The sequence below is a fragment of the Centrocercus urophasianus genome, unplaced genomic scaffold (genome assembly GCF_019232065.1).
Source record: "Centrocercus urophasianus isolate 14NV4802_14NV808 unplaced genomic scaffold, USGS_Curo_1.0 seq_10, whole genome shotgun sequence".
In the NCBI taxonomy this organism is placed as follows: Eukaryota; Metazoa; Chordata; class Aves; order Galliformes; family Phasianidae; genus Centrocercus; species Centrocercus urophasianus.
Window position 1 is genome coordinate 36,342,554 of NW_024884142.1, and position 288,358 is coordinate 36,630,911.

Sequence of the window (288,358 nt, forward strand, 5' to 3'; positions counted from 1 at the left end):
ATTCTCTCTTTCTTCAGCAAACATTCAAAGACCAAGGTAGGCATTGCCAAACGTGAAATACAGTGAACAACAAGCCCTGTGTCTCACTCTTTTCTAAACAGTTCTTTAACTTTTGCACTGGTTGCACTTGAATACTAAATGTAAAGAAATATGTTTGTGTACCTTTCGCTTTTCATTGGCGCTGAAGTAAGTTTAGGGAGCACTATTTTAAACTCTGACCAATTTAGGCTGACTCTTTCTTTTGTTTTGAAGTTTTGCAGCATTTCAAAGCGAAGAAAAGTAATTAAGCCACAGCACTCATCCTGTTCCTATTGTTACTCACCGGCTAAGCAGTATGAACTACAAAAATGTGATTAGAATCAGGGAAAGCAAAGACTCCATTTTTGTGATGCAGCCCTCTTGCTTAGGTGTGTCGCCTGACCAGTTCTTTAAGCAGCTGCTGCTTCTCAAACATTGATACACCTTTTTTGTCATCCCATGATAAAAATCCTTATTTAGCTGGAAATGAAGACAGACCCAAGCTTTTTTTTATTATTATTTTTTAATGAAATTTAAATAGTTTAATAGGAAAGAGTATGTTTTAAAGCCAAGCTATTTGTTTCATGCTAGGCCTTAAAAATTGGATTTACTAGCAAATAATGGAAATAACCTGTATAGGTTGTTTTAATGTACGGCCTTTTATAACACTATCCTGACTAATGGAAAAATTATCCCTACAAAATACTTTTTTAAATATGAAAACTACAAAATATTTGCTTTATCCACTGGCAGGACTTTGAAATTCTCCAGAATATTTAAATTTAAATGTGTCCGCCTAAGAAAGTTTACAAATGCCAATCCAACTCTGCAACAAAAATTCCAAACAGAACTGGAAATTAGAACAACTCAACCAGATCATCCCACTGTAAGAATATTATATTTCAGTTCTGCATAAACACAGACCCGCGTGTTTTGTCGTCTTTTAGAGGTTTGTCACGTCCCACAGAATACAGCGTATGTTTATTTCCCCATTACTTTTTTCCTTCCATTTCCTTAATACCATTTCCTTATTTACATTTAAAGCACTATCTAATCTGTTCCGTTGACATTTTTCTGCCCTTTGGGCTTTTCTAGTCTCAATTCTATCCTCATCCCAGGAGATCCCTCCCCCCTTCTTCTAAAAGAGTTTTTCGTTTGTTTGATTGATTTCCATTTTGTTCTTTCCCACCTACAGGTAAATATTCTACCAAAAAGAACAGAAACAAGCAGAATGGCAACAGCAGTGGGAGTTATCAGGACATTTGCAAGTCATAACTGAGCAGTAACTTCAACAGCTACACTCTTTTTGATAGAAAAATGTCATGCTTTTTTTTTTAATATATATTTGATGGTATTTGACATACTTGCTAATATGTCTACTATAAACACAGCGTTGTGCCACACACAACCAGACTGCAGACAAAGCAATATGGCAAACACTTTGACGAATTCAACCTAACACAAAAAGTGTCCAGATCCTAGCAGCAGCTGTAATGGTAAGAACATTCAGAAACAAAGCACCCCGATAGCCTAAGAACAGTTTTGCCAAAATAAGGAAAGTTCTGTGCAGTGAGATTATAATCTTTCAAATTTCAGACTGATTGCCCAAGGATCGCAGTAAAAAACTAAACTCAGAAGCAAGGAAGTATTAGGTTGGAAACACCCCAGCTTCCTAAAAATTAAAAATTATTAAAAAGCAATAAATCTGCTGATCATCCTACAATTTAACTGTTTTCTTGTCCAAGGGAATAAACAGCAGGATACAAGTTTGCAACATTTGTTTACTTTTTTGTTTTTCCTCCAAACTTTTTGGACTAATTAAAGAAAATATCCTCAGAGAAAAGAAAAATTAAACGAACACAAAGAAACGTCATGACAAATCCTGAGACAAATTATCCTACAACACTGCTTGTCTACGAAAACTGGTTGGAATAATACACATACCGGAGTACTCAGTGACAGCATACAAATCAAAAGTATTTGGAAATTATTGAGTTGTGCATGTTTTTAAACGACAAAACATGCTGACGGGTTTGCTTTTAAAATCTCTGGCTGTTTGTTATCAAAGTTAGAAGATCATTTGCATACCAATACACATACTGTAAACATGACATTCTCATTAAGGAAAGATGGGTTTACAGTAATTCGATCTTTTACAAAAAAGCTCTTGGTGCCTAACTCTTCTAGAAAACTAAACCAATGTTTCCACTCTCAAAGTTGAAACGTTACCGCGTTAGGAAATAGCTCTGCCTATTTGGTAATCAGAAATATAATCGAGCGGCACATTTCCATTTGCTCTTCAGCTGACAGTTTCAGCTTCATTACATTTTACAAGAAAACAGCAGACTTGCAGAGGTCCTGTAAATTCTTTCATAACGCAACTGAAGTTTAATTACAGCGGTGAAGAAAAGCAGCAGTGATGCAAAATAAGATCAGCCCAATTGCCCTTATCTGATGATAGGATCTCTCTTCCTGTTTGGCTTGCAGCAGTGAGGACTTCTTGTTTTGTTTCATTTTTTGTTTTTTTTTTTCTGGTCAGGCTGCCTGTCTCAAGACTGATACAAGCAAGTAGTTAACATGCCCCTAGAATTCCACCTTGAGAATGATCCTCATACCAATATAGCCAAGTTTCAATCAGTAGGTCGGGGAATGATACTAATGTGAAGAAAATTATCTGGATAGCTCATATGTTCGCTTAGCCACTGTAGTGGTGTTTCCAGCATTGGCTCAATTCCATGAATCATCACTTGAGTCGTCTTCTCTCCATCTAATTCAAAGAAAAAGAGAAACCACTAAGTACATCATTCAAAGTTCACAGAAAGATTAAACATTTACTTATGCTTAATTTACAGTAGATTTAATTGGTGTTACAGAGTTCAGCCTTTAACAGAATGAAAAGCAGGAAGTACCGGCATGGAGAAAGCTGAGACTGGTATCATCTAAGAAAGAAACTAAGGTAAAATAATTCCAATTAAAAATTGGTTTAAAATGAAACTTAATCCAAGCACCATTCTTCTCCATTAGTTTCAAGTTTTATTTTTCTTACTCTTTCCCTACAGAAATCACACCTTGGTGTCAATACGTTTAAGGTATATCTATCCCTCCCAGACATAAGCCACATGAATATTTTTTGTGAGTATGCTTAAGATTAGGCTTCCTAAAAATTACTAATGACATGTTTTTAATGCTTAATATGCTTTCTGCTGAAAAAGAGTGTATGCAAAAAAAAAACAACAAACCAAACAACCAAACAACTCATAACATATGTAATGTTCCTGCAGTAATTTTGGTTTGCTAAGAATAATTTACTTGAGAATCTAGCAATGTTACTGAAAGTTACTCAGAAGACTGAGTTGGCACCAGCTTTTTCTCACTTAGTTTCGTCTCTTGGAAAAGCTATGTTTGTAAATGATTCCCAGTACGACAAGGATATATTCTAAGAATATTTCAATTCTTTTTATTTATACTTGTCCCGGAGGATGCAAGTACTTTGATCCTTTGATTCAAATGATGGGAACCAGCTAAAGCAACTGACATAACTGCCACAAAATGAACTAAAAAAAACCTGAAAATGAAAATTTATTTCAGAGTCATGATATGAGAAGTGCATTTAAAATATGCTCCAAATAATGGTTAGGGGAAAAAAAAAAAGTAAGTGGTGACCTTCTGCTGTTTTTATACTATACTCTGGCTTTCTCACATGGACCTACCACAGTGAAATCCAAATTCAGCGTGCAGAAATACCACTGCCTTTTCTAACTGGCATTTTATCCCCCTACCATCTACAGAACAGACCAAACCAAACCAGTGTGTTGCCCATGAGAGAAAGTAGAATATAGGATGCCAGAAGTACCATTATTGGCTCTTTTATTCAGCTCCCCCAGTTACAGCATAACTCCTACTTTATAAGACAGATAAAATCTTATTTGTGTTCAGTAGCCTCAATGCTTTGAAAAATGCCTGAAAAAGGCAACATTATTTTAGGAACAATCACTCTTGAATACACTGTTAACTTTATACTACAAACAATTCCTACTGCAGAAGCTGACAATTACGTTTGTCTAAAATAAAGCATCATATATTAGTTACATTAACTACGTATGGTATTCTGTTCTGTAAAGATTGTTGATGAAAAATAGAAAGCTTGATTCCATGGATGGCATAGTATACATGTTCTCATACTTGATTAAGTATGAACAATTGCTGGTTTCTGGTTTCACTGCAGACAGGTCAGAAAACAGCAGATCATGTAAAATAAATGTCTGGTATTTCCAACCAAAATAGATATTTACAGGGTTGAAACACTACTCATCAAGTACTACTCCTAAAGAAAAAAATTCCCAGTAAGTTTTCATGCTGAGAAGCTGAGAATATCCCACATTTTCAAAATCAAGTAAAATATATGTTCAAAACTTTCAAACTAAAGTCAACCTATGGTATTCCATAAATTGGCTGTAACATTGATGACAGATGTCTGTGTTTCATAATATCAGTTAACTGTCAGAGAGATCTCATTTGCATGCAGAGATGGCAGAAAATACAGTATTAGTTTGCAGACCTATTTTACAGCAATTTTGTCACTGCATACAGGGGAAAAACCCTTCAAAGCTCAGGAAAAAAAATTCAACAAGAGTTAAACTGTGAACACAGATCACAGAAGAATTTCTTGTTATGTGATAATATGAGATGTGTTACTGCAAAGTTTGATCACATCATACTATAAAACTCACACAATAATTCAAATGTATTATCATGCATATTCTTTCCTTAAAAAAACCCTATATTTTCCACTTCTTCCCAATTCTAACCTTGTCCTTAAAAGTTGTAGTGAATCGTACATCTCTTTCATCTGTAAATTTAGCAAGAATGCTCTTATTAATGGGCTGAGTGATAGAAACATTAAGAGTCCGGTCAGGACTTCTTCAATTCTTGTCAGGACAGTCTTCAATTCTTTCTTCCTTTTTCATCAGTGAATCATTCACAATCACTCTCCACCTGGACATTATCTGGTCAATGTAGTACCTCTAAAGTTTCACCAAAAAAGCCATTGGCTTCCTTACAGCTTTCAAGAATGCACTGTAATCTAATGCCAGAAATTTTACATATTAAAGAAAAGAGAAAACAAAAGATTAACCTGAAACCACTCTGCTCGTGGCAAACACACATTGGCTATTACACACGTCAGTGTTCACAGACAGTTCAGCCTAGGTCCAGATTGTGCTAGCTCCCTATGCACAGCTGTTTTTAGCAAAATCCTGCACTAAGATGGATCAGAAATTGCAGAATTTGAGCATCACCTTCTAATGATTGTAGGAAAAGCTTATAAACACTTTCCTTGACTTCTTTTTTAAATAACAATATTTTTGGATGTGTGCGTGTGTGTACTAACTTGATGCCTTTTGCTTAAAAATGAAATGCAATTTATCTGCATGTCCCCATTTCCTCTTCCCTACCCAAGATATACAAGATTTGTATGAGTTCCTTTCTCATACAAATCTTTTATTCTGTTCCTCAGCAAATTGAGAAAGTCCCAGGGGTCAATGAAGAATTTATGCTGTAATTAGAGTCTACATTTCTGCACTAGTGCTGTTTGTGCCTTAGTATTATCTCTGACAAAACATCACTTCTCCTTGCTCCCCCAGAGGCTTGACTAAAGAGATCTTATCTACTAAATCCGTAATTACTGTAGCCTTCTTCCACAAAATCCTTTGTTTCTACTTCAGCATTTTCCCTTCCTTTCATTACTATAGAACATAAACTCTCACTTAAGTTGCATTTACCCAAACTTTCTCAACTTTCACATTTTGAGTAACTTCCCCATTTTGATCACATACAGAGTCTCTCTCATACATAGCTACTCTATTTAACAAAAGCTGAAAACAGGAGATACGTTAAAAACTTTGCTGAAAAACACTCATTTTCTCAAGAGCTGCCTGTCTAATTAGCAGCCACATTACCACTCTGATCTGGGTTCTTGAAGATTTGCTAGCTTCTTCTGAAAGCTTCATCTACCTGGTTTATATCTGTAACAGGTTTGCGTAATGCTTTTCTTTCCATTACTGTTTGTAAACTTTTAGGAACTGTAGATCTGACACACCAAGCATTGTTCTCTGCTGCCCCACTCCATATTCTGTTGCACAAAGCATAAAGAGACTATTGGAATGCCTCTGTAAAAGAGTACAAGTTGCTAAATGCAACATATTTTAAATGAGTGACATAAGATTTAAACTGCTTAATTAAGTAGAAGATTAATGCCATATCATTGGACTATGTCTATAAAAATTAGAGCTAATAACTTCGCTCATCTGTGTTGCATGAGGTCCAGACATGGAAAGATCAAACTGTCAGCACCCATTTTACAATGCAGAACGTAATGTAGCAAAAACCCCAGAATTTTCTCAAAAGCAATGTTAAAATTTTCTTGTCACCCCGCTGACTTCTCCTTTTAAGTCAAGAAAAAGTTGGGTTACATGCTAGGTATCATATGACATACAGATGGTTTCTTTTACTTTGTTGCAAATTAAGGAAGAAGAAGAAGTGAAAATATCAGAAAAATGAAAGCAAGGCAATAAACATTTCATAGAAAATTTTACAATGTGTGTACACAGTAACTATTTCCATCAGAGCATTTACAGTATTACTGAATTGATGTACAAGTGATAAATACTATTTCAGCATTTACAAAAAAGCCCAAGACAAAATAATTAAGCCACCTGCTACCAGAATGGCTATTGAAGAGTCAAGTGATTTTTCCTTTGGTTTCCCTGTGAAAATTCCTGAATTCAAAAACCAGTATAAGACCCTGAAAGTTGGCAAATAAACAGAGATTATAAAGTTTTACCAACAAACTTCACAAAGTTCCATCTGTAGAAGGCACACAACTAAGACTACCTGTTGCACACCAACACATTCTGGGGATATTTCAGATTTCCTAACTTAGACACTCTAACTCAAAGGCTGCAACGTAGAGTACGCACCTGAAGGCATACCATGTCTAGTCAGAAGTTTTCCAACACCATACGAAAAGTACAGAGAGAAATGGTCAGCTCAGATTGAAAGGAAAGAAACAGATTTCTATCTCAGTGCTCCCAGTCAGGAACCCACCTTGATCCAGCCAAACAAAGCACTGGTATAGGACTCTCTTGGAGTTAGGCATCTGACGGAAGGAAATGAGATGGTGGTGGTTGCTGCATCTCAAAAGAGGCCATGTGAGACTGCCTCAAAGCTCTCCTCATCCTCAGGCAGCTCCAGTCCACTTCACTATCCCCCTCTGGGGAGAATGCCCAACTACACTGTTTGCTCTTGCTAAGCTTCCTCTAAAACCCTCAATATTAAATAATTTATGAGAGGGAAAGAGAGAGAACAAAGAAAAGACAATACATAATCTTCAGGGAAGTTAGGAAGATGTGCAATGTCATGGTAACTCACGATTAGTTCTTCTATTTCATTTAGCCATATAACTGCTTGCTAACTTAAACACTCAAAATCAGAACAAGAGAATTAGCTTATTCAGCATCAATTCAGACAGTTATACATTCTCCTGATGTAACCTAAATACTACCGGATGATCTCTATTTAGAGAAGAATTGAAGCAGGTGAAGAAAGCCTTTCAAATGGATTCAAGTGTCTACAAGCAGAATAGTGATGATGAACTATTCCTGGCAAAGCAGCATATTTCAGCCACTTTTCACCCATATTAGCACCACAATGCTCAGAAATGCTACAGCTAGAAACTCCCTTTCACCTACCCAAGACCACTGTCTCTAGCCAACCTACATCACTGTGATGCATCACTTAAAACCTCATGGCTTGAAATGCCTCCATTCAGACTTGTTGCCTCTTACCACTCACAGATCAGGGCAACTTAGCTAGCTTAAATGCTTTCACTGTCAGATATTGCAAGACATGTGGGATTTAGCAAGAATTTCCCTAGCGTACTTAGAAATGTATGCAAGTCCTCTGCATATTAAGTCCCAGAACTGAGAGCAGCCATTAAAATGGACAATTTAGAACCCTTTCTTATTCAGAGACTCACTACTTACTAAACTGCCTTTAAAACCCCCAAAAGGGAAAACAGTACCTTGTGTTCCAAACTAGGAAATCAAATAATGTGCTTCCAGCATGATAAATGGCCACAGGAATATATTAGACAGTGATACTAAAAATTGTAGGGACTAAGAATAAACAAGGAAAATGTCATGCGCTATCAACCTTATGAACAACGTAACAGAAGAGGTTCCCAGCATTTTCAGATGTGAAATGGGCCATAAAAACTTGCTTGCTTGTCTTCAAAACACATCACAGGTTCTGGATTAGATATCACTAATGGTACTCCTGACAACAGGTTATACCACACAGTATAACAGGGAGCAAAGATTTCCCTCTTTTGTGACTCTTCTGTAGCTGCTTTCCTTTCCATCCCTCCTGAACTTTGCATCACCAGGCAGCAGAACAGCTCTTTAAGCGCAGGTACCTCAAAGCAGCCAAAACACTCCTCAACCATGTGTGTTCACAGATGGTGCTTTGGACATCTCAGAATCTGAAAAGACACCCTGACATCTTTATGGGGCAGACTTTAATCTGCCTCCCTAGGATCCCTTAGGAAATTATTTACAGATAGGTAACCTTCAGTACTGTGCTTCACATGTAGCTGCAACTACCAAATCTATCACTGACAAATATTGTTGACAGCTTTTAAAACAAGTCTCTAGCAAGCAAAAGTTAAAATTTCCCTGAAAACTAATGTTTTTGTTTGTTTGCTTGTTTGTTTATGATTAAGAGCAATGAATTGCATGCAAGTCTTTCACAGAAGACTACACTGAATAGCAAGCAAAAAAATTCAAAGCTTTTACGTTCTAACCTGTAACCACAAGCAGTAAGAAAAACTGGATAGTGGTTGGAGTTACCCTCCCATTTGCAGGCAGGCCAGGCCGGTTACTTAGCAATATGCAGAGAAAAGACAGCCTCAGACAAGTCTTGTGGTCCAATGACTTGTGCACCAGTTGCAGGCTATAAACAAACACAACCACTCAATGAATGTAACTTTGTGCACTTATAAGTAGGTCTGTACTTGTAAGTCTTTAAAAAAACAAGAACAAAACCCCAAAACTGCAACATTGTCAGTAATAGTTCAATTTGGTACAGTAGTCTTTCAACTGCTGGAACTGAAACTGACAAACAGCATTTAGCTCTCCAAGAAAAACCTGTTCAAACAGAAAATAATCCCAATGTCTACAGCTTAAACTGATAATGAATAGATACTATTTACAGCAAAGCAATTACTTTTATTGCATGTGCCACAAAGTTGCACCTGCTTATAGAATACTTGTAAACTTCAAAATAAATAAATACATAAATAAATAAACATCTAAGGGATATTTATTAAAATTTTAACACTACTTTTGTAATATTTAGTTTAGTCAGACACCACGTCTTTTTTCATCTACGGCAAAATATTTCTTTGCTTTGTCAGCAAACTAAGCTATGGAATGAAATCAACCTATATAAATCAAATATTTATGCTTTTCATTTTTTAAAGTATTTTTTAAAAAGATTTCTGACAGGTGCATGTGCAACAGAAATGAAGTACAGAAATGCTGTGAGAAATCCAGATTTCACTGCAGCAGTGACCTCAATATAAAGGTCTCAAATACTAAAACATTTTTAACAAATCTTACCTACCCACCAGTTGAGTACAACCAGGTACTCAATACCTGCACAGTTTTACGATAAGTGAACACAAAAAAATGTTGAGCTTGGTCTCATCTCAAGACCAACTGATCACATGCTCCTCCTAATGAGTTCAGCACATGTACTTGGAAGAGTGGATATTAAAAGTCTCTTTACTAACACAAAGTTTTTAAGCAACTACTACTTCGAAGTCTAAAAGAATTACACATCCTATATCAAGTTGGATTTTTTTACTTTAAAAACTGTTTAATTAGGAATGAAATCTTAGTACAAGCTTTCAGAAGTTTCACAATAGTCTACTTCAATCAAGAGTCAAAGGCTTTCCTTACTTCTCTGAAGCACATCCCTGCTTACTTCTCTGTGAATTCAACTTCATTGCTACTCACAGAAGTTTCATCATTGCCAGAATCACTCATTCCCTCAGCAATCTTAACATATTTTCCACCTTCCTTTAATCACACATAAGCTAACAGAATTCCCTTCCATTCCCCTATTTTGGAGTAATTAGCAGTTTAAAGAGAAACACAAATGATGATATATTGGATCGCAACTGGCAAGATATGCTGTTCACTATGCTCTGAGCAAGAATGAGAAAATAAAAAATCCGAGAAGCTGACTCTAAAATAGCCTAGCCACAACAAAAGGTTCTGTCTGACCTCAAAGCTTTAGAGGCTGATGTGTGACACGATGGCACAGCAATGACTTGTCATTCCTTCCTGCAAATCCTGCCAGCACTGGGGAAAGCCACCGATGCTGATTCAGGTGAAGAATTCATATACGGAAATATATGTTGAATACAGTAGTCAGAACCAGGTTTTTTTCCCCTCAAAATTACTCTGCATTTGGAACAAACATTGTTCCAAATAAAAGAGCAATTTGGGGAAGAATTTCTGTTCAGATTTAATTTTTCAACATGAGTCTAACTTAACCATCAGGTAGAAATTTTTAACAGGCAGCAACACATCTCTCATTTTAATCACTGAAGTACCATAAATTCAATTGCTCAAATTGAAGGTCATAGCTTTCCAAAATATGTCCAAGGCTCTGGATATTTTTGATATCTGCTTAAATACCACACACTACTTTTAACCACGGCACACTCCTTGCCCAAACACAACCAAAGCTAAGTTAAATCCAACACTTTATAAATATACAAATACTTAAATTTTTTTTTAAAGGAATGTTAAATTTTATTCCATTTGTCAAACAACCCCATAATCTCTCTCTCTCTCTTTTTTTTTTTTTTTTTAAGAAAAAATATTATTATCCTCCAAAATGATCAGTTCAAAATATCAATCTCTCTTCACCCTGGTTTATATTTGTTATTCACATCACCAGCTCAATTTCACTCTTAATCCCTTGATGTCATTCTACCAGAACCCCTCCTGAGAACTGCTGCTTCTTAGTCCAAAAGGCTATGGTAGAACTGGACCTGTGTCAATCTTAGTGAATTCTGTTCTTGCAAAGTACCTGACTATAAAAGCAAAACTGCAAAAAACATCTAGATTATTCCTCCATTATGATACTGCTGTGAAATTCACATTCACTGTTTCGGAGCCATGCTTGAATTAGTGCTGTATTTCTCTATTTCTCTATGCACTTTTGATCCAGGCCACTTGGTTTATCTCCTCAGGATCTTCTTGTGGCAGATGGCTGAGATATTTATTATGTTAAAGGAGAGGAAACTTATCTTGCCACCATTCTCAGTATGATTAGGTTCTCTGGATGATATTCCAGTAGTCCTAGACTTCTCCATCTACAAAATGAAAGTAGGTGAATATACAACATCATCTTTATTAAGCATAATTAAACTCCGTGGGAAAAAATAAAGAATTTGGCATTATTCTTATTCATTATTTTCTTCAAGCAATTTTTCCTCTCAATTTCCTGACATCCTCTACCACAAGTCAATCTTCACATTAGATTGCTGCATTTCTGAAAAACAATTTGGCCAACCACCTCTTACAGAAGTTTAATTAGCTTCAGAACAGCTTGTGAGAATTAGGGATGTGCTTCAAATCACACAACAGCTAGGCAGTAGGTACAAACAAACTAGAAACCATTTTTCTATCTCACTGAAAAAGTTCTTAGCATTTAGTTTCAAACACCAGTAAATGCAGGTTGCATGAAAAGTCTTTTTTTATATATATATTTTTTAATTATTCTTGTGTATTTCATAGAAGCTCTTAATAAAGTTGTTGTAGGTAATCCCAAGATAATTTATGACAAACCAAAAGTGCTCTTCTTCAACCATGAAAATTTTTGTATTTAAAAAGTTTTAGAATACTGAGTCTAAGATACTTCTCAAACATCCAAGCCCTAGGAAAAAAGTTATAAACAACCTAGCAGCAAATATTCTGATATTCCTTCTTCCTTGCTAGTATCCATGCCTTAGCTTAAGCCTTGAACTGGTAATGAATCTGTGTCACTTTATATTGTACTCAAATTCACAATTAAAACTTTTTTTTTTTTTTTTTGTAAAGCACTTAAATTTGGCTATGCATATGTGAACAAAAAGGGAAATTCTATGCATATTGAGCTACCATCCACATAACAAGCAAGCACACAAGATTTGTATACGGACGAGGAATAGGAAAGGTTGTGTTAGGAGTTGTGTAACTTTCCAAATAGCAGAACATTGACTTATGAGTTAACCCTTACACGTACCATGCATTTAATCAAGTTTGAGGTTTTCCCTCTCTAAACTTCCTACAGGTGACCTTCAGAAATTAAGGCTTAGTTGTGTACAGACAGGAAGCTAAATGTCACCAAGATGGTTCTTGAAAAGTTGAAGCATTTGATAAAGATTAGTATAAACCCAGTTCATTTGCTGTAAGAATTCGTGTTGCTAACTGTTCATAAAGACTTTTAAAACATCATTGTTTTCAGCAGTGTGGTTCTTCCAAACATCTAGCAAATTCTTACAAAATACAATCTTATATTTCATATGCATATGCACATATATGCACTTTTAAAGGTTTTTAATGGCATTCTTGAACTTTCAACCTCTATTTTACTTCATTTTCAAGTTAGTATAATTCACATAATGCCTGCAAATATTATTAGATTGTAGCCAAATCACCCACTTATTATAATTAACTTTTCGGCTACTCAAATGATGAACTACTCCTAGCAAGACAAAGCAAAGGACTGCTGTTGCTGCAACATTCAATTGCGAAAGCATCAGCAACTTTACTTGTTTTCATAAAGTCATGACAATATTTTTTAGTTTATCTGCTCAGTTAAATAAATCAAACTCACATGTGGACTTTCTGACATAATTATAATTTAAAAACATTTGCCTGAAAAGTGATAGGAGATATACACAGATCAAAGATCTAATGGTTGCTATTTTATGTTTTGCACCTTCCTCCATTTAATGGGAGGAAGATAAACAAGTTTTGCCTTTTTTAAATGCTACTTGCAACAGTATTATTATGAAAGTTAACCAAAGTAAACTTCACAAGCAACATAAACATGAAAAGGTGGATGAGCTCAATTAACCTGTAAGAACAGACAATTTTGTTCCATGTCTGACAAATTCTCCAACTTCTGCTAAGCTGATTAGTAAAAACCCAGCTAATTGAATCCATTGATGTGAAAAACCACAGGCTCAAATCTGTACTGCATACATCAAGCTGAAGTATTTCTCCTTCAGCCATGGCGCTAATAGTCAGTGGGGTCAGGTCAAAGAGGGTTAAAGTGAGTCAGGATATAGCCAAAGGAATACATCAAACACTGATTTTAAAAGGGCAATTAATCTTAGACAGAAATGCTTCCTGGGGAATGAGATCTCAATCTTAAGAGCACACTACATGATGTAGCAGTAAAAATGTACATATACAAGCTTAGAGAGCTTTCATCCTGTGATCACAAACAGAAGGGGAGTGCTGTTTGTCAGAGAAATACAAACTTTCTAAAATACTTACATTACCTTCTTCCAGACCCTTACTCATTGAAAAATAAGTTCTTTAATGAGTAGGCAATATAGTTTGCACACATAACATTTCTTTTTCTGTACACATACCGTAAGTTCTTTTAAGCAGCTAGTAGATTAAAGCATTTAGTGATCTCTACCACAACACAATTATTTACTCTTGAAAAAAATAGGAAAGAGTAGATAAAGAAGCAATGGAATACCTGACGGGCTATTTAAACAGAACAGTAACTTTTTTAATAAAGTCACAAGATAGCTATTTGTTCAAAGGTAAGATTACATATTAATTTTCCTCAGAAGGTTCATTTTAATTTTTCCCTATCAACATACCTGAAGAATTTGCTTCAACAACTCATACATTATCACATATCTTTTTAGACAAATGTTGACTTCTTTAGAGTCCAGGAAGTATTTTTTCACTTAAAGCAGAACTGAAGATCCATGACATTTTTATTCACGCATGCAGTACTTGTAAACAGGAATTTGCTAAATTAATGTCATTAAGACATGTGGATAAAGCAATGTAGGAACACGGTTCAGAAATGAGTTACAGCTTATTTTGTTGTACTAGTATGTGCATGTAAAGAGCTGGCTCTGCAACCAACCTTCCGTTGGAGGGTACTGACTCCTAATAGCAGGAGTAGATTTGTTTGTGTATCTGGTACACACGTGGTTTCTTTGCTTTAATTCACAGAATAACAGAATGGCATGGATGATCTTTAAGGTACCTTCCAATCTCCCTGCCACAGAGAGGGTTGCCAATCACTACATCTGGCTGCCCCAGGGTCCCATTCAACCTGGCCTTGAACCCCAGGGATGCCCCAGGGATGAGGCATCAACAGCTTCTCTGGGCAACCTGTGCCAGTACCTCATCTCCCTCTGAGTAAAAAATTTCCAACTAACATCTCTGCTCTTTTAGTTTAAAGCTATTCTTCCTTGTCCTATGACTATCAGAACACATAAAAACTGGACTTCCCTCCTGTTTACAAGCTCTACTCAAATACCAGAAGTTCACAGTAACATCTCCTTGGAACTTTCTCTTCTCCAAGCTAAACAAGCCCAACTCCTTCAACCTCTCTTCATAAGAGAGGTGTTTCAGCCCTGTTTGTGGTCCTCCCCTACACACACTCCAAAAGCTCCACATCTTTTTTGTGCTGGGTACTCCAAGCCTGGACAGAGTACTTCAGATGAGGCAGAGTACAGCGGGGACCATTACCTCCCTTGCCCTGCTGGCCACCCCTCTTCTGATGCAGCCTGCAATACGGTTGACCTTCTGGGCTACAAGTGCACACTGCTAGTTTACGTCCAGGCTTTGTCCACTTGGACCCCCAAGTCTTTCTCCATAGGGCTGCTCTCAATGAGTTCTTCTCCCAGTAAGTATTCTTATCTGGAATTACCCTAATCCAAGTGCAATACCTCATGCTCTGCCTTGTTGAACCTCATTGGTTCATGTGGTGGGTTTAAAGCCTGTCCGGGTCCATCCAAATAGCATTTCTTCCTTCTATTGTATCAACTACATCACTCAGCTTGGTATCATCAGAAAACCTGTTGAGGGTGCACTCGATCTAGGTTGTTGATAAAGATGTTGAAGAGCACCTCTCCCAAGACAGACCCCTGGGGGAAACCACTCATCACCAGCCTCCTCCTAGACACAGAGCCATTAATCACAACCCTCTGACTGCAACCATCCGATCAACTATTTATCCACCAAATAGTCCAGCCTTTAGCTCCACCTCTCTTCAATTTAGAGACAAGGATGTGGTGTGGGATCATACCAAAGGCTTTGCACAAGTCCAAACAGGCAACATAAACTGTCCTTTCTTTGTCCACCAACGCCTCAATCATAGAAGGCCACCAGATTGGTTACGCATGATCTGCCCTTGACGAAGCCCTGACAGCCCTTGACACTGGCTGTCTTGGATCACCTCCTCGACTCATGTGTGCCTTAACATAGCTTCTAAGAGAATCTTCTCCATGATCTTCCCAGGCCTAAACAAGAGGCTCACCTGTGTACAGTTCCCTGGGTCTTCCTTTCTCAAAAATGGGAATGATGTTTCCCTTTTTCCAGTCACTGGGGACTTCACCTGACAGTAAATTTCAAATACGATGGAGAGTGGCTTAGCAATCACATCAGCCAATTCCTTCAGGACCCTGGGATGCATGTCGTCTGGCCCTGTATACATGAACACATTCAGTCTCGTGAGGTGATGTCTAACTTGCTCTGCTCTTTCAGTGGGAGCAATTTCGATCCCCTGACCAATACTTAGAGGTTCAGGGACACGAGAGGAGTGGGAAGCCTGACAGCCAGTGAAGACCAAGGCAAAGTACTTGCTGAATACCTCAGCCTTTTCCATGTATGTATGGAAGCAAGTTATCCCTTCTCATTTATCAGAAGGGGTACACCCTATTTTTCGCATCTCTCACCAAGATCAGTGTCATTTGCATTTCAGCTTTCCTGATCCCATCTCTTCACGTCTGGACAGCATCCCTGCATTCTTCCCAGGACACGTGTCCCTGCTTCCAATCTCTATGCATTTCCTTGCTTTCCCTTTGTTTGACCAGCAGGTCAGTCATGTCAGCTTCCTGCCTTCTCGGTTTGATTTCTTGTGCTGAGGCAATGGAGAATTCTTGTGCTCTAATTCCTTAACCAGATGGAAGTTTGCTCACTTGAAATTCAGGGCTCTGATTCTGCTCTATGCCAGAACCATATTCCTATAGACTGTGAATTCAACCAGGGCACGATCACTACAGCCCAGACTGCCTCCAATCTTAACCTCTTCAATGATCTCCTCAGTATTAGTAAGCAGCAGGTCCAGCAAAACTTCACCTCTGTTTGGTCTGTCCAACACCTGGTCTAGGAGTTTCTTTAATTGTGTTGCTTTCCCAGCAGACATCTGTGTGATAGAAATCCCACACCAGCATGAGAGCCGGCAAGTGCAACGCCTCCTGTAGCTGAAGCAAAAAGGCCTCATCAGCAGGCTGCTCTCAAACAGGCAGCCTGTAGCAGACCTCAACTACCAGAAGTCCTTTATTGGTCTGGTCCTTAATTTTAACCCACAAGCCCTCAATCTGATCATGAGTATTTCTCAGAGGCAGCCCTTTGCAGTCTATTCACCTCTTCCCAAAGAGAGCAAACTTCCAGTGAATAACTGTTTGCATTAAGATATGGGACTTAGCGAAGCTTCTTATCATATTTTGCCATGGTAAGTGTGCTGACAATACCCAACAAGGAAAAAGAGCAAGGGGTGCAAGAGACATTCAGATCTTCAATGACTACAGCATCTCTGTAGTGCCAAGCCACTATATAAGACTTCAGCTCTGATATGAAAACAAATTTCACCTTTCTTGCAAATATTCTGCCAAACAAAAATATGAATTACCCACGAAATGTGAAGATACCAACATCTTTGACTAAGATGAGCCATTCAAGAAGGGAGTACCTACAATTAACAAGCACTGCTGAATCCTTATAGAATGCAGTAAATACAATACAGTGTTTATTAGTGGTGTATTTCATCTTACGTTGTTGTAAGGCTAATACTTTTTCACATCCAGCCTGGTCTTGAACGCCTCAAGGGATGGGGCATCCAAGCCTCTTTGGATCACCACCCTCTGTGTGAAAAACTTCCTTCTAATATCTAACCTAAACTTCCCTTTTTTTAAAATCTTTCCCCCATTTAGCAGCTTCTCTTCTTTCTAGCCCTGTAAGATGTTTATCTCCTGTGAAAATCAGGTTACACATATATGCAAAAAGGCAGAAAGAAAAAGACTGCAAAGGAGAATCAAGGAAAACAGGAATGATTTTACTTAGCCCCCAGTAAGGCTACAGCACATGAAGCTAGTTTAAAGATACAGGAGTAGTTCATCCAATGGACCAGGACACATTCTCTTTACCTCGAGGCAATTGCCAACTTGAGCCTGATCAGCCAAAATTATCTCCCTAGCCACAACAGAGATTCAGGGTATATAATGGTAGGACTAGGCTTTTAAAGTAAAAGAAGGTAGATTTAGGTTAGATAAAGAAATGCATCACTATGAAGGTTGTGAGATACTACAACAGACTGCCCACCCGAGAAGTTGTGGATGCCCCATCCCTGGAGGCATTTAGGATCAAGTTGTATGGGGCCGTAGGCAGCCTGATCTGGCAGGAAGCAACTCTACTCAGAGCAGGGTGCTTGGACTGGATAGTCTTTGAGAGGCCTTCCAAACCAAACTATTCTGAAATTCCACTATCTACATTGCTCACTGAGAACATGCCCTCTGCTGTCAACACACGAACACTAAAGTTTTCTGGTAGAGCATTACTTGGCCTAAAGCACAGTCATATCAGAGAACTGCTTAATAGTCATACTGTGAAAACATCAGGTGTTCTAGTCTTCTTTTGTATATTAGTATAACTAAAAGCATGGACAAAATTCTGTTGTTTGTACCGTAGTTCCTGATTGAGAATTTTACATTGGTAAACCTCCACAAAAGCTTACTACTGTCTCCTGAAATCTCTGGGAAACCTGCTAAAGTCTCCAGTTACATCTTCACCAGTTACAGTATTAAAGGCAGCACAGATTACACAGCAAATGAACCTATGATTCTATGATACGATTATCAGGATGATTTCCATACTGCAAAAAAAAAAAAAAAAAAGTATTTTGGAACATTGTTACATCTTCTATTAAACTAACTAACAACAACAAACATGTTAGTCTACATGCCTTGTATACTACAGCTGTTGCAGTCAGGCTTCCAAGAGCAAAAATAGGAGAAGCTACAAGAAAAGTGCTTTTATTTCCTGTGAAATTTTTGATGCCTCAGTCTCTCATACTGAGTGAACTGTTCTTGAGATGTGAGAGACTGATTTTGATCAGAATTCAAAGAAAGCCCAGTTCTTAACTCTGCTACTGACCTCAGTGTGACCAGGTGCAAGCCACATCACCTCTCTGCGCCTCTAATTCCTCCTTCCTTTTTGACTCTTCACTCATCTTTTGTCTAAGTGATAAATTCAGTGGGAACACACTGAAATATCCATACAGTGCATAAAGAACCTGAGGTCTCCTCCTAAAACACAAAAAATATTCCTTTTAAAACTAGAAATTCACCACAACCAAAACATTTTGTCAAGACGCTTTTGATTCCAACAGATCTCCTACTAAAACACATATCCAAACCATATTATTGACATAGCTTGTCCTGTTTCTAGTAGGTTTGCCAATCTTTTCTTGACTGCCTAGATTTTCAGATCCACAGCATTCAATCAGGAACTTGGGGACGGCACCTCAGATCTTCCAAGAAACATAGCTCTAGTACAGCCCACAAAGTATGCAGCACTGGGATGGTAATAACAACACTCATCTGCAGAGAATTCTAGAATTGCTGCCTTATAGTTTCCAAACGGAATAAAGTCAATTTTGAAAAAAGTTATTCTGTTCTGTGAAGAATTTTACTTTCTCCATTTTGTACTACTACTGTTAATAACAGACATATAAAAACTATTCAGGCACACTTTGTTGTGCCTGAATAAAGGCACTGGCTTTCTGACAAATTTAAAGAGAATGGTCTGGAGTCTGATACTAATAAAACTTATTGGGTGGCCGACAGAACAATTTTAGCTGAAGCTTAACAAATTTCCAGAGGTTTGTCCGAGAAAAAGAATTATTTCTTTATTTACTGCACTTCTTTCTGCATTCAGCTCTTTTGAATGTGTGTGCAAGTGCATGCTCAGAAACCACTTTGAAGTCACAAAAAAAAACCCCACTATTCTTGTGATATTAGAAAAGTTGCTGAACGGAAAAGACTGGAAAGGGGAAGAGGGCTCACAAGAAGATAATCCTCATATGGTTGACTGAGGTGAAATTGGAGCAAGCTTTAAAACAGCCTCTGCTGCTTCCCGAGAACTTCCATGCAGAAAAACCACAACCAGCTTGAGATCTCCACTTTTTTGAGGGCAAGATTTTTTTAGACAGAGAAGTCCTCTGCAAACAATGAACTTGTTTAGAAATGAAGATGGTTAACAAAAAGGCACAAACATTCTAACAATCAGAATATTTGTACCTTTGTACATGGTCATGACTACTAGCTATTAGTTCAGTAATCTCAAGCCATCCTCTGGACTTACATTCCTTTTGATCAAAAAGTTCTACTGAATCAAAAAGCATGCAATTTTAATACAGAAAAATAAAAAATAGTTCCACTTCAACTTAAAATAAGGAACTGGGTCAAATAGGTATGAGAAATTTTGGGGGGAAGAAGGAAATCAGCTACAGAAGGATAATCTAAGCAGATGGCCTGGCGGACAAATGATGACTCCAGTCAAATAGGAGACAGTGTTTGTGATTACGTCCTCTAACACTGAGAGCACCATTGAGTCAAAGACACAAAGAAGGCAGAATGGGTTAAGTAGTAGCCTAAATTTTAGTTCTGACTTAACAAAATGAGTCTTGCAGTAGAAAAGGCAGTGAACTGGAATTTGTACTAGAAGTGAGGAGAAAATGAATTAACAGTAATCAAATTCTGAGCTTTTAAACATCTTTTTGCGTGTTTGCCCACTACAAGGCCTGTAGCCCTTTACAATATTATCATATCCATATGGGGAAAAAGTGCAGCCATTAAACTGCCTAAGACTGTGAGTTACGCTTCTGTATTTAGGTGGCCTGGAAAAGTATTTCAACAACAACACCTCAAAAGAACTGAAAAGCGAAGGCCAGCCCTGCAAAAGGCACAATCAGACTTACTAGCTAAAGACATGGAGTAAAAACTTCCCAAGTCAGTTCACAAGAAGCAGTGAGTAGTTGGACACTACTGAGCTGCTCCTCTCCTTGCTTTGTATCTCCCACAGGAAACCCATGGTCCAGCTAGTTCTGAGCTCTGACAGTTTATTTCACTTCAACCAAAGGGCACTCATACTGTATATACTTAACTCTTCTATTACATTGTCACTTGCATAAAAATTAAGAACCCACACGTCAAATCTAATCGAAATTGTATTTTCAGTTTGCCTAATTTCCTGGAAGTCAATGCTTAGAAAACTGAGGGAGAGCAAAAACAATTAATGTGTAGCCTCTCATACAAAATACATTTTAAAAAGCTGAGAGTTAATTGAAAGCAGTTGATCACTAATTTTTACAATATCATTCAGTGAAGCAAGCCTTAAGAAAAAAATTCTGGAAGTCTTTTTGATCCTCATTTTATTTCTGAAAGAACTAATGACACTGCTGTAGAAAGAGGTCAGTTCACACAGCTTTTCTGAATGAACAACAATGCTGTGAAAACTGGGATTGATTGATAGCCTACTGTTTGCGTCATTATGTCCAAATGTTTACCATTTGGGGCTTCAAGGAAGCATGAGACAAAAATCAAAACAACTTTTACAAGGACTTCAACAACACTGGCAAATTAAAATTGCATCCAGAATTGTTTAGACATGATAGCAATGGAAGAAAGCAGTCTCCTTCTGCATTATATAAGTTTTTATCTTAACATTATGCACAACGTCTAAACTTTTCGGTGTGGAAGAGGAAAGAAGCCTTTCCCTCCCCCAAATTAATCCTGCTTTCTACCATTTTAACCCTTTGCATTTTCAAGGCATTCTACTGAACACAGCATCATACTGTGTACATTCTCTTCTATTAGGATGAGTCACCATTCCTAACTGAATCCTTGGGAATAATTCTAGGGGAAACCTTGTAAACATGAGCTGAACTTTTTCTGATTGCTGGGAATTACTGACTTTTTTCCCTGTTGATACTTCTGAAAGCAAAGGTCCCTTAATTGGCAGCAGGAATCCCTATCATAAGGTACATAAAATCAGTTGCAACAGACAGATAACACTCAATTTTATTTATCCATTAAAAATGACATTCACACTGTAAACAACATAGCTTAATCTAACTAACTGCAGTAAGACAATGGTAAAGTGATAAAGTAAGATGGTAGGGAAAAATAGCCATCATTTTATCTCCCTTCAGACACAGACAATTAATTCTGGCAGTTGGCAATTTTAGAATATGTAACATGTTCTGCCACATCATCCATATGATCTTGTGCCCTATTTATAAGCCATGTGGTCTTCAACATCTTCTCCACCTTAGGTGCACACACACTGTAACAAACTAGTCCAAGAGACCATAAGCAGTACCAAGTTTCATCTCAGCCTGCAGAGCTCCATAATTCACTGAATCATGTTTGCAACAACAGTAACTCAAGGTGGTTTTGTTTGTTTGTTTTTAAAGAAGACTGATTTTTTAGAACCAGAACTGCTGCCATTGCAAGTGGAAGTAGAAGAGACATCTGTTAGGAGCTTAGATTTAAGATGACATAGTACACAGTCTACAAGAAGTAAAAGTTGAATGTTTTGACTGGTGGCTGGATCTTCATAGAATTTCTGGAATATAAAATAGTGAAATAAAAGGGGGATATTGAGTATATTACTCTGGACTACCCTAAGTAACAAAAACTTTTAACTTAAATTGACAAACGAAAACAAGAGAGAGATGACCCCTAGTTGAGACAGTTCCTAGATAGATCTTTTGTTTTAATATACAGCAGCACAAAAAACTTTGGGGGGAGACTCAAGGAAACCAAAGTAGGAATATATGTATCAAATACCAGAAGAAAAAAAGGATGGAAAGCAAGAAGGAATTAAAGCAGAAATGACAGTGAGATAGTACTTCACTGAAATATCTACTAGGAAATTAGCTGAAGTTTGAAAAACTACAAAAAATAGTTATATGAATCTTACAATCATACAGAATGTCTTAGTTTGGAAAGGACCTTGAAGATCATTGAGGTCCAACCTTGGGGAATTTTAAAGAATGCACTAGATTATTAAAAGAACAACAAATAAAAGTGAAGTATGTCTATAACAAAAGTTTTGAAGAAACGTGATGCAAAAGAAAGGAAACAGCTGTAGAACTATCAATACAAAAATAAAATGAGTCAATACCTGTTGGTAAGGAGATTTGAAGTAGCATTACCCTTCCATGATGGAATCAAGATCAGAAACAGTTAAACACTGCCCAAAACTAAAACAACTAACTTGCCTTCATTTTATGTATGAATAAGTAGGTAGAAACAAATGCAAAACAAAAAAACTCCAGACTCTAAAGATCACTGCAACTGAAAAATAAACACAAGTAGCTCAACGTGCTAGTAAATCTCAAAGATTCACCTCCAAAGATTTAATGAAGTTAAAACGTTCACCATCCAGTAAGGATAGCTAATAATTCCAGGAAGTCAGAAATAGTAGTGCATGAATAGCAAGTACCTTTATATATTACCTAGAGAAGCACAGACTTTCCAAGTCTGATCTGCAGGTAAACATGACCAATATGATTAATGTTAATACCAAAAGTTTGAGAAATTCAATGGCTTTTTGGTGCTTATTCTATTTCAAACTACTGCTTTTCTTCCCACTTTCTCATCATTATTAGTAAGGTAGTAGTTGCTTGACAGTGTTTTGACAAATGGGTTATAAACTGCTATGCTATGACAGAGATAAAACTATTCAGCAACCCAGAGAGCTGTGTACTGTACAGCATTCATTGAGAGGGATAACAAACATGTAACTGAATAAAGGACCAGCTTGAGGAGAAGCAGACAAGTATATGCTGCGGCTAATAATTCCTCAGGTTTTTAGACTATACACAATCTCAACATATGATAAATGCCTTGAATAAACAGCTTCTTAATTTAAATAAAGCACACTACTAAAACAATTATGCACAGTAATATCGATTCGGTACTTCACAAGAACATTTGAATTACATGTGTTTTAATGTCACCATGTAATGTTTTCTGCTCCTAACAGCATTCTTAGCGTTGTTTTTTTCAACAGTTGATAATCAGTGTATGTATTAAATCCATGCATATAAAAATTATTTTCATTGAAATATTTTCTCAGCGCAGTTAAAAGAGAGTCTTAATTACATCCATATTTCCTAAAGAAAAGGCATATAGACACCGTGGGTGGTTCTTGAAACAGTTCCCTCCCTCTTCTTGTGGTGGTCATTAAGTGTCTGACAGGAGGAACAGCTCAGATATAGAACTACAAATGCTGTGTCTGAAAGTCTTATATCTTCCGTGTTCCCACGGCGTGAAGCTCTGTTATGGGTGTCACCATAGACAGAAATTACCATGAAGCTTCCAGTTGAAAAGTCATTAAAAAAGACAAGGCCATACAGGAAAAAGAAAAGAATAAAGTATAACAGATGGAAGAAAACAGAAAGAAATATAAGCTCATACTGACCGTACTGCATTAACAAAAAGATGTAGCAAAAGTCACCAACACATCAACTCACCAAAAAGGAGGGTTAAAAAACAGCCTTAAAAAATTACCCAAATTATTTTCTGGAAATAAGAGAAAGACTGAAAAAACTGCTTCACCAATATCTAGTGTGTCTTCAAGCACGCCTTTGATTAGCTACTAGTGTATTTTCTTTGCTCACAAAACAAGTGAATTCTGAAGTTTGATAATAAAAAGATTCAAGATCTTCCTGTGGAAAGAGACGTACTGAAATAAAAAAATAAATTTTGGCCATAAATATCCATCTTTTGGTGGGTGAAAGAGAAGAACAGTAATGTGAGGCCTAAATCTTTACTACAGAGTTCCTAGCATTTGTGCATTCAAAGCCTAAGAGCCCTCACTGATTCTAAGTACAAATAATCAAGCTTTTCAGCAGAACATAATTTCACCAGAATTCTCTGGTGCTCCCATCTTTAGAATCACTTGTTTCATACTATTCATCCTGCCTAGTGTCCCGTGATAATGAATTTGTTAGTGGAGAAAGAAATTAATACCATTCCAAAGAGCAATAATCAGCTGCCTTAATCATAACGCTCCCCGAAGTACATTCATTTGCTATCTTTCATTTCAACAATCCAGAAAATGATCTTTCACCACACAGACAATAAGATGTACCTTGCCTATCCAGGAAGACACAAATCTCAGAGAATAAAAGGAGGGAGAGGTGGTGGAGACCAACTATAAGCAGTAAAATTATCAGTGTGCATGTGTGCAGAAACCAAGACTGCATAGGCAATCTACATTTCTGGCACCTTCTAAATTTCAACTATTCAACCACAAATGAATATAACTACATTTGAAGGAAAACATTTGTACATTGCATCCCAGATTTCCAAAAATGTTTGCAAATTCTCATTTACCAGCAAAGTGGTCAGAAACTACTCAGTTCCACAATTTTCTCTGCATTTTGAGTTGATGGGCATCTACTGACAGAGGTAGCTCGTTAATTTCTCAGTGTATCAACAAGAGAGGAACTGAGTTGACTGAGTTGGTTTAATAGAGATTACAGCAGCACAGTTGTGCTGAGATTCAGCAGTAGCAGGATAACTTTCTGCTACCTAATAGATGAGGAGAATGGTCAGAGCATAAGAGGAACAATCAAGTAAAAAGAAACTGCAGTGCAGGAAAAGAATCCCTGATAGCTCATATCTACATGAAGAATCAAGTTAGCAAACGCTTCAGTTTGCAGGTTTCTCAGTAGAATCTTAAGGATCAAAGTTAGGCCAAATCTCAACAGATTTACACAAAAAAAGGTAGGCATACTCCAATAAAAAGAAATCTTTCTGCCAAATTTCAACCTTCTTAAGTGCAAAAACAGTAACTCTCTTAGTTTCTTTTCTATCAAGTAATTACCATTTTCTGAGTAAACAGCACAGTTTTTTATTTTAGCCTGTAAACAAAAAAGAAACAAGCAACTGCTATAGCAAATTTCTATCCTGCTATTAAAGGCTGGTGCATTTGTCAACTTCTGGAAAAAAAAAAAATAATGGGAAGTGTCAAGTAACTGGTACTCTCAAAATTAAATTACATTAAGCATCCCTTATATCCTGAAATAACTTCTGTATAAATGCTTTTGAGGTTTTTTTTTTCCATTTGATTTACGCTCCTGTCTTCAAAATTAAAATACATTTTTCTTATCTATATTTTTAAATTCCCTTTGTTTGTTTGTTTTCACTACTGTTTCTAGGATCCTGAAACTCAAGTACTTACAGATGGCTAAAGTTGCTTGTGCCCACATTCAAGCATCCATTTGCATACTGTTTATACCTTTTGGACAGTTAGATAACATCATTCCCTAAAATCATGCTCTGAAATTTAGAACTGCTTTAACAGAAAGTGGCACGAGGCTAGCAATATGCCACATTTTTCTTATCTTTTGCTCTTTTCGGAAATGATTGCTCACATGTGTTAACAAGTGTGAAAAAGGAATTAAAAATAGTTTGATGTCAGACAATTTCTAAGGTCAACGTATTTCTTCATCAAATCTATGAGATTTCATAAATTTTTACACTGATTTCAAGTTTATTGTTCTACTGTAAAAAGATGCTAATACTGCACCAGTAAACTGTGTCACAATCTTTTCTAAACTATCATGAATTTGTCAAAATTGATTGTGATTTATTGACTAAAAAAAACCCAAACAACAATCATCTCCTTTACATGGACTGATAAGAGACAACAGTAAGAACAAGATGGAAAACATTTCACGTTAGACAATTTTGATGTCACTTTGCAGAGTACATAACTTCCACATTTACCCCATCTAAAAGTAAATCAGAGTTCCAACAGTTGTAATCTCTGGGCTAATACAGAATCCAAAAATGTTTATAAGTGCTAATTAACAAATGCTATTGCATGAAATTATATGATGCCACACAATATAACTGCTATCCAGTCACACAAGAATTGTTAATAACCATCCATAAATCTCTTATTCTCTGGTGTGCTTTTAAAGGTCAGATTTCAACAGGAAAAAAGCCTTAAATGATAATCCATTTTGGAGTTTGATGTATGAAAATGTAATACAAAATTAAACAAACTTAAAACTTCTGTTGATTTTACTTTAAGAATATTTCTTAAAATTGCAGAAGATAAAATATGAATGCTTTTATTAAGAGCAGCATGATGGCAAAGGCATAGGTGAGATTTAAATTAAAATTTCCTGGGACAAATTTTTCAGGAGTGCCAAAGGACGCACTTTTATCCTCTCCAAACACTGCAGGTGATGTATGGTGGGCACTGTAATTGGCCAAGGAAGAGTGAAATCTTCCACTCTGATACTGAAACAGAATTCTGCCTCCAAAGAAATCCCCATTAAAATAATTTATTTTGTATTTTGCTTATTATTTTCATATAGTACATAAATACATAATGATATATAATTTTATGAGATAAAAGTTATTTTTACAGTACCTTCAGGGGTGATAGCACTAGGACACACATCTTTTAGAAGATCTCCCAGAGTGTGCAATTGTCCTCCAGAAGCAATTGGTCGAAACAGCTTTTGTATAAAAGGTCTCTCTGTTGTTGCCTGTTTTAATAACAAAATTAGGAAAAACAACAATTTAAAGACCATGAAAATACATGGTGACACTATCTAAGACAGGGATAAGACAGAATTGAATAGAGGCTGCAGAAGACGCAATGCCTGACTTTTTTCTTCTTATATTTCATTTGTGATAAAGTGCAGGGGAATTGGTTTGTTAACAATTGTAACTACATTAACACTCAAAACTGCGAAAATCATTTATACACAGTATCATGGAAATGTAAAAGTGTTAATTTTTTTTTTAAATTCATCATTTCTGTTTTGGGAGTAGAATCTGCTTGAGCACAGAAGTAATCTTCATTTAAGTAAATAAGCAGTGAGCACAAACTTACAGAGATCAGCATATTTGCCAAGTCAAATCCATACTGCAATATATATCCAGTAGCTTCCTGCAATTTCCTTTTAGAAATACATTAAGAACTTTGAATAGCAAACAAGTACCTTTACAGCTCAAGATAAGTGATTTCTTTATACTGCATTTGTTCAAAAATTCTAGCTGTTTCAGCCCCAAGAAACAGAACAGATGTAGCCGGCGTCCCAGGTGACTGGGCTCCAGTAAGCTGTACTTCCATCACATACCATCAGGAAGGGAAAGAACAATGCCAACCAGCGTCTCCTTCCAAATTTAGTTTCCTATCAATCAAAAAAGTTGTTCCTGTCCAAAAATGATTACTTATATATAAACAAATCACAAACTCAACATAAAAGAATACTTTTTTAAAAAAATACCATGAGATAAAAGATACCAAATGAGACCAAAGATACTTCTTGCTAATAATCTCCATAAATGAAGAAATGCTTTTTTCCCAGTTTTCCTTATCAACACTGATCAGATGCAGAGTCAATTCTCTGTTCTCCAGGTAGCAAAGTGCGGATATAAACAGCACTAATGAAATGTTGGAACATTTGAAAAATGATGGCAGGCACACAGCCAACAGGATTCACCTCAGACAGATACATACTCAAGAAATGAACTCTCACACACCGTATTCACAGCATCACAGAATGCCTGAGACTGGTGGGACATCTGGGTCCCAAAGCTCCTGCACAGACACTCAGTGCAGGGTGCCTGGGCCCACATCCAGAAACACTGAAGTGTACCTCCAAAAAATTTAAAACAACAACAACAACAAAACACTAAGACATTATTGTCAAAACTATTTTCTATCATTTTCAATTAAAAAAAAATATTTACAGAAGTCTAATCACAACTCCCAAGTGCTTACCATCCGAAGTAACAGACGTGGAAATAAGTACAAGAAGGCGGCACCAAGTGAAGCAGTTACAATCTGTAGACTTTTGAGCTAAGAGTTTTCCAGGTGCTTATTCCTTTTTCGTATTCTTTAACATCTTTTTGTTAATAGTTATAATAATCTAATGCTGTATTACAACATGAGGGGAAAGTCCAAAAGGTACTTTCCAACAGTTTCTCGCACATAGTTGCTGACTGCTGCAAAGCAATGCCCACAGCAGTTATCACAAAACATTACAGAAAATGAATTCAGTTTCATTTTAAGCACTGACCAATACAGATGCGGTAATGTAAATAAAAACCACTGGTTTTCATCAATATGATAGAAGTAACAGCATGTTAATTGTTTAAACAAAGACTACAGCTCACACATAATTCTACAGGAAGAATATTTCCCTATCATGTTTATACTTCTTCCCCGCAACGCAGCAGATGCTTTGTGTGTTCAAAGAGTCAAAAGAAAAGTCCCTCCTACAATCTAAAGTGTTTATAGGATAAATTTTCAAAGTACCATAGTCATATAACAGCATAAAGACATCTTAGAAATAAAAATCTGTCACCTCCTTTGAAGTGTAGTAGCTAGTAATACAAACTTCCTACAGCTTTCTACTACTCATTTACTGCAACAACATATGAAAAAAACAGTCAACATGAGCAAGTTCTTACATAAGGTAACGTTTTGTCCAATGTCTGTTTAATCCATCATGCAAAACAGTGCTATCTGTGATCTAACCCACAGACATCACTGCATAACTGTCAACAATTTGAACTTATTTACATCAGGTGTAAAGCATGTATTTGTACACTACTCATTGTTTCTTTTCCTACTATCACTTTCATAACTTCAACAGAATACAGCACTTACTGTATTTCACAGCATAGCACCAATATATCAGTGAGCTTTTCAAAAGATGCTGGATGCATTTGCAGGTTACTACAGTTGAGCAGATCAGTAAGTGCTAATGATCTAGAAGGGAAATGCCCTCAAGTATATTAAGATAAATTACCTGCTCCAAAATTTAGGGTGTATTTTACACTGATCATGTCCATAATTCAGTAACTTTTTTTTGTTGTTGTTTTTTGCTTGTTTTATTAAAGCAAATATTCAATTTTGATAGCCTTCTAGGAAACTGGAATTACTGCAACTGAAAATCTTCTACACTGCCTTTGCAGCACCACATACCTTGTGCTTTACACACAGAACAGTGTTCTTTGTTGTTGTTCTAAGGAAAGTGACAGAGAAAAGAAATGACTCTACATTGAGAAATTACTTGTTTGGGTACACTGGCATTGAGAAGAGTTATTGGAGAGGTAAAGTCTTAAGACGACCTTTAAGGCAGCTTAAAGCATCAGAAGATCAGAGGCAAGCTATATAGTTACATACTGTGTTAGCAATTACAACTTTCTTCATCATCTTCCTGCCAAAAAGAGTATTCAGCGTGCCTGGTCCCTTTCAGAACTGACAGAACATCAAACACTGCATGAAATCCACAATTTAATTAGACATTTTATGCAGGATGCATCTTACAATGAAAAACTTAACTCATGAACTGCTGGATTCTAATCCTGGAAAAATCACTGTTACCATTATTTCCAATCAAAGGAAGGGATTTTGACTTTCTGAGTGAACATTCTGATGCTACTCTAACTGTATTCAAACAAATAAAAGCTGCCACACTTGTCGAATGCACTCAATGAAAGATTTCCTCTTAATTCCCATATGTGCATAAACTGACAGCCTAAAATCATAAGCTTTGACATTCCTACATGCTCTGTAGTTTCAGAAAGTTGCCAAGTTCATAGTCTACATTGCTTTGTAATGAACCACTTTCCACTAAAAAAAAAAAACCAACCAAGATTACAAAAATCACAGAATCACAGAATGGCCAAGGTTGGAAGGGACCTCAAGGATCATGAATCTCCAACCCCCCTAGATTAGATAGCTTACCACTTTGTTTAAGCCAGTTTAAACTCAACCAAGAAGGCTTAAAAGTATTAGTAAGAATTTGTACAGTGATTCAAGTTACTTAATGCATATGGAAAATACAGGAACATTTACTACTCCCCGAAAATAAAACAGTGTTATATATTTTATATTTAAATTGATTTTTGACTGAAAAGTATGTTCTAAGATGTCTTCTGCTTTGCATAAATGTTTCCAATTACAAATCTTAGTAGTGAATAAGTGACTAATTGAAAAAATGGTAAATTATTGCAGTCACAGAGCTGTGCCTGTCTAGAAGCACAATACTGCCAAGCCATAATATCACAAAAACTATTCTTTCACTGCTGTTGACACTGTTTTTCTGCAATATTTTTGGCATCTTAACTTCTTTTTGCCTCACATTAGACTAGAATGACTGATTCCGTCACTGTGGAAAAGGCACAAGGCATTTTTATTTATTTAAAATAAGTAAACAATAACTCCACTCTCTAGACACGCATAATATCAGACTGAAAGAGTAAACGGAAATGACAGCTAGGATAACAAATCACCAATAACTTCAGGTAAGAACTTGTGTCAGAAATAAATATTTGCATGTGTAAAGAAGCAAGTTCTGAATTTTAATAATGTTATCTGTAGTTGCTTCAACAGCTGTGCATTTTTTATTCTTATTCAGAAACAAGTTACATATTAAGAGAGATTACCTAACTCTTAAGTTCATTTCATATATCCTGTTACCTGCAGAATGTGGCCAATAAAAACAGACTGGCTCTTGGAAATAAGCAATAAAATAAGTACTAAAAGTACTATAATGGAGCACTTTTTATGCATGTAAACATTTAATATTCCATAGCCAGAACAAGCCAGTAAGTCAGTCTGTGCAACAAACAGCATCTCAGGTAGGAAGGAGTACATGTGAACTGCAGGGTAAACATTGTCTACCATCCACAAAATGCAAACAGGTGAGTACACAGAAAACAAGTCTCAGAGCAGATTTAGTCCAACTCGTGATTATTATTCTGCATTACTGGGATGCCTACAGGCCACAAAAGCTAGTGATTACAGCAGAAAACAACATCGCGTTATAAACAAAATTGCTTGTGCACCTAGGCCTCTAATTCTTAACCCCACTATTCAGTGTTACTATTCTATTTTCAAACTCCAGTTATGTTTCTTCCTAATAAATAAAAGGAAATCCAAAAAACAACCATTTGGTTTTGCAATAACCAGTGCAACTCAAATAAATTTTATCATAATTTAAATGCTGCTAAATATTTCTGCAGAACTTGTCAATAGCTAGAGCAGTCTCTTTTTGTACTTTCCTACATACTTCTTGTTGACACATTTTAACATTTTGAACCATTAATTTATACTCCATCTATCATTAAAGACAATTAGTGTGATACTCATTCGGATTTCCATAAATACCTCTGTTATTTAAATATCTCAAAGCAATTTATCAGCTACAAGCAGAATACAAGATTGTTTAAATGAAAACTGATACAAATTGATCTCTGAAACAGTGAGAGAGACTTTCCATTGAATTAAAGTGTTATCACAAAGATCTCCAAAGGAGGAAATTTTAGATACTATAAATGCAATCCTCTGTTACAAACCAGTTCAACTGACTTCTCTCTGTTCCTTCCTGATTCTGTGTGAGTTCCTAATCTGCCCACACACAAATTGTCCCAAGCAAAGCTGTTCTATCACATTCGTCCAGAGCTTTATGATGAAACAATACTAGTGTGAAAAACAACAGACTTCCAGATGAACATAGGCTTAAGTTTGTAGCTTTCTTTTCAGCTTAGACTGTGAGAAGGCCCCAAGGTAACTATTTTGCACTTGTTTATGACATTCAAGATTATGCAACACTCCATATGAACACCTAAAGGGTACATTTGCAAATTGCTACTCTGATGGCAGACACAAAAAGGAGGAAACTTAAATGCTGATAAAATTTATTCTACAACAGGGCTGAAACAAGACATTTCTACAAGCCTGTTCCACTTGCAAAATAATGGGAAAACAACTTCTAATTTACATCTGTAGCTGAGGCTGTCCCTGCCATTGAAGGGCACAGAATTTCACGCTATGAGGCATTTTCTGGAAACAAAGTGGGCACTTTCAAGAAACCCTATGCTCAACCAGGATTGAATCAAAATTTATTAGACTTACCTCTTGTATTTATTTAAAATAGCTTTAATCATTTATAATAATTTCCCTAAAAGCAATTGTTACATTGTTGCTAGCACATATAATTCATCCTTGCCAATTTCTTTGATAGAATGGATATATCATTCTCTTAGAAACCATACTAGAGCAGTTCTCTCAGTTAATACACAAAATGATTATGCAGACATAATCTTCCTTTTCTCGACCAGCTGAGTAGTTTACACAGACTTGGTTGAAAACTGTAACTTCTCCCCTCCGTTTGCTTCAGCTAGCCTTCATTCTCAGCATTTCAACAGTAGGTTGTAAAAGACATCCACAGATTCCTAAAAAACTAAATGGAAGTTCAAACTCTATTCATCTGAAATGAAAGTAAAATGAATAAATAAAAATGAAGACCTACCGCAAGCAGTCAATGACGATATGGAAGATAACTGGTGAAAGTTATACTCAAAAAGAATAATACACTCAGTAAGTACAGAGCTGCATCAGGCGAGGGTCAGGTTGGGTGTTAGGAAAAGGTTCTTCACCAGAAGGTGGATGGGCACTAGCACAGAATCCCCAGGGCAGTGGCTGTATTCCAAAGCTGCCAAAGCTCAAGAAATGTTTGGACAATGCTCTCGAACATATAGTTTGATTTTTGGGTTGTCTTTTATGGAGCCAGGAGTTGGACTTGATGCTTCTTAGTGCCTTTCAAGTCAGGAGATGATTCTCTGTGTGTATATACACACACACACACACATGCATGCTTACATATATATAATATATGTGTGTGTGTGTGTGTACACAGCAAGTTGCCCCTTGATTTTTAGCTCAACAATCTAAAGTACCCACAGTGGGGAGGGAAGGAAATGAACTATGAAGATCTACTGTTTTATCTGCTTGAAGTTCATTTCATCTTTCATTTGAACTTGTATTATGTAAGGCTGTAAATACAGCAATGTGATTTATTTTTCTACTGTAATAATTCTTTCCAACCTCTCTTCAACATTCCAAGCTATGCAGGACTTCTCCTGTTTTGCTGTACACCTTCGACAACTTTTCTATTTCACTCTAAGTTATTAGGACATGAACAACATTCCAAAAAAAAATCTCTCTCAAGCATTTCTTTAAGCAGTCTGAGGAAAAAGTGAACTACAACTAGTAGTTCTCTTTACTAATCTCTTCATTACGGTGATAATATTTTTTTCCTTTGAGTCTGTCTCATACTGCTTCAAAATATTGCACTGCTGACCTGCAAAGTCACATCACAGTTCCAAGTGCAACACATACCACATTACAAATAGAGCTAATTGGTGATCTCTGAATGGAAGAGCTAAGTAATTTGTTTTTACGTCTAATATTCAACAACAACAACAAAAGGTAAAATGAAAAGAAGGAGCGTGAGCATGCTCAGTGTGCACCTATCTAGAATTACCAGAAATACTGATTGACATGAAGCAATGGCAGTAGCAGGACTAGCTCTGACGTCAATACATAGAATAAATCAAATGATCTGTCTTCCCCAATACCCTATTAAAAATTATATATTTTCAGTAGCTGCAGAAACTACAGTATATACCTGAGCATGGCCCCAAGATTTCATGTGAAACTATGAAAATAACTTAGTTTATAAAAAGAATATTGAATAGCATGTAAGATATACAAACTTGCTCTGTGAGTCAATGTTTTCACTTACAGACGTGTGTACCCATACTAACCCAAACTGATTTTCTTACCTTTCCATAATTTAAATGATCAAGAAAATATAAACAGGAATTGTCATAATTAATACTTACATCAAAATTAATTAGTATCTTAGCTGAGGCTATAGTTAAAATGAAGCCACAACTAGAAGCATAAACACATCTGGAATGAAGTTAAAATTTTACGTAGTTGGGCTTATTGCAGTTATTTCTAGAAAACAATATTGAACAATTCTAGGTAACAAATAGTTAAAGACTATTCCCCAAATAACATATGGGCAACCACTCATACCTTCCTTGAAGTCTTTCATTGAACAGAGCACACTCTATGAAGCAACTGCAGTTCTAGCCTAACTTCCTACATAATTAAGAATAATTTACCTTTATTACAAACCTACAGAGAAATATGGCAACTATTTAGGTTAGTTTCCCCACGCACACTTTTTGAGGTTCTTTACTTGCTCATCTTCTCAAGAGATGAAAGAATCATTTAAAATGCCTCCCTTTATCATATTATTTAAATTGGCAATGTGCTTCCTTACAATCTTTTAGGAAAAAAAAATTGTGTAGTAGCAACAAAACCAGTTATTACAATCATAAAAACCATGTGAAAGCTAAACTTATTTTAAATGTTTGACAAATCTGAAAAATATACATCGAGTTAGAAAATATCTTTTACCAAAGCCAAGTGATTCAAAATGTAATAAATTTGCTTAATTCTAACACTTCAGGATATAAAACATTGTTTCTACTTCTACAATGCCTTCTAAAAATGTATCATCCAGTTCATGTTGATTTTATGTCCATTTCAAATATGTTCCTATCTCACTGTACAAGTAGACGCACAATTTGCTCAGCCACCATCATGGCCTTTGTCTGGACTCCTTCCAAAAGTTCTGCATCTTTTTCACACAGGGGACTCCAGTACTTAACAAGTGGCTTCACCACAGCAGAAGTGAGCACTCTTCCTAATTCAGCCAAGAACACCCACCAGCATTCCTTGCTACAAGGGCCCATGGCTGAATTCCCTGCATTTTCTGAACTTACAAGTTACCTAGAGGCAACTTTAATCACTGTGTGGAGAAACTGAGAATCTTGTGAGATATTCTTTTCCCTCTGCTTTGTAAGTTCTCATTGTAGATACACTCAAATCCACTTGCAGGGTGGCTGCAAACTGGGTAAATTAAGAAAGGCCACAACAGAACTACGTTTTAAAACTTTCTGAGCAAGTCTGCAGATAGATGATGAATTCCAGTGCTGATGAAAAATATGGATTACTTTACAGTAGTTCTTCTGTGAAATTATTCCATGTCCACAGAAAATCTTCCTTCTGCAAATTGCCAAATTATCTACTGAAGAATGTAATTTACTCTTTCTTCTGCTCTCAATGAAAAACTTCATATTTTAAGGTTTCTTTGGGAAAGTCTGAACTCTTTGATGGTGGGCTGAAGATATATACCTGTTGTTTAAGGTGTGTTAAAGAACACCATTCAAGTGCTCTTTTATATTGTTAGTGGCTTGAAGGAGCACAGGCAGGATCATTTGGAAAATGGTCCCAAAGCCTGTTGTTCAATGAAGGCTTAAACACCAAAGCCATGTTATTATGGTTTCCATAACATGGAATTAACATAATAATTAACAAGTGTGAAATAGTTCCTGTAAGTCTGCAAGATGCCTCCTAACACTGCAGAGGCTAAAGACGACTCCCTAATCAATTCTTGCTTGTATACTGAGGCAAGATTCATAACAGTATCATTAAAAACACTATGTTGAAGTGGCCAACCCTCTTGGTTTTTCCTGAACAAATGATGAACTCTCCTTAAGGACTCTTCCTAATTAAGCATGAAAATACATAGCCCACAATACACCAAAATATGCAGCAGAGCTTCAGTCAGAGATGAATGCAGTTATGGGCCAGACTGGGACAACACAGCACGTTGAATATTGACCTGAGAAAACCCTGAGCATTCAGGACTGTTCAAAGGATTGTCCTACTCTTACAAGCAGCAACATAAAAAGAACCAGCTGTAAGAGCTGTGCAGTCTAGCCTCTGGTTTAAAAGCATCACTTGTAGATTCAATAAAACATAATAACAACTTAAGTTCTCATGAAAACACTGAGAACATATTCACTCACTCTACAGATTTCCACAGAAAAACCATTTCTCAAAGGGTGAAAGACAGAGATCAAGATCACTAAGCCACCTATCACTAGCAGAGTAGATGAAAAACCTTGAAAAACTCATCTAAAGACTAATAGTAAATATATTCAACTAACTGAACCTTACCAGAAAGGACTAAAAACTTCTAGAACTAAAACAAAACATGCTGTAAACAAAAAACTTTTACCTATAGACAACAGCTTTGCATCACAATGATAAAAAATAAAAAATAATAATAAAAAAATCGAACTGCTTTGTTTTATAGGTGTTTTATTAGATACCATCTGTGCTATAGCATTTCTGACAGAGAAAGAATACATCTGTCATACTGAAAACTATGCAGAATGTGTTGTAAGAAAAAAGGAACAAAGGTTTGAAAAATTATGTTCATCCAGCTGCTTAACAAAAATGGTCTGAGGAAAGAAGATATAGTTTGGGGCACTGAAATCAAGAGACAGAATATCCTAAATATCTTTGTTTTTCTTTCTTTTTTAAGACAAATTGGAACAAACAACATCCAAAGCAAATGTGCTGTTACACTCTATGGGTCATTTTTAGCAAGAGTGTGTATATATACAATCAGAAGTTCCAATACCAGTTCCATGCAAAATGTTACAAGATGCATAACAAACACAGTTGAACTCCATCCTGGCTGTAGCTTTCTCCCTCAAATGATCTATAAAATTTGTTTGTCGAGATCTACATTCTCTAAACAACTGAATTAGCAGTATTTAACCTTAAATAAATTGCACAGCTCCTAGAAGAAGAAAAAAGTCAACATTCAAGAGTGATTTCATACATAAAAGCCAAGGAGGCAGCAGTCAGTAAGGTCAAATAGTAACAAAACACAAACAGTACATGCAGTTCCAAGAGATGGTTTTGTTGAGTGTTGGCAAGACAGACGCCTACAACATAAGCATATCCTCAAAGTACTAAATTTCCTGTCCAGAAGAGAATTCATATTTGCAATTAATAAGGTATCTGATTCATCAGTAACAAAAAATTAATAGCGCTTTTCACACTTGCAGTACTGTGGTTTGCATACACAGAACTAAGCCTTAATAAAAGTAAGCAACTGAGTATTGACTAGCTATGAAGAAAACAACTTTAGATATGGATTTACATCCAAAAAAGTAAATGTCATGTCATTTGCTTTGAAGTGCTGAATTTTACAGTAACTTATATGATACTATTATTCTATTTACATATTAAAACCAGTAATTCTTCTGAATTTTCCGCAATTAGGATCAGCTAGAAGAAACTTATGATTATGGGTAGCAAAACCACAAACATTTATGCTTGTTAATTCATAATGTATTCATACGGAATGGTGCCACACCCTAGTTCCTCATAGACTTATTTCATTCCACACTTACCTGTGTACAACTTACTTTCAGAGTTCAGGAAAGTGCAAACAAATATGGGCACTCTCTAAACAAGTGAACACTTTCTGTATTCACTGATCCTCAGCTTTGTGCAGAAGTTAACCCATTTTGTTTATATTTTTCTTTTTCCCCTGGCTATTCCTTGGCAGCACGAGAGAAAAATCAAAAGAATAAGGCTACAGACTGCAAGATTCAGGGAGCTGATTATTCAAGTGCGTAAAGCGGCAAATAACTTTGCATTGACAGAAGCGAGTGAAACAGAAGATGAACAGATTTAATTATCAGAAAAAACACAGTAATATAATAAAAACAATTGCATTTAAATGGTAGAATCCAACAGTAAATCTAAACACACCTAATTCAATTGAATTATGGCTTCATTTAATGCCATCATTGCAACCTCTCAACACATTCACCTTTAAGAGCTAACATTCAAAGTTAAGGTGAACAATGCAACTTTTCTTTTTTTAATTGCATACATCACTACAAGTTCAGGATGATACATAAATATACAAGCAACTCTTTTACTAAAACAATTTAGGGAAATAGAGCCACAGCAATTCAAATCTCTTTGAATTTGAATCTGTAACACGATCATTTACATTTAACTTCTTTATATACAAATTCATTATCATAAGTCTACTTGGAGAAAACATGACAAATTAAGTATTCTGCAAAAACAGCTTACAAAGTAACCTATCAATTTGTGATTAAGGAGCACATAAGATATTTGGAAAGATGATCACATTTTCAAATCAGGAATAGGCAATCTTTTTCCCTATCAAAAATGCTAATTATTTCATCACTACTTAAAATGTGATTTACATTCTGCTAACAGAAAATAAGTTGATATAATTATTTAAAAGTGAACTTATTAACTGCTGGCAGGCTGCTGATTTTCAACACACTCAGACTATTCCAGGACCTAAGAGTATCTGATAAAGGACTTAGAATTAAATATTGTCCAATTTTCCCCAACAGACAGAATACAGCAAATCCCTAAATAGCCTTGAACCAGTTATACACTTCAGAAACAGAAGAAGCTATTTTTCATACAAGCCAATACTATATTATTTTTATGCAAAGTATGTCTACATTCAACTCAGAAGTAATATTATAGCTCCTACTGACAAACCCAAGGTAATTTAAAACTATCTAGCATGGTAACAATTCAACCATGGCTCAGAGAAAATACCCAAATGGAGGTTTTATAGCCTCCTCTCTTCTGCATTTCCCTCCTACATCTTATGCAACTTCTACAACAGCTTTGAACTAGTTAGACTGACAGCTTTACAGACAGCTCAGGCATATTTACATAAACTTTAGTTACCATCTGACAGCAAATATAATCTCAGAATTTCTCTTCTACTCTGAATACAGCCCTCATTGCTGCATAGATTCTTAAAGACACAAGGCTGACCTTGCACATAGGTTCCATAAAGTCTCTTCACAGTAAACAAATTTGCATAGTAGGTTATGAATCTTCCTGCTCATGCAGAATTTTCCACAGAACTTTCCTTTCCTGAGGCCCTATGAAGCATATTTGCCCAAATCTTAAAAACTTTCTCATTCACAGAGCTTTCATTTTTGAAGTAATTTAAAACTGGTGAAAATATGCTACTCTTTCTTTGATGTTGAACTACCAGCTATTAGTATAGCCATTCTGTGTACTCAATTGCTGATTAACCACCAATGTTTTCTCCTTTCCAGCACAGAAATTCAGTCAAATCAATGACCATTTCACATTATTTTGTTATCTACACAATCTCTGCAAAAGAAAAATTTTGAAGAAATAAATCAGCCTATTACCAGTGAGTTGTTTACAAAAAGACTACTTATGCATTAAAAGATATAAAGGTAGATATGGTATTACATAGAAACATATTCAAGAGCTTTTTGCATAAGTCAACAAAACCGGCTATGTTGTGTTGCCCTCTTCAGGTCAGTAGCAGTCATGGTTTTAGTCCTGCTTGACTAGATACTGAACAATCTTACGACAAAAGGTAAAACTGCCAATCTGTAGTTTCAAGTAGCAGTTAAGTCTATTCTACCTAAACTTGAAGTATTATTTCTACAGGGTTTTCAATCAAAACACTTCACAGATTGTCTCTACTTTGCCTGACCTTCAATACCAATCTTGAAGATTTTCAAAGTATCAGCTGGTGTTTAAAAAGACTACAAAACAAATTCAGCACTGGTAAGCAAGTTTAAAGAGCTCCACTGGTGCGCTTCACGAAATAAAATGAAGCTACGCAACTCACTGTTAATGAACACATAGGTCAGAAAGTCAGAAAGCTTTACAGAGGTGGAAGGCAATGTAAAACTTAGAAACTGGACAATCTATTACCTAAATATTAATTAAATCTAAAATGTATTTAGACATCTCAAAGCCACACCTTTGACGAAGAGCAAAGCGCTCAATTAAACCTGTATTTTACAAAGTATGGTGAATTTCAAGCACATTACTAAAGCGAATACACACTGTAACAATTTGTAACTGGGAAGTCTAATCATGACATCAAGATTCTTAGGACAGACTACAGAGGGAAGGAGGGCGAGAGATGGGCAGGAAGCAACATGCAGAGCAACCAAAAACAAGTAGGTGAGAATGACCTGGTGAGAGTGCGGGCAAGTTGGCGTGACTCTGATATCAAAACTCCAGGATGAGTACAGACTAGGTGCACAACAACAACAACAACGAGACAGTGTTCCCATCTGCAGCACAAGACAGCATGCAGTGGTTTACCAGGGCAGCCTATCAGCACCTGACTAAAAGGCACCACTCCAGTGCTGGAGCCAGAGGTCCTATTGCAGATCGAAGGAAACTTCTTGTCAATTATCAGTCTCACAACTGTCCAATTGTAAAATGCAAAACCCACTAATCTTAAACGTGGGGACTATGACCTCAAGACAAACTAGCTATAGTACCATACCAGAAAAGCAGCACTCTTGATGCATGATATGCTCACAGCACTGTGATTATTTTCTCTCTTCAAATGAAAAAGGCATTCTATTCCAAAGTATTATCAGAGAAAAAGTTTTATGCAATTGACATGTGAAGGCAGTAGCTTATATCTCTGAAGAAATGATGTGGGGCATATTTATTTTTGAAACATCTAAGTAAAAGTGACACCAAACAATAGTCACTGCTTTTAAACTAACTCTGCTAGAAAAAGTTTCCACGTATGTGAAAGCTGCAACTGTACAAGTTCCTCAAGACACTTTAGACTATGACAGTTGCAATAAAAATTGCCAAATCTCTTAGCTAACTTAAAATTGCATTAGTGACATGTAATCTTATTCTTCATCTTCTGTGGTAGATGCTAGGATTCCAGTCCAATCTTAGCTGCTGCTCTTAAAAGAATTAGTGCTGGACAAAGGCTTAAAATTATCTGTGGTTAGTTTAGTTCTGACTTACTCAAGTACTATGTTTGTATTTTTGCCATCTTTCTCCCCTACACACCATCATATTTGGATACCACAAGAGGTATGATTCATATTATTCTTTAGAAATGCTTCTTAATAGATAAGCTTTACAAATGAGACAGCATTTGAGTTTTGAAGATATACTTTCCAATGAAGTTCTCATATCAGATCTTTATTGCATTTCTTTGTCTGCATTTTTAGGAGTCATAAAGACTGTTTTTTCTTAGCTACCATCAACTAAGCACTTCTCTGAAGGAAAACAAACTCATATATAGCCAAAAAGAACTCATCAATCACCACTCCCTACACAGTTCCCTTCATAGAATTTTCCTCTATTTTGGGGGGGGATAATGGAAGGTAGGGAGAGTAAGAGGAGGAATTCTTCCTATTGAAGGCAATGTCTAGTAAATTCCTGTAATCCAACTGCACAGGTTTATTTAATCAACAGAACTGTTGTATAAGAATACGCAAGGGATGAATGACTTTAATACAAATTTAATACAAACCCAGACTAACTGTCAGACATTTATGTAGGAATATGAAAATTACCAACTAGAATGCAAAGCTGACTTTTCCTAATAAGAGAATGTGAATGCTGTTGGGATTGAGGTTAAATAGATTTCAAAAATACCTCTGATTAATTTATTTCAGTATATGCAAATCTGTCACTGAGTATAACAAATTTATGATGAAATTACAGAAATTAACTTCCTGTTTGGAATCAAATTATCATCTCATCTTTCATGCTTTCTGAAAATTCCTCTAAATACCACCTTTATGATGAGCAGTTGTCAGTGCACAAAGCAACAAGACAAAAAAAGCAAGGAACACCTGCAGCCACCTTTTAAGAAAGAGGAACATTACTGAAAATACTTAGAAATGTTAAGAACATCAGCACTGAAAATAATATACAGCAACTTTCTCAAAAGCTGTCTCAGCATCATCTTTATTTATGTTTGGTCTTCTACTCTTAATCAGATATTTGGGGTTTAAACTATTATCAAGTACACATTTCCAACTGAAAAAGCTAACATGAAGATAAGCACTACTGAGTAAAAGTATAAAAACAGAAAGCAATTTTTTTTTTTTTTAAGAAAACTTTACTAGCGCAAAATATCACAGGATATCAAAATTTCACTCAAGTTTTAAGTCCTCTATCTTATTCAAAAAACAAAATTTTCACTTGATGTATCCATGCATGTGCTGTGTTTTTGTTTCTCTATGAGAGAACAACAATTCAGTTGTCAAACAGAAATGCTGAGCAAAGTGCTTTTCCCGAGGCATACTTTTTGATACCTAGACTAACCTTGTCATCTGCCATGATATCTGACCAAAATAACTGATTTCCGTTCTCAACCTAAGGTTTCACTATGACAGTGTCTTGTATCTAACATTAAAAAATATTTCAGTCTCATAGCAACATTGATAGTCTTTTACAGATTTTAATTTACCATTTACCATACAAAGCAGTAATAGATAATTCACGAGATTTTTTTTTAATGTGCCAGGTGTAAAACAAATGTAAACAGCTGAAGATGCATCAAAGCCAGATCAGAGAAGAATTCTAATTGATAGGAGACTACATAGCTTTTAACCATGCTTAGTTCTGAAGTTTATCACGACCATAATGCTATGAAAACAAAGGGGACATAAAAAACTGAGATGTATTCCTTGGAATCCTTATAAACAAAGTGCTGAGAGTCTATGATTCTATGAAAAACAGCACTGGAGTGTTAGAGATCAGAGAAAAAAAATAATCAAAGATCGTTCGGTATTATAAAGTATATAATAAAAGAAAAAAGGTGAGAATTGGACACAAGATCTATGCCTCTAAATTTCTCTTTCTAACACCAGCAAGAAAAGAAGCCTACACAGTAGTTAAAGGAAAAAGTGTTGATTCTCAAGTGTTTCATTCAGCCATTTCAAAGTAGTTGCATCCAAAGTAGTCCCCATGTTTAGTTTTTACACATCAAACTACCATCTATACTAGCTTTAGCACATTCTCAAGTATTACTCACGACACAGTGAATGGCAATTATCTATTAGAATAAACACAATCCAGCTTGTCTTTACTAATTCATACAAACTTTCACCTTAATGTTAGAAAAGGGAAAGTATAATTATGAAAAGCCAAGATAATGACATAGGATGCCTTAGGTGAAGAGCTTGATAAAATTGGTTTTATTTTGTTATCTCCTACCTGATAAATTCTAAAAGGGATGTACCGAAATCCACTATCTTCTGGAGGATACTCCATGAGTTTTCGGTTTATAGCCCAAAATTGCTCAAATTTATCTGTGAAGGTAAAAGCAGATTTTGTTAATACTAGTAACATGCCTAATTCTTCAGCTACAAGAGATAAATAAGGCATGACTGGAACAGCATGCAAATGCAAACTTTTCTTACAGGAATTCAGTCTGTACAAATTTATTTTCCCCATATTTCTCTTCCCTATTTAGTCTCAAGCCAGAGAAAAGCCATCTGCATTTTCCTATGAAAATGGTGACATGATGACTTCTAGTAGGTCTCTCTTTAAGTCACATCACATCTCCCAGTGCTAGAGAAATAATGAGCCACTACCTCAATTAATAGTGTCTGCATCTACACTCTTGGCTAGTACTGGTCCACACTGCCTCCCAGTTTGCTAAAAATATCCACTTGTTCCTAACTATATGTGAGCTATAGGTGCAAAGCATGGACTAACTAAAAAGCAGGCAAAAAATTCTCAGAGGGTTTACATTTGGATATGTAAGTATTAAAATAATCCCCAGTGATGCATGATCTAATCAGAAAGTATACCATCAGTTTCACAAGGCAGCTTGGAAATAAAATTTTGTTTGAAAAACATTTTTTTTTGTTAACATTATCCATATAACTAGGTTTAGCAAAACAGTGATAGGCAGCACACCATTTTCATCCTGTTCAGACAATACAAGAACTGAATAGTATACTGTGCTCACAGTTTGTTAAGGTCAACACAGGTCTAAAGTAATAAGTTTTCTTTTATTTATTTATTTTTAACAGGTTTAAATCAATTATTCAATTCAAGAAAACCAATAGAAAAATTAACAGAAAGGAATACGAAGGGCTAGGATGAATAAAGCTGCCACTAACCTCATGGAGAAGCAGCTTTAAAAAGAGAAGAGCAAGAGATAAGTTTCCTTATAGGCCCAAACATTTAAGGCACAAAACACAGTGGCTGGGTCTGCAGCAGGAAAGTGGTATCACATTCTTTCCTCAGAGCAATGCTGAGTCTCAGAACGATGACAAAGAGAATACTGTTAGAGAATTCAACCACTGTGAGTCAAGGTCAAATTGAGAAATCTGCTCACTGATAAAAGCTTCCAGCTTCCAAAATTGTTGCATCTACAGAAAACTAAAATAATCTGCGATTTGCTTCTCCTGAGCATACAGTACCAGACTTCTGTCAGTGCGCTGAAGGATGCAGAGAATACACAGAGCAGAGCTCCTAAGTTGCTGCTTTTCGTGACTGAAGATGGCAAAGTTTCACAGAAACAGTAAAACTTCTGCCAGGTATTCCGTAGCAGCATTTCCTGATACTTATCTCAGAAAGAAATTCCACACCCTTCTTTCCTGATTAGCAGCAAGCACCTCTGGGCAAGTACTTGCCTGAGTTGCAAAGTGCCCAACAGCAAACCCGCTGGAGACTTCAGCTGTGACAACAATGACCCAGGAGCTGTCTGTGCCCAAGCAAATCTACAATTGGGAACCCCAGCCTACAGAGTCAGACATCTACTCATACAATGAGCAAAGAATAATAGCAGCCTTCTCATGAGCTCTGCTAGCAAGAAGGTACGTAGCTCGCTTCAAAAGTGATGCCAGTAGAGCATCACCCTCTCCTGTCCTACCATCAACACTTGCATCTGATGTCGTGGGCCAATATAATAAAACAGGAGGCATTACTTTCGGAGTAGCCCTCATACAAACGAGTCAGAGGTCTTAAGACACATATGCAGTGTAGGTAGAGCATTATCTAAAGACGTCCCAGATAAGGAATCTTCAACATTCTACTGCTGTCCTTCAAACAACCTTATATGGATACTAGATACTCTTTTTTTTTTTTTTTTTTTAATTAAAGGAAGCTGATTTGGGTGTAAGAAAACTATCCCAAAATTTTAAAGAATGCAGGAAAAAGGTTATCCAGTCTGCATGTACACTAATACATACAACCTAGCAAGAGCTTTTATTAGCATCATGCACATTGGCTTAATGGCAGAATTCCAATTTATTTTAAAATAAGTGCAGTAGGAGAAAACTTCAAATTTAAAGTTAAAAAAAAAAAAAAAAAAAAAAAAGAAGGCACCCAATCCTCCCCAAATTCTTCTGAAAATATGAGGAAAATATTTTATATTCATAATTCTCCCATTTTTGTGTCAGTGCCTCCCATTTATATGAAACAGACATAAGGAAGCTATTAACAATACTACAAGAAATAACAACTTTTTAGAGCATTGACTAGATAGGACTTAAAGGCACAAAGCTACTGGGCAGAAGTTTAACAATCAAAACTGAATTTTTCTCAAGCCAGTAATCAAGGAAGAGTTCTGCACCAACCAGCGGAAGCACTTCACATGCACATCTCCCTCCCTCTAGAGATTGTTATGCAGGCTATGTAACATCTATGTTCCCAGGCAGTCAAAAACAATCACTTTTGTTTTCTGTATCTGTTTTAAAGGAAGTGCTTGACCAATATGTTAAAGTTTCTGTATTAGCAAAATCAGTACTTGCGAAAGATGAGACCTTCGTATCTGAAAAAGAGCATTCCAATTAACGGTAATAAAATTCAAACAGAAATATTAGATCAGTGATAGCAGGAAAGTTTCAAATGACTACTAATCACATTACTTAAACAAGAGCTTTATATACGTTTGCCACAAGCAATAAACAAAACCCCTTTTTCTCTGGATTTTATGTCAATAATCAGAAAGTTAATAAGCAAACAATGGAAGAGAGATCCAGTTGAAAGAAACATATCAGTTATCATTTATATTTATGAATACAGAAATTAGAAATGCAGCCAGTGCACATCTATATATGTCTATATATGTAGAAATAGCAAGAGGTAACAAATCCACAAGAACAATGTCGTCCATAGTCTCAGTACACAAAATTACTAACCAGCAAACTAATTAGTCAAGCAAGACACATGATGCATTTGGTGTTCAAATATCTCATTGAAAATGCTAATGCTTTCAAAACTCCCTTTAAGATTGTTTAAGACAGGTACAAAAAAAAAAAAAAAAAAAAAAACAACCAAAAAACAACAACAAACCACACTGAGAATTATGGCTTCTTCCATAAGTAGGACTGGAAATCATTTAAGTCATTGAAATTAATCCAAATATATAATGGTTACATTAGAAAGCTGTTAATATCTCCAGTCATTGCTTAGAAAACCAAACCTTTGTTGTTGTTAACAGGCAGTCATGTTTGATTTTTTAATATTAAGCAGCTTTAATTAAGGATTAGTCCAGACTGAAATTTCCAAGGATAGACTTCTTTCTCAGGCTGAGACATATTCTCCAGACAACCAGAAAAATCAGTATTAATTCACATTAGTGTGTTACAGTCATTCCCTGAAACTCAAGGGTTGTCACACTTCACATGAACAACTTGAATATGGGTAATTATCACAGAATGATAAATTATATCCAATAAAACAGTAATCATTGCATATGGTCAAAATGAAGTTCTTCATGTAGAAGGATGATTAAAAAGAACCAAAAATCATTTTAAACTTATCAGCAGACAAATTACTATACTTAGGAATTACTTAGTCTCTCTATGTGACACTTATGCAATTATTTATTAACAGAATACTGATTCCAGACCTTAATATTTTTCAAGAAGGCTGCAGAGAAAGTTTAAATAACAAAAAGAATTAAATGCAGAAATGTGGAAAAGATTACTGCTTAAATTCAGAAAGGAAATGGTAATTCTGGGCACTTATCTCCCTATACATGTTTAAAGAGTCAAAAAAGAAACAACTGTAGCACCCAGTTTATCATTTATGCCTGATTTTTTCCTGTATGATTCCTTGCTTCTTCTTCAAGTCATCTAGTCGGCTTGGTTATTTTTTTTTAAGCTGCTTGGGATTGAATTGTAGCTCTAACTGTATGCAAACAATTGCAATTTGCAGCCAGCATAAAAGTGTATCCAACTCTGGAGTCAAAAAACCCAAATTTTTTTCTTCTATTCTCAGTGGTTCACCACTGTCCAATAACCATACAAACCACAGAAATGATGTACAGCTTGGGCAGAATCAACCATAACATTAACAACTGACATAACAGAATTGTGGCAAAAATTAGATTTGAAGTGCCTTTGGAGGAAGGTTTTGGAATATGAGCTCCAGTCCAAAACAGAGCTGCCTACATAAAGTTAAATGTGCTTGCTCAAGGCCTTATACAGGCAAGTTCTGACAGTCTCCAGGGTTAGAGAGCTCTCTGGGCAATGAGTTCACGTTTTACCACTCTCAAACACCTTGCCCTTATCCCAACAGAATCCCTCCAAGTGTAACCATCTTTTGTACTTGTCAAACTCTATCATCAATGCAGGCACATCCAAGAGGAGTCAGAACTCTATTCTTCTTTACAATTTCTCCCTTCAGGTAGTGAAAAGCTGATGCTTAATCCATCTTCAGCCTTCTCCAGGCTAAACTATACAGTCTCTTCTATTGCAGCATATACTGCAGACCCCTAATTGTCCTAACAGCATTCTTTGGATTTTCTGCTGTTTGCCAGCATTTCTATCATTCTGGAGATCCAAGGTGGACACAGTATTCCCAGTTCATCTTCACTAGTACTGAGTTGATGGGAATAACTGCTATAATAACTATTACATCAGGGAACAATGTTCATTTGTCTTTTCAGAATGTCATCAGATGAGAGTAACTATCACATGCATAGATAGATGCATAGATAGATACATAAATAGATAGATGCATATATATATAGGGAGTTAGTAACTGTTTACTTAATGTGACAGAAGCTAGCAACAGAACTGTGGAAATATTTTTCATATCATAAAGTACAACACTGAACATTAATGCATCTGAAGTTGTCGTGATTTTACTTTATAATTCAAGAACAGTCATTACTCATAAAAGTATCTCACTAGGATGATTTCCCCAGAAGTTCTGGGCATCCTCCAAGTTCTCACTGAGTTGGTGTGTTATTACATAATACCATGGAAAGGCAGTAAAGACTGTAAAATTTGGAAGTCAAGAGCAAATGAATTGGTCTGCCCATTCTAGATGAATAAGCCATGAAATCAGCACTAGTATGCTAATTAGCTCAAGTACTAGCAGTAATAAAGTACAGTGGAGATGGGATTCAAGGTTGGCTACTGGCATCTGTAAAACCTTTTAGTACTAGTATCATCTAAATTAAATTAATTCAGCTCATCTTGCCTGCATGCAACTACGCCACCAGTGTCAGAAGAATTAGGAGAAACTGCACGTACTGTTAGCTGTAAATTCAGTAAAAATAATAATTGATAAGCCACAGCGTAAAATGAACTATGGATTAAACTCAAGGAAAAAAAGGGAGGGGAGCTCTCCCCCAGTATTATACAGTTGGGTTTGAGACAAGCATGCTTCATGTGCATATTCTTATTATTATTATTCTTATTATTCATATGCTATATTTTTTCCATTAGTTCTCAAATAAAAGTAGCATTCTAAAGACAACTGAAGATTCAAAGCAGTGCTTAATCTTCGCAGGTTAGCAGGACATTTTGAAAGCTGTATGACAAAGCAGCATTTGGGGTCTGACAGATAATGAGGTATGTGAAAAGGGCTGCCTTCCCCTTTCTCACAAAGGAGCCACACCTTACCAACACTCTTTTCACTTATTAAACATCCTCCCTACACAGAAGTTCCACTAACTATGCTGTTTCCTCAATACTATCTCCCTTCTTTTCCAGGTCATCAACTTATCTGGCAGAAAGTAGTCCCTTCTGTTCCTAACTTCTTTCTATTATCTGTATGTAGAAACACATACTTCCTACTTAAATTAAGCTTTCTTTGCAGCCTAAAAGCCAGAGATCTGAGCACATACTGTGACTTAAACTGAAAAGAAAGTACTGCTGACTATTAAACAAAGAAACAATCATCTTTGGAACACAACTCGCAGGCTAGATAAAAACAGAACAGCAGGGCTTGTCATAGACTTCCCTGGATGAGTCAAAGTTTAAATGACTCCTGACAATTTTACTCATCTCCAGTCTTCTGGACCAAATCCAGACAGCCTGCATACTTCAAACAAAATGAAGTCTGCTCTTTAGAGATGGTCTACTCAGACATTTGGTTAGACTTGTGCCTCCATCTGCATACTTCAGGAAATGAAATTCTTTTCAGGGAGAAGGTGCAATGAAGAAAACAGAAGGCAGTTCAAAAGAAATAAAAAAAAGAGGTTCTGTATCACTTTTATCTAATTAAAATAGCACTGGGGGGGAGGGGGCTGACTGTTTAGAACCACAATACTGCACTTTTGTGGGTGCATCACTAGGTTACTCGTTTATGTATACAGAGTAACAAGCCAGTAAACATTACAGAACTAATGCTGAAGTCAGTAACAATCCATTATCACGAATAGCAAAACACATCACCTTCCCAGATCATCTGAAGGAAGGCCTGCTCAGATACATCTGATTCATTCTGCTAGTCTATCCTGACTGAATCTAGCCAGGTTTATTGGCCCCAGCTCAACACCAATACAGTTCTGGGCAGAGCTCTTCAAATCCTGCTTTCACCAGGCTGTTCCAGCACCAGCAGTCTCACTGTTCAGTGCATGTTATGCCCTCTTAACTCCAAAATATGCAGTTTGTGACAATTACTATAAGAAAAAATAGGCACTTCAAGAGAATTTTAATGACCAGCCCAGAAAGGTAATGATCTGCTTTTATTTTAATCCTCTTAAACGATACACACGTTTTCAAAGAACAACAGTTGTTCTGTCTTTCTGAAGTTAAACAGATATCTGCAAACAGAACATTACTATTTTGGTAGAGATAAAGGGAAGAAAAAAAACGATGTCTTTGTGATGTGAAAACTGAGGGCTTGGCTTGTTCATTTGTTCTTTTGCTAATTTTCTGAAGGTTTTCTAAGTACATATTGCCTAATTTAGGTTTCAGATGGTAAGTTGTGACGACATTTCTTCAGTTACCTACACACGCTTATCATCTTAGTCTGAAGTAAAGAACAGCATCAACTTCCATTGGTTCCTCACAAGAGAAAACACATACACATCACACCTGTGAGCCATGCAGCACAAAAGATATCGATAAGGTATGACAGTTTCATTCTCTGGGAGCTCCTGTTTCGAACTTTGAACATGATAACCCAGTAATACATGACTTACAGTCCACAAATGAGAAAAAAAACAACACAGGACTGCTTTAAATATGAAACTGAGAAATAAAGAAAATATAGGTCCCATTCTGTCTGTAACGTGAGAAAAAGATCACACGAATTTAAAAACTAAATACTGCATATTTTGAATGTTTATAGAACTTCTTTAATAAGAACAATTCAACATCGCCATACATTCATATCGTAGGTAAACCCTACAGTATGAATAAGCATTACACTTTTTTTCCACAATATTTTCAGTAAAATGACTTCATTATATTTTATAAAATATAAAGAAGTCTTAAAAGTGGTCATGAGGTTTTACTGTTCATTTTGCCCACTCATGCATCTGAAACACCAAGTCCGGCTTTTACCAGCTATAAAGGATGCCTGTGAAAATTTCAGGGTATGGCTGCTTCTCTATCCACATCTGATGAAAAGCAGCTGTGCTGACTCTAAAAACCTTCTTTTATCAGAACTATTATATACCGAAAGTTATAGACGGTAATTCTTTGAACCATGCAAGAAATACAGCTCTCACACTAAAAAGAGTTGAAATCTCATTTGTTTGATCCTAAGTCATCATTAGGCCCACAGTCTGAATATTTCAAAGCAGAGTGCCTTTATTTTTCTACCACAAAAGGCCAGAAGAAACAGCCACCCACTTGAAAATCCCCTTTACCCATGATAAAAAGAGCCATAACATTATTATAGCAAGAACAGTAGTAACATTTTCCATCATTTCTGACCAAAGAATTTCAGCAATTCTTACAAAGGAGCAGAGGTCAATGTAGCTACATACCCTCCCTGCCTTTATTGCTTCCCCACTACATTCAGGCATCCATGATATTAGTCAAAATTAAGATGCACCCATTCCAAAGAAGTGCTCTAGCTAAGGAAATATCTATTTTAAGGACAAAAAAAAATCAACTCACTGAAGTCTGAGGAACAAGCAAAAGCACAGCTCAACCAGTAGACAGAAAATTACCTACTTAATTTAGTCGCAGACTGATACAAAACCAGAAATAGTGGAAGGGGGGAAATAAAAGGTGTTAGGAATACCTATGACTTGTTACCAGCTACAAATTCACTATCACAGCTCTGTAGATGCCCCCTTTAGGGAGCCTACAGACACTGGAGAAGTTTATCATGCTAGTTTATCATACTCCTCTAGTACTTTCTTCTCAGCAGAAACATTTATATGGAATTATATTTGGTCATTACCCTTCCTCAAAAAAGCAAAAAAGGATTCTTTTTCCAAAACCAAGTTTAATACTGAAGAACATATCCTGTAAGCACTGCAGTCAATCACTAAATAGAATAACACTTCCTATATTTAAGCAAAGAAGGAAATTATTTGAAGTTTCACAGAAACAAACCCTGTAGATGTATCATAATTTACAAGGCAGTATTCGCAAATGCTACTTTCTTCTCTTTTTTGTGGTGATTCTTTCTTGTTTCACAGAGGTTTAAAATTATTACATCTCAAACGAAAGCCTATAAAAACATTCTGAAAAATATAACGTGCTTAAAAAGAGTTTTCTTGGTTTCACTAGCTTTTCTTGTTTCTTTTTTATGAAGATCTGAGAAATTAAAATTAGCATTTGAAAGTATTCAAGACTGTTTAAACTTCACATTTAGGTGCCAGATTCCACAGGTGCAATTTCTCACTAAATACAGTGAAACCTTCTTAAATACAGTTCAGCCTTGCTAAGCAACCTCTGTTCTTAAGCAACAGTAATATCCAGTTTGCCTACAACTAAAGATAGACAAATAATCAACTAAAAGTGTCTGAGACGAGTACAGAAAGAAAATCCTGCTTACTTGTTCTCCTACCTTGCAATATTGAAGGTATCCATTAGAGGTTCTATAATTTCTGCTTCAATAAAGAGTCTTAACTCATACTATTTCTTTGTGCACTTATCTGTTCTGCCATTAACACAGTTCACTCACATCAGAGATCTTGTGGCTTCAACTGTAACAAGCGTTAATATAAAGAGCACAAAGTGTGCTTCTGCAAACACACCAGCAACAGGAATAAGGGACAGGATTTTATTTTCAGTAAAGCTAGTAGTTCTCAATATAGAAAGGAGAAGTATGCTGGCACAGCATTTTGCTTCTCTTGAACTGAACTGCTTGCAAGACAAATGCTACTACATCAGAATACAGTTTTCTTACAGAATTATTAAAAAAAAAATGCAGTTTTGATTGATTTGTGACAATACAGGCTTTAGGGAAATATATTTTCTTATGGATTCTTACTCCATAAGAAACACTTCATTTACTCACATACTCATCGTTGTAAATTGACATCAGTCAGTTTGCTGTCGATATCTACACAAAGCAATCTCTCAAGAAGTTAAAGTATTTTGAATTGAACCAGATTAAATACATTTTTACCAAAGACGTTTTACACGCATGTAATGCATCTCTCAAGATCTTATTAGGCAAAATGTCAAGTTAAGACAACCCTTCAATTTCTAACTGCTTCAATTAAATCACTATCAGAAACCAGAGTTTCCAAGTAAGCGCTTAGACTTCAAAATTATTAAAGAAGAAAAAAAAAATTGAAAACCCACACATTCATCAAATAAACATACCAAATCCAAAATAATTTGACACCTTGCTGTCTAAAGCAAACACATGCCTCAAAACTTCTTGCATTCAGAGGTTTTCCTGTTCTGTTTAATTTTAACACACAGAATCACAGAACCATAGAGGCTGGAAGGAACCTCTAGAGATCATTTAGTCCAACCCCCCTGCCAAAGCAGGCTCCCTAGAGAAGGTTGCACAGAGGAAGAAGTTAATTCTGTTTAGTATCTCAACATAGTTAAATGTGTCAACCCTTAAATCTTTCAGAAATCTACCAGTAATTATCTAACAATGACTTCAGAGATCAGGAAAACATACTGAAAATTATTTCACCAGCCAGTAGCTTCTGAAACCTATACACAACTTTCCAACCTACAGGTCTCTGAGAACCATGATAAGTAGGAAGAGATGCTGAAATGATGCTATGTTTCACACTGCAATAAAAATTCACACCCTCTGTTTAAAGAAAGAGCATTAATTTTATAATGTTCTGTTCTGCATTATTTTGCTGATTTTTTTCCAAGTCAATGCTCACCAATGAAAGACCTTTGTGAAAGCCAGTAAAATGAGGAATAAAAGTTAAAAGGGTGGAGGGAGTAAAATTATTAATTTTATTAATAATTTGTTTATCAGAGTCCACATCTACTGTCTATCAGTGGCAATCTGTAAGCATAAATGAGAGGAGAGCTATTTCGCTTTTACAATCTAAGATAGTTCCAGGTGAACAGCATTTATACCCCAGGTGTGACCATCGGTTACACAAAACTACACTAAGTATTTTGCTGCTGGTTTTGTTTTGTTTAAACAGTTGTAACTCAATTCAATTTATGACTCAATTCAAGTTCCTTGAATATCCCAAGCTAACTTTTGGGCTATCACATACTCACTGCTCTTTTTTAGTCAAATAGATCTTTTCCAGGACATTACTTAAACATATTTATTAGCATGGTAGTACTAAACATAATTAATATTTGATGCAGTGTATTACCATTCTGCAACCCCATCCACAGTTGTTTATGATCCTTCTTTTGCATCTCATTGATGATTTGACTTTTGTGCTTTAAAGCATCTGCTTCTTTTATGCAAGCCATAAAATGAGCTTCAATCACATCCTTAGAATGGCAGTGCAGAAGATCCTTTTCCGGAAAATTCTATAAAGAGAAAGACAGATCAAGAGAAATAAATGTATCACAGACCTCAGAAGTTGAAGAATAAAAGATTATTTTAATCTGCTTTATATTTATACAACAGAAACAGACGGCAACTTTCTACTTAGCAAAGATAACATCTATTTTCTTACTGATGAAAGAAAGGTTTAGCAGTGAAAAACGTACAAAAAAAAAATTAAAGTTGAACAATTTTCTGTAAAACTAGAAATTACTTTAAACTACTCAACCTCAACTTGAACATTTAAATACATAGGTGGATATATTTAGTCCCTTACCTACCTTCCAAATTCAGGGAAGTGTTTTAATATGCTTTCAAGCATATGTTTAATTCTCTAGCAGTTCCTACCACTTCTCAATGAAGTTTATGTAGAAAAGTTTCCTCCAGTTATCATCATCCACATGTATGAATTACAGCATACAGGTCATCAGCAAACATTTATTCTCAAAGATGTTGGAAAGCTTTCTCCAATTTTACTTACTAGATGTGTTTATTGTTAGACTGTGTAACATGATTTCATGATTCCTTTTAATTTCATTAGCATTGCTGAGAGCATTCAACATTGCAGATGTGCAATTATTACTTAGTAAGTGATAACTACCTTTCTAATTCATTTACTAAGAAAGTATAGCATTAATCTTGTTCAGGTACAAATCAGACACCTTTGGATATTAACTATTCAGAAGTGTAGGTATAGGTGTAGTTTTTCTTCTATAGACAGCATCATTTGCAATCTTAAAATACAAGCACATGGTATCACAAATCCATTATTTGTATTTGTTAAGTTTAAAAACCCTGCATGTTTCATCCCCTCCGTATCCACTCCCTTTTCACAGTTGCTTATTGACTACACTGAACAGCACAACCCCTGGAATCAAACCAAAGTAGCATCATTAGTACTCCCCTTTATAACATGGGCTTGCCACATATTTTTATTTCTCACCTCTTCCTCTACAACATTCTCTCTCCTCTTAACCCATTAGAAATAAGCTTTTAAAAAAAAGTTTTTGTAAGGACTGTCAAAACCATTTTGGAAATGCATGTAATAGGGAGATATTTCAAAGGGTTTTTTTTACAACAGAGTTAACAAGTCACAGTAGGAACAATATTCTACTGGAGAAACCCATACCTTTCCTCCTCTTGTAATAGCTAGCAATACGAAAAAGAGTTGGGGATAGCCTTACCTAGAAAGATAAGAACAATAATATCCCCTTCATTAGATGAAGATGAAGAGAGGTTAGAGAGTTTCTGAATTACAGACTGGTAGGGTTGGCAAGGATCTCTGAGTCCGTCTAACGCAACCCCTGTTTGATCAGGGACACCCAGAGCAGGGTGCCCAGGCCCATGTCCAGGTGATTTTGAATATCTCCAAGGAGGAGACCACATAACCTCCCTGAGAAACCTGTGTCAGTGTTCTGTCACCTGCACAGCACAATATATATCCTGGCGTTCCAGTCTGTGCCCACCGGGCACCACTGAAAAAAGACTGGCTCCATCCTCACTCCATCCTCCCTTCAGGTATTAACAAATATTGGAAAGATCCTTCCCCCAAATTCTTCCCTTCTCTATGCTTGGTATTTCACACAGTGTTTTCTCTGTGACATTAAACCCTGACTCTGGGATCTGTGCATCAAGAAGATTATCTTCCAAAACCACAAGTGAAATAGGAAGAGAAGACTGCCAATTTCTTTCCCCTAAAGTACAAACAGTTTGGCATCTAACTTGACAAAGAAGTACTACTGTTAATTCAGACCAATGGTCACAGAGCTGACTAGAAAACAAGACATAGATAAAGCTTGTTTCTCATATAGGTATGGCCAAGTACAAAGACTTTAGAGGAGATGAGCAAGAAATGAAAGCTCTTTCCAGAGCAAAGCTCACTCTCTCCTTCAATGCTGAGCATCTAAGCTTACCAGGTTCCAAGATTAATGGAACACATTACTGGGATTGTTATTTGCCTGCTGACATCTGCAAGAGCCTGTAAAATACTTTTAGAAGTTTAACTAACTTGTTCAAATGAAGTGTACTCTGGTAACCAATCCAAAAGAAAAGAACGATCAGAAATATTACATTTCAAGATCAAAAAGTTCTTCACATGCAAGAATTCAAAGCAAGACACCAGCATCCCTCAAAAAAGATGAAAGAACAAACGTACCTAAGCCAAGTAACATGGGAAACCTACAAACTGAGTTCCACAGTTTAAAGTTTAAGGTTTAGCAAGCTTTGAGAAAACAACAAATTCAAGAACTATGTTGTTACATGTGTCTAAGTATTGAACTGCCAGGTCTGATATTCAAGTTTTCCTACAAAGATCTCCACGCTGATTTTTCTTCAATGAATTTCAAATGACAGCAAATGTCACTCCTTGGGAATGTGTTTTAAGACATAGCGTGGTCTACAGAATAGCAAGGAGATATTTAAAACTGATCAAAGCAAGCTGAACTGGTAGAAAGTACAAAGATGTAAGAATTCACTTTCCCAGCTTCTAAGTGGTAACACTGGAAGACATTCCCATGATCTGGGTGCTGTCTCTTTTCCTCTAGATGAAAAACACTGGCACATTTCTATTCAGTACTGTGAGTAGAAACTGAAGAACTTGAGCACAGAACAGGTAACATAACAACACTGCTACACCTACTAGAGACATACTAAATTTTACTTACATGAGGCTGCCAACATAAAATATGGTATCCTCACTTATATAAAATAGGGGACAGAAGAAGAAAGTTTTGCAGTTAAATACGTAACACATTCCTGTTTGTTTTTAAGTTCTACTTGCCTATACAGGAAATAGTGAAATGTAAATAACTTGACTCAGTTCCCCGAAGAAACAGACAATCATAAACAAGCTGGTAGTCACCTGTGGTTACGCAACTATGAGATTTGCAAAAAGTTTTAAGAGATCTCACTGGCAGCTTTAATTCAAATACTCCTATTACTGATGTCCTATTCCCTCTATGTCCTACGTCTGTAAAAGACAGGCTATTAAGAGTTGACCAGGATTGTCTTAGAAAGCTAAAGTACTGCAGGTTTTGCTTCACTTATCAGTAGACATTTACAGTGTAATTTTAGTCATAAAGAGGAAAGTATCATCTGTACAGACAGAAGCACTAAGAAACTTCTTACATAAAACTGTTCCAAAACCATAGCAGGCAATTTCATCAGTCTGGTTTCGTAACCCCATTCCACCCAGACTTATGTATCAGTTCCAGTCCACAAAACACCTGTTTATACAGTGACAGTCAGTATTAGGGTAATTTTTTTTTTAAATTACACCAATAATACAGCATTAAAGGTCATAAAGATCATATCCAGTGGCAGTGGAATGGTCCATGTGTTTGTGTTTAGTTACCATCGACAGTCCTTTCTTCGAGAATTTTTTTTTTTTTTTTTAAAAAAGAAACCTACACCTCATTTATACTACTGGTTTTTACAATGTCTCTTAACAGTTCTATAATTCATGTACTAAGTGGCAAAGCACTTCTTTTTCAGTCCACCAGACCCCATTTTGAACTAAGAAAACCAAGAATGGAAGACAGCTGATGCCATACAAAAGCAGATGGAGCTTCTCACTACAGGAATGACATTGAGGTCCTGGAGCATGTCCAGAGAAGGGCAACGAAACTGGTGAGGGGTCTGGAGCACAAACCTTATGAGGAGCCGCTGAGGAAGCTGGGATTGTTCAGTCTGGAGAAGAGGAGGCTCAGGGGAGACCTCATTGCACTGTACAGCTTCCTGAAGGGAGGATGTGGTGAAGAGGGGTTTGGCCTCTTCTCCCAGGCAACAAACAGGACACGGGGAAATGGCCGCAAGTTGTATCAGAGGAGGTTTAGATTAGACATAAGGAAGAACTTTTTGTCTCAGAGAGTGGTCAGGCACTGGAATGGCTGCCCAGGGAGGTGGTGGAGTCGCCGTCCCTGGCAGTGTTCAAGAGGCGTCTGGATGAGGAGCTGTGTGATATGGTTTAGTGCTTGTGGTGGCAATGGTGAGGAGGAGATGGTTGGACTAGATGATCTTATAGGTCGTTTCCAACCTTGTGATTTTATGATTCTATGATTCACTACAATTGGTCGTCTGTAGAAAAGCAAGGGCCAGCAGGTAAGGGCTTCAGCAGAAGAAAGTTGTTTGCCTTTCACCTGGCATATCTGATTTACCTTCCTCTTCTAAGGACAGCATTTCCAGAGCAGTTCACCACCTCCTGCCAACTACTCAAAATCCAGAGAGCTGGTTACCATGCTGAGAACATAAATAATGCTAGGCATGCTGAACTTAATGGAAAAGAATAAAAGTTTCCCTCTTCTCTATAAAGCCACAACTTGGTAACAGAAGCAAGTAACATAGACTACAATACCACAGGATTCTCAGACGTTAGTACTCTGTTCAGGTACATCAACTATGACTAAGGCAACTACAGTTCAGTTTTAGTAAAGATATAAATCAATGATGTCTCGTTGAATACCAGTAGCAGATGCAAATAAATTGTTTCTTCAACAAGGAATATTTTTGTTCTTTATTTGACTGCATACTTTTGTAAAAGAAATGAAAAGCCATGACAGCAAAAATTAAAGCGTGGAAAAATCTAACAGTAGCTAAAATAAATAAAATATATGGTTCTTTGAAGAGTAACTACACACAAATGAAAAGAATAATTCAGGCAGCAATCCACCCAGACTCTTTAAACTGTAAAGAATTAAAACACATGAAAATGTCATCAACATTTTGACATACTTTGATACATTGTGGTTATGTTTTACGTTAAGCATTAAGGTGGGCTAATTTAAACAAGCTTTCAAGTTACGTCAAAAACAAGAAAAGAGATTAAGCAGGTGCTTAATCCAAGGTGTTATGTTTTTAAAAACTAAGTTAGAAAAACTTCTAAAATAACACTTCTTTAGCAGTAAATTATTTCCACTGATCTTTCATGCATCCCCTTGAGAAAAACTTATTAGCTTGAGAAAATCCCCTTGAGAAAAACAAATTAGCTGATCTCTGGGCCAGCAGCAATACAAGGACAGTTGAAATCAGCTTTCATTACTACATGAAACTGAAATTCATTGCGGTGCTGCAATTCATTTCTCAGGGCAGCTCTACTTTGGGATGGCAACATCCTCTCCTTGCTACTGTTAGTCTTCCAGAGCTCTCAGGATGTGCAACAATTAAATCACAATCTATGAAACTAGACACCCTACAGTTTCTTCAAAACAGCTTGGAAGTTTCTTTACCCCACCCCTCTTTGACATATATCAGAAGTGTAGCAATTATAATCGTTTCAAAAACATCCCTGTCTTTACATTCACTTTTACTGTTTCAACATGCAAAATTATATATCCTAAGAACAATTATACATCATAAGAAAACACAATTACAGTCCATGCTTCAAAAATAAATCACATTACTGCTACTAGAAAGATCATTTATAAAACAGAGGAATATTTTGAATGAAAACATTCAATGACACTGCTTCCCAGAATGCCTTCCAGTATGCTCAAATCTCACGCTGAAGTCAAGCTTATTAATTTAGTGCTTTCTTCTGTACATTTTCCTATTTTATTGTTTCTTTTATATCTCTATAGTAATAAACCAACTAATTTCATAGTTAAACATAATGATTTTTGGTTCTCACTTCAAAACATACCTGGCACCACCTTCTCAATGCATTTCAGAGCATGAAAGAATCTGGCACAAGTACTTTTCTGAGCAAAGATCAGTAGTCCATGAAGTCATACCTAATGGTTTTACAATGCGTAATCAAGGTAACGTCTCTCCTGTGACTAAACTGCCACAAGACCAAACCCATTTCACTCAGTTCTCTAAGGGGGACCCACATGAAGTACAACTTCAAAGAATGATAGCAACTCCCTGACTTCAAGGATTTCCGCACTATCTCCTATCTATGTTAATGTGCCCAAAGGGATGAGCACTTCTCAATCTTCCAAGTCTTCAGTCAACTTGAATTGACTGTTACGGAAAGTTCTTCCTTTTTATCCACTCAACTGCACTGATGCAATCTCGTAACTTCACTTGAAAAACAATTTTGGATTTTCAGATTACAACAGAATCATTTTTAAAAGATCATTTTGAAAGCACACACAAGCTCATGGAAAAAAAAAACTGTAGATTTTAGATTAGATAGGAAATTTTAGCTATTTCTTGAGGAACAAACATCCTCATCAGAAAGTCCTACCATTTACCTGTTTGTAAAATAAGAACAATTATGAAAATTTTTCATAACTTCTGAATTTCATGTAATCCTGTGCTCAGTTGTTCTTAATCTAAGGTGTATTTCAATTTTACCTTGAAATGCACTGTGATGCTCCAAGGAAGGGCTGTATTTGATGCATGCAAATCAAACAGCAAACCAATTGGGTAATGCCTAGAAAATTAAAAGATTAAATGAACATAGAAACTGTGCATTTAATTCTACATACAACAGTTAGAATATTTACATAAATAAATCAGCTCCTCTCTTTCCGCAGTTCATGTTCATTTTTGTTTATTCAGAAAAAAAGTTTACAAGTTTACACAGACAGGTATAATTGACTTACAGTTCACAGTAAAAATCAGGCCTGGAATTCACATATTCAAAACCAGTGGTCTTAATGCTATGCCCATAGAACTCTTAGAATTTGCCCATAGAACTCATAGAATTTCTAGCACTGCAACTGCATAAGCAGCCTACAGCTGCCCTGTGAAACCCTTCCAAGCAGTATTTTAAGTTAAGAAGTTCAACATTAACACGAGTCGTTCTGACAGTAGCTGTTCAGACATTTGAAAAGCTAAATGATTTATCTGTAGAAAAGATGAAAAGGAAAAAAAAAAAATGGTGATCCCTTCATCTTTACTATCAAATCAAGGGGAGGAAAACTAGATCAGAGTTTTGAATTTCAATGGTATTCTCAACTGGAGAACACATACAAATCTGCTCTCTCCAAATATTCACTTTTGTCCTGTAACTTCATCCCTTTTAAATTCTTTAGAAGATGCAGTCTCCAGCAATGCAAATTACATATATCATGTACATAAAACTTCCGGGTATTTTGAAAAGCTCTGTGCTCTTTCCCTTCAAAGAAAAAAAAAATCAACCAACTGAAAAGGCCTCATTAGTTTCCTGATCTTACAAAGATAAACACACTTAGTAGTAAACTCAGCAGCTCCAATAAATTAAATAGGATTGAACAGAGGATGCAGAGTCAACCAAGAACGAGTTTCAAAAGTTCAAAAAGCAGTAAGAGAGTATTACCCTAAAAGCACCTGTGAGAAGCCAATTCACTCACTTCTAAGCTGTCATAAACAGGGCTCTGGCACCCTCTACTGGTAAACCCATGTAAAACTATGCCAGAAACACAACAGCAAAACTTTAAAAAGGGCACAATTCTTGAATTTATCTATTGCATTTGGGACTTCTTAAGAAAATAGGGGAAATATACCAAGATCTAGAACTGTTCTCTCCTTTCAGGGGGTATTTGGGGGGAACAAAGCATACAGATAACATATATATTCAGATTCATCCAGATTCAGTGGTAAAAACTTGAGCTTTATCACTAAGACATTTTATTAACTGCCAATCATGTATTGAGTTCTTCAGCAAGGTTTCAGCAAAAGTGCTTTTCCAGATGCATTAGGCAACAAAAATCAGATTTCCTTTGATAATTATATGAACATTAAAAAAAACCTTCCCATTTATATATTATATATATATGTATGTACGTATTTATAGATGTGGAGCTACAAAAGACACCAAACCATCACTGGCCTACATCTATTTTCTATCAAGCACAGATAACAAAATAAACATAATCAAGTTTAAGTGAAATCCTTGTGCTCTGTATAGATTATATTAGAATCACAGAATCATTGAGGTTGGAAAAGACTTTAAAAATCATCAAGTCCAACCACAACCCAACCATACTACCCTAACTTTAACAACCCTCTGCTGAATCGTGTCCCTGAGCACCACATCCAAATGGTTTTTAAACACGTCTGGGGATGGTGACTCAACCACCTCCCTGGGGAGCCTATTCCAGCTTAAATACATAAGTATATGCTTCTCATTCTGAAGAGATCAGCCCTGAAATCATTTTGTTCATAGCTGAACACCTGAGACTGGAGATGACAGCAGACTGCAAGAAAAATCATTTTCTGCTCTGAAACGAAGTCTTACATTATGAGTAAGGTTTGCAACAGAAGTAATTCAGTAATGACAGGTAAGATTCTTCCTGCCTCGAATTCCAGCTCGCATACTGGCATTTAATCCGAAGCCCAGAAGCCATAAGCAATGCCTGTACATAATGCTGTATTTCATTTATTTTTGAGATGCAGTTAGAAGCATATTTTTTAAAAGTCTGTAATCAATACCATGCTACATAAGACCAAAACTATTCTTTGTATTTCATAATAATGCTGTATTTCTTAATCAAGACAGGATTAAGAGAGGCATTAAGAAGGTAATGGGGAATAAAAGAAGACTTGTCAATTTGTAAATGGGATGAAAAGGAGCAATGTTCCTTCAAACTCCGTTCTTAAGAGTGCATGTGCCTTGTGTTAAGGATCAGTATTCCCTCATTAAAGATGTTGCATCCAGCAGTACTACTGTGATGCTGTTTCTGAACCTTTATTTGAAAAATGTTCATTGCAACTAAACAAATATGCAGATGCTCTCAGGAACCAACAGTAACAGTAACTAAAATATAATAATTCAAAAACCCAAGCATGACTTTAAAGATTTGCTACCACTAAAGAATAGAAAAAAACAGAACAGCAGCTAAGGGAACCCACAGAAATATTATTTAACACCCCCCATCCCCACCTACACACACACACACACACACACACACACACACAAAGAAATCCCAAAAATAAAAATCAAAAATAGAACCTGTTTCCCCTCAACCCCAACACATGGGATTGGGGAAAATCAAACTGGTCTTAACTGAAGACTATATTTTCTCAAAGGAAAAGGAAAAAAAAAAAGGGGGTGGGGGGAGAAAAAAAAAAAAATTGTCTTAGAGACCAAAAGTCTCATTAAAAAAACACATAGCTAGAATAACGATTGGTTTGCGAAAGCCTTCAGTCTATAGAAGCATAACAGCACTGACTTCTAGCCATTCTCTATTTAATACTGCTTTTGTTATTACACAGAAGGTGGTTTCAAGGTGTGGGAGATGCCCTTGAAAACATAATTTTAAGAACTTTAAGTCCTTTTGAAAGTGACAGATGGGTACTGATCAAATGGCACTCCGGCCCTCTGTCTTTAGCCAGTTCCTAACTGGGCAGGGTAAAGCATCCATTCCACTGGTACCACAGACCTCCCACACAACTGCCAGGCCTTGAGCATAATTCACAGAATGGGGACAATGTCCACTGAAGTTGAGCAATTGCACACAAGAATGGTCACAACCCACACGATGCCCTCCCCCAGAATTCACCGAAGAAAGTTCCCCTGGTATATCAGATGCTTCCACTCAGCTTGGGCAGCTGAGAGGCCTCAAGCTGCCAAGAGCGCTTGCAATCTCTCCTGAGGGCTAGCGGAAGCAGAGGTGGTGGCACTGCTTGCAGAAGGGATGTGTTGATGGAGAAAGTGCTGTCAATAAGCTGAGCTATGGGAGGCCAGCACACCACTCAGTGTCAGGGAAGATAGGCATCTCCACCAGGACTTTGCAGAGGTGAGACCCTGAACGCTCAGCTGCACAGAAGGTGGGTCTGCAGCCACTGGAGCACCAAATAGCGACTCACAACATGAGGAAGACAAGGGGTTATGAGCTTTGATAACAAAAACCAGGCTCTGCCTCTACTTGCAGTTAGTGCTCCAGTGGCAGAAGGATGAAAATTCCAAGGAAACTGCAGAGCAGCCTGAACAGCACAACCACCAAATAGAAAGCAGTAATAGTGGTAGATTACTCCTACTCCCAGTCCTAGATGGGACTCACTCTCCACCTGCCCACTTCACTTGCTATAGAAAGGTTTATCTGCAACTTCTTGGCAAGCAGAAGACTAGCAGGTTTCATCCTGGACAACTAGTCCCTGCTATTCATCCACATGGGTGCAAATAGTAATTGCTGAAGAGGGGAATCTTGAATGTATTAAAAGCGAAACACAGCTTCAGAGGCTAGGTGGCATGCCCACAGGTTCATGAAAGATAAATGCTCAAGGGTGACATAAATGTATGTCAGTAACCGGTTGTGGAGCTCATGTGGCAAGAGGATCTTAGTTTTTACAATCACAAGACACTCCTTTAGGACAAAGGTCTGCAAGGGAGAGATGGAAATGCCTAAGTGGGGTAAAAGCATCTTTGCCTTCAGGTTGGCTGGTCTGGTGGCTATCAACTATGAGCATAAGGGCTGTGAATAAAAACCCACACTCAAATGAGAAATTAGTGGACATGGATAGAAAGCAGGTGGCAAAGTGTGACAGCTACAAGAGAGATCTTAAAATGAGAAATGAATTACAGAAATGCAGGTGGAGAAGGAGCTTTCCTCCCACCAACGGAAGTTAAACTTTTCTAGCCCTTTCCCATCTTGGGAAATTACTTTCCAAATCCCGTAAGCAGATTCTGCCTGCATTTCCTTCAATGCAGTTACAAGTTTAAGCTCCCCTAACTGCACAGCGTCTGAGAGTATTTGATACGCTGCATTTTCATCTGCACTGCTATGGAGTCTGCTGACCTCTTCTGGCAACTCCTTACACACAGACCTTCCCCTAACACACACCTGCAGGGAAGGAACTCATCTTCCTGTGCCCCAACAGTCTGGTAGGATGCCTCAGGCTCCACCTGGAATTCCAAACAGGAAGAGTTGCACCCTCTTCCAAGATCTTGGTTTGAGTACAGCAGAGCATGAATTTGAAACTGTTTGAAATTTCTTCAGTACTCACTGCAAAACTGAAGAGCTGCAGCTGAAAGGACATACACTGTATCCCAGCCAAGTATTACACAAAGCAGATTGCAAGAAAAATGACACAGTGTAGACTAAGTAATTAGAAATATTACAATCAATCACAGAATCAAATATTTGAGTGAGACTAGATAACATTTAAAGGTCCCTTCCAACTCCTCCTGCAATGAGGAGGGACGCCTGCAGCTAGATCAGGTTGCTCAAGAGCCCTTTCCAGCTTGCCTTTGGATGCACCACTCATGGAGACATTCACCACCCCTCTGGGCAACCCGTTCCACTGTTTTACTGCTGATGTAATGTTTGCTAATCACAAGACTTTCCATGCTACATTCATAGTAATAAAATATTCAGTTTCACTTTTGACAGCCAATTAAAAAAAGCTACAACAGTCACTGTTTTTTTTGTGTGTTTTTTTTTTTTTTCTTCTTCCCTATTATGATACAAGAAATAGAAGAGATTCAAAATACTAAGTCCTTGCCACAGGTAGGACCAGTGCTATCTAAACAGAGCCTAGAAAACACTGCAGCTCTCAGTGTTTTTTCAAAGTCAAGCAGAAAAAGAAAAATGAAAAAAAAAAAACCAAAACACTTGCATAAAGTACTCAAAAACTAATCAAATAAGACTGTATCAGCGTGATTCTCCAAACCCTTAGGAAAAAAGATGTATTTTTCACAGACCACATAACAACAATAACAGAATCGCAAGTAATTATTTCAATTAAGTTGAACACAATTCAGCAAAGGTCTACACATAAATATTATTTTATCAGTTTTTAAGCACAAAGGCATATCACACAAATGGAAAGTAAATGTTATGCACATCTTATTGCCTGCAAGCAGAACATCTAATTCACATTAACACAGAAAAAAAAAGTATTATTTCCAGAGATTTCAGGTGTCTTCAAAATGCAGAATAAACTCAACAAATTTCTTTGGTAATCCTACAGCAAGAGACAATAAGGCCAAAAATACAGGCATTTCATATTACAAGGACAAGAACAAAACCAACAGGTGCAGCACAGCCTCTCTTTTATACATAAAGTACAAGCAGAATCATCAGTATTATGCTCAACATTTAAACCTTCTTCAGATTTTCCTCCAATCAACATCTTCCCAATCTTCCTCCTCTTTTGCCTTCTCTGAAACCCAATGAAGTGGTTAAGTTAGGAGAAGTATTGACACTGTGCTAAACTCATCAAGTCTCCACACAATGAACTGAGAAAAGGCACAAACTTAAACTCACCATTTCAGTGGCGTACCTTCATATTCAAACCATATCTCATTAACTTCCTCTTGTCTCATAACTTTCTGGAAGTGTTTCTTCACTTTGTCTGTTACCAGCGTCAAGTAGCTTATTCTTGGCAAAAGCAGCTGAAAGGAAAAAAAACAAACACATCCTTTAAGTACACATAAAAATTACTAAATAAATAAAATGCTTTAAGTTACGGGTTTCCATAACTAAATTTCAGCATTCTATTTTTTCCCCTTAGAAGTAAGATTTCTTTTTGGACAGCTTTCTTATTAATGGTTAATGAAAAGCTACAAAAGTATGCACTTAAAAGTTACATAATAGCAGTACCCAGTAGTCTAACAAAAAAAAAAAAAAAAAAAAAAAAGTCAAAACAAGTGCTTAATTCTTTTCATGTAGTGGGAGGCAGAGGACTAGAAACTAATTTCTGCTCTTCCCTATTCCAGCAGGTCAAAGAACAAAGGTAACATTTTCATATGAATAGATAAAAATACATGTTCAAACTTCATACTGAATGTAACAAGTGAGGGTGTATCAGCTAACATCCCCAAATCAAAATTACTACAAAATAAATTAAGAACAAAACAAAAACATAACTGAAACCAGTTGCTTAGGAGTTTGGTTTGCAAGCGTGTTTTGTATTTCCAATAGGTGGCAATTTCATTTTCTTAGCCTTAGCTAAGATGTTGAATGGCAAATCAAGAGCAATTTATAATTCTTCTAGTACTTAGCTTGACCAGCTACTAAAACCGTAGAACTATTTGTGGTAGAAGGGACCTTAAAGTCCATGCAATTCCAACCCTGTGCCAGGGGCAGGGCTGCCACCCCTCAGCTCAGCTGCTCAGGGCCCCATCCTTGAGCCCCTCCAGGGTTGGGGCACCGCAGCTTCTCTGGGCAGCTGTGCCAGCACCTCACTGCTCTTGGAGTAGATGATTTCTTTCTTGCATCTAATCTAAATCTACTCTGGTCTAGTATTAAATGGGGAGGTTGGTGGCCCTGCATGTGGCAGGGGGGTTGGAGATTCACGATCCTTGAGGTCCCTTCCAACCCTGGCCATTCTGTGATTCTGTGATACTCTCTCTTAGTACAAACGGCAATGGTTTCAAACTACCAAGAAAAGTGTCAGTACTTTTTCATTTGTAGTAAGACATCATCTTACAGCTTTCCGGTGTATTACTTTTTTCCTCTCCATTGTAAAGTTATGCACTACCCAAAATGGAACATTGAGTTCAGTTTTGTTTGTGGGGGTTTTTTTTGTTTGTTTGTTTTGTTTTGTTTTCTGCACCCCCAATCGCATTCCCCTTAAAAATACAGTGCTGTGCTCAACAACGAAGATCAAACAGTTTACTGATCAGTCAGTAAACTGACAGTTGCACTGGACATCTACAGTCTGTAAGCATTTCAGTATTCAATGAGAAAAGATTAACCTCCTTGCAAAAGAAGATTTAGCTTTGCTTCAGATATTTTAAGTGAGTTATATACACCCTATATAGTTAATCTTATTTCCCAATTAATAATAAAACAGGACTAAGGAATAAAAAAAAAAAGATTCTGTTTTACATACTTATGGAAAAACAAACATTTGGTTTGCCACTGTTATTCATCACTACTGATGCTTCTTGAAATATTTTCACAGCCAGGCTGGATGTAGCTCTGAGTAGCCTGGTCTGGTGGTTGGCAACCCTGCACATAGCAGGGTGGCTGAAACTAGATGATCATTGTGGTCCCTTTCAACCCAGGCCATTCTATGATTATTCTATGATATACTCTCAGCTTAAATGAAAATAACAACAAAAACTATTGAGGGAAAAAAAGAAAACTGAAATAAGATTAGGAGTTCTCATTAAATTAAGAAAAAACAGAACTTCAAAACCTCTACAAGGTAAAATGAATCCTCATAGTTTAGTACATGCCATTTACCAAATTACACAAACTGTAATGCCTTCCTTTTGCAGATCATGTACTGCTACAGAGTTTAATAGCAGCAACCTCTACAGAAGGCATTCCTGGTTAAATAAAATGAAACAATTCCTAATGCTTAAGTAAATGCTTGCAATATATTCCTCACATAGAAAGAACACCTGGGTTTTGCCGCATTAAAAACAACAACAACAAAAAAAAAACAACAAAAAAACCAAAGCACAACAACACCACACCATTTTGCAGCATGCAAAATATTGTAAAATGCAAAAATTCCAGATTTAACAGAAAGCAGACTGGTTTGATCACCAATGCATTCAGGATAAAGAAATACAGCCTAACCCAGAGTGGCTTTACATCGCTCGCTGTTACAGACATTTTAATAGAACAACCCTTCTCACACTTGCTAAGCATAAAGAAGATCCAGCAAAAGTTAGTCCCTTGTGCCAAGTACCATGCTATGACTGCCTTACTTATTTCATTCTTCACACCTAATGAATCTCTGCCAATGAGTGCTCTGCTTCCAGCACGTGCTGCTTCTGACTCTTCTTTGCACCAAGACAAACCGTAAACTACTTCAAAATCAATACTGTAGACATTTTGAGGACTGAGGAAAAAAGCAGATCATTCAGCCATAAAGGCAGTTCAACCTAGGTGTTCTTAACTACACTTCCACTCCAAATTGTAAGCACCCATTTTAAAGAAACATACCTACTGATATATCTAATTGCAGTGCAACACCGCAGAGACATACCTGGTGGAAATAATACAGTGCCTTACTTGAGCAGCTGAGTCTTGACGTCACTGCTTTCCAAAATGATGGACAAAATAGTTTAAAATTAACTCTGCTATTCCTATACACTGCCACGTTGTGTTACATGCATATATCACCCCTGTGCTGTGCTAATGCATCTAGCAGACGTGGCTGAATAGGGTATCCAACTACATCACTCAAACTGAAATGAACTGCAGAGATTCTGGGTTATTTTTCTAACCCCTCAACTCTTCAGATCTATGTCTTCCCATCTTCATAAAGCAAGTCCATCAGAGCAGAAGCTGTTTTCCTCTTAACACAGTGACACCAGTATTTCCTTCCCATTTACAGAAAACAGACTGGAACACAGAGGCTGTATCTACTTTAACAAGTACTGAGGTGTGATAACAGGAGATGTGAAAAGCAGAAAAACTGGTGTCAAGTGCTGGGAATGTTTGCTAAATATGCTTGGAGAGGGTTGTTTCAATTCAGCCTCATTTTTATTCCAAAAATTGAATACTGATTAGCAGCTAATGCAGACTGATCTCAGGCCTAAAGTACATCTTCAGCTTTGTGTGAAAAAGGCTCAGCCTGGGGGCTCTGAAACTGTTCTGTGCTAGAAAGCTGAGCATTGTAAGCAGGGGAAAAAAAAAAAAAAAAGATCTTCTTCAGAAACATACTCCAGATTGGAACCAACATATTAATGCACAAGCACATTGAAACCACGAGAACTCAACCATGATGTAAAATCTTAAAATGGATCCTTGGTTCCTTCAAGAAGTAAAGCTATGTTATCAGCTCCAACACAATCTGCAAAAGGGAGAACCTAAAATTTGAGAATTATGATCTGTTAGTAACTACATTTTGCAGAACATTAAGCCTTGAAATTTTCTGCACATGCTTGAAGTATAGTAAGACACTGCCATCTCTTAGGGTTAGGAAGTTAACCACACAGAAGTTAACATGGCTTTAGGGTTTTCACACTGATGTTAAACTGATTAAGACTGCATGTCTCAATACTAAAACTTGTGCATACTGTATGAGAGTTACATTAGAAGTACATGTATATTTTAAAGAGTTTTAAGTCAGACTGCTAAATAGTTCAGAAGCATTTGGCAAACAGTTGAGAGGTAAAAAAGTACTTCTTTTTCACCAGTGGTGAAACTAAGGCATAGAGAGCTAAGCACTATCATTCCTGAATGAAAAGCATTAATGTTTTATTAGATTTCAAAAAACACATTAAGCACACAAGTATATCAGTAACTGACTAAAAAGAAATGCTATAAATTAAATACTGTTTTATCCACTAGTATCTTCTACAAAGCATGGAATGAAATATGACAAGATAAAAGGATTTTCGAATCACAAACTCAGTACAAGATTTTTTCCTCCCACATACAGTTCCACTGAACCAGCCAACTTCCCCTATCAATCAAATGCCTATAAGGTACAGCAAGGATGAATACTGCAGGGCACTCCATAAACTAACAGCCACGAGATTACAGAAGGCATTTCAGCTTGCAACTCAAACACATCCACCACCCTTATCTGTATCATCAGCTATCAGTCCAGTCCGATAAGACATCACAGGTCCTTTTCCTACTAGATCTCTCAAACCTACTAGCATTTAAAGAAAACACACTGAAGTTATCCATGAAAGAAAAACTGCAGTCAGTGTTTATGAATTGATATTATGTGACTAATTTTTGTGTTCAAGATGGCACAAAGCTCTAGCTGAAATTATTTGTGCAGTAAGCAACATACAAGTTCTCTCTTCTGAAGAATCTTCAAGAACATACACTCATGGTGAGTTTGTACGTACAGCCTCCACCTTCCATTTAATTATTCGCTGAACTTTCTCATAAGTTTTTCCAAGATCTTAATTACCCATTGTAACTCAATCTCAGTGGTAAAACAAATCTAAGTTTTTTAACTTACTGAGAAGAAAGATGATTTGCACAGCACATTCTTAAGGTAGTCCCAGAATTTTCTGGGAATACGAAGAAAAAAGCCTTTTCTACACCTCTACAGTGTGTATAATGAACCTAAATGAAGGAAACAGAACCATGGGATCAGATTGTTCATGACCACCTTGGTTATACTCACATAATAAGGCTCAGCTTCCCTCTCAGTTATCTCATCCTGATACAGAGTGAAGCAGGTCGGTATGCGCCCAAACCACACATCTCGAAGCACATCTTTGTCATCTGTCATTCTTCCAATGGATGGTGAAGCACATGTAGATCAGTTTGTTTCTTCAGCTGGAACTGAAACCCCACTCCCCCAAAAGAAACAAGTCACCACTGCTGCTGAACAAGGTTTTTCCACAACCACACATCCCCAGGCATGGTCAACAATAACTGCATCACACTGAATGCACGTTCACACAAACAATATCCCAAGCTGAAAGGAACCCAGAAGGATCGCTGATTTCAGCTCCTGGCTCCACACAGCACCACCCAAAATCCAAACCCTAACCCTGGCAGCACCCACTCCATGTTTCTGGAATTCCAGCAGCTTGGTGCCGCAACCACTACCCCGAGGAGCCGAGGTGGGTTAAGCCAGAGAGGCCTTCAGCTGTACAGTTCCCCAACTAGAGAGCGTGCAAGGAGCAGACACGCCGCTTCCCGACCCGCAGCGTGCCCTAGCGCAGGCCCGAGGCCCAATCCCCGCAGCGCCCGCCGGGCCGCCTGCAGCTCCCCACGGGGGCGAGCGGCGCGGCGGGGTCTCGTAGCGGACAGCCGGGTGAATCAGCAACGCCGGGGCGCACACAGCAGCACAAGGAGGAACACCACAGAGGCGGCCCCCGCGCGCTCTCCTCTAGCAACAGCGCGACCGGGCAGCGGCAGCCCCAGAAAGGAACAGGCAGCACCCCGCAGACTGTAGAGCCAGGCGTGTAGGTACGAACGAGCACAACCGTTACCTGAATGCACCCCTCGCCACCGCTTCGCGCTGCGGGTGCGGCGACAGACAGGAATTGAGCGCGGCCCCGCCCCCACCTTCCCGCGCATGCGCCGCCCCCCGCGCGGCTTCAGCCCGGGAAACGCTTCCGCCCGACTCTGGGCGGAACCTCGGGGGTGGTGCCGGAGGCGGTCTGCGGAAATGGCGTCGAGAGGCGCGCGGGGAGTTCGAGGCGCGCGGGCGGGAAGGAAGGCGCGGGAGTCGGCAGTCCTTGTAGTGCGGGGCTGCGGCCACCTGATGGCGCTGTCGGAAATGGCCTGAGAGACGAAGCGCCGCAGCCGCTGCCGCCTTTCTGTGGGTTTTAGCCAAGGGCTGACATGAGTCCTGCTAAATAACCCGTTTTGTCTGAACGTCTCGTCCGTTAAAAAGCGCCACTGAGGTATGGTTTTTATTTTTACTTCGGCTCAGGCCCAGTTTCATATCCTTATGGATGATCTGGGTGAGGGCGTTGAGTGCACCCTCAGTAAGTTTGCAGAGGACGCTGAGACAGAAAGAAGCGTCCACCTGCCTGAGGGCAGGAAGGCCCTGCAGAGGGATCTGGACAGGCTGGGTCGCTGGGCTGAGGCCAGTTCTGTGAGTTTCAACAAGACCAAGTGCCGGGTCCTGCACTTTGGTCGCAACAACTTTGCACAATGCTACTGCCTTGGGGCAGAGTGGCTGGAAAGTTGCAGAGAGCAAAAGAATCTCAGGATGTGAGGTAACAGCTGGCTGAGCGTGAGCCAGCAGCGTGCCCAGGTGGGGCCGATGGCATCCTGCCTTGTATCAGAAAGAGTGGGTCAGCAGGGGAGGGAGCTTCTGTACTCAGCACTAGTGGGCTGCACCTCGACAACTGTGTTCAGTTTTGGGGCCCTCACTACAAGAAAGACGTCGTGGCCCTGAAACATTGTCCAGAGAAGAGCAGTGAAGTTGTGAAGGGTCTGCAGCACAAGTCTTACGGGGAACAGCTGAGGGAGCTGGGATTTTTCAGTCTGGAGATGAGGAGGCTCAGGGGAGACCTCATTGCTCTCTAAAACTCCGTGAAAGAAGGTTGGGACGAGGTGGGTGTTGGCCTCTTCTCCTGCAAAGTTAGTGACAAGACAAGAGGGAATGGACTTAAGTTGCATCAGGGAAGGTTCGGAGATTTGGAAGAATTTCTTCTCCAGATCATGGTGAGGTATCAACACAGGCTGTCCAGGGAGCTGGTGGAACCATCATCCCCAGAGGTATTTGAGAAATGAATGGATGTGGCACTGAGGGACATGATTAGTGGGCATGGTGGGGATGGGCTGACAGTTGGATTAGATGTTCTAAGTGGTCTTTTCCAAAAATAATAATTCTATGATTTTTATGGATGTATATTTACTGATTCACATGATTTGGGGACTTTTAATACCTTTTCCAGTAAACTGAAAGATTAGAGAAACCCAAAGATAGGGTTTCATTTGTACCAGTTTAAAAGAGCTCATCGTGATAATCTGTTTTTGATTAAACAAAAATATTCTGAGCATGAGCCCAGTTATGAATTATCAGAGGGAAAAAAAAAAAAAAAAAAAAAAAAAAAAAAAAAAACCAATGTTGTTTTTGTCAACACCCTCTAAGCAAAAAGTTTAGCCGTGGTACTTCTGCAATTTGAGATGTACCCGGTGAAAATTTCCCAACCTGTTTTCCAAGGGTTCTTGCGAGTCCCAAGTCCACGACATATTGATTCAAAATCAAGTAAACTCAAGGTTTAGCTGAAATAAATGAAGTTACCTGAAAACTGAAGTAATTTTGCATTCGGCATGGTCCACCTCAAAGTATAGAGAAGGATGGCACACAGTATGTGCCATGTTGCAAGGGCTTTACGCTCCCAAGTAGCATGGCAGAGCTGCCTGGCAGCAGGAGCAAGGGACATTCCCTTATGCTCCTAAATACAGGCAAATTACACATGCCATGGGCAAGGCCTTTGGGCAGCACCTCTGAAAGACACGCTGGCACCAAGCAGACGAAAGGGCAGGAGATCCTCTGGAAGCATTATCCATACACTCTGAACAGCATAACCAACATGGATGGTGTGGAAACCACTGTCTGGTGGACCTGCAGGAACTTCTGGATGAGGAAGGCCACTTCTATGGAGATCTCCATTTGGATCTCAAAATAATAACAATAATAATAATAATAATAATAATAATAATAATAATAATAATAACAATTTGTCCTGGTTATAAGATTAGTGAGAAATCATTGCACATGTGAGTTTCCCTACAAGAAATCAAGGAGAACTACATGTTTTTTCTTTGTCTTTTGCTTTTGTGTATCTTCAGAGTTCTTCTACAGAAGAGGATTGTTTTAGTTGTGTTTAAGATTTTGCCTGATCACTGCAACTAATGCCAGCTGATACTGAAAAGAAAATGTCCCAAAAGCATCCACTGGCCCAGCTGCTCCCGCTCTTTTTTTTCACAGGCAGGAAGCCTGCCAGCACTGTTATTAGCAGTAGAACCAGCAGTATGCACATACTGAGCTTGTGGCCTGTACTCCCTGCATTTATATCCTGAGACCATACTTAACATCCACTGCATCAGCTCTTGAATCATACCATTGGCTGTCTGTGCTGTGTAATCAGCATTCTGTTGATTATTTATGGCACTTTCCAAACAAATTAAACGTTTACTTTTGCATTATATCCTCATGTTGATTATGAGGAGCATAGGCATGTGACTCTACTTCATAGGTTGAACACTGAACACCATCAGAGTGCCTGAGTCTTTTTCATAATTTACATACAAGATAGTAAGTAGAGAATAAAACACAGTAAATTCTAAAGTGTGACAAGATGCTGCTTAGAGAATCTTACTTTTTTGTAAACTTCCTAGCAAGCTGCTCATGTAGTTACTAGACACAGATGCAGCAGGATACATTGTATGATCTGTATGAGATTATAAAGACATTAGTTCCATACACAAATGCAGCTCCACTGCTGGGGAAATGAACATGGTTGTAGACAAATGCATGAAATGTAGTGTTGATACTGAATGAATAAAGTAAACCTGAAGTGAATGCCAAATTTGATATATTAATATGACTGTAAATAATTCATATTAAAGGTAATTGCTGAGATGGAATGTCAAAACAAATACAATAAAAAAGGCATCACCTCATTTGTTGTACTATTTTTCAGATTGTCCAATGCTTCACGTTGCATCATGACTCAGCAGAAGGAACCAGTCTGAATTGGAAAGGGAGAGGTTTCCAGAGCTCAACAAACATATTTTCAATTCCAGAGATCCTCAACCAGTGTTCCCCCATTTTAAACTTCATAATCAGACAACACACAGTGAGTCATTGCCTAATGGCAGCTGAACCAAAACACCTGTTAGTGAATACGTATGGAATGTGAAGATGATCGTAAAGAACAAGATTGTAATTAAAGATGCATTAATTCTAACAGAAACAAGAGAAATGGAGCAGATGCTATACATTTTTGTGGGTAGTTATGTTTTTGTGTAATGATAGTGGAGATAAATATCTGTAAACAGAATTACTATGTAATTTATGTTGGACAGGACTTTTAAAGTCCTCTCCTGACCTCCAGACCAACACCCTTTCTCAAAGCAGGGCTAGCTAGCCACAAAGGTAGATGGTACTGGTGAAGATAACAACAGCGTTTGGCTACTGAAAAATTACTTGAGCAAAAGATGAAAAAATATTCCCATGCACGTTTTGCTATAGCTAGAATAACTGTGTTCTTTACTTTGATCACATGGAATAAATTTAATGCGGCTTTTATAGAACTCCAGCAGGTTGACTAAAATTTCCTTTTATTCTGGCCTGTGTCATCTTTGTATAAAATCACGACTCCATTAAATCAACAGAAAAACTCCCAAAGATAGGTGAATTTTTGCTTATTCCAGTGATGCTTTTTTAGGAACTGGTCAGCAATCACTATTATTTTTTTCCCTTCATTTCTCTAACAGCTTTCACAGCAAACAAAAAACATTTTGTTTTCATCTCCTAGCTATTGTCTTCTGAGTATGCAAATGCAAACAGATTGTGAGGATAATTAATATACAGTTTTTAACATGCAACAGTGAGTAAGTCAAACAAAACTCATAATGCTGCTACTTATATATGACTAAACATCTCACTGTTGCCTAGTCACAGTGAAGAATTAATTTGATTATTTATAGAAGTTGATTCACTCATCCAAGACCTTTCTGGAAATATTATAATGTTATAAAGCAGAAGTACCATGTCTGCTGGCACGTAATGTTTTTCAGATACAATTTGAATTGATATGTTTGTGGAAGAAGAAAGTCACTCTTGTATGTATTTCTTCTTTCATGCTCTCTTCACATACTAATATTTTCCTTCTGTAACAGGTGCAGGTATTCTAGGTGTTTTTAAATAATTGAACTGTGCAGACAACTGTCCTAGTTTTACTTCACACTAGTTGTTTTAGTTCATCAAATTCCCATTTTAATTCTAATTAAAATCCATAAATCATATCTCACACTATGAAGTAATCTTTTATTGCTAAAATAAGTGACTGGACAGTAGAAACTTTTAGGTCTGCTGCTTATTGTTAATCTTGAACGACATTTCTTCTTGTCACTACTTCATAGTAGCCCCACTAAGGCATCTTGGTTTAGTAAGGAGTGGGGAAATAAAATTTTCAGTGTTTGTACAATTTGTATGGATGGGTATTCCTTATTAGCATAGAGCAGATATGAATAGTGCCAAAGCCATTTGCTTACTTAGCTATTGTTTTACCCTAAGTAGTACCTATTCTGTCACCTATGTCACTTATCAGGAGAAATTCCTTGTACTCAAAAGGCACCAGAATGATGATTGCTGATGATTTTCATTTTTTCTGTTAGGAGAACTGAAACAAAGAAAGGCGTGCTGCTTGGTCAGTACTACCTCAGTGTGTAACAGGATGGGATCCATCAAGGTTTGACACGTAAATACAGCCTTTCATGAATCAGGTTCACCACTATCTTAGTGCTGAATCATGGCATGTTTAGGAAGTAAAACAAAAATATAAGGAGGATAATATAATAATCCTGTGTTGCCGGGCTATTTGAACAGTCTTCACATTGCTTCTTTGGGCAGGAAGATGTTTCATCCTTAGTCTGAACAGAAACCTCCTATTAATATCGTTACAATGTCATCTTCTGAGACGAAGGCAACCTGGTCATAAGTGCAATAAAGACACTACGCACCCCTGTGTCATTTAGTACTCAAGAATACACAGAACTGAAGCTAACAATAACTGCTGTTCATCAACAAGTAATCTTTTATAGCTTTGTAAGATTGGTATAGCTAGTTTATAGTCCTTCCAGAAAGAATTTCATTCCTTTTCTTTGTTACATTGCACAAATTCCAGCATCTGATGATACTGTCAGTCAGATATTCACTGTAATCTAGTCTACTTGCTAATTTCTGAAATGACATACTATTGCAATAAAGTGTCCAGTACCATATGAGTTCATTAATAGCACAGTGTGGCATAGGTAGAGTAGGCCAGATGTCATGCTGACATAAGTCACCGTGGCTTCAGAAAAGTGATTTTCTATTTTCAGTGGATCTAATGACGTGTGCCTATTATATCTGATCGTAAAAGCCTTGAATGCTGTTCCTTTCTTAGCTTTCCAAAAATACTGAACTTTCAAAGTGAAATATAGGATGTGGCTCTGGGCAGCCTGATCTAGTGGTTGGTGACCCTGCCTGTGACAGGGGGGTTGAATCTAGATCTTTGAGGTCTTTTTCAACCCAGGCCATTCTATGATTCTGTGATTTCTCCATCCAGACAAAATTGCTTTTACGGTGTGTCCTTTGGTGGTTTTACCCAGGGAAATAATTTTTCTCAGTGTTTTTGTTTACTTTCCACTGTGTGTGCGGATTTAAAACCAATATTGGATGCGAGTTCTTTCTCTTTGTTGCATTGGCACAACATTTTTTTAATGAGCTAGTTGTTAATTCACTCAGATTTTTCAGGGAGAAAAAAAAAAAAGTAAGCATACAGTACATATAAAAAAGGAGGATGGGTATTACTCTTTTCTGGGGAAAAAATTAAAATCCTGTCTGTCAGATTCCATAGCAGGTGTAATTACCAGTGGCCTCTTCGGTATTGACTGAAAGGAAATAATCACTGCCCCTGACTTACTGGCTGCACCGAAACTTGTTTGGCCTTCACTGCTGCCGGAGTGCATTTGTGATCCGTATTCAGCATCTCAGGACCAAGAACCCTGCAGCCAGTCAGTCTCCAGCCAGCCTGTATGGTTGTGTGGGGTTACTCTGACTCAGGTGAAGGAGTTTGCATGTGCCTCTGTTCAGCTCCATGGATTTTCTGCTGGCTCATTCCTTTCATTTGCTGGGATTTTGAACAGCTTCCAATCCCCCCTTCATATCAGCACCCTCTAGCTCACTATCACATCAGTTCATATCATCCAAAAACACAGCAGCTGTGCATTCCATCCACTGCTGAGTCAGTGATAAAAATATTAAATGATCTTAGTAGTGGCACTGGAGAAATATCACTGGTAACAAGATTCCAGTTAAAATTTGAGCCATTCGAGGCTACTCTCTGAGCTCAGCAGTCCAGCAAGCTTTTCAGCCATGCAACACTCTACCCATGCAGTTCACATCTCCTCAGTTTGACTCTCATTACACTATGAAAGGCTATGTTGAAAATCTTGCTTCAGATAAACTGTACCTGTAATTCTTTCATCCACAGAGACAGCCATTTCATCATAGAAGGCAATCAGGTTGGTCAAGGATGATTTGACCTTCATGAATTATTTGTTGGCTGATTCCAGTCATCCTTTCATGTCTTTCATGTGCCCGAAATAGGGAGTATTTGTTCCAGAACTGATCAGGTTTTAGTACTCCAGGTTTTCCCTGTCAGCTTTTTAAACTAAGATTCAACATTTGCCTTTTACAGGTCACTTCCTCCAGTAGCTACAGTGTTTCAAAGATGATAAAGAAGAGCCCCAAAAAGACCTTTGCTTTCTCAGTTTCAGTGGAAGTATCTAATCTTCTCACCTGTCTGAAATTACATAAATTCTCCCCAACTTAATCCAGAAGCATTGGGTTGCAGCTCATTCCTCTGTTTGCTACTAGGCACAGACGCCTGGCCTTGCCAGTTAGATGGAAGGCAAAGGAGGCATTAAGTAGTTCAGTTATTTTTTTTCCAAAGTTTGTCTTTAGATCCTCTCTCACTAGCTTGCCTGCACTATTTAGTAGTGAACTTACATTTTCTTTCATCCTGTGAATGTGCTTACTTGTAGAAGCCCTTCTGGTTGACCTTCAGTTTTCTTGGTGGTTTTAACCCCAGCTTTACGTGACTTTCCTATTTGACTCCTGCATACCTAGGTGATGCTGCTGGATTTCTGGGTACCCTGTCCCTGCTTGTACTTTCTTTATACTTTCTTTCTGTGTCTGAGATCAGCTGGAAGTTCCCTCTTCATCCAACTTGTCTTCCTGCTGTATCTTTCCATCTTATTTGGCTCATACTTCACTGAGGTTTTAGTTGCAGCTCAGCTCTTGTGGGCTGATGTCCATTTTCCTGAAGTTCAGGTCTTTAACCTGCTATATGCCTTCCTCACTCAGCATCTTAAACTCATCCTGTTTCTCCACTTCTTTTTGGGCTTTGATCTCAAAACCACAATGAACTTGCTAAAAAGCCTTTTTCAGTAGCAAGACTTTGAGGAAAGATGCTGTTGCCTCTCTTTCTCACATAGATATCATCACTCCCTAGTGGTTCTCATTCTCAGAAGATAGTCCATGGTCAAAGAAGTCAAAGATCCTGTAGTGACATCAGCCATACACCTAGATTTTGATCTGCAGGATTCATCCTCCTCTGCTGCTGAAGCCATCTCCTTAAGTGGTAAGATCAAAAAGACCATCACAGTGGCCCCTTTACCACTGCTCCTAGAGCACAGCAGTCAACTGTAATCTCCTCAAGGTCTCTTTTGGTGGCAGTGTTTGTGCTCAGATGGGTGAACAACAGTAGATATTAATCCAAAGATTATATCCAAATATATTGATCCAAAGATCTCGTCAGTCTTTCTCTAGTGTCCCATATCTGAGCCCAAGCAAGCAGTCAGCCTCCTGAAACAGTGGGTGTGATCTGCAAGGGGATGCTAAGGCCCCTAAAGAATTTTGGCCACTGTTACCCATCACTTCACCCTTATGGTGCTGTTTCAGACGGGGGCTTTTGTTGGATCCCACTGGCATTTCCCATGAACTTCTTTAATTTTAGCTATCCCTCATAACTTTCTGTCCCACATAAATGTTACCACGTTTTTATGTATAATATATAATCAGTAAGTGTTTCAGATAAGAACAGTATTATTAGAGGTTTTGGGGGAATCTCACTTTTTGATTTCTTGTTGATTACTGAGTGATTGTTATTACTTTCTGTTGGTCTATAACAGTTCTTTGTTGTTCCAAACTGTAACTATATAGTTATCCTTGATAACCTACTGGGAAGGGCATGGTTATAAATTCTGAATAAATTTCAGCTTACTCATTCTCCTTTGTCTACTTTTTTTGTAAACTAGCTAGTAGATAACTCCCTAATTACTGTTTATTGACAGCAGAACTTCCCTGACTTGCATTCTCACCATCACTCTCTGCATTTGTTTTAAATATTACGTCCTTATTCTCAGGGATCACAACTGATTATCATGGGAAAAGCACATGCTGATGAGCAGCTCTGCCATTGCATCCTTTTGTTCCCCGTGACTCTCTGTAACTGATTTATTTTATCAGACTATTTCAACACATCTTTTTTGTAACTTTTAATGGTTTTGACAACTTTGAATGGGACGGTGCAAGGTTTAGATTGGCCTCAGAAGGGTACAGGGCTGATGACTGATTCATTTCACACAGTCTCCATACAAATGAATGAGCTTCTAACATACAGGGAACAGGAGGAAGTGACTGATGAATGTAACTATGAAGAGAGAGTTTCAATTTCCGAGTCATTCTCCTCTATTATCTGTGGACATATTGGAACAGTTATGCTTTTAATTACAACTGGTTAGTTTAATATTTAATTGAAGATTCTTTAGCCCCTAATTAGGTTACAGAAGACTAGATAGCTCTTAAATTTCTCACAGAACACTCATATCCCATAACAATTTAATCAGCTATGCTTACTCTTGTCTTTAGAATTTTGGTTTTAGACTGTAAATTACTGAAGAGAGACCTACCTTCCTGCATGCTTGTACATTTCCCAGCTCATCTGTTAGATACCATAAATAATAATAAATGATTGCTAACTATTTAATGTTACTGCTAAGCAGTAAATTAGCAGCTTGCTGGCATTATATTCCCAATGCCTCATTCTTATGTTAATTTTGGTATTTTTTAACTGAATTCATTTACGGTGTTGGTATTATACTTTTAAATTACATGACTACAGGAAAATAGAGTGCTTCTATTTATTTATTTATTTTTCATCATGCTCCAGAGGAGCCCAGAGGCCCTGATTCACTGAGTGGCACATCACTGCCAGCCAGACTGTGCTATCCTGCCTTCTTGCGAAGTAGCATCTCCCATCTCCCATTCAGTTTCTAAGACAAAGAAAAATGTAATTTAACGTAACATAGAATGTTCTTTCCTCTGAATAACATTCACAGCATTTGCTTCAGTCAAGTTAGTGTTTGTTTTCTCATAGCTGTTTTATCTTTCCTTGTTATAGCTTCAGGAAGGAATGACTGTTTATTGAAAAACCTCAGATATTAAACAAATGTCAGAGTGAATCAATGTTGACATTAAAGGGGCTGATATGAAAAACACAGCGTACACACAATGTTTTACATATTTTAGTGTTCAGCCTGAGAGCAGGCATGGGTCCATCTCTATGTAAATTCTTTATGCAAACTGACAAGACCAGGGGTCAAAATTTTCGAGTACAGTGTGAGCTGAAAAATGAAAAGAGAAAAAATAAGTCTCTTAAAGGGGAGAAAAAGAACTTGGATACTCAGAGAAAGACTTAGGTGAGATACATGTGTTGTCTTGGCCTTATGCTTAACACCACACTTCAATGAAATGTAATTATGTTAACAGAAAATTGCACTGGATTGTCATTAACAAAATGAATGAAGGGCTTAAAAAGGAACAGAAGAATAGCACTGAAAGAAATCCTTCCTGGGATTTTTTTCCTGTGGGATTTTTTTCCTGTGAACTAAGTGGGGAAGGAATGAGAACTACTCTGCCACATTTGTATTATCAAGAATTAATGTCCTACGCTGGGAATTCCTGAGTATTTCATCACTGAAATCAATTTGACTATCTGCTTGGCTGCACCTAGTTGGCATTAAAAATCAAGCAGAGTAATCACTGTTAGTATCACGATGGGGTTATTATGTGGAGGTAGTGACTAACTCATAAATAGTGGACTTCTGCATTAAAAAAACCAGCCGCACAGCAAAATACACACACACAAAAATGACAAAAAAAACATGGGGATTGAATAATTGAATACTGATTAGGCTGATTTCTCTTCACAAATTTGACATGCTTTTATCTGTTGCGAACTGCACCATTTAAGGAATAAAACTCTTCTTTAGAATGTCAGTGAGTTTGGCAGAACTGTCCTTGAACACCTGAACTACAGATAATGTCCAAGCTTTGAGAAGAATGAATAACATGGGTGAAATCTTGAACCTGTCTAAGGCTCACAAGAGTTTTGGGCTTGATCTGATTAATAACTAACACCTAAGAGATGAGCACTGCACTCTTTCAACAGAGACAGCAGCTCAAGGAGTTGAATGCTAAAGACACCTTGAAAGGAGACTGAAACCGACCAACACACAAACCTAAAAGACTACCTATAGTCAGTGAAAGTGCACAAGTAAAAAGAAATTCAGAGCATGAGGTTGTGTAAATTCATCCCGCTCCAAAACTTCTCTCAGATCCCGAGGTGTTTCTATCTGCTACAGCTCCAGCACATGTGTGCTCCCCTGTGTGCCCCCAAGGCGAGGGCCAACAGACAGACCATGGTAAATCATGGAAGCTGGAACAGCAAAAACATCGACCTGAATATTCTACCTTTCAGCTTGACAAATGTTTTGCCCCACCTACCAGGCACGTAAGGCAATTCCAGAAACACTTCTTAGCTCTCTAACTTATTTCTTGGTTTAATCTAAAGGGGCTGGATGTTCCTTCCAGGTTGCCTAGTTCTAGTCACATTTGATTTCTGCTTACTCTTTTTCCAGAGCCCTTTCCTGTAACATAGACTTGCTAACCTTCATGGATTTTGTCCTGCTGATTGTTTTATGAGTCTCTTGGCTCCTCTAACTTCCTGCCTACTCCTGTGGCTGTAGTTCTGGCTGGGATGTCCCTGAGCTAATTTGGTTAGCCTAGCCTAGCCTTGGCTTCCCCTGGTCATAACATTTAGTTGCGTTTTCCAGCTTTGGTTCCAGGCAGTCTTTGAACAACAGGAATGATCACTCACATCTCATCTACCATGTCTTATAATTTACTAAGATTACGTGACCATGCCTTTTCTTTCAAGTTATGGAGTGGGACTCACTCTTTCTCTTTTCAAATGTAGCCAGGGAACCTGTAGTCATGCCGAGCCGGAAAGAAGACATGAGTGCTAATATGACTGTGAGGAAGAACTGTGGCATGAATGTGAGAAATCCTACCTTGTAGGTAGGATATTCCTGAATTAAGACCACTATTTCTGCCTCTATTTCTGCCACTATTTCTCTATTGTACCTCGAAAAGCTACTGAACTCTTGGGGAAAAAAAAAAAAAGGAAGCTGACATGACATTTTTAGAGAGCCTGGTATTGCTGTGTGTGCTAAATATATCAACCACAGGGAGTCCCTGTGGAGATTTAGTCCGAGTAAACCTAATTCTTAGCTCTTTGTCTAACTTAGGCAAGAAGTTGCCACTAAACTCAGTCTTGTCAAGACTGAGGCAGTTCTGGGCATAGGAAGAGGTGAGTCCCTAAGCACCTGCAGCACTTTCAAGGCAAACAGGGAGGCACTTTTGGAATTTAGGTGCCCTTAGGGCTAGGTGTTAAATGAATGTGGGATTCCAGGACCATAGTTTGGATCTTGCAAATTTTATGTGGGACACTCAGGATTCTGGCCTCTGTGTGCTTTATTGCTCTTCTATCTGTATCTCCTAAGTATGGGAATTCAAACACAGTCTTTGTATATTCTGACAGAGGGTCACTTGAACCTCAAATGTTAGCTTTTGGGTACTGTTTCTGGAGGAATTTTCAAACTTCTGTTTTATGGAAGGTAAGTTAACTTCTGACAAAGTTGATCAAAACTGATCATGCATTCCTGTTAGTATCAACATATACAGTATGATAAATATATGCTTTCAAAAAAGAAATTATGTTCCTATAATTTGATTGTGAGATTAGGATTTTTTTTTAGCACATATTGTATCGTATATTGGAACAGTTCTATATTAGAACAATGTTTCTGCTTCGAAATAATCAAAAGGGAGAAATAATGACTTGAGTAAATAATGCTATACTAACTTGTGTTTCATTTTGATTCTGTAACAGCTTTGCAGATTTTGAGTCTTTGAGTCAATCAGTATTGGCCTGATTGATGTTCCAAAATTATCATCCTCTTGTTTGTTTTTCGTATGTCTTACATACAGCATGCTGCCAAGCTAGGTGGATATTGAATATGATGAAGTCTAATCCAGATATCCAATCATCTTCTTTTTCACCATGCTGGAATGAAACCAAACAGGAGAAGGCTTTGTTGCATAATATCTTTCTATGATAGGAATTACTACGAACTGTTGCAAAACTGAGTTGCTTCAGATAAAAGCTAGATGGACTTGTTCTGTCACATATGTCAGGACTGCTGACATAAACATGACCATCATTTGAAGTTTCCTAAATGACTGCCTAATTCTAATGAATTTCTGTCTTGACTAATGGTCTTTAGACTGCCTTTCCTAAAAAACAAAAAGGTCCAAAACTTTTAAATGAGCTTAGAAACAAGGACTAGAAGTACTACCCTTCCATAAATCTGGTAGGACTGATTTCACATGTTGTTCTGATAATGTCACATCTAACACTCAGATGTAATTTTGGCCAAACTCTGAACAAGTATATACAAAATATCCTTCATGACTAGTACTTTTGTGTACTAGTATATTATAGCTCATGTTAGCACTGAAGCATAAATACTGGATACTTTAAGATTGATGTTGTATTTGTGCTTCCAGAGAGATGGCTAACCCTGCACATTTTTTAGCATGTGAACAACATATTTTGTGATGCTAATGTTGATTCTAAACCTGCTGAGACACTCTGAAATTATTTTATGAGATAAAATATACTCTATAATATACTCCTATACTCCTCTTTTTCTCTGCTCTGTGATTTGACCTGTATGTTCTAAGCCCATACACATCGTTTCGTTGTGGTATGAAGAAGCACGAGTCTCCTCAACCATCTGGTGTGCTGAAAACCGAGGGTCAACAATTGCTGACCATCATCATAAGGTGGACAATGCCAAGTCTGCAGGTGAGCGTAGGGCCACTGGAGGATGGCTGGTTCATCGCAACATACCCACCTGCAGGCTGGTGGCCTTAGTGTGTAGTGGATGAGTGGAGAAACTGGGGCTGCACGTGGTCCAGACTTCTATCTCCCTATTGCTGCTGCTGAAATGGCCCACCAACACCAGTGTGTTTGCCTTCACTCAGGAAGAAGAGCTTCTGTTTTGTTCCTAGGTTTCCACCAAGGACAGTACATTACTTAACATCAGGTCTCCCTCCTTGGAGATACTTAATGCCCAGCTGGACATGGTCCTGAACAACCTACTCCAGCTGACCCTGCTTGAGTGGGGGGCTGGATGAGATAGCATCCAGAGATCCCTTCCCACCTCAACCATTCCGTGATTCTACTTACAGAAATTGCTTCACTAAAACTGACAGTTTTTCTTGATGTGTTTCCTGAGGGCACAACCGCCACCTTTCTGGTTCTGCCCAGTTTTGTCATGACACATTACATAGAACTCAACAACTATTTTAAGTTGGGGAAAAAATCACTTTCTTCATAGATTAGTCCATTTAGTTAACTAGAATCCAAGAAAATTATACACAACTCAGAGGAATAACTGAATTTATCCCCAGAACAAATGTATATATTGCTTTGGATGAAACAGTGGTGTAAGAAGGGCTGAGCTGCTCATTTAAACTCTTTCTGTATTTTGTCTTCCTCTGCCTTGTCTTCCCACTGGGAAAAAAAAAAAAAAAAATCAGCATTAAGTTATGTTCATCTTGATGGATGTAATGTGTTTGTCATTTATCAGCCAATTATGGCCATCTCTTACAAGTATATAAAGTTTTTCCAGCACACAAACTTTTAGCATTTTCATTAGCTCCTGTTAACACTTTTGACAGACTCTAATCTCAATGTTGCAGTAGCAGCAAGCAAACAAGATACTGCAAAAATATTAGTGCTCTTCCGTGTTGTGCACAAATATGTGCTGGTCTGTTAGAATTTAGGACAGACGGTATCCTCCAGTGTGAAACAGCGACTATTAGAGAGCGTGCAAAGGAGAGTTATGAAGACATACCGGGAGCGGTTGAGGTCCCTTGGTGTGCTCAGCCCAGAGCAGAGGAGCTGAGGGGAGCCCTTATGGTGGCTGCATCTCCTCACAGGGAACGGAGGGGCAGCGCTGAGCTCTGCTCTGTGTGACAGAGCCCGAGGGAATGGCATGGAGCTGCACCAGGGGAGGGGCAGTGGGGTTAGGGACAGGGTCTGCAGCACAGGGCGGTGGGCATGGAACGGGATGCACGGGGCAGTGGACCCGGCCCTGAGTGCCAGAGTTCAAGGAGCGCTGGACCAGCACTCACAGACACGGGGTTTGATTTTGGTTGGTGCTCCGTGGAGCCAGGGTTTGGACTCGCTGATCCTTGTGGATCCTTCCAATTTGGGATTTCTGTGATGCTGTGAAAATCACCTACCCTCCTCCTCCTTCTCCCGCCCCCACCAAAGGGCTCGATTTTTACTTCTCGGCATAACGAAGAGCCGGCAGGATGGCAGAAGCCAAGTTCTCCCCAGGGAGATGGATAAGCAGCTCAGTAATTAACGCGGCGGGCACTGGTGCACAAAGCAGCGCTGCAGGGTCAGGAGAGCCCCGGGTCCCGCGGAGCCCCCTCGGCGAGGTCCGGTGGCGGTGGGTCCGGGCCCCGCTGCGGCTCCGCGGGCGGCGTGCCCCCACGGCGCTGCCTTTTCCCGCCAGTGGCGCAAGAGCCCGGCTCGGCCCTGAGGGCCGTCGGAGCGCAACAACAAGATAATGGCCCCTAATGCGCACCCTGGGCACGGATCGCACGCCGGCCGCTCCCTTCCTGTGCCACCGGCGGAGAACCTGCCGCAGCGCGGCTCCCTCGGCGGGGAGGGACCGGGGCGGCCGGCGGTGGGCAGGGACGGCGGGAGGCGATCGCCTTAATAACGCATACACCGCGGCGGGCGGCAACCACCGGCGCACCCCGTCCATGCCCGCGGAGAGACCGCCACCCGCGCAGCGCTGCCCTCGGTGCCGCCCCGGCTCCGGCCGCCGGCGGGCGGGCACCCTCGCGCACCCCCTCTCTTCCCGCCGCCGCGGCGCGGAGCTCGGCATGGCGCGGCGCGGACGCTTCCAGCGCCTCTTCGGCCGCAGCGAGTCTGAGGACTCGGAGCCCGAAGGGGCGGCCGCCTGCCCCCGCCGCCGGCCCACCGCCGCCGCACCCAAGCGGCGCTCCGCGTTCCCACAGTGGCGCCCGAAGAGGAAGGAGCCTCAGCCGCCCGCCCGCGGCGCGCCGCCCGCCTCCCCCCTCGGCCTCCAGGAGCCTCCGCCGTTGAGGTAAGCGCGGACGGGAGGGCACGGCCGGCTGTAGGCAGCCGCTGGCGAGCGGCTGAGCTGAGCCCCCCGACGGGAAGGTGAGTCCCGGCGGGGCACGGTGAGCTCACGGCACGGAGTTCGTGCTGCTCCGAGCTGGGCAACGCGGTGTGCGTTAAACGGCCGCGTTGTTGGGTGACTGAGCTTTAGAGTGTTTGGTTCGGGCTGAGAAAACTGAGCTCTGTGGGTGGCTCTGTGTGGTTTTTTTAAATATGCGTGCAGTAGTTCCACTAGTAAGCACCAGTGTTTGCCTAAAAGTGGACATCGCGCGTGTGGGCACACTTGACTGAAGTGTGGTCTAAAGATGCGTGTGTTTGGTACTGAAATGAAGTGCTGAAAACTTCAGGTACCGAAGTATTTCATGGTAGAAAAAAGAAGCAGTTTGTGTTCACATTTGTATGGGAAAAGTACTGTGAAGTCTGATTTACAGAGCTACTAATCCAGGAAATCTGGGTCTGACCATGCCCCTGGGTAGCCAAGTGCAGGGCACTGCTGCAGGTGACCTCAACCAGGAACAGGTTCCTCTTCCACCTCCCCTGATAAAGTGAATCCCAGGGCTTTGTCACCAGCAGAAGATCACAGCTCAGCCGGAGGGGAAGCCAGGCGGGCTCTGTGCTCAGACCCAGACTGCACAGGACCGTGCCCAGCTGGGCTTTGAAACCTTCCAAGAGCGGAGAGCAGCCTCTCTAGGCAAGCTGCATTGCTGCTTTCATAAGGGGAAGTTTCTCCTGCTACGGGCCTGGAACATTGCTTCTCTCCCTTTTTGGCCTCTCCTCTGGTTGTGCCCCACTGAGGAACCTCCCAGCCCTTCTTGGAGACCCTCGCCTGGGTGTCAGCAGGTGCTGCTTGACTGAGGTTGCCTCTTCCCGAGCTGCAGCAGTCCCACTTCACAGCCTCTCCTCCCAGGGTAAGTGCTCCAAGCCCCCAGCACCTTGAGGCCTTGAATGCACTCCAGTTTGTCTGCTTCTACTTCGTGTTGAGGGGGCTTGGAACTGGTGTTGAGATGGGATCAGGTGAATGATGAGGAAAAGGGAAGAGGTCTTTCATCAAGGTGCCAGTTCCTCAGGCTCCCAGACAGCTTGCTAGCTCTGCAGTGCCAAACCAGAGCAGCAGTGCTTTATAGGAGTTCAGATTCAGTTGCTACACCTGAAAAAATGGGAAGATGTTTTTGCTGTGTAATGTTGTTATCAAGTTCTGTGCTTAAAATGTGAGCGGAATCTCCTAACTGGAAGGCTTCTGAAATAATAGGTTTGTAACTCTCATTATGAAATACTGTTTTTTGCTTTCTGATCAGGGAACCAGTCCTACTATTGACAACAGGTTGGGCTTGTGCTTGAGCACATGGACGTACATGTGTATGTTAATATTGTTAACTGCACTTGGTCATCTTCAGAGAGTACAGGTTGCTTTGTTTGTGTGGCTTTCTGCCATCCTCATTTCTTTTTAAAAACGGAAGGAGCAAAGCCTTTAATGCACAGCCCAGAATACTCAATGCATTATTTTTTTTTGTATTGAAGATTACAGGTAGCGTTTCTGAACTGAGACACTGTTTGAAGTATTTTGTTTTTATTACATGAATGGTAGATTGTAACTTACGATCGGAAAAATACTATGTGGACCAAATAGAAGATTTCCAATAGTGATGATCTTGAAAAACTCAGGTGCTTAGTAGATATGAGGGAGATACAGTCTGGCACATAACTGGCATAAAAGCTGCCTGTTTGAAGACACTTATTTAAATGATGCTTCAACTTAATATCTGATGAGCTTACAATTCTTATGTTATTTTTTTTAGGTAGCCAATACTTATTTTTGCTGTTAGGTTACTTATCTTGAGGGGCAGTAGCCAACATGTTATAGAATGCCTTAACATTAATAAGAAAGCAAGCAAGCAGCTCAGCTTCTTTGAACTTGAGGCCACAAGAGGGAATTCTCATGCCATGATACAGTTTGTGTTACACTACTTATGTTCTTGAGTGTCTCCAGATGAACTCCCCTGGTCTCTTTTTCCAGCAAAAACTCCTGGAGTCTCTTTGCCAGAGGCAATACTTACAAACTAGAGCCCCTAAACAGCAGAAGAACATGCTGGAAGAGAAGAATGGGAAAGAATGACAGTTGCCACCATACCTTAGAAAACAGCACCATTTAAATAAATCAAATTTTAGTCTGTCCCTTGAAAGTCATGAAGCTTGTGACTTCCAAACATTGGACAGACCACAGAGCTGACAAGTTTTGGATGTAGAATGATCTCCACCCAAGGGCAGCTTTAAAAATGAGGGCAATGACTTTGGTTTGAACTTCGAAGGAGGAAGCTGAGTGCCAGAGGATAAAGAAGATTGTCTGTCTTTGGGGTGTGATTGTTTAGTGTGGTGCTACACTGTGATTCTGGAGCCTTTGGTATTTGTTGGTCAAGACCAGACTTGTTATTTCAGTCCAGCTATAAACTGGCTAATGCATCAATCACAGTAGTTAGGTTCTTGCCCAAAACATGTCAGTATCAAAACATTTTTTCAGCTTATTACTTTCTAAGTTTCAAGAAGCACAGGTAATTCTCAGCATTGATATTGAGACTGCTTGGACTGCTACCATTAGCAATAGCTCATCTTACTTTTACTGTGTTCCTCTCTCCTAATTAAATTCAACTCAGCTCATCTTCATCAACATGCTAAATATGAAGGTAAAGAAAACTGTGACTGTTATTCTACAATGATTTGGCAGGGATGCAAACATGAATTAGGATCAGTAAGAAGCAAAAAACAAAAACAAAAAACAAAGAGAAACTTAGTATTAGACTACATACAAGGTTAGTCAGACTGCAGAATAATTAGATGTTATCTCAGAAAGGAACACACACATTCAGGAGATGGGTGAGGAGATGTGTTGCAAGTGGAGAAAGTGGTACTGGGACCGTTTCCTTCCAGCTGCTCTTCTTTGATTTCTGTGTTACAAGAACTGAGGTAATAATGCTTTGCAACCCGTGTGCAACTTTGTTTTGTGGAAATATTAAGAATAAATGTTTCATCCTATTAAAAACAGAGCTCGTGGTACTGCAGAATATTAGTAGCTTGACTGATTGACAAGAACAAAATGCCAGAAACTGTCATGCAGTAAGCTGCATCGAATAGTAAAATAGGAACTGTTTTCGGTGTACTTTGGGTATGTGTGTAACTTTATACTTGTATAGTTGAAAGAAAGATTGAATTGTTCACCTGTGCTTTTTGCAGGATTGCATGTGGATGTCTAGAAGGGTTGTTGGTTGCATTTAATTTGTGGAAGATGGAAATGAGAAAGGGTAATTAGTTTTGCAGTATAATTCTTGGTAGCCTATAATGCAAGTATAATGCCTTAGGAATACAGATTTATTAGTTTTGATTTATACAGGAAAGAAGTTCTGTTAAACTATTAAACTATCAAGATAAAAAAAAAAAGCAAAAAATTTTTGCTCAAAATTTTATCTACGGTGTGACCTGATGAAGATATCATTCTTTATTAAACATAGCAGGGGGGTTGAAACTAGATGATCATTGTGGTCCTTTTCAACCCAGGCCTTTCTGTGACTCTGGGATTCTATGAAATATGCATCTAGGCAGGTACTAAGACAAGAGGCGTGTCATGCTGAAACATTCACTTATTTTGTTGGCATTCATAAGAAAAGAAAAATACTGTCCTGTTCTCATAATAGAAATCTAATGACAGTCTGAAAAATCAGTAGCAGTAAGGCTGCACTCCTGGGCAGTGAGCTTAGATGGCAGTGAAAGCTTATCTGGCAGAGAATGGGATCTCAGTGCCGACCTCTGCTTCGGTAGAGTCATTCACTTTCTTTTTTTCATTTTTCATTTGTTCTCCCTTAAATATAGAAAAACTGATCTTAAAAAATGAAATGCATCCATGCCATTCACAAATCAAAGAATTTTCCTTAGTTTGTGAGTGCTTCTATGCTTGCTGCATATTTATTTTGTAGGGATGATGTACCCCACTATATTCAGATGAACCTGACCCACAGCAGTGCTGAGTACCACCGATGCAATATAAGCTCTGTCCCAAAGAGTTAAATATCTACTAAAATGAGGACTGCTCTGAAAAAACAGATTCTAGTCTTTTCAAATCAGGTGCCAGACATGTCACTGTTGGTTTTAGTGTGTCAGATCCACACTCTGTAGTGGTGTTTTTCTCAAAGGTGCTTTGAGAAACTGTTGAGAGATAAAACACCATTTTGAAAAACACCTAGGTTAAATAATAATAATAATAATCAGATAATCGGATGCAGATGCATCCAGTTGGCATTTAATAATGCATGGAGTGCTAAAACCATTATTAAATATTGAATGAACACCTATTCAGTGAACATCATTTGTCTAAATGTGGAAAAACATTTTTCACGCTCTGCTGTCAATGTTGCAGTATCATTTTCTCCCTTCCTCCTTGCCATGTTCGTGCAACTATCTGTCCCATCTCTCCCTTCCTCTTGGGATTTGTACCTAGCTAGTCAGCCTTCTTTCTCTAGTGGCTTCCTGCCTGCATCCAGCATGCAGAAGAATTCTTTATTGCGCCTGAAATGGCCTCAGGACATCGTCAGGACAACATCCGGAGATAGAAGCAGTATCTGTAGATAAACTGCTATAATCAGAAAAATTAGATAAGCTTATTTTGGCACAGAGGACTTGAAGAAAGTGATTGTTTTGTTCCCTTAACATCCTTTCTTTGCTGAAGTTATGGAAATGACATATTACACAAACCAGTGAGATGCTCTAAGTCTTTTCACGTGCTGGTAAACAGTGCCTTTGGATCACTTTATTTACAATGAGAGAAAACCTGTTTGAAAGGCCTGTAATTGTCTTAAGATGACATTTTGCATCATTTTTGGTAATACTAAATACCATAGGAGAGCAAAACTATTATGTTATTGAAACGGTGAATATAATTAGTTTGAGTTACTTCATGTACAAATACAAGATGGCATCCTTATCCTCTAATTTCAGCTATCTAAATCTGAACTAGTTGTTCTCTTTATAATCAAGGAGGACAAATAGGCACGTCTGGTGTGCAATTCATCTTACCCTAGGGCAAGCGTCTAAAGCAGGCTAACTGAATTGCAACTTAGAAGGGCCAGTTTTAACTCATTGACTTTAAAATGCACCTGAAGGTCATCTGAAGCTTCAGCCTCTGAAATTGGACAGTAGAGTGCACTCTGTGTTACCTGGTAAGGTGGAGTCCACAAACTGATACCTTCATGCAGGATGTTATAGCTCAAAGTCCCGAACTTCAAAATCTATATCCTCATCTTTTGCATGCAACTTCAAGGCACCTGCTTTGCTTGTAAGCAATCTCCTGCTGAAGATGCTTTTTTTCCACAGAATTTCTGTATTTTCAGTTGATTGTAGTTAAAAGTTTTCAAGTTTCTTTAAGGAACTCTGGTTGATCCCTGCTTGCACTGTATTTCCTAGACAAAGCCTGGCAAGTTGTGGGATAGTCGTGAGAACAAACTTTTCACAGATGGCCATGGAGAGAGAACAGGGGGAGCAGGAGAGAGGGGAGAGGAAACTCCTTGGCCTAGGATCTGTTTTACAGAATTATAGCCAAAATGGCAATGTTTAGGAACAGTTGTGTCTTCCCTAGTGGGAAGGATGGGAAACTATTAAGAGTAGGCAGCTCTTCCTTTAGCAGCTTGAATTTTAAAGTAAAAACTTGAGGAGCTGTTCTATGCTCAGATCTTCCCATGCAAGGGAAAATCCCTTCTCTTTAGCTTTCAAAACAAACATTAAAAAAATTAATGGCTTGCCTACATATTATGTTATCAGATAACAGTGTATCTTTGTACATGCTATTCCTATATTAGTCACTTCTTACACCTTGCAGACTTTCTGTTGTACAGTTTTCCTTCTCACGCCTGTTTGTTCATGCAGACACGTACTGTGAGCTAACTCAGTCTGCTATCAAATATTTCATCACTCAGTGCTCCTCAAAACAAGAGGAAAAGGCAGGCAAAGACTGATCAATATAAGAGATTATTCTTTTCCTATGGTGTCTTCTGGAAAAAAAAAAAATAAAAAAAAATCATTGCATTTAATTTAAAGAACTGATCTAAAGAAAATCAGTTATCATCTCGCCCAAATCCTTCATTCGCAAGTCTGCAGAATTTCTGTCACTTTTCATTAGCCTGACTTTGGAACTGTTCTTGGAAATTCTGAAATGAAAATGAAATATATTAGTTTGATAAAAGAGAACCTTTCGATAAGTGAATCCTTTGGTCATCTAGGACATCTGTTTCAAGGAGTGTCTGAATTGTCAACGTTTGCAAAACAGATGTGCATGATGAATTTCCCAATCCCATGTTTCCAGTAGACCCTGACACCAGAAGAACAACTGGTATTTTAATAAAATACTCTGTTTTTCCTTGATAGCTATTCCTTACATTAATTACAGTGCTCCTTCTACTGTCAGAGAAACTCCATAAGTACCTTGAAGAACTGGCGGCAGACTGAGGGGCCATAATGCATCCTAGAACTGACTTCTTATAGTTGCTGTCTCATTGTGGTAAGCCACTGTTAGATTGTCTGGTGCTGCTGTTGAGAGAAGGCTGTGCATGAGGAATGCAGTGTCCACAAGGATCTGTGTCCCAGCTCACAGATCAGTATCAGGCTGTAATTAGCCAAGCAGAAGAAGTTTAAGCTGCATGGCCTGGTGGAAACCATCATTCTCCTTTTGTCTTTTGTGCTGTGGCCAGGAGCATGTGCCACAACACAGGCGCTCATGCCCATGCAAAGTCTCAGATGACTTCTAATTAACACTGTGAGGTAGAGAGAACCTCTAGCGGAAGCATTTGTGTTACTTGTAAGAGGTGCTGCTTTTTAGGAAGTGAGGGGTTGCATGTTTTCTCCTGGCAGGAAACTAGCAGAATGCTCTCCTCATTTTATGATAAATACAAAAAAGATTGATTTAAGTTCAAAGAAACCTCTGTAGCTCATCTTGCCCAGCTCTTACAAGAGCAGAGTCAACTTAGAAGTTAGCTTGTGCTCTGAAGTTGAATGGGATTGCTCAGGGTTTAATCAGGGTATTGTTTAACCAGGGTCTGATATCTGCAGGGACTGAAACCCTACAGCTTACTCATGAAGGCTGTGAAATTTTTTCCTGAATTCTAATCGAAAGTTCTGTTCCTCGTGTCCATCTCCTCTTTGTCTGTCCCTGTCCACCTCCCAGGTGAGGTTGGCTCCCATTTGGTTGCCAGTCTCTGCTCTTCCACTTGCTCCTTGAGCCGCATGCCACAGTACCTGAACATCTTCCTGATCCTATACTCGCTGCATTTTGTCAACACTTTTCTAGTACTGCAGATATGTAGGTAGCCTGCACTGTCACAGAGCATGTTGCTGCTGATGTCTGATGGCAGAGTGATGTGTAAACAATGGGCTTGCAAATACTGGCCACTGACAAGTGCAAGAGAATGCTGAGTCACTGTAAAACTGTGGGTTTTGTGGGGAGTGTGTCTAGTTCTTGGTCTTTGACTCCCAGAAGAGCTTGCTGATCTGCTTGTTTGTCCATTTTGGTTTCTGTCATTTCAATTCCTTGAAACTGTCAGCTGGGATTCCGTAGTGGATGTTCCACCGAGTCAAGGGAGCACTCTGTGATGAGTAATGCTGACATTTTTCCTACCATTAGCTGAGCACCTTGTGCTGTTCACAAATCATTTACATAGTAACCTGTAATTCTTCTGACAGTACATAGAATTTTGGAACAGTATAAGCATATTTGGCATAAACTGAAAGTATATGATTACTAACAGAGAAGAATCCTTACCAACGTGGTGCAGTCTTTTTCTCTAAGGAGTGCGTTTTAATGATTCATTCATTATTATTGATTGCAGATAAAGTACAAATAATTCATACTGCACAGCGTAGGGGGACACCTACAGATACCTGCTGAAACACCTGTTGTCCTCTGCTGAACATCCTTTGGCTTCCTCTAGTTATCTGCAAAAGCTGAAGCAAACGGGAGAGAAAATAGAAATGGAAATGAAACCTATCCCCCAATGCTGCACTTCTTTTTGTTTGAAGAATATTCCTGTGCTTGATGAAGAGAATTTGTTGTTTGTTTGTTTTTTTCTAAATATGTTTGACAGTAGCAGTGTAGGTCCTTCAATGGAACTGCTGAAAAAAACTTCCCTTCTGCTACGTTCAGTGTGAGATGCTATTCTTACCTATACCTTGTAGATTGCAGGAGGTGTGTGTGTGGTCTTCCTAGATAGGAGTGACCTAGGAGTACACAGCTGTGGGTCTGTGCTCGTGTTATACATCCTGCCAAGAGGCAGATTATTGACTGATCGGTTGGCTGCTTGCTTGTTTTTCCCAACCCTGAGACCCCAAGGACAAATATGCGGACACAGCACTGTACTGAGTGACATGTCCTACAGACCGGACCTGCTTTTCAACTGGCTGTATTGAACCTGGATGCACTGAAGACACATCTGTCTGACCCCACCTCACAGACATATTCTGAGTTAACCTCATGTGATTCTTGTGATTTGAGTCTGGATTCCTTAAGTTATTCAGTGGGAGGAAACCTTGTCTGTCTTCAGTTTAGATAATAAGAATTTTTTTCTCACAGCTTTTGTCTGTGTTGTTAGTTTAGTGACTGATCTCTCCCAGGCTTGTGCTGTGTGTTTATCAAATGCCTGGAATAATGGAGTCTCATTTTGACCGGCTTCTGTATGCAAATAGTGAGTAACAGCAGGAAAGACCAAAAAACAGTTGGCACCTTTCAAAAGCTCTGAAGGAATACATATCATCTGAAATTTCAGAATGGAATGTGTTGGGCTTTATAGTCCTTGTGTAATTTGAAGGGTGTGTTTGAGGTGAAGAGATAATAAAGAGGCTGAGAGGCAGCCCTTGAAAGTTCCACGGGGTGTATGGGTGACAGTCGTGCAAATGGTAAGGCTGTAGGTGTGAGGTGTCTGCCTGGTTTCCGATGAATAGCTCAATACCTGTTTCTGACACATGCACTGGAAACAGAACGGTCAGAAGTTCAGGGAAGCTCTCACCACCTGCCTTTGGGATCCAACTTGCTGGTGTTTTCAGGAAAATGCTTGTCTCTAGTAGGTGCTAACAAACACATAGAGGTTGCTTGCCACTCTGTTCCTCTGTTGGTAGTACTGTTAGTCACAGAGTCTGCCTGGCTGTTGGCACTGTCTCACGCTGTGTATCTGTGTCTTGGAGCAACTGCTAATTGAACTAACCAGTTGTTTAATATGATCTAGATGATATCTTCTTTATTTGGGACAAATAGAAATCTTTGTAAAACTCTTGAGTGAGTTCTATATATATATATATAAATGGTATTTTTATATGAAATGAAAGTATGAGTAAGCCAAATGCTGTGGGGACATTTGATGTTTTCACTATAATACACTAAGGGATGAAAAAAATGGATAGGGATAAGACAGAACTCTGTGTTAATAAAAAAACAAAGAAAAAAAACATCTGAAGTGTAAATGCATTCTTTCTACCAGGATAGCTGACATCTCGACTCTCGAAAAGCATTTGTTGGTGCAAGCATACTGTGTTTGAATCATAGAATCAGAATTATTCAGCTTGGAAAAGACCTTAAAGATCATCGAGTCCAACCACAATCAAAGCATAGTTTAGAAAATGACTAACTTTTATAAAGCAAAGTTGAAAACAGGAGTATTATGCTAAGCAACCTCTACGTGTGTGCCAGTATACTAAGACTGTCCAGTAAATCAGAAAAAAAAAAATTGAAAATGAGCATGCAGTTCCCAAAGTAACTTTTTGGTGGTAATACATTTATTCAGATGACTATCTTCATTGTGATGCAAGAAGTCCCATTTTTTTTTCTGTAAATACTTCATACAGTGTGATAGTAAGACATCCAGCTTGAAAACATGAACGACTAGTGACCTCGATTGGAAGAGTTTATTAGTTTGTGAAATGGTGCAATAATTCAGCCCGGTGTATTTTTAGAAGTCGCCTGCATCCTGAAGGTATCTTGTTAAAAACTGGATGTCTGTTTTTTCTTCCCACTTCGTCACACTGTGCATGAGCCTGCCTGGAGCCGGCACTGAGGAATGTCCCGCTGGCTGCTAAACCTGTGGGGCAGCATAGAGGGAGCAGCAATAGCTCCACGCGGGTACCCACGCGCTGGTGGCACATTGCTTGGTGTGACTGCTGGGGAGGAACTGAGCAGGAAGCGTCTGGCAAAACTTGGCAGCTTTAAATTCTCAAATTCCTTCTCTCAGTGAGCTCGAGCAAGTTCAGGTGTTTAACATAACAGTATTTTTATGATGCTGACATCAGTGTTTTGTGATGGCTATTTGTGTTCGAGTATTCCGGAGACTTTCTTTCAGAAATACGAAATACAGTGAGTTCACGAGAGGTTCTTTTTACTGGTGGAGAGGATCCTCAGTTGCCTCACTGCCAGTTCCCTCTTTTCTTTCACTGACTTGCTATCCTCTACAGTGTTGTGTTGTTGATTTTTTTTTTGTAAAGAAAAATGAACCTCTGTATACCAGTTTGGACGTGTCTCATCTTTTCTCAGTTAGATCAGAGTTACCTGCCAGCTCTTGGCAGATTTCCATGCTGCACTTATGTTAAGCAGTGTTCCCCCTCATGTTGTCTACAGAAGCAGTGCCTTCCTGGCACCCATCTTCAAGCAAGTCCTTTATGCTCTTGAGAATTCCACATTTCGATAATCCACGGGTTCATGGTTCATAAGAATCATCCAGGTCCTGAAATTCTCTGCTCCCATTGCTCCTTATTACAGTCCATGGAATTCCTTTTCTTCCAGTGATGGACTGAATGTGCTTTTCCAGTTGAACCTGAACCCCTCCAGTCTTTACCCTGGGATCTCTGCCAAAGCAACAATGTGTTAACATGTATTTGTTCCTTCCCACACTTAGAAGTATCAGCTCTGGCTTTGCTCCATAAAAATTGCAGAGTTGTTTGTGTCTCCGTTTTTTTTCAGTTGTACCTGTCTGTAAGTAAGACAGACAGATCTCTTTCATTAGCAATGCTGCATGATTTTTACCAACACACAACTCCTTTGTTTCTTTTTCTGGACAGAATATCTCCCAGGCTGTCACCGGATGATTTGTTTCTCAGAATTTTTGAAGATATTTTTGTCTACTTTCAGGGTGCTCCAATTTGCACTCTATATTGCAGCATAGATGTGTAGTGTAGACTTAATAAAAATATAAATCAGTAATATAGGCATTAATTTTTTTATACATTATATCAATTCAATTGTTAACTTTGTATTTTGTCTAATGTGTAATACATGCATTCATTGTAATGTATACATTTTGCTTTAATGACTGCGTTTTCTTACTGGCAGGATGTCCATTACACTTGAAGATGGTTATAAATAAATTTAGCTTCTGATTACAAATGAGATGTCCTTGTCATCTAATGAAGCAGGTGTCACCAGCCACGTGTTGGCAATAGCAGGCCGTGGTGCCTGCTTTTTGACTTTGAAAAGCAGCCAGGGTGTGATTCTCCAAGGGTAGATGGTGTTGTTTGCTGCTTTTATGGGGCAGGGGAATATTGCATGTAGTGGCTGAGTCAGTCCTACATTTCAAAAAAGTTTTGAACCCAAGTGGCTTATAGGAAGATCACATTTTCTTAAAAATAAGAAATATAATAAAATATAAAAAAGCCTGCACATCTTCAGTGTAGTGGTTACATCTCAAGGCCAGACTGGACCAGGTTCTGAGCACCCTGATGTAGCTGTGCATGTTCCCATTCACTGCAGTGGAGCTCAACTACATGAAAGCTCTCCTCCAACTCTGAGGATTCTATGACTCTATGAATCACATTTTCCATATTTCCAAGGCAGTACAATATTCAGCTGTATACTGAGCTCTCTGTGGATATACTCATGTCTCTCATTAATCTGTGGCACTGTTGGCAGCTTTAGTGTATTCCTTTGCTTTAAAAATCCATTCACTTTATATGATGTTCTGAATGCCAATTAAAGAAAACAAAAATCCCACACCGAATGATTTCTTAAAACAAAATTATTTTATAATATAAAGAGTGTTGAGGGAAAAGAGCTATGAAATGAAGGATATCAGCTGACATGAATTTTAATACTGCATAGATACTGTAATGTAGGCAGGCTTATTTAATTTTATTTATTTAATTAAAGTTGTTCTGTCTTCTCTGGGTTGCCCTTTGTTGCCATTCTTCTCCTCTGAATTTTAGTCATGAACATGGAAACTTTTGTTTTCTGTGCTTTCGGGTCTAGTTGTTGAAGGAGATGTCAGAAATTGACCTAAAAGAGAGAAATCAGGGCCACAAATGGTTCCTTCGGAAAAAGGCTTGGCAGAACTTCTTACTTCTCAGCATGTGTATTCTAAATTGACCAGTTTGCCTTTGAGCAATAGTTGTTTGTTTTCAGGGGTAGATGTACGTGTTGCACTGAATGTGCTTTTCCCATTGAAGCTGAAACCCCCCTGTCATTACCCTGGACTTAAACAAAGGGACATCCTAGTCTGATGGTATCTGCAGATATCCATAGATTTGCTGCTACCACTCATGCTTCACATGAGAGGAATAAAGGTTTCCATGTGTTTCAGTTACTTCTGTTACTTCTGCTGAAGTTCTGTGATTCTGTGATTCTCAGCCTCGGCGCAAGCTTCTTGTTTGTCGGAGAGCTTTTAACTTGAGTTTTCAATAACTTTTATCAGCCTGGGTCCATTGGTTTAGGTTCCTTGCAAGGGATTTCACATAGCTGAAGAAGGACACACAAACAATGTAGGTAGTGATCAGGGCATCTAACATAGTGAGCACCTCCCAGAACTATAACTGAATATTTTCCAATGGTGCTCATGCAGCTTCTGGTGTTGGTGACCTGCTTCCAAAGTACCTGGTGAGGAAGAGGTGCTGTGGTGCTGCGAGTGCCCTCTGCTTGTCTGAATCACCAACAAATGACAATAAGGAAACAGTTCAGACACTGGCCCTGACTGTGGCATCTTGTTATGTGATCCTTGTTACCAGTACCAGTGCTGGCACAACCTGGGGTGCTTGGTGTGTTTGACCAAGAACCCAAGTTTCTTCAAGGCATCTGAGCAGTGGGGAGCACTGACTAATGATCCAAGAATTTGAAATTGCTTAGCTGAGAACATTCAGTTTCCATGATGTCCCTGCTGCCTTTAACACTGAGGCCATCACTGTGGCAGAAGGGTGTTCCCCATTTCTATGACTCCTCACCATTTGTGAGAATCTAGAAGCATGTGATAGGTAGCAATTCTGCTTCTCATCCTGTTTCCCTAAGCTTTTATAATTAGCCATGATACCTTGTCGCTGACGTAGTTCAGCTGGATCTTGTAAATCAAATCAGATCATTCCTGTTAGTATTGGAAAACAAGCCTCCTGGATGGGAATCTACCTTCTGAGTTCCTTCAGGAAGGTTGCAGGGTTCGAGCACCTCTCCTGTGAAGAGAGCTGAGAGTGCTGCAGTTTTTTAGCCTGGAGAAGGCTCTGGAGAGACCTCATTGCAGCCTCTCAGTACATTGAGGTATCCTATGGGAAAGATGGGGAGAAACTCTTTATCAAGGAGTATAGTAACTAAAAAAGGATAGGTTTAGATTAGGTATAAGGAAGAAATTCTTTACTCACAGGGTGGCGAGGCACTAGAACAAGTTGCCCGGAAAAGCTATGGATGGTCCATGCTTGAAGTGTTCAAGGCCAGGTTGGATGGGGCCCTGGGCATCCTGATCTGGCAGAAGATGTCCCTTGTCTGTGGCAGGGGGTTGGAATGGTTGGAACCAGATTGTCTTCCAACCCAACCCATTCTATGATTTTATGGAGATTAGAGTTTCATTTCTGGACAGGTGCTGTAGTCTGCTTTGTGACTTTTGGTTTTCAAATCTAGCCATAAATATTCTCTGTCTTTACCAAAGTGAGTGGTTCCTGGAAGGAAAACATCATTTCTGGTATAGCATAGGGATGCAGGACATCTGTGTTATTTAGAATGGCCCAGTGAAGTTCGCTTCAGGCCTGTATCTCCCAGGAGCAGTCCCCAGGACAAGAAGGTGTAATTCAGTGATAGACAGGTGTTAGAGATGTTGTTCCCACTTCATCCTCTCAAGATGAAGTGGTTCTCTGGATGAGTGCCCTGCAAATGAGAAGATTTCAGGGAGCTGATGTTTAAGACAGCTGCAACATGCCACCACATCAAAGAGCCAGCCAGTGTCAGGTGGAAGTTCAGCAAACAGCCATGGGAACAAATTACCTCTGAATAATAGATGTGTCAAATTCACTGAGGCTTCCAGAGCCCCAGAAGTAGTGCCTCCAGCATGCTCAAGATCTGTATGTATCTTCTTTAAGAGTTCCAAAGGACAGTTTTGCAGTTTTGCATTCATGAAACACTGTATGGTTTCTCAGGGCATCCAGATTTGGTAATTCAGCAAAACAATCATTTAAGTCTCTGCTGCTTTCCACCTCTGAGTTGACTGTTTATTCCCTGGTAATTACACATGTGCATACCTATGGACTATCACAAATAGAGGAAAGGAATTTTTTTAGCGTTTGTTACTTAGATCTCCTGAAGACATGTTGTCCATGGACACCTTCTACAGCCACTCTTTGTACAGGTAAAGCAAGCTGAGCTTGCATACTTGTGATGAAACTGAGATCTGAGGCACGCTCTGCCCTTTATGATATTGGTGCAAAGAACACTAAGCTACACATGGAAAACATCAAATACACACATGCTGCTACAAAAAGCTCATCAGAGCTGAATAGTTATGGTACATGCACTTAAACTGGACCACATTTATGGCCAGTACTGATTTAAATCAGGTAATTTCTTTTTTTTTTTCTATGTAGAAAAGTCACTGAGAATTGAATGAAAAGAACATTATTTCATTAAGTGAAAGAAACAGTGAAACAAGATGGGACAGTGAATTCCAACTGGATCAATGCAAGTATGTGCACAGTAGCCAAAAAAATAGTACACATTTCTCAAATAGGTCTGTGAACACATTAACTCACCTGAGGACAGATCATTGTGAAGGGACCCTAATCATACTTCCATTAGAGTGATTTCAGTCTGTGGCAGGTTGCCCCTCGCCAGTAATGAAGCATCCATCAGCTGATCACTCACTTAGTCCTACAGCAGGTTATAGGAGAGAATAGGAAGAGCAATAGAGAGAAAAAAACCTCATTCAAGATAAGATGGTTTAATCAGCAAAGGCAAAGGGAAAAAGAACATCAGCAACAATGGAACAGGCTGCCCAGAGAGGTTGTGGATGCTCCATCCCCTGCAGGTGTTCAAGGGCAGATTGGATGGGGCCCTGGGCAGCCTGGTCTAGTATTAAATGGGGAGGTTGGTGGCCCTGCATGTGGCAGGGAGGTTGGAGATTCATCATCCTTTTGGTCCCTCCCAACTCTGGCCATTCTGTGATTCTGTGATCATCAAGTAATGCACAAGCAATTACCCATCAATGTCCACCAGCAGACAGGTGCCCAACCAATTTCTGAGCAAGAGTTACTTTGGAACAACTTCTCCCCACCACACATACACACAGTTTTTATTGCTGAGCACGACATTCCATGGCACAGATTGTCCCTTTGGTGAGCTTCCATCCTCTTGCCCACCCCATCCTGCTCACTGACTCAGTCAGAGCAAGGGCATTCTTAGGTACTTATCCGTAGTTAGTGATGTTTGTCCTCTTACAAAAGATCCTTTTCTATTTATTATATTAGTTTGTAGATTGTCTTAACTAAAGGTATGAAAGCATGGTGGGAATACCAGTAATTAGATGCATGGTAAGATTTATGCACATGTGTTGCTCAGAAGACTGAGAAAAATAGAATAGATGTTACCTGAAGATCAGAAAGGTCTCTGTCAAATAACTCCAGTTACCAAAGAAACACAGGATCTTTAATGAAGGAAGTGCACAATTATTTCTGGATTTGTTTTTTTTTTTAAGGAAGAAGGTATGACATTGTCTTTTGAGAGCTCTGGAAATGAACCACCTGGGGTGCACATAATGTCAAATGCTGCATAGTTTTATAAAAGTCCTGAATAATTTTTACAAACACATTTCTAGTTAGTAAACTTACCATAAGTAAAAATAAATCCTAGACTTCAGAGCTTAATAAGATTACCTAGTAAAGACAGGAAAGACTATTTTTTTCCTGGTATTTCCTCTGCTGCATAATTATCTAGTGGAGATGTTTCCTCTCTTTATTTACAAAATAAATTAAATATACTCTTTGTAATGCTTTAATGTAATGCAGTTTTACTCATTAGTAGTATTTTACTTCTATTATATTTTTGTCTTATTTTCCTTTGTTCCTTGTAATGCTTGAGCTTTGAGCCTGTAATGCTTGCTTTTTTTGTTTGTTTGTTTTATTTTTTAAGATTTAATGTGACATGTTTTTGAATTGTTAATGCATGTAAACATGAATACAAATCCAGGTCCAAACAAAGTATTGTACCTATCTCACCATAATGTGACATTCCCTGCCATCCTGCATCATTACGTAGCTAGTAATGGAGCCGTACAATCAACACACCTGTTACTATGGAGGTTACTAGAAATGAATGGCTGTCAACATTTTGCCTTGTTGATCTTGATTCGAAAGACTGGAGAGGTGCACATGTTCTGTGTAACTTGGATTAATCCCAGGAGCTTGCTCACATCCTGTCAATTGGCTTTGATGTTCACACCTGCAGTTACCCGGTGTTAATGCCACAATCTTCCCTGTCAAATGCTGGGTCGTGGCGGTGATAAATCTGATAAAGCAGCTGCTATTCTGAAAGCATTAAGATAATTGCAGGTGTTTCAGGATCATTATGTCACCTCCCTTCCCAATTACTGGATATACCTACTTTTTGGGACAGGACCTCCCGCAGTGAGATTCTCAGCATAGCTGCAGTGCAAATGATGATAGATTTTACTTCTTATACCCTCTATTTTTTTTTATTTTTTATTTTTGTCTTAAATACAAGATTACAGTGCACTGACTAATATTTGGGTTGGAATTTTTATATGGTGCCTACGCAGCACATATGCAATAGAGTAAGAAATTGCAAAAGATTGAACAACTACAGGAAATATCCTCCAAGAGTAAGAAATGCATTGTTTGAAGAGACTTTCTAGTTTCTGTTGAAAAAGTCCCCAGCCTCTTTTATTATTCCTCTCTTAATATTTTTCAGCTCTCATACATTCCAAAGTGTTTTACTTCTTCTTCTCTGATTTCTGTATGTCTCATATGCCTGGAACGGTGTCTTTATTTTCGTCTGCTCAGTAATCTTCTTGTCTCCCTAAGTCCCTTTACCAATGTGCTTATTTTGGTCAGCTTTCCACCCTTTCTTTTGTGCCGTTCCACTGTCCTTTAATCTTGACCAAATTACAATTTAATAATGCAGGTGAGGGTTGGGGAGGAGGGGTGGTTCCAGTTTCAAAAGTTAGCTGGAAAGCAAAACCATTCGGTCATCTCGCATCTTCTGTTGTTGTGGTCTGTGGTTCAGTCTGGTCAGGCTTTGCAGGGCACTTGTTTGTGCCCATGTACTTGTGTACAGAGTGAGGCACAGATCTACCACTGTGCACGCTTTGTGGAAGAGAGGTGGACTGAAACTTCTCCTTAATGAGATCTGTGTGGCTTCCATGAGGTACAAGCAGAGGCTTTTAAGAGAAGTGGTTTTTCTAAGTGTCTGCCAAGGTTTCTATAGTAAAAATATTCTTTGAGCCAGCTCTTGAATATTTGCGTAGCAAAGCCTTAAAAAAGAATGACTGAGGACATAGAATTAAGCTAAAAACAACACAAGTAACATAATCAGTTTGTTTTGCCCCTTTTCTTCCTGCATTTATCTGTCAGTTGAGGGCTGCCACCTTTTCTTCTCTATCACTGACACTAACTGCTTTTATTGATTTGAATTATGCCAGTTAACACATACAAGTTGTTTGATTACATCTTGGCCATACCTTTTATTTTAGGATTCTGACATTGCACTTTGACATAGTATGTGACTGCTGATGAAACATCAGCACTGGGAGGATAAGAGTGATTTGGGATAATACTTTGATTGCATGGTCCTACGTGAAAAGTAAATCAACTTTTCATTGAAAGAGTTAGTTTCGTAGTGAGGTAAGCATGTCAAATGAACACTGCTAGTTCTTGATTTCTGTGCTGAAATTTGTAACATTTGATTAGTGTTCATTGCCCCCGTTTTCATTAGCTCATGACACATCTTTAAGGGAGAGGATATTAGACTTGCTTGTGCAAATGACTTTGTACAGCTGGACCTTACCCCAGGGGTCATTCCTTGGGAATGGTAGGATCTTCCAGGTCCATCCACTGCTGTTCTGAAGGCCCTAAAATGTCATTGCATGTGTTTATTAGTGAGACTGCATTACAAAAATGATGTTGAACTAGCTTTAATTAGTGAAACCAACACCTCAATGTCCTCTTCTTTCTGTAGCTGCTGTTTTATTCCCATTAATTAATGGAAGCATTAATAGAAAATGATATGTTTTGTTTGTTTCTTTTATGAGAAAGATTTGTAATTAACAGATTTACAGTGCTGGCTTTTAATGGAAGTAGAGTACAGATCAAGTCTTTTAGTAAACACATTTGTTTAAGATACTCCAACAAAATCATGTCATTTTATATTTACATCTATAATTTAGCAATATACAGCATTTGAATTAGTAAAGCAAACTCTTTATCCGGAGAATAAACCTCAATATTTAGCAATTGTTTCTCACCCTCAGCTGCCTCCTCTTGCTGATCCTTGTTTTCTTTGAAGTGAGTGTAATCTCATATGAAGATAGAAATAAATACAGTTCTGTGTAATTGACAATGAATATCTCTTGGCAGAGATTTCGAAGTCTGTATCTTTGCAGGGAGAAGATTTGCAGCTTGAAAGTTCTGCTGTCAGGTTAAGTGTGTTTTCATATATGCAGTTAATGTACGCAGAAGCCTGGAGCAGGCTTTCAGAGCACTTGAAGGTCTGAGTTTGGAGGCTGAGTCCAAAGACTGTAAAACTGTCATTTGTTTCACTGTGTATTTAATATGACACAAACTTGAGTGCTTGCTTTCTTTTCTCTCATATATCTCTCATAAAGTAACCACACTGATTACTTTACTTGTTTACCATTCTCTTTTGGGCATGGATTACTTAGGGTTTTACAAAGAAATCTCTCCTTCAGTTGTGAATACGCCTTTTGTAAAAGGAGTTTTTTATCTTACGCTTTGAAAGATCATCAGGACACAGTATAAAAGCCAGTACTAAAAATGTTTTTCCCCAAATCCCGAGGATTCATGTGTGGGAGTTTTTAATTCCTTTATCCCTCATGAAGAAGTTGACCCAGCTGTGTCACAAATGACAAGATAAATGCCTTGTGAAACTGGTTCTAGACCTCAGAGGGTTGAAAGTAGGCAAATATAGAAATTAAAATAGAAGGTTTTAGCAGGTAACTACAGAGCTGATGGCAGATGACTCTATAGTAAGCTGTTGTAAATAGGACATCCTAAGTGACTTAATCAGTCTTTGAACTGGCTCCAGGATGACTTGTAATTCATGTATAAAGTCCAAGACTCATAATACATTTGTTCCAAGTGATGCTTTAGGATAAAGTTTAATGTGTGAACTATTTTAAAATTCAAATGTGACTGAAATCGTCGTACAATTATTTGATGTGATTTGAGATGTTTACTTAATTACTCTTTGTACCCCACTCTCCATTAGTCATCTTGTGCAGTGTAAGACCTAGATCCAAATTGGGCCGCCGAGGCCTGATGGTATAAAACCCTTTTCTTCCAAAGGAACATCCCAAACACTGTCGTGTGATGCTCTTGTTTGTTTTTAAATGGATACTCGATCTTGTCCAAACATGAGGAGCTCATACACTGGAAGCATATGAAGCATCAGAATCACTGAGATAGTATGCAGGCTTGAACAGTGCAGTTTGTCACTCAGCGCCATGCCAAATAATTTATTTAATGGTGACAGAAATCTGAAGTGTGACACTGAGACACAAAAATTACTTCCTTCAGCAAATACCATGGAAATTACTGCTGCTGGTGCAGACCATGCTGGGTAGACATGTTAAGATTATGTGACAATATAGCCACAGGCTAGTAAGAGCAAGTTCACTCCCTTAAGATTTTGTTATAATTTTACAGATGATATCTATAGTTAAAGATAAGCAGGGCTATATCTAAGTTTGCTTGTCACATGGAGAGAGAGCTTTCATTACTAAAAGACTTGACTGAATTAGAAGAGTAGGTGTGGCTGACAGTTATTGCTAATGGTGGCCAAATCAAACTGGTTTTCACTCAGTAGTGCATGTGCGTTCAGATGGCCATCTCTGTTCTCACTCTCTGGTAAATTTAAGAGGTAAGATACAGGTGGTTTTTTTATAAGGTATAGCTACAGATCAGTGCAAGAAATAGAAATAAAACCTTTCCTTGACTTCCTCAAAGTTAGGTTCTCTTGTAGGATTTTTCTCATGATATAGTGGTCTCATTATAAGACCATGCTATTGCCATTCATTACAAGGAGTCTCTGCAAGCTTTGCTTTGTTCAGGACCACTTGGCAGGATCCATCCCAGCCATTTAACATAATTAACTTGGAGGTGTTTCCTGCTCAGGAAGTATTTAAGCACCCTGATATGAATGAGCACTGGGGATGGAGGATAACCTGTCCATAACCAAAAGTTGAAGATGCTGTAGTTTACTTACCTTGGAGAGAACTGGTGAAGAGCAAAGTAGAAGCAGCAGTAAGTGCACTGAATTGTATGAAATGCTCATCATTTTAAATCACAATGTTTTACACAGTGTTAACAGGCAGACAGTGTCCTTGTTAAAAAAAAAATAAATATTCTCTACAGTGTGTCTGCATCTCCTTTCCCAGAATCTGCTTGTCCTCATTTCTTATTTTCCCCTCTCTCCCGTTGTTGACATCCTTTCTTTTACCTTTCCTCCTTGCCTGCAAAATGACTTTGGATAGTTGTGGAAAAGAGGAGGTTAAAAAGGGGAATAGTAAATGGATTTGAAGGAAGGAAAAACACATACAGAACTTGTCATTCCTCAGAAGATGAAGGAAAATAGGTTGTGCCAAAGCCTGTGATCCCTGACTCTGTAGTGATGCCGGCAGGCTGCCTTGCAGTAAGCTCAAATAATGAAGTCTTGCTTCTCCATGCTGTGTAAGTTAGTCCTTTCTAAAAAGGCAATAAGACTTCAAAGAAGCACTTCATATTGTAGATCTGTATGATGTTCAAGCTGGCAGAATGCCTGTTTTGTGTGGAGGTATGAAGAGAGCACATCCACATCTGTGTATTTATTTTGATGTGCAACTTTCAGAATTTAAAATCTGTATTCATTACTCTTAAAAAATACAGGAATGAAGGAGTGTGGTGATAATCTGTAGGGCTACAGGATGTACTGTGCAATAGATAGCATCTCATTTTGGTGCTGTGCTAGAGTTTGTGACAAAACTGCTTTTCGTGCTGCATCTGTGAGCATGTGTACATTGCTTGCAGATGGCTTTTTCACCTTCTTCAATGTTCTCTTGTTTATAGGCTTAGCAATTTCTAAGATTTTCCCGAACTATTTTCTCTGCTGGATTCGTGATTTATAAAGCCACAGGAAGTATGAAAATAGATTTTAAAAAGCTGGATCTTAAACTGTGTCTGTGTTAAAGCATTTTTAAATTGTTGTCATACATGTAATTAAGCATACACGCACCTAGAAGACTGCTCAAAGACGTGAGAGTCATAGACCTGGCCTGTTGAGCATGTCTGTAAATTGATTGAGTATTGTCATTCTATTACCTTAAATCACAATTCAGATTTCACTCAGTTGTTAACATAGAAATATGCAGATAATTTGAATGAGTGTAATCAGTGGTTTCTGAAACCAAAATTGTAAAATGTTAGAATTTATATTAAAGTCTCTGCAGGTGCATGTTTTTAGGCAAATGAGAAAATGCAGACTAGCATCGTATGCAATGAAGTTATCATTACTTGAAACCTGAAATTATGGTCCATTATCTAGTTTGGAAACAGCAAACAAAACATCTCATCTTACATGAGATGACTTATCTAAGCATAACTTCATACTTGCATATTACTTCTTACTGAATATATCACTTCAACTCAACTTTCCACTCCTGATATCAAAGAACAGTTGGTCAACCACTGTAATAAATTGTTCTTCCTTTCTACTTAAAGATCAGTAAAATTTTAATGAGCACTTTTCAGAACAAAATTTCCAAATCTATGTGCTTGGCTGGTGCCTCTGTTTACAGTGCCACTTTTATATATATATACACATATATATATATATATTTATATTTCTGTAGTATGTCAGGAAATGTTTTCTAGGTTTCCTAGATGTTTAGATTGTTAGTATTCAGAAATGACATAATAAATTTCTATAAGAAGGCAATTTGTAATCACAAATCTCAATTGAACGTACACTGCTCTGTTATTTTCTCAGCAAAAGGTGGCTCAGTGCTTTGCTGCCAAAAGCCTGAGTTTCAATTAGGCTTAGCATACTTGATGAGAGTATACAAGAGCTGGTACCACACTAGTTGGTTGCCTTTGTTCTAGGCAGTGGGCTAATTTAGCTCATGAAATCAGATCATTTTGGGAGAGTTCCTTTGCTGTAACTGCAGGGTGTGGTTTATGAAGAATGTGATGAACAGATAGATTGGTGAGTTTGTACAGGACCAGCCAAACCTCCTGCATGCACCTTGTTCATCTGTCCTGCTCCTCACTCTCCTGTAAGGGGCAGCTCAGGGGATCAGTGGAGCAGGAGAGATTGGAGCACTGAGGTGAAGCACAGGACTGCTCTATGGAGGGTCATCCTCTGGGATCTCATGCTGAAAGGGACCTTGCTGGAAGTTGCAGTCCTCAGCCACAGCCCAGCACTGTGGTCACTCCTGTGTGACAGGATACAGCTCTGCCACAAGGCCAAGTCTTATGGCGTATTTACCTGGGTTGTTCCTCCCTGCTTCCCCTGTACCCATCCTGTACAGGCTTTCCTGCATCTGGCCCATGGGAACTTGAGAGGCCCTGCTCTGGTGTCTCATCCCTGCTTCATCCCTTCTCAAGGTCTGAAATTCTTCTAAGAGTCAAAGTCTTTCCTATTTGCTGCTGGAGTGGCACTGTGTTTAGAAATAAGTCAGACTTTTTCGAAGTAGAGATTTAGTCTAAGGCACATCACTTGAGCACACAACAAACTTTAAAGAGGAAAGAGCACAAGCTTTGCTATTTGTTTTCCAACTCTCACTTTGAACCAAGTGCTAATACATAAAAGAGCAGCTTGAAAGCGCAAGTCTGTGTTCAGAAGTATTTTTATGTCCCTGAAATCGTGCAAACTTTTCAGTTGATGTAGTTACAGAAGACAGCAAACTTATGTGGGAATGTGATATTTCTGCTCATCAAGTCAGGGTGAGTCAACATGAACAAAGAAAAGCATCGTGTGTTTAAAGAAATGAATGATGCTGGCTTGCCATCTCCTCAGTCTAACAGCTTCATCTGGTTCTTTGAACTTCTTACTATATAAAATGAGATACCACCTTTGTTAGGCAAGTGTGTGTGATGACTATTGTTTATACAATGCTCTAAAGCTAGACCGGAATATAAATATCAAGATTAGTTTTACACTCAGTAAGATACTGTAGGGCAGCATGGCTCCAAATTGTCTCTGGAGCTGAGGATTTTAAAGATCATCTTTAAGACCCCTTCCAACCCAAGCGGTCCTGCGATTCTACATCTGACATTGTAGTAGCATCCAGAGACTTCAAACAAAGCCAAATTGGTGGGCAAGGAACAAATATGCGCTACTAACATCCTCACCTCCAGAGACAGTTGACTAGTTCCAACCCCCAGTCATAGACATGATTTATATTTTATCGTTACACAGCAAGAGAAGATTGTTAAATACTTTCTGTGTCATATCTGTCAATTAAATGTCAGACATTCCCAAAAGCTCCCAATAGTTATGCCTACTCAAGCGATCAGACTGATAAAATAACCAAGGGATTATTTTGTAGTTTCTTATTCCCAGAAATGACAAGTAAAAAGTTAAAATGGAAAATATTGGTAATATTTTGCAAAGTCAATTTTTAGTAATAAACTTCAGGTATCTTGCAAACATGGCTGCATATGCAGACCTGCAGTAGTGTCAGAACTTGGCTGTGGAATGAATGTGACTGGTCGTCACAGGTTGTGGGTTTGTTGGGGCACATCTAGCATCTATGCAGAGATGCCACCCAGTGGCCAGATGGCAGTGATAAGTTTTTCTGACTTGAAAGTGAAAGGAGGGCATCTTACAATAATATTTCAAATAATATTTCAAATAATTTGTTTGGTCTCTTTTTTTTACACTTTGTGGCCAGCACATAAACAAAAGAGGTTCCAATTTCTTTAAAAGGAGTAGCTGACAGTGTGCTAAATTGTCACCAAATTTTAGAATAAAGAATTAAAATAATCTCAATAATCAAATGAAAAAATGTTCTGTCCTTAAAACTTCATTTTAGAAATTGTGTCATTATGCTGAAGTGATTTTGTAGCAAACGAAGGTGTTATATTTGGGGTTTTTTTTGTTAGATTGTGTTTTTTTCCCATGCAAACAAGAGCTAGAACTACAACCTGAAAATGGTGATTGTCTGTAGTAGGTGTAAACTGAAATTTATGATACTTCGCCTCATAGCAATATTCATACAGAATGACAATTTGATAGTAGATGTAAGAAAAGGAAGAAATAGAATTGTTGTAAGAGATTTATGATACCAGCACAGTGCAAAATGAAACCTATTGCAGTGATCAAATTCCTTCACTGAGATTATCAGAAGACAAAGAAGTGAAACAGTGATGAGCATCTGGTACAGCTCTACACTGCTATTCATGAAGATTTTAACTAGCTGTGTAATGACTGGTGTGGCTAAAAACAATCTTCACTATGTTTTCAGATTACCTGAAAGACAACCTTGAAGCTCTTCCCAATCTGAAGTGTCTGCACTGGGTTTCCAGTCAATAGAGATGGCGAAGAAGATAGATAACTTTAAACATAGTGAATTGCTGCAGTAATTTCTGGGACAGTTGCATTTTTTTTTTATCCTGTAAAACAGAAAAAGATCATTTAGAATAAGAAATGAGCAGCTGCTTGGATTCACTATATTAGAGATTTGGCTACAGAGCAACATTGTTTTAGTATTCAGGAAAACATGTTTTGAAGGACTAATGACTTTAGTATTTCCAATTGAATGCTGTTTGAAGCACAAGAAAGCCAGAAGCTTGAAACCATTTCATCTCATGAGGAGTTGCTCAGAGCTTCAGCAAACTGCCAAATGCAAACAAATATATTTAATAACCTGAAATTAATATATTGTACTGGGAAAGCAGTAGGGTTGAAAAAACAAATACACATAGGTCTGGCAGTGGACAACAAGTATGACAAGTTTGTGGTGTTGCAGTGGCTCAGAAAAGGTTCTGTGTGGTCTTTGTGTGTGCAAATGTATCGTGGAACAAAGCAAAGAGGCAGCAGACCTACTCTTTGGGATTTTGTTATGGCTGGAAGCAGGAGATTGTGTCCAACTCCAGACACGTCTTTGTCGGAGAGGTGTTGTCAGAAGGAAACAGAGGAGAACACAGGAATTCCTTTACAAAAGGGAAGATTATGCTAAATAATGACTGAGTGAGAGATGTAGCTGAAGCCTGCAAATATTTAAATTGTGTGAATTCGCCAAACAAAGCAATAAATTATTTAGGCTGACATTAAGGCCGAAAGGAGTAACTAAAACAAAGGGAATTTTTAGGTGAGGTACTAACCCTGTTATTATAAAGATCTATGACAAGACAGTTCTAAGTAGCCCAGTAGGAATACATCTGCTGTGACAAGATGTGACCTAAGATGACTGAAAGAGACAATCTCTACGATCAAGGAAGGTGGAGGCAGAAATGTTAAACTTGATTCAACTGTGTATCTGAGATCTGGCCATTAGATGGCAGGGTTCAGGTACCGGAGCGTGGGTGCCTGCTCTTCTCCAGTCAGTGTCACACGTCAGGAGGATCTCAGGGCCGCTAATCCATCCTAGTGGCTAAAAGAGGTTGGAGATACTCAGTTTTGCCCCCAAACCACACCCATGCAGCCCGTAGCTGACACAGCAAAAAGTCACACAACTGCTGTCTACTACTTGTGTCCTGTCAGGATGTGTGTGTGCGCTCCAGCTTTTTTCCACGTGCAGCTCTGTGTGGATGGAAGAGGTGCTAAGTCACCCAAGTGTAGCAAACCAGTTTATATAAGACCTGAAGTCAGCTGGAGTCTGAACAAATGTAAAAAGATGGGAAGAGAAAAACTGTAACCGGGAATACGATAATGGGAATGTTGAGGCAGTGGAAAGAGCTTGCTACACTGTTGAAGAAGTCCAGGTACTGGTTTCGTGGAAAAGGTGACATGAGGAATAAGAAGCAGTAGCTTTGTATGAAAACCTCTTCAGTCCAGAGCATGCTGTTTGAAATGCTCAAAATATATTAAAACTGTACCTAGAACACATCAAATAACGTGCAATAAAAACAAAGCAAAACAAAACAAAAACTTGTTTAAAACAGTCTGCACTGCTAAAGGATCTGCCTCAGGGAGCAATCCTTATGTATGCATCCACACCTCTCCAGATTACACGCCTCTGGAGTGAACTGGCTGTGTTGTGCTGCATAACACTTGACCTGGGTCTGATGTCCCTGTGGCTCTACGACCATAATTATGTTTTTGTGGCTTCAGTTCAAAGCATCTGAGGTAATGCGAGGGCTGCTTTGCTGCCTGCAAGACTGGTGTTCTTATAGCATTATGCCAAAGGTATGATGCCTGCTGTGGGGTGTGGTGTGGGCACACAAGGGGTGTATGAGGGCAGGAGGATAGCAAGGGTGGTGCAGGGCAGGAGGAGACAAAGCTGCCATAGCCCCATCCCTGCTCTGCCATCCCTTCGGCAATCCATCTTCAGAGCTGCTCCTGAGCTCCTCCTTGGAAGGAAGGTTTTGGTTTGCTCCAGAGAGCTCAGGCACAGAGTGATTCATGTGAACTACGTTTGACTAGAGGACCAGAACCAGGGAGTGATCCAGGGTGATAAATTACTTAGCAGCATAGGTGGACCCATTGTAGTTGAAAGCACCTTGGCAGTGGGCAAGCAGAGGGAAAGACCATTACTGCTTTTAGTACCTTTCCGTGTTGTGGAGTAACTCTTCAGTGCAGGCACTTTGCTGATTGAATGGGTACATGCTTATTGCAGAGAAAAATTCAAGGGCTGATATGGCATGGGAGTGGGCACTCTGGGCATAGGACCTGAATAAACAAACAATGTATCTGTTTTAATCAAGTTGTTCTTGCTCGCACACGCTCTTTTAAAGCATGATCTCATCCTATGTAAAAGTGTTGATTGAAAATGGGAATTACTATTCAAGAATCATCTACAGGATACAGTCTGAAGACTTACAGAAAATAGCAGACTGGAGATGAATATCGGGGCTGAATATGATGGATGATGAGGGAAGCTGTGGCTGTAAAATTATAAGGTTGCCATTACAGTAAGCATTATTATTTTAAAACGTTTGGCAATCCCCTTTTTTCTTTTGTTTGAGAGTTTTGTTTATTGTTCCTACCATGAGGTATGTGTGTGGTTTTGTCTTCAGGTTAATTCCCTTCAAAAAGCTTTTTAATAATTATCTTAATGTTTTAAGATGATATTTTAAGACAATTAATAGAAATCACTGTGTCGCTACTAGAGACTTTGGCATGGACAAGGAAGAGCAATGGGTCTATGGTGTGTGTCTGTAGCATAAAAAGAGCACTTCCTGGTGTAATTTCTATTTTGTAGTTTATGATGACTCTTCCAATCTGCAGCTCCACTGCAATCCAGTGTCTCTGTGAAGAGAAGATTTTTCTACCTAAAAAGCTTCTCCTTCTTCACTCTCTTTTCAAAAGCTTTGTAATTTCTAAGGCCTTCTGCCTGTTCTTCCTTTTGCTTCACTGCAGAATTAGTTATTATTTTCATTAGCTACATGAAAACATGCCAGACACTCATCGCTGTGGACAAGGTAAACATATTCTGAATGTTTTTGACATAATTAGTCACACTATTTAGTAACCATGCACAAAACAAACAATAAACAACTCAGTCTATCATAAATATGCAACCCACCATTTCTCCTGATGTTAAAATTCTTACCTCTGCAGACAACCTCCTCTCTGAGTGCCTCAGACAATTGATGGGCCTTGCAAAATGTCTGGGAGGGTTTCATAACATTCCTAGCATGTTGCAAACACTCTTTCCCCCGCAGGCCTGCGGGGCTTTGAACGAGTGAGTATGGTTACACAAACAAGTCAGGGTGAGGAAAGCCAGGGTGTGGATTCGCAGTGCGTCAGCTGCCCCACAGTAACTGTCCATTCGCCTGCCCTCGCCCTGCCGTGTGCAGCAGTGAGTTGGAGCGAGCTCCTTCGTATTTAGGCTGGAACATGAGAATTTACACAGGCAGTTACCACAGAGTTCACACCCCAGCTTGCCCCATGGCAGCTTGCTTGCGTGCCCATACCTTGAGGCAGGAAGTGTACTGCTGCTCTGTGCAAGAAAACTGCTTGCTGCCTAAAATTAAAGCTTCTGGGAGAGAATGGGGAACTCAGCCATCAGTAGTTTGTTGAGAGAATAAACCTGAAATTGTGCACACTTTTAAACACCTGCTATTTCATTTTAAAATCTGAAGTGCCACGGTTGGCTATGTTTTCAGGTTTAAGCTTCTCCTGCTGCTTTTGTCAGCTCCAGTTTTTGGCCTGAAATGGTATTCTTTAAAAGAAAGGTGTCTGAATGAAACAATATCGTGGCACTGTGCTCTAAAAAGAGCAGTTCACTGGCTACCAAGTGGTGGACTTGTCAGCACCCTGAGGTCTAATGGTGTATTGGGACCAGATAGCCCCTACTCTGGCCTTGAGCTCCCCACTGGCCCCACAGGGGCGAGGCCCGAGGAGAGCTCTGGAGTGGCCCTGCCCCCTGTTTCCTACCTAAAAAGTGTTTGCTCCCACAGCTTGTCTTCCTCCTTTTGGCATTCTGATATGCATGACTGGTGGCATGCTTTTTTCAGACATACGTTATGTGCATTATGTAGCACTGGGAGCACAGAGGCCTGGCACTGGCCAAGCAGCACCATTACAAAAAGTGGCCTCTCACAGGGTGTATCACCTCTGTGCTTGACAGTGCTTCCATCTGCTTCCTGCAGTGTTCTGCATTTTCCTTCTTATGCAGACTTCAACCAAACACCTTCCCACCCGCCTGCCCATACTGTGTCACTTGCTCCCCTGCTCTGATAAAACCATTTGGTTACTGAGTCCTCAGTGTACTGTTGTTCCTTGAACACAGGCCTCCAGATATACTAGATAGGATAGGATATAACAGTCTTTCGATGTTAGATGAGCAGGTGGTGAATATGACTTCTGAATTCTCATGTATACAATTTGTGTGGAACCACTCCAAAGCAGCTCCCATTGTCAAAGGCCCTAGAGACAGCAGGCAGAAAATGCAAATCCAGGCAGACAGCTTAAAGTCAGCTGTGGCTTGGAAAAGGCAACCAGCCATTGAGAGCAGCACAGTTTCTTCCTTAAAAATAGGTAAATAAACAAAATAATTGCATGTGTTTATTGGAATATGTGTTAAAATGTCAAAGCATTTTCACCACAATTATGCAATAAACTGAATACCTCTATAAATAAGCCTGAGGCTTCTCTGCTCCCTTATTTACTCTTTGAAAAGTTTATGACAGTCAGGCATAAATCTGAATTTGCAACTAGAGTTGTACGAACAGAGCTGGATTTGGAACTTTGTGATGAGTCTGAAGGAAAAGTTTACAGGAAAAGGAGTTTTGAGCTAACTGAAATGGAAAATGCACACATGTGAAGAACAAAACAAACAAAACATTTGAGACATCGTTTTTGCTGACAGCAAAGTATTTGTTAAGGGTATTTGATACCTAAAAATGTCAGTGTTTCAAACTAGAGTGAGTTGAATGGAAGGACTCCAATACAGCTGGGGGGAGGGAGTGGGTTGGTGCCTGTGAGGCTAATGGAGGATGGAGGCTTGTTCAGCCTAGGGGAAGAAGCTGCTCTGGGGTGTGAGGAGGAATCAGGAGGCCTCCAACTACAATCAGAGAAGTCACCAAGGCAGAGACAGATTCTCTGTAGTGGTACAATGCAGGATGGCAAGAGACTATGAGACAACAGGCAAAAGAAAGAGATTTGGCCTGGACGAGTATTTTAACTGTTTCCCCAGAGAGGTGACTGATGTCTCTGTGCTTTTATTTTCAGAGTTGACTGGTTAAAGGACTGAGCAACTTGGTCTTATCCCATAGCTAATTTTGCTTCTGCAGCAGGTTGGCGCAGAAACCTCCTGGGATCACTTCCTAAACTGGAACTGTTTTCCTGAACCTAAGGAAAATGCAGTCCAAATTAGAAATGAAGATACCAAAATACATTGATTAAAAAAAGCTGAATTTTAACTAATTGTTAATTCAACTAATTGTTGAATCGTCTGAAGGATTAAATATACAAAATGTCATTTTTAGTCAAGCTTTTAAATTGTATCTTCATAGAATTCTTTGTTTTTTTGCTACTGTGCTGCTTTGGTTCTTCAGGCAGCAAAATGAAAGGGATGATACAAGTTGTCAATTGTTTTCTACTATGAGAAATAACTGAGTTATTTCTCACTTATGAATAAACTATGTGAACTTTTCCACATTCTTTGGATTCCAAAATTCAAAATTGACACTACAAAATACAGAAGCAAAATTTATGTGTTATTGTAAAGATTATACACACTGTCATTGTGACAGTATCTTTCCAATAAATGACCTTCTATTTTGTTAATTCAACTGATACTTTATTGAGACAGCTTCAGGAAGGAAAGTGAGCAGCATGTGATGTAATGTGAAACAATAAGCCCCAAATGTTGTAATCTGCTGTTCTGTAGAGATGGAGTGTCATAAGATAATAAGAGTACTTTTATTCGCTTGTGGCTCTGATGTGGTTATCTTGCTGAATATTGTAATCATTTTCATTTGTTTTGGTATCAGGAAAGAGCTGACAAGTCAGGGTTACAGATAGCTGAAGCAGCTGGGATGAATTAATATGTAAGTAAGAGTAGTGAGTAGTTTGGCTTTAAAAAAGCTATGTGATTTATAAGTATTTGAAGCCTGGAACCAGTACAACAGGAGAAAAGAGTTTAGCATATTTTTCAAGAAATACAGAGGATATTTGCTCAGACTTTATTTCACTAGGATGTATTAATTAGACAATATTTATTCTCCTTTTAGGTACTACGATATATCAGGCACACGCTATACTGTTCAAGAGAGCCAACTACCATCAGTAATCTGTCCACACTCTTACGTTCTTCCATCAATATCAATGTCTACCGCCTCGTTACCAGCAGCACTTAGAAAGGTAAGAGAAAACTGAGCATCTATGTTTACAAAGAACATCTATGTACATATAGATAAGTATATATATATATATATATATCACAATGAGGACGACTAATGTGAAAACAGAATTTAATACAAGATATAGCTGTACATAATCTTCCTTTAAAAGAAGTGTATTTGACGTACTGGAAATTTTTCAAACAAATGTCATATACGGAAATAAGGAAGGTAGGAAGGTACTTAATTGCTGTAAGCTGGCATGAACAGCCAACAAAGGAAATGGCTCGAGGAGATCTTCCACATGTTCTCACAAACCATATGGCTTTTTCATTTTGATTATAAAATATACATAAGCCAAAATAATAAATGAACGGCAGTTACAGTTCCATGGTTTCTCACTTAACCTCCATTGTTTTCTGTGAAAGTTTTATTTCAGAGAAGGAAAAAGGGCTACGCATTAATTTGCTAAAGTTCATTTAGTTCATGTAGTGTTACTCATTTGTTTGGCAGCAGTATTGTTTCATGGAAGCAAGCTAGAGAAAATGCTAATTGTTTCTGCTTTAATGTGAGAACTTCATTTCAGATTGCAGACAATGTTGTGCAATATCATTCTTGTCTTTATTTTAATCTTTCTGTGGAGAGAGAAATACTTCTTTTTTCATGTTAACAAAAGTGCTGTAATTACAAAAGCTGATTTTTTTTGTTGCTGATTTGTTTTGTGGAACTAATATTCATCTGAATATATTTGATGAGGACCTAAAGTGTTCTGTCTTTAAAACAAATAAATGTCTCGTCTAGTCTGGTCAAACCTGGAAATCTTATCTACTAATTTCTATTTGAAGCCTTTGGAAAAGACTCATTGGTCTTAATTGAATAGACAATATAAACCCCAAACATCACTTGTGGTCTCGTTCAGCATCTTGGTTCCATTGGTAGTGTAAAAACACACCTACAAACAGAGTTCAGTTCTTTGCAGTTATGAAACTGCAAAATAATGAAGTATGGACCATGGAAGCCAGTTTAGGCTTCTAACAGTGCAAACAGGTGTTCTGGTGGCTTTGTATATTAATTCCTTGCAAAGAATTCTTACAAAGGTCTGATCATCTGATAGATACATTTAAGGAAAAAAAAAGCAAGGAAATTTATTTTTCATAGGAATTGGGCAGAGAGGGAGGGGAAAAGAGTCAAAGGAGAGGAGAGAGAATTCAGCAGTTTCTTTTGTTTTAGGATAATCTGGTATAGTACATAATAATGTAGTCATCTGATGATGACAGATGGATTATGGGGATTGGGCTGCAATGAAGCACAGTCTTCCCCCAGCACTTCTTGGGAGAGCAGTACAAAACTGCATGACACAGAACATAAACTGTTTGCACCAGACTCCTCTCTGTTGCTCTCCTCTACAGAAATCTGTTCATAAGCCCATTAAAGGTGAATGTACTGAATAGAGTCTTGTAGACTAATTTATAAAGCCTAGTTTGTATTATTCTCTCTTTTTTTTTTTTTTTTTTTTGGTCTAATTTAGGTTTTTCCCTTTGCATCAGATAATTAAGAGCTGACTCTAGCAATGACTAAAACAGACAAGCTCACCTGCATTCTTTTATTAATTAAATAGTCTTCTTGAGAAACCTTGCTTATCAGTCTCTGGAACTCGTTCACACTTAGTTTTGTTTTCTGAAAAAAAATTGTATATGTATATACATTGCTATTTTCTCTTTCAGTAATACTCATCACTATATAACACAGTTCACTTTCACCTAAATCCCCTTCCACTCTCAGCCAGTTCGTGCCTACTAAGAGGATCTGAAATAGCCACTCCCTTAATAGTTTTCTTCACCTTCTGAAGAAAAAGCTGTCCCCAGCATATTCCAAGAACTTGTTGGACTGTCTCTGTCTTGTATTTCTTTTCCAACAGGAAAAAAGAAATAATTCCAAGAAGTAATTAAAGCCGTCAGGTTCTGTCCTTTTGGATGTTTCCCTTGCTTGATCAAAAACAGTCTTCCCTCCACCCAATTAACTAGTGTATAATAAACTTCTATTATAGTATAACCTGGTTTTCTCCTTTCATCTTCTTCCAGAGTTGTTTAACAAATCTTCATCTTACCCATTCTAGTGCTTCAGAGCAGCTCTTCTTGATATACAATGCAACTCGTTTCTCCTTTTCACTTGACTTTCATAAATAGTGCTAGTAAAGCAGAAGGAAATAAAAAAAATGTTGAAGTTCATTTGTTTAGTAGTGTTATCCAGTGAATAAATGTTGTGTTGCCCGAATTACAAAGTTAAAATATTTTCTTTCATTACAGTTTTTGAAAAAAATCTACATCATTCCATATCAATGTTATTCTCTCATCAAAAGCCCTTTGTGCTGATTGAGATGTATTCCTAGTTCTGTTCAAAGATTTCCACTTTTCTCTTTGCAAATCTGTCTGGCATTTATCACTCTGTTTTATTATAGTTTTCTGTTTTTGGACAGCTATATAAAAATCATTAAGAGTTTTTTCTAAATGTACTTAGCAAATATGTAAATTGTGTATGTTCACCAGGGCAAATAGATCTATGAGAAATTAATAAATGATTAAAAAATTAAAATATATTTAATTTTCTTCATTTTTCTAGCCCATTTAATGTGCAAAACATTCATTTTTTTAAAAATATAAAATACCTTCTGGTATTTTTGCAAATAGAATTTTGGTAACACTACTAAACACTGAAAAAAAAAAAATTCTAGATGTCAATTCTGCAAAGTATTCTATCACTGGATTTATAAAACTCAATTCCTTTTCATGTCTTTACATGATACATTCTGTCCTTGGCTACGTTTGCACAATCCAGTTATTCTCAGAGTAGCTATATAAGAGGAATTTGTGTTCATGAATTTGTTTGTAAATGAAGGAAAACAGCTTGATTAGTTTCCTGTTTGTATTTAAAATGTGCAGATCTACCTTGAAGATGATTTGTCATGTAGCCTGTACCCCTTCAAGCAGACAGCATGGCCATAATTTTATGATCACTTTTAATATTTTTAAGACTGTTTACATTAGTACAGCAATGTGACCAGTGTTCTTACTATAGATGAAGAAACAACTACTTGACTGCTTGCTGCATTCAGCTCTCTTAAAAAAAATAATTTCAGCATCAAATAACAGATAAACCTGCATTTTGCAGTCGTAGTTTCAATAGGAATAAAATGGAGTTTAATACAAGTTGAGGAGTCTTACCTGCAACATGGAAAACTCAAATGACCTTAAATTACATAGTTACACACAAATAGACTTTAATCTGACAGGTTTCAGTATAGTTAGGCTGAAAGATATTTGCTCCTGTGAAGACCAATTTTAAATTGAGATTGGCTTTTACTGATAGTAAAATGAGTGAATGAGTAGAACGTTCTTAATCCTTCCTTACTTATGCATTTCCTCTTCACTAGGACAATGATTACAAAACATCTGGACTTTTTACAATTCCTTTTTTTTCTAACAGTCAGACATCGGTGCTCTAACGCTGTCTCTCCTCTTACATCAAGGTGTTGATTAGTCAGTTTTTGAGACATATAACCAGATATCTGTCTAAAGGTTTCTCAGGATTCTCCATCTAGATAAGAGTTCTCACACCTACTTGCTACCTGAATACAGTCACTACCCTTCACACAAAGATTCAGTCCTATGACATGAATATTTAACTAAGGAAACTGGGTGGAGTACTTCTAACACCCAGGTGTGGCTATGGAAGCCCATTTTGATTCTGTGTCAAATTGCTGGATTAAATGAGTTTATTCTATCACTGCTGTTGCTGTGCTCCTAAGACAGAGGATACACAAGTCAAAAAGTTCCTTTGCTCTTTAACTCATCTTCCAGGATGATAGCTGGTCAATATCCAGAGTGTTTTCAACTTATCATTTCTCATCTGCTTCTTCAATTTCATTTCTGCTTTGCTCAGATTAATGCTAGCAAAACATCAAGCCTAGATCCTTAAAGTGTTTCTCCTTACAGTGCTTTATGTTCTCAAGAAATATCAAAACCCTCAGTCTATTTGGGATCTTGGAGAATTGCAAAATCGCCTGCCAGGGTAATGTTTTAAACTGTGGATGCAAAGCATTTTGTACTGACACTTCATAATCTTCCAGTACTGAGGGTGAAAGCAGGCAAACCACTAAACAAAATTATTGGTTTGTGGATGGGTGAGAGGAGCCTGCCCTGAGGAAAACAAGTCTTTGCCTTAAGGTTCACCACCGTTTTCGATAGATATGGCCTTCCAGTGGTTAACAATTCTTCTCCCAAAACTTCAGACAGAAAGAAGAAAAGGCATCCTTCCTCAGCCTAGAATCAAAAAACAAAACAAATCCCTATAAGCAAAGTCCTAGAAAGTGAGTCATGCAGACGCTAGGAGTGTTTGCTGTTGTATGTTTTGTCAGGTGAAAGAAAATAAAAAGTGCAGGAAAGCACTAACCTGCTTTGTGCAAAGACTCAGGAAAAGGGAAGAGGAAATTATATGGCATTTTAGGATTTTTTCCCTTGGAGCAGAGGGGTAAACACAACAAAGCATTTATTTAAGTGGACATTGAGGAGTGGTGATGGGCATATTTTTGATTTTGTTTTGTTCTCTTTTAAGTCCTCAGCTGTTTGGATTAAACTATACCTTTCTAGTTGAGTAAATGTTGCAGGATAAAATTATATTACCAGAAAACAACAAACAAAGGTGAACAACAAGATAAAACAGGAAAAAAAAGTCTTTTTAGTGTTTTACTGGACATCAGAATTCTTGTTGGAGTTTCTATCAGCTTAATTATATTTATGCTTAACTGTTGAGTAAAGGAATTTTTTTTCCCCACCTTCTTCAAACTAACTGTTGTGTTCTCTGCCTGTTGAAACTCCTATTATTTCTAGTGTGGTCAGTAGAGAAGGGCCTCTAAATTTGGGTTGTAGGACTTGTTCAGTGCAGATTATTCACTACTGCCACATAATGCTTCGAGCCACCCTCCTCCCACATGTGACTTGTTTCCCTGAAGTAATGGCACTTTGTACCTCCCAGCCTTAACAAATTGAATCATTTTCCTCTTTTTGTCTTTTTGTTCCACCAGGAACTACCCCTGTTACTTGGCAGATAGGTGCAAAATCCCTTGATAATCTCCATGTGACATTCTTCAACAAGAAGTTGGAATTTACTTGCTCTCTTTTCAATTAGTCATGCTTGTGGTCACTCCAGTAGGGCTACTTTTTAATGACATTGCTCTCCAGTGTCATTCCTGCAGAGAAAAGCGTAGCCTCCCATATTTTAAATTTTAAAGTATAACTTTTATCCTCTGTTAACCTCTGTAGACAAATCTTGCCTCTAATCCACTCATTTATGGGAAACCTGGAGAAATGAATTGCTATGCTTAAAGTGAACCAAAAATACAGAAATAGAGAGATTTTTATAGACTAGGATAGATAGAAAATTTTATTTACATATATTTATATGCATATATAAATGCAGGTTTAAATATATATATGACTTAATTACAGTTTGGAGGATGTTGTCCATGAGCCATAGATTCGGGATCACTCTCCTAATGTATTTGTGTGAATTGAAGTGATCAGTATACAGAAAGAATGAAAAACAGATCAAATATGGTAAAGCATGGATCACGTGAGAGTTCTTTAACAAAACTTAGAGCAGCTACGTTATTGTCTGTGTGGCTTTCAATATGGATTTTAACAGGATGTTACTGTGCTGGCTGCTAAGCACGGTAATTCTTTATTGTGGTCAAAAATGTCTAGGAAAACATGAGAAAGTTATAATAGTTTATCTAAGTTGTTTTTTGCTTTTATCCTATCTATGCAATTTGTAACTATTCTTAGGCTCCAACTGTGGTGTGGTTTGGGCAAGATGATGATGTTAACAGGTAAAGAGCACTGAAGTCTTTGCTTTGAAATTCATGGTTTAAAAAAAAAAAAAAAAAAAGGGAATTGAGTTTCCAAACCGAACCAGTTGAGTAGGGTGGAGAGATGTGGGAAGGGAAAACGAGTGCCTCATTTTGTCCTGGCCCTGCCAGCATTTCTTATATGGTTGACAAAGGATTTATGCTACACTTAGCAAATATTTAATTTACTCTGTCTGTACTTTAAACTTTTAAAGTTTTTATAGGATGCTGAGCTCTGAATCATGCTATATTTTGCAATAGTTTTAGATGATTAATACTGAAATATTCTTTCAGAATGACTTAGTTGATAAATATGCAATTCGTAATTAAAAACCAACAACACACCAACCAATTGTAAGCAAAGTGTAAATAGTACTGAAGTCATCATGGGAGCCAGAAAAGTACATAACTGGGATTGAATTTAAAAGCTGACCACTAAAGTCACAGTGATGTCTCCCACAGACATTTGTGTTCTGAGAAGCCATTATATCTTAAATTACTTGTCCTGACTATTTGGTGAGTAGTGTCATAAAGCAGTAACCTTAAATGATCCGGTAACATGTGAAAACCCACAAAGGATTGCAGGGATTATAACTTGGAGATAGCTTCTGTCAGTAGGCTTTCCATTAAGAGGATGTCTAAGAGTGAAGTCTACAGATATGTATTAGCAGTGTTGACTGCAGCTGAGTATATCTGATGGAAAGTGATGCTCAGTACTGCACAGACAAGGCAAAACTGGCTCCAGCATGCCTCAGCAGCCATTATGTAATACCACCTGCTGGCATGGGCCCACATGTTGGCCAGCTCTCCCTAAGGAACAGGACTAAGTATCAGTGGAGGACTGAACTACAATTTGGTTAACTCTTTCAGCTTAAATAACTCCTAGTACTGTCTTTTGCTGTAAATATTTCTTAGCTTTTGATACTGAAACCTACAGAGACAGCAAAGCCCCTATACAAGCAATTTACTTTTCATAGCACGTGTATACCAGTGTACCTGTAGGAATGTGGAAACAGCAGTGCACAGCCACCTGTAGTTGTAAATGAACACTGGTGATGATTTGCTGGCTGGCAGAACTCAGGTATCGTGTCTACCTTAAAGAGAAGAAAAAGGTAAACACAGCGTGAATCTGTACATCAGAAACTTCTGCTTTTGAGCTGCGATGGCTGCATTTCCATTCCTTTATCTGTACCTGTGCTTTGTCAAGACCTAGATAAGAGAGGGAAAGGGGATGAGAGGGATACCAGTGGGGAGACACGGAAAAGATGAAACTAAAGATGACCAATAAGAAAGCAAAAACAAACATCTGTGTACAGATGAAATCCATAGCAGATAGGAAAGATATCGAAGCAAAATATGTACACAGGAGTGTGCAGAAGACATTTTACTGTCTTCTGAACACTCCTGTTTATGTATTTTGTCACACTTCTCTAGGCATCTAAGCGGAATCTTAATGTAACTCTGATTTATTTTACATTTCCAGTTAGAACTGTTGTGATAATTGCATCAACACAAAATTAAGCCATGCATGCTAGAATTTTCTGTCTAATATGATTGATGTGAGATATACAAAGAAGTCAAGAATCGCTGATTTAAGAGTATCCATAATGGTATGTGCTTTTGTTTAAGAATCATTCTGCCTGGATTTATCATGACACAGCAAGCCTAGATAACACTGTAGCAGAAATGCTCTGGATGCTCCACTGTGGTTTCTTTCATAGAAAAAAAAAATTGCAAGGTGCCCTCAATTCAGCTGCATTTGTTGATAATGAAGGCAGAAGAATCGAGCAGCCAGTTACCTGTGCACAGGCATGTGTACTGTGTAGGCAGAGATCAAAATCATGAGAAGTCCCAAAATAAAAAAGCTTGGATACCGGATGCTTTATAAAACTATCTGATTATTAGTATTTGGCTTTGTCAAGGAGCTCACTGAAGACATGCTCCTCCTTTTATCTTTCAAAAACTCTTGAAATTTAGGGGTAATTAAAGCACAAGAGAGGTTCTCAGCTATCCACGGCAGGAGTTCTTTGAGCATTGCTCAACAATTACTTCTCTGCCTAATAAAATACTGTTCTGCTGACTAGACTGATGGCATCATTGCAATTTCCTTGTCATTCCACTTTTTCCCATATTCCCAGCTCATTATACCTCTTATCCCCATGTGAACTACAAATTCACTTCTGTGTTAACTTTAAAAGGATTTAATTTTGTTATTTGCAGTCTGGCTCAAGACACCAACTCTCTTATTTCCTAAAAATAATATCCAGTTCTTCTGGCTGATTGTGAGAAGCCTTGAAAACAACTTTGTCTCATATTTCTGTGACTTTCTGGTGAAGACTTTTCTTCTGAGCTGTAGCAGGAGAGTAAATAAGCTGTGATTGATTGCAGGTGTACAGAGCTACAGCTGACAGCTAACGTGGCCTTAGAGAAGTATAAAAGGCAGGAGGGATGATGGTACAGAGTTACTCAGTATTTTCATAAAATAAATGTGACTTCTGAAGTATTGATGTGAAAAAAACCTGTCTTGTATTCTAACACTGTCATTCAAGATAGCAGTGGATATACTGAGTCAAATATGTTCTCCCTTCCCTTTTTGAATATGAATAAATTTGAAGGTGCTATAGAAATACCAGTTAATTTGTGTTCTGATAGACATCTTTCAAGTTCTCCAAGCTTTTTGAGGACATTGTTGTAGTTGTTTTTGTTGATTTGTTAGTTTTTTAAATACATTTTAAAAAACAAAAAGACAGTAACATGTATTAGACAATGTACTTTTCTTTTGTCTGGCAATTTGGTGCACTCTGCCTCCGAACACTGAAACATATCTTCTTTGAAGCAGGAGAATTATAGAAAAGTTGTGTCCAGTTTCACATGAGGCTTGTCTTTCTTTTGAGGTGTGTTTGAAATTGAATTTCATCTTAGCTGTTACATGCCCTGTGTAAACTGTGAAGAAGTTAAGAAGATACAAGGAGTGAAAATGAGTTTCTGTTGGGATGTTTAGTGACTGCTGAAAAGGCAGTGACACAAGTGTTTGTCTAGAATGTTTGATAGCACTGGGTTCTTCGGAACTGAAGCACTGAATAATCTACAGTCTATCACCAGGCAGTGACAACATACAAGGTCTGTTAAACTGGCTCACTGCTATGTTGTGCAGGAGTGAGATAATACGTGCCTTGCAAAGCGGTAAGGAGGTCACTCGTCAGTGATCAAGTGTGGACAAGCAAAATAAGTCTGGTACTGGTGATGTGGGTGCATGTACCAGGCAGTCCACTGTTATGTGGCCGTCCTTTATCTACCCCACCTTGTGTATCATCCTCCAAAAACCTGGCTAGCATTTTAACATTTCTTCATTCATTCACAACTCTTGTTGCTCATGCTCCTATGTAACTCTTAGGAAGGCACCAGGCACTTTTCTACCTTCTTCACAAAGAGCATACTCCTCCCTTCTCTTTTCCTTGGTAAGTACGATCCTGTTAAGTAGGTGTTTGAATCGCCAGGGCTCCGCTTCTGGCCCCCATGCTAGGCTATTTTATAGTGATCTGCAGATGCTTTGCGTCATGCTCTCGTACCGCTTCCACACCTGCACAATATGCTGGAATGGTTTTCAGGACCTTGGCAGCCAGCTGAGCACTCTCTTTGGGTGTAACTGTATTTCCATTTTGCTCTGCTATGTGACCAGGTGGCTCAGCATATCCGCAGAACACCTGTGCATCCTCAGATCTGAGGAGATTGCGACACAAAGCTTTTAGTATAGCTCACTCCTCCTGACCACGCTTTTGCCATTTGTACTCTACATAATGTATACGACAATTAGGAAAGTGTGTATATATACATATACATGTAATTTATTGCTCTGTAGTTCCATCTGCAGCATAATAATGGGTTTGCAAAGGGTAGTCATGAAAAACTTCTTTCTGGAGTTATTCTGAGAACTGAATTACAGTGAGCAAGCTGAGATGCTTTTTCATTTATTCCTTTAAAACAGACACTCGGTCTGCCATAGCTTAAAGTCTGCAAGTGCAAAGAGCAATCCACTTTAATAAAGAATTGGCTAAACAACTGTTTGCAAAGATTTAGAGATTTTAAAGTATATCTACCATTCCTACAAACTAGCTTGGCTGAAGTAATTTTGAAAGTCACAGTGGGTTGCAAATTCAAAACTTATCTCTTTAAATGTAACAGTTGCAAACAGTATCTAAGGATTTAAATGGAATATAGTGCTTTATTCTATGAATGTCGCTTTTCACTCCAGAACATGACAATATAATTCCCTCTAAACTGTACCTTCTGACATGCAAACAAAAATTAAAGCTCTTTTCCTTGTTTATCTTTACAAACTCCCCTCCCATTTTCAACTGTCTAGGAACTAGTATTTAGATAAAAAGAATATTGAGACCTGCTTACATTTTTGTATTTCTTTTCGAGAAATTTGTGATTTTTAGTAGGCTCATTAGAGGTAATTTTTCATGTTCCCCTCCCCTGTCCTCCAGAGGAATTTAGATTGTTTTGCTTCTGGGAATGCTAAGGGTATGTTTTTCTTGGGCAAGTAAAACTTATTTTTGTCAGATAAATTTCTGACTCTGGGAGCTGAAATTAAAAATAAATAAATGATATAACAAAAACAACAACAAACAACCTTCCAAACATGAGAAAGGTATATGTACTTCTGTGTCCTTGTTTTCCTAAGCTGCTGCTTTGCAAAGCTGAAGCTCACCCTGCGTGTTGCTGGCTGCTGTTCAGAGCAGCATGCACAGCTGAAGAACTGAAGAGACTTGTCAAGCTCATCGTGCAGCTGGCTGGGAAAGCCTGAGCTGCAGTAGAGACAAAAGATAGAGTCATTTGCAGACAGAAAGGTTGGGTAGCTAGAGGGAAACCATATGGCACAGCCAAGATTTCTCTTCCCACCCTCCCAACGTGCTGCCAAGAAGGCGTAGGAGGGAAGCGGTGGAGTGGCAACAGCAGAGAACACACAAGCTCCTTCCTTCTCTGTAGAGGAAGCATTTGCGGCCTGCCAGGTTTTCACCGGGCATTCCCAGGTGCCTCCCATGTCCTCAGGGGCTGAGGAATAGTGGACTGGGCTCATACAAAGTGCCCCCCGGAGTTGCTAAGGGAACAAGTGGTTACCAGATTGTGTTAAGAAAGGTTCTCAAACACTTCAAGCCCAACACAGTAACTGTGGTAGTTAAAACTGCATTTGATGAATCCTGCTGCTTTTAAGGATTAACACAAAAAAGTGCCTCTTCATCTTGCCTCTTTGTTCTATGCCACAGGCACCAGTGCCTGTCCTAGTGTGCTGGACAGGCCTGTGCCCAAACTAATGCCTTACTCCAAGATTCAAGTCTGGAATCAGTAACCCTGTGTATTTCTTGATGTTTCTTGGAAACGTTGATATTTGTGAACTGTAGAGCTTAACCCATCTTGATCCACTTCCTTGTTCATCATTCTTTATCAACAAAATATATTGATTTTATGGGTAAAACTTGAATTTTTTTTAAGAGCCAGTAGAAGTTTGAACATTTATCCAATGATCCACTAGTAATACTAGCAAGATTTAAATGCTGCTGTAGTTACGTCACTTTAGCAGTTCATGGTTAGTAGCTGGTGTGCATAGTAGATTAATGCAGAATATCTGTAGTAATAGATCTCTCATTTTCTTCAGAAGTAATAATATATCTGTTTTCTGGATGAGCACATATTATTTATTTTAATGTTTTATATATTAATTACATCTGTTTGGAGCCTAAAATAAGCACACGTAAGAACGTAAATGTATTTCATCAAAAAATTCTCTTAGAAGTTTCTGTTGCTTAATGGTGAATGTTATGTGATATTGATGTAATCGTGATTAAAAGCAAAGAGTTTTGAGGAGTATTCCATTCAATTTAATTTTTGCCCACTGCAGGGAATTAGTGGGTCCTGAGTCACTCCTATCTTCTCTATACTGGTTTTATAAAATTTACTGTAATCTATGGTAAGGCAATTCTCTTTAACAGTTATTACAATAATTAGTTAGAGAGAATTCTGGGAGCCTCAGATGAGCACTATTATTTAGAATAAACACCAAAGCATAAAATTGTAATTCAAATGTAAGATGAGATGTCCAGCCATTTTTATAAAGTTAGGATAAGGCGTTTTAGTAATGACAATTTCTTGTTTTTAATACTCTTCATGTGTACATGATGAAAACTCTGTACATCAAAGAAATTATCAAGGAGTGTAAATGCTTCTTCCATTTTTAAAAAAGGCTCTTTGAAGTACGTAGGCTATCAAGCCCAAATTTTCCAAAGCAGCTGCTTTATTGGGTGCCTTCATACTGGTGGGGTTTACTTGAGACGTGCTTCAGTTTAAAGGTTCTGTTTGTTTAAAGATACTAAGTGGTACCCTGGGATAACCTATTATAGAAGCTACACTGCACAATTTTGATTTATTTAATGAGAATGTGAAGAAGAGAGATTCTTTAATTTCATATTTAAATACGCTTGATTAAATATCATCATTTTTCATCCTGTTGAAGTGCTTTTAGAGTCATAAACATACAGTAACTTTTTCCAATTTAAGGATCATCACATCTACTTCGCAAAGCAAGCATGTCAAACATGCACTTCTTTTTGTTGTCAGGTTTATGAAATTTGGTTTTGTCAGATTAGCAGTCCACTTTGTTTTTATTCTTCAGCAGTTTTGCAGTCTTGCAGTAACAACACAGTGCTTAGAATGATGTGTGCCTATGCCTGCTTATTATCTACAATACCAGAGCTGGAAAATCCTTGTGTTGCTAGCAAAAGGACTTTCAGTGCTACAAGTATTGTTTCAAATTATCGTACCCAGTGAAAGAAATCCCAGTTGTCCAAATTTCAAATGACATCATAAGTTATCTTTAGGTATCCAGAGCTAGAGCCAGTAAAGGACTAAAAGACTTAGGTGGCTTAGTTAATTAACTCAGAGGCATGTTTTTTCCTAGACTGAATTAAAACTGCAGGTAAGGACCTAGGTATCCTATAAAATGCATGCAGAGTGTGAGACAACCTAAATCCTTCATCTGTTGAGTACGTAGGGCTAGCTAACGAGAAAGATTCAGTTTGAGCACAGGAGTGCATTTAGGAAGGCAGCTACGTGCAAAATCATGTAGAGATGCCCAAGTTAGCCCAGGAGGAGCCAACTCAGTTAGCCAGCACAAGGTAGCCACATCAGTGCAGTGTTTGGCAATATGTGTTTGGCTAATAATGTGTGTGGCTCCTTAGGGTTATTTCCTCTTTGTCCAGTAATCACCTAATGTAAAAATGTGTAAACATCCTGAGTGTGCATAATTTCCCTTTTGGGAATATGCATTTGTTTTACTCTATATGCTTAGCAAAGAAGTCCAGATTGCTACTTAAAATGTTTTTCCTTAGATTAGCAAGGTGCAGAATGGAAATCGTAATGAGTTGTCACTTGTGCACTTGTTAGGTCAAACCTAACTAGCAGGTTTATCTTACTGTAAGCTCAGTAGTACTAGTGAAAATTCTGCAGATTTTTGTCTTTTTTGAAGAAGCCAGTTTGGGATTGCCCATGGAAGTTACAGATATTTTATGAGATACTTGTATCTGCTCTGAAACACAGCAGAATTTGTTCAAATGCCATATGCTTTTCAGTACTGTGGAGCTCCTATTGGCCTAAATGATTCTACATGAAAAGAAGGAAAAGAGATCAAGAGGAGCATTTCACAGTGCTTGAGAAAGACACTTACTGTTTAATCTGTCACCCAGACACATAAATGTGGAGCAAAGAAACCTATTTCCTATCTTCAGTAATTACATTGGAAATTGTTACGGTGGGGTGAGCCGTATGTCTAAATTAGAAATCTCATGTTAAACCCACACATACAGATAAACTATTAGAGTTTGTGACAGGATACTGTACCTTCTCAAAAAAAAACAGAAAAAAGAGACCTACAGACAGGTAAATGCAAAAATATTTCTGTGTCAGATTCTTTATCATTGTGAACCACATTCAGAATTGAAAGTAAAAAAGGAAATGGGTTTTATTTATTAGACCTGAGAAAATTCCAAGGCCACTTCTTCCCCTACAGAATGTTTTTGCTTTTTAACCTTATTGCTTAAAAGGGCAAGTGCTTTCAAGTCCCTGTCTCTTAGAATAAAGAACAGAATGTATATTTATTTTTCCAATTTTTACCTCAAGAGAGGTGGTGTCTTACTGAGTAGATTATCTAATAATTCTGCTCAATGATACTGTCTGAGTAACAAAGCTAGAAATGCTGAGAGCAAAGGTATGAACTTACCTCATATGAAGCTTTTTCTTTTCTTACACTGAAGCACAACTATTACTATTATTTATGCTAATGCTATTTTTTTTGCATATAGTTTTATTTCCGTAAGTCTTTTAAGTTCAAGAGAGTTTAAATATTCTCTCAGTTCTTTAATGTTGAATGATCCCTGCTTGTATTTTTAGTGCTGCCTGTTTTCTGCGTTTTCAAATTCCATCTTAGTATCATTTTGCCTTGAGACCCTAGAAAAGTGCAGATTTACTATACTTGCTTAGGAAAGTGAAGAACCAAGCATACCTGTATAAGTCAGTCACTTGCAGAATAAAGGCGCAATTGATGTCTTCTTCTTTAGCCATCTTAAACGTGGATCAAAAAACTTTAATCAAGTTTGTGAGAGCCAACGTGTGTGGTATATTTTTCCTACTGTTGCATATCTACGTCCCAGTATTGCATGTTAATGAATGCATGTAAGCTTTTTGCCCAACACCAACTTCATCGCTCCTCGCAGCAAGTTCTCCACTTCTGTTGTGGTGCTTACTGAAGGATTTGCTGCCACCCTTTGCAGCTCTTCTCTTGTTCTCTGAGTCCCTTTCATAGCTATAATTTGTCTGCCTAATGACTTTATCAGTTGGAAAGGCTCATTTCAGATACTACTTCCTTTTTTGCTTTTTTTTCACTGAGTGCTGCCAGAAGAAAGAAGGGGTTAAAGCGTGGGAGGATTGCTGAGAAAAAGGGTTTGGTTAATGACAGCAGGACTGCACCTCACACACACCGTAGTTTGTTTATTCTTCTGTAAACAGCAAAAAGAATTATCATCATCATGGTAAGGCAAATGGTACTCTTCCTTTTTTTCCTTAAACCCCAGCAGAAATCTTTGGGTTCCTGCACAATTGATTTTTTAATTGTGAAATCAATTTGATTACCATTGGTTTTATAGAGTGTCTCTTTAAATAGCAGATGCTGACAGAAGGGGAGGGGGTAAAGATTTTAGTGTATGGAAATAACTAGCTCTGGGGAAGAGGAGATGGGAGCAGGCATGTCTTTTCTGACATGCCCGTTCTTTTTTATCAACCTTGTTTCCTAAATACTGATTTTATTATCTGTTCAAATTGTATTTGTGCTTTTTTGCTTCTGCTGAGTTTTCTGTAAGTAATTCTATTTGTTTGATTGAGTACAATTTGCTGCTTCCAGGATTGCTCATATATATGTATATATATATTCGATATATAAATATCTTATTTTGGCATCTAAGAAATAATACAGAATTTATGCTTACATCTCTGCTTCATGAGCTGAATATTTCCTTTATAAAAAAAAAGTCAGTGAAACATGTAGACTCAATATTAGCGTTATTCTAGATGCTGTTGCAAAATGGTCAATTTTCAGTATACATTTGAACTACAGATTTAGTTTAACAGTGAACAAATAAATTGGAAACAGACAGGTCCTGTTCTCTCAAACATCTGTCGTGGAAAATAGGACACCTAAGTAGTTTATGGAAAAAGACCACTGTCAGTAAAAACTTCATTTCACTGCATTCTGCTCAGTAGTCTTGTATTTATAGCTCCCTGGTTACTCAGATAAGTTCCCCAGTCTCTGGAACTGCATTCCCTGTATAAAGAGCTCAGGTAAAAGTGAAATTGTTAGAAACAGCAGTAGATGGATGTTACTCTTACGTAAGACGGAGGGAATGAATTCCATGCTTGGATCAACATGTTACATTTGCAGCGGATTTCTTTCTCTGCGTCTGGAGAGGAAACTGTCAACCTGGAATCTGATGGATTTAAAAGAAATGCTAAAAATGTGTAGTGTGTGGGTGCCAAAGCTTTGTTACTTGGAGGAAGGCAGCGTGTGGGATAGAGTATTTATAATAGTAACCCTTCTTCTGTGACTTTGTGAAGGGTCATAAACAAAGAAAAGTTATTTTAGTGAATTGAAATGATTCAAATCCGGTTTACTGATGATAAACTATCAGGTAAAAGTAGAAATCATTTAGGTTAACTTGAAATATAATTGCTTTTTTTCTCCCTCATGATCACAAAATTCTCCAAACTGTTTCGGGTCAAATGGTTTGTTTTGTTTTGTTTTGTTTTGTTTTGTTTTGTTTTCCCATGCTTTTTAAATAAGAGCACAAGCAAAACCAGCAAGCTTTCGTTTCTGTTTACAACTCCCTTTTTCCCCTCTACCAGTAGTTAGGGCACTCACCTGAGAAGTGGGAGAGTGGGGTGGTCTTCCCTCAGTTGCACTGGAAGCAGAATATTGAGTGGCTCTTATGCTGCTCAGGCTTTTCTCTTAGTTTTTATTTTTACAGTTTTCCTTCTAGTCCTTGTACTACTTTTACAGCACATTTTGACAACAATACTCCAGCAAAATTTTCAGCCTGACAAAGCCTAGCACTGCAAATGTTGAACATTGGAGTCAATCACTGTGAAGAACAATATAGCCTGAAGAGTAGTAGTTCATTTAAATGTTCTTGGCTAATGCACTTCTTGGGATACCATATGACTGATAGAACTCTGAGATTTTCTGATTCTTGTGGTTGTAAGAATTATGATACTATGGATTTAAAGAGATCCCAAATTCCTGGCATTCCAGTATTAACTTAGAAGGCTGGTACCTATAGTATCAGAAACGTTCAAAGTAGAGGGGTATCAAAAGTTTGCATGTTACTTGAAATCCATGCTCTTCTAGTGAATGACAAAGCCAAATTTACACGTCACTAAATATTTGTTTGGGTTTTTTTTCCGCTCTGAATGCTAACATGTGCTATCAAATAACACATTTAAATTGCAAGAGAACTATCCACATTAGATATTTCCCCCTATTAGTTACTACAGGCTTGCTAATGACTAGTAAAAATACTACTTTTTTCTATAATGTATGCCCTAAGAAGTGTTCTTGGTCATGTTCAACTGACTCAGATGAAGTAATCTAGCAAAATAACACCCCATTGATCCCTCAAGACTGAGCCTGAAGCTCTGATTCAACAAATCACAGTTGCTTATGCATACTCTCCGCTGGAGACCAGCAAAGCACATGTTTAATTACTTGGTTAAATTAGGGGTTTGGCTGTGGCATCTTACATTAGTTAATGAGAAAGGGAAAAAAAAAAAAAAAAAAAAAAAAAAAAAAGGGAAAAAAAGCCCCAGCCAAAAACAGAGGAAATATTTTGATGCTAACATAAAGAGGTATGAATATAAACACAAACAAGATTTACATTTCTTGATTAAGAAGAAAGCATCTTGCTTTCAGATTAGAACACAACTTGAAAGACTGCTGCAGTATACTTGAAACAGTTTCCTGCATTCTGTTCAAGGACACAGGCTCACCTTTTTTTTTTTTCTTGAAAGTTGACACCGCTGTAGCCTTTGATCGGGAATGTCTGAAATGGCTAATTTCTCCATGTTGAGAATGCTTAAGCTGAAACACATTGAAAAAGCCTGTTCAGCAGAGAAAGGATACTTCTTGCTCCCTGAAAATCAAATATTTATTTGTTGTGCTCTGCCAAGTTAGCCCCACGTATTCGTATCCTGAGAACCTTGGTCTCTGTGCCCTCTTGCACTGGCAATACTGGCTCATCTACATTTATCTGAGTTAAAATACAAGCTCTTCAGGGCAAGTGCCTGGCCTTTTATGTGTTTTGAAAGAGCTGTATGTAATTAAAGTACTTTGTATGAAGAAATTACTTCAAAACAGTTTACATAGGGCAGCTATTTCAAGATCAAGCAAAAATATCCAGCCTTGTTCCCTGAGGAAATAAGGCTTATGTGACTGGACTGGCTGGCTATCCCTACTCCCTTCCTTCCAACACCTTTTGAACTCGTTGGACAGTTTAAACTACATTTGAAAGGGGGAGACGTCTCAAAGATAATTAAGTTCCCATGGACTTTATGAAAATCAACCGCTGGGAAGTGAGAAATCCAGATCCACAGTTCAAATAACTAATTTTTTCCGAATGTAATCTTGCAAACCCAAAGCTTGACTGCAAGTGTAATAATGGTTGTCAGGTTGATATTGTAATCCCAAGTTATTTAGAGGACCCACAATTATTTTTTAGCTGAATAGTAATATGCAGATTGAAACCATAATCAGGTTAAATTTCCCCTGTTTTGGTCTTCTGGCAGTTTTTAACATGACTAATATAGTGCATCCTCCTCACACTTGCAATTACTATGGATTTTCAGAGACATTATTACTCATTGCTTATTGGCTTGCTTTAATTGGTTGTGCAAATTTCTCATTTTTACTTTTTTTTTAGATAACAAACGATGTTCAGTCCTTATACCTTCTTTACAATTAATTAGTACTGGCAATGCATTTGCAGAATAGGAATAATAATAATAAACAGATACTAATTGGGCTACGCTACACAAGATTATTTTATGTGATAGGGAAATTTACAGCTCGTTTTGTTATCACAAAAGCACCTAAACCGTCTGAGGTGTATGAACTTTATGCAGCCTTCAATGTTCCTCTTCATTTAATTGAATGTTTTGGTTTGGCTGGTTGAAAACAGTCACTGAAGGGAGGGAAACAACAAACATCAAGTTTTCTAATTTGCAGATTATGTCACTCTCTCTACAAATACATAAAAGAAAATGTAGAAAACAAACCACCAAAACTTGAAGGATCATGATGACTAATTTGCCCATTTGAGAGCTGCCAGTGAGGTCACTATGTGCACAGAGACAGGACTTCAGTAGGGGTACAATTGCTTACCAGTTGTATAGGCAACATACTGAAGATAAGCAGGCAAAGACAGGGGGTCTCATGGATTTTTGTTTTATTGGGGTATGATGTGCCAACTGTGAATTTCCGCATTTTAGGTCTTTCTAAAGTTTTTGGGTGCTTGGGAAAACTTACTTTCTGCATACAGTGTCACCAGTAGCAGATAGGCTCGGTGGAGCCATCCAGGAGCATTTTATAACTCCTCACACTTGGAGGAGTTTGAGAACAGAGGCCAGCAGCTGTTCTGCTGATTATGCAAAAATAAGTCACCTACTGCGCAAAAAAAACGCCCGATCTTTTAAATTGCCCCAGAGGGTGACTCGCTGTGGGCCGGGCCTCAGGGGTTGACCCGGTGTCTCTCCGCCTCCGCGCTGAGCCCGAGCAGGACTTTGCCTGGTGGTCCTTCCTGACGAAGCTGTTCCACTTCATTTAAGTCATTAAGCGTTAATTAGAAGAGGACTAGTTTAGCATTCATTAAACATTAAATACTAATTGAGCGCCCGGGGAGAGCGCCGGCTCCATTAGGCAGCGGAGTCATTCTCACGCCGGCCCTGCCGGGGACGGGGCAGGCAGGGGGGAGCCGCCCGGGCGTGGGGCGAACCACCACCCCGGGCCCCGCAGCGCTGCCCCAGGCGGCCCCGGCCCGCGGGCGGCGCGCCAGGGGCGGGCCGAGGCGGCGGCACAGGCGGCGTGGAGCCGCGCCCGCCGGCCCGTGGCTGAGAGGCGGAAAATGCGATTCATCGCCCCGCGGGGCTTTGAACTCAGATCTGCCGGGAGGGCCCGGCCCCGGCCGCCTCTCCGGGCGTGCATCACCGGGTCTCGGCACCTCCGCGCCGCAGGACCCGGGGGAGGCCGGGCCCAGCCCATGGCAGCGGGTGTCGGGACGGCAGCGCCGCCTCGCTTCTCCGCAGGTGGAGCTGCGCAGAGCCCGGCCCGCCTTCCCTGGCGCTCGTCCTTCGGTATCAGCACCGCGTCGGTTTTGCCCGCGGCGGCGTTTTGCCCTCAATAACGTCGCAGCCGCCACCGCGCCGCCCGAGCTCCTGCGGGACGGCCGCCCGCTCGCCCTCCGCCGCCTCTAACAGTTCTCGCCTGGCACCCCGTCCCCTCCTCGCCGTCCGGCGGAGGCGGCCCGGCCAGGTAGAGCCGCTGCCCGCGGCGAAGGCGGTGGCTCGGGGCGGGCCGGGGCGCGCTGCGGGGGCGGGCGGAGGCGGAGCGCCCAGACGGCCGGCGCCGGGGTAGCGGCGTGCGGGGCAGCTCCGAGCCGGGCCGCGCTGGGCGGTGAGTGTGGGGGGCCTCACTCGGCTGGGCGAGGCGGGGAGGCGCTGCGCTGCGGAGCTGGGCGGGATGGGGGCGGCCGGGACGGGGATGGGTCAAGTCCGGCTCCTTTCCGTCGTTCGCCCCGTCCCGGGCAGGGAACAGCGGCGGCGGACTCGAGGGCGCGGGTGCCCGTGGGCGTCCTCGAGGGCGGGGAGGAGCGGCCGCGCTGCCCCGTCTGTGCCGGGAGCGGGAGCGCGGCCCGCAGCCAACCGACAGCCAACCCGCAGCTAACCAGCAGCCAACCCGCAGCCGTACCGTGCCCGGGTGTGAGGGAAAGGCGCGGCGCTGGGAGAGAAGCGCGGCGTCTGCGGGCGAAAGGAAGCCCTGAAAACGCGCGGCGGCAGCCGGCGTGGAGAGCATCGGGAAGGGCGAAGGGACGGAGTAGGAAACGTCCGCGGCGTTTGGAAATACAACAGCTCAAAACACGTATTCATCTTGCCGGCATGTAAAAAGTGCTAATATATTAAAATGCAAATAGGCTTCTGTGCTCGGTAATGCTATTGCGTGTTTCCTGTTTACCATGTTAATTAGAAGTTGTAAGGGAAAACTTCACGGGGAGTGATGCAGGGCAGCGTTTGACCCGGTAATGCTCATTGAATGATGCAGTGGCTCCTGTTGTTTTGAGCTTTCGTTAAGGGAAAATGTAAAAAATGAAACGTAAGAAAAGTAACTTACTCTCATTTCTACCACCAGCAGCCTCTGAACTGTCAACCAATATGGACAGTTCAAGTCCATGCCGTTTTTTTGGCAAACTCCATGCTGTGATTTTGACCAAGCAACGTGTTTCCCCAGCCCTACCAATGCCAGAATACTATATTACTTCAGGTGATGTTAACTAATTGTGAAATAGTTTGAGATCTAGGACATACAACACTGCTATTGTAGGGCAAGGTAGGAGTGTTGTAAACAAACACAGGCAAAGGCATAAGGAGAATCTTGGGATTTTAATTGTGTTTTGAGGGTTTTTGTTTGTTTCATTAGAGCTAGTATCATTTAGTATGTGTTTTTTGTCTTGGTTTTGCTTTGTTTTCCTATTCATTGTATCCTTTTAAATTCAAGGTGAAATTAAGACAAATATGCTTATTAAACAAACACTTTTGACCTTAACCAATTTTTTTTTTTTTTTTTAAATAGTCCTCCTCACAATTTCCAGATTGTTCCAAAGAAGAGCATAAAAAGAAACCAGTTTTGGAAAGACTTGGAAATTTGTTTGGTACAGGGAAAAGGAAAAATGTCAAAAGTTCATTAGAACACACTTCTCATTGGAAAGGAGAGAGGTCAGTTTCGCCTCACGCAGCGCAGCCCATTTACTGTAAACATATACAGCAAGGTCCTGAATCTCCTCCGGTACAGAAGCAAGTGAGAAACACGAGTGTCGTTCCTGAGACACAAGAATATAGTTTCAGTGGGGAAGTAGGACCTCTGTACCACGATACCATTTCAGAATGGAGTGGTCGAGGAGTATCCTCTGACAGTGAGTGGTCACCAGACTGGAGCAGCAGCAGCGAAACCATTAAAAACTCTTTCTTTGAGAGTAGTTTGAATGTGGACACCCGGGAACCAGAGAAGGGGTCAGTCACAGATATAAATAATTCCACAACTCCAGATTTTATAAAAAGTTTGAGGAATTTGTCTAGCGAAGACTTAGAAAAGAGTATCTTAAGCCACAAGCATCTGGTGAACACGTGGGTGTCTGAAGAGCCTGGGCATGCAAAGCCAAAGGATTTGCTATACAAACCGGAAACTCTAGCAAGTGAACACCCGCAGCCTGCGAGAGTGTTAACAGTTGATATCTATCTTAGAAAAACAGACGAACTCCTTAATGAACCCGTGACTGTTATATCGGAAGAAAATTGTGGTGACTCGGACACAATGGATAAGAAATCTTCTAGTAAAAGATCTGGGAAAAGGAGAAAATCTCAGTCATCTAGTGACATTACAAATGGAGAGAGAAACCAGACGGAGAATACTGCGAGAGAAGATTCTGTTTTTGAGGATGATGCATCTTCTGAGGGGTTTCCAGACAAGGTAATAACCTCAGAAAGAAAACTGAAATCTCCTCAACAGACTCCTGAACGGAATTCCTTTTCTTCAGGTAATAATCCAGACCTAAAAGCTGGATCTGCTCACAAAGGCACGTCCAAGACTGAAGCTGACAAAGGAAAACAACATGCTTCAACCACAACCCCTGCAAGGAGAAGATCTTATAAAAAGAATCAGTTGGATGCTCTTCCTACTTCCCCCACTGGTTTGAAGAGTCAGATGAAAGATTACTCCTCAAAAAGGCAACCTTTAGCATCGACGGAGAGTAACCCAGTGACAAAAAGAACTTTGCAGGAAAAAGGAACTCTGCCTGGGGCTTTTGGGGAAGACAGCTTGGAATCTCCCAAAGTCTCCTCGTCCAGTAAGGCAGAAGACAACACCATGGTATTTGCTGAAGGCAGAAATGAAACCAAGACAGAAAAGCATGGTAATGATTCTGATGGAAGAGCTTTCTTGCATACTGATAAGATTAAAAATGGAGACCTATGTATGCCAGCTGAGAGACAGACAAGTTCTGATTTAGACAGCTTCAAGCTGAAGAGTTTGGATGCTTCCAGAATAGTCACAACAAAAATTAGCCTGTAAGTAAGATAACTACAGTTTACCTTACCCTTGTAGCTGTAATTTTGCCAGCATCTGTATTTAGGATTATATAGGAGCACTGGCTATGTATCTGCTATCTAGATTATTTTCAATTAAGAACTGCTTCTTTTAATCATATTTACACCTAACTAACACTGTAATATACATGTGTTAGAAGAATAATTTGTGTCTAGGTCATTTCTTTGTATGTCTGTTTTGTTATATAGAATAATTTAACATGAGTAAAAGCTGCTCTGTTGTCATCGTTGCCCCTTTTGTTGCTCAGGTTAGTTTGGCTCTCACTGACCTTCATGTGATTTTGCTGTTTGTAGCCAATGGAGGATCTTCTTAAAGATTTTGTACTTTAAAATCCACGGCTAAGGAAGGTGTTCAGGTTATTCTTTGAAAAAGGAGCAATTCTGCTCAGCAGTTGTTTTATGAAGAGATGAAGGATGCAGTGTAGAGCTTACTTGGTACTTCAAATTATATGATAAATCGGACTCCAGAAATTTGAATGCATTTAGCTGTCTTTATAAGTACATGTAGGACAAAGGATGTAAATTCTTATGCATGGGATTTAGATCAGGCATTTGCAGAATTATGCATAGTTAGATTGCGTGATTTATTTCTGAAGCAGTTGTTCTCTGTCAAGCAGATGTGATCTTTGCTTTCCTTAGGAAGAAGTGGATGTATTTGTTATTTGCAGTGTGATCATTAGTAGGATTCCAGCTATTGATTTCCTGGACTACCAACGGTTTTGTTCTGTGAATCATTTTATTGTTCTTGTCATTTCTATTGTTTGGTTTTCATGGGTATGTAATAGGCAGCATTGCTTTCCTCTTTGTGGTGCATTCACTTACAGGTCGTGTCAGAGTCCACATGAGTTGCCTTTCATTTGTGCTAGAGGTTCAAGAAAGTTCAGCATTAAAGCTTAACAACCACATATACTTCCAGTTATGCTTCCCACATCTGCAAAGTATAGAGATGATAGGAATATTTTCTTTGCACAGTTTGTGAAATGCTACCTCTGATTTGTACCTTTCTATCTGGATCGAAAACACCTCATTCTTATAGTTAAATTGTGGTGATTTTTGTACACAATGCCATTGTGTCATCTGGCGACAGAGCTCACAGATGTTCAGCACTGCAGTTTTGTATCTTTACAAATTTGAATGCAAGTAGCCTGCATGTTTTTCTCCTTGTGTCACTACCATTAATGATGATGAAGTTACAAGCACTTGCATGGCTGGATTTTGTTTGTCTGGATATCTGTTTGGTTTGTTGCACAGAGAATTATCTTCTGCTATACTCTAGACAAGTACCCCTTCTGACAGACTTCATTTTAATGGATAAAAGCCTGTTCTTTCTCACCTGGCAGTGTGGACTGTGCACTGCTTTGCGTCTTGACCTTATCTGCTGCTCCAAGAACTTTAGCCCAGGGTGGGGACTGCTGTGTTCTGCAGGTTCACCATGCTCCTGGTAGATACTGTTGCACAGAATCACACAATTTCTTTAGCCTGATAAATTGATACAGTCGGATTATCTGATGCAATTTCTGGTCATCCTTGAAAGCATGTTGAGCTATAAACCTGGATGTGAGTTAAGTTGTAAAACAGGAAATCACTCATTTGAATGAAGATGGACAATGAGAGACTCATTTCCCTCCTATATAATGAATTTGAAATAATCAAACTAATTTTCAATTAAAGAATATGTGACATTTCTTACAGATGACGTGATGCCAGTTCTGAGAATCGAAGTTATTGAGAAGTACTCCTTAAGAAGTTGTTTTTGCCAGTTCTCAGCAAATAATGATAGCGGTTCCTGTCTTTGCTCCTTTTATGTCTTTGTGTTCATTGAAACTTGGGAGTCACAGGATACTTTTGCCTTTAGCTTTTGAAAGAGGAACTTACTAGGCCTGAGACTAAACTTAGGCTAATGGCACCTCTCACTCAGCACATAAAAGCTCAGGCAGCTGTTAGGGTTTTGCTGAACACATCAGCCTTGACTTTAGTTGTCATTTTTGATTTTCAGACTTGGTTTTGTAGCTGCCTTTGTGCCTATGCCCACTCATTGAATTCTTCTGCTCTGTTAGCATGTTATTTTACTTTGCTTGCCTCAGTCTGATGTTTTGGCATCAGTTACGTGTTTGATGAGGTATGCTTCAAGTATATGAGTCACCTTCAATTTATGACTATATTAGAGGAGATTTAACTGCTTGCTCACACAGGTTAGCTGCAAGGTATAGCCTAAGAGAAGGACATTGGTATTTCACTTGTGCTTGCTTGTTTCTGGCCAGCAGTGGGTGGAAATGATGAACTGTATTGGGCTGTTTGTAAGAAAGTGGCTGAACCATTATTCGAATCCGTGTTTCAGTGTTTTTTCTCCCATGCTGCAGGGGAAATTAAAGGACACTCGGACAGCTTCTCTCCTCCTTTTAAACAAGCTTAGAAATTCAGTACTTGCAAAGAGACGCGTCCTTCAGCTATATTTAAAATCAGCCTTCCTCAGTGTGGAACAGCAGCGTTCCTCAGTGGCAAAATGAAAGGCTTAGCTGCACGTGACTGGCTGTGGTGGACGGACCTGCAAGGCTGAGCTTTTCATTGCTCTTCAGCATCAGTTGTTTGTCTGCTGCTCTGCAAAAATACTGCAGAGTAAAATACAGGTTGCTGAAGCAGTTGTTTGTGTGTAAATTTGCAAAGCTTGAAACTATACCTTTGAGGTGTTCGTTGCTCATTGACATAAGTTTTAGGTGTGGCTGATAACTATCAGTGTTAACCATTGCGCTTGCTTGTGTCAAGACTTACAAGGAAAGAAGGATCTTATTAGGGAGATGTGTTGTTTGTTGTGTTGAAACGCATGTAGTAGTGCAAGTGACAGACTGACAGGAGGAGGGTATGGAAATGAGTCTGTGAAGATTACCAGGTGCTAGTGATACCTCTTGAAAATACAAGCAGAAGGAAAATATAACTTTCTTCCTCTAGTGCATCCTTCTAGCAGAAGTCCTTCTAGCCTGCTACCCTCGGTACAAGTGAGATTTTCACAAGATGGAATGAGTCTTTCAGTGTACCATTAAGATAGTGTCACTGGGGTACATTACGTACAGGTCGAAGCTGAAGCACTTGGCTTTGTTTTAGCAGAGAAGGATGTGAGTAGATCTTGCCATCATCTCCACGGAGGCATTAGAGAAGGCAGAGCAGTTTCTTCTCTGATCTTTCAGTGGAGGGACAGCAGCCTAGTTGCAAGTTGCAACAAGTAAGTTCCAGTGGAACATAAGGTAAAAATAATTCATAGGGCAAGTGGATGACTTGCTTCAGTGCTTCCATAGCTAGTAAGGGTGCAGATTTTCCATCCTTGGAGATACTCAGCCCTTGGTCAGAGAAAACCTTCAGCAACTTTGATCTTACTTTGAAGCTGCATCTGCTGAGTGGCAAGCTGGACTAGATGACCATCAGAGATCCCTTTCAACTTGCTTACATTTCCAGAAAAAAAAAAAAAAAAAAAAAAAAAAAAGTAAAGTAACATCTTTCAAAAGTTACTGCAAAAGAAAATAGGGTGTAGATATCTTGAAATTTGTTGTCTGATAGTTTCACACCTTATTTGTCTCAAGAATGTTGTTGTTTTTTTTTTCCTGCCTCTAGACTTCAGTTTTCCAATTGCTTTTTATTTAGCTTCTGTTTGAGGTACAGTCAGTCAGGTGTTTGTAAGTTCACTTTATCTTTTTTTGTTGTTGTTGTCTTGTGTTCTTTGTAAGAACATTCCAGTTAAGAGAAATTGAGCAAGCAGTGTGCACTGTCAGGAAGTCTCCTGAAATACGCAGTGATTTCAGCAGTTACTTTCTGCATAGTTTCTTAGGCAGTTGATTTGGGGTTCCTTCTGTCATCACAGTAAGTTTGTTCCCTGTGCTTCTCTCAAGAAGAAAAGTTGCTACAGTGAAGATGTTTTGGTAGGGTTTACTTTCTTACCTGAGAGGATTCTTGAGGGAGAGAAGGAAGGAGTGGATTCAGTTTTTACGTTTGTGATAACTCAATTGTACCTCACCCTTCTTCACTGGACTGAAGAGCTCTGTCACAGCTCAGCAAACAGCTGTGTAGGTGAAGAACAAAACCAATGAGTACAAGAATAATTGGTAGAGCATATGAGGCCCCTGCAAGCGAGTTTCTTTAATCTCCCGCCGTTTTAAGATTTTGTTTCTGTGCATTCTGTGCATTCCTCTGTGGAGAGCGGGTCTGACTTTGAGATGCTGGTGGGCTGCTTGGCACTCCTTACTTCTGGCTGATAAATTTTGAAGACATGCCTTGTTCTTCTCAGCTGTTCACACGCCTGCAGTAGCAGGTGACACAGACAAAGGCTTTTCTTTGAATGTAGATATTCTGATGAAGGAGATGTGCGTCACCAGCTTTCTGCAATAGTAGACAAGTCATATGTACTGTGGCCTCCTAGTATGCACTTTTCTATCCACTCTGTTCAATAAGATTTTACAAGTGTTTCCCAATTCAGTTCTTGTAAAATCAGCAAGGTTAGTTTACACTATTTAAAATGTTAGCTGACTTCACCTGAGGGAAATGGGAGAGTCCTCCCATGCGGTGTTGGCTAATGGTTAAAACAGTGATGAGCAGTTGCAGTGGATCGGGGGATTGTGATATTTTCTACCAGCAGTAATGAATCCAGAAGAGGTTTCTCACTTGATTTATGGTTGCTTCTGCAGTGCAAGGACTGAAAAGAATCTGGGCAGATGTCTTCAAAACTTGTTGTGGAGGTATATTCTAATGTTAACCAACTCATTATCACCTTAATGAATTGGGATTTGTTTCCTAAACTCTGCAGGGAATTGCATGCGTGTAATTTATTCTGCCTGTTCACTATTAAATTTTAATTTCTGTCAGTCATAAGTAGTTCTCTGCCTCATTTGCAGATGCTGTAGGCTGCTGTGTTTCTGCATCTTTGTTTTGCTGAGCATTAAATAATTACTTACGTTTGAAATATATTTTCCTTATTTAGTGTTTAATTATTTTGACTTTTTGAATTCCCTTTGAGATACTGAAATTTGAGCTGATTATGATTGTAGGAAAATCATCTTAATGCTACATCTTGTAGTTTTACAAACTGTTACAAGTCTCGTTAAGATTACTGAAAGATGTAACTGTGTATCACTTTGCCTCCCATAGCCCGGCCAAACCGAAGAACGTAGAGCTGAATTTTAAAGCGCCTACAAATCAAGACAGTTTAGAAAGTGAGCAGGATACTCTTGAAAAACCAGTTAATAAAAATAACAACAGCATTGCCAACAAAATTTCCTTGTTTGAAAATAAATGTGCCAATCAGAGCCAGAGGCCTGCTGATAGCTCTGCTTCAAAAAATAATGCTGTACCAAGCACGTTTGTTGGTAGAGCAAAGCTGATATTTGGAAAACAACCTAAGGAAAGCGAACAGCCTGATAAAACGTTAAATAAGCAAAACAGTCGCCAGAAGTTATGTGAGAATGGCACAGCCGAGAAAGATGGAACTGCAGAATTAAAAGGCAAAAATGAAGAAGGCTCTGCAGCTTATGAGGACGTTGGGAAAGGAACAGAGCTTAAAGTAAAAGCTGCAATATCCCTTTTTAACCAAAGCAGCAAAATTGAAGCTAGTGGTGCCTCTCTGAAGCAACCTGATCCTGAATTAAGCGCAGCTAAAAAGGAAAGTTCTCCTTTTAAACCGTCTTTGCACTCGCCTGTTAAAAATGAAAGCGTTCATGATATTTACTACCAGCAAAATAACACAAGCTCAGAACTCCCCAGAAACGAAGAGAAGGTACTGCCAGGCACGGAGGTCTTATCGCCCTGCAATGGTGATAAATATCCTCTACAATCTCATCAGCTTTGTAGACCAGAATCTCAGAAGGTGGAAAATGGAGATAAAAATGCAAAGTTGGGAGATTTGACCTATGCAGCACAGCAGTGTGATGGCAGCAGTCTCAATGGTGTAGTGATGTTGGAGCACAGCGGTAATACCCCAGAGAGCCCTAGCAAAACTTGTAATGGCTCTGCTGAAGATGATGCTGTTTTTGATTCTCCGACCGACATGAAGAAGTTTGCTGAAACAATAAAAAACTTGGACAGCTCAGTTTGTTTACCGCAGAAAAAGAAAAGGTCAAAGCTTCCTAAATCCCCAGCACCCCACTTTGCAATGCCTCCGATTCATGAAGACAATTTAGAGAAAGTATTTGATCCTAGTGTATTTACTTTTGGTTTGGGACTGAGAAGGGAAAAAGTGCAGGATCTGTTACCAACCCAACAAATGAAAATGCAAAGTCTGGAAACGATAGCCAGAGTCAGGCCCAAACGCGCATCAACAGAGCAAAGTATAATATTCAAAGCCCTTCAGTCATGTAGTAGAGAAGAACCTGCTTTTACTCAGGAAATAAATGGGAAAGAGAACACGGATGGTACAGATGGTGAAGTCAAGAGATCCCGGCTGGAAAAAAGCTCGCTCTTCTCAAGCTTGCTGTCATCTACTTCTAAAGAAAAGCTGCTTAATCCGTCTGTGACCTCAGTAAATAACACAACTTTTATATCAGACTCCTCAGGGATACCTTTTTTACAACAGGATGCTTCTGGGCCATTCAGCCTGCCTCAAAAACCTGAGGTAATAAAAGATGAACAGCGTTTTGCATGGTTGTGTTTCATGAATTAGCTGCTGAATGACTGTTAATTTTTATTTTTGTGATCCAGTCTCTTTCAGATATGAAGTTTCCAAGTTATATGGAGAAGTACATACAAGCAGATAGTGCAAAAAAAGAGCTGAGTTTACCAATGCCTAACTATGGGAATCCAGAAAAAAATTTTTCCAGCTGGTTAGGGGCAAGCAGATATGAATCAAATGTCCCCACTGGTTTATTAGATGTAGATGTAAGTATTATGTCATTAGAAATCTGTCTTGAAAGTTACTGCGCATAGCTTTTGTTTTGTTTCTTTCATAGTGGGATATGCATCGATTACATGCACAGAGTGAGCATAGGTATAGTAGCAGTTTCATCTGATGTTTGCTACATATGAAGATAAGATGCATGTCTGTAAAATGTATGGCATCTCTTAAAATGATTGTTTCTTCGTGATGCCTTTATTCTAAGACTCTTCACTAGTAGGAAAGGATATGTTTGAATATGTCTCCATGCTTCTTTTTCTAAAATAGGTCTCGCGCTGCATCTGTTTTTTTTTATTCTCAATCAGTAAAATGCTTTCTGCAAATTTCGGAGAACTTTTGCCTGTTCTTTTAAGAATAATCTCTCTGTTCTTACACTCAGACATTCAGTCGTTACGCTATTATAAGGATAATAAGGCAAACTTTCTTAGTCCATCATTTCTGCTCTCAGTATTGTCATGCATTTGGTAGAAAATACGTCATTCTTAAAGTATTCCTTAAGAATGCATAGTAACAGCAGTGTTGCTGCAGTGGAGGGATGCCCCTTCACTTGATTATGAGCTTCTGTTCACCATGAGTGAAGGTAGACCTGTGTTTTCTTTCAAAGCCAATTTCACCCCAACATGAGAACTGTGATTTCTGCTTTCAGTATTTTGAACCAACAGTATTTGCTGTTTCTACAGATGTTGTCCTTATCGTTACCCAGGAAGAAAAATGTTTTCCAAAGTTTAATAGCCGTATTAATGTGATCTGTGGAATTGAAGTAGCATATAAGAAACTTGAGCAGTTCTTTGCTAAAGCAGCAGATTATCTGCTGTTACAGTTCTACTAAAATGGCTGGGGAAGCAGAAATAACTTCTTCCTTCTACACCTTATGGCAGGAAATAATCCATTCTACCTTAAAGTTTTGAGAATGTCGATTTTTCTCTTATGGGAAGTTTTAAATTAGTGTAGGGTTGAAAATTAGGTCGTTTATTTGCAGTGATGCAGACTCCTACCACCAGTTCTAAAGGAATCCTGACTTTAGGTGGTCCTATTTGGATTTCAAAACCTGAATTTGAAGCAAATGACTAATGCAGGTGCTAATTTTTGCCACTTAAATTGTTGTCCCAGAGTGGATTTCACTATTTCATTAGAGCGTGGAAGCACAGTGTGGCAAGGAGGTATGTCCACATGTAAGATTGCTCTTGGGAGGAGTTCATTAGTCTCCATTGGGTTCCAGGTCTTCTGCAGCACCATTGCTGACTCTGAAGTGTCTTGCTCAAGGTAGGCAGGTATCAAGAAAGTTTGTATGACATGTACATACTGTGTGTCTTCATCTGACTAAAAAGGTGGTGATGAAGAGACTAATGGACAGCATGAAGGGAAAGAGTAAGGGCAGCCTAAAACGATGACTCTCAATGACGCTCGCACTGAGCAAGTTCTAACTGGAATTGAAGCGCAGGCTGAAAAACCAGTCATGCTTCAACTTGTCTTGATGATGCCTACAAAAATCCAGTGGTGGTTAGGAGCTCTATCCTGAGACCACTGCCAGCCCTGCATGGTGATTAATCTGTTCTCATTAGTTCCTTGCACGTGTTGCTGCTTATCTTCTGCTGTGAGCTGTTTGAGGGCAGGGTCTGACTTTTGGTTTATACGAATAGTACCTAGCAGAGTGGGACCCTGTCCAAGAATTAATGCTCCAGTCCTTGCTAGAAAGCCACACGTAATTACAACCCTTTCCTTATTTGTTTTGAGATCACATGATACAACCACAAATTTTTTCATATAGCCTGTATCATATAGTTCCCTGTAGACTTAGAGGTACTGTTACAGATTTTGTATACCTGAGTATATTTTATTTCTTCTCAGCATTTTTAGTCTATTGCTTATTACAGAGCCTCATACTTCTTGGAGAATACTTACCTTGTTAGAAGATGTTCAGCAAAAAATTGATTATAATATCTAGTTCATGAATGTATATGCCACCATGCTTCCTCAGTCTTATCACCTATTCCTTAAAAATTATTTATTTCTTTGTGGTTAGCAGACAATAACATATTCATTAATATCTTGAAAGTTGTAGAGCATGTACTTTCATAATGCCAGTTTTATGAGTACTCGCTCAGTGTCTGAAACTCCTGGAATAAGTAGAAAGCTGATCAAAAGAAATTTTAAAATGTTTCAAATTTGAGAATACTTGTCTTCAGTGAGATGATAACTAAAAGAAATAATAATTAGAAAGTGTGTTACTCATGGCAAACTATTGTTCTTCAGGAAGAAGGAGGAATTGAGGCAGGAGCTAGGTGTAGGTGAAGTTTTTTTACTGTTCAGCGTAATTTTCATTTTGTTTTGGTAACTTTTTATAGTTTAGCATCTTTATTGAATGGATTTTTGGTTTGTTTTATATAAGTGACTTTTCTCTCCTCACTGTTTATTAGACACTTTCAAGAAATGGACAAAGTAAAATCAATCCCAGGCCTGGGAAGGTAAGACCAATTTTATGTTCTTTGCTGTTCCTCTCCATATTTAGAAGCACAGCAAGACAAAAATAGTTGATGTTGGTTTTGTTTTAACACAGCTGGTGATATACTGTGACAATCAAGAGAATGTTATTGAAGTTTTCCATGATGTTCTGGATTGCAGTTCTTGGGTTCTGTCACCGACAATCTTAGTTAAAGTTATCAGAGGATGGTAAGATGAATTTTAACTCTTTATCGTTGATAAATCTACCCAGAGATCTTTGTCTATCTGGAAATCCTTTGGAACTGAACCAGTGTTCAGCTGCCAATGTAATGTAGACACCTTTTCAAAGAAACATGGTATTTTACCTCCTGCTATAGGAAGCTCTGTATTAGCTAATTGGAATGAGTGCTCCATTTGGAAGAGTTCAACATTTCACCTCAGTGAGATAAAAAGACAAATTCTGTCCATTCTGCCCTTTGATTCTTCTCTCCTTTATGGATTCTTAAGTAGTATTTGAATTATGTTAACAGGATAGCTAGGGGTTTTGAAGACAGGTTTGATATGGGTTAGGGCTACATTAGTCTCGACGAGGAAGATAAATTCCTTAGCCAAATATATGAAGTGATTGTGCAGATATTTCTCCAGTGAGTCTAGAGGGAATTTTTCTCTAAAAGCTGGATTGTCTGTCTATTTAAAAACCAGTTCATCTGTCACCTTCTTTAGAGTGTTAAAAGTACAGCCATTACTGGTCTGGATAGTATGGTAATTTAAGCTGTGACCAGGCTATAATATGGTCAAACAGCATTTTCTCAAAAGTAATGATCTGATAGCAAGCTGGATGAACAAGGACTAGCTGCTGTAGGAGATCCTAGTTCTAATGGCTGCTTAGTTCAGAAAACAGGAATGAAAATCTGGCCTGTGTAAACCAAGGCTCTCTTCTTTTCCAACATGGTTTTCAGTTGTCCTAAGGGAATATTTTTTTATTCCCTTTAAGTGAGAGCTCTAGGGGAGAGTTTTAAATCTGTGAATGGATATAGTTTTTATCTGCTTATTTATTCAAACCTACAGTTAAAAATAAAAGTTGTCTTCTGAGCATTCTTCAGCACGTCTATACCAGCCCCTGTAGAACTGTACAATGCTGTTCATAGTATCCAAGTAGCCTGTTTATACATGACACAGCAGTCTGTAGTGTCAACATTTTCTGACCTACAAATTGGTTCTGATTAGTATCTCGTGCAGAAGTCTGCTATATATAGACAACACTCCTGCAGTCCCAGATCATCAGTTTGAAAAGGGTGGAGAAGTTTTTGATGAAATTACAAAGTCAGCGGTAGGCATCCTTGTTTTCATAATTGCTTTAAAAAATATCACAATGACCAGAAATGACTTGCATCAGCATTGTTGGGTGAATAAGCTGTGTTGGAGTGGCATGGAAGGTCTGGAAATGGTGCTTCTTGTGAAAAAAGAAATTGTTAAATGGGAAAATGATTTTTTGAAACTCACACTTGATAAAACATTTTAAACTGATGATTTTTTAATTTAAGCTGGATACTCTATGAAAAACCAAATTTTGAAGGTCCTTCTATTCCTCTGGAAGAAGGTGAACTGGAATTCCCAGATATTTGGGGTGCAGGTGAAGAGCAAAATGAATGCGAATCGCTAAAGCCTGCAGTGATTGGTTCGATAAGACATGTTGTTAAGGCAAGTAATATAAGTAAAGAATCTCTTGTAGAAGTCCTAATGTTTGATGAAGTTTTATACTGTTAAGAAAAATCAATCTTGCAGGTTGGATTTCTCATATGGTCACAGTGTGAGTGGGTGGGTGGGGTTTCTGTTATTTTTGTTTAATTGTTAATTTTGTTTAATTTTGTTAAATTTTGTTTTGAAGTAGGGATTTGGCTAAAAAACAGTGAAAGGGTACGTCGGGAAGAAAATCATTTTGCATTGAAATGGCCCAGAAAATGCTATAGAAACTTATGTAGGGTTATGCTTTTCAGCTTGATAAATCTCTTAGGGAAAATCTTTCCAGAACACTGATCAGTAAATCCACAGGCTTGTATTTTGAAAACACATGGATTGTTGAACATTTTTTTGTTATTTTTTATTAATGTATAGGACAGACTTATACCCAACAAATCTTTAGCATTAAACACCTTCAAATCTTTTTTTTACTCAGAAAATAACTTGTGTGTACAAACCTACTGAGAAATTTCATATGTGCTGGAAACAGCCTTCCTACATGCATTTTAACCTACCATTAAGCATATATGTTTGCAGATTGCCAAAGTAACCATGAGCTATAAAGGTATTTGACCAGTAAAGAAAAAGGGAGGAATATATATTGCTTGTAACTACAGTTCTTTTTTAAATTAGTTCTTCTCAAGAATGGTTTGCTTGTTGTTGTGTTAGGATTTAATTTGCTGGAGGAGATATTAACTGATGAAAGAAGATGCATTCCTGCCTAGATGGCAGAAGATAAACAATGTACATGCTGATTAAAGATTGACTGATGAGGTCTTGGTCCAAACAGAGACAGGCAACTGGCCTAGTTTTACTTTTATGGCAGGAATCTGATAATAGTAGTAATTGACAAGAAGGGGAAGCAATTTAAAACAAACAGGAGTTACAAAGCTGTTTCAGGTAGCCACATTAATTACAGCACAGATGGGGTAATTATTGCGATCTTCATTTTTTCAGGATTACAGGGTCAGTCAAATTGATTTGTATACAGAACCTGAAGGGCTAGGAATCGTGACTTCCTTTTTTGACGACACAGAGGAAACAGGGGTGTTTGGCAGCACTCAGAAGACTTGTTCTATCAAAGTACACTGGGGCATGTAAGTGCATAGTTTTGTGTGAACGTGTACTGCTATGAAAGGAATTTCTTTTAAGCCATTGATTACATCTATCAGCCATGTAAGCAGGCTGTGTTTATTCCAGTCAGACATTTTGGTAGTTCTTGTTGACTGTAACATTGTTACATCATTATAATGCTTCATACCTGGTTAGGGTGACACCTTATAATGTTTTATTTTTCTTTTAATTGCATGGGGTAAAAGAATTTGCAGTAAAAGTATGAATTTTCCTCTGCTGCTTTTTCACATTCAGGCAAACTTATAAGAAATGAGAGATGTCTCACCATAGCATTTTACCACCACATTTCCTACCTGCTTTTATCTCTAAACTTGAAATGATTGTACTGAACATTTTTAAGCTGTCATGTAATGAAGTAAGGCCTGGCATGAAATGTGGTCTCGTGAAAGCATCCTTTTATTTCACAGTGCATTTTAATTGATCAGTATTTATACTGACAATTAAGAATGTATACTATGTCACCTGAAAACATACAGCCATGTAAATTAGGATTATAATGCATGCCATGAACTAAGCAAAGTTTTGTGATAGAGGAGGCCAAGGAACAATCCAGTTACTGTAGAAATGATAACTTTGATAATGTAATAAGTATATCATTACTTAAAGTATGCCTTAAATTGGCACCAGCAAAATTGGTGTGAAAAGAAGGGAAACTGCATTTAGAAACAGGGAGTATAACTGCTTTTAGTGGTCCTGGGTCCTGCAGAATGTTTTGCAGGGTGTACAGACCTGGTGGCTGTGCCATGTTTGGGTTGTGGTAGCATTTGCCTTTTTGCTAATGGTATATTTAACTGTTGATAATTGCCCAACTAAGGATTAGTATTACATAACACTGCAAAGAGATATTCAAATACATCTCATGATGGATGAGGCACTTTCATTATCAGATAAAGGTATTTTATCTGATGAATTTTTCACACTGATTTTGGAGGAACACAATGAAGCACTCAAGCATGTAGGAAAATTTTAAGATGTTCACATAGTTGGTTCTCTGTCAGAAGCTTATTTATGTTGAACTGCAAACTCATTCCAAATTACATGTCTGCCAAGAGTAATAAAATCAGATACGTTATTTGGAGGTTGATTATTAATTTGCTTCATTTACCTTCCAACTTTGTTTCTGTTCTCACTTGGAAGCATTCTGTGAATAGTGAAATAACAATTTTTTAGTAAAGGAAGCAAGGCCTGTGCAGTTTGTGTAAACTCTTTAAAGTCTAAATTTCTCTAAGCTGTGTTTCGATCTCTTGAAGAAAAGTGGACTAGTATTTTCACTGTGAATCAAATTAGGTCTCTGTTACCAATTCTTTATCCAGGAAAGATGGAAAGGTGGAAAGATGTTACTTCTGCCAATTGGTTGCATAAGAAATACAGTAAATTGCTGCTACTTTTTTTTGTGTGTGTGTTGCAGGGTTCTTTCTTTCCCTTAGTTTGCAGGCATGACAGTTCACTGTCCTGGCAGCTGAGGAAGGTTTGATTCTGAGTCACTTCACCGTGTAGGTGTGGTTGGATCTGAAAGTTTCCCACTGTGTGTGCTTAAATGTGTTTATTAAAAGCTGCCAACAAAAATGAGGCAATGCACCATTATCTTCTGATTGTATTCTCTTCTTGGTTTCTCATGTACTTAAAATTCTTCTGTGAAGCTGAGAGCTCACTGAGTTGGGTGGCTATAGGACACACAATACATTCAGTATTTGGCTGTACATGTCAGTAAAAGCAAAGTTCTTTGTTTCTTGGAACCACGTGTTTGCAGTGAAGCTAGACCAACGTGTGCCAGTTTACATTAGCTTAAAGTGTGAGATTAATTTAATTATTTATCTGCCTCATGTCACCAGACTTATACATTATGATCCTTAAGCAGGCAACCTTTTGGTTGTATAAGGTGTTTCTGCTTAGTACTTTATGTCCTGCCTCATGCTGCATGTCTGAGAGACTGGTAGATCTTATTGGGAGAGACACATTGTGACCCTCAATGCAGAGGTCAGCAGTAGATTTCTGTGTTGCCAGTAAGTGATTACTGGTCAAGATTTTCTTGAAAATGCTTTGAAAAACTACTGTTGCTGTCAGTATGTGTGTGGTAGTATGTAAGTCAGGAATGTTGAAAATGATGCCTTTCAAAGTAGACTCATTAGCAGATACAAACCATGAAGAAGTAGATTTCAATGGAATCAGTGTTTTGTGGAGTTTTTTGTTTGATTTGGTTTGGGTTGGTTGGTTGGTTTGTTTTTAACATACTAATAATACAAGTTTTGAGTTCCCTATCGAGTAGATTTTTCAACAAATGCAAGTCTAGGTTCATAGAGTTCTTTCAACTTCTGGAAAGTCTGATGTGAATATTTTTAAGGCTATTCTAAAATAATACACAATAGCCTTAAGTCTTGAAAATTCAGTTCAAAACTTGTGTTGCTCCCAAATAAGACAGTCAAATTCTTGATTGTCTGTTCACAGCATTTTAGATATATATATATATATATTTTTATATATATATATATATATATATTTTATTTTTTTTTTACTTGTTCAAACATGCCACATGCATTGGTAAGCTGCTTCCCTTCACAAATACAGAAGTTTGCAAGTGCACCAGTTTATAGTTGGGAATTTTGATGGTATAGACAAAGAAACAAAGTTTTAGGGGTACACTATTTCTTTTTTTTTCTTTTTTCACCTGAGTCGTTCGTTTTGTTCTTTTCTGTTCACAAATTATTACTTCTCTGATTTAGGATTTGTTTTTTATGGTTTGGTTTTTTGTTGTTGTTATTGTTGGGGGTTTTTTTGTTTTGTTTTGTTTTTTTATTTTTTTTACTTTTTGCTTTCTACTCCCCCTTTGCTTTAGATGGCTAATTTATGAAGAACCCGGTTTCCAGGGAGTCCCTTTAATGTTGGAGCCTGGTGAATATCCCAATTTAGCTTTCTGGGAGAAGAAGGAAGCCTACATTAGGTCTATGAGGCCCTTGAAAATGGTAAAATGTCGTTATTACTTGCCAGCTATGTGACCTTCACTTATATATTAGAAGCAGTGTCTTAAGGTGGCTACATTTTTTTCAGGACTCATAGAAATGTAAGTCTAAAAACCACAACATTTTAATCTATGAAGTTCTTGATTTGCATCCATTTCTGCTTTTGATCTTCCTAGTTTTCACATGTATTCTACAAAATAGCTTTCATTCTAATTCCAGATTTTTATGAAGAATTGGAGATGATTTAGACTACTCATTTCTCTCTCTCTCTCTTTTTTCTTCTCCAATAGGGTGGCCGCAAAGTAGAATGTCCTGGAGACCCAAAGGTAAAAATCAGTATTTATTTGGTTGTCCTGTTATCACACATCAACTATGTGTGGATAGATAAATATATCTTGGTCACATACTGCCTGCTTAGTGGCTGGTCATGCTGCATGTGACCGCACTATGAAACTGCAATTTGTCTAATTTATGCATCTATTATATATGCAAATATCAGTATTAACAGCTACCTGCATGATGCAGACAGGTAATGAACATTTAAATCCTAATGTTGCATGTCTAAGGGAAGACATCCTGAAAAGAGAGATCATGAATTACTTTCATAATCACAGAATAGCCTGGGTTGGAAGGGACCTTCCAACCCTTCATGAAAGGATCATGAAGCTCCAATGCTCCCACCACAGCTGGGGCCACCAACCTCCCCATTGAGTACTAGACCAGGCTGCTCAGGGCCCCATCCAACCTGGCCTTGAACACCTCAAGGGATGGGGCAGCCATAGCCTCTCTGAGCAGCCTGTTCCAGCACCTCACTACTCTCATAGTAAAAAACTTCCCCCCTGACATCTAACTTGAATCTTCCCTCCCTCAACTTAAAACCATTTCTTCTTGTCCTGCCATTATCAACCCTTTCAAAGAGTTGATTCCCCTCCTGTTTGTAGGCTACCTTTAGATATTGAAAGGCTGCAATGAGGTCACCCCACATCCTTCTTTTCTCCGGGCTGAACAAGCCCAGCTCCCTCAGCCTATCTTCCTAGGGGAGGTGCTCCAGTCCCCTGATCATCTTCGTGGCCCTCCTCTGGACCCTTTCCAACAGAGATAATCTTCTCCCTTTATGCAGCCATGCAAAAGAAACTGACTGCTATCAGAATTTATCACGCTCTTTGCAGCTTTTCTTTTATTTTGTTTCTGTGACAGGTAGTCATTTATGAGAAGCCTTTCTTTGAAGGGAGACATGTGGAAGTAGAATCAGAGATCTTCATGCTCAGTGACAAGGAATCAGAAGAAAAGACACAACTTTCACTTACTTCAATGGGATCCATCAAAGTACTGGGAGGAGTGTAAGTATGGGGAAAAAACACTAGCAGTATTTCCTCATCAGCATTAAGTGTTAACTCTATAGATTTGAAACTGCAGTGGATAAATTCAGAAACTATTTGGTTTTGATTTTAGATTTACATCTGGGTTAAATTTGGAAATAATCACAACAGTGGCTGCATTCTAGCCAATACTTTTATAACTGCAGTTTCACAGAGGTTAGAGAAGTGGTAGAAGGGCTGTCAAGCAGTTAGAGCAGCCTACATCTGCTAACTTTTCTCTCTCCTCTTGTGATGTTGTTTCTATGTTTTTAACTCCATGCATTGAAGAGTTGCAGAATTTCATCTAGCTTTGGTTAGAGAAGGATACAAAGCTTCTCAAAGTGCCTTGGAAGTCCTGTATCATTACAAGCCAGGAGGAGTTGCTGTATTTTTTTTTTTAGGTCTTGTCTTTCTACCTGGCTACACTGTTTCAAAACAGAGTGGTCATCCTAATGTAAATCTTCACTTTTTTCTTCCACCTCTGGCATGTTTTGCAAATATTTTTATTAGACTTTTTTTTTTTTTTCCCCATTTGAAATTGTAATGTAATTAATGTCAGTGGGAAAAACATTTAGGAGACGTCTATATCTTCAACAGAAGATGGGGGGAAAGAACAAATTTCACACAACATATGGTGGCCATAGTCCATTTTCATGCACAGTCTCTGTTGTTGTTTAGTTGGGTCGCATATGAAAAGCCTGGGTTTGAAGGCCATCAGTATTTACTGGAAGAAGGAGAATATCGGGACTGGACAGACTGGGGTGGCTATGATGAAGAGCTGCAGTCACTGAGACCTGTTGTTGGTGTAAGTTCCAAGAACATAGAGTTGTTATCTCCTGAGCACACTGAGGCATCACGTAGCTTTCTTCTTATGGCACTTCTTTTCTTTTTTTAACAGGACTTCACAAGCTCACATATGATAATGTACAGTGAAAAAGACTTCGGATCAAAAGGTTCTAACATTAATGTGTTAGGAATTGTTTCCAATTTGAAAGACACTGGATATGGGCTGAGAACGCAATCCATAAATGTGCTGAGTGGCGTGTAAGTGCTGTTTTAACTGCTGTTTAGTAGTGCATCTGCAATTTCTAGAATTTTTGAATTTGATCATGCTTTTTCGTACTTGGTCTTGTAGTGTCTCTGTTTTGTCCTCAGATAAAAATTTCTGCTTTTGACTGGAGCGTGTTGGCTACAACACTGAGGTGTTGGTTTGCTGACTAGCAAAGTATGAAAGTGAATGAGATAAAATCGGAGAGATAAAAATAGTTGTTCTCATGGCTGTATTTTTAGAAGCATTTCAGCAGCAAAATTGTCATGGAATTAATTTCTGATTTTTGCTTGGGCTTCTTGTGCTTGACCAGAGGCAAATTACTTACTCTTTCTCAGAGTTGTGTATAAAATGGTGTTTCTTTCTGAAAAGTAGCATTACTTTTGCAGTGAATACCACAATTAAAATTTTTTATCTTTTTTTTTCGGAGGGGTGGGGAGGAGTGTTGTTTATTAAGGTTCTTAAAACTATTGGTTGGTGTGGCCATGTCCTCTGCTTGGTGTCATTTGTGCTGTCACACGCAGTTAATAAGTTGGCGTATCTTTCTGTTTGATTTGTTGGTTACATTAATTGCAGATTGAATTCCACAGCCTTGGAGACAGCATCGAAGTATTTTGGAAATATAAACAAATATTAGCAGTCATGTCTCCAAGTACCAAAATCTGAGATATAGTTTCTTTCTCTGGAATGCAGGTGACTTGCTGAGAGCTCTGCCTTACCCAGCCACACCTTAAGTCTTTCTGCATGTTATCTGTGTGATATCTCTGCAAATTTTGTCTGGGTAAAGACTGTAGAATTGAGCTCAGTGCATTTCAAAGGAATGCTTTTGATTTCTGTATGAAAGTTATGCGACAGCAGTTTTTTCTGCGTAGTGACCTTTGAAGCCGCTGTGCCCTTATGTCTTCTGTAATATGCAAGGAAGATTCATGGGAAAGAATCTCCTCTGAAGGTTGGGAAACAAATTGTGGGTGCCTATCACGCCCTTTGTGTAGTTGTTCTAGTAAATGTGACTGTTGCAGCTGAGATAGGAATCGTACTTCAGTATGAGTATTCTAGTAATTAAGAGTGACTCCGATACTTTGATGGTAAAATTGGCTAGAAGTTATTACAAACAAAACCCTTGTCCCACAGACTGCTCCTGTTCCTGTAATCTTACTTGCTAGTCTCTTAAAGGTGTAATTTGTAGCAATAAGCATGTTTTTTATTTAGGTGTATTGTTTGTAACAAGTTACTATCAGTCCAGTTTTACAGTCTGGTACGAGCATTTTGTATCCAAAGATGTTGTGAGTGTTGCAGCATTTTGGGGTAGTGGTCTTAGTAAATGCCAATGTGACAGGAAGTTGAATCATGTAAAGTCATGATTGGCAATAAAACTGTTTTATTTTAAGCATTAAGTAACCTCAAGTAGAATTTTTTTTATATCTTTCCTACCAAGAAATCAGTCATACAGTGATGAATAATCCATTGAGCAATTCCTAGATCTATTTAGACTAGCATATAAGTGATGTCGTATTGAACTGTTTCAGGTTCAATAAAAGCTTGTAGTAGTATTTCTAAGTAACCTTCCTGGTGTCGTACTGAAAATACTTCATTTGAAAAAGAAAAAGTGAACTGTAAGAAGCCCTGAACTTTTCCCTAACTTTTTTCTTTCTTAACTACAGGTATCTGTAGTAAGCAGATATAGCAGTAATAGATAACATGTAATCTGTATTTCCCACATAATGAGTTTGATTGCTCTGTAATTTAAAGGGTATATCAAAGAAAAGAAAGGCTGAGACAGCAGAACGTAGATACTACTGAACAACTTCTGAGCTAAACTGCATCTCTAAACTGTATGCTGAAGACAGCACAGCTCTGCATTTGGGGAATGAATATTTTGTTTTGGGGGCAGTGGAGAGTGAGCTGCATTAAGATTTTCAGCTGTTGTGTCTGAGGAATGTTTCTAAGCAATATTTTAATGTCTTGGATAAATCCATTCTAAAGACACCTTGAAAAATATATACAGAAGTGATGAGTGAGTATTGACTTCTTTTAAGTTGATTTATGTTTTGCTCTCAAGCATTCTTCAGAGATTGGCCAAGCACAGAATCCAGGGCATTCTATTGTACCGTTTGGTTTAGGAGAAAATAAATTCAGATTGCTTGAAAATAGGAGAGGCCTTTTTTTTTTTTTTTTTTTTTTTTTTTTTTAAAGTAGGATTTGATCTTTTCTCCCAAGTTGGCAGAACTGAAAGTGGTGGAAAATGAAAGTATTTAATAGCAACGGGTAACACCCTTTACAAGTTTAAGCAAGTACTTAAAGCAGCTGCGTTGTATAATTTTGACTTTCCTCTTTGCTTAATAGTCCTTCCAGCTTATGTTTAATGGTTATTAAAATCACAAGAATTGCGTGTTTCCGAATGTGCCTTTTCTTTATCCATAAACATGGGAAGCTTTTGCCAAAGTTAGTGAAAAAGCCCCTGTATTTCAGTTGATCCTTTCTTTAAGTATGTGGAAGAATGTTTTCAGGGGTGTGTTCTGCACAGGTATTTGTTTTACTGTGGTCTTGTAATTCATACTGGTTTCCTTCTGATTTTCAAGTGATTAGTCCACAGCACAGATTTGTCTGCTTCTAGTGCATGTCTGTTCAGTAAGGAAATCGTTAAGTAATGGGTAGTTTGCAGATAGTAGTCAAAATATAATATATTGAATCTAAATGCATTCAGGATGGTAATGTGAGTGGAACTAAGGAGGCACTGTACAGGAACAAACGCCCATTGGGTTCTTTAATAGGTAAGAGGCCTTAGGTTGCCTGCAGGACATTTCAAACAGAGTTTTCTCTTTCCCTCCATCTCTGAACTGAGCTAAAGTGATGTTGAACAGAACAAAAAGTTCACACATCTGTGGGACACTAGAAATCACAAGCACAAATGAGAATGGTAAATAACACATTTCCTTTCTTTCCTACAAATGGAATTTAATTACCTCTTCTTTCCTGTTAGTCATTCAAGTGCCTTTTTTTCCTCCTTGGCTCTACGTGGACTATGAGATTAACATATAGACCAATTTAAACCTGTTGTCTACATGTAGTATTTAAGGTTTAAATGTTATGGATTCTATTTCAGACCTACGGGAGATCTTCTGTGCCTGAAAGCTTAACTTTTTACAGCTGTGTCATTTAGTTTAATACTAAGGTGTTTGATTCTATGATTTCTTCTGTAGCCGAGAGAGAAGGAAGCAGGTGCTCACAGCAGGTGATTTGTCCTACTATATATGAGTCTGAGCAACACTGAGAGCAGGATTCCAGCATGACAGGCAATGCAAAGGAATGAGGACTTTGGCACACTTTTGGCAGTGACTTGGGATGAGGCTGTTGCTTGGCCTACTTAAGGCAGTTTGTTGGGATGAGGGTTACCAAATTATTATGTTAAGGAAAGTTGCTCCCTGTAGGGTAGGCTGCAGTCTAAAACTTCAGTTCTTGTGGTGCTGAGGTGTGACTCTTCTGCTTAGATATGGAAACTAGGTCTTGTGTAGGCCTTCCTGTTGGTCAGAAGTTGGATTAAAACAGTGCTCTGTCCTAGGGATAGTCTTGAAGTTTGAGAGGTTCAGCTGGTGCTGCATTCAGTTTTCCCCTTCCTGCTGCTGTTATCGTGCTGCTGGAAGGCTGTGTGGGCTTCTGAAAAAGTGAAAGAGCACAGGGATTTCACCAGCAAGCCTTGACTCCAGAAATTGTCCAGTATGGGCTGACTTGCATAGAAGAGCAAGACTTATTAATTTAAATCCCACTGTTTTTCGCATAAACACGCTTAAAGTTTCATTGCTTCTGTACTCAGGCTTCTTTTTAGAAAGGAGGAAAAGAAATGCCTGCTATTGAGAGGCCCCTAGAAGGGATCTGGCATGTTTTATGTTTCACTTAATATCAGAAACACTTGTTTTCATAAATATCAATTAAGTTCAACTGTCACGCATTGCAGTTGTACCTTGGTATTAGTGCATTGAAAAATCAAACATGAATCCACTCAAGAAATTGATTAATGAAACCTGATTTTCTTTTGGTATATGTGGCATACAGGTCTAAACACACCTGAGACATTTGAACTTTCAGCTTAATTTATTCTACATACCAGTGTCTCTTTGATGAATTACTATGAGGCAATTTTGAAATGTGCCTTGAAAAGTGCCTTAAGTAATTAGTGCATAACAATTTGGAATAATTGATTATATCTGAGGCAAACCAAGAGATGTAAATAGTGATAAACGTGAATCACTCTATGAGTGCTTGCCATGGACAAATAACAGGAAGTCCGTACTCGCAGCATGTACGTGTTGCTGTAGCTATATTCGGTTTGAAGTCACCTCACTTCTTGTCTGTGCAGAGAATCTGGCATTTGTTCTTGGACTAAACCTGCAGCTTAATGGAATATAACACATGTAATGATGTCAGGTTTTTTTTTGTTGCTGTTGTTGGTGTTGACCTTCTGTATGAAGAACCTACTGAAAGCATGTTTTGAAATAAGCTAACATGCACTCCTTATGTAATGCATAGGAAACAATGAAAAGCTATGGGTAGATTGTCTTGTATAACCAAGAAGATGTCCCAGTCCATGCATAAATATAACAAATGAAAGAATGAAACTCAATTGTTATCACAGAATCATAGAATGGCCTGGGTTGAAAAGGACCACAATGATCATCTAGTTTCAACCCCCTGCTATGTGCAGGGTCACCAACCACCAGACCAGGCTGCCCAGAGCCACATCCAGCCTGGCCTTGAATGCCTCCAGGGATGGGGCATCCACAGCCTCCTTGGACAACCTGTTCCAGTGCGTCACCACCCTCTGTGTGGAAAACTTCCTCCTAATATCTAACCTAAACTTCCTCTGTCTCAGCTTAAGACCATTCCCCCTTGTTACTGTGACCAGTTCTAATGTCGGTACTTTTTTTTTTAATTAAAAAAAAAAAGAAAAAGTCTGTCAGTGAAAGGCAGCAGAATTTATGTAGCTTGTGACAAAAATAAGGGAGTGCTGATGCAGGAGCACTGACCCTGGATTGGAAGAATGCCGTAAAAGTTTACTTGAGCGTAGTAGACTACATGTAGCAAGACCAACTGATAGCAGGTACTTCAGAGCAGAAATAAAGCACTGCAGTGATAATTGAGTGTTGGAGAGACTGTGCAATGATTTGGTTGCTTTTCTAGTAGTTCACGTTTGTCTTAAAAGTTAACTGTTTCTGACTGAGACTGAAGTTGTGAGTTTGAAGCAGAAATCTGAGTTTGTGGCCTGTATCAGGAATGAGGTCTGACTAAATAGTCATACTAATTGCTTTGAGTTTATATACATTAATCCAATTAAATTTTTGATGGCTTTAATGCTAAACGATCAAGGAAATTCTTCCTGCTGATGTCTGTGAACCCCAGCAGGTTCACAGGCGTCACACTCTACCACCATTAGTATTTATACCTTTTGTTGTACCTTAACTTTCTGCAGATTTCTGAGTGTTTGCTTAAAAACATCTGAAGTTTTGTAATATTGACTTTTAATGCTGCCTGTATATGTCTTATTGCCCAAATTACTCTCAAAGTTAGTTTTAACGAAACAATATTATTCTGATATTTGCCTGATATTCTGGAGAGAAAAACTTGATAAAACAACAGAATTTTGAAACATTTCAATGATTTTACTGGAGACAGCTTTTAAGGTATCTAACAGACCATAGAACTATAGAATCACCAAGGTTGGAAAAGACCTCCAAGGTCATCCAATTCAACCATCCATTTACCGCCAGTATATCTCCACTAAACTGTGTCCTTCAGTACAACATCTAAATGTTCTGTGAATGCCTCCTATGATAGTGACTCAACGACATCCCTGGGCAGCCAGTTCCAGTGCCTGATCACTCTTTTGGAGAAGAATTTTTCCCTAACCTCCTGAACCTTCCCTGATGTAACTTAAGTCCATTCCCTCTTGTCTTGTTGCTAGCTATGCAGGAGAAGAGTCTGACCCCCACCTTGTCCCAACCTCCTTTCAGGGAGTTGTAGAAAGCGATGAGGTCTCCCCTCCCCTGAGCCTCCTCACCTCCAGACTGAACAATCTCAGTTCCCTCAGCTGCTCCTCATAGACTTCTGCTCCAGACCTCTCACCAGCTTCATTGCCCTTTCCTGGGCATACTCCAGAGCCTCAATGTCTTTCCTGTATTGAGAGTCCAGAACTGAAAACAGTACCCTCTGAGTGCAGGAGAGATGATCACTTCCCTGCTCCTGCTGGCAGCACTATTTGTGATGCGGGCCAGGATACCTTTGGTATTCTTGGCCACCTGAGCGCACTGCTGCCTCATGTCCAGCTGAGGATCAGCCAATGTCCCCAGGTCCATTTTCTCCACACAGTCTTCCAGTGCTCTGCCCCAGGCCTATAGCACTGCCTGGGGTTGTTGTGGCCAAAGTGCAGGACCCAGCATCTGGTCTTGTTGCACTTCATCCCACTGGCCTGAGCCCAGCTGTCCAGACTGTCTAGATGCCTCTGTAGGATCTTCCTACTCCCATGTAGATCAGTACTTCCTCCCAACTTGCTGTCATCTCCAGACTTACTGAGAATGCACTCCGTCTCCTTATCCAGGTCATCAATGAATATATGGAACAGGTCAGATGATGTATTTGAACTTGTGGTCTGATTTAGTTTATTTACTCTGGATCATATTGAAATAGTGGGGCAAATTGAAATAGAATTTGCAAGAGTTTTGGAGAACCAGATCCATAATTTTGTTGATTTAGAGATTTAATAGCATTGCAATTTAGCATTTGAGGGGATAAAATATCGATTTGTTCTTATGTGAAGGTATAATGAATATACAGTCTTGCATTTTGGAAAAAGTAACATGACACTTACCCACTGGCTTTTTTTTCTCTTTCTCTTAGGTGGGTGGCTTATGAGAATCCTGAATTTACAGGAGAGCAATACATACTGGATAAAGGGCTATATCCCAGCATTGAGGCATGGGGGGGGAAGAACTGCAAAATATCTTCAGTTCAACCCATTGTTATGGTAAGGGATTAATTTTATGCTTCTTTTGCAACTGTCTTTGAAGTATTTCTAGGTATTTCTTTTTCTACTGAATCCAACTTACATGCTGTCGTATACATTCTTTAAGCAGTGATTAATAATAAACTTTTCAATGTTTGTTTATTTAGCACTTCTTAAATTTTTTTTTTCTTTTTTGTTCTTCAAATTTTTGTAGGATATTGTTGGAAGTGAAAGGGGTAAAGTCAAGGTAAGATATTTCTTTAAATGCATGAAACATACTCTGTAGTGGTCTGTGTAACATCAGTAAATGGGATCAAGCTTTTTGTATACTGTAGCACCCAGGTTTTTGCATAGATAGTCCATTAGTCAAAGAGTGGGAATGCTAAGTGAAGAAGGAGGGCTGCTTTCTGAACCTCCTAACTAAGACCATGAAAGTCCTTGGAAGCTGGAATGTAATATAGCTGTCCTTAGAAGTTTTCTGAGGCCAAGTCAGTGTTTTGGGTCTGTAGGTGTGCTATTTGAGAGTATTAGAATTGTTCTGAAGATCTGGAGCCTATGCCCATCTATGCAGAGCTTCAGTGACCAGCTGAAGTTACCTGGAGTCTGTTGCAGAAGTTAATTGTACTCAATAGTTGTGACTTTGTTTTCAACCTAGTTCCTTTGTTAACTGTTCTGCTAGTGGTGGTTGCACTTGAAGTGAAACTCATTCAGTCACAAATGCTGCTTTCTGAGTTGGGCTTAAAAGTTAACATCATATTTGTCAATAAAAAAGAGAAGGAAATGGCAAAGTGAATTTGTCTATTCAGTGGGTCAACAAAATTTTTGTTAGACTTTCTCCTGTGTGCAAATACTAGAACATTCTTTGACAGTGGGACTAAAGAGGAGCCTTTTTTCATAATTCTTTCATAATTTTGAACCTTTTTGTCTGTAGGGAGTTGTTACTTTCATTTCAGTCAAAATGGTGAATGTGTCATGGAACTGAAAACCAGGGAGAAAAGTCTTGGCTTTCCCAATTTGCATTCATAATTAGTAACACGCCTTACTGGAGTATCCAGTATAGGAATATGTATGAACTCTGGGGAATAGAAATCTCCAGGCTGCTTATTTTCTTCTATATGCATGAAAAAATATTTACGACTATAGACTTTATCCTAAGGAAACTAAGAAATAATGGCTTGTAGTCAACAGACTGTATCCTTTGTCAGCATGTTCCTCTTTGGAAAATGCTGTGCATGCCTGCACTCGTATCTCTGCTAAGAGTGAATAAAGCTGGTAGGCATGTGATAATGTGAATGACTTCTGTGTGATCAGAGTTAATTGTCTTCTAACCAAATTAGCAGGTTTGCTATTTAGAATTTTTTTCCTTTTAACAAGGACAAAAGACTGGGTGACTTATCCTTTCATACCCTCTCCTCCTCAGAACACAGAAAGAAAGAACTGACATGACTTCAGCTATAGTTGCAACAGGCACATAAAGCCCATCTGCCCCAAGAATATTTACCACACCTGTTGGCATGCTGTTTCAGTACTTTGCCAGGACTGTGCACCACTTTGCTCTGAGACACAGATAAATACTGCTCATAAGAGGAGTATGCATTTTTGAGATTAAATGGATTAAGAAATTAAAACAGAACAGTTTATTACCCTTTTCTAATCATGTGCCTATTCTATCTGTTGTGTGGGGATTTATGTCTTCTCCAGCAGATAGTTAAAGTAGCTACCTTTGTTAGTGTTCTTTGAATTATTTTGTATGCTGCTTAATTTACAACCAGAGGTGTTTTTTGGCTTTGCAGCCCTTGTTTGGGTAATGACACTGAAAATGTAACAAAAGTCTATGAAGCTGAATTAATCTGGATATTGAATATATAGTAATGCAGCTATAGAAGTAATGGTAGAGATGTGTTGATGAAGGTTAAAGCATTAATTGTTTTTAAATATGTTCATGACTCTTTAAAGGTCCAGTTATTTTCAGAGCCTGAATTCAAGGGTAACTGTCAAATACTTGAAAAAAGCACAAGATGTATTGATTCATTTACTGTGAAGTCTTCAAAAGTTTTAGGTGGCAGGTAAGTTATATCAAACAAATATTGAAAAATCACTGAAATGGGTAAAAATTTTAAAAAAAAAATAATAATAATAAAAATAATCAAACGGCTTTCTAACATCTGAAATGGTTTTACCTGTGGGAACTTACAAAGAACAATGCTTTGTGGTATGCACACATACGCATTGATATTTAGCTTATCAGGACAAAACATTGTACGTGATGTTTCTGCAAGTACCTCTTACTAAAGACTCAGAAACACTACCATCATTTTATTTCCACAGTTTTCCTAAAAGACAGTTTCTTCTGCTTCTTCCTGCAGCTGTATAGTTTTTGACCAGGAAGAATTCTCTGGTAACCAGTATGTGTTAGAAGAGGGAATCTATCCGGATCTGATGGCAATGGGGTGTTTGTCCCAAGCAGCTCTAAAATCTTTACGGATTGTAAATATAGTAAGTAAAGCAGATAAGTACACTGATGTTTCCCCTCCTTTTTCTTTTTTTCTTTTTCTTTTTTTTTTTTTTCCTTTTGTGACAATAAAAATGTTAGGGGTATGTAAACAGTAGAACAACACTCTTCTTTTTCCTGTACAACAGCAGTGAAACATCCTATCTGCAGTCAGTTTTTGTACCTCTATGCCATTTTTTGCAAAAGAGAGGACTTCACAGAAACAGGTGTCTGGCATTGCTGTTCTCCATAGCAGCTTAAAAAGGACTTCCATAAAGATAGTTAAGGATGTGTCAGATTCTTATTTCCCAGTAGAAGAGATCACTTAAAATAAGTTGACAAATGGCAGTAGGACAGCGTGAAGTAATATTTGTATTCAGATCATTGTTTTTTACTCATGTTAAAAGAGCAAACTTCAGCTAAAGAACTTTGCATGAGATACATATAATTATAAAACGTTATTTGTATCATCAGGGAAATGCAATTTGTTTTCATTGTGAAATGATGTACCCTTCTAGATAAAATAAAGCAACACCCCATGCCATTTGGCAAAATCAGACACTGTTGTTTTGTGTGTTGGATACAAACCTAAACAACATTTACATATTTTGTAACTCCTCAGTGGTCAGGAACAAGTTTGTTCAAGCCTGTAACCAATCATTATGATGGATCACTTACGGAAACTGCAAGTATCTCTTAAGATCAAAGTAATTACTAGCAAAATGTAGTCAAGAATCCAGGAACTTAATGCAACTTTACAAAAGAGGTGGTACTCATTCTAAAAATGGAGGAGTACCTTATTGACTCTCCTCTTTGAATCTGGCAACTGTATTGCAGTCCACTGTAATTTTGGTAACTTGTTAGTGATGTAGCAGTTGACAAAGGAGAACTAAAATGTGTCATCCTCTTTCATGTCTCTGGAGCATTGTCTCTGGTACAGCGTAAACAAACATTTGCAGTAAGTATGTCTGCCTTGTGAACTCTTTGACTATCCTGTAGACAAATGGCATTAAGAACAACAGAAGTTGTTCTAGCCAAACTTGGTGGGTGGTCACCACGGATTAAAATAGGCTCTTCTGTACGTATCAGTATCAAGCTCTTGGGTCTTAAATGCTTATTTCACACTAGTAGGATTTTTCTCCTGAAAAATTTTTCTTTGTCACAGAGATTCTTGTGTTAAAACGGCCAAATGACAGTTCTTGAGGTTCTTAAAGCTTCTGAAAATTGTTCTTGCCCTACAATTTATCACACTTCAAACAGTGGTAACGAGCTGTGTCTATCTGCAGGTTTTGTAGTGGTGCTTTCTTCTTCAGAGACTTCTTACCTGAGAAGAGAAAAATGGCTTGCTTTACTCAGTTGTTTATTAACGATAGTACAGAGAGTAAGAAGTTAGATGAAAATGATGATATTATACTGTTCATTTTTCATAATTTTATGCAATCTTGAATTTATTCTTGGTACCAGTTTTATCTGTCACATTTATTTTGTGGCTGATTTTTGGCAGTGACATTCTCTATTCCTCCCCACCATTTGCTGGGCCTACAACTTTCCCTGTGATTCTTCTGTCTGTTTCTATCCAAGAAGCACCTTTTTTTGCTTTAATATGCAAAGCTGGTGTAACTACCCAGCTTAGCTCCATTTTGCAGAGATCCATTTCTAAGGGACCATTAAAAGAACAGCATAAGGGATATTTTATAAACTTGGAAGTGAAAGTTAAAAGGGCTTTTATTCATAATCTCAGTATCTTTGCTTGATTGTCCTTACTTTGCATGTTCCAAGTAGTTGTTACGGATAGAAAAGAGTGTTTTTCCTTTTTGAATTTGCTATGTGCACCTTTCCCTGAACATAATATAAATTCAACCATGGATGTGGTTTATACTTGAATAGTCATGCTGAAAATACTTGTTTTTAATGAGCAACTCTGTGAAATAGCTATATGTAGATATACTGAAGTCTGCAATGTACAGAGTAACGCATGGGAGGAACTGCAAGATAGATAACTCTAAGATGACCTTGCACTTCTTGCTGTGGGGAATATTTTGTATAACAATGTTGCTGCTGAATGTTAAATAAATAAGAATAAAAATGCCCAGAGTGGAAGGTGTGGTTGAAAATTGGAGGATTTCCTTTTTTCTCTGTGCTTTCTTTGTAATTAGATTATTTCTGAACTATTGCATGTGGCTCAAGGGTGGCTGTCTGACCTGTTTTATATCACAGCAGGCAGGTGCAGGTCTGTAAAAGGGCTGAAGATTCAGAGATGCTGGGAAATAATCATGGTCCATGTTGGGCTCTTTACCCATGTTTATGCTTTAAAGTCTAAGTTGTGTTAACCTTTAATAGTGGGATTAGTCTACTCTGAATTTGCATTAAGCTGAAAGACCTCTCTGGTGTTTGCATGCACAATATTAGTTAGCAGAAAACAGGAGAATAAACAGCTCAGCTGCTTTGTGATAATCTGGACTACTGCTGAGATGATGGTGATGTTAACGTAACATTATCATCTGGGCCTTTGAACATCAAAAGGAAGGTTAAAGAAGAATTTTAGCACTGTCAAGAAATTGGTTGACATTAAATTTTTCCTTACAGAAGCAAAGGGAAGCATAGATATTCAGTGCTGTGTGCATGTAGAGCCATCTCAGTCTTGGCATGGCCTGTTTTCATGACTGAGATCATTGTGAGTCTCTTCAGACTTTGCTCTGTGTTGATGTTTCAAGTATACAAACACATCTCAGCAGTAAGGAACTCTTCTGTCTGTGGCATTGGATTTACTCAGTTGTGACTGGAAGACTGGTGAGAAAAAAAATGACCCTGCCTCTCCCTATCTGTGACTATAAGTTGTGCCACCAGGATACTCAGATTTAATTAACTTTACCCTGAGGGATTTCAAATCCTTACCTCCCAGTTTCCAGGGAGAGACCATAATTATGAGAGGCTGTTTCCAATCCACTAAAGGTATCTGATGCACAGAAAAGAATCCAAGGTTCGTTATCCAGAAAGCATTTAAAATAGATTCAGTGATGCAGGAAATTCTGTGTGGGTAGGAATCCTTTAAACCAAAAACATTTTGACAGAGAGAATGAAGAATCATCTCCCCAGAGCCATTTGGAAAATTCAGATGTTAGTTTTTGTCTGAGTCATGAATTTTACCTCAGAAGTATGAATCTTGACACTTTTGCCTGGTGATACTATCATAGTCTACTACAGAAGCTAAAAAAAATGGAAGCTGTGATGAACAAGCAATGCTGACAAGACTGTCGTAGTTTGAAGCTATAGAAACCAGTATTATCTGCGTGTTGAGATCTGAAAATGAAAATTCCTACAATGATTGGGGTTTACTGCAGTGGAAGAGAGGTATGGCGTTAATTAGAATGCGTTTTAAAACATAATTAAGATATGCAAGAATTGTCCACAGATTTTTGTGTGCCTTTATGATGAGCAAGTGTGATGTTGCATGCAAGAAGATCCCCTGTGTGTTTTCTATAAGGGCTTTTAATGACATTTTCATTTGTTTCTTTTAAGTATCCTGTTGCAAAGCAAAAACCTTTTTCAGGGTCTTTGAGTTGTAACAATCTGAAAACGGTGATACAAAAGGGGTTGCATGAAGTAGTGATGTTCACAGTCAGCGTTTTGGCTTTTAAATTCCTGTAAAAATGTTCATCTTCTTTGTGCAGGAGCTGTCTGAGCCATGCATAGCTCTTTTTGAAAAAGTGGGTTTCCAAGGGAAAAAAATAGAATTCACTACAGAAATCTTAAATCTCCGGTTCCTGGGATATAATCCTCGAATAGCTTCAGTTCAAGTCCTTGGTGGCACGTGAGTTTAAATTCACTTCTTGCATCTTTAGAATTATGTATTTATTCAACAGTGGGGGGGAAAAAAAAAAAAAAAAAAAAAACCCCCACAAAAAACCACAGGTGGTAGAAACTAAGGAGAATAAAATTGGAACACTGTAATGTGCATAGTGCATTAATGCACACTGCACTTACAGAAACTTACTTTCATCCTGATTCCACAACACTGTCACGAACTCGCAAGGAGGTGCCCTGTGATGTTCTAAGAAGCTGAAATGAATTTGAACAAAGCTCACTAGGAAGCGGGTCCCAACTCTCCTGCTAATATTATAAAAGCTAGCTTGCATAGCAATGTTAAATCTAACTTCTGTGCTTTTGCTTTAGGTCCTGATCATAACAAATCATAACAGTTTGTGATCTGTGATCTGTGTCTTGTATCCTAAGTTCAAAATATTTTAATAAGCTTTGTATTTGTTCTTTTACTTTGGTTTATGGACACTGATATAATGAGACTGTGATACAGCCCTTTTTGGTAGCATAGTGCTTGTAATAATCTCTCTTGAGGACTTCAGGTCTTCAGGAATTGAGTCAGACTCGTTACAAATCAATCAGTTAAATTCATTTAACTATTTCTCAGCAGTTGTATTCCCTATTCTCAAGAAGATTATGTTTAAATAAAATAAAAATAAAAATAAAAAAAAGCTTTCAATATCTCAACATATCTGTTAAATTTCTCTTCTTGTGTTTTTCTGGAGCTAATTTTTACCACCAAGATGTTTGCCTCAAGGTTTTCTACCTTGAAGAATCACATTTCTTTTTTTACTGTTCCTTTGCATTTAAATGTGTTCTTTTGAAGAGGTAAATTCCCAAGCATGTGCAAAAGATGCTGTTGGATAGCTCAATATTGCCCTCAAGTGGATAGTTAATACCTGGTCTGAAGTACGAACCATTTTCTCCACCTGGAGGAACAGGTCGAGGGATTTCCTTAGCTCACTGAACTGAAGTTTATTCAACTTGTAGTTTTTAAATGACTCCAAAATGTGAAATCCAGTGCACTCCAATTCTGTTGACCAAATAATAACATGATTTTGTTATTTTTAAGACCCATTAGGAAGAATCCTTGTGCTATCAGTTAGTGTTAAATATTTAACACTACTATTCTTTGGGGTATATTTCTGTTCAGTCTGTTTTTGTTTTTTTTATTGTTATTATTATTGTTGTTGTTGTTATTATTATTCTAAAGCAGATTTTGGCAGCAAAAGCATTATTTGTTTTTGTTTTTTTCTTTTTCTCCCCTCATAGATGGATAATTTATGAGCATAGTAATTACAGGGGACGTCAGATGTTGCTGTCACCAAATGAAATTCCAGATTGGTACAAACTGAGTGGCTGCTCTCAGATAGGTTCTCTGAGACCTTTACTGCAGGTGAGTGGCTGATGTGAGGTTGTGAAGTACTGATTTACTTAGCTGTGGGATGAGGCAGTATTACACAACTGAAAGCAATGTTAAAATCTTGCTGCACGTCAAAAGCTTCATTGATGACAATTGTGTGAAGAAATTGCTCTATGTTTTCACTGTAATAAATGCTATTTGATTATGCTACGTGGCTTTGTGTTACTGCTGCTTAAACTGTTCATTAGGATACTTTAAATGACAATATTGAAGACCATACATAAAGATTAGTGAGCAGTATTAACAACTAATGGTTATAAATACCATATATAGGTAAGTCTTGTCACTAGCTCCTCACTAGTATAGTCAGTAATATTTACATTATTTTTGGAGCAGCAACAAAAAAAATTGGTCAACAAAATTGGATTATTTCAAATAGGAGTGATACTGTGCTGACTGAAAAATCCTTTCTTGCTTACTACATACATTAGATTTCCAAATTATTTTTCTATATAAAACCTCCAGTATTGACATTTTTGTTTTGTTCAAATAGGGACCTTGTAATTTGGTCCAAATGCTGCAGCAATCCCCTGAGCCTTTGAAGTTCTTGCTGAGCTGTATTTTATTGAGGAAGCAACTGTAACTTACAGATTACTTGTACTGGTAACAAATGCTTACTGTCATGGAGCAGTCTTTGTGTAGCCTTAAGCACAGCTAGGAATAATGCATTTTGACTGCCCTGGCCAACACCTTGTCTAAACAGAAGTGAATGTGAAACAAGCCACAGCATGAATGTGAAGTGTAACACTTGATGCCAGTGAAATAAGCAGCACTGCACAAGTGCACCTTTTGTGAAGACTAGGAGCATCTACACAGAAATTTGCTGCTGTTCTGAATTCAACATTCTTAGCATCCCACTGTGCCGATCCCAGTGCACAGGGAAGCCTAATACTAGGTCTCCCCACAGAATGGCAGGTTTTCAAAGCTTGAATCATCTTACGCAGGTAGGGACTTTGTAATTCAATCCTAAAACAGAAAAGCAAGATTTCTGAAAGAAAGAGACACACCAGGTTGAGCACTGAGTAGTGAACTGCTCTGAAGTTTGCCAGAGAAGGGTATGCTGTACATGAGAGAGACTGTGGTTAGAGTTCTGTTGCTGTTGCCATTTTTTATTTTATTGTATTTTTTTCTACAGAAACGTGTGTACTTCAGGCTTCGGAACAAGGAGACAGGAAAGTTCATGTCAACTGATGGAAACTTGGACAATTTGAATCTTCTCAGAATACAGGCTGCAGAAGATGTAGACTCAGATGATCAAATCTGGGTTTATCAGGATGGATTCATAAGATGCCGGGTAGGATTCAAGTTCAGTGTGAATTATTTCTTTCCCTCTTCAATCACAGGGTTCACTGATTGAGTAGAAACTGAAATCGTCTTAGTTCATTGTCTAGGTTTATTCAATTTCAGCTGTATTACAGTATCTGTGGAGCTTTTGCTTAGTGTGTGTTTGGTGGCAGTTTGTTGCACTGAACTCTGGATTTTGTTTTAGGTGTCATATGAACCTTTCTTCCTGATGTCATTGAAAATCTGAGATTCAGTTATTGTATACTTACTTACCTTAAAGAATAGTAATCTTATAAATGATAGAATCATAGAACTGGCTGGGTTGGAAGGGACCATAAACACCACCCATTTCCAGCCCTGGGCCATTGTCAGAGCTGCCATCCCCAAGCTTAGCTGCCCAGGGCCCCATCCGACCTGGCCTTCAGTGCCTCCAGGGATGGGATGAACAAAACACAAACAGCATTGGAAGACCATCATCATGCTTTTAATGAGCTTCTTTTACTTTCTTGTCTTCTTTTTCCACAGCAAAAACATCGCAGCAGTATCAGGTTATATCCTATTCTGCGTTCAGACAAGCTTAAGAATGAAATTCTACTTTCCTCCCCCTCCTCTCCCCTCCGCTGGTTATTCCATGTTTGTCAAGTTCCATCCTTTTTCCATGCCTCCGTACAATTTCCCAAATGAGGTCCTACTTTTCTCACAGTTCATAAAACTAATTGTGTAAATTGTCATTGAGGTGAGCAGAAGTATTTGCAGTTCATAATGTTTAAGCATGAACAGTCTTAGGTAGGGATGCAGGCCAAAGAAAATTAAGTTACTTTAATACTGTTAAACACCTTGACTGTGAAGAATCATGTGAACTTTTTCTATAGGATTGTATAACTTCAAAAGCAGATGTTTATAACCACGTCATCTATGCTGGAGGGAAGAATCTTGCTGTTAATAAGCTAAGGCATTGTTTGGACGTGTTTACAGGACAGATGCAGTGGTAAAAGGGATTTATGCAGGCAGTGAAATTATATCCAGTAAGCTAAAAGCTTGAATATCATATACAAAAGACTTCCCTCAAACATTTAATTGCAAATTTTTATATCACGACAGCATGGTATTGCATGATTCTGGATAAAAGCTCTTTCGTTTTTCTTCTCTATGTATTTGATAGTGCAGTTTTGTTGTACGTGGAAAATGCACAGCTTGTTCTGTGTAGCCATCAGGTAACTCAGCATGAAGTGCAGGAGGGCAGCACTGATCTTCAGTAATGGAACTTTGCCATCTTTCTATTGAATGGCAGCAAAGTCTTTGTATTTTGCTCAAATTGTTTTTGCCACACTTTAGTAAATGAAACTCAGGGGTGGGTAGGTGCATGCATGTAGGCAGACAGTTCACTGGAAGAATTTCTGCTTTTGTGGCTCTAAGTTTAGGGCACCTTAGTGCCTCTGGATCACTGCATGCTGAGGTCTGCCTGAGGTTCCTGGGTAGGTGGGATAACTCAGGGAGCAGGATATTAATATCATTCCTCTCATTTGTCAGCAGAAATTGATAAGAATTTAGATTTCCTCAATCAAGATAAGTTTCTTAGAGATGCACAATGCAACAGGCTCATGAATGCATGTGGAAGCTTTGAGTCCTCCACATCCCAGTGGAGACAGCTTTTAGATACAAATGAGAATTAAATTGACTTACTTTGGGGCGTATTTCAATTCTAGGTTATGATAGTAAGAAGTGTTCCTCTCCCAAAATGGCATATTTTAATAATTTAGGGCCATATCAATAAAGGCACATGAATGTTTAAACTCCCACTGAAGTAAATTCAGAATTACAGGGAGGCTTGTGGTGATCGCTGTTCCCAGAAAACAATTCACTATAATTCACCCCTAAGACAGCCTTAGCATTCTTTTCAAATCAGCTTGATTTTAGCCAATATTCTTAGCCCTAAAGATATTTGCAGAGTTGTGACATCACGTAATCTGATAGATGACTACAAAAGAATTATAGAACAAAGAGGAAAATACCTTTGTGACATACTGTGACACTTAATACGCTGTGAGGTTATGTCCTTTCTCAAGCTCAAAAGGTTACTGCAGAACTAGAAGAGGCTAACGAATAGCAACAGCAAAAAGACAGCAGAGGTGATGCGTGGAAGAGACTAACTAGCCAGGACTACCTGTAATGTGGACAAACCACCTTTAAAATAAGGCAGGGTGCAGGAAGGAGAGCATCAAATAAAGCCAATTGTTGCATATCAAATAAATATTTTCTTTTGTTGTTGTAGTAGTAGTGGTAAAGATGTGGACCTGTTTGCTACAGAAGGGTTATGATATGGAAAGGTGTGTGTTTGAAAGGGTTGCATTGATATGAGTGAGTAGTAACAAACTTGCACACGGGACAGGAAGCATGTAGGTATTAGAGATACCAGCTCTGCATGGAGAAGTCTCTGGTCTAGAAAGTGCTATGAACTGAGAGAATGTACTAGGAACATTCAGCATGCAGAGCAGAGTGAATGTTATCTTCCATAGCATCTGTTATACACCATGGATAGAGACAGGTGCTAATTGCACCTTTTGATGTGATACAACAATGCCTGTTTTAATGTCTTACCTAGTGGAGAGTGTCAGCAGAAACAGGAATGGATGTAGAAATGAACAGCCTTGAGTTTAGGAGAAAAATGCATTCCTTAAGGGGAATGGAGCTCTTAGATTCTGTTTTCACCTGCTTTCACCCCTTCTGTCTGATTAAAAAAAAATAGTGGATATTAGAAGTAAGGCTTGAATAATTGCTGTTGCCTTTCTGATTACACAGATGGCAGAGGATTGCTGCTTGACAATTGTTGGAAATCTTATCACTCCTGGCTCTAAACTTGGTCTGTCTTTTGAGCGGAATGAAGACAAACAGTATTGGCATATTAGTCCCGATGGCAGGATTTACAGCAAGATGAAACCTAAGCTGGTTTTAGATATCAAAGGTAAGCAAATGTGTTTATCTAATTATATTGTGTCTTAATTACATGGTATTTCCAATGGGATAGGCATTAAACGTGCCTATAAATTAAAGATGGTGTTACAGTTACTTTAATCTAGAATCAGAAAAGACCCGATGAGCTAGTCTGACCTCCTGAGTTATACAGGCCATAGGACTTTGTTGCAGTTTTCCTGCACAGAGTTTAGGAACCCACAGTACTGGCTTATCTTGTATTCCCAGTGTCCACTCAGTGTTGTAGATACCCTCAGTTAATTTTACTCAGCATTGGGTAATGTGAATATAATTATTTAAAAACGCTGAAGCGAAGTTTTTCTTACCTAGCTTCTCATTAACTTTAATTTGTATAGAGCAATTTTTCTTATACATTAGTTGTAGATGCAATAGGCAAAGGATATTAGGAAAGCAAAGGCAGCACTGTAAACTGACACGAATAGATGAAAAAAGTTTTTTCATTTGTTCATTAATGGCCATACCTATGTTGTGAACATGATATTAGGCTGCTGTGACAGAATTTCTACCTGCATTCAAGGCACATCTTACTGTAGTTGTCACAGCCAATTTGCTTCATGAAGGTACTGTTTCTGAACAGGGTTTGCTTTCACAATTTCATAGGTCTGATAAAGCAGCACAGTGATCATGGTCAGATGTTCCTACATAACTCTGCATTTTTTGGAGGGAATAATCATTTTTATTGCTGTTGATTTCTTTTTAGCAGTTTTAAAATCAATTCTGGATTGATGTTGTGGCTTTAACTACAACAATCACAAAAAAAAAGTCAGTCACCAGTCAGCACTTTGGGACAGGCGGAACTGTAAGACAAGGGCTATGTAATGTCTGACTGTGATTCAGTGTTGACACAAGTACTCATAAATTCTCTTTACAGCCCTACAAAGTTGGCAGTGATTAATGTGAAGCTTATCAGAAAGACTTCAGTTCAAAGGACAGTCCTAATTCAAGTCGGGTCTGCTAACATTTTTTTTCTGTAGTCAGTTCTAAGTTGCACCAAAAAGCAGAGTACTACAACGCAGTGTGCACTTAATCACGTTAAAAGCACATCACATATTTTGCACTTAAAACTGATGAACTTCATAATGGATAGGTCTGATGACAAAAGTACAGACCCGTTCTGTAAGTACATTTATTTGAGAAAGCATAGTAGGATCATCATCTCTTTCTGCCAATTCTGCTGATCCAGTCTTGCCCACAAATGGAGCTGTAATGAACTCTTTAGTAAACGGCTGGCTGTTTGGCTGCACAATGCCACCCAGTGGATACTCGGCATGGTGCAGCGGCTTGCCTAGAGCACGGCTCTCATCATAGCAAATAACCCCAGGTTCTACCGAAAGAAATCTGATCTTTCCCGTTATTACATTTGTATTTTACCGATCACTGCTTACAAAGTAATTCCTGCCTTGCAGTGATAACTGAGTGATGTAGCCAACGTTATTTTTTTGTGCCTGCAGGTTAAAGCTTTTTCCTGTGGATGTATTTGATCTGGTGTTCTTCTCCCAGTTTTGGTTGTTTTTTTTTTTTTCTGAAGAAATTTGCCAATATTTATGTTGTGTCTCTACTACTTCTTAGTCATTCATTGGTGATGAGAAAGATGTGAATCATGTTGGCACAGGCTGCCCAGAGAGGTGCTGCAGTCACTGTCCCGTGTGGATGTGGCACTGAGGGACACAGTTAGTGGGCACAGTGGGGATGAGCTGATAGTTGGACCAGCTGATCTTAGTGGTCTTTTGCAACTTTAATGATTCCATGATTCTCAGAGATCCTTTCTGATCTAGGACAGTGGCACCAGCAAGCCTCCCTCAGATCTCTGAAGCAGAGATCAGCTAAGGTGCCTGAAATGGCATTTCCTTAGTACAAAAGAGCTGCTATTAAATGTGCACAACCACGTAGGACTCCAATTACACACACCTGGCCTGTTATTTCTAGGATCTGTTAGAGTCTGTATTTGTATAATCACAGGAGGCTTCCAGCTGCTAGGCATTTCTTTTCCTATAAGGAGGTTGTAGGGAGGCATGGGAGAGGGTGCAGAATGACAGATGGGTGTCTGTAGGAATGTCTCAATGTTCTGTACAGATGGCTGCTTACAGTGGAAGTACAGCAGTGGTACCAGCTATAGCAGGGGTGGTACCATGTGAAAGGCACGTGGCTCATGCTTCTGCAGTACATACGAGATCAAAAGCAGTCAGCTCTGACTTTCAGTTCTAGTTGAACTTTCCTCTGCTTCTGAGTCCAAGTGAGAATAGTAGTAGCGCTCCTCTTCTATGGGAGCACATTTGGCACTGTGTACCACGAGTAGTAAATTAAGCCTATCTAAGAAATGGATATATTTTACATTCAGGTATGCTCAGCTCCCACTGGGAACAGCTCAGCATTGCTTGTGTTCTGTGTATGGCAACCTGTGTTGCAGCTGGTCAAAACATAAGGTGACAGTGTGAAGAATAAAGGAGACTCAACCTCATCCCCAGGCTTGTTCTAATATAATATATATATATTTATATATATATATATATATATATATATATTCTGGTACGGTCTTGCTTCCGTTGACTGTTAACAGAAGGACTTTTTTCAAAGTGTAAATGTCATCTTTAGAACAAAGTGACAACCACTGAAGGGAAACTGAACAGTTGACTTTGATTTTTGGGAAATGGCAGTCTTTAAGGAGTCAGATGTGACTGTATTACAGTGTTTTCTTCCTTGTCCATTCAGGCTGAAAAAGCTAAAGTGGTGAATTAGTGACGGAGGTGGAGAGGAGCAGGCAGATCTCCCTGCTTCAAAGGAAATTCCAAAAACTGATGGTGATGAAAATGAATGTAATTTGTATTTTCAGTGCCTTAGGAGAAGGAAAAGCCATCTACAATCAGTAGTTATTAGAGTAGCCCTGAAACCCAGAACACAGTGTGCCTCTTAGGTCAGTGCTAATCTGTGCACTTTGAATTCTTCTTTACAGGGGGCACGCAATACGATCGTGATCATGTTGTTGTCAACACAGTCAACGAAGAAAAGTTAACGCAGTGCTGGGAACCACTGGTTGTGTAATTCCGTATGAGAAAGGTGATGTCTGAATTGGGCACTGTTCTGGACACTAGAATTGGCACTGCCAGCTTTGAAGGATGCATGATCAAGAGTTCTGTCTTTTCAGCTTTACAAAGAACAAGCAACAGAATGATTTCATATCTCTCTACCGAACATAATTATCCCTATAAAAGCTTGGGTATCTCTCAACCTTTTTTTAAATCATTGCAACTCTGTGAGATAGAGAACAGTAGCATGCTTCAGAGCAGTGGGAAGAACCAGAGGTGGGAGAGGCCCCAGAGTTACAATCACATCAGTGAGTACATAATCCAGAACAGTTAAGAAGTGTAATTTTAAATTATTTTTAAAGGTGTTTTGTTTTTTTTTTTTTTAACTAAGGGCTAAAATAATTAAAGCTTATTTTATAAAGGACAGGAGTGCAATGTGTATACGGTATAGCAATTTAGGCCTATTGGCTGGTAGTATAGAAGAATATTCACTACTGAAAATTTAATATATTTGTCTCACTGTAACAAACGTATGTTTACTGAAACCTTAAGACCACTAGCAAACAGCAGATCCAAAGAATTTTTAACATGTGGTTTCAAATATAGTTAGTATGCTAAAGTAGTAAGTCCTAAATTAAGAAGAAAAATAATCTAGATTTTTCTCAGGTAGAGGGAGGATATAAATGAGTGGATGGTTGTTAGAAAAAGAGAGGGTTGACAAAAGAACTTATCAGAATGTGAAGAACTTGCCTGCCCATTTCCTAAGCTGCCTAATTTTTAGTTACATGTATTTGACTTCTTTGCCAAGACAGTAATCTTTTAAAATAGCTCCAGTAAGTACAGTCTTCCTGAACTCTAGAATCATTTCCTATATAGAAAAAAAGAATTCTTAAGGGAAACCATCAATAACCGTGACTCGAAAGCACCTAAGCACCTAGGCACCTAAGCCTTTTAGCCACCAACTTTTGGCCTATGCTCTGGCTTCTGTGTTAATTTTCCATAATAATATTGGCAGAAAAGTAAAATATGAAAAAAAAACTTTTGTACTATGCTGCTGTGTTTTGTTCTGGCTTAGCTCAGTGTTATTACATGCTGCTCCTAGGAGCACCCAGGCCTTTGTCTTGCACAGTAAGTCTGTTCAAAAGAAACATTTTCATTACTATTGTGTTGCCTCAGAGGACACATACGCTTGCATTGTCACCACCCCAGAGGGAAGTGCCTTACTAATTTTCCTCCTCCTGTACAGAAGTACTGAAGTTTTGTTGCTCTGGAATGTGCTGCTTTTAGTTCTTCATAGAAGATTTGTTACTGGTTCCAAATAGTGGTACTTTGTCATACCAGTGTGCTCTTGCTATATGTAATATAGCATTTCACAAATAAATTTAAATTAGATAACAACTTACTGAAATCATTTTTAAGTTAGAAAGGTGACATTTGACAGTTCTGCTTCTATCTTGTGATCTTCTCTGGCACTAATTCCTCTGCTACAGCTGCAAGCTCTGAGGAAGAGGTGCATCTCCTGTTTAAACAGGTGCTCGCTGCACAGGGGTCTGCATTAGCACATGGCTGCTGCTTCTATCCCCGGTAATGCACTGCGTGCCATGGTTTTTCCATGGCCATAGCTGCACCACAGGAACTGTGCAGGTGTCGATTAGGAGGTTACTACTTTCCTTTCATCTACCTGTGCAGCTGCAGGTAAGTAACTCACGTGTGTCTCTGACACAATGGTAGTGTTAAAAACAGACCAACAGCTTCAAACACTTCAACAGCACCAGCTGTGATAGGGGGCATGGAAGGACCAAGGCTTGGTCACTGGCCAAATCACGTCTGGCTGTCCTGCATGAACACCACATTCAGCTGAATTGCTATCAAGAGTCAAGCAATTGGAGTAATTATCACTTACAGTGATTTTGTTCTGTGCTTCTACTTAGTTATGCCATGAGAGATTTGGTCATCAAAGTTGAAGTACAATCTTGAGCCAGCAATGCAAACAGAAGTTTACAAGTTCTGAGAATGAACCAGACTGAGTTGTTATACATGTTATAAATATTAAAAGCAAACAAAACTGAGGAAAGGAGAAGAGGATGGCATGGGTTCTGCATCGACAGTCAGGTGACAGTGTCTCACCCTTGCAGTATTTAGCTGGAACTGCTCAGAGAATAAGAGCTCCAAGCTCAAAAGTGTCATTTACCAGTTAAGCATGACTGAAGGCACAACAACAATTAGAGTTGCTTTATTTTTTATTAATGACATCAATCACTGTTTTTCCACGTGCGTGTCCTTCTTCTAGTTTCAGAAAGGCCTTTGGAACTTCAGAAAAAGGGAAGATTTCTTGAATAACTGGCTGAACCTGCAGAACAAAGCATCACTGCATTAGGAATAAAATGGCATTGTTTTAGCACCTTCACACTGTTTAAGGGAAGGAGAAGGATTTTTAATAGTACTTAGGGCAGAAGTTGCTCAGTGCAGTCACCACGTTTTAGCTTCTTTTCAGGGACTCTTCTGCATGCAGGAGAAGAGTTTTTGCTTTCTCCCCAAGTTTTGAAATATCTTTAATAGCCCTAGAGCCCTAGCGCAGGGCGAAAAGTAAAGCGTGGTGCAAAGCTTTAACCTCCCAGGTAGGTAGGGTTTTCTTGTTAAACCAAGAATCTTTCAACAGTTTCAATGTTTTAAGATACTTTTGAATCTAGTATCTTCAAGGGACCTGGTTACAAATGAAGTACAAAGAAAAAGGACACTGTTGCTGAATCATGTGGATACACTTGAAAACTCGGCCACTGTGTCTTCATGCTGGCATGGACCATGAAGCCTGGCTCGCGTCCACTGCTGTTTTGGCATTAATTTTGTAGAGTAGCCTTCTGGATTGTTTTAGAGCAATCACTAATAATGAAGGTGAAACTACCACTTCACTGTGCCCACCAGCGACTAAGAAGCCAGAAAACCCCACCAGCACTGTCTTTAGATATTGCAGTATGCCAGTGGAGGGAGAAGAAATCCCAACTGTTTCTAAAAATTATTTTCACCATGTTCTGAGTCACCCTTCCAGAGGCAACAGTAAGCTCTGTTTACACAACTGCTGCCAGAGCACCTACCCTGAGGCAGGGCTCTTACCTTGTATCCCCCCCCCGTCAGCCCAGTACATGCTCTTCCTTTCCTGAACTGATCCCACTCATCTTAGCAGAGGACATTAGCAACAGATGAGTGTGCAGCCAGCTCTTTCAGTAATAGAAATTTTAAGAATCAAAAGATCCAAACACTCTAACACTCTTCTTATTGTGCTAGAAAGTGTCCTTGTTACTTTTATCACTGAAAAATATTTTCAGGCCTTTTCCTTGCAGATACCACCAGGCACACTTATCTTCCTTAACGCTCCTAGAACCGGTAATGGCCCTCTCAGCAGGACATGTGCTTTGCCAGGAAGGGAAATCAGACAACTAGTGTGTCAGCATCAGAGCAGCACTTTCTTTCAGAAGCTTTCTTTTACCAGAAGGTGGAGTACCTACACAGACTGCTGCTCAGAACACAGCACTACCAAGGAAAGGTCTCTCATAATACACACTTAACAAGCTGGGTTCTAGGTATCCAGCACCCTCCCCAACAGCACAATTGCAATCCAGAAGTTGTCTAAGCACGCATAAACATGCTCTTCTCACTTATCTTTATTACCTTCAAGTCCAATTATTGCACTGGACTAACTACTACTTTTTGTTTTAACAGTATTCTAAGACAACAATAATCAAACTATTATACTGCTATCTTAATTTTGTTTCTGAGGTTCTCCCTTTTGTTATGTCGATGCATGCCTAGCAGAAATGTCACATGGCAGAAAAGTAGGAAGGAATGAATCCCTTCAAAGATAAGAATTCGCAGCCAGTTCCTAAAGAAAGCAATTGTGCCAATGAATTCACTAAGTGCCTTCAATCTGCCAGGCTGCAGGGCAGGAGGTTGGTTAATGCCTTCCCCTTGTTTAATCACAGCAATCTCTGCAGCCAGACCCCCTAGCAAAGGGAGGAGTAAAAAGCAACAAAAGGAACAGAAAGATGCTGTTTAACACTGCTGCTCAACCAGGAAATAGCTGTGGGTCATAACTAAGTTCAAGTGAAAACCACGTTTAATACAGAATGAAAACATTATCTTGAGCATCAGGAGTTGGGGATAAGGCCTCAAAACCACTTGCATGGGATGCCTGTGGGTTAAGCAAGCATCAGAGTAAACTGCAGCTGCTGTGACAAGCAGCAGGAGGAATGTGCTGCTCCTCAGTCATTGTTCTGAAGAAGACCAACCCTTGCTTTCATAGCCAAAGCCTTCAAAAAAAAACAAAAAAGACACCAAAAAACCAACAATCCAGTAACCCTGGTAAGCCAAGCACATGTGCAGCACTTGCACAAGCAGTTACCATTAATGGCAGCAGAGATGTGCTTCTGTTCAGAAAAATAAGAGCAAGGAAACACATGGACACAGCTGACCCTCACAGGGCAAGGGGCTGGGAGGAGGGAAAGAGATCACAGAAAGAATGCAATTCAGCCACGCAGCATTGTGAGGCACAGGGTGCCAGGAGTTTGCTTCAGACACATGCAGTAGTTGAGCAAAAAGAACACTTTCAACCATTCTGCTACCTGCAGTCCTGTACTGTGGATTGCAGCTTACAGCCCTGACAGAACTCACCCTTAAGTGAAGTTCAAAGCATCACGTGTGAAAAAGCATCACACAGGGATTCAGAGGACCCCCAAATTTAGCCCACAGTTCAAAACACCGTACGTACTGCAACCACCAAGTACTGAAAGCCCATCTGCTGCATTGATGTAACCTCTAGTTCCATTTAAACTCCAGCTTTAGGCAATGCTATAGAGAGACATGAATACTGAACTGATGATCCTGACAATCTAGAGCATTAAACATTTTATCTGGCTGGCTGCTCAGCCCCATTGTTTGAATAACCCCAAAAGGGCTGACCATGTCACAGCACAGTGATTCACTCAGCCTTTACCATAATCCACTGACTAAGATAAAATTTCTTCCTGTGAGCAGACAAACAAGCAGGGAAGCGTCTGCTATTTGTTGAATGCGTGATAAAAATAAAAAAAAAAAAATGGAGATTAACTGGATAATACAAACACTGCCTATTTACAGCCACACATCAGTTCTTTGCCAGAGGACACCTATTTGTTCAGGGAAAAGGGATTAAACTAAAGTCTGAGAGAGAAAGGATTACACACACCTGCACTGAAATGTTTTTCTGAAAACAGACTGGGGCTGAGAGGGGTTTTCCTCCTCTCCATTCTCTCTGATGTTGAACATACTAGAAATGAATCTACGTTTCTCGAAATGAACTTCGTGTTTCAAAAAATAAGAGTCACAGTTGATGCTGGTTAGGTATGCTGATCTGTCCTACACAGAGCACAGGAGCAGCATTGCACTCCATCCCACTCCAATCTCACTCCAGACACAGCAGAGCCTGTCAGGAACCAATTCCTGTAAGTTTGTAGCTGCTTCCTGTCGCTGGAGGGACAGCTAGAGCCTACCAAACCTGAGATCCACAGAGCAACCTTAGCTCAAAAACAAAAGTTTTCTCACGCCAAGGGCAATGACAGTGCATTGGCTCTTCCCCAGGCTCATGAAGGGTGGCTGTGCACACATCACAGGGCAGTCCAGCTTTGCAGAGACTCCCTCCCAGCTGCCATCTCCTCATACACGAGAGTTATGTCTTGGCTGTGAGTGTGGGCATGGCTCATGTGCATGCTCTGCACTGGGAGCTCCCATGTATGCAGAGAGAGTTGTGATGTGTTCCAACAGTCCTCAGAACACTCAAATGCTTTCTTTAATGGAAAAGACCAGTGCACCATTTAGACTTAGCTGAGCAGGAAGGTAAAGACATGACCACAATGCCTAGATGCAGTGTAGGAGCCAACACACAAATGCAGCGCTTGATGCTCCGCTTTGGCCTTCAGTGAGTATCCCTTCAGTGTCAATGAGAGACCTGAACAGAACTCATTGCATAGCACAGCCTGCATCCTGTAATTAAACATGCAGTTATCTGCTCAATACTTCAGTGTCATCTCATGGAAAAAAAAAATGCCTACTCCCATGGTCCTCTTACAAACAATTGTGTTACCAGACAGTCTTTGTTAATATGTCTAGCCAAGAAGCATTCTTTAATATCAAGCATGTAACAGCAGCTCACAGTAACTCATAAGTATCAACTACAATTATTAAAATGCTAGAAGATAAATCCCAATTAAGCAGGCTATGGTTCAGAGTATAGAAGAGGTTTAAAAATCTCATGTTCCTTAATTGGCCTTGGCAGCAGCTTCTATAGAACACAACAAGGAGCAATAAGAAACTGGAACAAGCCCAGAGGGGCAGCGTGTGCCAGGCTAGCCCAAGTTTAAATCAGCAGAAGTGAGGAAGGAGATCCTGGGTTTGGTTACTATTGAACTGTGCCGAAAAAATTGTTAAGTAAAGCAAAATGCAGCTCTGTCTTCAAGAATTCCCTAGCAGTTATATTCATGGCAGCTGTTCTGCTGTTTTTGCTGGTGATCCAGGGCAACACAACCATATCAACAAGACAGAACAGACTTTACTACAGTTGTACAAAACCTCTGAAAGCATATTACATATTCTACAAATAGTATGAAAATATCTTTGTCTGACCTGCATCATCTTCTGTCTCAGCAAACTCAACTCACAACAGGCGAGAGCTGTCTTCTTGATCCCACAGTTCACTGTTGTGCTGGATGTGGTTCCTGGCTATGCTAGGAGACCAGTAGTAACTCGCTACAGAATGTGCAATCATATCAGGCTCAGACAGCAGCACATTTGATTAAATACCAGATATCTGCTGAAAGTTTTCCAGACCTCATTATGGTTGACGTGAGCTGTCATGCTCAAATGCTATTTCTGCATTTCCCAAGATTTCCTTCAGTCTTCTTCAGACACTTTAATGACACAACCCCAGAGCTTTCATAAAGAGCCTTATCGCTTGTAGGAAGAGGTGCAGATGCCTTTTAATAAAAATCACTACATTTTTGTTGGCCATAATTAAATGCAGATAGAGGTTCCTTCTTGAAGAGATGGAAGGACTGATTAGTCTTTGGCATCCCCTCCTTGATTAATATTTCTGGGCTCTAGCCGACCAACCTGGCAAGCAAAAGCACTGCAACAACAAAAAAATAGTCTAAATTAATGGAAAAGGTACAAGCTTTGCAGTTTAGCACACAGGGAAGGATGGTCATTGGAATGAGCTTGTACAGCTCTGCACGGGAAGAAGGGCAGGAAGGCCAAAGAACAGTGAGCATCCCATCCTTCCATCTGGCAAAGCAGACCACTAAATCCAACACAGCTTCTCTCAGCAGCAACACATACACATGATGCTGCACAGAAGTTATGCAAGTTACAGACATGCTATTGCTTTGCTTATGTGTATCTGTGCTGTAACATTTATCTAGAAAGGCAACAATACAAAGAATGCCCTATTCAGTTCTCTTTCTGAGACTCTACTTTTTCCTTTAGCCTTACTTCTCTGTAATCAATCTTTGCCCATCTAGTGCAACTTTGCTCTGAGAATAGTAGTAAGCCACACATAAACCTACACTGTATTTAGAAGACACTTTAATTAAAATGAGATTTTCAAATCTCATTTATAGGGTTGTATACTAACCCTCACCCTGTTATGGTCCAGCAAGAGCATACAACATTCTTAGCACTTCCCCTTACTCTCTAATGAGTCTCTTGAGCCAGCCTCCACCAGGCTTTATAAGAGGCAAAGTAAGTGCTCAATTGTAACTACAGAAATTTGTAGAAAAACGACACAAGGTCGGTAAATTAACAAGTTAAGTAAAAAAAAAATTAAAGATTATCAGTGTAAAAGCCTCAACACTAACAACAGATACATCAAACTAATTCCTAGAAAGCTGTTCCATGACAAAGCTGCCATCAGAGACCAGTGATGATGTTTCAGCAACCAGTATGCCAGAAAATCTATGTTCTGAACCAAGGACTTCATTGATTTCAGTTGTCTTTAACTGAGAACCTTGTAATTCAAAATGAATGCTCTGCCACGGAAGAGATCCCTTGCTTCTGACACACACTTCGTCTATTGATTTGGCAGAGCCTACATTAAGCCAACCCTCACTGGCTTGTAATTAACTGCCTAAGTTGAACCCACAACAGGGACATCCCAGCAGTTTATAAAGTAGCAAGTATTTCTAAAATCTGACAAGGAAATGCTCAACTTTCTCTGTGCCCATCACAGCCACAGCAGCTTCCCAGCTCACCAGTCTCACAGCAGGCTCTTGGCAAGATGTTCTGCTGCAAGGCAGAGAAAACAGCTCATAAGCTGAAAATGATTTTATGATCCCCTGAACGGAGCTGATGCGCAAATGAATTACAAAGAGAACATTATTCTCCTTCTTTGCCCAACCAGTTTATCAAATTCTTCCCCTCTTCTCCCTGTTAAAAAAGGCTGCTAAAAGAACTCATCCTGACATTTTGCAAATCTCTATTCCTTGTTGCAAAGGTCATCTGTGTAAAAACCAAGCATCTTTAAATAAAATACCCTGCTTTGTACCTGTTCATCCACTAAAAGATGGGGACTCCTTTTGCTTTCACAGAGGAAGATGATGGAACACAACGGAACTAAAGAACTGTGTTGGTGCAGAAGAACTTCAAAAAACAACAATCTGACATGGATCTGATCTGTATGTTCTCCAAAGCTTCACTTACTATAGCATCACCTCTTTTAAATTTCCTTCATTTAAATCCACCTTCAAGATTTATGCTATCCTAAAAAATGCCCCTTTTTCAGTAGCTCTCCTATTCATGTCACCCAATCCCAAGGTGTTTCTAACAGAAAAAAAGGCCAATTCACTGAAGTCTCAGAATAACCAAAATCCGCAACGCTCCAGCATGTGTTCTCTCAAAACTAAGTTCAACCACACAAGCTCACTTTGCTACCATCCTCCAGCCTTCTCCCTGCACTTCAATAGCCCTTTTTGTCCCTAAAATTCTCATTTATTACACTCCAACTAGAACACAAACATTGTTGGAGGTAGTATACCATAATTTACAGTAATACATCTCTCTCTCTCCCCCTTTTTCCAAATACCTACTCTTCTGAATGGATGATCTGCCCATTTAAGGAAACTCTCGTGTCTTGACAACAAAACTCAGTCTTACTAACAGCTGCATATATGGACCACATCTGGGACATGCAAGACAGTTGACAACAGCAGTGTTGGCAATATTTCAGAAAGTAGAGCACAATACTGATAGGATGACGACAATGCAGATTTACAGTGTGTCATTTTGACCTGCTCTTGTCAATACAGAATTAAAAAAAAAACCACAACAGGCAAACATCTTTATCCTCACTATTGTCTTACAACAAAAACTACATTGGGATATTCATGTACGTATGACGTACATTTTAAAAGACATTACAACTCAGCTGTCCATATTATTAGACAGATGAATACTGATTAAGCCCCATCCCTATTGCATAAACAGGCATTTTTTAAAGGCTTTCATGAGCATATTCTGCATTTCTGTTTTGCAGAACAGAAGCAGGAGCAGAACACAAAACAAGTTGTGACTGGCTAAGGATCAGGACAAACAGTAAGAACAAAGGCAAGCACGTATCTGTTTCTTAGTCAATTGTAAGTCAGTTGTATGATTGGATGAACTCACACGATGAGAAGCATCTTCCAGGGCTTTTTACCTAGACTGTAAAATAAGGCATAAAGCACTGCACACAGTGCAATGTGGAGTGGTGTAAAACCAACAAGGGTCGCCATTCACCATGGCTTATTTGCTTCTATAACCTTTGTTCATGAGTAGACAACTTTTCAGGAAACAGACTGTATCAGCAGCACCCCATTCACAACACAGGAGTGGCTGAATTTAGGAAGATTCTTATTCTGAGCAGCAGCACTGGAAAATCAAATATAAGCAAGCAGATACTGTGATATGAGTTTTTAGAACTTAATGCATAAAGAATAAAGGCAATCCAAACTCAATAGTCCTTGCGAGCATTAGATTGTTCTAAGTATGCCCAAATTTTGAGTGCAAGAGGGTCTGGCAATTGGCTTACCAGAACAATGAGCTGCCAGGGCATACTCCTCTACTTAGGCACCATGCAAAAAGATGAACAGCAACTGTTTGTATTCTGTGCTCTGAAAACGTTAACGACGCAAAGTTCCCCAGAAGAGAACATGCCAGGACCTACAGCACCACATATCCAACACACAAACTGCTGGGTGATCTCTCAGTCTCACATGCATTTTGTAACTAGTTCATAAGCCTGAAAAGATCTGGTACTGTGAGATTCCCCAAAAGCTTATGAACACTCACAGGATTTCAGGTCATTGTGCTGAATCATCACAATTATACTCTGAAGCACTGAAATAATTAGACAGCACAGATCACTCACTGTCTGTGATAAGCTGTATATTCTGCACATGACATGCAGGACCCCTGTTCATCTGTGCCAGGGGATTTGCATATGCAGACATACATGCAGCCATGTTCATCCTGACCAAATGAACCAACCAAGGCCTCTAAAAGCTTATTATTTTCAACAGCAGAGCTTACACTAAATAATTCCCACTAGCAAAGAACCAAATCACTGGGCACTCTTTCCTCACAACTTACTACATTTGAGATTTTTAAAAGGAGTAGGATGAAGAGGGAGAAAGAAAGACAGCCTCAAGCATTATAAATACTTAAACTCAATGCCAAAGGCAGAAGTTAGAAATCAGAGCAAATCAGTTGTTAACTTGTCTTCTCTGCTGTGACTTGTAACAATCTATTACTTAATTGCCAATTAAGCCGTTTTTGAGTCAGAGCAGCATCTCTTTCAGCACAAAAACCTAAGTAACCACTGCTGACATACCTTTCCTGAGTCAACTAGTTGTGCAATTTCATCCAAGCTTGGTCCACTTGGCATAAAGAAGGCCCACCGATAATGGACTCCTTTCAAGAGATGCTGCAAGAAAGATCACAAATATACATTTTTAAATAATGAGAGGAAACTGAAATGGGAACTGAAAGAAAGGACAGAAGCATCAGAGAAACAATGTAATGGAAAAATATGGACATTATTTGCTAGTGTCTAAAAAAGAAAAGTTATCTAAGCACGTGCATTAAACGCACAGACAGAGATGCTGTATTACCACAATAGGATCAGGGTGAATTTTGTGTCCAGTTGCAAAAGTCAGCTACTTGAGAAAAACAACCACCTTGCCTCTGCAGCTGGAAATAGCATTATTTCTTATGTAAGAGAGAAATGGCACTATATGTTTATACACATTTACAAAAAGGGTGAAATAAATCTACCAATATGACATTTAGAACTTTCCACCTCAGTGTCAGTGATTAAATTTTCCACAATCACATCTGCCAAAGTCGTCACCATCTGATGACAGATGGCAGCTCGCACAAAAAGCATTCCAGGAAGATCACACAAACACAAGTCAAGAGCACTTTCCTTGAGAAAGCTGTTAGAGGCATGAGTCTTCATCTGCCAAAACCAGACAACTGCTAATGTGTGCCATACAATGCTCTTCACCATGAAAACATGCAAACTGAGAAATCATCATCATATTATGTGGCTTCTTTCCAGGCTTTTGTTTTTGAAATTTCCTTTGAAAACATTGTTACTGGACCTAGAATCTCACTCAGCCTCATGACAGAAGTACCATGGAAACAACATGAAAAGCAGTCACTTGGATAGCAAATAAACATGTTGAAAGAAGAACAAATTCTAAAAAGCCTCACTGGGAGAATGCTTTAAAGTAGAAAAATCAGTATCACCATCCAGGCACACGAACATGGAAGAGATGAAAGACTTTTTAGCCACTCTCAGTCACTTTCATTACTCCGTGGTGCTGGTATAGGATGAAGAGAATCAGTAAATGTTTTGAGAGAAACCCTGCCCAGCCTAAGGCAAGTAGTAAAACTACCCATACTTCAACAAGGCAGGGATTTCTTCTGCTCACTATAAAGTGCTAGCTGTCAGCAGGACTCACTAGGAGGCCACATGGAAAAGGCAACACACAATAAGACATCAAGACTACAAAGCACCCTAGACTACAATATATACACACATATATATGTATGTATATATATGAGGACAATGCTGGGTTTTTTTGAAGACAGAAGGAGACAGAATCAAAATGCATCTGAAGTATACTTAACAATGCATGAGGAAAATGAGAAAGATGTCTCCAGATGAGCTGCTTGACTAGTGCCTAAGCCACAAAGGAAGCCATGAGGACATAGCACAACCTTCAAGAATATGGGATTTTGTCACATACCTTCACAGTTTTGGAGCCTATCGTGACTCCTGTTTGCAACATGCCATCAGCAACTCCAAGTCTGTCCATGTTGATCAAGAAAGGCGTCACTAAAGTAACGTATGTTGCTCCTGACCATTTCTTCAGGAGATCTAGTGCCCACTTCTCAGTGGATCCACCGACATTATCGAGGATGAAATCAAATCTGGAGACATGCAAAGAACAGGCTCAAAGTCACGATACAGGGAAGATAATCATAAATTAAATAATGTATGAAACTGGTTGTAGATCACATTTCTACCTGTCACTGCAGTATATTAAAATAATCTGCCTGCAAGACAGCAGCAAGCAAACCCTATGAGTTCAACTAAATCCCAGCTTTATGTATAGTTAAAGTTACAGGTTATTGTCCATTCACTGCATAGCAGATAGAGGCTGTTTCAATAATTAAATGGCCCCTAACTCAAAAAGCAGACTCTCAGATGCACAGTAACATTCTCTATTTGCTTGAAGCCTTCCAGAGCATTCTCTCTTCATCCCTCTGACTGAAATTACTGAAACGTTCTTGAGGTCTGGTCCTAGCACTCAACAGAATGCTATGTATTTCTGAAGTCTGGTCTGGACTCCTGCCCTGACTAGGAACATCTTCTGTCCATGCTGTATTCACATGGAAGCCAGTTCCAGTGGCCAAAGTTCCATAAACAAATCATTGACATTTTATCTCTACTGACAGCATCTTCTCTCTGCATCTCCCTGCTTGAAGTAGAACTTCAAAGCAAGGAGTCTAAAATCATTTCTTCACATTATGGTTATATGCAACCACTGGCAACAAGCCACGCTTTTAGCATTCGTTCTTATTATCCCAGCACATGAATCTGTAAGGGCTGAACGTGGCAACTGGGAGCTACTGTACCTATTCTGTTAGATACACAGCTCATTCTCATTCTCTGCTGCAAATTTTCAGCAATCTCCAGATAGGAACAGATGCACTATAGATTATCTAAACAGATAATAGATTATATAAATGCATATACCTCATCTAACAAATCCACAAATAAAAGGAAAAATACGTAAATAAATGGAAAATTTTTTATCTCTAGAAAGAGTTTTCCTGACTGTCTTCCAAGGGTGTGATTTCATTTTATAGTTGAGTTAATCTAAAAGCTGTCAAAACAGGAATTAACACAGTGAAAATTAATGGTCCAGAAAAGAACAGCTCATCATGGAGTCTGAAGAGTCAGTACAATTGAAAAGAGGAGGGCTATAGGATCGTTCCTCTCAGTATACACAACTGATGGGCTTAGCTACATCACAAAACTGTACTCATACAAAGGTTCACAGCTCCTAAGAATGGCTGCTTGCTAGAACAGATGTTTAGCATTTAAAATCTTGAAGAGCAGAATTTAGCATATACAGCACTGCTTGCAAGCTGTCAATTTTTGTATATTCTGCTCAAACAGACAGCACCAACACCCTCACAACTGATCTCAGACCTATTAGCAATCACACCCCAGTAAAAGGGTACACACCTCTGTAGAGCAGTTAATAGTAAAATTATTTTATCAATTGAGTGGTTTCTATTTTTCCACCCAGATTAATTCAATCTAGCTAAAAACAGCAGTGTAATTACCATCTTCAAATAAAAGTCACAGAAGACCAAGTGTAAACAGAAGGAAAAGCTGCAAAAGTGAAAAAAAAAAAAAAAAAGTTTCAGAGAAACCCCTCAGGCTACTTAAAACATATCAGCTGTGACCACGTAAATGTGATTATTCAGCACAGGCAGCTGTACCCAGTGTTACAGGAATTCACTCCCAGCTATGTTGCACAGTGGCTACAGGACTGGAGGCAAGTCACTAAACTGCTTCCTGACATAATTCTTCCCTGTAGAAGATCGGTTTTTCTATTTAGGAACCTCACAGAGGATTCCTGAGACTTGTTTTGATTTATTCATGGCTTTTTAAGCACTCCCAGATCCTACAATGGAAGCTGACAAAGCTGATCAAATCATGGTCATTAGAAGCACGTGAAAGTGAGCTTGTCTCCATAAACCCAATTAACTGGCTTAATCTTACAATGAAATCTGTGCTTGCAATACTCGGCAAATTACACTCAAAAAAAGGACAGAGAAGAATTTGCTTTAGCAAGTAAGGCTTTAGAAGTGGGAAGAAAAAGGAAAAAGGAAAAGAGGGAGTCCTGACAGACTGCAGCCCGGAATCAAAAGGCAGAAGGACTGATGGCCAACTCCTTCATCTGAGTATTAAGCAACACAAACACATACGAGGGTAAGGCTTTAAGCTGTTGCTCCAAATTTCCAGATTTGTAATCAATCACATCATCTGCTCCAAGCTTTTTCATCAGTGCACTAGCATCGTGGGAACAAACTGCTGTCACATGAGCACCCCAGGCCTTCACTAGCTAGAAACAGAAAGAAAAAAAGAAAAAAAAAAAAAAAAAAAAAGGGGGCAAACTTTTAAATTTTTTGCAAAAAAAATAAAAAAAAAAAAAAAAAAAAAAAAAAAAAAAAAGGAGGCAAAGGTTTAAAATTTAGTGAGAAATACTTAAAAAGAAAAAAAAAATACCATTGTTATATTACACAAGGTAACGTATCACATATCCAACAATGGTTAGAACTTACTGATATTTAAGGCGGTGATAATGATAAGAGGACTGAGTTGGGGTGGCTGAGGAGGGATTTTTCATGCAATTTGCAAATACCAGCTCTCAGGATAAATAAGGCTTCAAATAAAATACTCAGTTCATCTTCTGAATCTGGTAATTCAGACTATGCATTTTTAAATCTAACAATCTGTAAAACTGCCAGCAGATCAACCACTGCAGGGATTTAATTTTATCTGCCTACCTGCTCATTAAGTATTCCATACTCTATCTCATTGTAAATAAAGTACTACTAATGAGAAAAAGTAATCTCTGGTTTATCTCAAGGAGCATGTCAGGTTAGCTCTTCTGCTTCAGAACTTAAAGCAAAGAAAAGCTTTTTTGCTAGTTATTCATCTCTTCTGTAAATCTCATTCAAAAGATTCACACTAATTTTTTTTTAATTGACTCCGGATTAATTAATAACTAATCATAGGATAAATTAGGTAAAAATCACAACTAGTCAATGGTTGGATAGCCTTTCCCACTGATCTAACTTATCCACCTGTTTTATCATGGATCAGGCAAATACTGTACCACTAAAACTCTCCTGAGAGCTTCTCAAAACCATTATGTTTATGGTGCTGTAACACAGAACATAATGATGCAATCTCTCAAGACATATTTTTTTATACTATCAAGAAAAAGCTATTTCTACACAAGGTGACACCAATTTGAATAAAAATCCCTGAATTAAATGAGAGCACACAAGGAGGATCTTCCACAGTTAAAGATATTCAGTAGAAGACTGGCTACCGAAAGACTGTCAACTCTCCTAAGGTTAGGGCAACTGGAAAGAAGGAATGCAAGAAGGCAACAAGGCAAAGACAATGATGGAATGTTAATGTAAGTCACTATGCTTTCCCTAGATTGCTCATGAAAGCCTCATGCCTCCAGTATCACTGTCCACCCACAACAGCTATAATTGCTACCATTTTACAGACAATCCCAACTGCAATCATCTACATACTCCATCATTTTCCTACTCATATGCCAAGTTCTTTTCGTATTTATAGAGCAGAGATGACTGAAAGAGAATGAAGACAAGTGACAAATTTCAAGTTTTGCAAATTAAGAGATTTCTTTAAATTTAGAGGTTTTGAATGCCCCCTCCTTGGAAGCACTCAAGGCCAGGCTGGATGGGGCTTTGAGCAACCTGGCCTACAGGGAGGTGTCCCTGCCTATAGCAGGGGGTAGAACTAGATGATCTTAAAGGTCCCTTCCAACCCAAACCATTCTATGATTCTATGATTCCTGCACTTAAACTGTGAAATGTGTTCTTTTAGTAACCACACTCCCTATCCCATTATTTTAAAGCCCCCTTCTTCCTACTAATGCAATGTAACAAACAGAATGGAGCCAGTCCCAAACTTCGGGAGCTCTGACAGCTCAATGGGTGGCTTCCTATTTCAGTCCTTCAACTCCCTTCCATTCTTTGTACTGAACAGTCTGAAGATGCATCATGGACATGCTGTGTTATATTACCTGTACAGCAAATGTGCCAACTCCTCCAGAAGCTCCTAATATTAAAACTCTGTAAGAGAAAATGAACATTTATTGAATAGTTCTTCAAACAAACAGTATAGCAACTATTTATTCTTATACATCTCCGACATCAAATCACTATAAGCAAAACACTTATTTGTCATTCAGTATTACTTTATGGTTAATTCTTCAGATACCTAATAATGTGATTTAACACAGCTCTCATCCTGCTTCCTGTGCCAAGAGCATTATCTATTGCAGCCATACTGACTTCCTCATATGTGCTTTTCACTAATTCCAGGCAGTGGAGCTGTCAACATTTATCATGAGAAAAAGATAATCCTGTCTCTGTCCACACTTTCCCAAATTTAATTGCTTAGTTTGGAACAAAGTCAGTAAGAATCTTTCTGTCTCCCAGACTCTGTTGTCACTTTCCCTAAAGCAAAAATTAGATTTTGCTAACATTTTACACCAATTGCTGCTATCTAGCAGAAGTAGTTCAGTGTCACGTTACTTAGAGAGACCAAGGATTTCAGAACATATGGAACATAATTTCCCAGTATCACTGAACATTTATCTAAAAGACAAACAACAGTGTTGCAGCCTCACTACACAAGTTCTATTAAACTATCTGAAGAAATGGCAGCAGAATTGTACTGGTTCAGTGCATCTTAGCAACACCCTGTAAAATGCCCACTTCTTGAAATTAGTAAACAAGTAAGAAAACAAAGATGCCTATCACCAAATTATTATGAGTTCATTTTAACTGAACACATCGTCCTAAATTTCATAAAATGAATGCAATCTCAAAGGTGTGAAAACCTTAAAGCTACAGCAGCCTAATCACTGTTCAAAAATTACACCTAAGTATTTTTATTAATTAGCTGAACTTCAAATAGGGAATCAGTAAGAAAGCCATGCAAGCGAAGCTACAAATGGTGTTTCAACTTTGGACTCATTTACTAATTCTAGAACAAAAGGTACATCCAAGATGAAGCCTTGGCATGTGCAGAATCATGTTTCTCAGAACTTCTGCTTGCCAGAAAAATTTCAGTATTTTCAAAAGCTGGTGATGTTCCTGTTCTATATCTTACCATGCTGGATGCTGAGGGAAATGGCTTTTACAATGCAAAATTGCTCTAGACAATCTAGAGTATCAGTTGACAAAAATTCTTTGAAGTAACCTAAGAGACCTGGCTTTGGTCACAGGATCCATTCTAAAATGGATACTCCTTTGAAACTCATCAGATTCTATTCCTTATTTCACTCATCTAAACTTGCAGAGTTCAGATGAAGAATTTGAAACCACAATGCCTGCTGCTTTGAAACCTGCCAAAATGTACTTATGCTCAGAACCATGCTTCTAACAACAGATGTCTGAAGCAACTTTTATATTCAGATCTGATTATCCTTGAAATGTCTCAGGGATACCATGCTCAAGACACTGGGTTAAGCTCGTCTTTATCGTTACAAGAGCTGCCGGTAACTGCTTTCAAGAGATGCCCCCCCCCCCCCCCAAAAAAAAAAAACAAAACAGAAAACACCCTGTCAAACTGTCTCTCCAATTTTACTCCTTGCCTAAAGGGCATTTCCTCCACTGCAGAATTTGAAGAAAGCTCTAACTTCAAAATGTACATTTTGCTTGAGGACTGATACAACATGATCAGCTGTGGGAAGCTGCTTGGCTAGGTCTTCAATAAACATGCTCACTATTCCCAAAGTAGAAGTAAGGTCCAGATTTATTTTGTTTGTTATGTTTCCTGGGCTATTTCCTACCAAAACTTTCAATTATTAGAACTTCGTACACACAGACCTTAAGAAAGCTCTTTCACAAAATCACACAATGGCCAGGGCTGGAAGGGACCTCAAGGATCATGAATCCCTAACCCCCCTGCTACAGGCAGGGCCACCAATCTCCCCATTTAATACTAGACCAGGCAGCCCAGGGCCCCATCCAACCTGGCCTTGAACACCTCTTTGCTTTACAAACTATGCCTATGCTCTAAAGGCATCTCAGCTTAACTGAGTAATGTGTCACCCTCCAGGCCAAGTGACACCACAAAGTAAGTCACACCACAGAGCAGGTCACCACCCTCACACACACTGCACAGCACTTGCCCTGGGCTGTGTGCATGCTGCCGTGGCCATCACACACCTGTATGCATGCTTTCAACACAGAAGCCCTTGTATAATCAGGAGGTATGTGTGCCACAGCTCAGCAGCTCAGTGTTTTGTACAGTGCTGGAGACAGGGCAAACTGCTTGGTGTAACTCAAGGGTGTGGGAAAGCGTTTGACAGTGTAAGAGCTGTTAAAAAATAAAACCAAATTTCATTTGATTATGCCAACAAAATGTCCCTAAACATTTATTCTTGCATCAAGAAGAGTGTACCCTATAAAGAATTATTGCAACCTATCCTCGCTTTGAAATTCTCATCAGACAAAATGATGAAATAACACACTCTCTGAAAAAAAATCCTGGGTCACTGTATCATTTCAATTTTCATTGCAAACATGTAAACCAGAAGTGTAATTTCAACAATCCCCTGTACCATAATCCTAGTGTAACTCTTCCCAGTAAACTCTAACACACAAAATGTTTACTCTGCATTTATATGAAGGCCCTTATTCCTTATCAACATAAAAGCTTTCAAGGTCTTCTCAAATGGCTATGTTTTAACACGCTTTTTGTGAATACAGCAAGGAAGGGTTAACAGCTTTTGTTGAACAACCATATTGTCTTTCTACTGAAGCAAGACCCTCACCCACAAGGAGTTCATTGGCTTATTATCCAGAGAGAACTTGAAAACCACGGACTCATTCTCGACATTCTGGACAATGAGCACATTCACTTTTACCTTGTACAAGAACACTGATGTAAATTACAATGATTTAGGATAAAAGCTGTGGCAAAACAACCAAAGCTGCAGTGAAACAGTAGTCACCACAAACAACACGTGCACACTTCAGGTAACTCGTAAAAATAAAGTTGGGGAAAGTGCAGCAGATTGTCCTGTCAGATCAGAGTACAGGGTACACACTGTGGGGCTGACAGCAAGTACTTGTGGTTAGTCCACCCTTCCACCTTAGAGAGGCAAAGAAAACAGAACACACCAGTAGAAACACTTGTTGTTTCCAAGATGTCTTAATCCTGCAATAAAGTACCAATGAAGGAGTTTTCCTCAAGGAATACAGGTACTCTTTCAAAATAAGACACACTTTCACACACCATCCTACATAGCTATTTACACACACCTACAGGAGACAAAAAGGCCAATGTAAAATTACTCATGCAGGCAGCTTCTTGCTAACACATTCAATTATTATGAGAAATTAAGAAACATGGGGTAAATTGTTGCCTCACAAGATTACTGCTTTGAATTTTTATTTTTTCAGTGACAGCAATTACATACTTGTTAGGAACCTTAAAGTAAATGTTATATGTGAAGACGTGGTGTAACTGCAGTTTGCATTTCACTTTTAACAATCTAAACTCTTACCTGAAGTTTGGCAAGATACTTTAAATGTGGTTAGCCTGTCAACAGATTTCTAGGTTAATTCTATTTACATATGAAAGTTAAGATAACAAACAATAATCTAAATACTTAAGAAAGAAAAAAAGAAGATGGTACATTCAGTATGTTGTCACTAGCTGGAAGTTAATTTCAAAGATGTCTCTGAAATCATTTCAGATTTTGCAATTTGTTTTCCCAGAACATTACATTCACAGCAAACAGCTAATTTGTATTTTTGTGATGAAATTTACCATGACGTATGAAAAACCGATCTCTCAATTACTTTCTAAAGAGGCGGGTGAAGAATTTCAGTAAATCTGATCCCCTTTGCTATGTGTTGCATTACAACAGTTCACAACCCAGGCAGGAAGAGGTCAGGTACCCAGATTCCTATTGTCCAATTATTCTTTTATGACAAATTTTTGAGACAGCATGGTAGTTTTAGTGATTATTTTGCTACCTATTTACACATCTCCATTATGAGGCAAAAAATCTGCTCCAGTCTTTCAAAGTATTTATCCTCTCCTGAGCTTCACCTGCCACTGTCAGACTAACAAGCTGACAAAGCCAATTGTTTTCTTTTTGGCTGCTAGTCTTGCCTATTTTCCCCTCCTCTTCTACCTTCCTGGCCTTATTAAATGAGTTCTGTCTTACTGGTCAAATGAGACCCAGACACTTTTTTTCCAAAAAGCTGGGAAACCAGCCTGCCCCAAATTGTTCCTGCATCCAGGAGTGAATCTCAGTGAAACACACCTCTGTGGCTGAGAAGACCTTTTGCGAGCTGACGAGGTTTTTAAGAGAGAGAATATTATATTTGGGCAGCTGCCTTGCAAGCAGAAAGGCAGTCCCAATAAATTCCTAAAGGTACCATCCTTAAATTATCTATACAGTCACACAGAATACATGTACATTAGACTGTTTCTATATAGTCGCTATTTAAAGGAAGAGAGGCAGTGCCAGCAAGCAGCCTTAAAACATCAGTTAGGCTGAATCTCACTCTGAAATAGCCTCTTCCTTAGCAGCTGCACAGAATGAACCTGGCTACTTCAGGCCAGCTGATCTTTGTGAATGCCATGGCATAACAGCCTTCAGCACTGCTAGATATGTCTTACAAGCTGCTGATCAGCATAAAAAAGGAACACTACATTTTAGCACCAGCACTAGATAAGTAACTAAGTTACTTACCTTTTCCCGCTGCAATTACTTTGGTTCAGTCCTCCAACTTTGTTAATTGCAGACCACGCTGTGAGACCTACATACGGTAAGGAGGCAGCTTCTAGGTGACTGAGACATTTTGGCTTAAAAGATACCTGAAACAAAATCAGTCATCTAAATCACACAGTGGATCCTATGTGATACTGAAATATTTAAATCAGCTTTACTGAATTGCAAATTGTCTATTGCACATTTTCAGTTATGTCTAGCAGGAGTGTAGATGAAGTCAAATATCAAGAAACGGACAGCTATTCAGGCATCAAAAAGGAAAACATCAGTATTTACAATTTTGTTTTTCATCTGTTATCCACATTTTTGCAGGTTTACCTCATTTGCACTAGCTACCACAAACTCTGACAGAGTGCCTTGTTTCCATGGAGGAATTGCTCCCCATACCTAAAAACAAACAGAAAACAACTACCAATTTCTCTGCACAAAATCACACCCATGTGGAAAAGTTACATTCAGTAAAGGAATCCTAGTTCAATTTGCCAAAAATTAAAAATCAAAAGAGAAATTAACATGCAGACACAAGTTAGGGAAAGGTGTTTGTCAGAGAAAAAATGTAGCGAAGACAGTGTTCTAAGAAGGTACTGCAAGACAGTCCAGATACAGAGTGCAACAACATAAGAATTTTCTTGCTAGGGAAAGGCAGCTGAATAGCTCATGGTTTAACCACATTTAACTATGGTTTAACATAGTTAACATGGTTTAACATAGTTCAACTATGTGTTTTTAGGGGGAAAAAAAAATCATATTAGAGGTATCACCTCATCTCCAGGTTTGAAATAAGACACACTTAGTCCGCATTCCATGATAACACCTGAGACATCTCGACCAAGTGTTAGTGGGAATTCAGTGTCCAAGCTCTTGATTTTCAGGGGATCCCGCTTCATATTTAACGCAGTTGAACCGTAACCACCTAGAAAATATGAAATTAGCCATTACGTACCTTGGTGGGATTTAATCCATTAACTGGACAATTCCATTTAGAAAGAATTGGCTGAATATAATGCCCCATTTTCAGCACGTTCTGCATTTCTGTTACAGTTTAAATATGCACAAAGCCTACAGTACTTGGAGATTTTACAAGTAATAAGGAAATCTTAATTACGGTTTTCTCACCCACCCCCAACAAAGAGCATGCAGGAGATGTAAGAATATAAATCACCATGGAACAATTTAACAGACTGCTGTTGTGATTTACTTAAACCACATAAAACGGCTCTTTATTATAAAAAGTTCATTAAGCAGCAACACTGACAGACATCCTGAGAGTTCTGCTGCACCTGCTCCATTTCCAGCATCACACCAGTAGGAATCCAAAGGAACAAGTGTGTGTGTGATTATGGGATATGGCACACCTAATCACAGCCCGCCATCTCACACCCCCGCCTCTCAGAAGCGCGGTTAGGGCCGCTCGTGCCCCGCCACTTACTTCTCATGCTAAGGTCTATGGGGTTCAAGCTGGCGGCGTGCACCTTAACAATGACCTCGTTGGGGTACTGAATGACGGGGAACACCATGTCCCGGGTGAAGCGCAGCACCTCGTTGCGGCCGTACCGGTCGATGACCCACGAGGGCATGGCGGACCGCGCCCGCGGAGAGACGCGGAGGCCGCGCACCGGCGGCCGCTGCCCGCCCCGCCGCGCCGCCCAGCGCAGCGCTCTCCGTGCCAGCATGGCCGGCAGCGGGCACCGCCGCCACCGCGTCCCGGTCTCTGACCCCGCCGGGAGTCTCTCAGATCCTCAGCGCCCCTTCGGTGCCCCGGCCCAATGGGCGGCCGCCGTCTTGGCCGTTCCGCCAATGGCGCCGCTCGGTGTTGCGGCAAGATGGCGGCGCCCAGGCGCTCGGCGCAGCGCCGGGACGGGCCGGGATAGGGGTCGTAGAGGTGTGAGGCCGCGGGGAGCGAGCCGCCATGCTGCGCGCTTCTCTGCGTCAGGTGAGCGGCCCCGGGCCGAGCAGTGCGGTGCGGGTGCTGCGCTCGGCCGGCGGGGTGGGCTCAAGGTGACCGCGGCTCGCCAGGGCCTGACTGCGTCCCCGCAGGGGCGCGTTTTATTGCCGAGATGTGCTGGGTTGGAGTCTGGTAGCAGCTTCGTGCCGCTGACCGCTGTGGCCTCTTTCAGATCTCAGCAGCGCTAAAGGAAGGACAGGTCACCCCCACAGAGCTCTGCCAGAGGTGCCTCGCTCTCATCAGAAGCACCCAGTTTCTCAACGCCTACATTACGGTAGCGGAAGAAACTGCATTAAAGCAGGCTGAGGAGTCGGAGAAAAGATACCGAAGAGGTACGGCAGCCTGTTTATAAGGGTGACGCTCCTGGTGAAAGAGTGCTTTTATTGTATGCAGTGTGTGTCAGGTGGGCGGACATGCTGGCTCCTGGGATGGAGTGGGTGCACACAGCACCCAGGGCTGAGATAAGCAGGATGTCATCTCATTGGAAGCAACAAGGACTCTGCTGGGGCAGCTGACTTGACTGAAAGCAGCTGCCTGCTGCCTTAGGAGCCACTGTGCCTTGCAGGGACTGCTCTGGGCATAGGGCTTATAGGAGTTCTAGGCAATGGGTCTTGAGAATGTAATAGACACCCATCAAATGCTAAATGGTTAGTTCTTGTACTTGCAAAAAGCACCCGAAGTGACACGTAAAGTAAATTGTAATTGACTGTACGTAGCACACTGATGCAGTCTGTGTGGTCTTTGCAATAATTCCTAATGCAGGTCAGCCACTGAGTGAGCTGGACGGAGTTCCCATTGCAGTGAAGGACAACTTTAATACAGCTGGCATTGAAACAACATGTGCATCAAACATGCTAAAAGGTACAGTATGAGAGATGCAGTAGAGCTTTCAAGGTGAAATTGGAGCTCTGTCTTTTCTCCTCAGAGGCTTAGTGGAGTGAAGTCTTCCAGAGATCCAAACATTTTCAAAAATGAGCTGAGCTGATTTGAGGAAACGTGTTTATCTGATTTCCTCTGTCAAGATCATCTAGTATTACAGGTGTATCTTTTTCTTATGCAAGTGCATTTTCTCCTTTATTCATGTATCTACGCTGCCATTAACAATGCAATGGTTATTCTGGCCTATCTAAATGGAGTCATTCTGTAGTTCACATGTTACACTTAGATTTACAGAGGAGAGCAGTCAGTAGTGTTTGCTGTTGTGTCCAGCAAAATGCAAACAGTCCTTTTGTGTTCTGTTTATAACCGTTGCATTATGTAGTGCTTTCATATTGCTGTAGGAAGAGTAGATATTAACAATTCTCTGCATTCCTGCTTTACAGAACAGGTTTGTATGACTTTTTAATTCTTTAAAATTTCCCAAGCTTATTGTTTCTATTAACACTCCAGGAAAATTTTCAAGACACTCTAATGTTTCCATAGTGAAAGTGAAAGTAGTAAACATTTCTTATTTTCTTCTTCATTCTGCATAAAGTGAAACTTTGAAGTCTTGAGGAAGATAAACTTCTGCTGATTTACCTGAGGTAATCCTATTACCTTAACAGAAGAAACAAAATACGGTATTGCAATTTAAAGAATGTGTTCCATTACCTGAGCTGTTTTTCCTTAAGCACGTTCTCAGACCCACCGTGCTTTATTGCAGATTAATGGTAGAGAGTTTTAGGAGTGATGTTGTCCTTGTTCCAGCTGAGAATGAGGCTGGAGAAATCACTGTCATTATTCACAGAGGAAGTTAGTTACAACCCAGGATCTTGTGGAAGTGGCACAGAACTCACTGTTTGTATGAGGTCAAAGTGGCTGAAGGTGCACACAGTTGGTCACAGGAGAGCCAGTTTGTATTTCAGCTTGTGATTAACAATATGCTCCCCCATCTCATCGTAAGGGGAATAATTTGAGATAGCTTAGCACTCGTCTGCAAATTGCCCAAATGCCATAATTTGCTACTGCTGTGGTAACTTGTTTGTCTGAAGGCTTAGTTCTGGAAATGTATAATCCAGAATTACTGTATTGTAAATTGTGGAGGGAAAAAAAAAAGCATTACAGACAAAACAGTATTTAGTTTGCTTTTGCTAAATCTTGAGAATTACCCATATTGTCTGTTGAAGCAAAATTTGGGCACTGTGCAGTGGTAACTTTTATGCACAAATAGTGACAAATTTTAAGTGTTCAGAAGAGTAGCTACTTTTAGAAATCAACCATATCTCATCAACCACTCCCTTAACTGTTTTGATTGCTTTCAGGTTATATTTCTCCTTACAATGCTACAGTGGTTCAGAAGTTACTGGATCAGGGAGCTGTGCTTTTAGGAAAAACAAACCTAGATGAATTTGCAATGGGGTGAGTGATGTTTATTATTTTTAACATGTGATTCTACATTAAACAGATTACACACCATCTGTTCTATGCATAATCCTTAAACTCTTCTTTCTGTCATGTTAGAAAAAAACAAACGCTAATCTGCAAAGAGAATTTAGAGTTGCCTGAATTTCTCAAATATTGCATGAACATTTTTACTGTTGTGTAAGTTATCTACATGTCAGTTTTTTTATGAACATAGAGTTCAACTATGGCTGTGTTTCAGGGGGAAGAGTAGCATAGCCTTTGCAGAAAGCAGAAGGCAAACAGACTTGCATATCCAGTAGCAAATAGATCTGGTTACCACACCGGCTATTTGCTGACTTTTTTTTTCTCCTTTCTTACTGGTGGTTTCTGCCCTTAACTAATTATTGTTATGGCCTTGAGACAGTTACCATCTGTCCCAACCACTGGATTAACATGTATGAGTACTCTGATTTGTTGTGAATGGGCTAATTTAGAGCAGCACTTTGAATTGCCTGTGCAACTGTTGCCTAATATTGGTGAATTCTGCTAGGAAAAAGAAATTGGAAAATACTGTCACAAATTTGTTCTCTGACAAATCAGTGAAGGCAGCAGCATGCAGTAGTGTGGGGCAGCCCTGAGCAGAGACAGGAGCCTCTGTCACCAGATCTGTTGGATACTGAAAGATATGGTTTAGTGGTAATGGTTGATGGTTGGACTAGATGATCTTAAAGGTCTTTTCCAACCTTAACGATTCTGTCAATGTCCAGCACTTCAGCTACCAATGAGAAAAATTAAGTGTTGTGTTTTGGCTTTGTTTTTATTTTTCCTAAGCCAAAGGTGTAGGTTTGGTTGGGTTAAAATACTTCGATTGGATCATTTTGGATAAAGTCATTTCCATGTCAGAGACATGCCTCAGGGGGAAAGCAGGGAAAAAGCAGAGGAGAAGAAAAAGCAACCAAACCCTTTCATTAGGGAGGGCTAGAAGTAATCTAAGCTCACTAACGCACAGGATTCTAAGGGTTATCTCACCCTCAGCCTCTCTTTTCTGTACTGTGTATTTGCATGGTCTCATGCCATCACCAACATGGCTGCACCATCAGCTTGATGAGGAAGATGATCCAGCTGAAAAGCAGTGTCTCAATTAGGTTCATTTTCAACTGTGTAAACTGCCAGCTCAGCTGATCTGGCTAATAACACCAACATTATGGAGTTGGGGAACCTGAGGTGGCAGTTGCAAGGAAGGTGGAAAGATCCTCCCTGCTTCTGGTGGCAGCCTGCATCTAGATTATCACAGGCTGAAACCAGATTCCAACAAGCCAGTCTAACATTCTGAAACAGCAGACTGTGACCTCAGGGGAGAGCTATAGAGTAAGTAATCGTGGGTTATTTACAGAGGAGCACCTGTTGCTGGTATTGCGGGGCTTTTCCCCCCTTCTCCAGAGCAGTGTCCCACAAGGCAGTGCTCATCTTTTTCCAAATGCAGGCTTGGGAAGCCAGAGTACTTTTGTTTTATAGCAGATAGATAGTTTTACCTTTAGGTACATTAAGTTTGTTTTATATTTTTCTGTTAGCATCCTTTCCAGTGGCTTTAGAATCACAGAATGACTCATGTTGGAAGGAATGTTAAAGCCCACCTACCTCCCACCCCTTACAGAATCACAGAATTGTAGGGGTTGGGAGGGACCTCCAGAGATCATCGAGTCCAACCCCCCTGCACAGAGCAGGTTCCCTACAGCAGGTCACACAGGTAGGCATCCAGGCAGGTCTTGAACATCTCCAGAGAAGGAGATTCCACAACCTCCCTGGGCAGCCACCCTTGCCACCTACTAACAGAAGCTGAGGTTCTGTGGCAGAGGATGGTCCCTTTGAATATTTCGACTTGTGCACGTTATCTGTCTGCACTAAACTGTACATATGCCAGTCTTTTTGTGTTGAAATTGAATTTATTAGAGTAAGGGATGAGGAACGAGATAAAGAAAAACTTGGAAAGCAATGTGTTGTCTGTCACTTCTGTCCCTATTTCTTCTGTCTTAGATCTGGGAGTACAGATGGGGCATTTGGACCAGTCAGAAATCCCTGGAGTTATTCAAGACAGTACAAGGAAAAATCTGTACCCAGATCTGATTCTGAGCCTGAAAACTCTAACTGGGTAATAACAGGAGGGAGCTCTGGAGGCAGTGCAGCTGCTGTATCAGCTTTCACATGTTTTGCGTAAGAAGCTTTTTGGAATTGTTTTTAATGAAATGTCTTGAAATACATTGTAAGGTTTTCACTCAGTAATTTTCTAATAATGCAGTTTATGGATTAAATTGTGGAAAAGATGTTGATCTTGTCTGAGATGGGAGCATTATTTGCACTGGCTTGTGAGAATTTATTTCAGCATCTTCAGTTTTTCATGGCATAGCATGAAGCCAGCATGATTTCCTGTAGGCAGAGTAAGGCTTATTCATTTAGAATGTTATTCAGTGTACTGATGTGAGCGCTTTGCACTGCATGAGGCAAAGTGATAATGGCAGTAAAGGAATGACAGTATTATTGTTATTCCCACATACTCTTAAAAATAACAGAGACATATCCTCTACCTCTTTAAGTATGTTAAACATGTACACACTGAAAACTTAATTCAGCAAATGATGAGGTGTCTGTTGACATGTAACAGTTTAGAAATCCTTCCTCCTGGCCTCTGTTTTTATAGCTGGGTATGTGATAATATGGATACGTGAGATTTGACATCTAAAAGCTTTCAAATACCCAGTTTGAAAACAGGAAGCCAGTTTATAAAAATACTTGGAATTTTATCTGTTTTTAAAAAGTTAAAGAGTTTTAGTTTATTAAAAATTTTTTTTACAACAATTATCTGCATGGAATAGCAACACACTATTTAACAAATTGATTGTTTATACTCTCTTCCTCATCCATCTGTTAAAGGAAATCTGTTCCTTTTTACACTGAAATCTTTATACTGAAATTTACACTTTATGCAGTTTCGAGAGTTACATTTGAGAATGCTTGCTCAGTTGTGTTCTTAACTGGAAGATGTTTTAAATAATCTTTAGTTATTATGTCTTTGTTTACCCATGTATTATATTTGTCTACATGGTAAAATATTTTTGCTCCCAGAGATTACTACTTTTAAAAACCCCATCGTTTTAGGAATAAAACTTAAGGTTTTATTTTTTATTCTGATTAAAGTACTTCCATTTTTTAAGTGGATTTTGAGTTTAAAGTCACTAAAACCAAGAGAACCTCAATTTCAACGTGACTTTGCTATTTCATTGAAATTTTTACAGTGAAAATTTCAGTTTGGAACAAGATTTCACTTGTGAAAGAGCAGTAAAGGAATTCAACTTAAAGAGAAGAAAAAGAATTGCGTTGAAACTACTCTAAATTGGGTGTTCTACTATACTTTTTTGGCTTGGAAACAGGAAGAACCTCTTAGCTAGACTTTGAAAAGCCTGCCTTGTTATTGAGGGCAAAAAGCATACTGTGTTACCACTGCTTTGTATGCTGGATTGTGATACTTCATGTCATCATTCATTAATGAATAAATGGTCACGAATATCTGAAAATCATAAACTAAAACACAAGACATCTTTCACAGACCACAGAATTGGAACGGACCAACAGAGAAGTAGGAACTAGGTCTTTAGAGCCCTATTCTGAATGCCTGATTTCTATTTATCTACCTCTGATTTGTAGAGAGAACCAATCTCTCCCAGTGGCTAATTCAGAGGTCCTAAGAAAAATGCTGAGAACAGCTGAAAAATAGCAGATGTAGGGAGTGGGCTAATGTTTAGAGTGCGTGGTTATGACTTTTAGTTGGGAAGAACTCAGACATTTTTAAATCCATGCATCTTAAAGCCATAAGTATTGTTTGGAGATGTTCTGAATCATTTTACTAACGGTAACCCTTTTGAAACCGTAGAGCTTTAGGGTCAGACACAGGAGGATCTACCAGAAATCCTGCTGCTCACTGTGGTGTAGTAGGTTTAAAGCCAACATATGGACTGATCTCTCGCCATGGTCTCATTCCTCTAGTGAACTCCATGGATGTGCCAGGAATCCTAACCAGATGTGTGGATGATGCAGCTGTTGTGCTAGGTATTTCTACTACATATATCTTTGTATGCTCTATGTCTTTGTTCAAAAAACAGGCTGAATTCCATCTACCCAGTGTGCATTTTCCTGCTCTTCAATGTGTCATGTCATGTTTCAGGTTCACTTGCTGGACATGATCCTAAAGACTCTACCACAATTCAGGACATCTTTCAGCCATTTGCACTGCCAAGTTTGACTGATGTCAGCAAGCTCTCCATAGGAATTCCTAAGGTAACGTTTAAATCCCATCAACAGTTGAGAACAAGAATGGCAAATGTAACTCCTTCCAAAAGAAAGTATTTGTGTATTGCCTGTCACCACCCAATTTCTCATAATTTGAAAAGTGAAAACAGTATGAGCAGCTCCCAGAAAAGAGCAGTATGTGCTCTATTGCCCACATAGGTGATTCAGAGCGAGCATCCGCTAACACTTTGTCTTAAATGCTTCGTCATCACTGTGGGAAACGCTGCCAGGAAGTTCCAGGGAAAATGAGGGGCTTCAGATCTTGCTTCTCTATGGCTTTTTCATCAGATACCTCCACAACTTCATACTAGTTATTTTTAGTGACTTTTTACAGTGAGGTTAGTTGTACTAGTACTACTTGTACAGTTTTTTGAAATCCTTGTTTAAATGGCACTGTGATACAGCATAATTTTAAAGGCAATTGAATGGCACAAGGAGCTGTGACTCACAGAGCTCAAACAGGGATGGAAAGAAAACTTCACGATAGCCGCTAATGTTTTCATCGAGTAATTTGGTTTGTAATGCACGTAATTCAGTCGTTCTTGTAAGTATGCTTGTAATTTAAGCATGACATTTGGAGCTGCAGCCTATTTTTTAATTACCTTTTATGGTTTTGTAAAGGTTCTGTCTTCAAAAAAACAATGTGTGTCACATTTGTTGGTTTGATTCCCAGTACTTGAACCTGTGACAGAACAGGTAAACCAGAAGATTCAATTTTGTAAGAAGAGATGCCCACTGACAGTTAATTATTCAGAATCTGTGAAATGCAAAAAAAAAAAAGAAAAATACGTCTAGAAAATTAATTTTCTGCATACTGTTTAGATTTTGATAAATCTAAAATAGTAGTATTGATAAATTATTCATATCCCTTGGACAATTGTTTTCTGCTGCTACAGATTAACCCAAACAGGTTAATGCATATATTATGATAATATGTGTGAGTCGTTGCTGTTCAGAGATCACATGGTATTTTGACCCAGTTATTTTGAGCTTGAACTGAAGCAAATATCTTAAAACAAGAATGTTGCTTGTCTAAGTCAGTCCTATCCCAACCTTGTGATTGTAGTTCTCTGGTGGGTTGCTTGTTTGGCTGAGGTGTGCTAGTAGGTGCTGATGTGCTGTGAGCATAGCTTATTCCCTGCTGAAAATACCCCTAGTATTAGGGCTTACATCTGCACAGCTTCTACCCATGAACTGTAGAACCATGCGGTGTGGTCTCTATGTCTAGATGAACAAGTGGACACTTCTCCAGAAGAAAACTGCTGAAATTCCATTATGGATTGTGTTATGGGTTACAATTTGCTAAGGTGATCATAATATTCTTTATTAGTTTATTTAGAGTTTATTTAGTATTGCTTGCTTTTATAATATTTAGTAGATGTGATAGGCTGCAGTAAGTATTTAAAAGCACACAGTGTTAATAGTTTCAAAGTATTTTTAGCAAATAGTATTTATATGTTGGTGGCCAGTAAAAGTAAACATCATTTATTCTTGTTTTTCTCTAAGGAGTACCAGGTACCAGGGCTTTCTAGTGAAATTCTGGCTGTTTGGTCAAAGGCTGCTGACCTCTTTAAGAATGCAGGTGCTAAAGTAGTTGAAGTGAGTTTACCACACACCCGTTACTCAATTGTCTGCTATCATGTGCTCTGCACTGCAGAAGTGGCATCAAATATGGCCAGGTTTGACGGACTGGAATATGGTAAGGCCTTTTAAATTATTATTTTTTGTTGTTCTCAGGCAACAGAAACCTTGCTAAGTGGCATTAAGAAATATCAGTTTTGATAGTATGTGTTTCATAGTTGACTGTTTGATGTTCTTTTGGATTGGAATAGAATAAAAACCTTGTGCACATAAGAGCTGAATAAATAAATATTTTATTGTGTTTCACTCATGCACATGTGAGTGTCTGGGCTTAAAATCTTCTCTGTAATGGAACATGGAAGGAATATGGTTTGTGGATTTTTCCAGAATAGCAGAACATCAGTCTGCTGCAAACTGCAGCCTATTGTACTATGATGTGTACCATTATGTTATTGAATCTTAAGAATCACAAAAACTATTTCTAAATTGCCTTTTCTTTCCAGGACATCGTTCTGACGTGAACAAGTCCACAGAAAGCATGTATGCTGCAACACGACGAGAAGGATTTAATGATGTTGTAAGAGGAAGAATTCTATCAGGAAACTACTTCTTGTTGAAACAGTAAGTGGAACACATCTTCAAACTCAACTTTATTAAGTTCATAATTTGTTAAGCAAATAGAAAAGAATTGTTCCTCAAGACATGAAAAAGAATTGTCCTCAAGCTAGTAGCTACTTCTATTGTTATTACTGCTTTAGCTATGTAGTAACCAGTGAACTGTTAGCAGTGAATGAAAATGTTTTTCCTTACCCAGGGAGCCTTCTGAATTAAGTAAAACATCCTTGTGATTATTTTTTTTTCCCCATCAGAGCATTGTTGTCACCTAATAGTTAAAATAAGGAAAAATATATCCTGTAGGAAGACACTGAAATCACAGTAAAGCCATCTCTCTTGTAACATTGTAAGTTCTGTAGGTATTAGTCTCATTAAAGCTGCACAGAAAAACTGCTGGTGCATTCTGCTGAGGTCTTCTAGAGCAAGACAGATGATACACAGTTCAATTAACTATAGATCTCTGCCTTAGTATGCAGTGGAGAGAAGGCAGAGGTGCCTGAACTAATGAATTTAACTTTTTCATCTCCATTTTTTGCTCCTTATTTACTATCCTAGTATGATAGAGTAAGCAGGAGTCATACTTAACTTGTTTAGATACTAACAGAGAAACTGGTCCTGTAATTTGTCTCAAAACAAGCGCATGACAAAGCTCCTTCTCTCAGCAACAGCATTCATCACAAGTGACTTCTAGTTACTCTCATAGACAGGAATGTTGTCAGTAGATAAGAAGCAGCTTTTATGGAATGCCGATAGTCCTGCCAAGTATGCTCGTTCTGGTCACAACTGTCCAGGTCAGCTTTCCAAAGACTGCTTTAAATTTCATGCAGCTCACTTTTTTGTGAAGGAGCATAAGATTGTGTTCCATTAGGACTGAACAAGAGAGTCCTGTCTCTGGCAACAGTAAGTTACTTTTGAAGAACAAAATCCAGGGTTCTGCAAGCGTTCTTGAGACAAAGTACAAACATCTCTGTTTCCTGCAAACAGTGCATTTCACAGAATATTTTGTTCTTGCTTTTTATAAAATAACTATGTGATCATTCATGCATTGATGGTTATTTATAGTCATTGCATCAGAATTAACAGAGTGGGTTTGATTTATCAGTATTTTAATTTTTTTTAAAGAGTAACTGTTGGTGATTGCTTTTGAAACTAAACTCTGAAGTTATGAATTCTGTTACATGTTTGCCAGTTCTACTTGTGAAATTAAAAAGAGCAATAAATATAAAGCTAACTGATTTGTTTCTGCTTCAGGATAGCATAAAGACAGTTTAGAAAGCCATAAACCCAACACTAATATAGGGAAAAAAAAATAGAGGAAAGAGCATAGTTTAGTAAGAAGCGTACTAGAAACACATTCTTGCTTTTAAGTCCATTTGGATGTCTGCAGAGATTACAGGAGTTTTTCACATTCATTAAGTGTCTAGCTGGATTGAATCCTAGAGCTTAACGCCTATTTTGCAAACCTGCTTTGCTTCTGTAGTATTTCTAGACTTTACTGTGCCTTTCTGCAGTGAAATCCAATATACGGTTTAGTTCCAGAAAGGCCATATAGCATTATTCTGATCCTCAGCTATTTTAAACTGGGTTTTGTTTTTCCTTCACCTTTCTTCAACAGAATTTTCTTGTGTCTTCTTTCTCTGACGTCTTCGTGGCTATGAGAGCGTAAGCACTGTGTTTGGTGACTAAGCTTGTGGTATATGAGAAACTCAAATACATGTTAGCCTCTTAATCAGGAGGAATATAGAGTTTATCTTTTCTATGGTAACTAAGCAATTGCTGTGTGTTCAGAATCGTAGCATTCCACCCTCACACCCGTATTTCTTTCTAGGAATTATGAGGATTACTTTGTCAAGGCACAGAAAGTCAGACGTCTCATTGCCAATGACTTTGTGAAGGTTTTTGGAAGTGGTATTGATATTTTACTCACTCCTACCACTCTGAGCGATGCACTCCCGTATATGGAATTCATCAAAGAAGACAACAGAACCCGCAGCACGGAAGATGACATCCTAACACAGGCTGCAAACATGGCTGGTGAGCAGGGGCAGGAGTTCAACTGTGTTTTCTCCTGCCTGTAACATCCATTCCCTTCAACCTTTTAACCTCTTACACAGAATTGAGATACCTCCCCCCTCTTGTTAACTTACAATAGAAAGTTAACAACTCTATACATAAGTACAGTGAGCGTTTGTAAAATGCTTCATAATGTAGGGGTAGATTTTAAAATGCTACTGAACTGCTCTGATTCTCTCAGAATTGTTACAAAAATGACTCTAACTGGATTTGTTTAATAGCAAGCCTTTGTGTGAATAACTTCTTTTGTTTCAGGACTGCCAGCCGTAAATGTTCCTACAGCTCTTTCAGGAAGAGGCTTGCCAATTGGGCTTCAGTTCATTGGGCGTTCATTCCAAGAGAAGCAGCTGCTCACAGTAGCCAAATGGTTTGAAAAACAAGTACAATTCCCAGTGATTCAGCTAGAAGAAGTGAAGAAACATGACAACGGTGTCCTTCAGCATCAGAAATCTGCTTCTTTTTCATAGTATCAGATTTGCTGGTCAGCAAAAGCAGGAAGGCTGTTGGGGATAGTTTAAAAATGTACTTATGCAAGAAAAAAAAACCACCAACAGTTTAAGACAATGATATGCTGTTATGCAGGATGGAATAATAATTTTCCATTATTAATTAAGGCAAAGCAAATCATTAAGTAAACATGTATATCTTACTAAGAGCCACTTCTTACTGATATTAAAAACACCAGATTGAAGTTATTTATCTTACATCTGTGAAGCTGCTTTTTTCCATCCCCAGAGGGCATGTAAGGTATCTGGCTCATTAAAGAACTAACCTGAATTTTCATGTGAAAATTGCATGGTTGCCAGGGAGCTTGATTTCTCTCTGGAACATAGACTTTGGTAATGGAAACAACCAGACAAGCTGTAATGGAACAAAGTTATTGAGAGTCCATTTGCCAACCAGTAAATACAAATGAAATCAAGAAAACAGCATAGACATAGTTGATTTTAAAAGCAAACAAACAACAACTCCCTCCATCCTCACTCTAACAAACTCTCAGCAGGAGATGAAGTACCTTCTATGTATACAAATCTTGCAGATTCTGGTTACATCCATCATCAGAAGGATGAATTCCAGACTTCTTCAGGGAAAAGATGCTGATTAATCCTTTTCTGCCTTAATTGTAATTCTCTATAATCAGTGGTTAATTTTTTAGCATTCGTTTTATTTTCTATAGTGTAACTCTCCATACAAGTAATGCCATCTATTCCTTCATGGAAGCTCATTCAGAACAAAAATAGTTTGAAATAAGTTTCCCAGCTATAATGTTAGTACACCAGGAGACAAATTAAACAACTGAGAAGCAGTTGCTATTGCTGTAGTTTCTGTTTTTCTAAAGCTGGAAAAAGTATGGAGTTTTAAGTTTGTAGATTTGATTTTACATCGTTTGTTTTCAGTCACAGTTTACAGCTTGCACACATAAGGAGTGTAGGGTGAGGGAAAACTATTGTGATACTGTAACATGTGGAATCTTCCTGAATGTTTAATGTCTTAGACCATGCTGTCACCTGTAAAAAAAAAAAAAAAAAAAATTACCATTCCTAAAAATCACAAATGAAGAATTTCCCACAGCCCGATGCCAGCTATGCCAATACCTTTCCCACACAATTAAGTCCCACACAATTAATTTTATTTTGTTTTTGTAAGGATTATAAAAGAAGGTATGCCTTGTTTTAGTCTGATGCTATGCTATGATGTATGTATAAAACAGTCTTCAGGGTGCTTGGTTTTACTGTTAGTGAATGGTGATAAATAGTGGCCCCAAAAGACTACTTTACTTTAACTACTGTCTTGTTTAATAATTTACTTATGCTCTAATCATACTGTCACCATGTGTGCCTTGTGCTCTAGCTGCCTACAAGCCAGAGCTGTCAGTATGATTATTCACTATCTACCTTGAAATCCCTACTTTTTTGATTTGCAGTCAGGTCCTGCTTAGCAGTTCTTAAAGTAAGGATCAAGGTGTTTTGATGAGAGATAAAATCCTGACTGGGGAGAGCATTCCTTGAGCATAAAGAGCTTTAGAGTATTATGGAAGAGAACAAGCAAGTAGAAAATTGCTCTCTACATCAGAAGTTAGTTCTGGACTGACTGCTGGCCCAGAGGAAAGCGTCTACTTATGCTAGACAAGTTGTCTCGTCAGACTTCCTCTGCTGTTAAAACAAATATGATGGAAAACCTGGATAAAGGCACATTTGCCAAGCAGGGGTAGGTGAAGGGAAACTGGTCTCATTCCTGCTCTACTTCTTTGTAAAGCAGAGCACTGAATCCAGTTTCCAGTATCCTTCAAATGAGCATTCAGATGATAGAGGCAAATGGTTGTTCTGACACAAATTCTTCAGAATTTCTTCTGTTAATAGATTTCAAGGTGTAGAATAACTATGCAATGAAATATGCAGTAAAATACACACTAGACAGACATCTATCCTACAGCCCTGAATAGCATGGCATTTATAACTTTGTTAGTGATTGAGACCCACCTTTGTATTAGACAGTAACAAGACTTGGAAACAAAACATCAGGTTAGATTGATAAGTTTCTGGGTCAGTAGGTTGAAAGCAGCCCTGACAAATCTTCTGTCCTCCTCCTACTCCCCTGCTGTTTTGTGGTTTTGGGGACCACGTGTACCAGATGCCTTTCCTGCACTTTCCTAATACTGGAATCTCACCAAGCCTGAGGTTAGAGCTTAAGAATCAGTGTGGCTGAGCAACTTCAGGATGTAAGCAAGAGTGTCTAAGGGAATTGTAATATCATCATGCTAGAAAATTCTCTCTTACAGTTGATTCTGAACCCTTCAGGAGATCCTGAAGTAGTGTGACAGCCCGGCCTAACTCAGATGGCAGAAGGATTGTGAGTGATATCTCCAACCAGATCTTTGTGCAGCTGCTCCTAGTGCCAAGTCATGGCTCCAGAATTTTAAACAGCAAAAGTTTCTATGATGGATTATTAAGAGCTCAAAAACCTTTCTCAGAGAAGCAGAGCAATTTCAGAACACAAGACAGTAAGTCTAGGGGGAAAAAAGACCAAAAAAAAAAAAGTTCATATGAACATTTTGTACAGTTGCCTTGAAAAACAATTTACAGAAATAATACAGTTGAAACTTTTATGGTATTGTAACACAGCCACAGCAGGTGGCTAGGTGTAACCCTATCACACAGGCAGCCCTGATTTGTAGCTAGAGGATAATTCCAGTGCTTCCAGAAGGAAACAATAGCTGGAACATTAACAAACAAGCAATCTGCTCAAATGGTTGAGGGTGTGAAATCTTTCTCCAGGCACTGGGAAATGGTAAGGGTATTATGTAAAGGAGAAGTTAATTTGAACAGAAAAGTAAGACCTTTTGCTATAAGGTGTTTTTAAATACAACTTTATTCTGGGTTGCAGTTCATATACTTTCTGTGCACGTGTTCTCCTCATCTTCCTTAATGGGCTCACACTGAGAGCAAATTCAAAGCAAACTTCTGAGTGCAGCTACTTCACAATTACCACATTTCTCAGTTTCTAGGTCACTTAATAGTTACTGTGACCTCACATTACATAGTGTTTGTTAGCCATTTTTTCACTTCTTTTAAGATGTAGCTAGGACTTAGTCTATCTGGAAGGCAATAAGAAATGGGCTGGCAGCACTGCTGCCTGGGGCATCCCAGGGTTTTCCTTCAGTGCCCTGAGTATATTTCCTGTGTGAGCTGTAATGTTGCGTTACCACTGGACACAGGCAACTGAAGAGAATAAAGGAGTGTGTCTGAAAATCTGAGACTAGTAAGGTTAAAAGGAAGTTTGACTGCCATATAAACCAGTGACCAGAACACTACCAGAGAATCATAGGATGGCTTATGTTGGAGAGTACTTTAATGATCATCTAGTTCCAACCCTCCCTGCCCCAGGCAGGGTTGCCAACCACTAGATCAGCCTGCCCAGTACTCCAAGTAGTTAGGAAAAAAAAAGCAAAAAGGAGCAACCTACATTTGTTTGTTTTTTTTTTTTTTTTCATTATGTCTGGTGTAGGGAACCTGCTTTGGCAGGGGGGTTGAACTCAATGATCTCTGGAGGTCATTGAGGTCCCTTCCAACCCCTACAATTCTGTGATTCTGTCTCTCAACTGAAGAGAAAGGTATGTGATTACACCAATGTAGAAAGAGGCATGAAAAGAAAAACATTACTATCTCAGTTTACCACTCCTTTGACTGATTAATTTTTAGATGCAATAAAGGAATTCCAAGCTAACTTTTTTTGTAAACAAGACTCTTTTTCCCCACCTAGCATGGGCATCCTCCCATGGTTGCTGTTGAACAGTAGTAAAAGGATTCTTCAGCTCAGCAGCGTAGGGCACCTGGAGAAAGAAATGGGAAGCCAAGGGGCTGCCACACACAACTGGGGACAGGGAAGCAAAACTATGGTGAAGGAGGTTCCCCAATTTCATGTTCCTAAGCTGAAATCTTTCAAGGTGGATGCATTTTTGAGTTATACCTCTCTGGACTAGAGTCTGTGTGATTTAGTCCAAGATCAGACTTGCATTTGCAAGTATTTAGTTCAAAAAGGAGTTCCACTATCTGAGACTGGTACACAATATCTACCTAACCAAAAATCATTATTAACAACAGAAAGCTTTGGAACACACAGCAGGGACCTTGTGAGGCAGATCTCTCTTTACGGGTAAGAATTTCATGCAGTCATCTCTATAAATGTATTAAAATCTGTCTCACCTATAGAGAACTCTGGATTCTTTCTCCAATTCAGAATGTTTTGTTAAAAACTGATTGCAGCTGAGCCACACACCTATTTGCTCAAGGCAATATTGTTCTGCTTAAATATGCCTTCTCACTCCTTGTGTTTAATTCACTATTGTGTTTGTAAATCACAGTTGCATTCTTCCTTAGCCTTTATTCTACTAGGACAAACAAGGCAAACTCTTCCAGTTTACTCCTCTATATTTTACTACTCACTGCTAATCCCCACAGCCGCTCACTGCACCTGCCCCAGCTGAATTCATGTTTCTGGCATGGGTGACCAGCATTGTAAAGACAATTCCAGGTGCAGTTTTACAAACATAACTGCTTTAATATTTCCCCATCTCCCTTGAAGAATTCATCTGCACAACATTCTGGAACTGCACTTACCTTTTACTCAGACACTTCATACCAGACCAGCAGCCCAAAGCTAATTTATGATTAACCAATACTCTAAGGTTTTCTCTGTCTCCATAGCTTTAAAGGGATAAGAATTTCTGGTATGAGCTGAAAGCTCATTATTAAACCTCTAGGTTCATGACTCCGCATTCATTTTCCTTAATGCTGTTCATATTACCAGCATTTTCCTGTTTTTCTGGAAAGTCCAACCCTCCACCATTTTGACAGTAACGCCCAGCTTCATGTCATCAAAAACAAGGAACACATCCTCCAAATAACGTACTCATTACCATAAATTTAATCTCATTGCAATAAGCCATTGTTGCATAAAGACTTAGGGGACAACATGCTTCAGGTTTTCCTTTGTGGTCTCTGTAATTGTTACCTATCAATTGGGCTAATGTGCTGCCTACTGACAACAGCTAGCTACAGCCTGAGGAGCTTCAACTACTGTTAATAAAATCCAAGGTTTTGGTTCCCACTCTGTTTCATACTGCCTTATTTTGAAGGCTACAAGCAAATACAGCCTCCTGTGACAAACACAGTTGAAGAATATCGAGAACCCGTCCCTTGAAAGAGCATCTGTTGTCCATCTATCCAAAGCTCACCCCAGCAATAACAAAACACCCAGGATAAGCAGCTCTTTTGAACAAGAGCTGCCTTTTTTGCTTTGTATCCACAGCACTGGAAATGTAAGAGCTTGAATGATCTGCTCACAGTTGCAGACAATGGAAAAATGCTGAAACATGAAAACAAAGCCTTCAATAGATAGAATGAAGTCACTAAGATGAACTGCTAACAGCAAGCTCAGCTGAGCCTGCACTGAGCTAGCATCCCAGCTGAAAATAATGTAGGTACTAAGGTTTTTTATTATTATTATTGTTTTTGAAGTGAGACCCTTTGACAAGTTGTAACAGGAAATTTATGGAACAATTGCTCTGCTCTGGGTGATATCTACGCTTTAAAAGCAACCCTATGACTACCACTCTTCCACTTCAATACCAAATGCCTTCTATAAATAAGACATACTAATGAATTTGGCCAATCAACATGGAATTAATTGACAGAATGGAGATGATGGAGAAAAAGTGAGAAGAAAACTGGTTCTACTTGCTGTCAATAGACTGGATGTGTTGTTATCAAAATTAAACATCTGACAGTCAGTAACCATAGTAATGTACATGCTTCCTAACACAGGCATCTAAAATCCTGCCACTCTTTCTAAACCATCACCAGAGGCTTTCATGACCACACTCACTAAGTGGATACTACATTCCCATGCCCTCCAGTCTTAATAGAGTAAGTGTGCTAACGAATTAACATCACTTTAAGCCATTTTAGAATGTACTTACTTCATTATTTAAGATTTAAAAATGTAACTAACCTCAAACTCCATTTATCACTGTCAGAAACTGCTGTCATTGCCTTAAGTAACAGCACAGTGGATGGATAGAGAATAGGAAAACCAAGCAGCACTTGATTACTTTGTTGATCTATTTCTTTCAAGTCTCTTTCTAGGACCTGCTGCAAGCTGTAACCTTTACCTGTTATTACCATTAAGGAACATTAGTGTTACTAGTATTACTCTGTGATGAATAGTTTTCTTACTATTCTGCTGAAGCAGGCCAGCTGGCCATGCTTACTTTAACATGCTATACTGATTTTGTATCTCTCCTATCTCCTGAAATAGTATCACATGACATCCAAGAAAAACATCCCTCTACAAGTCCAAATATAATATGGGAACTTTTTTTTTTTTTATTAGACACCTTCCATAACAAGATCACAAAGGCCTCAGGTTAGATTGGCAGAAAGCTGTATTCGATTGTCTGTTGACACATTATTTTTCAAGTGCTATCCCTCCAGTCCACATATCACGCCTTCCACTATTTTTCCAGGAACAAAGATCCAATAGGCTTATGGTAGGCTGTTCCCACTTTAACACATTAGCTTCCTTCCTTGCAGCTTCCTCAGTGACCATACTGATGCTCATGAAAGCCTCTCAGCCATTTACAGTTCACTAGAAACTGCACATCTTCATAAAAATCATAGAATTGCTCAGGTTGGAAGAGACCCTGAAGATCATCAAGTTCAACCTCAACCTAATCACACTACCCTAACTCCAACAACCCTCTGCTAAACCATGTCTCTGAGCACCACAACACAATGTGTTTTTAAACACATCCAGGAACGGTGACTCAGCCACCTCTCTGGGGAGCCTATTCCAGTGCTTAACAACCCTTTCTGTAAAGAAGATATTCCTGATGTCCAAACTAAACCTCCCCTGGCTCAACTTGAGGCCATTTCCCCTCATCATCTCACCTGTCACGAGTGAGAAGAGGCCAACCCTGCTTTTGCTGTAAGCACCTTTCAAGTAACTGAAGCCTCCTCTTCCTCAGACTAAACAGCCCCAGTTTCTTCAGTTACTCCTCATAAGGCATCTGCTATTAAGCACTTTCTCAAATTACTATGGGAAGGGAAGATATTATACACTGATATAACATCCTTGCTTTGAATTTGACAATTTCTTAAGTCCCTTCTCTGCTCTTACTGACAAAGCTCCCATTTTGCACATGGCACCAGTAGGCAAACAGTAGCTCAAGCTGAGAACGTTTATTTTTGTTCTTAAAAAAAAAACTTGGAGCTCGATCTCAAGTGTTTATTACCTTGTCTTACAGAAAGACCTGTATCAACTTTTTCAGTTACAAGTGGCTGTTTCACTGTTTTCAATATCAGTTTTCCCATTCTTCTATTTATTGTACTTTCAAAAAGAGGAGAAGCATTGTTTTAACAGCTGCTCCTCAGTCAAGATGCTGTTTGTTGAAAGCAGTGTACCTCACCATTTCTCCACACCCCCCCAATTACAGCTTTATTACCTGTAGAATAGCCTTAGACACTTCCCAATTATCATTTACATTTTTCTTCTCTTGCAGCTGACTTAGCCCAGAATCATTTTTCTCTTTATATCAGATAAAGTTACTGATTTGCATTATATTTGCCTTCAACAAATGTAACAATGCTACAAACATTTTTCCTGGTTATATCAGTATTTTTTACCCTGATACTTTTCCTCTGCTAAATCAAAAGTCTTCCTTAGAGCTTCTCTGGTCTACAGGGCAATATTTTTAAGCAAGAAAATTAAGAGCATTATTTAATAATACTGAAGATACTTCAGTCCTAGTCACTGCTGTCAGCATATGTCACTCAAGGTCTCCCGTGAAGATGCAGGTTTCTTTTTCTTCCTGAGCTACATTAGGAATAGTTGCTCAAGGAGCCAGTCATCTGTTCCTCCATAAGTACTGCTGCTGTCTCACAGACAGCAATCAACACTGCATTTGGTGCTTTTCATGATGAGAAATTAATCCAGGAGATAAATTTATTTTTGTCATTTATTACTGGGAAATAAATCATCCTTTTTTGTTGTTCTTGCTGTTGTTGCTATTTCAGTGTGCCCACCAGACCTTTCCCAAGAGGTCATAAATAACCAGTGATTTAAAGATTTCAGTCACAAGAAGTCTCCCATCAAGTTTCAGCAATGCCATCACTACTGAATTTATGGTCATAAATGAGCAATTTCACTTTGCCTGTTTATTATCTAGGACCCTCACGTTGGTTTAAACAGCTAAATAATTCCTTCTTCTGCCCTTGTGAACAAGGTTGACTTTACTCACTGGAACGTGGTTAAAAGACCAGGGGATGCTCATTCTCTCCTTCCCCCTGCCCCTTTCTACAAAGCTGCAGAGCTCCCATGCTTGCATCTTCCCTTTTCCAAGAAGGGAAGAAGCAGCAGTTTCTCCCAAGCTGCTTAGTGACTGCCCACTCATCCAGAAACCTCCTTCCTCTCAAACAAATCCAGGAGACTACTGCAATACTGCATTTGTTTGGGGGTCATGCAGGCACTCTGCTAGAAAACTTTCTTCTTTAGAAGCATTTCATAGGTGCTCTCCCTGCCCAGGCTTCCTGAGTAACAAGCGGCTCCTGTTGTTACTCTGGTTAATAGTTGACAATGTGATGCTTTGTCTCTCCCTCTCCCCTTAAAAAAATAAATAAATAAAAATTAAATCATTCTCTGTACCTATCCATATCCTAGCTGTTGCTCTCAACTTTCATTGTTCTGTAGGAAAAGTAATGTTAAACACACTGGAATCCAGTTAAAGGTTAACATTGGTATGCTCCGCATAAATTCAGGCATTAATGAGCACAGTTCTGCCCTTTGATTTTTAGCATTCTACAAAATTGCACCAGGGTGGTTACACCACACAAACAGAGCTCATACTTCTTGGAATTCATGCCTGGTCTTGTCTGAGAGGTACTGGACATTGAAATAGAACAGCTTTTGCAGTCTTCTGTCAATGCCTTCTAAAATGGTTCTTTCACAGGATATGCTTTAAACCAGAACCAATTATTCTTTCAGACTGTAATGTAAATCATACTGTAATTAGTACTTAACAGCAATAATGAAAGAAAGTGAGAAAAATGGTGAAAGAAAAGGAGAGAAGAAGCAATTTATTCAAAGTAATTGCGCTTCTACCTATTCATTTTAGGTGTTTGCCACTTTCAGATCTTGTCACCCTGCCAATACAGTAGCAGTGTTCTACTTCTAGCCCTTTATATGTCTTCATAGAATAAAAATCTCAGCTGCAGTATTCCCCTAATCCCAGAAGAGAAATGATTCCATCCTAATTCAAATCTTCTATTTAATGTCTCAGCATTTTGAGCTGGGAGATCTTACATCATCTGAGATCAGATACACAACTTTTCTGTGGGGTATTCTGGAGGAACTTCTCTCTGTATAGCCTTTAAAAGCTGGGACTTTTTTCCCCTCCCACATCTGAAGTATTTTCTTACTTAGGAAATGTTTGTTGCATTCTCTGTAACCACTCCTTTGCTTGCTTAGTCCACTACAAACTCAAATTTAACAGCCTCCTTATTACTTCAAATGCCTCAAGAAACTGGATTCAATTCAAGGCCAATCCTGCCACTAGGATATTGCAGGTCTCAAGGATTTCCTTGCAATTCTGCCTAAAGAAAGAAAAATAATAAACAAAAACTAGAAAATAGCCAGCAAGAATAAAGGTACTGGCTGCACTAAACAAGAACGTCTGCATGATATTCAGGACTTTTTATTTACACTCTTTCATCAGCAGTCCACAGAGCTCAAGATCCTCAATTCTTCTGAAACTCAAGGGCCTACTTTTGCTTTTGTACCTATGTTTCCAGATCTATGGGTATGGAAACATGAAACAAGTGCAAATCACTACAACGTTAATTCCTAAAGTTGGCAGCTAGACTAAAATCAATGGTGCTCAGAACACATGCACTGTCTCATGCACTCCAATGGACTCCAGGCAACCATTTGAATGAGTTTTTCAGCTATTTTATCACTGATTATGCTGCTAAAACCATGGACATAATGTATCCTCTCCATGTGCCAATTGCATTCCAGGCAATGGTCAAAACCTTCCAAGGGTCATCCTTCACAGTTCCTATGGCATATGAATGAACAAGCGCTGTGATTATTTTAGATAGCGCAAAACCTAGACACAACAAAAAAGACACAAGAAGTATCTGGAAAGCCATCAGTAGCAAGTGTACAAATACTTTTTTTTTTTTTTTTTTTTTTTTTTTTCTTCTCCCAACTATGCAGAAATTCAACAGTTTTCAGCAAAGCTGCATGGAGTTCCCAGCCCACCCCAACCTGGTGTAAAATGGCAGCCAGGAGCCTTTGAAAGACCATTCAGATCCCACTTGCCACCAAGCACCCAAGTGTACTTGCAACGAGTAACTCGGTCTGTCAGCAAAAATAAATGAATAAAATAAAGTGGGGACACCGTTTCAAACTCAAAGAGGATAGATTTACGTTGGGTATAAGGAAAAAGACTTTTCCAGTGAGGGTGGTGAGGCACTGGAACAGGTTACCAAGAGATGTGGTTGATGCCCTGTCCTTGGAGGCATTCAAGATAAGGCCGGATCAGGCCATGGACAACTTCATCTAGCTGTGTATGGCCCTGTTCACTGCAAGGGAGTTGGACTAGATGATCTTTAAAGGTCCCTTTCAACACTAAGGATTCTACGATAAGAACCATAACTTTTCTTTGCTAACTCTGCTTTTTTTCATTTTATTTTATTTTATACCCACATTGACCTTGTACCATTTTATCTACCATGGCAGTCATGGCAACATAAGCTGTACTCTGTAGCCATGCCATAAGGAGCCGGTAAAACTAGAGCTGGCTCCTGCACTTCAGAGCTACATTTTAATCAAAATTTACTCCCTGCTTTTTCTTTGGGCAGCCCACAGACAGCATCATTTATTTCATAAAGCTTTTCATGATTTTGAGAAGAGCTACTAATACGCAGGTCCCTCCTGAAACTGTTGGATGCCAGCACACCAGTCCATGTGTCCTTGTGCCCAGACAGCTCTCACTGCTTTCTCCCACACATGACAACAGGTTGTGCAAGCTTCATGCCCTTCCAGATCAAATAACCTGACCTAAGGTGTCTCACATGATGGGACAAGGGAAAGTAAAAAAAGTCAGAATTGCTGTAGTTTCACCTTTCAGAAGTGAAGCACCTCAACCAACAACATTTTTTACTTTTCTAGAGCCTGGGGACCCACTTTTTTTTTTTTTTTTTTTTTTTCCTCCTTTCAATCATCCTTCTGAAAAAAAATGCAGAACTCTTTTTCCCAGGAACAAACCAAGAACAGGACTGACACTACAACGGAATTATAAGCATTGAGAGCATGTGTATAATATGGCTGAAGGCACAAACGGAGAAGATCTCTCTGCAAATGCCATGCAGTTAATCTTCTGGTTATCTCCAGACTGAAGTACCACAGCACAGTGTCAAGCAGAATATTTCCATCACACCAGCAAATACAGAAGGGCATCCTGAAATGTCCACATCATGCTGCAAGCTAAGCAGAACTGAGCTGCTGGCTTTGTGAACACGTATTTGGTGTGATGTAATGATCATTATTGTTTTGTAGTGTGACGTCAAGAATTTGAGCAAGAGGAGCTTTATCTTCTCTGCTGCAAACTTAAAAGCCAACAAAACATAGTTCACTCTCTCCAAATAGCATTGCTAACAGCTACAATTGTTCACATGTTGTTTTTATCCAGGGCGGCAGGCAGAGTGCCTTGCTTTTGTCACCCTGCTGTATTGCTGACATTCTTGATACCTGAACAGATGTGACATGTTGACAGTTTGAAAACAGCAATTGGCTGTTTTACAGCTCCAAAGCACCTGTAGTCTTCTCTCTGAAAGGACATCTTTTGAAAGTTCAGGATGGCAAGAAAAAAAACTCGTCCAGTAATTGTTTTCCAAGCAAATACCCTGCATATCTTGGTACCACTGGAGGATAAAAGATGCAATGGGACCAGCTACTTTTGGAAACACCACATTCATAGAAATGAGAAAGCAGTAATTAAATACATTCATTTGGAGTTACTGACCATTAACACAGTCTTAAAAATCTGAATTCCACTTTATGTGTTAGACAGCATACTTCAGACCTTAGTTTTAAGGCCTGGATTTTGAAAGCTTTTATATTTATTTTAGACAAAAAGATGCAGCGTTGAGCTCCAGCGCTGTAACGTAAGACTTTCCTCTCACCCTAAGAGTTGCCCAGATTTGGGTTTCCTGGCAAAACACAGCACAATCATGACAGATCTTCCTGTAAGCACTGAAGCAGCTTCCAGCCTTCACAAACTCATTAACAGTGTCATCAAGCAACTGTGTCAAACTTATCTTAATTTCACGTGAATTAGCACGCCACTGATAGCTATTGGCTGCCACAGCCAGTTCAGTACTCACCATTTTCTTCTTGTTTCCAGTCCCCTACCAACCCATTGCCACCCAATAGGCAAAAAGAGGTTGCTTTTGTGGCAGTGGCTTGTGCTGCTGCCTTGGCTCTTCACTGCTGCTCCTGTCATTTCTGATGATGGCAAAAAACACCAACACTGAACCCACCTTAGGTCAGAGCTCCTCTACAAGCCTGTACTGAGGACTGCTTCTGAAGAAGCATCTCACAGCAGCCTGGCAGTAGCTCAGGTCAAGCCCTGCCAATACACCTTATTGTGCCAGCACAGCTGTGTTTACACTGGGGATTTCACCAAAGGAGCATGGATGTTAAAACAAACCATGCTGTAAGTGGCATTATGAGAGCAGCAAGATCTGATCCATAGATCTGATGCATAGAGCAGGCCTTCATTTAACTGGTCTGCTTAAAGAGCAGCATAGCTCCTGGCCTGCTCAGCATGCCACTGCCAGCACCCTGTGGCACCAACCTCATTCTCACTACAGGATGCCACCAGTGGGGGTCCCTCAGGCCCAGGGAGCACCAGGACCTCCAGAGCAGCTCCAAACTCCCAAAGGCAGCCCATCTGCCCCACAAGCTGCAGCACTACTGATGTCACCTTACCTTTTGCTTCTCTTTCCAGATCATTAACTGTTAAAGAGGGAGAACCTCACCTCCCTCAGAATGTCAGAAGGGGTTTGCTATAATACATCATCAATCCTCTGCTAAAGAGAGCATAGTAGGATACAGCTCTGCCAAAACACGAGCAAGCAGAGTGAGGGCACATATACAGCAAAAAGCTCTGCTCAGGCCTCCGTGGCTTCCTTCTGCTTGCAGGTACTCATGCATATCAGGCCACCATAGCCAGTCCTTACAGGGCCATGTGTTAAAGGGTGCCTAGACAGGAGAGGGGCTGCAAACAGAGGAGCCTGTGGCTGTGTTGAAGCCATGCCCTTGGTGACTGACTCAGACTCAGCATTTTCAGTGGATGGCTGTGAATCCTTGAGATAGTTGTGCTGCTTTGCCTGAAACCTGACTTTCTGAAGCCCTCATGAGAACGTGAGAGTTGTACAGCTGTCTCCATACCACCCTGCTGCTTTGAGGGCAAAACAGTTCTCAGCTTAATGTCTCAAGTGGGAATTTCCAGCTGTAAGCTAGCTGGCTGTACTTCTAGTACAAGCAGGCTGACTTGCAGTCACACGATTTGCTTTTGACATTGAACTATTTGTTCTTTTCGTGCCCTGGACACTTCTACTGTGCCTAAGCATCACTCAAAATACAAGGGCTTGAAAACATGACCTCCAAAAAGCTGCAGAGCTGTTTGGACTGTACTTTTCAATAATCAGATCATTTTCAACACTACTGGTCTTTGTTTCTGAGGGCTTGTGTACTGAAAACACACCATGCTGCTGTATTCTGGTCACACAGCTTGTTTAGTATTGTGAGCATGGCTTGGTACCACACCCAGCTTCCCACCTCCTGCACCAGCAATCTCGGATGCAATCGTATTGATCTATAGAGATGAAACCAGGGAACACCCAGTTATCAGTCTTAGCAATGATGACCTGCGAGAGCGGTGGATGAAGACTATAGAAAATCCTAGGCAAAGTACCCTTCACTTTAAGAATGTCAGCAGAACCGGGTACACCTGCAGGAGGTGGTAGAGGAGAGGACAAGAGAAGCTGGGCTTTACCATCAGCTTTCCAGTACTTAAAAGGGAACTTCATAAATATGAGGGAAATGGACTTTTTACACTATCTGATGGTGACAGGACAAGAGAAGCAGGCTCTGTGCACAGCAGTGTTACATCTGCAGTTGCAAGAAATTACCTAGTCATTTCAAATAACATTTTTGAGTCTTCCTTTTGCATTGAGCAAGAGTCAGATGTTGGCTCCTGAAATGACTGAGGTACAGTTCTTCAGTCCCACTTCTGGCATCGTTCCAGACTTACATAAAGATGACTTATAGCATCAAGACTTGCAAAAAGCACCAGGGAAAAAACGCTGATCAGGAAATTTTGTGTAATTCCTTGGCAAAGTTCTTGGCAAAAGTCAAGAAAAGAGGAGGATAGTTTAATTTTTATGGATTTATGGTTGCCTATAGGAAGGGGAAAGGCTTGATGTGGCTGTGGTTCAAATAACTAATTTTCATTGAATTGTTCCTACATCCTATATTTAATCTGATTGATCCCTACTGTGTATTTTGAGTCCTTCAGAGTCTGTCCTCCCTGATAGAGTGCCAGATTCCAGTATGGATGCTCAGGAGGGAGAGAAAACACAATATAAATCCAAACAGAATTGGATTTCTGCTTCAGTAGAGTCTCTCATTAAGACTGCATTGGCAGCAGTTGCCAAGGTCCTTGCAGTACCCACACCACAGCCTGCAGCCAGTCTGAAAGCAAAAGAATCTTCTCCCTTGATGTATTTAAGCACTCTTTTGCAATCATCAAGAATCCTACAGCTGTGCCATTGTATAAAGTGTCTTTTTGTTATCTGTTTCAACTGAAAAAAGAAATATGTATTGGTTGACTACCAAATCTCCAAACATTTGTAATATACTTACTAACTTATATTAATACACATTTGCACTCATTAGAAAGTTACAGCCTACATTCAGATAGAAATTAAGCAAGGAGCTACAACATAACTTTGAACTCCTCACTCATAAAGCAATTGATAAACTTATTCTGGTGTTTTCTAAGAGACTGTCCTTTTTCTGTCTTTGTAAGATTGCTAGCACTATGGCTAAGTAACTTACAGTGTAATGCAGCAAAGACAAGCTTTACTAGTTAAATAGCACATACATAGCAACGAGATGGCACCATGAATGAAAACAAAGTCTGAGGAATGTGAACATATCACTGTTTAGACAAGCACAAACCAATCTCAAAAGATTCAAAAAGTGAGTGAATTACTTGATTGCTAAAGAAGACTATCAGGTGTGACCTGAGAAAGCTACAGGTCAATCAGCATGATTTCAACACAAAAAAACCAGCATGCATATGTAGGTCACTCCAAATGTAATGCTTCCTATTTATTTCCACAGGAACTACAGCAAAGAACAAAATAATGCTATTTGACAGAGGAAATTCTCAGCTATAGAAACACTGTTTTTCAACATAGTCATTGCCATCAGCTATGCATCTTTGTGCCAGCAATGAACAAGAGACTGCATGTTGCTCTAATAAAAATCTACAAGACTCTCTGAAATGTGCCTTTTCTTTCATGTTGTTACCACTGGTGAAACACACCATCATATAACTGTACTCACATCCACTGTTTCATTCCTATCAACATTCAGCAAGCATCAACGTACATTAGTAAGTGCCATTTCTTTCACAATGTGGAATACTGAAACCCAAAAACAAAAAAAACATAGAACCACGACATGGGGGAATTGACACACCTTTTCTTCATCTGCACTTCCATATCAGACGCTATTTTGTCAGACTGCTCCTTTGCACACAGTGACAAAATATGACAGCACATTGGTAGGAAAGTTCAGCCTTTACTGTTACACCATCAACATCTGCTTCTGACACTGTGGGACAACATAAAATAGGAGGCATAACTTTTGGAGCAGCCCTAATATTTAGTCATCTGTTCTGCTCTGGAGATGGAAGTCTAGAGACTCTGACAGACTTTTCACATGATCTGTGCCACAGAATCACAGAATTGTAGGGGTTGGAAGGGACCTCCAGAGATCATCGAGTCCAACCCCCTGCCAAAGCAGGTTCCCTACAGCAGGTCGCACAGGTAGGCATCCAGGCAGGTCTTGAACATCTCCAGACAAGGAGACTCCACCACCTCCCTGGGCAGCCTGTTCCAGTGCTCCGTCACCTCACTGTAAAGAAGTTCTTGCGCACATTTGTGTGGAACTTCCTGTGCTGCAGTTTCTGGCCGTTTCCCCTTGTCCTGTCTCCACTCACCACTGAAAAGAGTCCGGCCTCGCCATTCTGCCCCCCACACCTTAGATATTTATAGACCTGGATCAGGTCCCCTCTCAGTCTTCTTTTCTCAAGGCTGAACAGACCCAGTTCACTCAGCCTTTCCTCATAGGAGAGATGCTCCAGGCCCTTCACCATCTTCGTGGCCCTCCGCTGGACTCTTTCCAAGAGATCCCTGTCTTTTTTGTACTAGGGAGCCCAGAACTGGACGCAGTACTCCAGATGAGGCCTTACCAGGGCAGAGTAATACTTCATTAGTTTTACTTTGGGAAATCTTTCCCCATTGCCTCACCTCATGGCATGCAAGATATATTTCTTGCCATACCTCATCCAGACAGAATGAACTAATCACTCCCCTTTGCAAAAGAACTTTGAAATAGTCTTTATCACTTCTAGAGAGATTTCAGGAAAATGAGTCTCAGCAGGTCAGCTAGCTTTCTGACAACTGTACATTGCACCCTGAAATGCAAACATATATTAAACTAACAGTTATCAACTTCAGATGCTTGGGGTTTTTTTTTTTGTTTTTTTTTGTTTTTTTTTTAAGCCTGTACACAATAGATTTGTTTTCCAAGTTAGTCTCAGTACAGTCATTATTTATCATGTTTCCACAGTACATCCAAAATTAGTTTACCCAAGGGAAATATTCTTTGAGCTACCAGATCAGGAGCAGTATTTATAAACTCTATTAAATAAGAAAGAATATAAGGCTTTAAAGATTAAAAAATTATGCCATTTCCTAAGTCGATATTCCCACAGCACATTAACACAAACTCCTCAGTCTCTCAGCACATTATACTCCTCACAAACACAGCATCCAACCTTCTGTCAAGTCTGTATGCATTAGAGTTGCCTGTATTCTGGATTGTTTTTGCAGAGAAAGCGGTAGAGTTCAGTTAAGACAATTGTCTTCTGAAACCAGAAGGAAGTCAGGAATTTCAAAGCTAGTATAGGCTATCTAATAAAATGTATTTGTACCTTACTGGCCAGTTATGTCATTCGCAGGGTTACATTTATACCTAAAATATTTTTCAGCAGTTCTTTATTATCTAATGTATTTCTAGAAGTTCTTCAACGTATCATAATCAAGATGCAATTATTTTAATTGTAAAACATTTGGTGTGCTGTTAAAAAGAAGCATTATACAATCCCTGAAAGAGACTCTCTATCATCCCTAATAAACAGACATTAATCAATGTAGCCTTACCTAATGTGCAGAAATAACTTCTAGGAGCTGTAAAACATTTTAAGATACTGTTCATTGCAGGTTAGAGAGATAAACATCTTACTAGGATGTACTTCACTATTTCTGTGCATTGAGAGTTGACAGAATGATTCCTTATGTTTCTTCTCTAAGGACTCGTAGAATAGCAATCAAAAAGGTTTTTCTGTATCAACATCAGTAGCAAATTTGCCCTCTGATTTAGACAGCCTACTGTGTAGAAACGTAGCTAGAAGCAAGTATTGCTTCTTGTTTTCTACTAATTTGCTGGAAAAAGGATGTTTTCAAAATAAGACATTAGCTGTAGCAAATGCAAGCAATGGTACATCAATAAAGTTTAAATCATCTGCTTGTAGCACGTTTTTAAATTTTCAGATACTCATAATGCTGTTTCATTGAGGTCTTGAAAACACTCAATTAGAGAACAAATTATTCTTTTCCACCTATCCAACAATAAACATTGGAAACATTTGGATATTTCCAGGGTTTTGAGGCATCAGTAGTCACAGACTAATTGTTTTCTAAATTGAAAGACCATGTTATTCACAGTAAATGAAGCTCTCACTCTGAAAAATGCTAGTCTGCTTCAGAAATGAGTAGAAAATGTTATTGGATTTGCTGTCATAACCAAGAGATTTATATGAATGACAGCAGAGTACTATTGCCATTTGCTGCTTTTACAGTGCTTATTTTTGTTGATCTCTCTAAAAATCTGTTGTTTTATCCACAGAAGCTATTAAAATTATTTTTACTGATCCATCTAATCTTCCTGCTCTCTTACATCTAAAAAAACTTCAAAGGCCATGAAGAAACATTTTCTACAGGTGCTGATAAGCTTAATGTCCACGCACATTAACTGCAAAGTCATCTCTCCTCTCAGCAAGAGCATCTGTTAAGTAGTACAGAGCCCCTCTTCCCACACAGACATGAATGGACATGCTAGAGGAAATGCTGCTGTGGTAATCACAGACATAGTCCACACAGACCAGTCAAACCAATGACTTATCATTGACTCTTCAAAATAGTCTTGTTTCATAGTCAGCCTGTACTCTGTCAACTTAAGTCTCAAGAAATAGAATTAAAATAATCTCTAGAATCTTGTAGCTCAAGCATTTAAGCATAAAACTACTTTGGCATGGAATTAAGTCAGCGGACAAGGGAAGAGCCACTGATGTCATCTGTCTGGACTCCAACAGGGACTTCAACACAGTCCCCCACAATATCCTTACATCGTTCTCCACATTAGAAAGATATGAATTTGACGTGTAGACTGCTCAAAAGATGAGGAATTGCCTGTGAGAGCACACCCAGAGAAAGGTGATCAATGGCTTAATGTCTGGATGGAGATTAGTGACAAGTTGTGTCTCTCAGGGGTCAGCGCTAGGACCAGTGCCATTTCACATCTTCAACAATGACATCAACAATGGGATCAAGCATGTAACACTATAACATTATGGAAAGTACAGCAATAACAGTGGGATAGCAAAGTCTTTAGCTGCAGCAAATAAGGACAAGCCCAAATGCAGCAGCTGTAGATACAGAAACAAAGCAAAAGAGCTGCTTACCTTTGGAAAAGCTCAGGTGCATAGGGATCTCCAGCAAGATACCCTCACCCCCATTGCCAAGCCTTAAATGAGGCCTGGGAAGGGATGGATCCTGGCTCCACTCCTTCCTATCAGTCAGATGCATTGCATACACCTGAGCTCCCCTGGGTTGGCCCTGCCTTCCCACCAGGTGCTCAATCTCTGCTTCAGGCCATGACTTAGCATTTCTACTACAGAGTGTATTATCAGCAAGTTTGCAGATAACAAACTTTTGCCAAGCTATATCATATGGTCAACAGGCCCTAGGGATGGAATGCCATCCAGAGAGACAGTAACAGGCTTGAGCAGCAGGCCCAGGTGAGCCTCATGAGGTTCAACATATTCAGGTGCAGGGTCTTGCACCTGGGTTATGGCAACCCCCATTATCAGTACAAGCTAGGGGATGTAAGAACGGAGCACAGCTTTGCTGAAAAGGGCTTGGGGGTACTGGTACATGGCAAGCTGGGCATGAGCCAGAAATGTGATCTCACAGCCCTGAATGTCAATAGTATCCTGGGCTACATCAAAAGATGCATGACCAGCAGGTCAAAGGAGGTGATCCTGCTTCTTCACTCCGCTGGTGAGAACTCACCTCCAGGTACTTTGTCTAGCCATGGTGTCCCCAGTACAGCAAAGATGTGGACCTGTTGGAGTGCATCTATAGAAGGGCCACAAAAAATGCTCCAATGAGTGGAACACTTCCCCTATGAGGACAGGCTGAAAGAGCTGAGGCTCTTCAGCCTGGAGGAGAGAAGGCTCATGGGAGACCTTAATGAGGCCTCTCAATATGTAAAAGAGGTTGTAAGAAGGAAGGGGACAGACTTTAGCAGGGTTTGTTGTGGTAAGGCAAGTGGAAAAGGCCTCAAACGAAAGGAGAGATTTAGGTTGGATATAAGGAAGAAGTTTTCTTACAATAAAGGTGGTGAGGCACAAGAACAAGTTGCTTCAGGAGGTAGTGGGTATGTTGACCTTGAAGACTTTTAAGGTCGAGCTGGAGGGGCTCTGAGCACTCTGATCTAGCTGTGCCTGTCTCTGTTTATTGTAGGGGAGTTGGACTAGATGACCTTTAAAGGTCCTTTCCAACTCAGAAGATTCTATGATGAATGAAGTTTCAGACCCTTTTGCAATATAAGCTGTTGTTTGACCAAAATCACAACAAGGAGGGAGACCTGGCCTTCTGGCACCATCTGACAGAAGGAGGATTTTTCCAAAGAAGTAAAAGCCTTCTGTATCTTTTCAGACCTTTATCTTTGTCATCCAGGGTCTTCAGCCTTCAAACACAAGCCTTCAGGCTATATCCAGGCAGCCTCCTTCTAGGTCTTCTGAAGATACCCTCTCTCTCATCTTTTCTGAACTCCTGCTCCCTAATGTTTTTCTCCTTCCAGTTCCATGACGAAGTTGTTAAAGCCTCATTTTACAACTTCCCTTAGTGCTCATAAAGTGCCAGCAACGTAGTACCTCTTTATGGGCTGGAGGTCTCTGCTATTTATAGGCTGTGAAACGAACATTTCCAGAGAGCCTTATTATGACTTCTGCACGAAATTTCCATGCTATGCCAGAGTGAGTTGGCACAGTATCGCATTTAAATGCAACACCCTTCATGAAATACTGAATTGACTTTTGCAATAAAGCATATTGTGTTTGCCATTTACATAGGCACAAATGTAACTTTTCAGAAGTTTTCCTCCTCACGGGTTTCTGGGGCACAGGTACTACCTATGTTGTATAGAATAAAATAGTAATTTTACCATCAGTCATGGTTTAGTAGCTTTGTCCTGTAGACAACAAATTTTCCTTTTTTTTATCCAAATCTTTGCTCCTCACACTGACTACAAGAATTTTTAGAGAAGGCAGTTCACATTGAAGATGGATCCTTTGCCTGTAACTATAACATGCCTTTGCCAGAGTTTCACAGCCTCATTTCAGGTTGGTTATAAGGAAAAATTTCTTCTCAGAAAGAGTGGTGAGGCAGTGGCACAGGCTGAACAGGGAGGTGGTGGAGTCACCATCCCTGGAGGTGTACAAGACACGTGTAGGTATGGCACTGAGGGACATGGTTAGTGGGCATGATGGGGATGGGTAGTGGCTGAACTAGGTGATCTTAGGGGTCTTTTCCAACCTTAATGATCCTATGAAAAAGCCAAAAGAAGACAAAGCAATCCATGGTTTAGAAGTTATGGGAAAATAAGACTCTTTAAGAATTACTCCTGTCTTCCAAAAGATAACATTAATTTCCAAATTTTTAAATGAGATTTCTGTATTGCTTTCCTGAAAATAAAGTACCAAACTGCATAATATAAGAGTCATGCAAATTTTAAAGCCTCTATTGGATTATTTTAATCCAATGAGGCCTTAATCTAAAACTTAATTTCTCAAGATTTTATGAGCATTTGAAAGTAGAACTTTCTGGATTTGTAAGACCTGTTATTAGGAATGTTTAGCTAATGTACATCAGGCCTTAGGAGTTGAGGTCAGTAACATTTACTGCAGGTAATTATTCACAAGTCTTTTTAATAGAGTTTAAGTCCCAAGACAACTTTTATTCAAATTCCAGCCCTTCCTAAACAGCAGGTATTTTACTAAATTAAAGACATTTTATAATTGAATAAACACTCGTGCTTATGTAAGCATTTTCAATGATTTACATTATATTTCTGGTTTAATTCTCCTGGTTTCAATACTACACTTGCCTATGACCACCTTCTAAGCTGAAGGACTCTGTAGGGCAATATTTCTCTGTGAGGTCATGAGGTATTCCAGATGATAAACTTGTTAAAATCAGTGTGCCAGGTGCAATGCCACCAAATGTTGTTGAGAGTATTACTGAATTATTGCATTTTGATTAACTTCACTAACATTACCTCCCTAATTTGTTGAATTCTTGGTTTACCCCTCCACATTCTCTTAGGAGCGCTGATCAATTGATGCACATCTTAGCTAAGGCCCTGAACGTACAAAAACAGAAGCTCCACAGATGAGTAGAAAGATCTAACAACAACATTCAACATTCAAAAAGCTTGCTCATGATTTTCACCTATTAAACACCTATTCCCGTGCTAGAGACAGATAAGGTTAGAAGTACAACACACCAATACATCTTTGATGTATACAAAGATCTAACCTTTTGTGGAAGTCCTCAGTAACCAGGAGGGCATATAAAAAGTTAAGACAGATGTGGCATTACTTATTCATTCTCTTCACTAGGATTAAAATAAGATTTGTAACTACTATACAAACGTCTTCCTAACATCTCGGCACATAAGACAAATTATGCCAAAAGAAAAATGTATTATAAATAAAGAAAACAAATATAGAAGTAATCAGTCATGCTCTACTGTAATTTAATGCTCTAAAAATGTATTTTTTCTCCTCACATCAAAATGAAAGGATAACAAAAAAAGAATTACTGTATCCATCAACAACAGGAGATACTTTGGTCCATACCTGGTCAGTGTAAGACTTTCTAGGAAACAAAACCAATGCACATGAACATTGTTGTTGAAACTACAAAGAAAAGTTTTCTTTCCCTCTTTATACGGGCAACTTTGGCCTTTTTATGAAAAATCCAGAAAACAAATATTTTCCTCCACAAAAAAAAAAAAAACCAAAAACCCTGTGATTCCTTACTGTCAACTGGTCAACTACCTCAAAAAAAAGAAACAATTTTTAAAAGTCTGTAAAAATGTATTAAACAAGGACATAATATCAAGAATTGGAAGGAGGATTAATGGTAGTGAAACAATTACACCATTATTTTACTCAAAATACACAATTATGATGCTAATGTCTTTCTTAGGTAAGAACATTAAATGCTTTTAAACACGTTTTACAATACAGTCTTAAATAAGGACTCAGTTTCATAGTTCTTTCTGCATATTTTCTTTACAAGATTCAAGTAATTTTACCCTGAAACTCAGAATTTTACATCAGTTCCATGTGAATTACAAAATTTGCATATCTAACATTCTTAATTCCCAATAGTAGACTTACAGATAAAATTATTTTTGTTGGCCTCATTGCATTTCTGATAGAATGTAAAGATGAACTGCTGTTTTTGTATAGAATCCATACACTCCACAGACAAAACACCATGCTGTTTTCCTAAGCAACCTCCCCGCCCCATAGAGCTCTAGTGTAGAAGACTCATTGCCTTACTGTCCTAGCACAGCAAGGCTTCACATTTCAGGCAGTTTTTTCAGTTAGAGAGCAGTTCTGAGAAGTGCCACAACTACATTCCCAGCCACTCCAGTGAAAATTAGTTCATGTTGCTTCTGCCCAATTATTTACTCCAAAGTATATTCTTCATGTAGGGTTTGTGAAGACTGCTACATACTGGATCTTCTTTCCTACTCTTTCTACTTTGGAGACATAAGGGAAAAAGGATGATAATGGAGGCTACTCTAAGTGCCTTTAAGTTTTTCTGAAAACTTCTAAAATTGTTTTTCCCTTGAAAGATTTTCCAAACACATTTATCCATCCTTAGAGTTTCCTGCAGTCCCATATCAACTGATGAAATTGTCCATTTTTTTGCATGAGATCAACCTTTATATAGCCTTCAGCATTTTTGGAGTCTGCCTTCTCCTATACTTCCAGTCCAAAAGAATCATTTAGACTTTGAAACAGAGACATCATGAAACATGAAACTCTTACGTGCAGAAAACTTCAGCCTTTCAAAATGGTTTTACTCCTAGCAGAATTCACACTTTTGTTAGTAACCAAATATTTTATATTCCCATCAGTCTTTACCTGGTTGGGTGCCCCAGGAAACCCCCAGGTGCTGCATATCTGCCAGAGGAGCCAGGAAAATAGGCTGTGTAGAAACAGACAGTCAATGAGAGACAATGGACATCCCTCTGGGAGTCCTCTGCAGGGGAAAATCCTCTGGATTATCCTACTCAGCTGCTCCCTCATTCATTTAAAACAAATTTAAGCAATCAAACTCATTATTTCCACCCACTCCTTTTATTTGCCAAAAGTGATGCTGCAGGAAGGATATCAGGGAGTGCTTGACCAGGAGCTCTTTTAAGAGACAACACATGGCAGAGGAACTGCATCAACCCCTTTCATGAAGCATTGTGGTCCAGGAGAGAATATGTGTTTGGAGCTTCCACTGAATTAGAAGCAATTCCACCTAATGTTTTCATTTTGACAAAAGTCAATAAATTTTGTTGAGTAGGTGTTCTATTGATTTTTTCTTCCTAACCAGCTGTACAATTGCTAAGAAGCTGATGTACTGTCAGACATTTCAGTGACTAAGCAATGAAAAATTGGCACTTAACCCAACAAGCTGTCGCATTAGGCAGTCTCTGAAAGCCTGTTCACAGTAAATACTAGTTTCGAGGAGAGAGTCACAGGTACAAATATTCCCAGTGGATGTTGCTTGGTTTTTTCTTCTTCAACAATTGTCTTCAAATAAGCCCATCTCTCCTTTATGTACACTATAACATTTTAGTTCTGTGACATTTTCAGCCTAGAACACCCACATTACATAGCATTCATAGGTCTTTTTGATCATAATTATAACCTTATTTAGAAGTTTGCATCTGCACAGAGAAGCCTAGAGGACTGGGATTGTTGTGTGATAAACAACTACTGCTCAACTTTCCTCAAATCCAATTGGACATTCTATAGCCAGGGACTTTCCATAGTGTTTGCAACCACACTTGTGACATCATTTGAAATTTCTTGAAAAGACCTAATAGATAACAGAAATTGAGCCTAGGTTATCCATATCCATCTTTTCAGGAATATGTTATTGTTCACATTCCCATCTTTAAGTGCAGAAAGCATTTAGAAAAAGTGTTCAATGATGAAAAACCTTAGGGCTGTATTGTAATAATGAAACTCAATGATTATGTGAATTACCTCTGAATTACCTCTGTACTCATGCCTTGCGCAGAAGAGGTCATTAAATAGTTAAAACAAAACATTAAAAAAAAAAAAGAGAGAGAGAGAGAGAGAGAAAGGAAGGGAAAAAAAGAAGAAAATATATACCTGTGAACTTGCATGACCAGTAGTTCTTATTCATTTAAACTATTTAGGAAAATAAAATCTTCCTTGTGTGGAACAAAGCAGTCTTGGCAAGGAAAATGCTTATCTCCCAGGGTCTTACCCAGAGCCGGCGGTCTGTCACGTACACCTGATGTACCTGTTTAGCTTACAGAATAAAATTTTCCTCCCTCCAATTTCCGTCAGAAGGAACAAGCCCTGCTGCTCACAGCAAAACACAGGTCTCGCTCTGCACACACCTCCGCATCCCTGCTATTTTTAGTGCCAGTGTTTGAAGCAGTTCATTGAAGAAAAGGCTATTAAGGAACAACAAGCCCTCATTTCCTCTCAGATTGCGAGGTAATTAGACTGGCAAAGCAGTTACAGTGTTAATTTATAATTGGCGGATGAATTAAGTGCTTCTTTGCTGACACTGGAGGAATGACTCATGTCATTAACAGACAGCCTCACTAACAGCAGTGTTTCTTTCCCCTTCGCCCCCTCTCACCCACCACCTCTTTTCCCTGAACACAGGATGGGGACTGGAAGGTGTGCTCTGCTGTGTTCACAGGTTTTCCAGGGTGGTCTCTGCCTCGTGTTTCTAGCCCAGTGCTCAGCCCCACCAAGCAGCTTCTGCTCTGAGTGCAGCATGTTGGCTCTGGCAGAGCCCTTAATCACTTCATTGCATTTCACACAGCTATCAGCAAGACCTCCTACACCATAGTGCAACTCTGCCAAGAGTGTTATTAGGATCTGATTTTTAGGTGTTTTTACACAAAACTTAGCTAGGAAAGTTTCCTACAGACAAAATTAAGAGGGCTCTGCCCTTCAAGCAGTCATTCACACAAGCAGCCCCTTACCTGCAAGCTTTATCAATGGCACTATTCACGTGAGATTTTTATGGTTTACAGGATTAGACACTGTATGTAATGTCTCGGTCTGAAACCTGGCCTCACAGCATGGCCTTCTGCCCCCTCTCTGGCAACAGCACAGGGATTCTGAAATGCAAATAGGGGAAAAAAAAAAGGGAAGGGAAGTTGCCTTTCAAACCCTTGGTTTCGTCATCACTCAGAAAACTCACACAGCTGCCGAGATGTGTGCAGGCTGCCTTTAAGCCCACCTCGATGAATTCAGTCTTCACACAGGCTGCATTGTGAGCTGCAGTAAATAAATTGCTGCTAGCCATATAGAACTAGTGAATTCATTTTCTGAGCTTGCCAATATGACATGTTTCAACAGACTTGCATTCAGGTTTTAAAGGTATCGTGGTAATATGTTTGTATAATTTTTTTAGTACACAAATGGTCCCAGCAGAGATGGGGAGCATTATGACCCATCCCTAGAGATGCTCAAGGCCAGGCTGGATGGAGCCCTGGGCAGCTTGATCTAGCGGGTGGCAGCCCTGCCTACAGCAGGGGGTTGGAACTGGGTGGGCTTTGAGGTCCCTTCCAATCAAAGCCGCTCTGTGGTTTTACAATTCTATGGCTTCCATTATTGCAAGTGACAATTTATCTTCGTCATGAGTATAAATGATCCAAGTTCTCAGCTGAACTAACATGGATGACAAAGGAAGCCCTTGTACCTTACCTCTTGGAAGGAAGACTGTTCAGGCTTGCATTTCACCTGTGACACTGCCATGGCATAAATATTCTTTCTCTGCAAGTTAAAATTTTGCCTGCAATGTCTCTTAATGAAGTGTTCATCTCACTACTCTTAGATAAGATTCTGAAAAAAAAAAAAAAAAAAAAAAGCAGTGGTGGGACTTGTAGTGAGCTGCAGTAGTGGTTGTCATGCTGTGGCTGTGACAGGGAACAGGATCCATCTCCATCCATCTGGCCTTTCTGGAGAAATGGCTATTCGCATCCCTGGTGGCACACCTCTGTGAGCTGTCCAACCCATGGACATTCCATTCCTTTGACAAAGCCTAGGAGAGGGTGAATCATCAGATTGCTAGGGACCAGGAAAAAATGGAAGCTAGGAAGGAAGGAAGGAAAGAAGGACTCTCTTCCAGGACAGCAAGTCAGGCTGACTGTATCCTGGATGGGATTTGGTCTGGGCACCAGTTAGTAGTCCTACTTTTGACACAAAATTGCATCCCCAAACTCCAGTTCTGCTGGCTTTGAAGGTTAGTGCACCCCAAATCTTAGTCACTGTCATGACCATAACTTGACTGCTAGGCCAGACTAGATGTGAGTTTTAGTAAGCATCAATAAGAGAATTGGCAACAAATGAGGAAAGAAATGGCACTGAATACAATGAGCTACAGTGAGTGTACTTTAAAAAAATAATAATAATAATTAGGTAGCAGGCTCCAAAAACATTCAATGTCATTTGGTATAAAGCCAGCACCAGTTCAGACTGGGGTGACAGGATTACTGCTTAGATCAAGATTAGGGCAAAGGTTAGAGTTAGTATTTAGCAAAGCAAAGAGTGAAGTCTGGTTTATGGTAAGGAGAAAGCAATATGAATAGCCTCCTGGGTGGGAGGTTTAACTTCAGTTTTCAGGCTTAATAGGGAATAGCGTTACTGACAGCAAGGTTCAAAGTTTACAGCCAGATGCTGCAAAACTCAAGGACTAAAGTAAGACCACTGTGTGCAGTTTAGCTCAGATGTGTGCAGGGCTCATTTGCCTGTGAGTTGAGTATGAGGTAAGAGGGGCTGGGCAGCGGGGACACAGACAGCTAAGGTGAGAGCAGGACAAAACTGCCCTTATTCAACAGAGAGAAGACTGCTGATGAACCTTATTCCAGGGAATAAGCCAGGGAAGGTTCAAATGTGGAAAGTGGAGGAGCTGGGTGTATTGCCTGCTGGCCTGAAGAAGCAGTGTTATCAGGATGGAGAATGACTTACATTTGTGTTGGCCCAGATGGAGGGTACTGGAATAATTTAAGGATGCCATTTTGTGAGCCTATTTTTACAAAGCCCTACCATGCGTTGAAAATTACTCCTCTAATCTACTACTAAGCTACTCCTATAATCATAGCCCATTTGCTATGCGCTGGGCTGTACTACACACAGCTTTAGTCCATGTGTAGATTCCTTTCAGACAAAACAAAGCTGAAAGATCCCCTGACACGCACCAAGTGTCCTCCTGCCCTTCATGGAGACATGGGTCTATTACTTTCTTTTGGCTTTGTCTGGCCAAAGAAACAAGGTCCTTCAGGCAGTTTGTACCTAGAGATTCCTAAAGATTTTGCAGTACATCACAAGCTGCAATGGGAGGCACTGTTATTCAGACAGTATTATCGGTCCCAAAACAACCTGACTAGATAAGCTTCAATGTAAGGATCTGAGAAAAAGCTGACCTTGTCACAGAAAAAGTTTTGCTTGTGTTTAACCTAGCACAGCAAGAACTTAAATTGATGGAGGCAGTTTAGAGACTGCAACAAGTAAAGCATCAAATGTTGGCAGCAGATGTGATTAAACCTGTGACTAGATGTAAAAAAAGAATAGTTCTGTATCATACGCGGAAGTATGTAAAGAGTGATTGACTGGGAAAGCTGAAGGGAGAAAACTAAAGAGAGAAGATCAGAACATCAGAACATCAAGGAGTATTGCCAGGACCTGAGAAACCACACAGGATCCCAGGACACTCTATGATGACTAGGAAACACCTCTTTACAGGAAGGGTTGTTAAGCACTGGAATAGGCTCCCCAGGGAGGTGATTTAGTCACCATCCCTGGATGTGTTTAAAAACCGTTTGGATGTGATACTCAGGGATGTGATTTAGCAGAGGGTTGTTAGAGTTAGGGTAGTATGGTTAGGTCATGGTTGGACTTGATGATCTGGAGGGTCTTTTCCAACCTGAGTGATTCTATGATTCTATGATGTTTAAAGTTTGATCGACTCTAATTTAATGACAGTTTTGCTAATTTGCTGTAAATTAATCTATACATCACCTAACTCTTGACAAAGAAGTTACACCTTAGTGGAGAGGTGACTGCGAGTCACTGTATTTGCACTTTGGCATGTGATGGTAGATCACAGGAGCTACTCCTCCTCCACAACAGGAATATGCTTGCTGGTTCCAATAGTTGGCAACTCTTCCCTTACCTACTGCCCCAACTAGTGAGCGACGGAGGCTGCTCTGCCTACACCAGGCCAGGAACTGGCTGGAAGTAGATCACTTGAAAAACACCAATACTACCCAAGAACTCAAAGAAAGCAAATGTTTTCATTTCTCAGTCTCACTAACCAGAAGTAGAGAGTTTGGAGAATAGCTTAAGAGACATTTCCCACACCTTTGTTAAGAGTGGATTTGCCTACCCTTTCTAGTTCAACAGACACTCACTGTAAGAGTCAGTGACCATGACATTTCACAGGGAAATAGCTATTCCGCAGCATAGACACAAGTCTCAAAATTTTAGGCAATAAAGATGCAATTGTTACACTAGGAATAAATCTTGTCTGTGGCCTTTACAGAAATTTTACATCTCTTGCTGATCATATACTGTCTCTAGGACAACTTCCTGGGCCTTGGTTCTCCAGCTGGTCAGCAGAAAAGCAGCCATGGCCACAAAGATTCACAGGACTTCACTCCCCATGCCTTTTTCCTGAAATAAAAGAATGTTAAGAAGGTCTTGAGCCATTCATCAGGGCTGTTTTTCTGGGGCAGACGCAATGTTTCCATGGTTAAACACACCACTCTCCCACACAGTGTCTTTGGCCAAAGACCAAACTCAAAGGTAGGTAGGGCAGCAACCTTACTGTCACTTGTACGGCAGGAACAAAATGAACCAGAATAGAGATAAGGCATGAACTTTTGCAGCAGGGGAGGCAAGGCTCATTTTCTATCTCTACGGTCCACTGATATGGAAAGTAAATGTGATCAGGAGAAGGAACAAATAGATGTCTTTTTTTCTTGTGCAGGTATTTCTGAGCTATATTTAGTTTCATGGCTAGCACTGACAATAGGGTTGCAAAGAGGTAGCAGCTAAGGTCTAAGTAAAATGCAAGACCCCCTAAACTAGAGTAATGTTCAATGCTGAAATTAAATTACTCTTGCTGTGGTAGGGATTACCCCAGTCTCAGGTAAAACTAACTTCAGGATGGGCTTAAATGTGAGGCTTTGGACTGGAAAGATCAAATTCATAGGATATCCACTGAGTTCTGTTTGTTTTTTATTTGGTTTAAGACTTCTGGAATCTTAGTGAAGAAAAGTTAGGGTAGTGCATAAGGTTACAGTTACTGAGAGCAGTAATGTCTTTGTTGTGAATCTGTTATGCCAGATGGGGTGAACACCCCAGAGGTGGGGTAGACAACATCCATGCAGAAAAAAAGCTGGTTCAAGTCTAACCCTGGCAAGCCCCTCTTTGTAGCTAGACTGATTTTTATGTTTCTTGGATATTTTTTACACTTAAGATTAAAGCTGAAGAAGGAAAAAGGGCTGTGGAAAAGGTGTTGAAGATCTGATTTCACGATGCAAGTTTCAATGACTCAGGATGAAATGTAGAGCCATGTGACAGAATAGTTTCTTTGTTAATCTAAGTTGAAGAGAGAGCTAAAGGGAAGAGGCAGCCCTGGCCTACATAATTCAGATTCACTTGGATAGTTTGATTTACAGATCCTGAAATGCCTGTGGACTGGACTGCTACCAATGGGAAAGCATGCTCTTTCTTCTTGTTTGGATGAGTTGTTTGTTATTTAAGTCTGTGGCTAGGGTTGTGGTTATGGTTACAGTTAGCATTGGGCTGTAGAGACTGAATGATTCAGTTTATATTTGGATCTTGTCAAGTCTAACTGTTTAGGGTGAGAACTGGTGCCAAAAGGAAGCAAACTCCTTATGAATACATCTGTTGCTGGGAGATGTTTCTTGGTATGACTGGCGTTGGGGTTGTGGGTGGCATGTAACTGCTGGACAACAGGGATGGGGAAACAATTGATCTGCTGTTCATTCTAGATAAGAGTGTTTTAGAAGACACATTGCCAAGACTTTGGCCTAGGCTAGTCCTATCTACTACATATATATGGTCCTACATACTATAACTTTATACTCAGCTGTGGAATTAGGGATTAGTCTTAACAGAGAAAGGACATGCTGGAAAAAAAGCTTGTTAGATATTCTTCCCTTCTAGAAATGGTCTTCATTATACGAGGTCAAGACTTGAAGGCCATATGAACAAATCTCTCTCTTCAGATTCTGCTGTTAATAACTCTATAAGCTCTAGAACAAGGAAGGTTATTAACCCCTAAACAAAAACAGAAAATAAAGTACATATGTGTGAGCATGTGCTTAATTTATGACTGTGTGTACAGTCTTCTGGAGGAGGCTGAAGTAATATGAACTCCACTTCTTGCACTGCTCTTCATACTAGATGGAGTCTGCATGGAGTCAGGCTCATCAGAGGCTGGTACTCAAACCTCCAAACCCCAGTCAGTATAGTTCTAGACTGGATTATGCATCTGCAAGATTTATACTTGCCTGATTCCCAAACCATAACACCCTTAAGTATCCAAATAGTAAAACCAGTATTTCAGGCTCTGCTGTTCAGAACATTAAAGTTGATTCTATCCTTGAACCTTTTTTTCAGGCTGTGGAGAAGCACAGAATGTTCTTGCCTCTTGGCACAAGCCTTTATCTTAGTCCCTGTGCCTTCTGTATTGCACCTTTAAACACTGCTCTCCTTGCCCTGCTGTCTGTTACACTAACATGATGCACATAGTTAAGAGCCCTAAGGCACTATCACAACTAGAAGAAGGAATGAGTTTTTCCCCTCTGGATATCAGCCCTAAACTGCCACATAGACATCTACTTTTCTGTCCAGCCCTGCTAACCATAAACCCTCACCTTAGCCACAGGCCACAGAAAGACAAAAATAGTCCTTTGTTATGAAACCAGCCCATAACCTAGGCTATCCCTGCTGCAGCTAAAAGACAAGCTATTCAACCTGTCAGTCCATCATCTTAAAGAGATGACAAATATAGACCACAAACTTAAATCTAAACCCTGAAATTGCTGAGCCCTACCCCAGCCTCCCTCCAAAAGCCAGTTTGGCCATCCAGAAATATCCAGCATCTTTTGAACAGTAAACAAGGCCAAAGAGTAGCCTTAACCACACCCCAAGTGAACCCTACCCTACACTGTTGTCTCTTCAGGCACCATTCCTCATGTCTAAACATGAGTGTTTGGCAAGACCACCTCATAAAATTAACTCTTCAGCATTCATCTGCCAAATCTGAATGCTGCTCTCATTTCCAATCCTGATACTAAATAAAGCTCAATGATTGCTTCAGTTTTTGGAAGAGTATTTTGATATTTGTTGACTCCTAGAAGCAACCTAAATGTATTGCTGTAGGTCCACTCAGAATCATAGACTGATGGCATTTTTGGGTTATGAGGATACTATGATCCAGACTACGGGAGCAGCAGATTCTCACCTGCACTGGAACTAAGAATAAATCTGTGATTCTGTCTCAGCATCACCTCCAGCTGTAGGCCAGTGATTTTTGCTTGATAAGCAGTAAAGCTGAGCATGTGGTACTTCATATTTTAAAATCTCAGATCCTATCCTAGCGTTAACATAGCCAGAGATCCCTCACAAAATGCATGTTCTATATGAGAGTTTCTGAAAAATAAGTTTCTCAGGGAGTTGGTATGGAAGCAGCAGTCATGTCCAGGCAAACGAAACTCAAGACAGCTCCCCGATTAGAGGAGTCTTGCTTTTACATATGGCTAACATTGCCTTGGTGTTAGAGGGAAAAGGAGGCTTGCAGGATTTCATAAACTGGTTTTGCTTCTCTTGATTTTGCAGTGCAAAATGGACAGTACCACAGGTTGCTTTAGTATCATTAACATTTAGGTGGTGTGAAATCACTGACAAAGGGCGACAATTCTCTTTAGTTCTGATGTAGATAATTACATTGCAGATGTCTAGACACGCTGGGATTCCTTTTTATCTAATGGAGGGAAATGGATACTTTGAAAGAGCAATTCCTCTGAGTTAAATATAGAAACATACTCTTAGAAGGCTTGAGTCTTATTCATTATGAATCTTATTCATCTTCAATTATATCTCTGTCAGCTATAAAGACAGCAGAAGGTGAGAAGCTCAGGTGTAAACATCTACATTTTGTAGACAGATATTTTAAATTTGCTTACTGACCTGCAAGATCAGGACAGCAATCAGTACATTTCCATGCATACTGCTTTTATCGTATCATGATCTATAGTTTCATGAACAGGACTTTCAAAGACATCAAATAATATAAGATTTCTTTTATCAATTCCAAGGAACATTTTTTTGTTATCTCCATTTCAGAATTAAATTCATTTATGATAAAGGAGAAATCCACTCCAATGACAAAATCAGTTGATCAAGTACCAAAGGCCAACTAAGCAAGGCTGAGAGCACTGACCATTTATAGCATGCAAACATCCAGTCTGGGTTCTCTTTTCACTCACCTTACAAGAACTCAAGGAAGGAAATCATAAGATCACCACGACCTGGACTGGCTGCATTTCATAAAGTTGCCCCTGGGAAATGCTTCCTAGCTTCCAGGAATCGTAAAAATGCTCATCTACAACTTACTAGAGTTTATTGACCTGCTGGTGAGAGGTGAATACCTCTCACATATTTTACTTAATTACTAAGTTGAAAAGAGCCATCTGCATTCTCAGCTGGTACTAAGAAATGGACCTACATTTTTCTAATGCTCATCTTTTCCCAGCTATGGTTGATTAAATGGTGAGTTTCAATTCACGTATGGGGAGAGCACTAACCTCTTCTTCCACCGTGTCTGATTAAGGAACATGCAACTATAAGAACAAATTGTTTCTAAGTACGAATTTGGTGCACATTCATCTGGACCAATCAGGAGGCTGATGCACAGTAATATATTTATGTCATCTAGTGATATTTCAATTCATTTAGCCAAATACATTTAGTTTCTCAATCAATGACAATTACATTAACCAACTGTATTTTCATTAGTCTTCAGTGCACTTCCGTAGCTTTTTTCCCTACTTAACTATCAATTAAAAATCCAAATATGTCAAATATAACATTAAAATGGTCACACACAGTGCTCCAAGATATATAATCTTGCTGGATATTGAAAGGCAGCGGTGGCGGTGAGTGATTGCCCATCATTGGATCTGAGAACTACAATCCATTTATTTTCCAGGAAGCAGAATTAGCTCCGTATGAATATTTCAAAGCACTACCCATTAACTGAGTGCTAAATCTGTATGGGTCTCTACACTGCAGCTTTACTAAATGTACCTAGACTGGCTGGCTCAGGTGCTACATGTGAAGTACCTGGAGTAGTACAGAGCACAGCACAGGCTGCAAACCCTCCTTAGACTGGGAACAAATGCTCTTAATTTAATGCCATGCTGCCTCAGTTATACTATCAGCTATGCCCAATTAGCTAGCCTAAGGCTATATTTGATCTCATTTCTGCCACCCATTTCTGCCTTTCACAGCCTTCTCATCTCTTTCTCCAGTTTAAAAGAATGGAACTGTCTATGCAGTTTTAAATGACAGCCAATACTTACTGAGGCACTCTTGTACCATATTCAAAACACACGTGATGTTCCCTTCAGAAGAGAAATCAATCTATATATGAGAATTTTAAAGTGCCTTTGGAAATGAGGAGTGCTTCTTGTTTTCTATATGCAAGAAATATTTCCTTGCTGAGAATGTTAAGAGATACTTCTTTTCAAGCCCTTTATACTTCTTCTTCCCAAGCCCTTTATAAACACTTCTCAAGCTATCCTTTATAGATGGATAGAGACATAGCCTCTTTGACATCAGACAGTTGGTGCAATGTAGTGCAGAACTTATCAAACTGAAAAACATCCAGAGCCTTCTTTTTCTAAGATTACCATAAGGATTATAAGAGTTCAGGTTAAAATCACACCAAGGGAAACAAGGTGAAAATAAAAGCAAATGAAATTACTTGTCTACGGAATTCAAACAAGCAAACAAATAGGGGCGCACAATTTGTAAAGCAAATTAACAGAACTAAAAAGGAGAGGAAATGTGTATTTCCACCCTAGAGTTTGTATTATGCTTAAGGAAATCAAGCACTCCTGCAGCTGTTGGCTGAGGGGGGAGGCTGAGACACTTTCTCCATGGTCAGTGAAGTGGAAGCAAACAGAGGAAAAAAACGTGAATATAAATGACTGACAAAGGTCTGGGCTGCCAAGGGAAATCCTGATTTCACCCTACAAACATAGCCTGAGCACTGTATAGGAGGTAATCCTCAGGCAGATTTGCTGTGGAGCATCCTCCCGATCAGCTTCTGTATTATGCAGACCATGAGATATCATCAGATTTAGGACTAAGTACACTAAGGTGTCACACTAACTATGTAAAGTTATTTTTCCACATGTGCCCAAGACCAGTTAGCAAGCCACTTGCCTATTTTATTCTATATATGATTGAAATGGAATTGCCATAATCAGATCTATTCATGGTAATATACCATTTTATTTAGATCAAGGCACAAGGTAGCAGGTTATTTCTTTCTCCAAGGCAGAGGTTTGCAAATGCTTATTTATAATGCTTAATTTTCAAGGTAAGACCTGACTACAGATTTTCCTGGAGTTCAAGAGAATCGTTTTGTCTCATTGCATGTCAAAAAAATTTCCAAGTTAACACTGCCATCTGAAGAGATTCTAAAACCTCATACAAACAACTTTCAAATAGGCTTGGTAACGTCTTCAGTGAATGCGCTCCATCTCAGTTTGGATATTCTGGGGAAAACTATTGAATATGCTTTAAGTTGCCAGACCCATTCTGTTCTAAAATGTTTCCCTTGTCTTTAAATCTGCAGTTTGTTCAGTGGGTTGTTTAGACAATATTTCTCCAGACTTTTGACTGCTTCACCTCTGCAGAGAGAATCACATCCATCAGCATAGCATTTTTTATCCTTCCTGGATGGTAATCAGAGGAACAGCCATCTATCACCTTTTTTTTTCAGGTATATTGTGGCAGTCACACTGGAGGATGTCATTATTGGGTAGTTTTTCTAATCAGTTATCCTGCAGTGTATCTAGTGACGGAGGTTTGCATGAGCACAACGTCTTGTCCCCTTCATGTTGCTGTGGATCACATCTGCCATGCTTCAGGTTCTTTATTCACTTTCTCTTTGACACGTGCTGAGATGTTATAAACTTCCTTTCATGTGAAAATATTTTCCCAGCTCTACTATAAGCTTTATCACTTAACCATTCAACTAGGTCTGTTACAAGACTCATTTTTATGCAGAAACAATTTAGTAAGTAGTGGTATTTTCAAATTCAAGGCAGCCTTATCAATTTTTATTAATACAATTCATGGACCCAGGAGCAATTTGTGACCAGAAAGTAGAGATCTGATTGCAGAAACAGTTTCTTTCTTACAAAAGTTTTTTGATTGTTGATACAGAAAAAGTAGTGCTGAGAGGCAAAGTAGCAAATGCCATTAAAAGTTGAAGATCACATTCACTTTTAAGAAAATATAGCCTTTAAGCTTTGGATTCCACTTTAAAATTCCCTAGAATTCTATTGCTTTCAATTTAATTAGCTCTGTGCTCCATTGTCTCACTTGAAGTATAAAAAACTGAAACTCCAGTATTTTACTTGAGGTATAAAAAAATGGAATTATTTAAATTTGTGGAAATTTTAACATATATTAGTCCCTTTTTCTTTCACATACTACTGCATTCCCATTCAAGTGCAAGATTTAAAGAAAAATGCACTGGAAGTGAAATACAGCTGAGCATTCACTCTTGAAGACAGAACAGAACTGCTTATAGATAATTTTAACATGCACTCATATTACGTTTGACTTCCTCAGCAGTTATCAGAGCAATGCCAACTAGTTTGCACCAACTATGTGAGGCAATTTAATACATGATGCACTCTAAACACAGAGTGTGTGGGAAAACTGACAATTCTATATTGAATTACTATATAAAGGCAGGGGGAAAAAAGCTGTGACAATTGCCTGTCAAGACATTTATTCCCGTGACATCTGCTAATGCTGAACTAAAAAATGAGCAGCACCAACAGTGCGTTCTTGAGATGTGATTTAGAATGTAGGAATTGACAGTAAGTGGTTGAAGCAATTTGATTCCATTAATGTTACTAATATTTTTTTAAACATATTACCTATTATTGACTTTTAGCGTTAGCTTGAGTATGTTTTATTGATGAAAGCCTTTTGCACTGATAAAAGAGCACAGAGAGACATATAGAATAGCACTGCTTTGATCAGGGGGGAGTCAAGTGATACAAAATTATTTCTGTGCTCTATTTGTGACTTATTTATTATTAATATTGACAAGGGGATAAGGGGATAGGAGGTGGCAGAAGAGATTTTCACAGTCATGTAGGCTGCAGACCAAGTTATCCTCCTGACTAACTGCACTCCCAGAAAGAACTTTCACTGTTAGTCTAAAGACATGGGTTAATAAAAATTTTCCAAAGTGGAGAATAAAATACCTTAGTTGTTTCCATATAATTAGGAAACAGTCACTGTCCCTCAGTACCTCCTCCCCCATCCCCACCTGATGTCTTTGCCAGACCAGCACTGACAATGAAGAAGATTCCTTCATGCTACCTGAACAGGTATCCAGAAAGTGACTGGAATAAATTGTCAAAGCCATGAATATGTAAATATTCAATATATAAAAATATTCAAATAAATATCAAATAAATAAATATCAAAGGGAGCATGTCAACATTTGTGTGACAAAGACAAGAACTGACCTCTAGAAGATGACAGGTAGGTAAGAACTTTGAGTGGAGTGGCTGATGGCTGTGATGAGCACAGCACTCTTTGGTATTAGCTATGCTGTTTATTAAATAAGAGAGAATGCAAGTCAGCAGATAAGATGCAAGATAGAGGGAAATTAGCAAACTTGGATCCATTCCTATTTTCCACTGTGTGCAAGTTTTTCAACCTTTGTGCCACAGCTTCTTTTCTTAAATAAAATAAAATAGAATAAAAACGAAACCAAAAAAACAATCCCAATCTACCGACTAACCAAAAAGCCTCCCCTTGTATGCCTTTATGAAACAACGAGAAATCTACCTAGGCTCTTAGGAAGCACCTCAGGAGGGAGTTTCAGGAATAATCAATCACATATAAAACAGTAGGGAGGAACAGGAAAATAGACAAAATTATGTCACAAATGGGATCTGCAACACAAGATGATGTTCCACCACAAGTTCTATTCTACTTCTAGGAGTAATATTTGCAGAGACAACAGCTCTGCATTAATGTTCAGAACCACATTCTCTGTTGTTTTCTGCCACCTTCCTGGATTGCTGGAAATTGTGCAGACATTGACAGATAAGACTTAAGCAGTATTTGGAGATGCCAGCAGAGAAAGATCATGATTTTCCCCAGATTGTGTATTCAATATCCAGTTGTTTTTTTTTTTTTTTTTTTTTTTTTTTTCAGCTGAGTTTACACCCATGTTAAAACCATCCAAGAAACAGTTATGCCCAAGGTAGTGTTAAATGAGCTGCTTTAGGTACTAAACCATGTGAAGAATTGGGTGTAGAGAGTTCATACTGACACAGTTTGTGTGCATAGTGAATCACTGGCAAGAACAAGCTAAAATGACTGCAGGCTGAGCTTCACGCTGTTGTATTCAGGCAACATCATATTCATATTTAGGACTGATCCTTCAAAAAATTACTTTGTCTGTAGCAGGTTGCTCAAACAGAAGCACTCAGACACATCACATGCTGGCACATAAATGATAAGTCTAACCAAGTATTGATTGCTGTAGGTCAAAATTGTTTCAGTGTAGAACATAAATCTGAGGTTATCTTTTTAAAAGACTGCAGAATATTTTGTTTTTCCACACCTGAAGATATGAAAAAGCAATTCATCAAAGATTTGTGAGTGGTAAAACAAAAGCTATCTTAAATCTGTTTTCTTATTTGACTTCATATCTTACCTTCTTGTACACTTTTTTCAGAAGCTATTTATCACCTGGATTTACATGCTATATACTCTTATCAGGAAAAAAAAAAAACAAAACCCAGTTGTGCTGAGATTTCTCAGGCTCAGTCTGTGAAAGCTGATGGATATTTAACTTACAAATGTGAATATATTAAATCTTCAGTGCTATAGACACACCGTGCTGTACCTGCTAAATAGAATGTCGTGACAATAATGGAGAAATTATCTTTTGAACAGCATAATGCTTGCTGTGGTGACTGCAGTCCCCACGTGTTATAATTAGAAATCACATGATCTGGATGCCCCATGTTTGTTTTTCATCAGATCTAAACTCCAGAGAGAACTAGAGGACGAATATCTGCAGCAGCCTGGTTTCTCTAGGACTCTTTTTGCATGCCCTCTGATAGCCACAGCAGGTTTTGTCAGTTGGATCTCCTGTCAATGCCCCTTCTGAAGTCTTCAGGAAAAGAAAAAAAAAAAAGTGATAAATTTGTAGTGAATAAGCCTTTGCAGTGTTTGCTGTTCCTCTATATATTATATTAACTCAAGCATACACTAACTTTTCTTTAGTGAAGTTCCCAGAGATTTGTTTGGTACAGACACAACAGATGTACTTATCTGTAGATTTCCAGGTCTCCTCTGCAACACCTTCACGAATCAGTGTCAAGTAATAACCTTCCATACTTCCCACACCCATTCCCATTAGACCCATTCCCAAGGTTATAATCAAGAGATCAGGCATCAATAAAATCATTTCTGAGTCCTGTTAGAAAACACGATGAGTTGTTGAGAAAAGCACGCTCCCAAGCCTCTGAGCCTCTGACTCTTGGACATTTCAGAGAAACATGAAGGTTTTGCTTTGTGCCTTACCAAATATAATTTCTACCAGCACAGATACTTTTCATTAGACGTTCTTCACCTCCAGTTCCACATTGGACTCTTCTGCAAGGTCCTGTTCAACTCAAGTATTTTTTTCTAAGAAATCCATCTGCATCAGGGGAATGTGAGAACTAGTACCTTTGTCTTGTGCTGCCACATGCATCTAGTTCCTTTTCTGCTTTACTTATTTGTTGGCCTAAGTCAATTAAAACATTACAAACCACTTAGTGCTAGTGGAAACTGCCAGACTAAGAACACTCAAAATATTTATCCAAAAACAAAGACTGGATAGCTCCAGTAGAATACAACTTAGCCTTGACCTAAAGGAGCATGGGGTGGAAAATGAAATCCATCAAGATATTTTTACAGATGTCAGAGACCAACATGAAGATCAAGTCAAACTTCTGCATAACTCAGATCAATAGAATTTCTGACTGCAGTCTTTTAATCCTTGTTGCAACATTTGAATCCCACTTTGCAATACCAAAATAATGCCAATCCATCTGGACTTCCTATTTTGTGTAAGTTCTTGCTCTGATTCTGTAGTCAGCCATGTGTGTGAGTATTTTTCCATGTAAAGGACAGATACTGCAATACTTTTTTCTAAAGAACTCTCTCTGACGCCTATTTCTGATTTCTAATCCCTGAGAATATCCTGTATACCAGATTTAAAGGTGCTGTTGTAGCCTTAGACTAAAGTGCAACATGCAATTCTAGTAAGGTCAGTGGGGGTAGCAACCCTACAGAGAAGCAGAAAGTGTCCACAGACAAATTAGCCTAAACTAGACCCACACTTGTCATCCTATGAATTTCTGTGAATTCCCTCTTCCAAAGCTAACACTGGCTCTATAAGTTCTGCACACCTCTTCAAATCAATAGGACTGGATTCTGAAAATCCCATTACAGAAACACAAATGTCAACAATAGAATTAAAGCCTTTTCATTTCTCCCTGGAAAATAGAAAACAAACATTGTAAATTGCCCATCAATTACTCAAATGCAAATGCTTAAAGTTCTTTTCTCTGCAATTATAGAAGTTGTTCTACGCAATCAAAGGTTATTAAGACAATGCTTAATGGCCTTATTCATGATTCTAAGCCACCTTCATCTAAAATTTAAATCTACCAGACTGCTTGAATGTAAATTGTAATGCTTGAGAGTATAAAAAATGTGATAACACCATAAATTTCAAGTATTTTCAGACATGTCTGTTCCCATCATTTTTGTTTCATTAGCTTTACTGCTCACTCACTCTCAATTAGATCATTCAATATCCTTCCAGCAGTTCTCTCTGTGCTCTTTCCCATTCTTGGTTGAATAGCTGTCCAACCACTATCATGGGGAGAGGAAAGGGGAGAGGCTGGCTTTCCTGGAATCTGCTTACTTACTGTCTAAATGGCCTCAGAGCAAAAGCTGATGCTATCAAGCTATTACGAGAGAGCCTCTTGAGATCATTAGGCAAAGCCTGGCCACAGTCCTGCACACACTGAGGTGGTCAGCAGTGCAGCCATTCTTTCTGCTCAGGAACCTTTTATCCTCTCCTGTTGAAACTTTGGTTTGAGCTACAACAGCATTTTCTATTCGACTTTTTTAAGGATGAATTTGTGAAAGGCAGAAATCAACCCAGCAGAACACAGTTTATGATTAACTTCAGCCAGACTATGTAGACCTTATCTCAGTCCATAGTTATAGTGGTTATTTTTTGGAACACCGCCTGGTATCAAACCTGCACACACAAGTAAACTTGCCCCACTCTGGAGCCTTTGCCAACATCACTTGAGAAGCATCTAAATTGTTTGAGCTAAGAGACATCAGTATATGAAAGGGAGAGGAAAAGAATAAAACACTTTAATTTTCCTTTTGATCTCAGAGGCAGAAAAGTTTCCAGGAACAGAGCACAATACGGTTCACCAATTCTGGTCTCACAGGCAGCACATCTACAGCTGAAACAGGTCTTTCGATAGATTCCATGACAAATCAATAAGAAACGCTCCCCAGGGGGTTCAGCAAGTACTGGAACACATCCACTTAGTTGCTAGGTGAATGCCTTTGTTTTTATATTCTAAATCAGTTCTTTTTTCTTGGGTGAACTTTCTGCACAAGGAGCAATATGAAGGAACAAATGAATGCTATTACAACCAGGACAATCTTTTTATTCAGGTGAGTGCTGGGATTATCATGGCTTATTTTCATCTCTGCTGCTAGAGTGATGAGGTGAAATGCACTTTAAGTTTCGGTGCATAATTACTTTATCACACCACCTGGTCTCGCTTCTGTCCCTGTGACGTGAAATACAGACATTGAAGACAGACTGTGGAGTATTGCCAGTGCATGTTAAACTTTCTTCTCTGAGGGATACGATGAGCCCGGAGCTGGGCTGAGTCTTGCAGAGAAAGGCCATAAAGATCAGAGGTGTGATCCTTACTTCCCTATGCATTAACCAGCTGAAATAGCAAAAAAAGGCAGAGAGCAAAGCTACAGTTCACAAAGAAAAAAATGGGAACTAAGGGACCCACATTGCTATTACTGCTTGGTAAAGTTCTGCTGTAACACAGAAGAATACAGTTTTTATAAGACAGGTGAGAAGTACCATGTAAGAATCAAATTCCCTTAATGTATCCCTGGTCCAAGAACAGCATCTTATAGAAGACTTCAAGGAAGTTTTCCTAATTCACAATGCAGGTATAATAGGATGAGGTTTGGCTGCAGAGGGAAATGTCTGCCTCTCTGTTCATAACCATTCTACATGGAAGAACAAAAGGGATATGGATTGCAGGTTTCCTTTTGGCTGCCATAATACTGTGAGCACAATCACGTTTTATCTTTGAAAAAAATCCAGAAACTTAGTTCAGTCTACAGTAGGAAGGTATAACTGGAAGCAAACACTTTATGAACACTAGTGCCCTTTACTGAGGTTTTTAGGGTTTTTTTCCTTAACTCTTGTTCCCTGTCATTCATACACAAATCCAGATCATTTTGTGAACTAAGAGAAAAGAGTGAACTCCTTCAGGAATTGTCCTGGAGAAATCTCCAATGGAAGAGGGAACGAATCTGCAGGATTCGTCCTACAAACCAAACCAAATTCGTCCTACAAACCAAATGCATGTCTTATCTACACTGCCTTTAAAAGCCATTCTTCTCAAACAATTGAAATGCATATTGAATTCTACAGAGATTGAAACTAGAGCGAGCTTTCCTACAAAGTAATATGATTCCATTTCACCAAGGAAAAGCTCTAAGCAGTCTATTCTATATACTGGTGGAAAAACAGCTCCAGATGTATGCCTGGCATCCTTCAGTTCATCTCTGATGTAGCGTTGCTTCTACTTGCTCTTCCTAAGATCCAGCCTTGAATCATGGCTCTGTGACTTGCTGTCCTCAGGGAGCAATATGTACATCATTTTTCATCCTGACTCCTTCAAATGACTTTGCTACGAGTACATTTGCTCAACCTTTCACTTCCAAATTGATGAGATGACAGAATTATAAAAGGCAGAGTGGACAAATAGAAAATGGTGTGATCCTTTTCCTTCCCAGGGGATTCTCTTTTCTAATTACTACATGCCAATAGACAAACTCTAGAGTACTGTATGGCATGAGTATATGGGCTGCAAACATTTCCAGAAGGGCGATCTTCTTCTCAGGTACCAGAACCATTTTTTATTTTATTTTCTAAGTTGCCAGAATAAAAGAAGATGGTATAAAATAGACAACCTAGGCATGAGTTTTGTAACATGCTTTGTATCAGACATGGCAGCAAAGCTGAAGTTTGAGCTATCCTTACCCATGATGTATTAGGTGACCTGTGAGGTGAGATAGGAAGAAGAGGACTCTGGGACACAATAGGAAATCTATCTCATACTATGCTGTTTCAGTATGGGTTTTCTTCTCAGTTGTAATCAAAATCCTCCTATTAACTTCTCAGAGACACAAGATATCTATCAGTCTGCTGCAGAGCTGGTCAGAGCAGAGCTTTCCTCCTCAGCTTGCACCAGAAGCAGCTTCAATATTTAGTGCTAATTGTATTTTCCATGTTGTTTTCTCCAATTATAAGACTAACAGCCAAAGAGTTACTGTGGCTGGCAAGCTAGGCAGCAGTCTCCCTCACCATGGGCTACACCCTGAGAAGAGCTCTACACTACATGACTCATGATTGTTTGAAGGTGTAGTTCCTAGTAAGCTCTGTACACATCCCAAGAAAGGAAAAGAAGTGGTTCCTCTACCTCTATGTTTCTGGACATGGGTGGGTATGTCCTGGAAGTTCCTTTCTTTATGGGAGAACCAGAACTTGACTCTAGCTATCACATCATAGCTTTAATTACTCAATTTTGCCATTAAACCATGGACCATCAAATTTTAATGTGAATTGTTGATTAAAAGCATGTGCTATTTCCTGAGTGTCAAACAACATGTGACAATAAAGTAGGCATAAAAGATTAGGAAAGCAAATGTTCAGCTACTTCTGTACTAAATGTAAAGCACAAATGACTGGTCTTTGAATGCTTTTGCATTTGCTTGAAGCTTTGTAACATTAAAATTGATTCACCTTTCAGAAGAATGGAATTTGAATATTCCCAAATCCTCAAAGGCTGAATGGCCCCTAACTCAACATTCTATGGCTTTTCTGTAAGTGCTGGTACCACATCTTTTTAAAATGTAATACTGAAGTAGCCTGAAACCTCAAGTATGTCCTGAAACAAGTTCAGATATGCTGAACAGTTGTCTTATCTAAAATGGACATCTGGAAGCTAACCAAGTCCTCCCATGCTTTGCTTATACTGAAATGGGAACAACAAGGTCCTTAAGGAAATGACCTATGAAGAGATGTAACTGAATTACAGTTACTGAATGTGTAGTGTAACTGAATACTTGTGAATTACCTTCTAGAGGGGCCTGTTTCTCTCCAGTGGTGCGAATAAAGCTTAGGCTGACGAATTTAGACTCTGAACTAAATTTCAGAAACAAATTTGATGTCATTTATCATCTTTTTTTTTTTTCTGAAAATATGTATTATATATGTATTAAGGCACTTCACGTCAAGAAAAGATCTTCAAAGGTGTAAGAGAAGTAGCTAGCTTCAAGTTTGCTTATTACCTGGTCTCTTTAAATGTGTTAAGTCAATTATTAACTTTCCCTTAGTACACTTACAGCAATGTCTGCCCCAGCTGAATTGGTGCCTTCACTTTCCCTGACTTAGATATATTTCTGGATATTACCTCCAACCAGAACTGAGAAAGTAACAAACTGAAGAACAGCAGCCTCCAAAATTAAAAACCTCTGGAAAGTAAGGTTAAAATCATACTTCTCATTTTGGGACTGCAAACAGCTGTCAGCAGGAAGTACCAGGCTTACCTTCTCACAACAGCAGATTTTTAGATTGCTTTCCTATATCCCATGTTATCATCAGCTTACCAAAAACACTACTGTCATTAAGAAGCCTAATTCTTCTCTCCCCATCTACCTGCCTGAGGTTATTTCTCATCTGTGACTGGATTACTTGCTCTGAGCAATTGCTGACCTTCCCAGAGCTGGGAAATATTTGACCATTGTTGAGATTCTCACAAGAGTCTGACTGAGACATGATACGAGATGTCCCCTATGTCAGGCAGGTGTGCATGAGTGTGTTTCAATGTAGTAACATCATGCCAGCAAAACCTTCAAGCTGCTAACAATTATTTTTAATATGACATGGAAGATGAGAGAGGTCTAAAGAAGACATTCAGTATGGAGGATGAGATAGGAATTATAGAAAAGACTACTTGAAGAACAACCAATTCTTATGTCTCTAGTAGAAAAAAAGATTAAATGAACAGACAAAATGGTTTGGCTTTCTCAATAACTTATGGCAGACAAATGTAACGTCCTGTTTTTAGCACATTAACTAGCCTCGTGGGCTAAGAGGAAGCTATATACATAGCTTGCAACCATCTCACATTACATTCTCGTAAACAAGCTTTAGAAACACAGTCTATCTGTAACCAGCCATAGGTATGAGCACTAGGAGTTGAAAAACTGCTTTTAGCACAGTGGTTTATTGATAAGCCACTGTCAGATGGGAAAAAGAGATTGTCAAGAGCAGACCTGGTGCTGTCTGCTATCTTTTGATTGATATTCCCATTAAACACTATATGATGGGGGTAAGTACACAAAGTGAATGGCATTGGATTGTAAGCTGTACATGCTTAGGGTTAAAATTAAGTGATCTCTAGTAGCTTGAAGGGAAGATATGAAATTGTTATGAAGAAATTCAATAAAGTCCAGCGCCACACTGCAGAATGAGAAAAAAAATATGCACAAAACAGGGGAGCACTTTGCACTTCACTTTCCCAACATCATTCCTAACATTTAAATTGTTTCTTTTTTCATGTGGTGAAGAAAACACACTTCCACCTGATTAAGGGTTTCTAGCCTCATTGTTGTCCTTCATCAGGCTTCCTGATGGCCTTCCCTTGCTCTTGTCACCCTCTGCCCAGTGAGCCCAGGTCACCTTTCACCACGCTCTAGCATCTCTACTTCTAGGTCACCCATCACCTCTCATGTTTCCATGCCCCACTTCCTAGCACATAGAAAAGCGGTCAGCCAGTCTGTAGCAAGAGCCAGGTGAGGCAAAGCGTCAGCCTCAAAGCTTGATGGTTTCAGCTGAATAAAAAAGTGGGCAAAGCAGAGTCATGGCTACAACTTCATAAATATCTGCATGTTTCTAAGTTGTGAATTACTGGATTTTTGCTGGTGCTGTGACAGCCTGCAAACCACGCTGTTGTTTGCAATCCACAGCTCCAAACACCTTCCTTCCAGGATCCACACAGGCTGCTAATGGGGCACAATCTCAAGCTCTAGAGCCAATGTCTCTGTGCCACCACAACACTTCCCTTAGCATGGAGGTGCAGGCTCAGTAGAAGGCATTGTAGCACGTAGGAATCAATTTTCCTTAATACATGCAGGTATTTTCTTTTTGCCAGCTCATACGTGGAGAAATTTAAAGGGTTTCCCCAATTCCAAGGCTTCTTGATCTCAGAGTCAGGGCAGAAATGAAGAGGGATTCACACGTTTATCACTACAAGGCACCTTGGCACAATGTTCCTTGTACCTGGTGCATGTATCAATGGTTTTTTTTAAATGCGTTGTTCATGCAGCTGAGCAGGATAATGGCATTCAAGGCAAGAGGGAAACAATTCGTTATTCTCTACAGAAGTCCTGACCCCACCATCTCCCCAGCAAATGTATGCAGTGCTTTCCAGGGCTCTTACACTGATACGTTTGTGAGCTATCAATTATTTATGTACTTAGTCAATAATTTAAATGTCCTGGAATGTGCTGTTACAAAATAACTGCCTTTGTTCTTTGAGTTTGCTAGGATGCCCTGCTGGCACTAGCCCACTTAATGGCTTAATAAAACCTTAACAAGAAAATTGAAAAGCTAGATTTTACTGCTTTGATGGCAACTAAGCTATCTTTCCCACTTTGAAAGAGTTATCCTTGAAAGACTACTTCAGGCGTATGCAGGAGTTTTAGTAAATTGGGAGCAATATACCCAAGGGTTTAAGTGAATCTCTTACATCAAAACAAAAAGAAATGTCACTTTCTTTCAGATAAGTTATACCAGACAGCAAGAAAACACTGCTAGTGGGATTCCTACCTATTTTTTAATGGCCCCCTTCTGCCCCTCCTTTTCTCCTCAGTGCCACAGTTGGAAAGATTAGGTCTTCCTGCGATATTGATAATTCACACCAAGCCACAGCCTTACAAAATGTGTCCATGCAACCTGCTGTCATCTTAACCCAGAGCACAATGGGTGGCTCATGTTTGCTCACAGGGCCTCTAACTGCACTAAGTCTGTTGAGACATTTTGCAAATCAGAGCTTCAATCTAATCTTAAAGACCTACACGTCTTCCTGAAAAACAAACCAAATCAGTTTGTCTTCATAAGGGTGTTTGGGACTGTAGCTTACGCAATCTGGACATCTTCTTATTGTCTTTTTTGAGGAAGCAAATGGGATGTAAAGAAAGTATAACAGGTTTGTAACACTGCAGAACAACATTTCTTCTGAGCTCTTGCAGATGGTAGATTACCTTTTGACCAGTGAAACCAGTGAAACCCCCTCTACTTCTTCCACCAAAAGGGTTCTTGATAGAGCAGGAAGCAAAAGCTGCTGCCATCAGTGTGGGCTGGGACTCAAGCCTCCATGGCACCAAAAGCATTTCAAGATTTGAGTCCTAGAGCGTTAACATCAACAAGAGCCAAAGCATTTACAGGCAAACCGAGTTACACAATTCCAGGAAACTTTATCAAGAACAAGCTTGCTTTAACAGAAAAAGAATCAAAGCAGGCTTATTTTCAGGTTCTGCTGATGATATAAGCAAGGGTACAAACAGCAAACTGTTCTGTTGTAAGAATCACAATGATGGGGAATAAGTAAAATGAGAGGCAACAGTTCATGAGCTGCATGGAAACCTGATGCTATGAGGTCCGTATCCTGAATGTAAGCATCAGTGTGGACACTGGTGATTAACAAGGGTTGGCCACATGCTGCAGATTCTGTCAAACCTGGTGTGCTGCCTCGCAGCACCTATCCTGACAAAGTCAGGAGGAGCTTAGTATCCCATATCTCTGTCAGGTATGGGTGGAACAATATGTTCAAATATTATCTGGAGCAAGAGGAGAAAAGGGATTATAAGGGATTATTAGAATCATTTTCCCGATTTCAATTATCTCTGTAAAACTATTTTTACTACAAAAGCAAATTTACTTGAGGCTGCAGAGGTTCTATTTTACCAGTGTGCTATTACTAGCAAGAAAACATAAATCCACCATGGAAAACAAGGCTGTAAGTTCTTTTCCTGATTGCCTGATCTGTATGGGAAAGTGCAGGAAATGCCATAGAGATGAGAGCCACGTAGGATGCTGTCTCTGCCTCTCCACCTGGGGTGGTGACAGGAAACCATGTTGGTGGCCTGCTCTGTGGTGTTCCACATGGATGGCACTTTCTGACCAACTGATTTTGTTTACTGTATGTAGCCACACATCTGATCAGCTTACAGAAATAGAGCAGTACTAGTAAAGTGAATGCCAGCAACAAAGGGGAAAGTTTGCAATTAGGATTCCTTGTGTAGGAGAAATTAGGAAGAATTGTGGCTCTCATAAGCTAAGAAACTTTCCCAACCTTGAAAGGCACAAACGATGAAGCCCAAAGAATTCTCAATTATCAGACCATTCTATCAGTCTAGCTCCCAATATGGCCTCTAGCTGTGGGGCTGCTAAAATGCAATGCCAGATGGGTAAAGCAGTTTTGAACAGGCTTCTCTGCTCCTGCAGGCAGGACAGTGCTAATGACCACTCCAGGAAAGCAGGGAGAGAGCTCAGAAGAAACCATCATGCCCTGGAGAAGAGATTTTACGAAGCATCCCTGCCTCCCCCTAAGGATGGAAAGTTACTCACCGGAGTCAAGTCAGCGAGTTTCCCTCTCTGCCCATTTTCTGGATGATTTCATCTCTAGATATGTTCACTTACCACCAGGGCTGTGTGGCAATAACAGCAGTTCCCATCTGCTGATCCCAGGAGCTACAGGCCACAGAGCACCCTGAGGGCTTCTCAGTGCTCACCTTCTCCTGCAAGCCTAGCTGTTCACGTCACGCGCTTCTCGGTGGGAAGCCAGCCGTGACATGAGGGTATTTCCTAAGTTCTTCTCATGCTTGTCCATTGCGCAGCTCCTACAACAAAGTTCAGCCCCTTGCTCCATTCCTTTCCTCTGGCACTTTCCCAGCTCTCGCGATGGAGACTCTCCCCTGGGGCAAGGAGTCCCCCTCTCTTGAGCCTCACCAATCATTAAACAAGTTGGGCGCTTCCTCTGACCTAATGAAGAGATTCCTTTTAGAAGACTGTGCTTAAGTCTCATTAAGAAAATATGAGCAGATTTCAAGCGCAGGCAGTACAGTACTTCTGGAGATTCATTATCACTCTGTGGCATTATCTTAATATTCTGTTTATGTCTTCTAATAAGACAACTTTATTTGATTACAGCTGTTTTCTAAGTTGGTTTTAGAGTGTTTTTTCCATCTTTTTATTGGAAGTCATTGTTCAAAAGTTCCTTGCTAAGTTTCAATTTGCAAAAAAGCCAGATGGTTTAGTTAAATCAGAGACTTCTAAGATGCCTTTTATTTGACCTATAACTGAAGAGGAAAATGAGTAATTAAATCAAAACAAAATAAAAACATTTTTTAAAAAATCTAATCCTGTAAATTGCACCCACATATCAAAGAGTTTCTCCAGGAGTTCCACAAATCAAGCTATGTCAATTTTCAAAACCATATTGAATATTTGAGAAATTCTAAAGGTTGGGGAGAGGCCTAATAAGTGCAAAGACTTTTTGAAGGAAATTAAAATAAATATCACATCATCACTGAGGCAATAATCCTAGTCAATATCATGGAGTAGGCAAGAGGAAAGACGACTGTAGAAATTATGCAGTAGATAAGATTAGTAGTGCCAGTTAACACTGCTTTACAGAAAATCAATTTTGCCCAATGAGTATTATCATATTTTCATAGAATCATTAAGGCTGGAAAACACCTTTAAGATCATTTAGTTCAATCATCAACCCATCCCCACTAACCATGTCCCTTGGTGCCACATGTACACACTTTTTGAACACCTCTAGGGATGGTGACTTCACCATCTCCCTGGGAATCCCATTCCAGTACCTCAAGTTCTATCCACTCATTATCATGACATTACAAGTCTGATTGTTAAGAAATAATCCACCATGCTGATATAATAAATTCAGGTATACACAATACATATATAAAGAGATCCTGTACTGAGCAATGGAGGAGTTCAGGGAAGCATCAGAGATGTTCTTTTGCCTCTGCATTTTAAGGAATAAGAGTTATTATAGAACCCAGACTAATTCTAGTGGCCACAATTGTGGGAAAAAGTTAAGAGAGGCTAACAGGCAAAACAGTGCTTAGAGGAGAGCCCTAAGAACTGACAAAGGAAAATATGTCACAAGTTCTGTACCTCAATCAAATCCCAGTTTGTTACATGCAATGTATATTTACCTATAAATATCATCCACGTGAACAATATTATAGATACAGAGGTATTCAGTGTAACAGGGAGCAGCAGATCACAGGCAGGCAAATACAGAATAAAAACAAAGAGGTGCAAGTTTTAATTGTGAGATACCAGAATAGGCTCGCAGGCTTTCTAGTAGCTTCTCTATCACTCAATGCTGTCTAAAAAATTGAGATATTTCTGGGCTCCATCAGAAGAGGGGTGACCAGCAGGAATAAGGAGGTGATTGTCCCCCTCCGCTCTGCTCTTGTCAGGCCTCATCTGGAGTACTGTATCCAGGTCTGGAGCCCTCAATACAAGAAAGACAGAGAGCTGTTGAAGAGGGTGCAGAGGAGAGCCACAAAGATGATCAGGGGACTGGAGCATCTCCCCTACAAAGATAGGCTGAAGGAGCTGGGCTTGTTCAGCCTGGAGAAAAGAAGGCTGTGAGGTGACCTCATTGCAGCCTTTCAATACCTAAAGGGAGCCTACAAACAGGAGGGGAATCAACTCTTTGAAAGGGTTGATAACAGCAGGACAAGGGGAAATGGTTTGAAGTTGAGGGAGGGGAGATTTAGGTTGGATGTCAGGGGGAAGTTTTTACAGAGAGAGTGGTGAGGTGCTGGAACAGGCTGCCCAGAGAGGCTGTGGATGTCCCGTCCCTGGAGGTGTTCAAGGCCAGACTGGATGGGGCTCTGGGCAGCCTGGTCTAGTACTAGATGGGGAGGTTGGTGGCCCTGCATTTGGCAGGGGGGTTGGAGATTCATCATCCTTGAGGTCCCTTCCAACCCTGGCCATTCTGCGATTCTGAGATAATTATTCTGCCCTAAAAACATGCTTGACTTCAGATGGGAATTAGGAAAGCTCCAAGGCTTGTGTTAGCTGGAAGATCAGAGTAGGTGGATGCAATAGCTTTCTGAGTTTGATAAATATTTCACTTTCTGTAGCAGATCGCACCTCCTGAAGTCATTGATTTCAGTCAAGTCTCCAGCTGCAACCTTAACACTTCTCTCTCCTTTCTTCCCTGAGTGCCGTGGGATTCCATGAAGGCGTGAGCAGAAGAACCAACTGGTGCTGGGCAATAGCCTGGCTGGATGTGTTGGTGCAATCAAAAGGTTCAACAGGAGAGAGTGGCATCTTTTTGTTGTTGTTATTTAATTGTAAACCTCCTTCTTATCCCACCTCCCACCGACACCCTAACCCCCAAAGATTTGATCAAACAGATTGGAAAACACTTAAACTTGCTACCAGTTCCCACTGTGAATTGCTCACTGCTGGTTTCAAGTTCACTGTACCTTTTACACAAACCCCATCCCATTAAAGAAGTCCCAGGGCCAGACATTGCACTTGAGATCTGAGATGCAGCCCGTGCACCTTGCACACAGCAAGCAGCACTGCACAGAGATTTGGGAAGAAAGTCTTTTCTCTCTCTCTCCTCCCATGCACATACACAGAAGAAAACTCTTCAGAACAATATTTACAGTCTAAATTATTAAACTGAGGTTTTCAAGCAATACTGCTACAACTCTCCTAGCTTTATGAATACTAGTATATCTAGATCCCCTTAAGAACTTTATAAATCCATTAATCTACCAGGAAAATATATAAAACTGATTAGATGGCAGTTTAAGTACTCTGTGCAAAATATTTTCTTAAGACAAAAAAAAAAAAAAAGTATTTGTGCATTTTCACATAGTCTTCTAGAAAGAAAGGTAATTCTGGTTCTCAGAATAATTTAAGAGATCATTCCTCTCTACAGGAAGAGGAAAAGAGGAAAAACACTCACTGCAGTGTTTTAGTTTACATAGGTAAGATAAAACCTGTCAGTCGTGGAGAGAGAAAGAAGGTCTTGATAAAAATATTACTAGGTGAAATTAAATGTCAGAAAACAACCTCACTGAACTCATTCACTGACACACAGAAGCCTGGGGCAGTTGTATTCACACCAAATCTCTCCCCCTGCCCACCACCCCCCAAAAAAAGCAGAGCTCTGAAATGCAAGCCAGAAAGCATATTCAAAGAATTCCCTAGGCTGTGATGATGATTCTAATCCACAGTCTAAACAGCTCTTCCTATATTTAAAAAGGAAAGACAGTTACAGAGATTTTGAGTGGGAAAAAAAAAAATGACAGTAAGGAATCTTAATAATACAACTTCATAAACATCCAATGCAATTTTTGTAATTCAGTGCATACAAACAACGTAAAAATGTTCTCTGGGCTTTCAGATCATCAGGAGAAATGGATGGCTTGCATTATTCCTTTGCTGGAAGTAAAGAAAGCAAGCAGACCCATTATGATGGTCTTGCCTACTACAGTTTTCCTTGTGTTATGCACATAGGCTCTGCTAAATGAGTGCAAGTGGCATAAAGCAGCAAACATGCCAGCAAAAGTAATTTGAATTGTTGCAAAAAGCAGCAGTGCTCAGTCCTCCAGGAATTTCTCTCACATAAGCCACCCAGATTTTCTGATGCTTTGATTTATTCCCAACTTTGATTTCTGGGTAATATTTGCAAGCTCCCTTTTTTAGCTCACTCTTCCTGCTCGGATTCAACTTCTTCCAGCAAACTGGGGACTATGCCATGATCTATGCCTCGCTCATGTTAAATTAAGCTATTGCACAGAATGAGAATAGATGGTCTGTGGGCCTGGTGCAACTTTCTGAAGATCATGCAGTAGCGGCATTGTAGCAACGGATTTGTATCGGTATTGACAGGGCTAAAAATTCACATAGCATAGGGCAACAGAGCACTGCAACATTACACATAAGTATGCTGGAGTAGTTACCAACCCTTGCACATAGAAGACTCTAAAAGCATGCTAATAATGATTTACAGTTACACAGCCAAAGGTCAGCAGCTTGAGAGGAGTTTCCATCCGCTACCAACAGATCTTTTGCTTGGATATTTATCCTGTTACACAGTTACACACACTGTTTTCAGATCACTGCAACTTAAATTAACAGAGATTTGGGTCATCGCACTGATACGAGAAGTTCAAATGGAAATCACAATATGGCAAAGTAGAATTTCAGCAGATTCCGCTATTGCTGATAGTCCGATTTGAAATGGCAGAGACACTTAAAGAGGAGGCAACAGTTATTTTCACTTTAACTCAGTGGATGATCACAGAATCACAGAATTGTAGGGGTTGGAAGGGACCTCCAGAGATCATCGAGTCCAACCCCCCTGCCAAAGCAGGTTCCCTACACCAGGTCGCACAGGTAGGCATCCAGGCAGGTCTTGAACATCTCCAGACAAGGAGACTCCACCACCTCCCTGGGCAGCCTGTTCCAGTGCTCCGTCACCTCACTGTAAAGAAGTTCTTGCGCACATTTGTGCGGAACTTCCTGTGCTGCAGTTTCCGGCCGTTTCCCCTTGTCCTGTCTCCACTCACCACTGAAAAGAGTCCGGCCTCGCCATTCTGCCCCCAACACCTTAGATATTTATAGACCTGGATCAGGTCCCCTCTCAGTCTTCTTTTCTCAAGACTGAACAGACCCAGTTCACTCAGCCTTTCCTCATAGGAGAGATGCTCCAGGCCCCTCACCATCTTCGTGGCCCTCCGCTGGATGAATGATGTCAATTAGACTCCAAAACCTACCTTTCCTCAAAAGGAGTGGTGGTTTTGGTAGTAACATTCACTATATACCAATACCTCTCTGGCCTCTAGTAAGCCAAAACGCTGTTTCTCCAGTGGGACTGTGACATAGCGGCTGTCACTGCTCATTCTTCAGCAACACAGCCCAGGGCTGCCTCTGCTAGTGGCTTTCAGACCACCACATTCCTATCTGTGGTTTCATGGCAGTAACTCAGAAAAGTACATCCACATATGTTATGTTGCAGTCCACGTGCATGGTATTTCTGGAGGATTTTGCACCGTAGAGGAGCTAAGCAAACAAAACACAGGTGGAAAAAGTGAGCTCCCTGACACCAGCCACTTACTTTGCAAGAGCCTTTTCCATGGAAATTGTTTTTAAAGAGAAAGGCAGATTTGTTTTGAAAGAATGTTGGAATGTAAATGCTGTCTTTAGAAGAAGCATCTGCTTGATTTTTCTAGCATATGCACTTTTTTTTTTGTTTTTACCTCTTCAGAGAACAACTCTTTCATTTGCCATTGCAAAAAGTCTTCTAAACATTTCCAAGTTTTTAAAATTCAAAGATTCTTTTTGTTGTTGTTGTTAAGATAAGCATTAAAACCAGAAGAAATTCACTGTTTTCTATTGTTAGCTTTCAGATGTCCCCCCACCACCACACAGAAAAAGGGTTTAAAGAAAAAATCTAATGAACTTCATAAAAAGAAAAGTGTTGTGCATCACTGCAATTCCTCACAAAAAAAACATTCAGCCCCTGCCTAGATCTAGTCATTACCAAGTGAAAAGTCCTTGAGTGCAGACACGGAGAAGATAAAAGATCAGTAGAGATGTTAGAGATCCATGGTCTCAGCCTCCCTGTTAGATTAACTGATGATAACCACATTTTCAGGGTAGAAAGTTTCCCTTGCATCCAACTGGAAGTACAGACAGAGATAGATCACATTCAATCATGTACTTTCTATTAAAAAAATAAATCCCAGCCCCAAGAAAATCTTTCCTAACATATGTGAAACAGATCAGTACAAGAGGAACGAGAGTGTTGCTAAGGAAAATTTAACAAATCTAACAGTAACAGAGAGCTGAATGAGGAACTTCACTTATCCAGGACCCACCTTTTCTGCCTTTCAAAACAGTCTCCGGTCACACTGAGAATCTGCTCAGCAGTGAGCAAGCACTCAATTCACGTTACATAGGTAATATTATCCCAGAATTTCTCTGGCAAAATCTCATAGGCTGTTCCTGTTGGTGATGCCCATGGGTGTTCTCTGTTTCCTTGCATCATACCCAGCTGTACGCTCATGGATAAAACTTGCACACTGCTGGTGGTACAAGAAGAGCTTCCTTGTGGAGTAGCTAAGCCCTTTAGTGTTTGCAGGCTGTTAGAAGCAGCTGAAGGGAAAAACATCCCTTTCCTTCATAAAGTGCAGGTGCTCCAGAACTAGGAGCTGTAGTTTCTGCTCTCATGAAATCACTCTTCAAATAGCAGTGAGACCTGGTCACTTAATGCCTAAAACATATTTATGAAAGACCGGTTGTTCAATGAAAAAAAAAAAAACAGCCACAAAGAAAAGTGTGATGCCACAAAAGAGACGTTTAAACAGAAAAAAAAAGTATGAAAAATGAAGAAAAAAAAGAAAAATCTTTAAGATCATACCTGCAAAAATGGGTAGCACTCAATAATTGTTTGAGAAACAACAGAAATGCAGTATGGTATAACCAGAAAAACATTAAAACAAGGAAGTGGTGGTCAGTGAGCCCATATTCATACTTGACAGCTTGAGTAGCATGTGGAATAGTTTCCTTACTTCGTCATGTCAGTTCAAACAAGTTTCTTCCAAAGCCTAGGAATGCCTTCCCTTTGTCTCTCAAGACTTACCAATGGAAATTAAGGACTCAAACATCCGTTGGTGGGAGGGTGCTCCTCTGCACACTGGTTTTTATCTTAACCCCTGAAACGTAGCTGATCTTTATCTGGATGTCTGAGGGCACTTTCAATTAATATCTTGCTTATGAGGTATCCATCCTTCATAGCATCTTCAGCATCAGGAAGAGTCTGGAGGTCTGTTATATTTCTGTCCAGTCTAATACAGTTTTGATTGCAAGGCTACCATCAAGGCAGATCCAGAGATTTCAGGCCTGCCTCTCTATCAAAGTTATGTTGGTTCTCTGCTATCTTTTAATCTCATTAAGCTAATTATCACTCAGATGGAGAAGTGGAAAGGAACAAAATAACCTCTGCCAACACTTAGGCCCTGCGAAGGGGAGGAGGATTATTTACATGCACACAAACATACGAGCACACAGCCCTGACTTACTGCGCGTGGCATTTTCATAACATTTGAGAATCTGGTTGCTAAGCATGCTGCGACATTGCCACTTGACATTTACATTTTATTTTCTCTTTATTGCTAAAGGTAGGAAACGAAGCACTCTCCTACACTATTAAATTATATTCACCTTGCTAATAATGCTGTTAAAAGCACCGTTCCATTTTATTTAATGAACTTAAAGTACCTGACAAACATCCAGGCATTTCCAAGAAAACCTATTGTCTTTCTTGCTTGAAAAAGGCAGGATTTGTTGAGAGCATCACCTCATGGAAGAGTACAACTTGCTGAGAAAATCCTGGCCTTTGCGTTCTGGCTTGGGAACTCCCCAGGGCTTTCCCAAAGAGCTAAGCACTGAAGGAAGCCTAGACAACAAAGACTTCAACAGCAAAAAGCTCAGCTCCTTTAAACGTAAGGGAACAGGTAGATCACTGTACAACAGAGTAAGCCAAACTAGAGATCACAACATGTCTGCTTCATGGCTGGCCCGTGATGCAGCACGCAGTAGGATCAACATGCTGGGACACACTGCTGAGCACCTGGCTGTGAGGCTGTCCTTCCCTACAAAGGCAGGTATCATCTTTGTAGGAAAAAAAAAAAAAAACCACAGAAGTGTTACTGAATTCATCATCTCTGAAAAACTTTGGCTCATTAGTGGCTGCAGCGTGAATCACTTCACAGCTGAAACATGCAGGCCTTCTGCGCCACAGCAAAGTGAGAGTTTTATCTAGTGTATAAATAAGAGACTGGGGTGGCTGCTCCAGTTCAAGTGTCTGCCTTTCAGACTTCCCAGTTAGGAGTCTTCCTCTTCTGGGTCAATGCAGAGAAGTGCTTATTGTCTGTCTTTCCTGCTGATTATCACAGAAACTTTTTCCAGTTTTATTTAAGATATTTATATATTTCAGAGGAAAAATAAGGTATTTCAGAATTGTAAATCTTTATCACTCTTGCTGAATTATTTAGCTACAACTCAGCCAGTAGGCTACACCGGACTATTTTTAACCACGGAACACCAGTTGATCTTTTATTTGTACCTCTTTCCTTGAACAGAAAATTGTGTGTTTTCAGCATCATAAAGAATCTATCACTTGGTATAGATCCCCATGTATCCCATGAAAATATCTCAGGGAACTGTGAGCTTCCAAGAGACAAAACTAGGTGTTTGAGCCCAGAAGTTAGCACAATTAAAACACATGAACCCAGAAGGTATGCTCTCTTCAGGATCATGGCATGTTTGGTAAGGCTTGTTTTGACATCACAGTCCAAATTCAAAGGAAAACTAAATTAGAGAACAATAAATACAGACTTGAGCAGTTGGCCCAGTTGAACCTCATGAGGTGGCAAGCTGGATGTGAAGGCACGGCAATGCATGCTCACAGCCCAGAAAGACAACAGTATCCTGGGCTCCATCAAAAGAACCACGGTCAGATCAATGGGATCCAGCCCATCTGCGCTGCTGTGACCTCAGCTGGAATACCACATCCAGATGTGGAGTCCTCAGTACAGGAGAGACACAGACCTATTGGAGCATGTCCAGAGAAGGGCCACAAAAATGATGCAAGGGTTGGAACACCACTCCTATGAAGACATGGTGAGAAAGCTGGAGCTCTTCAGCCTGGAGAAGAGGAGGCTCAGGGAAGACCTAATAGTGGCCTTTCAGTATACAAAGAGGGGCTCTAAGAAAGAAGGAGACAGACACTTTAGCAGGTTCTGTCAAAAAGGAAGATGAGAGCCTGTCAAGGGAAAAATGGTTTCAAACTAAACAAGGGAGATTTAGGTTGGACATAAATAATTTTTTTTTTAATTTATTTATTTTACAATAGGACTGGTACTGCACTGGAATAGGCTGCCCAGAGATGCAGTGAAAACCCCATAGAATCATAGAATGACTTGGTGAAAAGGACCTTAAAGATCATCTAGTTTCAACCCCCATGCTAACCACTAGACCAGGCTGCCCAGAGCCACATCCAGCCTGGCTTTCAGTGCCTCCAGGGATGGGGCATCCACAACCTCCTTGGGCAACCTGTTCCAGTGCCTCACCACCCTCTGTGTGAAAAACTTCTTCCTAATATTTAACCTAAACCTCCCTGTCTCAGTTTAAAACCATTCCCCTTGTCCTATCACTACCCACCCTTGTAAACAGCTTCCCCCCCTCCCCATCCCCCTCCCCCAAAGCTGTTCCTCCCATCCCTGAAGACATTCAAGACCAGACTGGACAGGGCTCTGAGCAACTTCATGTAGGTATCCTTGTTCAATGCAGTAGAGTTGGACTAGCTGATATTTTAGGGTCACTTCCCAATTCCCAAGATTCTATAGTGCTATGAAATAGTAGCTACTCAAAGCAACTATGAGACTATAGGAAAATGAGACAACTACTTCAGCAAGAAAAAAAAAAAAAGTGAGGAAATTCATTTGTTTCATACCATTTCACTGATTGATGTGGACTCAGTTTTCCATATTATTCAAGCAAAATTTCCCATTACAAATTTTATTTGAATTTTGGTCTAGTTTTCTGAACTCCGCTGTAGTTCATCTGAATTACAACTACAGCTTAACAGGCAATTTAAAATAGTTCATAGAAAGAATAAACCTATCACTTACTAAGTGAAGACCAGAAATGTCTTCACATTCATACATGAGATGATGTCTAGATTTCTACTTTTCTCACTTCTAATTCTAAGAAAAAACCCCAACACTTTGCTAGACAGCAGATTTAATTTTCCCTCTTCACATCTGGAGCTGTTCCATTGTTTGGGAAAGGACAGTAGTCAATTAGCTGTAATTTGAGAAAAACTGCATCTCTGAGACACTGTGAAATAACAGTGGGTCACCAGAATTCAAGAGCTTGGACGCAGTGCCATGACTCACGGCTTTCATCAAGAGGTGGCACCTGCCAGGCCCTGCGCAAAGCCATGGCGTTGATCCACCTTGTAGTAACTCAACTTTTCTCCAAGTCTTTAATCAAAGAAGAACGTATTGCACCACACAAAAGCAGGTACAGAAAACCACCCCTACACTCCCTCAAATTTTCACCAGTCCAATTATTGCAATGAGAGGCAGCATAGCTGGTGTGCACCTTACAGGCAACCTGCCCATCCATGCTGATGAGACAATTTAGACTTGTGAAAAGGCAGTGTATCTAGCTCTTGTTTGAAGAGAGAAAATAAGAAACAATTAAGGAAGAAAGTGAAACTTCAGTGAAGTCAGGAAGTAAATGTGGCTTCTCACACTCACTCCTCAGGCAAAAGGTTTCTGATGATGCATTTAATTGTGGGAACACCCTGCCCGCTGAAGGAGGAGCCCTCCAGTGCATTCAGAGAGCTCTCATCAGTCTTTAGCCTTTTTCACAACATCCCAAAACCATCCAGGCCAATAGGTGCAGGGTCTCCTGGATCACTAGGGAGCTGCTTTTGTGCACACAGCCCCTGCAGTCAAGTAGAAAGCCATATCTATGGGCAAATTTGATTTTGATGTTATTCTAAACTATTATCTCAGCCCAGTTGCAAGGTTTAGTTTCTAAGTGGAAATATCTTACAACTACACTAGAGGAACATACCAGGGCTTGTTATGGGAAGGAACAGTTTCCTTCATTTCCGCACTGCCTCCATCCCAAGGACATAAACAAGGAGTGCCACATCGCTGCGCTCAGGTCTGGTGCACCTCATCTAGAAGCTTTAGCCAGACCTTGAGTGAGCTGTGGGTAGTATCCTACAAGTATGAATCAAGGTCCAGCATTCCTGTGATGCTCCAAGCAGCGGCTGCAAAGCAGAAGTTTTTAATTTTTATTTCACCTAATTCTGATAGGCAGAAGATGAACCTGAGGGTGAGAAACACAGCCAGCAGAAGCCAAGTAAATATTTTCTTAAGATACAAAGCTTTTACATTATCACTGTTTTGCTTTGCCCAAGTTACCCCCCTCTGCCCTCATCCTTCTGTTCCCGAGGATAACAGAGAAGGACAGGCTGAAAAGGCTGTGTCTCCCTGTGGAATCTGGATTTACAACAGTACTGTTACAAACATACTGAAGACTATGTTTCAGTGACAGCTATTTACATAAGTTATTTATGAGTGAGCAGGCCTTGCAGTCCTTCTAGATGCTTCCAAGAACTGTGGTAACACTTCTGGCCAGAGCTATAACATTATCTATGGGAGCCAGCAGGACTGTGGTATAGAGGGAGACATGTTTCTGATACAAAGAGATATAAGGGCCTACAGTTGGCAACGAGGTGATCAGATCTGTGGGACAGTTTTCAGAGAAGAATCAAAACAAAAAATGATCCCATAACTGCAGTCATAGATAGACCTTTTATATACAAAAGCAAAAGTGGGAGTACTTGCTGACTTCTCATGATAGAGAATTAAAGAAAGCAGAGGTGAGAAACAGCCTCAAGAGTACAGCTGCGTTTTATGAGCTTCCAACATAAAACCTTAGTTTTATGATGAGGTGATAGACTGAATAATCACAAGCAGAAAGGCAAGTGCCAAAGCTACTTCAGCCAATTCACTGCAAATTAGGTAAACCTACAAGCACTGGAGACTGTTGATTTTGCACATTCCATTGCTCATGCTGGTGCTCAGAAAGCATCCGAGTATCCCTGGCTCATTCTACCACCTGTTGTATGTAACTGGTCACCTAAATAAAAATTTTAAAAAAATCACATCTACTGCTCATTTATCTGGGACAAATAGAACAAGTTACAGATTCTGGTGGAAGGCAGATGAATACCAGCATACAAGTGAAAAATCACGTCATTACTCACGGCACCATGAATGAAACAACTGCCTAAAATGCAGGGCCTAATCTGAATCTATTTGGAATGGAAGAGAATTACAATTTCAGGTCCTTAGCCCACACCATGCAGAGGCTGCTCTAAGATGCAACATCTGTTGTTCTCTAGAGAGAGCAAGCTATCAAAATACTGTCTGGATATGAAGTCCAAAAGTAAAAATGTCCATAAAAAAAAGTCCAAAATGTAGTCAAGCGGGAATAAAAAGGGGAGAGCAGATACCAGGAAAAATCCTCTTTCACCACACTCATTACTGGTTCCTAAGCACACATTTCTCATCTAGCAATATTTTTATTTTTTTTTTCCCCCCCTCTCCTCCCCATTTTTCCTGTACTCTGGGCAGGATCCTTACTTTGAGTGACCATCAGTATTACCATTTGCTAAATAGTTCTGTAATGCTTTGGCTTCTGTAGAGAAAAGCAAAATACTTCTGTTGAATCCATTGGCTAGAAACACAAGACAAAGGACTGTTAAACACAGGTTCCAGTTCCTGCAAAGAATAACATCCTGTAGTATCCTTCTGCTAGATATTTAAGCTCCATCATAATACTAGTTCTGTCCATACTGCTCCTGTTGAAAAGTCATCCCAGGGCCTCCTTCCTCATATGGTTAGAAGCTTACAACCCTATCTTCAGCCTATTCACTACGAAAGTGTCAAAAATATTGCTTACAAAGTCTTACTGGTTATAAATATTCAAATTTACTTATTTACTCTTATGCAAATTATGTAGAAGAGGTTTTACAAGTATTTTCAACAACAATATTAATAATTCCTAATTGAAAGCAAAAATATCTCCTCAAACAAATTTAGAATGCTCTCTCATGTCTGTACTACACAGGCAACCATTAGGCATCTTGATCTTTCTTTCAACTTGTTCAGCCCCATCCTGCAACATAATCTGCTGCTAGTGCTCTCACTTGACCTCATTCCATTTAACTTCATTGCATATTTCTTTATTTGTTATCCAGTTATTTCTGCTCAGTATCCTCATTTTCTTTCACATTACCAGTACTTTCTAAGAATTTCACATTGAAAGTTTCATTAGCACATTCCTTATTTTATGCCAAGGTGGAAACTTAACTTCTTTTGTCTCCCCTCAATTTGTATGGCAATAGGGCTTGTTTTCAATACCCTTTGCATGTCTTGACTTGCAGCAACTTTCAGCACTGCACTTTTCAGCAGGCGCAATGTATCTTCCCTGTTCTGAAAAGACATTGCTCCATTCCAGAAAAAACTCTTCACCTTTTGCCAGGGTATTTTTTATTTATTCATTCATTCATCTATTTATCTACTACTGAGATGCTCAGTTAGGTCTGGAAATTTTCATGGTCTTTTTCCCTGCGCAGATTACATGACTTTGGACTTTTGATGGGAATTCCAGGCCTTCTTCACATGAACCATGTCTTCCCTTTTTTACCGCCACACCTTCCTCTATTGTTGTTGTTTGGGTTTGTTTTTTTTTTTTTTTTAACGTGTGCAAGTGTCTATATTTCAAGTTAAATCTTGATTATACTTTCCTCTTTCTAAGATGCTCTCTCTCCTTCTTAAGCAGTTCCCACTCTGGGTATACACAGTAGGTAGATTGTGAGCATCTATGAAGTTGCTCTTCCCTGTCTTTCAGAATATCTACATATCTTCACCTGGACTCACCCTTGCCTCCAGCAGAGTGCATAATCCTCTGATCTTCTTTTTCAAGATGTGTAGAAGGCTGGATTTTATAAATAAATAGATCTTCTCAGAAAATAAGTAGTGCACACGGGAGAACTACTGCCTACTGAAGTACTTTTGACTACAGTTGAGCCTGTGTCATTGCTTGCCTGTAACCAGTTGTCTCTTAGCCTGTAGCACGAGAAAAGGAGAGGGCAGAAACCTCACCAGACATGCCCACACTTCCCCCTACCTTTCTCTCAAGACACAAAAATGAGTGGCTTACTTATCTGGCTGTGCATCATATTACAGAAACCTAATAAGAAACACTGCCCCAGGCTTCCCTGATCACTTGACATTTGAGCCAGGTGTAAGGAAGGTGTCGATGTTACCTCTCTCCCTGCAGCCTAAAGGATACTGCCACCTTTGGAATCATTTTTGTAACCATCTTCTGTGTGAAGTCTTGTTCAGGATGGGCTTTCAGGCAACAACAACAACAACCACCACCACCAAAAAAAAAAAAAAAAAAAAAAAAAAAAAAAAGCACTACCAGTTCAAACAAAGATAGTTATAAGAATAGTTATAAGAAGCAGATCAAATAAAGGCTCCTGAAATTTCTTTCTTGCATGAGACTAGCAAAGAAAAGAGGAAAAAATAAAAATCCACAAAACAGATAACCCTTCAAAATGTTAACAAGGTGCTTCTTGGCTATTCTCACCAATAACAGCATCATTTAGTTGAGTTATTAACAAGGAGGGCTCATACATTCCCAGTTCTGATCCTAAGCTGAATGTGGTGTTTGGCCCCCTCAAGCAGGGCCTCAAAATTCTGAAGACATTTCTCTTGGTAGTCTGCTAACAATTTCTTCCACTACAGGCCAGATCTGACCACTCTTAATTCCTGAGATATATAAAATATGCCATATTTCCACTTGTTGTTTTTTTTTGTCTCCTTCCAAATACTTTTCTGCTCTAAAAATTTGATTTGAGTAGAAGATGGGTACTGGCACTAAAATTGAATTAGAAGTATGAGCAGTATTCCCCTCCATCTCAACTTTTCCATTGACTTTTCTGAGCAGTACTTTTGCATGAAGTGTAGAGACCTGTTTGGCATTGGGACTGATGGTCTTTTCATTCTACACACGATAACTTTTACCCATTGACAACACTGAGGCTATTCTACTCCCTCTCTGCCTTACCAGTTCTTCAGCATGGAAGACAGAGCACACATCTGAAAATACTGCTCTAAGAAGCCATTACCTCTCAGAGGGCCCTCCTCATCCAGGCACAAAGGAGAAACAAACAACAGACAAAACCCCCAGATTTCTGCACATCAAAATAAATCTTCAGTTCCACTCTTCCCTTTCAAATTGCATTTTCAGTCCTTAATTAAATCAGTGGAGGAAATGGGCTCTCCTCCTCTGGCTGGATAAGGGGGAAGAGAAAAGCAAGAAGTGAACATCTGCTCTCTTTCAGTAGTGTTTGAAGAGATTCCAGTAACAGCCCTTGCACAAAGCAAAAGGCATTTTGTCCTTTGGAGACTCACTGTTTTTTAGACATTTTGTTCAAATTAAGTCAGCATAGCAGGTCTGTACCACAGCACCGGGACGGCAAGCTTACTCCATTTTTTGCAGCAGGCTGAACTAAGTCCCTTAGAGAAGCAGCGATTGCATTTTAATTACATAGCTGGAAAGATATTTATTACAGAGACATTCCAAAATAGCAGAAGCCTGATTTACAAACACCATTTGGAATAATACATTCTGATGAGTTGTGGTTGACATCTTACTCTTCATACAGAGGTCAAGTGAAAGGTTTTGGCTGCTGCTATGGGGAAGTAAGAGGATTTCCTTTGCAGGACAGAGAAGTCCTATTAGTTCTTTGCAGTACCTATTGTATCTCAAGTAGCGGGTGTTTGACAGAGCCTGCTCACTGTGAGTACACTGATAAGGAGAGTAACAGGGGGTTGTTTGGAGGCTGATTCAGTGGCCAAGAAAAGTGTTGTGTAAGGGTGGCAAACAAAACTCTTGCCATGGTTACTGCTACCCACAAGATTTTCCTACACACACCGTTGTGCCTGGGGGGGGTAGGGCGGGAGCTACAGATAATTCAAACACAAATTTCTCCTTTGCCAGTCTGAAGTGCTGGCATTAAAAACAAAGTTCGCTCAGTCAACGCCTTGTAGGCATCTCCTTGGAGCACAAACAGAGAGTGTTAAATTGATGCATGAAACTCAGTACTGAAGGAGGCCTTCACTCTGCAGGGTGAGGGGCTGGAGCTGGTTATTTCACCCCAAAAATACGAGACAGTATGCATATACTTTAATTAAAAGAACAACAATAAAGAAGGAAAGCCTGGAGAGAGTTAACACCTGTGTTAAAATAAAGACTGAGCAAAGCCAGCTGAAGCTGATTACTCCCCTCTCCTCCCATCAGCAGTGAAGCTTCTATTTTGTTTAGACTACTGCAAGAAACACGCTTTTTAGTGAGCATGTGTTTCTAGTTGTAAAAAAAACCCTGTCCTGGTCACTCAAGACAACTTAATTACATAGACTTACATTTTCTTGTTATTTGGATTTCAACTACTTTCTTTCTTGCATCCACAGCACCCTTTCCTGTTTTACTAATTTTGTTCCTCTTTAGCTGAGAGCACAACTCAAACTTTTAAATCTATCTTCTTAAATCAAAGTGCTCAGAAACAGACACACTGGCCATTCCTTCCTTACTTTATTTGAAGAAGTTGTTCCAAGAGTGGACACAAAGCTTTCAGCCAGAAGGAGGTAAGTCAGCAGAGCACAGGGGAGCTGGTTCTGTGCATTGCTCCTCACCCTTTCTGCATCAGAGCTGAGGCAGGGAGGTGAAACATCTGCAGCACCATACCACCCTGGAGTGCTTTCATCTGCTGGTTCCCAAGGCACCATTTGCATAAAGAGCAATTTACAGGAGACCTACCAAAACAATCTTGCTTTTTCATCAGAAATACAGTTTATTTTTTCTTAGATGAGCAAAACACCTTTATGTGCTAAACCATTTTCAGGTGGGAGGCATCCCAATAAAACATTAAAAGTATTCTAATGGGAGGGCAACCCACTAGAATTTTAACTAGCACTCACAAAGCAAAGTGCATGCAGAGCAGCAGAATATTCACAAGCACAGGGTAAAATATTCAGTCATTTTTGTAAGCAGAATCTGTCTCAGGGAGACCTCAGGCTCATATACAGCCTTCTCTTGTGGTAATAGACTGAAAAATGAAAGTCAAAGAAAGCACCCACAAAGCATAATCAAGAGACTTATTACATTATTCATAAAAAGAAGTATTGTACCTTTTCTTCTGATGCTTTTTTTCCTTTTTGTTAATTCTACCTCACTCCACTCCACTTTGTCTTCATAGGACCAAATAAGAGCAGCATAGGAAACCTCTTCCTTCACTGAAGCAAGGTTAGGAGCCTGGCTGCCAGCAGCCCCTTTTGCTGGGCTTTAGATGCTTACTAGGATGAAGGGGAAAAGAATTTATCACACCCTGGTACAGCTGCTGCTCTTTAGCATTAATGGCATGTAGAAGCATGGTGAAGGACAGAATTGAACTTGCATGGGAAATACCAGTTCTGATATTTCCTAACAGTCAAGCACCTTTAACTTACTATAGCTTTGGTAGCCTTTCTAGACAGTAGGCTAGGTCATCCATCTCTGTGTCACCTGCCCTGGGCCTCAACTTTTAACATTTCTGCAGTGATTTCAGAAAATGTTGATGGGGCCCAATCAACTCCAGTACCAAATACTTCTTCAGACTCAACTTATTTATTCTGTTTCCAGACAAGGAAACTTTGAAATTCTTTCTCACTAGTGCTTTTGGATGGCTACCTTACATCACCAGGGATGGTTTGAAAAATTTATCTTGTTTCCCACAGTTCAGACCTCAAGCTGCAGGATTAGTTCATTGGTGTGACATTGCTTAGATTTAGAAGTGCAAGAGCAAGATTTTTCTTTTTTGGCATGTGCAGAAATTTAGACCTGTGTCTACTCCTTGAGAAGTGCTCACGCCCATTTCAGCTGACTACTTGTGCAGCAAAGCATATTTCTCTGTTCCCAGACGATGCTCTAGTTGGCTGACCTTTGTTTTATCCTTGAGCTGCTGACTCAGCCACGTGCAGGACTCCTCTGCAGCGGCACAGGAGGCAGCAGGAGCATCCCACCTCTCCTGAAGCCCTGCAGCTTCTCTTGGCACACTGACCTCCGCAAACCAACACGCAGCAGGGGCGTTCCTCCTGCCAACTCACCACTCCCAGCTTATGAACAAAGAACTAACGCTTTCTGTTACTATCGAGACCAAGGGAAACATTGCCCCCGGTGTCCAGAGTGGCAGTAGTATCTTCGCGCTTTTTCCCAGATACATTTTTTTTTTTCAGCAGAGCCTTGTAAATCCTATTTTCTTCTCCCTTCTGCACCCCAGGGCTGTGAGCTGTCCTTTGCACAGCAAAGCAGTGGTGCAGAGCTCCCAGCTGCCACCAGCTCCGTCCCCATTGAAGTGCATGCAGTCCCTCAAAACATCCCTCTCAGAACATCAGGGTAACACACCGATTGCCTCTATCTAAACATCTGATATGTCTCTGTGTGAGATATTTTTTTTTTTCCCATGACAGTGTTTCCTTATTAGGTATTGTTTTTCACCAATAGTAAACGTGCTTGCAAAAGGTTTGACAAGCAGACTGTAAGTGCAGCTTCAGTCTCCCATCCACACTAGAAAGAAGAGACAGCAGTGCTTTTGAAAATCAGGAACGCTTTTTCTGATGATATGCATATATATGTGTGTGTGTATATATATGCACATACACTGGAGCTAAGGATAGAATCCTGTGTACTCATGTAGGCTGGCCAAAACCCAGCGTCTCTGGGCACAGCAGGTTCTTCTTCTCTTCCCACTCCGAGTCAGTTTCTAGCAATGCTGTTTAAACACATTCTCTCTTGCACATATCCCCTTAAAGCATATTTACAGTGCAACTCCAGTTTGGCTCTTTCCTGCACCTCTTTCACCTTCTGTTTTCTCACTGAGAAGATCCGTGCCCACAGTTAAACAGTGCCCTGGGAAAGCCCAGCAAAGCTTCATGTTCTGAGCAGTTTAAATCCCTGCTCATGTACTGAACAAGCCTTTCTATTGCCTCCCCCGTTTTATCTGCCTAGCTCTGTGTTTGTTGCATTTACCCGTAACAGAAAGCAACCATTTCACTCACCAGCTCTAGTCGGTTTAACCTAGCCCTTAATAGTGTCATTGTAGTCAGCTTGCTGAGAGCTAGAAAAATTAGATATACCTGTTTTTAATGAATGACGATAATGGCACAGCACACAAACAAGCAATCTGCTAGGTCCAATCACTCAATCAATTTGAATTTTAACATTGATAATTGTATACTGTGAAGTTCAGAGGCACAAAACAGGATTACTTGCTTCATATTCCTCATAATAAACAGTACCAGAGCAGAAGAACACTCTAGCAGGGAAAAGACACATGGCATCTGTTCTACTGATGAGGAATGGGATGCAGAAGTCAGCCACTCAATCTGAGGTGCAGTGCAGGGAACGTGGGGCAGAACTGGTGCTGAGTTGCCATAAATGCTTGCCAGTAGCTTTGGCTCTGGGCCATCTTTCTAAGACAAACTGCAGGGCAAAACTGAAAGTTTTTATGAGGATGTACAGGAGCCACAAATGTCATCTTTGTGTGTTATTCTTTCTGAAGCATAGCTTCTAATTACCCAACTTACTCCATATAAATCTCCAAAAGAATTTGAACTTTCATACCTACCTGTCCACATGACAAAAGTGAAGTATTTTAGTCTCTATGGGGGAGGATGTAGTACAGACAGTGGTATTCACATCCAGATGTTCAATTTGTGTGTGTGATACAACATCTTAAATTTATTTTGGTATTCTTGTTTTTCTGTTTATTATCAGTGCTGGCAGATGTGGTTCAGAAGAAGGAGGTTTTTTTATCTAAGTTATTGCACCTGGGAGAACAAAGCCACACCTTCTCAAACCTCCCCAACTCTGGCACTTATTTTTTCACTAGTACTGAGCAGACATTGTAACTGTACTAGATCAGAACATGAGAATTCTTCCAGGCAGCACTTAAATTGATTTTTACCTCCATTCCCATGAGACTGTACATTCTCCATTCCCCTTACCTCTGTAAGAATACTATAATCTACACAGATGCAGACAACTTTTAAAGCAATGCTGTTTTCCATGCCCACCACCTGTAGTAGGAAGAGGCATCACTGCACTGTGTAGCATATCATCTTCAATTACCAGTGCCTGTCAACACATTTGCAAGGCAGCAGCACACTAAAAGCCTGACCTTACTATCATCGATACTGATGGAAATAGAAAGAGAGCTGTGATACCCACCTGACTTCAACACTCATTTTACGCATCACCTTGCAAAAATTCCAGGTGCTTTAAATCCCTCAGTAGGGTGTTGTAGAGCTCACCTACCCCAGCTTCCTGAATTCCCATAAGGTCTCTGGAGATGTGCAGGAAGACTTGTAGGAAATGCTGCTTCTTTGCTGCAAGAGCAGAGAACTGAGGCAAAATCCTAAGCCTCTCCTTCCCACTGAAGCTGTGGATGCTCCATCCCTGGAGGTGTTAAATGCCAGGTTGGTTGGGGCCCTGAGCAACCTGGTCTAGTGACTGAGTCAGTGTCTGGCAACCCCACAGGGAGGCTGGAATGAGATGAGCTTTGAGGTCCCTTCCAATCCAAGCCATTCTATGATTCCCCCCCACGACTGGAGAATTTAGTGAGGAAAGAAACATAATTTCTAAGCTCTATATGGCCTAGAAAAGACTGAATTTAGACCTTCTACAGTGAAGAGAGTTCTATGACCCCAGAGCCCTGGAGCATTAAGAGGAAAGCCTTCACCCTTCCTTCTGTGGGTGGCTGTACACAGGAATGCAATGTGAGAAGGAGCACTGCAGCCAAGAATGACACTTGCTCAGGAGCAGGGTGCCTCGTCCCACCAGGACACCAACCCATCAGTTACAGCCCAGCACGACCAGGCTTCTAGGCCACCCATGCCTCCAGACCACCCTGAGGCCTCCTGGCATCCCAGGCTTGTCACGCAGCTCAGGTGCTGGTCTGCCCAAGCACTGCTGGCCTGGGGGAGGAGGAAATACCTGTCTCTTGTCTAACAGGTGTTTTCAGGCAAGAATAGGTGACTACAGAAAGAAAATTTCCAAGCACAGTACAGCGGTGCCTTGCAGTGCAGGAAGCAGACAGACTAGTTATTGTCTGAGCCGTGGGCTCTAGGCACCTAAATTTCACTGTAAGCAGTCTGGGCTCTGCACAGAGCTAACACCTTATTAAGTTTTCAGGTTCCCTTTCCAGGCCTTTCACTATTCCTTGTCTATCAGCTCTCTCTACTTAAGCTCCTCGCTAACAAACACAAAGGCACCAAAAACATAGACCTGGCCAGAACATTGTCAAAGTGGTATTTAGTCAAATACCCCATTACATCAAAGCTGAAACATCTCAGAAGAACACGAACATTTCAACAGAGTTTTGCCTGTGACCAGAATTAAAACTTCCAATAGCTTGCCGGAGGCTTTTGATCTCAAACCAGGCATTTCAACGCAGCTCTTTTTCACAAAGGCATCTGAAAGGAGGTGCTTTGTATTTTTTTCCCACAAAAGATACAGAGACTTCAGAAATCCCAAGAATGTGCCCTGGGATTGGAAAGCTGTCCCCTCATTCAGTTCTGCTCTCAGGCTTCAGAGAAAAGGGGTTTGGGAGCAGGTGCCTTCGTGTCACCCACGTTGCTCATTCAGGAAAGAGTGGCAGGGAACATGATGCAGGTTCTCCTGGTTTTCCTTCAAAAAGTTGCAGTAAAATAAAGTAAGAGTACATTGAACATTTCACCTTATTTGCCTAAGAGGACAAAGAAAAAAATATATGTTTATTAAGACATTTTTCATTATTACAAAGCATCAGATGATTTTTCTGTCAATTTTTCCTCTTACACATGTCCAATTAATCTTTAAACCTACTTCAAACATTGATATAAGGAATAGAATAACTTGGTTTATGTCTTTTAAAAAGACACTTAATAGACATTTTGTGCTAATGATTATTGAAGATGCAATAGAAGGGAAAAAAAGCTATCATCTTCTAACTCCATTACTGTACACTAATACATCTTTCCTGACATTTACTGTCAGGATTCAGTTTTCCTTATGGTCAATCTAGCTCATACAGTTCAACCTGTTATTGGCTGGGAACTTTTCAGGCTGAGAATATCCTACAGTCACTCTATTGCATGATGATTCCACCACTTCAGGAATTTTATTCACCACTAACAAAAACTATAGACTGTTTTGAAATTATTTGCCTTGGAAACTAATATCACTGGAGTCAAATGTGTGAAGCAACTACAGAGCATTTTGCTTCTGCATGATGTACGCTCTCAGGAAGAAGGAAAGACTCTCCATTTTCTGTCTACCTTTTGTCTATCTCTGCCTTTAGCATTTTTCTGAATGTAAGTTACATTTGAGATCAGGATAAAGTATAGATTGATCCTGCTTTTTTTTTTTTCTTTTAAATAGATCTCATTTTACTCTTCTGCCAAGTAGACTCTTGTTGTTACACTCCTAATGTCTCATCACACTGCAGCCAGTTCATATAGTCATATGAAATTACTTCAGTATAATGAACGTGTCTCCTTTGAGGTCTCCTGAACTTATTCATCTATTGAGTCATCAATAGTTTTGCATTTACTTGTATCCAAGTGACCCTTTAAAGGGAATGAAAGACATATTTGGTTATTTTAACCCAGAACAATGAAGATAGATTCCAA

General features: G+C 39.3%; 4 protein-coding genes and 2 long non-coding RNA genes across 11 annotated transcripts; 2 read left to right on the forward strand and 4 right to left on the reverse strand.

Moving 5' to 3' along the window:
- Positions 1-561: 561 nt before the first annotated feature.
- On the reverse strand, positions 562-71,953 carry ATG5 (autophagy related 5). 2 transcript variants are annotated; one of them, XM_042818454.1, is made up of 8 exons: positions 71,878-71,953; positions 71,061-71,221; positions 66,275-66,402; positions 60,438-60,516; positions 53,965-54,127; positions 43,212-43,306; positions 26,853-26,970; positions 562-2,785 (listed from the first exon to the last, which is right to left on the reverse strand). In XM_042818454.1, exons 2-8 carry the CDS (start codon positions 71,166-71,168, stop codon positions 2,649-2,651), a joined length of 828 nt encoding a protein of 275 aa, XP_042674388.1. In that variant the 5' UTR covers positions 71,169-71,221; positions 71,878-71,953; the 3' UTR covers positions 562-2,648. The 2 variants fall into 2 exon arrangements, with proteins under 2 accessions (XP_042674388.1, XP_042674394.1); XM_042818460.1 differs by having other exon boundaries at positions 71,061-71,232; positions 71,878-71,941.
- A 25,640-nt stretch (positions 71,954-97,593) lies between these two features.
- On the reverse strand, positions 97,594-101,499 carry LOC122163739. Its single transcript, XR_006170032.1, has 3 exons — positions 101,377-101,499; positions 101,055-101,280; positions 97,594-100,489 (listed from the first exon to the last, which is right to left on the reverse strand). It is a non-coding gene; the product is annotated as an uncharacterized LOC122163739 (long non-coding RNA).
- Positions 101,500-101,655: 156 nt separating this feature from the next.
- LOC122163723 lies at positions 101,656-136,853 on the reverse strand. Of its 5 annotated transcripts, none has more exons than XR_006170027.1 (7): positions 136,670-136,853; positions 126,077-126,174; positions 120,772-123,497; positions 112,700-112,842; positions 106,022-106,085; positions 102,754-102,871; positions 101,656-101,670 (listed from the first exon to the last, which is right to left on the reverse strand). It is a non-coding gene; the product is annotated as an uncharacterized LOC122163723 (long non-coding RNA). The 5 variants fall into 5 exon arrangements; XR_006170026.1 differs by lacking the exon at positions 101,656-101,670 and adding an exon at positions 101,861-101,875; XR_006170029.1 differs by lacking the exons at positions 101,656-101,670; positions 102,754-102,871; positions 106,022-106,085; positions 112,700-112,842 and adding an exon at positions 117,456-118,186 and having other exon boundaries at positions 136,670-136,852.
- Positions 136,854-140,519: 3,666 nt separating this feature from the next.
- Positions 140,520-183,018, forward strand: CRYBG1 (crystallin beta-gamma domain containing 1). The gene is made up of 21 exons (XM_042825170.1): positions 140,520-142,009; positions 147,179-148,637; positions 148,724-148,900; positions 151,334-151,381; positions 151,474-151,586; positions 152,903-153,059; positions 154,056-154,195; positions 157,066-157,192; positions 157,480-157,515; positions 158,387-158,529; positions 159,226-159,352; positions 159,446-159,591; positions 166,484-166,610; positions 166,804-166,836; positions 168,546-168,655; positions 168,956-169,085; positions 172,752-172,891; positions 174,172-174,295; positions 175,458-175,616; positions 178,406-178,568; positions 181,548-183,018. The coding sequence occupies exons 1-21, from the start codon at positions 141,258-141,260 to the stop codon at positions 181,634-181,636; spliced, it is 4,500 nt and encodes a 1,499-aa protein (XP_042681104.1). The 5' UTR covers positions 140,520-141,257; the 3' UTR covers positions 181,637-183,018.
- Positions 183,019-183,837: 819 nt separating this feature from the next.
- On the reverse strand, positions 183,838-204,460 carry RTN4IP1 (reticulon 4 interacting protein 1). The gene is made up of 9 exons (XM_042819774.1): positions 204,217-204,460; positions 203,549-203,700; positions 203,106-203,174; positions 202,749-202,873; positions 198,051-198,099; positions 196,189-196,325; positions 193,932-194,115; positions 192,509-192,601; positions 183,838-183,970 (listed from the first exon to the last, which is right to left on the reverse strand). The coding sequence occupies exons 1-9, from the start codon at positions 204,458-204,460 to the stop codon at positions 183,854-183,856; spliced, it is 1,170 nt and encodes a 389-aa protein (XP_042675708.1). The 3' UTR covers positions 183,838-183,853.
- Positions 204,461-204,627: 167 nt separating this feature from the next.
- QRSL1 (glutaminyl-tRNA amidotransferase subunit QRSL1) lies at positions 204,628-219,052 on the forward strand. Its single transcript, XM_042820993.1, has 11 exons — positions 204,628-204,720; positions 204,905-205,064; positions 205,495-205,593; positions 206,973-207,069; positions 209,089-209,265; positions 210,980-211,155; positions 211,271-211,383; positions 212,902-213,094; positions 213,480-213,597; positions 215,420-215,625; positions 215,920-219,052. Exons 1-11 carry the CDS (start codon positions 204,697-204,699, stop codon positions 216,129-216,131), a joined length of 1,575 nt encoding a protein of 524 aa, XP_042676927.1. The 5' UTR covers positions 204,628-204,696; the 3' UTR covers positions 216,132-219,052.
- Positions 219,053-288,358: the final 69,306 nt, after the last annotated feature.

What these genes read in the sequence shown, in the direction of transcription:
- CRYBG1 (XM_042825170.1), top strand. Translation starts at nt 141,258, where the DNA reads ATGGATAAGAAATCTTCTAGTAAAAGATCTGGGAAAAGGAGAAAATCT. An exon ending in GTCACAACAAAAATTAGCCT is followed by an intron (nt 142,010 to 147,178) that starts GTAAGTAAGATA and finishes TGCCTCCCATAG; the next exon opens with CCCGGCCAAACCGAAGAACG. An exon ending in TCAATCCCAGGCCTGGGAAG is followed by an intron (nt 151,382 to 151,473) that starts GTAAGACCAATT and finishes GTTTTAACACAG; the next exon opens with CTGGTGATATACTGTGACAA.
- ATG5 (XM_042818454.1), bottom strand. Translation starts at nt 71,168, where the DNA reads ATGACAGATGACAAAGATGTGCTTCGAGATGTGTGGTTTGGGCGCATA. An exon ending in GCATCACAGTGCATTTCAAG is followed by an intron (nt 54,128 to 60,437) that starts GTAAAATTGAAA and finishes TTCTCTTTATAG; the next exon opens with AATTTTCCGGAAAAGGATCT. An exon ending in GTGGATGGGGTTGCAGAATG is followed by an intron (nt 43,307 to 53,964) that starts GTAATACACTGC and finishes TTACCTTCACAG; the next exon opens with ATAAATTTGAGCAATTTTGG.
- QRSL1 (XM_042820993.1), top strand. Translation starts at nt 204,697, where the DNA reads ATGCTGCGCGCTTCTCTGCGTCAG. An exon ending in TGCGCGCTTCTCTGCGTCAG is followed by an intron (nt 204,721 to 204,904) that starts GTGAGCGGCCCC and finishes GGCCTCTTTCAG; the next exon opens with ATCTCAGCAGCGCTAAAGGA. An exon ending in ACAGGCTGCAAACATGGCTG is followed by an intron (nt 215,626 to 215,919) that starts GTGAGCAGGGGC and finishes CTTTTGTTTCAG; the next exon opens with GACTGCCAGCCGTAAATGTT.
- RTN4IP1 (XM_042819774.1), bottom strand. Translation starts at nt 204,460, where the DNA reads ATGCTGGCACGGAGAGCGCTGCGCTGGGCGGCGCGGCGGGGCGGGCAG. An exon ending in TGGTAGCTAGTGCAAATGAG is followed by an intron (nt 202,874 to 203,105) that starts GTAAACCTGCAA and finishes ATTTTGTTTCAG; the next exon opens with GTATCTTTTAAGCCAAAATG. An exon ending in AACTAGTTGACTCAGGAAAG is followed by an intron (nt 183,971 to 192,508) that starts GTATGTCAGCAG and finishes TTTGTTCTGCAG; the next exon opens with GTTCAGCCAGTTATTCAAGA.